The 216,792-nt window shown below is 44.8% G+C and overlaps 1 protein-coding gene across 2 annotated transcripts; it reads right to left on the reverse strand.

The window, feature by feature from the left end:
- Positions 1-13,357: 13,357 nt before the first annotated feature.
- On the reverse strand, positions 13,358-156,385 carry AMPH (amphiphysin). 2 transcript variants are annotated; one of them, XM_065628583.1, is made up of 22 exons: positions 156,317-156,385; positions 103,689-103,769; positions 63,434-63,488; positions 56,642-56,736; positions 53,979-54,074; positions 52,519-52,626; positions 52,089-52,174; positions 50,495-50,570; positions 49,516-49,598; positions 46,762-46,900; positions 45,119-45,247; positions 41,223-41,330; positions 38,012-38,035; positions 36,416-36,439; positions 33,759-33,791; positions 32,313-32,363; positions 30,119-30,235; positions 23,468-23,524; positions 19,703-19,828; positions 18,072-18,338; positions 16,221-16,322; positions 13,358-13,521 (listed from the first exon to the last, which is right to left on the reverse strand). In XM_065628583.1, exons 1-22 carry the CDS (start codon positions 156,383-156,385, stop codon positions 13,414-13,416), a joined length of 2,034 nt encoding a protein of 677 aa, XP_065484655.1. In that variant the 3' UTR covers positions 13,358-13,413. The 2 variants fall into 2 exon arrangements, with proteins under 2 accessions (XP_065484655.1, XP_065484654.1); XM_065628582.1 differs by having other exon boundaries at positions 18,072-18,380.
- Positions 156,386-216,792: the final 60,407 nt, after the last annotated feature.

Here is a 216,792-nt window from a genome sequence, read left to right on the forward strand (position 1 = left end):
GTGAAGGAAGGATAAGATGCTCAGCATCATGCAAAGTAGGATACATCTGACTGACTTGTCCAAAGACTGCACTTCGACTGAATTTCCCTGGAGTAGCAAGAGGGAGCTGCAGCAGATGGTGCTACACGGCTGCCGGGATGGCCCCTTGGAAATCACAGGCACTCTGCAGTTCCTTCAGTCTCCTGCCCAAGTCTTCAGCTGAGGATAGTTTAAGAAGGGCTCTAAGATGGAGGTGGTTTTCTCCTGTGAAGATTCCCCAGCATTTACCGTGCCCTTCCTTATTTACAACTGGAAAGCATTCCGCTTTTTCATCCTTCTGGATTTTGCATCCATAAAGTTCCTTACCTGGGGTAAAACTTCAAAACTGTGACTATACATGCAAACTCAGCAATTTCTCCTAAAATTCTCTCCTGTCCTTAAGGACTGACGTCCTGAAGGAGTGCACTTGTCTCTTCATCGATCTCTCCCTCTTGGATGCCCCTAGCTCCCTACCAAGCACTTCCTAGCCTTTTGCCTGCTGTTCTTTCATGTCTCTGCACAAAAACTTCATGGTGGTGTGAGGATGTTTCATCTGCCAACATGTCACTGCAGTAGTTGTCATGAAGAAGCGGTAGAAGGTCCAGGGAATGGCTGTGGGCGCAGTCCTAGGAGGTGAAGTGGTACTACCCGCTGTCTTGGTTGTCCAGCTTGTGTATCAACAGCATGTAGGTGTCTTCGCATGTGTAGATATTTCTTTTGGGGGAAATCTGTATCAAACCCAGAATTGGTGATATGGACTGCTGTCTCTGGGTGGGGACTAGGTCCCAGTTGACATTTAGTACCAGTGCATGTAGGTGAATTGTGACCCTCCTGTTACTTTGCAGTTAAATTTGACAGTGTCCTCTGGGAGTGGCTGGGCTGTGATGGAGACTGGCTCCTGGTCCAGGTGAAGGGCCCAGAGCACACCTGGAGGGAGAGGATGCAGCAGGGATGAGGCTGCAGCAAGAAATCCTCATCCCTTGGGACATGAGGTTGTCCTCAGACCACAGACACCGCATCCATGAGGAAGAGGGACTGAGCTTCTGCTGGCAAAGGCACAGAGGGCCGCGCGGTATGAGGAGGGGGAGAAATGCAAAACATTATCTCCGTTGTGTGGGCCGTATTGCAGACATTTTTCAGCCATCACACAGGGGAATCAAGCCATTTGTCCAAAAGTTATCTGCAAATTGTCATTTGAGCTTCAGACTCAGCTAATAGGACATTGCTGATACTGAACAGTATAATTAGGCTGGGGGACAAGTGGAAGTGTGATATAAAACCAAGAAGAAATATGTCCTGAAGCTATTAAGAATAACTAATACATACAACTTACTTCCAAGGCAAGAGACAAGCTTGGAGGGTTTTCAAGAAGCCCATAATTTTTTCTAGTTCTGCCACAGCCCCTCAGAAAAGGAAGTTCAGAGATATTGGGCTAGTTCAACCCTAATGAGAATAAAAAAAAAAATTAAAAAATGTACAATACCTTGCCCCTCCAAAAAAAGAAAATTAATTGATGAAGAGACAAGTGATTTTTTTTTACAGTGTTGGCTTAATTTCCGGTTAAAAACAAGGCAGAGAGGGGTGTGTCAACGTGAAAACTTGGTGATGCTGTTGGCAAGTGCTGCCTGTGCCTACAAACCTTAATGAGACCGGGCCACCGTGCTTTTGTCCTGCTGGGCAGGTACCAGCATTTTTCTCTGTTCTGCCCCTCTGTGCTAGGGTATGGCTAATACTGAGCCCCAGTGCGAGTCTCCCACATAATCACAGACAAGTGACCATGGGACAGGTTTTTGAGAGCTGGGGAGCACCAACACAGGGCCTCACTGGGGAGAGAGGTGCTCTGCTCTCCTGGCACCCAGCCCCAAAATTCCCTAAGCCAAAGCTAGCTGTGCTCACCCGTGTACGAGCACCATCCTCCTCACCTTCTTCCAGCCTTTGTTCATTGTGCTGCCTGACCCTGCGAGCGCTCAGACACACAGACAGCTTGCTGGGGCATTTTCTAACATACTTCATACACTTGCAGGTCAGTCTGAAATCAAGTGTGACAACATAACAGTGATAAGAAGTTAAGCACAGCAGGACTTGATAGGCAGAACGTAAATTAAAATGGGAACAATGTCCTTACACATTGTAAGAAATGTTTTGTGCCCCAAATCTCTTTTTTTCCACAATACCATTTCCCCTCTTCCTTTGCATACTGCTCTGCTTCTTATCACAGGTGGAGAGGACACAGCTCCAGGTGGCTAATACTTGCCACAACAAGCACGTATGTTTCCTCCCCACCCCCATATATCCCCTGCACCATCCAGTGCGTGGGACATCAACTAAGAAAGACATTGGTGGTGTTTTTCTAAGCAGGTTTAGTTTGCTGTTGAAAAATGCTGGGAGGGTGGTCACACATGCTGTGTAAGTGTGATCTCATCGCTGCCTGCGTTGTGTAGGGATGGTTGTCCAGTCATCTCCTTCGTCTCGAGAAATGGCTTTGCACTCTGGCTGCCTCATCTCTGCTGGCACAGGCGTGTCCATGAGCAGCCTGGTGAAAAAGCACTGCCAGAGCCTGACCTCAGCCTTCTCTCCCTCTCTGCCTGGTCTCAAACCAGCTGCAGAAGCTCAGGCTTGCACAGGTGGAGAATGCCCATCCCTGCAGCGAGCTCAGCTGGGCAGGTAAATGCTTGGTGCTACCCAGCCAGAAACCTCTCTGAGCTGAAGTGCCTAACTGGAAAACAAAACAAAACAAAACAAAACAAGAGTAATTATTCACCCTTTCCCTAGTCTTCACTGTAATTCCCCAGGGGTATGGATGGTTTCAAAGAACATTCTTCTGAAGCACGTAACGCAGCAATGGGTCGATCACAAACCAGATATAACCATGAGAGCAATCAGGATAACTGAGTTAATTTCCTGCTATATGTTAATTTTACTACATGAGAGATCTTGACTAAGAGAGTGGTCCTGAGATTTTTTCAGAAAGGAAGTATATCTTGGTTCCTGCTTAAAGTATTGGTAGACAAATGAGGACAGGTCAGATTGAACACAAAAGAAACATTTTCATTGGTTGAAAAAATGTTAAGGAGAGGAAAGTTTGGACGTTTTCAGGACTAAACCGAAATGTTTGATCAGTGCATGTGCTACTCACTTTGATGTAGGAAAAATATCATCACACCTTAAAGCATGTAAAAGTCTGTACCAAAAGCTTATGCACTTATTTCCAGTCACGTTTGTAGTTGGAAGGAAAGGCGATGGCACCCTGTGCTGATCTGGGCTCATTAATAGCCAGGGGCAATCAGGACTATAACATCACTGCCAGGTTCTCCATCAGCGCTGAAAGCTGAAAGCTGATATTTAACTCTGCCCTCTTCAAAGTGAGCACAAACCTCTGCAGCCTTCAAGCATTCAGCCTGGCTGAAAGGAAATAATCAGTCTGGAAATCTGTCATGTTAATGAGAAAATACTACAACAATCCTTAACAGTGTTACCCCTTGAATCTACCTCCAGAGGCATTGCATTTGGTGGCCATCTGGTGATGGACTCATAGAAACTGACACACAAACTGTTCAGTACTTCCACAGGGCATGAGGGTTTTCTCAAAAGGAGGTTGTTTTCGTAAGAGTAAAATCTTTGAATAGTTGAAGTAATGTTATGTAAAACAGATGTTGTTCATCTGCTCATTCATGATGCAAACATAATTAGATTAAAACTTCAAATTCATTCCCTTTGTTAAGAAGAGCTTGAAATCTGTCAAGAAATGGTATTGTGTCACAAACCACTAAACCTGCTAAGCTCTGCAAGAGCCTTTATCCCTGGAAACCAAGTTACTCCACAGAGCATCCTCTCCTGTGCTGATAAAACTTGGTACCTGTTGTATACCAATGCTCCTAGGACTGATGCAGAGCAAAGAGGACAGATGCCAGGCCACACCTAGGAGCCTGACATCCCTAAGAGGAGTCAGAAGCCTCTGGAGCTGACAGGAACCTCCTGTGTTGTAGGTAGAAACATATTTATACTACAGAATTGCAACTGGATTTGAGCCGGGCTTACATTTCAATAGCTTCCCACTCTCACTGCGGAGATGTCTCTGAGTGGGAAACAGGCTGTGACTGTCAGGAGCACACTGGCATCCTGGACAGGATCTGTGTTTGAGAAGGAGAGGTAGATCCGTGGCCCATTGCCCAGGGCTTGGTACCAGTGGATGTAGGAGCAGCTCGAGCCATCAGCTCCTTGGCCAATGCTGCTCTGCTGTGGCTGCCAGCTGATAAAAGCCTGATGCACGTAGAGGGCCCACAGCAGGTCTGGAGGCAAACGGGAGGAGCAGGAGTGAGGAGATGCTGCTGGAAAGGCATTTTTAGTCTGCCATCCTCCTACCAGTCTCAGCACCACAGCTTTCCCTGGCCTGGAGAGGCCGGGATGGCTGTTGGGATGGCAGTGCTGATCCCTTGCCATGGCCCCCGGGTCTGAGAACTGGGAGGGAAAGAGGGGAACCCAGGGCTGCCACTGCAAGGCTAATGGTAGCACGGGGTTTTGTTGAGTGGGAGGAGATGCACACAGGCAGCCGGAGAGGTGCCCCTTTGGGAACTGGCCCCTGCGGGCATGTTTGGGGGTCTCTGATGGCTCCCAGGCCCGCTCTTGCCCTTTCTTTCCTTCGTATAAAATGCAGAGCAATGCAGGCTTCGGGTACTTTAGTATATTTAGGTATTCATGGGACCTTTTGCAGAAGCAGGGCATGTTACACAGATCCAGAAGGATAATCTAGTGCCTCACTCATTATTGTAATCACAGTTAGAGCCTGAGCGTGTCTGGGCATTTAACATTCACTAATATCCATATGTCCTTCATTGTACCATATAATCTATTCATTTTGGTAACCTACATTAACTTCAGTTTTGGTTGGATACTGTATATTAATTTTCTTAATTTCTTCTGCTCTATTTCTGTATGCTGCCATTTAATTTCATCTCACAGACAGCTGCAATGACCTTCTGTCTGAGGACATATTGTTTTGCTACAGGACATGCGAACATTTTTCATTTCTTTCTCTGGCTGGAAATGATATTCACCCTGCTTGATCTCTGCATTGGTTCCTCTGGACAGCCTAATGGCCAGGGTTGAAGGGAAGGAAACCTGGCGGGAGATACTCCACCAACCATTCCTGGCTGGTAGGTTTTGCAGACTGGAAGAAGGTTGTGCCTTGCTGCCCACTCCCATATGGCACAGGAGCAGCACCCACTGCCTTACTTATCCCGCTAGAATACTAGCAGGACACAGGTGTCATCTCATGTGGAGACTGAGATTTTTCTCTATGGAGGTGGCTGGTCCCCCAGTGAGGTCAGAGCCTGAGATATGGAGGTGGAGCTGCTTTTCTGGGGCCTTCCCTGGGAGAACTCAGTGCTGATGGATGTAGGGTGGCTCCAACCTGGCCAACACTTTCCAGGAGACCTCAGCAGTGCCGTTCTTCTGTGTTTGGTTTATAACAAGCTCATGCTCCAGGCTAAAGGTCCACAGGATATCTGGAAAGCGAAAAGAGAGCAGCGATGAGGAGGCCGTAGTTAGAAATACGCCCCTACCTGGAGCAGCAGTGTCCACCCCATGCTGGGTCTGTGCAGCTGGGGTTCACAGGAGGTGTATCCATCTCTGGGGCAACCCACATTGCTGATGGTACGGAGAACAGAAGTCTCACACCGATGCCTTACATTTGCTGAGGAGCACGTAGCGATGCTGCAGTCCTGGCGAATCAGTGCACGAGTTTGCTGTGTATCCCTACCTCTCTGGCCACTCATGGACCTAAATTTTTTCTTATTTTCCCTAGTTTCTGCACAGTAGAGCAATTTTTGCTCTTTGGAATATTACACTGTGGGGCATCAAACACCTGCCCCTATATAAACAATAACCTTTTAAAAATGGAAGGAAACATGTACGTACAGGGAAAGACACAAGCTGTGGAGGCTTCCAGGCTGCCACATCTCTGCTACAGCTCCTTGAGGGCCAGCAGCGTCGTGTACTCCCAGGCAAGGACTGCTCCAGGGCTGAAAGAGCAAGGTGAGCGACAAAGTCCTAAACCCTCTGGTAAGAAAATAAAGAGACTCGGCAGCTGCTGTTGTTTCAAGCCTATCGAAAAGTTTCAGGCTTTGACAGTGAAAGAAAGGGGACACGGGCACACACCAGGGCTGAGAGGGGATGTGTGGTCGTGTCATCACAGTATGAAAGCCTGTGAAGGTGGGGAGTGTCTCTCTCTACTGAAAGGGAGCTCTACTAAGTGTTTGGTACTTGAGAGGGGGGAAAAAACCCGGGACAAAATATCAGATTAGTTCTCATTTGGTAAACCAGGACAGTGAAAGTTTTCCAGGCATGAAGACCATGCATTGCATTTCTTTGAAAGGCAGACAAGAAGCATGCAAGGAGACTGCTGCATTCAGTACAGTTCTGACCACCAACACTGCACTACTGGACTTCCGCAGTGCCTCCTATTGACATCCATTCCCAGCTTTAACTTGCCTACATCTTGTAGAGGAAACCTTATGAGAAGGGTGAGAACTGTGTGTGGGCTCTTCCTTATTCCAGGAAAAAGATGGGGTGGAGGAAGCCATCATGGGATAGGTAACACTTCTTGGTCAGAGACCCTGCATCGATTAGATCTATCTAGAAACCCTCACCTCATATTTCCTGGAAGTGTTGGGGTTTCTTGTGTTTTGTTTTGGTTTGGTTTGGTTTTTTTGTTTGTTTGGTTGGTTTGGTTTGGTTCGGTTTGGTTTGCTTTTCATTTTGTTTTGGCTTTGTTTTGTTTCACTTTTTCCCTTGGACCTCTCAGAAAAGGGCAAAAACAAAGGGGAATACTATGAATTTGTGTACTATTTCACAGACCTAAACCGAGCAGCCAGAATAGCAAAACGGTGGACTATTTTACTTACTGATGTTAACCCTACATGTCTCCACTGTCTACCTCCTTTGCTGTTTCAAGGACTCCATTTAGGGAAGAGGTGGTTTGGTGCTTTATTTTTGTAGCCTCAGGACCCAGTGCCAGGCAACTGAGGCCTGACCTCACTGCATGGGTCTGGCTGGTTTTGAGCACTCCAACATTAAAAGATTCCAAAGATTAATTTATCAAGGCTGTTTTGGCTGGAAATAAAATACTGCAGCACTCTGCTAACACCTAAGAACCACAAGTCAAGCAGTGTGACCAGGGCAAACCATGGGCAGGTGAACAGAGAGAGACAGAAAGGAGGAGACATCAGAAAATTAAAAGAGAAACTGGCTCTACAAGGCCAAAGTAGCATGAAGGAGCCCTTCTTTTTTGCTTCAAAATGTTTCTTCCTAGTTAATAATTTAGCTATTTATTTAAACACAGGTAGACTACATGATTATTTTAAGCAGAGATAGCATATAAAATTATTTTATCCTCTTAAACCCAGCAATGTCTCTTTGAATTGAATCAGCTGAGAAACTTATTACTTGGTGTAGATTTTCCATGAGTAGCCACTCTGGTCTGCTATATAGCACAAGTTTTAATGTGTATGCGATGAAAGGATATGGTGCTGTAATGACTTACAGTGAAGCTTGATAAAAATGGTTTTGCTTCTGTTGTTGCACTGAATTTGCACCATGTGTCTGCAGGTATGAGCCAGTTCCACATAATGAAGGATATTAACGCAAAAAGCTCACAGCTGAAGATTGATCCAAATGACAGCTCTAATTTGGCAAAGGTAAATTCTGGCATCTACCACCCTCTGCTGGGTATCAAGGAGTAAAACCCTCAGAAGCCCTTTTTGAGAGCTGTGCGAATGCTGTACAGCATCCATAGGCATGGACAGATGCTGAGAATTCCTACAATATTATGAAATTTTTAAGTAAAAAAGTAGTGCATTAGTCACTTCTATTGTCATGAATACTTTATAGCTGTACAGCAGTGTGATGTTCTTTCTTGGGCTAGGAGATGCCTGAAGATCCTCAGCATTTACACAGCCTCTGCTGTAAAACATCTTATAGGCTTAAAATACGGTGTTCTGAATCTCTGCAAATGAGTATGGACAATTTCCACTTCCATTTATATCTCTGCAAGACCCTGGGAGTCACAGCACTGTGCCAGGTATGGTGTCTGTCAGATTTTAGCCACTGAGAGAATTTTGTATGACCTTCTCATTTGACAATTTCTGTCTTAGCCCACACAGCTTATTCCTCAAGATTACATGTTTTTTTCATTCACTGACACACAGCCAGATTCGTCCTCCCATTGCACCTCAACGTGTTTAAATTAAAAAACTTATATAGAGAATTTGGCTTTCTTATGAATAATTACCTGAGATAAATGAAGCATAGGAAACCTGGAGTACATTCACTTTCTCCTTGGATCTTGGAAACATAATAATTAAAGCATATAACTACTTGCCTTCCCAGTGTTTTGATGTTCTTGGTCCAAGTATAGCTTCTACCACAGCAGTCTGTCTAGGCAAACACAGAGGCGCTATTAATGACTGCTTGCACCAAAGCCTGTGCTCTGATCGCACCAAAAGAGACCCCAGCCCGTTTTCTCTTCTGAAACCAGGTTGAGGACATATGGGGCTTTTGCATTTGTTGACCCTCTTCAGCAGATGTGGGTCTTACTGATGCCTAAAGACTGTTTCTGGTGCCTACATGATACTTGGTTGTTCTCTGCATTGCATTTAGAGCCTGTGGCTGGACTGAAATCCTCTTTACACACAGAATGGTACTTTTAATACTGTCTGGGTATTTTCTTTCCCTAAAGTTCCCTTTAGCTGCTATTAAGCATCTGAATATGCAGCACAATTCCCTTTGGGATGATTTCAGCTTTGCCAAATTACTGTTAATTACGACGTCCTTCTGCCAGTTACAAGAGACACTATTTGGAAAGCGCTGCAGTTCTCCCCATGTGATGCTCTGTGCTGATTAAACAAGTCAGAGAAAAGACATCCATATGAGAGAAACGCAGGTGTATTTGAAATGCTGCGGGAGACACAGTACACACGAAGATAGCATCAGAGCAGATATCACATGTGTGATGACCTAAGAGAGGAATCTTTGATTATGTCATCATGTATCTATACATTCGGAGAGATGCTGAGTCCAAAACCACAGCCCACTTCGTGTTCTCTAATCCTGAACCTGGACTGAGAGCATACCACTTCCTAAAATTCCTCGTCCTAATTAAACAGGATTTCTTTACTCCAGAAAGAGCTGGAGTTTAAAACAGAAGCGAAGTGTCTGTCACGTAGCATCACTGCCTCCAGCAAGTCCACAGCAGTCGCCGCGTCTGTAGCAAACATTTCGCCACCAGAGAGCACATCAGAGCCAACAGTGACACTGCAGACTGCAGCTGCCTGGAAAAAAACCTTCACGCTCTTTTGAGCGTCTTTCAGAAATGTGACCTTGCCTAATTAATCGAGCTAACTACCTTCTGTGGCTGGCAATTGGCTTATCAGGTGGCATTTCACTGCCACCTTAGTGTTTTAGATATAAGACAATAGATCTTTTAAATCTGTTTAAAAAAAATTACAACAAAATCTGATTTTGTCCTTCAAGCAGCAAACTGTGGCGTTTTGGAGGCTACCATGGTACTTCTGGCTGCTACAGCTGTACTACTTGCTCATATTCTGCCTGCACATCGGTGTGCAAGAGGGGACAGACTTGTAAACTGCTCCTACAGCCAGGGACCGCTCTTTTCCCAATCCCACCCATCTAATCTAACCATGCCAGTGACTTCCTTTCAATGCCTTTTTCCTCATGTCAGCAAAATGCAAGAAAAATTGTGTCCCCTCCCTCTTCTTGTGGCAGGGACTTCTGCACCTAGCTGTGAAGCCTGGAAGAAATGGAACAAGGTGAGGAGAGGAAGAGGAGGTAAAAAGGGACAGGTGTTATTCGGCTTACGCATTTTTCATTATTCATGAAAAGTTGTAAACCAGATAGATGAGCTGCAAATACACAATTTATTCGTTCACTCACATTAGATGTTCCTCCATCTTCAGTTATTTTGTCTTCCTTCCAAGGCCACACAGTACATAATCAGCCTGCGGGATCAGGAGATTTGGTCTCTAAATCTTTCAAGGGTTTATTTTATGTAGAATTAGAAATTACAGCTGCTGTCCAAGGTGAGTAGTGTGTGCTGTCTTAGGCATAAATAAGCCTTTAGAGAAACCAAGATACAATGGGCTTCTGTTTTACAGTCACTCCAAAAGCAGGAAATTCAGTCATTCATCAAGTCCCATGTGGTGTGTTAATCAGAAAAATCCAAGAAAAGGGAGAAATAATTCTGGGCTGATACAACTCTGGGGGAGGGTATCACTGGTATGTAACAGCAGTACATACTGGAAAGAATTTCCCTTGCTTGCCCTAGAATAAGCTTCTATATACCACAGAGAAATACACTTATTTTATACACTATTTATCTCAGGAGCTGTGGACATGAAAGTGTTTGACATAAGTCTGATTGTCTAACAAAACTAGAAGAAATTGAATATGGGAAACAGCTGTTAGCCCAAAATGATAAATCCATTTCTATTAATGAACTCCTCCTGTTAGAAAGGAAAATTAGAAAAACTATCATTGTGGCTAACTTGTCAATGTCCTTCCTTTAACTTCTACCATCTTAGTATATAGAATTTTGCAAGGAATTTTAAAGATATAACATTAATAATTCTCCTCATGCTTCCTGCGAGACATTTATTTGCTTTGTGGCTCTGGAGTGCATGTGTGAGATACAGCAACATACTTAATGTCAGAGCAGTATGCCATATCCACGGTAACCGCAGCACTTAAATGACACCGGCATCATGTGCAATAGCATGGCTTTTGGGACACTATCAATACATCTTCTTATTGCCAGTAAATAATGACTGTCCTTTCAGTGAGACGTGGGCATTTGATGGTTTTTGAAATTATATTTTTCTTTATACTGAGATAGAATTAAGAAATGAAGAGTCAAGAAGTATTTCTGAAGAGAATGTCAGAAGAAACCATGAAAGCTCTTTGCTGTAGAGACCTTTCTTATGTACATGCAACCTCAAGCATGCTGCAAAGGCTTTACCAATGGATCTGGCACCTTAATCTGTACCAAGGACATAGGAAGAATCAAGTCCAAGGGTGCTGACTTTGACTTGGGTACGTCTAGCACCAAGAGGGCATAAGGGTAACTGCACACAATCAGCACAGGGTAAAGAAATGCTGTGGGCTGATGACAGTGTCCTCTGCTTCCTTAGGGTTACAGCTGTCACGCATGATGGTCTTATTTGATTGTACGCCCCAGTTAAAGAAGTGGCGACATGGTGTCCACAGGGAAACTGAGGCTCCATCATCCAGTGCTGGGCCTGTTGCATTGATGTGTACGGCAAATATTACTCAAATGTAAGCGTGGAGATGTAGTTATGCAGGCAGTTCTGGCCTGGGAGGTCACTGGAGTCCCACCATAAATCCGGTGTCATGGGTTATTATGATGGCCTCAAAGTGGTGCACTGAAGTCTGGAATTTATTATAACACACCAAAGCAAAATAAAGTTGTTTTGCTGGTGAGATTCTTGGCCCTCGATCACTATTGAGAAGTGATCACACAACAGCCAAACCTGTTAAAGGAATGAACAGAAAACCAGGGAGGTTTCCTGCAACCTCCTAGACTGATTGCTCATTGTGACATTTCAAAGCAAAAATCCCAGCTACCACAGTTGAGCCATTCAACTTTTTCACAAAACACAGCTATCATCAGAATTGCTTTTGAAAGCTACTGTATTTTGGAAAAAAAAAAAAGAAAAAACCAAAAGAAACCAACTTTCTTCCAGTTCCAGAGCAACAAAAAAACTATTTCCTCCACTGAAATCTGACAAATTAGAATAGAATCAGATACCATTTGCACACAAAATGAGCCCCCAGCCAAAATATCATGAAAAATAAACAAGTTGCTAGGAAAATATAGATGTTTCTAAGTATTTGCAGCTTCCATGCACCAGCAGACACAATACAGCAGATTCACGGAGAACTTTGCTTCCACACAAAATAACTGGACAAGGAAAAAATTACTAAGAGGTGGCAATCTTCAGTTGAGTGATGGTCAAGCACAGACAAGCTCCCTTGGTGCCTCTGGACAGATATTAGCTGGTGGTCAGAGTCTGGAACAGGAGGAGCAGCCAGGAGATGTGCTGAGCTGGGGTTCAGACCTTTTGGAGCTCTGACCACAACTAGGGTTGAAAGCAAGCATTCAGATGGTGCACCTGTTACGCTGTGCTTCTTTGGAAAAAGAGGTATTAAATTAAGATTAGATTACCTAATACAAAATATAAACTATACGAACTTCAGTGTCACAAAACTTCAAAAGCACCGCAGATGACACAGCTTCTTGGGATCAAAGGTTTATTTTTAATGACACAGCACTGGAAAACATAAGTTACAGATGACTTTTTGATACAGGATACATTATATATCTTATTTTAAAAGGATCTGTGAAGGTATGCTGCATAAATACATATAGTGAAAATATATTGTGTTTATTTCTTCTCAGAGATTAGTTCTGTCTCTTTTTCAAAATGTATTCAGCCAATTAAATAAAAAAAGTATAGATTAGCATCATAACAGGTCCCCGTCCACATTATCTCATTGTAACTACTGCAGCTGGAAGAGGAGACCTAGCCATGCCTTCTCAAAGGTTTAGCAGCTTTGAACATGATGTTGTTCAACATCTCAGAATGAAAAACTCACATTACAAGCACAGATACTGTATCATGTTTTGGCAATGGAGCAGCTAGTTTTGCTTTGGAACAAAACCGTTTCCTGTAATGCCAGACAGTGAAAGAGCAATGCGCGTACTGATGACACTACACAGTCAAAGAACTACGATGAAGTCATGAAAATGCATATATATCCATATGCACTTATATATACACATATAAGTTCTTGTGTGTATATATATTACGCATGTCCAAAAATAACATTGAAAAACGTTGCAGCAGTTAATTATTTTTTTAAACACATGAAACTTATAATAGTTTGACCTCATTACTACAGGATAACTAAATCTTCTGCAGTGCAACTCAATACAATACACTTAGTGCAGAGAAGTTAAGGTTTTGGTATTGAGGAGGCTAATTTCAGATTTCATGGGAAAGGACCAAATACAGGATTCACCATAGTTCTGACAAAGCACAAACAAACCTGTTGCCACGTACGTGTGAACAAATAAGGACATTTCTTTTTTATTCAATTTTTTTTTCAGGTACTGCTTCAGAAATTGCTAGTTAAACTGTTTGCATTCATGCTCATTTTGATATGTTTCAGCAAGCTTTGTCTGGCACCAGTCTGTAAACCATTAACACCTTAAACTACAAAAAAGGTGGGCTCCTGTGTTTCAAAGAGGTTAAAAACCTACTGACTGAGCTTTGTACCATGTTTGTCTGTCTGAGCGGAGAACTACTCCAGGCGGCGTGTGAAGTTCTCTGGGAAAAGTCCTTTATAACTATTTGCATCTCTGTACTGAAGCCACTCGGATTCCTTAATGCCCGTCAACCAGCCAGCCTCCTGTAGGAAAAAGACAGAGTCTCTTAAACTTCAGGTCTTCCCCCTTCCTTGCTACGAGCTTCAGACCTGAAGACATTTCATTTCAGAGTCACACGGCTAAAAGATTTGGTGCTTTGGTTAAAAAGCAGCCTCTGATTTTGCACAGACTGTCTCCCCTGTTCTGCCAGACCAGAGTTTCATGACACTGAGTGACTGTGAGCATATTGTATGGCCTTTATCCCATCTAACCCCTGGCTGAACTCAAAACTGGATAATCAATCTTCCGGGTCATCCAGTATTACACCAGATCTGCATTTGTGGAAATCTCTGTTGAGACTTTTTCAAAGTTGCCACAATAACACTGGCACACCTGTGCAGTAAGAGCATAGCAGTGGGCCACAAACGTTACATGATACCATAGATGGGGAAAAAAATAGTTTTCAATCTGAATTTTTTCCCCTGAGAGTTCTCTTCTCTCGTTCATGTACTGGCAGTCAGAAGAAATAACAGTTCTTGCAGTCTCTGGAGTTACTTTCTCTAGAAAGTGAAAGTTAGTTAATATGCAATTATTTTTTCCAAAAGCTCTTGGAAACGTAAACCAGAACTTGACATGCAAAATTTCAAATGAAATCACCTGCAGTCCAAGCAACCGAAAGAGAGATTTCTTATTGGGAAGTGCTGCGTCTCCTAAGTGTGATCAACTCCACCTGGAACAAACTCAGTTCGGTGTCTTTTAAAATGATCAACCTGTTCTCATTTCACTAACTCTGTGCTTTTTTCCTTTTAAGAAGAGGAGCCAGAGCAAAGCTGTGATAAACGAGGAATTTCTAACGCTGTCATGGTATCGCACAGAGAGTACACAAGGAGATAAATTGTACGGATCTTCACAGACATCACCAAGTCATGATTGGTTAGTGGCTGCATGTGGTGGTGCACTGGCTCTCTGTTCCAAAATAAGCAACATTAAAGCAGATACAGCTTATGTATGGCATTGGCCGGGTACATTTCACTGGGGATGTGTTTTTGAAGCATTTGGAATATCTGAGAGAAAGGAGAGAGGAATCGCAGCTTTGTAGCACAGGCAGTGTAGATTGTACAAAGGAAGGAACAGTTTTACTCAAGACTAATGGAAAAATTGAAGCCACTGGGTGGGACTGGTTTGCTTCAAATGGGGGACACAGGCTGATGTTACCAGCTGTATTAGAATTATGGTTTTAGACAGGTCAATTTCGAGAGAGAATAAAGAATAACACAGATAAAAAGACTGTATAAATCAACAAAGTACTTGGCAAAAGACAAAAAGATTAGGTTTTATGGTAATGTTAAACACGAAGGGCAGATATGTACTGAGTAATAAAGATATGACCAGAACGGTTTCAGAAATATGAATGCATAAAGGTTTATTTTCTCCATCAATGCACACAATTTACTACAATTAATGCTAACGGAATTTCGATGCACACCGCAAGAGAATAATATACTTCATGGATTCACCAAGTGAAGATTTAGCATATTTAATGCATAACATCCTAAGAAAAGCAGACTGAAGACAGAGAGCAGATTTTTCTATCCTTACAGCAATGCCCTATTCTGCACATACTGATAACAAAATCAGTTGAACTGCCTATGAGGTAAGATGCAGCATAATTTGAGTAAGGATAACAGAAGCTATCCCTATAAAAAAGAGTAAAGTGCCCTACTAAAAGAAAAATCCTTTATTCTGAAATAAAAACCAAAACCAAAACCAAATTACTTGTCTCTTGAATTAAAGGAAAGCTCAGCTGAGATGATCAACACTGGTTATTACCTACTTTTGGACAGCACCAGCCATGAAAACAATTTCAAATACAGTCCCCAGCACTCGCATGTGCTTAGGGTATTAGCACTATTTTAAAGAAATATTTTTAATTCAGAGCAGTGCTCTTAGCTGCCTCACTAGGCAGGATCCAGCCCCCACCTCTCAACTCCAACATCAACAGGAGACTTCTCACCAACACTACAGGCACCAACAGATGCCCATGAAGCAGCTGGTGCCAGCAGCGTGCAGTACAGTCTTCTCTTTTAAAGCAGTGGCCAAAAATCAATTCACTTCACTGCAATTCAGTTTAACACACGGAATAAAATTCTTTAAAAATTCACCTGAAATGCACTGTTAAGACAAAATGATACGTCTTAAATGAAATTAAACTGTTGTTTAATTCGGTTTCAGGCTTCCAGAGGACAGAGTTAGCTTTAGAGGCATGCAGCACACACAGCAGCACCTCCATACATTTTGGCTGTAGGACAGCACAATTTGTGTGTGGTCTCAGTGCTCTATGTGGATGAAATTCTATTATTTCTCCAAATCCACACGTAAAAGCCCCGAACATCTAGGAACCAGGTAATCTATTCTACTGCGATGTTAAGACAGGATGATATATAGCAGTATAATGCACAATTTGTAAGTCATCTTCCAGATTAAGTCTTGTGTGCATCTGTGCCTGTATAAAATATGGTACAAAGTAGCATAAAAAAAGCCCTAGACAATATGCTGTGGTCAGATCCTGCTAGTAGCATATACCTGGGACTTCAGCTGTAGCCAACTGTGCAATTTAGTCTCAAATGAAACCAAGTACAAAGACAAAATTAAAATCTTTGTGTTTTCTAATGGTAGTGACAACGTGAGAAAAAAGCCGAGACAAAGAAAAATGTCCACAAAAGAAAGAACCACATGTTTTTACCTGATCAGCTGTGGTCTCAGAAGGAATTACTAGTACAATATCTCCTCGTTTTAAGTTGAGCTCATCAGCGTTAGCTGCCTCAAAGTCATGTAGAACTTCAACCTGAATAACACCAAACATATAGACATGACCTAAATGGAGACATTTTCCTAACAAAATTATCTGTTCAATCTTTAATGGAAAAAAAAAGACTAATGTATCTTCTTCATGCAAACACAGGGCTAGAGACAGGTACATTCAAATCACTAATGTCAACATTGGTTCATGTAAAAGTTTTCTATTCATATACTTTAGAAGCAGGGACAGCTTAAGTCTTCCTGAAAGTACCAAAGGAAACCTAAGATCCTTTCCCAAGGTTACAGGGAATCAAGGACAGATGATACTGCAACACCCCATAAGTCCTGCCACCCTTATTCCTTCTGTGTAAGGAACTTGCTTTCATTACCCACTGTTATTACCAGATCTGAGAGAGGGGTGGCAGAATTTTGCAAATAAAATTGGGAAAGACTCCCAGGAACTGGTATTTCAGACTCTCATTCTCTTTTTGTGGCCACTGGATATTACTCCTGCTGTAAACATCCACGGAAATTTGAGTGGGATGCAGAGCACTCCTTTCAACAGGTGATCAAAGAGGCGAGTAATGGGAACCCTACATAATGTTTGCCCTGGAAAGAGCTCCCATTTACTGGCAGATGCCAAAAATATCTGTTTTTCAAAGGGGTGATTATTAAAACGTTGGCAGGATCAGCATGTCATTGTGAACAGACCATTTTAGCTAAATGGTTCTACCTCCTTAAGAGATATGCTATTCTAATTTTCTCAAAGCACAGCCAGTTCCACGGTAAAACTGAAATAATGAAAGAGAATGGCATCAAGAACCAGATGGCAGGCATATACTCTGCTTCTCCTTATTTATGTCTGACCTAAGAGAGTGTGATGAAAAACAAAAGATGAACTATGTCAGCATGTATGAGTCAGAGTTGCACGATACTGTTCACCCTCACTCTAATGTTATTCTCAAAGTTTGCTGAAAATATTGAGCAATGAGAATAGACCAAGAAGAATGGCATACTTATGAAGTGCTATGGGACTAATTAGTCTGAACTAGGCAAATTATAATAGGAAGCATGTAAAGTTCATCCATCCTCAAGGAGCTTTTCTGCTGCTCAGTGATTCTGATGCGAGAAGCATTATGAAAGAACCTTGTGAACCAGGAAACCCTTGGGGTCTTGCCAGCCAAGGAGAGAATTTCTCGTATGCCTCATTAAACTTTTCTGTTTGAAAACCATAACAGTTTAGAACGATAATATTACTAAAGTCACAGAATGACATTCTGGCTTCATTACTGTGAATTGTAGAAGTCCCATGGGTTTCAATAGAATCAGAACTTCCACTATAGATTTTCAGCCCAGAAAATGCCATTTTTTAATATTAATAGAATCACAGAATGGTTTTGGTTGGAAGGTACCTTAAAGATCAAATACATTGTTAGTAAATGAGATATATTGTTAGCATATTGCTGGCTAACTCTGTGGCAGTGCAGTTTTACTAAATATATTAATTTTCAGTAGCAATTTGGTGAGATGAGAGGGCTCTTATACTTTAGTGAGTCTTACAGCTACATAAGGATATGCACAGCGACAACAGTGTGCAGAAAATGTGTCTTCTCAGATTTCATATATGAAGGAACAACACAATATTGAAGTCGTGTTTGTGCATATTTGTGTGTGCATGTGTCTGGCTGTTAAACTAAGCATCCTTTGGCCTCAGGAAATCCCCACCTATGCAGACAGACACATCCACAAAGGCCAGATCTGAAGGGATGTCTAAAATAAGAATGAAGAAGCAGACCTTAAAGAGAAAGCCGGGTGGCATTGCAGAAGCTGCGTCTTCTGCTGGAACAGGCTGATCTTGAGAAGGTGCAGCCTGGATTTCTTCAGTGGGTTTCTGCTCACTTCCAACTTGAGAAGTTTCACTGGGAGAAGTGTCAGTGCCCTGAGTGCCCATCTCTGCTGCGGCATCTTTGGACTCGTTCACGACGACTTCGTGTTCTTCTCCCTCCCCCTCATTGTTCGATGCTGGCTCTATTACTACCGAAGGGATGCTGCTGACCTTTTCCTGAGGAAAAAAAAATAAAGGGGGGCAAGGCCCCCACAAATGCTCTGTAAGAGTATTTAGTACTTTATTTCAAGCAGGAAAACACAATTATTTGTTTATTGCACAGGACATATATGGGAATGGGGATTTCTTTCTTCTCCACAGAGGATTCTTACATTAAGACAGAAAACAATACTTGTGCAAGAACGTAAAGGAGTAATCCCTTCCCTGTTTTCACTGTTGCCCTTAGTTCTCCTAAGTCTACTTACTATACTAGGACAAATCATTGCAGTAAATAATAAAAATGCTCTGCAGGTTGTTTGGGTTTCATTTTCAAGTGCATGGAAATCACCAGATCTTTCTCCTACACCCTGCTCTTAAATTTGGGTGGGTTTAGATAAAGCCATAAGTTCCTGGTGTCACTGTCCTATATTTCTTTTGGAATTCAAGTCAGCAGGATAATAGTGATATAAAGGTGATGAAAGAAGGAAACACGACCTATTTGTTTGACTGATTGAGGGCATTTCTCCTGATTTACAGCAATGTAACTGAGAGCAGAGAAAGCAAAAAAGCTTAGTAGGTACCACCTGACCAATAATGAAGACTAGGACAAAAAGCATATAATGAAATTCGTTGGAGCATCCAACCTGAAAAAAACAAGTTCAACAATCCTCTGCCAGATCATCCTATTCTAGTGCACAGAAGAAATAATACGTGCAATGACAGCAGGTGGCAACTGGCTGCCCAGCTGCAGGGTCTGCCCTAGTAGCTGTTCCGTGGCTCCTCAGAGGTTGCAGAGGAAAAGGCAGCAGGCCAGATTCAGATACATAGCTTGACCACCACGATTTACTTAAAACAAAGTACTGCTATTGATAGGACAGGGTGCCATGAGACAAGAAAAATCTATTTCTTTCTCTGCCTGTTTCTCCAGAAAGCCCTGTTAGGTTATGTGTTAAAGCTCATCTCCACAGAGGAGCACAGAGAGAAAACAGCAGGAAGCAGAGCCCAAACAATACCCCGTCCATGCTGCTTCCAGGCCCATCACAGGCACCACCAGCCCATCAAGTCCCATCTCCACAAACCCAGGTGAGCGCAGAGGCACAAAGGCAGGCACAACCCAAATTAAGGACTCAGAAGAAGGGACATCCTATGCCAGGAGAGCCTCAGCCTTGCTACTGGTTGGACCTGGTGGCACAGAGCTGGAGCATTCTTCATAGAATCATAGAAACTCCTGAGTTGGAAGGGACCCACAAGGGTCATTGAGTCCAACTTCTGTCTCTGCATATGACAACTCCACAGTTCACACCATGTGTCTTGCCTCTCTTTGGCTGTTGAATCTGTCCTGATTCCCGTAACACACTCTCTCATGCACCGACATGAGTTACCTGAGTTATATCAGCCTCCTTTTCTTCTCCCTGAGGTTTGTCACCTTCAGCAACGCCCTCCTGTTCAGTGGTAGCAGCACTGTCACCAGCTCCTGCTGCTACAGCCCCGTCGGTGACAGGTACCACCTACAAACAACAGGAGGGAGGGACCATTCAGGGTACAAGTTCTGGGTATCTGCTGGAGAGACCATGGACTGCTCTGCAACCTCCCTGGGTCGTGTCAACCCACGGCCTTGGTTTCATTGAGGTTCCTCCTGATTTGTGGGGCAGAGCAGTGCTGGGGGAGAGGTTATGCAGGGAAGCTGATCAACAGGTGGGAGAGAGACATTTACGAAACCTCACTAGGCACATTTAGCAGAATCCTCAGGTGTCACTGGTGGACTAACATTTTGCCAAGGCTCTGGTGTTTTTTCCTTCTCTTGCCTTCAAGCTGTATCGTGGAATAAAGTCACCATAGGTTTCTGCTGAGGAGAAGGAGCTGCAAGCTGTCCAGGGGTCCACAGGACCCTGTTACCCTGTTTCCCCAAAAATAAGACCTACCTTGACAATAAGCCCTAGCATGATTTTTCAGGATTTTTGATGATGCTTGAAATATAAGCCCTACTCCAAAAATAAGCTCTAGTTACAGTTCATAAAAAAAGTCAATTTAAATAGTGTCCAGGCAGCTATACCTGTAAAAAAGTAAGCATCTTTTGGAGCAAAAATTGTATAAGACCCTGTATTATTTTCAGGGAAACAGGGTAGTGGAGTCTGTTCTTGGGAAGAGGCTCCAAGCCTTCTCCATCTACTATCACATACATCTAGACCTGTGCTGGCTTCAAAAATATTGCCTTAACTACAGACCTCTTTCTAATAGAGGGAAAAAATAGAGGGGAAAAAAATGTAACTGTAAAGATCTATAGCTGGGTCAGTATATAAAAAACATACATAAAAGCCCATTCAGTCTGGATATGACTGCCGAAAAGTTAATACATGTTTTGTTCCAGTTCTTGAGGTGGACAGAAAAGCGCCTGCCTATAGATCAGTGCTGAATCCTTCATCCAGCAGAGACTGTTGCTGTAATTTATGTATCCCCCTAACATTTGTATGGGTATATACGAGTATATGCTTACAGTAACATATTAGATATATATACTTACAGTGTTATTAATCAAATTACCTTCAACATGGAATTTTTAATGTATGGCAGATAGCACCAGGATAAAGTAAAAACACTGAATAGAACTTGTTTTCTAGGTACCAATGTCAAGCTACAGTTAGCAGAATTATCTCTGATCTTCAGTTAACACCCTGATGCTCTTTGTTTCCTCCGTTTGATCTTTCCTCCACAGATGAGGCTAACTCAGCTACCTTAACTCAACCTGAACTACCAAATGCAGCCGATGAAGGATGCCCTATCATAAAAAGAAGTAACATCAAAAGATATGGGCAGATGTTGACATCTTCTCCTGTGGCATTCAAGTCTGCCACTCATAGTATTGCCAATTTTAGCAGCCTTGACCCAAGAAGGTACTCAAATAAATGATGAGTGTAAAAGCCCTGGAGTAGGAAAGAGGGGGAACAGAGTGCATATCACATTGATTTTATACCGCACATTTCTAACAGCATGCTGCAGAAATTGATCTTTCTGTCCGTTGTGATTAGGATCAACACTTCTTTTCTATTTATTGGATTTGTATAGCTCATTTTATTTCACTAAGGAGGAGAATACTAATTTACATGAATCAGCTCTCAAATGTTCTGCTGTGAAAGGGTGATGTTCTCACAGTCTGTAGCCATGAGTCACTGAATGTATACCACAGATTCCAAATTAGCTACCTCTAGTAGTACTATCGAAATTTGGACAGCTGCCCCATTATACCAACCAGACAGAGGACAAAGAAAAGGTCATGCAGATCCAGTATAATGAGGCCTGCCATAGAAGAACCACTTGCTGTTGTAATGGTAGCAGAAGTGAATGGTTCTTTACCCGGGCTGCAGCCAATTCACGTTTGCATGCTCCTCTCATTAACACTGCTGTCAGCTCCACAAAATGCCACGGATTCGGCAGCAGCAAGGAGGCCGAGGAAAGGAAAAGGAGGAGGAGGAGGAGGAGGGCTACTGAGCCTTTGGGTGGGGGTCTGCCAAAGGAGGTCCCTGAGCTGTGCTGGATTTCCAGAGCTGAAGCTCTGGCCCCATGGCTGCATTTAGAAATGGGCTGGGTAATTTTTATGACGGTTGGTTATAATTGCAGCTAAGCTAACTAACGTAATGTCAAGAGGAACTAATCATCATGATTTAGGGAATACAGCAATTGCTTGCGAAATCTTGGGAGACTTTTGGGATAGTACTGAAGAATTTGTTATGCAAGTTACAGTATCAGAGAGACCACTCTCCTCTGGAGGCCAGATATCAGCTTAGCAAAGAGCTTAATCTCTTATGGCAGCTCTTCTGCATACAGCGATACTGCCATTTTAAACAGAACACAGGGTCAGACTTACCAGATAAGATACCTCAACTTTTTAAGGATAAGTGGTAATAGAAAAAAAAAGAGGAAAGATAAATTTCAAAGACTTAGCCTTGGTGCCCACGAGATAGTGAGGAATTCCTTCCATGTTTCTTCTTGGACCAGACTTGTTGCGAGTGACAAGCCAACACTAGCGAAGCCACCCGACACTCTTTTGTGTCAACACTAAGCTGGGCCTGATCTACACTTCTATCCCGTATTTTCTTGCTAGTGTAATTCCAATGATTTCTACATGGGTGTCACCTTGCTGGGGAGGACTACAGCACCCGTGATTCCCAAACTCACTTCCCAGTGACACTGAGATACCCTGGAGCCACAGAAATATCCTCGTCTCTAGCAGAGCTAATGCTGTTTCACAGCAGGGTAACAAACCCAAGCTTGGGCAGCTGGACTTACCACGTTCTGAAACCAAAGGTTTATGACCTTTTTGTACCAAAATGAGTACCAACAAAAAAGAAGGTTGCCAGCAACTTGAGATACAAATCCTAAGTGATTAATGACTAGGAGTGACCATCTCTTCCTCAGTCCCTACTTCTATTCCTGCATTTAATATGTAGCCATTCCAATTGTGCTGCTCTGTGTGCACACTATAATTTCACTTTAGTACAAAAGGATTCAGGGTAAGTAGTTCTACCACCTCTGAAGAATTGTAAGTAAAATACAACCATAAGAGTCTACACATGCCCAGTTTTAAGTATGAAACGAGCTTTTCAGTTGCTTTATAATTTGACTTTAACTGTATCTAATTTGACGCCCAATTTGTGCTTTAGAAAATGAACTCATAACATTATTATTTTCAAATATCTGTCTTAGTTCAGGGCATATTGTTCTAAGAAAGAAAATAATAAAAGATTTTTTTTAATAAAGATGTTTGCGGGAAGGCTAGGCAAACTAATTTATGTAAAGTGTAAAGGCTACTGGGAATCTATGCAGCTTATTTCCAAATGTCAATAGAAACAGCATTATATTCCCTTCTGCCGTGGAGCTGCATTGTTCACTGCCCTGTGATATTTATCAGTCTATACTGCTACAACATGGAGTTTCTAAGGCAAGTCCTGCATTAAATGAGAGATGCTCTGGTGTTAGAATATATACCGCAGATATAGATATATCTGTGCAGTGATAGATACTGCAGCTGGGTCACAGTCATCATATCAACCTGCACATTGATGAGATGCAAATGACAAATATACTTTTTTGCCACGATTCTCTTGAAGATATTAAACCACAACCACATTCTTGAGGCTGTTCATATGTACCTCGCTCTCTTTCTCAGCAACTCCAGTTGTCTCTTTATCCCCTGCCTCGACATTGTCCTGTATAAAGAGGAAAAATGATCATCACCTTACTCATGCTGAGGTAATAGCTGCAGAGAAATTGGTATTAATCAAGCTTAATGGAAGCAGGGCATGTATGGGATGAGATGAAATGAATGGCTGGAACTAAATGGGATAGTATCTAGCAAGTGGAAAGATTCTTGCTGCCACGTATCATCTGAAATAAAAGTAGTTATAGGCTAAAAAACCCAAGAAATAAAACCTCTTATTTATATCACCATTATCACACTCTAAGTGCTAAGGACAATTTTATTTCCCACTGAAGACTCAAAAGCTGTTCCCACTCTAACCTGCTGCTGGCCCTGCAGCTCACCAGAGTTTCAAGGTAAACTTTCTAAAACACTTGCTTGTTCCACTCACGTTGGACATTCAAAGGCACTGTTCAAAAGAGGTGCGTCACAAAGTTCATGTTTTTTTGCAGAATCACCTTTCTCTAGGCCCTTATTCAGTAGCACACGCAGCAGGTGCCTGACATTTAAAAAATTAGACGTGTCAGTGGTTTTCTAGATGTTCAAGGGATCAAATGCACTGAACAGTAATGGACTGCCCCCAAATGGTCCTTTTTACAGCACAGATGCCATTTAATACCAGGTCCTTTTTATCAGAAGCTGTAAGACTGCCTGAGTTTAATGTTTTGGAAACCGGAAAAAAAGGGCACGATTATTCCCCAAACTTTTCAGGACAGTACTGCCCATGCTGGTTTCCAATTCTACTGTAGCATTTACGGATTTAACCAGTGACTCAAACCAGGAACATCTCTTCTGCTTGAGCTTGGATTCAGTTTTGGCTATTGCTCTTCCTGACCCGCAGGTTTAGGTCAACAAACTCAAAATCGCCATGATTCAGGCCTGGTTTGGAACAGTTCAAAGTGTTTTTCTTCTGTTCAGGCCTGACTTCTTGCATACACAGGCTATTTTCTAAAGACGCTCTGCTGAGGAAAAGCAAATCAATGCCCCGCTATGGAAATCCACCTTGCTAATAAATTTTGAGGCTGTTTTGCAAACACAACCAGGTCAGATTTTTCAAAAGAAGGTAAGGGTGAAGACAAGTTATGCACAGCTCTGTGAGGGCACGGTAGCTCGGACTGTCCCCTTTCGCAATCAGAAATTAGGAGACCTCAAGTGCTCAGGCTCCAGCTAAGTGCCTGCACATCCCCACAACTGTCACTGCAACGTTTCTACAAGTTTCGGTGGAAATGGTTGCATGTTTCTTTTTTAATAAAAGGATGCTGAGTTATATTCAAACTTCATATCACTCATGTTTTTTTCTGATCTAATCTTCTAGTATTGCCTGCAGTCACCTCATAAGCCCCAAACATGTCCAGATGACAGGGCAAGGCAGCTGCTGGCAGCGGCGTTACCATAGAAACCTCTCACAGCTTTATCCCATTAAAAAACCAAAACAACCAAACACAGTGTTATATAACCTCTTTTATATGATTAATTCTTCTTTTTTTTTAGTTTTTAAAATTTTTTCTTTTCTTTTTTTAAGCTGACAAGCTTCTGCCACGAAGCACTTGATTTTATAGTAAGTTTGATGAGACTGTAGAGGGTCTTAAGTAGAAAAAACAAATATCAACAGCAAATTATAAGTATTTCTTACTCTAGGGATGCACACAGCCACCCACAGAAGTCTCACTTTTCCTTTTTTTTTTTTTTACAGAAGAGATGTACATAAATGTTCCTATTGCCTGTAAAAGCTTTATGTCCAACTGCAAGTCAGTAGACAGATGCCTTCCCTACTTTTACTAATAAAAAGTGCAAAAGTGCTGAATTTCTGTCATCAGCTGTATTTAAGTCAATTCGCCTTCAAAAATTAGCATCATCATACACTTTATAGTCAGGAATGTGCCAGCCTCTGCCCTTCTCTTAATAATACCCTGGCAATATTCTTTGGTAAGAATTCCATCAAGCCAGCGTTGGGCCTCTTTGCAGAAGAATCTAATATATATACATACACATATTTTTAAATGAGGACTGTTTTCCAGACTAACTGAAATCACAGTTTTGGTAGGAAAGGGGAAAGGAAGGAGAGCTCCTCTTGCTTCCCAAAGCTAATTTAACTATGTACACCAGTTGAATTAGTAGCATTTTGCTTTTGCTATGTTGATTACCTGGGATTTTGTGGATGGTGGTGTTTAAGAAGAAAGGCCTGGTAGCATGAACTCTACCATTTTTAGGGCATGAAAGCCTTTAAAAGGTATGACTGAAATAACATCTGAGTAAAGTAACATCCTGGTTCCATAAACAGAGAAAAATCTCCTGAAGACTTCAACAGAATTACACTATTCTACATCAGTTTTCTCCCGTATTTAAGAGCCATATACTTCAGTGGCCTCATGCCCCAACTTTGCACCTGCACTTAGCTGCACGCTCAGAATCTGAACACGGTTGACTGCTCTTCTGTATCTAACCATTGTATCGCCCTCCACAATAACACGCTCCGCCATTTGGGCACTATGAACGGTACCTACAGTGGGATTCAACGATAATTAGATAATCCTCAAAGCTGCAGGCTGTTTCCCAGTCTCCGCTGTACTTGCTCAGTGTCAGCAAAGAGCTTGTCAGGAGGCGGTTTCACATATGCTTATACACAGCTTTGAAAAATACAGTATTTAGCTGAGTGTCTGACTCCTTTAATGAGAGAACATCAGAGTCCAGGCAGGCATCAGACCCAAAGCACTGAAAAGCTCTTTCCAAACTAATGAGCATAACAGAAGTAAAAAAGCTGATCTCTGAGCAGCCCTCTCAACTTCAAGGGCTATGTCTTACATGTAGGAGAAGAAGAAAGGGAAATAACAAGATTTCATAAGCTTTCACTTTATTATATTGTCCTCATGTCACCTTTGTTTGAATGTGAAAAATTGCTGTGGTGAGAGGGGTAGTATTATTTGAAAAAGAAATATAACCTTCAGACTGTATCCTTTGGATTTTACAGCTGCCTTTGGGGATGCTAGGGAAATAGGGAAACAACTGTTTTGGTGTGCAGAAATCCAGGCAAGGACTTTTTACCATGATTAACTTCGCTTCTGTTGGTGCACATGGTCATTCTGTCCCTTTAATTACCAAACATTTTGTCCCCCCTCCAAAAAAGATCAACTGTTGACGGCTACTAATAAATATTTTTCTATGGCATTTGAGACCTGAAGGACCAAGACAAAAATATGTAATGAGATCCCAGGCAGCAATTCTGACAAGTTCTTGGCAATCTTGTTCAGGCAGACTAAGAAACAGCAAGTAACTGAATCCAAAACTCCCTGAGCAGCAAGTGGTACTCTATCCCCTGGACCATTCTCTCCCTAATTTAAATAAAAACCCTACCAGAAAAATTACTGTGAAGCTCCTACAATGAAGAATGCATGCCATGAATTTTCTAGATTAATGGGATGTGACAGAAAACTTACCACAGAAAAATTAAACTGGTTGTCACTCTGAACTGGAAGTCACTAAACTATATAAAAGATTCCCAATAAGAAAGCATCTATCAATATTTTACAACTCCACTTTTAAAGTAAACTGTCACTCATAAAGCAAATGAATGCGGAACTGCTGTCAAGAAATGACATGTTTTCATCTTTTGCAACTCAAGTGTGCTTTTCCTTAGCTTTGATCATATTTGTCATTAATCCTAATCTTCAGAACTCTTCTTTGCAAGTCCTGGAAATCCCTTCCTGAAATAACAACGCCACTGAGCCAAATGCAGAATGACTCCAATTCAGACATTTTTAAAATCAACCCTTCTAGCTTATTTTCCCGAATTAGCCAGGACAACTTCATATTCAAAAAGCAACAAAAAACCAAGCACAGCAATCAAAACAGTTAAACTTCTATTTAATGCCTATGGTCTTCCTCCTGGATTGCTCTTAAATTGCCCGGCCCTTGCTCTGTGTTTCTCGCTGCCTTTCTCCCAGCAGCTCTGCAGGCCTGTGCCTCGGCTACAGCAGCTGCCGACAGACCATGGTCCCAGAGCTCCTCCTGGGCAGTCAGGCAGTAAAAAGGATAATCTGAAAAGGTTGTGCTGACCGGCGAGCAGATGCGTCGTGCTGCAGCCACAGCCTGGTGTTTAATTAGTGCTTAAGATGTGCGACGGGCCTCAGAGCATTGCTTCGTCTTAGTGCGAGACAAAAAGGAGCTGGCTTTCTTTTAGAAAAATGGTGAACTTCTTTTACAATTTTTTTCTTCATCAAATCCTTACAGCTAATCAAAACAAAACCATCCTGAAACAACCTTTTCGGCTTCATTAATATCTGTTCTTCCACGTAATTCCCTGCCAATCACTCATGGGAAGAGAAGAGCTCCAGACCAATGACTGCTTTCCCATCCCTCCTCTCCCACCTTCTTCATATTCCAAACTATCAAATCTACTCTGACTAGACATGAGGCATTCTGGACAAGAGTCTGACAAAACAATGTGCCTAAGACAGGCAATTCTATTCTTTGCCTTTACTATAGAGTTGACAAGTTATTACTGTGATTTATACCAACAGAAAAGAAAACACACAGGAGGGGAAGACCCGTGTCTCCACAGACCGTGGGGCTTTCTTCGTTCAGTTATGTTATTGGAAGGAGATGATCTTGAAGTCACTTGCTCCAGTGTGTATCATGGAACAAAACAAAAGTGATTAAAAAAAATTGAAATAAATACTCAAAATTCAATCAGAATTAAACCCTAAACATAATTCTGGCAAACACACCGGGACTGCTTCCCTCCATAGCTGCAATGCTGCTAGGAGTCCACGGAGAATGGGAAGGGTTGGACAGAGACAGGCATTACCTTTCCTTTTCCCCAAAGTCCACCAGAACAGCCCACCTAGTACTGCCCTCCTTTCCTTCTATAATAAGTTGTTTTTCCTCTCTTAGGAAGATGGGAGTAAGAGAAGAATGAACTAGACAGGTGCTACAGCCAAAGTTCAACCTGCCTCTTTGTATCATTTGCACTAGATACCACTTTTTAATCCAAATGGTGCAGACACCTGGAACCACCCAGGCAACCTCATAAGTTCATCTTTAAGAGGGTCTTTAACAAAATACATTTGTACTCCAGAGCCTTGCACACCAACACTAGCACCTCCTTCTTTCTGCTGAAGACAATTTGCCTAGTCTCACCTGTGGCTTTGGCGTGGGTCTAATACCACCAGCAGACAACCAACCTGTCCTTGGCGGGCAGAGCTAGAGGGCTTAATGCTGTCCTCCTAAATTAATGACACTACTTAATCTGGAGTCACCAATAAATGTCACCATTAGGCACGTAATGCCTGAGCCGTTGCCATTAATAAAAATGTTAAACAAGATTGGCTCCACAGACAGATCGATGAGACGCTACAGCAGCTGTGTATCTGGGTAAGTCTTCTGTCCATGCTCTCTGCTGCCACGTCTATAGGTGCCAGTGACTTCCACTTTATTCACCTCATTTGCATCTACACATCAGCTTAATGTTGCTTCCCATATGTCACTATATAAAATGTTTACTGAAAAATACCAAATTTTATGATGAATTTGGTATCATCATCCCCACTTAGCACATGAAGATACACAGGGCCTCACCCAAGGCCACGAGCGGTTCAGCAAGCTGAACTTCGTTCTTCTGAGAACACTTAGAGCACCAAACTGCTCAATGGTCAAAAAGCACAGCTATACAGCTTCCACTGGCTTCTGTGGCAGAGGAGTTGACACACAAAACAACCCCTCCTTCTGTCTCGTTTTTCAGTAGTAATCTGTATATTCTAACAGTGACAAACACACATTAGAGGTTTTGAAAATGTTATTGTCTCGAGGAAAGCATGAAAACTGTCAGCCTACAAAAACAGATGCATTTTTCCTCCAGGGTTTCTTAGCCTGTTGGGATCAGCCACCACCAAGATGTTCTGACAGTAGTATGTAGAACTGGAACCTCAGTTGGATAAAAAGGATATTCACTGAGATTCCAGTTATAAAAAGGGATGCTAGTCAGCAGAGAAACCCCACACCTACCATCTCAGACCACCTCTTCCTTTGTAGCGGTATCAGGAGCCCTGCTCTGTTGTTCTTGCAGAGCTGTAATTTCCTCTCATCCCACTGTTTCCTGAACACTGACTTGCAAAAATCTCCAAACTGGCACTTGCAGTTCCCTCTTCAGCTCATGGCTGGCTTCTAAAACCATGAGCCTTGCAGACATTTATATTACAATCACTTTTTTTCTGGTATATTCATGCTTTAACAAGGACCATACAAGATGTACATGGGCTTAGTTCTTACAGTTCAACTTGAAATGAAATAACTGCTAATAAGGTCATTTTAAAATGGCATCAATTCTTTCCCCTTCTGAAGTTCGTCTTGAATCAGACAATCTGTGAAACTACAATCACTCAGCTGAACTTCAGTCTAAAATGCCAAACGTAAGAGGAATGACATTTTGGGGCTGAAAGGAGGACACGTGCTGGAGAGGCATGCGGTGACACAGCTGGGCAGTGCGGAAACCAGCCATGGACGGATGGTGATGATGGAAAGGATGGCTGAAATGCAGCAGGCACATTCACCATGACGAAAGGTGGCTCGGATGAGGCTGGGGAGGTGGCATGTGTGACAGGTCACTCACCGCAGCCTGCTCTGCTGGCTCAGCAGGCTCAGCAGGGACGGCTTCCTTTTCCGCAACAGCAGCTGCAGGGGTTTCCTCGACCTTGGGTTCCCCAGGTGGAGCCTCTTCAGCCTCAGTCTTTTGTTTTATTGATTTTTAAGTAGACGGTGGAAAAATTGTTAAGGAGCATATGATAGTGGGGAGGGAGGAGGGGAATGTTCCCTGTGCCTGGCGCAGAGCTGCTTCAGGCTCGATCTTGCCGGGCTTCGCCAGGGAGACAACATCAGTCCCTGGTCTTACAGCATCTCAAGGGTGTTTTCATTCTCAGTGTTCTGTATGTAAACTGAGCTAGTCCTACATCCCTCCCTCGCGAGGAAAGAAAGCATTATCTTCCCGAGTTACAAAAAGGGGCAATGGAAGAGGAGGGAAGGCACTCAGTTTGCTAAGAAATGCTCCAGAAACTGATGGCAAGGCCAGGAGTTGAAAGTGGCACTTGCATGTACCAACCCTGGGCTTCAAATATGAGTTTTTAAAATTATCCCCTATTCCCTACTCCTATCTCTTCTCAGAAAATATAGACCCTTCTCCAGGGAAAGTAAGAAGCGATCAGCAGACTCAAATAGTTTTTATATGCACAAGGGCAACCACTGACTGCTTGAATTGTAACAATATGAAAATCATCTGCGGTTTCTTATTAAAACACATTCCCTCTTGGGCTCTCCACCACCTACAAGGCAACCATTTATCAACCCACTACTGGGATTTCCACCTTTTAAATTCTGGCCTAAGCTTGTTTTTTAGCAAGAGGATTTAGCAAATAGCACCAGCCCTGCAACACATTCAGTCCTGTGGCAAAATAGCTCACAGCAAAAGTGCAATCTCCAATGGAGACATCACTTTGCAAACACACGCGCGTCCAAGGGGAGAGCTGCAAGCTGTGTTCAGCATATTCCATTTATAAAGATGGCTGACTCAATCAGATAAAATAACCCCAGTAGATTAATTTGTCATGAACAAATTGCTCAGCACAATATGAAGCTCAAAAGCTATTTAGCTACTTTGCAGTTGATAACAGGCAGTTGGCTATAAGGTCTCCTGTGATGAAGAGTCAGCTTCCATGAAATTCTTAAAGATACTAAAATCTTCTCCTCCCTGATATTTTTCAGGAAAAAACCAATAGCCTCTCACTTAGTTTCTCACATATTCCTTAAGCAGACTGATTTTTAATGAGGTACAGAGAAGTCTGCCTAAGAAAGACCTTCAGGATTTGGCATTGCATAAAGAAACATTCATTATATTATACCATGCTGTGCAGAAATCACTCTGTGTAGTGTATTAATGCCAGCTCTAGGGAATTTCACAAAGAAGAAAAAGGGCTGAAATGAGAAACACAAAGTAGATTTAGCCCAGGTAAGATGACTAATGAGTTCCCTGAGGTTTAACACTGGAAGAAACTTTCAGGCTTAAAATCACAGGTAACGTTATGATGGAGATTGCACTGATCTGCTTCAAATCACTCGTTGACAAGCAATCTTAAGATTAGTTACCATATTTCAGCTACAAGTAAAAATACTCTCACTGTATTCAGTAACTATTATGAACACAAGCACCACCAGCGGCGTTATACAAAAGCCACATTAAATAATATTGAGTATCACTCTGATGCTATGAAGTAGCCATAGCACTCACCCAGCAATGCTGCTGTTCCACATCCTTACTCCAGGCTAACCACAGACTGTAAGAGAAACTAAGATACTGCCCAGGTATGATCATTTCCAAAAAGATTCTCCACTCCTTAGAAGCAGAATGTGCCTACTATTATTATGTGGAGAGCGAATAAAACTATAGCAATATTGGAGACATTTAAACAACCATCGTGAACTATCACCTGCTTGCTGTACACTAGACCATAGAACTCATTCTCGTAACTTCTTAAATGCAATAAATAAACAAACTGTTTGATGACATCTTTGAAAAGTAAACATTATCTTAGAATATCCTGGTTTTCTTTTATTTTTCTCTGCACTATCTTCGTGAAAGACTGTTTCAGTGAGTAAAGGTTTACAGCTACAATGATACCACCCACCAACTCTTTCAGGATAAGGTTTTGTGATTTAGAGAATAGAAAACACACACACACAAATATATCTTTGCACAAAGGAAAAATAGCGCAATTTTTTGCAAGGCATTTGAAAATTAAGCAAAAGCCACTTACCAAAGGCTCTGCAACATTCTCGTTCGATTGCACTGTAAACGCAGAGGTATCCTAGATATAGAAATGAAAAACAATGATGCAAAAATATTTGAGACAGGATGTTTACAGGTGTCTATTGAAGACCTGATTTTTTAAATGGTTTATTCAGGTAAAGTCATAATTAAATTCACATAGAATAAGATGAGAAATTGATAATCTAAATAGGTATTAATAACAATTATTATTAGCTAAGCACTATTAATATCAGACATTCCTTTTTCAATTACATACTCTGCACTCCTAAACTGTGCAATGTTATTAGAGTGAAAACCCCTTCCTTAAATGCATGAGAGTTGCACGGACTTTATTTCAGGCACAAGGCACTTCTAAGTTGTGAAACTCAGAATCTTTTTTGCAGACTGTATGTGCTCATGCCCTGGGAGTACACCAGCTCTAACCTACTTTCACATCCTCTAGATTCTGGGCTTTTATTTGACTGGTAACTATAGTAATTACAGATACAACGTTTTACCTGCATTAAGAAAGTACAAAAATGGAACTGTTTTCCAACATCTTACTCATTCAGAACCAATTAATTTGCACAATATTGATGGGCCAAAACCTTTTCCTACTGCAGCGGGGGCATCGAACTTTCATTTCCTTGGGGCGAACATTTTGCCTTAATTATTAAAGATAGTAGCGTTGTGCTTTGCCCCTTCCTTCTGGATCCCTTTACTAATTTAAACATTCTGGAGCAGAATTGTTAAGCACTGAAAGACTCACTTCCACCCTTGTATAAGCTTGGCCTTTTTGAGTGCTTTAAAAAAATGGTGTACAGAGTGTGCTATGGGTAAGCATCTAAAAGGATGCTGGAAACTAATGAGGCCCCAGGTTATCCACCTGAAATTTGGGATCTTTGCAGGGCCCTGGAATTTGAAAGCAGAAACATGGTATCTTCATGTGCTGTATCTCTGCAATGCCTAACACAGAATCTCAGTATCAGCATAGCAGTAAACAAATAATTCAGGTTTAACTTTCAGATTAAATTACGTCTTAAATGAAAATAAAGATGCAGAAACAAATAAAACTCATTTTATAAATACACTTACAGAGTCACTGAAAGTGCATGAAACTGAGGAAACCACACTTTACAGGATTTGGGGATTTGGGGATTGTGAGAAAAATCCATAAAAGAGCACCAGTCCTTTTAGGAGGAAAAAATCAGTCCCACTAAGGTAATGAGATTTTTGCTATTAAATTCAGTCAGGTCAGGAGTACCAAGAGTACTCGCGTCATTCTAGTCACATCTAGGAATAATTTCTGAGAACAGACAGGTTTGGGTTTGAGTCACTATGACACTGTTGTGCAGCTTCTCTGTAGAACAGATTTCCTGAAATTGTACAGCCAGTCCTAATTCCTTCCTCACAGCACAGAAAAAAATAATCTCCAAACACGTTTATTTCTTACCTGTGCAAATCCATTAAATGCTGTGCTGGATGCCTAAGTAGAAGTGAAGATCAGAACAAATTATCATTTGTTTACTAAATCAGAACATGAGTCAAAACACTTTTATTTGCAAAATAAAAATGTAGGTCAGACATTAAAAAAAAATAAATAAAAAAGAAGGGTAAGGCAGCAAGAAATTTGACAAAAGTGCTATTTGTTAACAGGTGTCACAGAGTTAAGGAAAACAACAAAAACAAAAAGCAGAGTAACTTAAGTGTTTTTATAAAATAATAATAATAAAGACTAGGTAACAATTAAAGTTATACGTATAAAACACAAAACGTGTGAGACACAACGTGCCTTCACAGTTCAAAGCTTCATTCACGGTTTTGAAACACATTTTTGTCAGCCTGCTTCACTACACGGCTGAAGGGCACCACACTATGAACAGTTGCATGGCAGTTTTTCAAAAAAAGGCATAGCACGGGCTTAGGAGAGGCAGTGGGAAACACACAAATGGATTGTTTTTAAACGACAAGGTTATGCAAGGCCTAAGGAACTCTTTGTCTAGACTAAGCTACACACTGGGGTAGGTACCTCTTCTTTATCAGCCTCAATTTCCTGGTACAACAATCCATATCTCCGGTTAGCAATTTCATCTTCAGATAAATCTGAGTTGTTGGCCTCATTGTCTTTAGGACTAGTTGAACTCTCGGTGCTAGCATTTCTGGAATTTCCCATTTGAAACAGAGCCAATGGTCTAGCTATCTCCTTGCTCGGTCCAGGATTGCTAATGCCTGCCTGCTCTTCAGGCAAGCCTTGTTTTACTGGTGCCTTCTGACTTCTATTGCTTGTGTTCGCACCTACTTCTCCCCAGCTATTATCAGTCCCTCCTAGGTCTTGGGTAGACCATTTATCACTAAAGCCTAACCAAGCATTTTCCATGTTACCTTCCTCCAAGTCTTGCTGCTTGGGGAAAAAGGGCCAATTATCCAATCCATTGGCTTGGCCATCTGACAGATTAGAAAAACCCCAGGAATCATTAGTAACTGTTGGATCCCAGTTTGCCAGCCAGGGGTCTGTTTCCAAGGCTTCGGGAACATCACTGCTACTAAGATGCTCTTCAGCAACTGCTGCCGCCGTCCTACCTGTCACTTGGTCTTTCGCATTATCTAGGCAAGGATTACCACAGCTTGTGCTAACAGCATCAGCTGCCTCTGGCAGCAATGGCCACTCTTTTTCAGCAGCAGCTTGACCATCAGCAGCACCACTACCATTTGGGAGAAGGCTGGTGCGATTGTCTTCGGTTCCTTTATCAGACTCTTCTGCACTGAATAACTCAGCATCACACAGAACGTTTCCAGTATCTGTAGGGTCCTTCTCTGTGCGGTCAGTTACCTCTAGGTCAACACGTGCCGTCATGTTTATACACTCCATGGCTGTACTCTCTCCAGTACCACTGTCAGTTTGATCTAAGCCATCCTCAAATGTCCTTTCATGATCCTGATCCCAGATACCAAAGACTCTCTCAGGTTCAGCACCAGTGCTTTCTATAGTTTTACAGTTGTTCACTACTATTTTGTCTCCACCTTCTAGCCCTGTGCTCAACAATGCTTTTTCTCCATCCATCTCCTCAATGACATTGACCCATTTGAATTCTTCTTCCCTAGGGTTTTCTAGATTTGCACCATTAGCTCTCCCATCATCCCCATCATTATCTTCCAACTCATGTAAACTTTCTACTTCTGTGCTGACTAACACTTCAAGATCTGATTTTGCTAAACCCGTATGAACTTCTGCCTCACTATTTTCTTTGGTTTTGCAACCTTGCTCTTCCAGTTCCTCTGTACCTTCTACCTCTTTGTAGTGAACAGCTCTGGTCTCTACCTTTTCACTTGGCTTGACACCTGCCCACTCGTCTTCCTCCTGCTCTTCCTCTGCCTTTCGCACATCACACGGGAGGGGTTCATCCAACAAGCTATCAGTTCCCAGGACAGGTGTCTCAAAACTGGTTATGTTCTCTAAAGGCTGATTGGTCACCACATCTTCCCATGGGACATTTTTGGCATCCAGCTGGTCGTCCAATGAAGTCCTCTGGTTTTCGTTTACGGAAGCTGACCCTGGTGCAGCATCCTCCTGCTCACCTACAGCAGGCCAAACACTAGCAGGCAGAGTACCCGTGGATTCACTTGAGGTTTGCTCTGCCCCAGGGAAAAGCAAAGAGCCACCTGCAGTAATCTCCTGGCTGACACTGTGTGTGCTAACATCTAGGCCCCAGTTGAGTGAACCTAGATCAGTCTGAGATCTGTTAACATCTTCTGATGACCCACTGTTTGGGGCTTCCTCCATGATCAGGTTACACAGGGAAAGACTTTTTGAAGAATCAGGCTTTAAGCAGACAGAAAAGCAAAGAAAAAACACAAGATGAAAAATATAAAGGCGGACTTGATGAGAAAACACAAAATTTATATTTTACTAGAGCAATTTTTATTCAAAGAATGAAAGTGATTAAATTAAGCTGTTTAAAGAAAAGCTATGTGGTTTGCAACATTTGGAGGTAATAGATTGCAATGTAAAAGAGCAGCACTGATAGACAAAATCAGAAAACTATACATCACACCACACTGATTACAGCATGTCTCTAGAGTGGTTACGATTTTGGAGGGAGGTTTGCTTACCGGCTGCACCAATTCGCTGCTTGTCTGGGTAGAAGAAAATCATACACATAAAACACAGAAAATAAGAACGCGATGTACTTTGTTATGGCAGCAGTTCTAAGCCTAATCATAGGCCTCTGAATTTAAGCCACACTTCCAGCCTCAGCATTACATTATAAAAGAAGTTCTACATGTATGTTGAATATTTATCATGCCTTGCTTTCCTCTGTGAGCCACTGACATTTTTATCGCAGGAACTCTATTACATCTCAATTGAAAAGCCAGGTTGCTCTGGGAGACAGTGACCAAGGAAGGAAACAATGCAGGTAGCAGCGGAGCTTACTTGTATTTACGCTAAGGCATCACTGCATCATTCAGGCAGTGCAGAGGGCCCTGAGCCTGCAGTTCTCATTCTCCATCACCCCGTGCCATGCAGAGGAATTTATATCTGCACAGGGTAGGGCATCAGGTCACAAAGTCTGCTGTCCACACTGCCAATTTGAACAGACAGAAATGCTGCAAGGTAGATCAACAACTGCTCTGTGCTCAACTTATTAAGACAAACTCAGTAAAAGATTGAGTATCCCTAATTTCAAACATTTAGCTGTGAAGCTCACTACTTTATTTTTTTAAATTGGAACAAAGAGGAAAAGAATTATAACACTGAATACATATATAATATTAACAAGCTATAAATAAAACTGTGTAAAAGGAAAACATTGACAAAGCTATCTAATATAAATTTAGAGCAATAAATTCAAACCATCTCTGTGTTATTTTAACTGATCTAGACATTGGCAGCCTTGAAATCTTGCCTAGCTTACATACGTGACTGTTTTTTCAGGCTTTATTTAACCTTTCCCAATAGAAAGAGATGAGAATTTAATATACATCACATATGCCATGTGTTCACAAAACAGTGCTGCAAATCTGAATGCATTAGAAGCATCCACAGATTTCTGCACTGACTGAAGCTGTAAAAGGTCAAAAATGAGCGTACCAGGCTCCGTGTCAAGTCAACCCAGCTATCTCCATGACATAAAGTCAAAAGGAAGCTCAAAAACAAAGAGTTGTTTTCTTCCTGCAGATCACTGTATCTGATTTGGCACCAAGAGGAGGAAAGAAGGATTAATCCAGTTTCCTAAAGTAGCAGCTTCTTTTGTGAATAACTTCAGTTCACTGAATGCCCACAATGACAAGTTAAATTCTCTCTTCACTCCTGAATTTTGAGAAAATGGTTGTCCGTTGGGTTAAAGTCCTCAGGAACTACACTTTCAGATCATTAAAACAAGTGACTAGCATCCATTCACACCCTCTAATAGCGGTAATTCAGACATGAGAATAAAGCAACACACATTTAGCTGTAATGATTGTGAATCTTATTAACCTAGATTTCTGACATCATTTAGGTTTTATAGGCCAAACAACAGAGATTGGAGGTTTTTGTTGTTGATTTTAAAAGACTCCTAGTGGCTTCATATACTTGAAAGTGTTTGTCACGGTCTCTAAATTCTTTATCGTGGTTTTTGGTAAAAGCACTGTAAATCTGCACTTAGGGTGTTACAAAATCAGAGGCACAGAAATACCCCAATTCACAATGATAAATGTCAGGCTTACCGTCCATAGATCCCATGGCAATGTCTGAAAAAAGGAGCGGAAAAAAAAGGCTCTTAGAAAAACACTCTTCATATATTGTATGTTCAACATGCTGTGTCCTTTAACTAACAAGAGAGAACTTATTTATATGCATATTTATAATATATATATATTTTCTATATTAGCGCATGTGTGTGTGCGCGTGTGTCTGGGTACATATCTGCATAATACGCTTTTTGGTTAAATAAGAAGAGCAGTATGCACAGATTGTGGTATTTCCCACTTCAAAGCAGTTGTTGCTTTTCCAGCAAACTCACACCACCACGTCCTTGAGTAACAGCCAGATTCTGAGCTGCTGACTGGAAGACTTTCACCAGGTACAGGAGTCTTTGCAAGGTGTAAGCTTTAAAGAGCTTACATGGGTCAGGTTTTTTAGCCAGTTAAAAATTATTCAGCTATCTACTGAGAACGAGTGGGTTTTCTCACAACTGTGACACAAGGAAGGAAAATGGCATGTTTTCTGGGAAAGAAAACAAGAAAGTTGACCAATGTTTTCATTTGCCTGTTCAGTCTGTTAAGTAATAAATGTTTCTGATGTCTCAGCAGAAGAGCTGAATGCTTCAAAACTTATCTACTATATTGACAACTAGGTTGAAGTCCGTGAAAACCAAAAACTAAAGATGTTCATAAAGTAAAATGTAAAACTGTTCCTGAAATATTTGCAAATGTTAAATGTAACATCTAACATTTGCCTGAGAGAAAGGATTGCTGCAGTTAGCTTTGCTTCTTGCCTGCTTCTTATTTTATAAGGACAGAGTGGCTCTCTGAACAACTTCTGTGTTCACGAACAAAAGACACAGTAATAACTCACTACTCAGATTTACAGCAAACTAACATTAACAGCCATTTCTCAATTGGTTTAATTTGGTTTAAGTCCAGGTACGTGAATCTTCTGTGTATGTAATTCACAAGTGTACCTGCTTACTCCGCAGTAACATTATTAGCTGAACATTCGAGCTTTAAGGAAAAATGATAGGTCTGCTCTTGTAGCGCTAACTGGTACAAACCCTAGATGTTCTACTGACCTCCATGGAAAGGGAGACGGCTCGTTTTTTTGTTTGTTTGGTTTTTTTTGTTTTTTTAAATTTTCCTTTCATTGCTTGTGAGACTTTGAGCATGAGGGGGAAGGAACAAACTGAGGGAAAAGTGAGACAGAGCGCAGCTTGCAAACAGAGGTGAGGGCCAGGCACATTTAGAAAGGCCACTTCTGAAAGACCCATGGAAACAGAAAAGCAAGTGAGGAAGGGCAGACCGGGGCTCACTTACTGTCGTCTGATCAGTCCGGCAGAGCAGTGGATGGAAGTAATTAATTAAATGATCAACAGGGAAGTCATGCCCAGCCTCTCAAGACATCATGGCACAGATAACTACTCCTGTCTTCATGTCACTACTTCAGCAGTTTGCTGAGGGGAAAATATCCGTGACTGAGGCAAAAATTACACACATATAGAAATACCACTTAAGGCTCTCTTCTTAATCACCCTGGCAAGGTAGAACAGGGCTCTCCAAAGACTCCAACCACAGGTTTCATTCTGTCTATGCTGCCACAGTAATGACCCTGCCATTTCCAGTGAGACCAAGACCCAGACTGCAGGGCTGTCTTCCCTTCTTCTAAAAGCACAGTGCTCTGACTCATCCTCACACTCTCATGGATGTGGATCATCCTATCTCATATATACATGTCAGGAGGAAAGGTGAAAGGAGAGAAGAAACTGAAGGTGCCCAGTGAATGCTTCCTAGGCACCCAGCTGAAAACTAACAATGGGCTTTTCCACAGGGAATTATATTCTGTATTTCATGGTACAGTTGAGTCTAAAACAACTGTTTTTCAATAAAGTAACAAACTCTTCTACAATCTGTACAACATGTTATCAGGACAAATGTGCTCTGTCACAAAAGTTAAATGTCTTTGGTTTAATGATCCCACTGCTCTAACCAACATTATTACAAGATAAGCTGAAAGGGTAGAGTTAGCAAAATCACAGCTAGAGTTTTCAGTCACTGCTGAATGGCAAGCAATTTCCTTCCCTTTCCCCTTCCCTCTTCCCCTTCCCTGTCTAGAAGGAGCAAGAAAAAGAAAAAGAAAGATGCACAGAGCCTCTGCTATAATTAAACACTTCTCCTAGCAAACCACAACGAGAAATTTCGGCTAACGCTCTGAGTGCTGACAATATACTATTCTTCTGACTGCAAAACCCATCAGAGATTGCTACAGATCTCGTTACATAACTAGGACTGCACACCAAATAAGAAATTAATTAACTGAGGAAGAGGTCAGCAGAGAACCAGGACTATCTCAGCCTTAAAGCTTCTTGTCTTCTCACTCCTTTCCCAGTGCCACATTCCTGAACAGCTGATTAGTCCTCTGATGTGTCACAGTACAAGCCAGGTTAGTGATAGCCACAGGGATAATAGGTTTTGCTAAGGGTGTGTTAATAATGTTTCCTTCTCTGTGTACAACACAGAGCTACAGCTCTGCTGGCCAGAAGAACTCCCCTACTGTACCATCAGCCCTGCGGGTAGTGAGGGCGAGTTCTGGATCTTAAAATAGCTTTTTTTTTAAATGTTGCTGCAAGAAACTACCATGGCAAATATTACCATAGAATGCAGAATTTCTTTAACACAATCCTGCAGTGAAGCATCCTATTCCATCCTCTCATTTTCCTTGAGGTTAGGTCTAAAATAGATTTATAAAAGCAAAACCACTCAGATCATATCCACTGCTTGGTACAGAAACTCCACCACAGCAGGGCAATCACATGCTGACTCCAGGAGACCTAGGTCCCCTAAGGAATCTTTCCAGACATGAAGAGTCAAAGCTAGACTGAAAAAATGTCAGAAAAATAGGAGCTGGAGAATTATAACGTTGGTACTAAGAGATATTGTAAAGATGGAAAATAGCAGCATGGCAAAGTCAAGGCCAAGGTACCAGCAACCATTATCAGTGTCAGACATCTCATTTTACCACCTCACAACTTCTTCTCCTTCCAGTACATAAACAAGTACAGGGTTACTGAAGAGGAAAGATAGATAGCTGACTAGAGCTGCTCAGGAAGATGGAGTTTTTCTGACACTGCAGATATACTGCTCATTAGTACACGAGGCAAATCTTTGCTACCAAACACAGCATGTTGCATTCATATGCTTCGCCTGCCTCGAGGCAAAGACATACCTGAGACATGGGTGAATGAGTAACTCCTGTTGATACAACTTCTGGCTTGAAAGGGTCGAAGTCCAAATCTAGCAAAGATTCCTCTTTCTTAGTTTCAGGAACTTCATTCTGTTAGAAGAGAAACATAACTCTTGAAAAACTCATCTTTCAAAAGCTGCCCTGGGCAGCAAAATATTGAGAGGCCCAAGGAAAAAAAAAAACCCAAACATATCACAGGCTTTCTAGCTGTGGTGCAAGCTCTGAAGACTTTCCTGACCTTTAGTGTAACTTTTAATTTTACTTTAATTTTATTTTTATGAGCTTCATTCTTATGATGCCTTTGTTTTCTCTGTAGTGCAGCTTTGTCTTTTCAGGCTAAGCAAATAGCAGCCCTTTTGAGAAAGTGCTGAGCGTTCACCATTGGATTGTGAAGGCCCTTTTGAAGTGCTTTGAGACAGACACCAGAATTAAAAACTACAGAAATGGCACTCTGTGTCAATACATTCTAATAAGTGAATTTCTCCCCAAACACAAACATTAGTAAAAAGCCAATATAGAAGGACATAAATGCATTTGAATTTAATTTCAATTCTGAACATGAATACCAATTGACGTTTAATGCTGCCCTTAGCTCTAAACTTTAGGAAATATCTTACATAACACTAAGTCTTGCTACACTGATCTGCTCTTACAAAACTGGATTACATACTAGAGCCTTTTTCTGTTTGCAATTAATGAATTAGCCAAGGCCTCTGAGGTGGCTATAAATATACATATTGGTTCAATGGGCTACAGGTCTTTCCTGCTGGAAAGTAACATGAGCAAATAATTAGGGTGCTGCAACATAAATAATCAGCATGGAAATGTAGCTGAGATTTAATTATCCCTAATGATAAACATTCTAGGTAAGCATCATGGTTTTGGTAACAAGGCTAGTACTGCCCACTTCTAGCTGGTCAGTGTTTATTCAATAGTGAGACAAGCTTGTCTTTTGATGTACAGATTAAGTCAACAGTAAAGTTTTCATTAGAATGCTATTTTGAAAAGTGTTCAGGTTGGAAACAGTACCACGGGAAATCATTTGTACATACACATTCACACATCATCTTATGTAAGAATGGCAACACCGGGTCAGACCACATAGTTCAATGTCCTGTTCCTGACTGTGACCGGAGTGTATGCCAGGGGAAATCTCCAACAACAGGGCAGTCATGGGAACAGTAAAACGAGGAGATAATAATAATGATGATGGTAATAGTAAAATAAGCAAACAAAGCTTTTTTATTATTAAAACATTTAAGAGTGTAAACTTTCCAAATTAGTGTTACTATTGATAAACAAATGTTCAAATGCAGGTAATTAACGGCTTCCATATGCCACAAGTCATCTGACCTCTCTGTGTCACCTGAAAACGTAGCCTTGAACTCCTCGGTCTGGAAGAGGAGTGCAAGTGGGGATGTGAGTGGGTTCTACACTGGCATGAGAGGCACTGGGGTTTGGCTGCTCCATGACTCCTCCAAAGCAGGAAGGCAGGTGGCAGCGAAGTTGATGAGGGCAGATGTGGAATAAAGAAAAGGTGGTGGTGGCCCACGTGGCACAGAGTTCAGCTGGGGACCTCCTTGCCATCGGGTAGCATGAATGCAAAAAAATTTACACGTGCTGAAAGACAGAACAAATCTGTGGCAAAGTAGTCTGTTCAGGATTACTAAATATGTAGAGATCATGTCGAAGAAAGCCCTGAGCTGCAAATGGCTGGCGCCTGGAAGACGACAGGAGATGGGAGAGTAAGGAGGACAAACTCCCTTGTTTTATGTTCTTCCTTGGCCTCTGCTTTTGGCCACTGGTGATGACAGATAAGTGGTCTGACACCAGTATTTAGATGACACACTGTATTTAGACGTCATCACACGTGCCCTTGAGGCACTAGTACTCGTATGGTCATACAGCTTGATGAAACAACACAGCATTAGGTCGCATATAATCAGAAACAGATGTAGATGGAAAAGTTAATTATCTTTCAGTGAGGTTCGAGAACGAAACAGTTATTTATGAGAACTAAATCAAACCAATGGGAATCTCACTTAGGCCATGCGTGATGACAGCTAAGGTACCTGTAGTGACAGGGTACAGATCAGTGACTGCAAAAATTACCATTACTGGTTACCCTGAGACCAAAATGAATGGAACACTTGTCGTAACTCCAGGAGCAAAGGCCCAAATAAACATACAGCATAAAAGATATCACGTTAGATGGAGACTTAGGAGAAACAGGAACCTCAGGAAATCCCTCAACAAGAGACAGAGCTGTGACAGGAAGGCCTGTCAGTCATCCTGTGTTAATTCCACCACAGCATGATGAAGCAGGAATAAATGCCACATTTGAAAGAGGCAGCTGTGGCAGAAGCAAGGCTGTACCTCTCAGAGGACATGTATGCACGAAGGATGGAAAAGGCACAGGAAACCTTTGAGGACCATCAGAACTGCCAGATGAATTTTTCCTTGAGAGACAAGGGAAAGATTTCAGTTCTCAGGAGCGTACACCACCTTTATTACACCATCCCAGTTCTATACCAATCTCTCATAGAAAGGACGTAAAGATTCTGGAAATGTGATTTGCACTCACTTAAAGCCACGTTCCAGTGTCAGATCATAATGGAAAAGCAAACCAGTTCCATTTCTGCTTCCCTGGCTGGCCTGACAGGTGAAGGTTAGGTGGATACAGCATTTAATGCAGGGGGCCGCATCTAGCACAGGTTACACTGACTCTTACCACTGATATCGAGGCTCACGCTGCCAGTGATACTCTCACAAAGTCAGGGTACAATGATGGAACAGACCCACCATCTCCCTTCAGCAGGAGGGCCCAGCAGTGGCCACGTACTGGCAGATGCCATTAATTCTTTAATTGCGTGGGGACTTAACTATAAATAACACTTTTCTCTTCCAAACAGATCCCTATGGATGGTAATGCCTTTTTCTCTCCTCCACAAGAAAACAAAACATCATATGTTCAAATTCTCTAAAATAATTTTGGTTTTCATTGCTGTGACTAAATTCTCCTGTGTTGCCAAATGAATTAGTACAAAAACAATAATTCACATGAAAACAAAAACCCATAAACATTCTGCATAAGCTTCAGATCTGCATATTTCTCCCCAGTCTATCAGACACAGGCTCAGATTTCAGAGTTGTAATTACCATAATAGAAAGGGTCCATTATTGAACAACTACCAGTTAGCAAAACTGCATAAAAGCTGAATAACTTAATACAAATTATACAGATTTATTTTACACAACTCTGGCTTTTCTGTCTGTTATATGCAATTTTTAAAAATTTCATAATAATGAGATAAAAGTAATTTTGATCACTTCTCTGCCATGTAACTGATGTTTATATGAGTCAAAACCAAGTGAATGATTAATTTAGCTGAAGCAGCCTTTAATACCTGCAAAGTGTTGATTTAAACATGAAATAGCATGTCCTCTAGGAAATACTTTTTATGATTTTGATGGAAGAAACAGTAATAACCAAGTATCGCTGTAAAGTGTCACTTGAGATGCTTAGGATTAGGAAAAAGCACCCTAGATGAACTCTCAGCTTGTAATGAAATCTGGATTCAGTCATATGTCAAATATAGCTGCGTTTCACGATATTTTCAGTCAGGTCTCTCAAGAAATCTCTCATTTTACTCAGTATGTTAGCAATGCTAGCCCTTTTGAGTGATTATGCATGACCAATTCGAAGATAAAATATCGTATGCATGACCCTCTCAAGATAATATAAAATGGTGATTGTGCTTCTGCCTTCTACCTACACCTTCCTCCTCCCTCCCCATGGAGATCAGAGCTAAGGCCACGATCTTGGAGAACTCAAGGTGATTGCAAGTTGGACCCATACAGCAACCTTTGAAGTTTACCTGTGATGGAGTCGTCACATTGATTTCTGGGACAAAGTTGTCATCAAAGAAGTTAATGATGTTCTCCTGTTGCAACTCCTTTGTGGGCGTGAGCTTGGGCAGCGGTGGGACTGGTGGACCTTTCCTCAGCTAGGCAGACAGCAAAAATGTCACAGACTAGTTCAGGGATAAAAGAAAGAGCTCTAATCTAGGCCCAAACAACTTGTGTAAGGTTTTTATCACTGTTGCTTCACCTTAAATGCAGGAAAAAGCCATGGGCTGAAAGGAACTGTTTGGTTGTTCACCACCAAATGCCTTGAAATATACACTGTGGGAAAAGCAAAACAACTCTCTGTTTCAAACTAATTCCAACTTGAGATTTAAGATTTCATACAAAGGCATTTCTTGGCTGATTTTCTTCTGCTGTGATGGGCACACGGTGCAAGACACTTCCTCTCCTATGCACGGTTGGAAGAATGATGCTGCACAGAAAGAGGCCTCTGAAGCTTTTTGGCTTCTTAAATTCATTCCCATTTAGCACTAGCATTTTGTCCCTACCCACCTGTTTAAAGCCTCCTTATTGCTAAGGGCATATAATCTCTGGGAACCACGACACCTCACAGGTGCTTAGGTTACTAATTCCCTCTGCTCTCCAGAGATTCATATAACTATGAGAAACTAATTGCTTGGAATAATACCAAATACTATTGGATAATTTAAAAACCTGTCAAAATACAGAGAAAAAAAATCCATTAAAATCCTCAGGTGTTATAGTGACATAACACCATTGGCACTAGTAAGACTAAACTGATTTGTATCAGATGAATATTCAGGCAGTGAGGTGTCACGTTTTAGGAGACCAGAAAAAACAAGTATGCTCACATATAATCAAATGCAAGACTAAATTTCTTCTGATGTGTTCCCCCCATATAAATAACAATCAGCACAGAAGCTATTCCCCATTCTGAAAACATCAGTAGCAACAACACAAGTCTTGTGTTTGATACGTGCATGAACTACCAGGTACAACTCTTATGCTGCAGATGATGCCTTTCATGAAACTGATTCTTATTTCACCAATACTGGTGAGAATAAAAATGACTCCAACAGCATCAAATTTCTCAATTTGGTGTTAATAACAACCATCAAATCTTTAATTATCAACAATTAGCACAGCAATATTTAAGCTAGCTCTATTACTTTCTGTTTAGAGGGAAATCCATGTTGGCCAGATCAGTGATATTCACTGGCTAATTTTTTTTCCAAGATAAGCGTAAATTTGAAGATGAATTAAGAGTAGCAACATATAATGTCCTGAAATTCACCAGATGGTTTTAGAAATAGGTTTTTCAAACGATCACTGCTGGGATACTGGTCTTTAACACTATGCAACTTTCAAAGAAATGTCTTGCTTTGTCAGTGCAAGTCCTACCAGTTCACTGGGCACCTTTAATTTTCTTCACTCCCCCTTATATAAAAACCACTTTCCACCCATGCTTGTGATACAGGGATGAACAACCAATGAACAGAACAGAGTGCAACAGAGCCAGTGGCCTCCCTGTCATTTCTCAGTCACTGCCTAGATGAAAAATCCACCATATACATCATCTCAGGTGTCTTTTACTGCACAACAGGCCAATTTCTCCTGCCAGGTTTCCGCTTACCTGTGTGGGTGACTTAGGCCGGGCTGGTGCCGGAGATGCTGGTGCCAGCATGTGATTGGGACTAGCAGTAGGGCTGGGCAGGGGAGAGACCTCCTCTGGCGGTGATGGTGTTTTTGCAATGCGGAGTGGACCTGAATCACTAGACAGAAACACAGCAATAGCGAGGACATACATATCGTGCCAACTTACTACCTTGACAATTTGATGCGGAAGTTGATCTGCATCCCTGAGGTACTGCCAGTGATCACAAAATGCAGTACACACTGGAGATGAACTGATTATATAAAGACTAAAACTTCAACTAAATTGAAATTCAGCGATCTACGGTGTCAAAGGAAGTTTTAATTTTTAGTGATCTTGATTTTTAGAACATCTGTTTACCTGATCATTATAACTTGAGGGAAACAGAGTACCTGCATTTTTTTGGAATCTCTATCTGAAATAACGTTTCATGTATAAGAAGTCTGTAACAATCATAAAATGTGAGATGGAATTATTGTCTTCATTTCACACAGAATAAAAGTCTCTAAAGATAGAAATCCTAATGGAAGGCATAACAATGAATAATGCAAATAATTTTAAAAGCTCAGCAATTTCAGAAATGTCCCAATTAAATAAAACAGAAGCAAGATTATTATAAGGATATCACTATTTAGAGGGACAACTCACCACAACTATAAATAAGCAGTAGTGAAGTGACTTCAACAGAGCTCTGCTGATACTAAGAAAAGATCTGATGGAGTCCTGAGAAAGGATCTGCCCTTCCCAAGAAAGGACCTGGTGCAAACACTGAGACGTATTCGGCTACCTAGAAATGCTGAAAGCTTACAATTCGGGGAAGCTATAAACTACAGCACTCAACAACCACAGTACTCAGTAAGAGAAGAGCAACTCCTACGCATCCTCAGTGAGAACAAAAGCGCTACCTGATTGAGGAGACCACACCATAAACATGTTCCTAATGCTAACACAAGAAAAATTTGTTCTTTGGAAAGGACAGATTTAGCTCACACTCACCACCTCTTTCTGTGGAAATATTAAAAAAAAGAAAAAAATAAGCAGGTATTAAGAAATTTCTCTCCCAGGTACAATATTTGGCTTCAGGATATTCAGTAGCACACAAGTATTTAAGATGTTTCATTTATACAGTTCTTTAAACGAAAGATTTGATACTGTACTTGGCTAGTATCTATTTCTCATGCATCTAAAAAAGAAAATCAGTTTTCTCTTACAAAGGCCCACTGCTGAGTAGTCTTTTAGAGCACCATAACTAATAATAGACGTCGAAATCTATCCAGATTTCCACACAAGGCTCTGTGAACAGTACAGCAAAATAGAGTAACATGGTAACTAAAAAAATAATGTATTTTAAGAAATATTTTTAAAATAAGTTAATAAGATCCCATCGCATTAACCTATGTCTACTCAGTTGCAGCAGTATTTTTTTTCTCTCATTGATGGAATGAATAGTTCAGTCTGAATGAGCATGTGCATGTCGAACATGGTCTAGAAGACATAGGTGGATAAAATATCTGTTTGTTACAAAATCTGCTTTACGTTTTCCAACATGATATTATTTTTCATCCCATAAAAGTATTTTACAAATCCTTTATGGAAACATAGTCCAGCTTGTGTATCCATCCTAAAGGGGATAGAAGTGGTGATACGCGAGCTAGCAAGTCCAGAAGCAGTGTATAAGTATATATGAGCATGGATTAACACTGAACTAATCCAAAACAAAAATTTTGGACACATTCTTAAAAAAGTGGATTCAATATTTCATTCTTTGTTCTTCTAAAGTGAGATCAAAACAAATGTAGAAATATGAGCCATATGTTTGTGGCAGATGTTATGTTGTTTGGTCAGTCCTTAGTGTTGCTAATCTGAGTCCAGCTTGAGGGCAAATTAGCCATGGCTATAACATTGTTCTGATTGCTTCTGATGGGCTGAGATTGGCTGGAAACTCAGGATTTATGCATACACTCTAAATTTCATTGTGTTTTAATAAGTCTCACTGTTTCATAATTTTAACCTCTTCTGTCTATCACTATTACAGTACTGAGAGATCAAATTACAGCTACATTTGTTGCAAGCAAAGATTGGAAATACTGCACTGGCATCCACTGACCTTAAGAAAGCACCATCTGATTTTAAACTTTTTTTTGCTTTTGTTTTTAAGACAAGATTTCTCTTTAAAGTCATTAAAAAGATGTTATTTCGTGACATTCTTTTTACTTCAGCTTTTATGATGCACTCTCTGATCACATTTCTTGATTTCTCCCCTTGAGCAGAAGAGATAAAAGCTGACTTACAAAGGCTGGGATTCTCACCTAATCATATGCCTTCAGGAAATAAAACTTTTAGGAGCTAGGTATTTCAAGGCTTTAAAAAAAATCATGAGAGTTAGCAAAATTGCTGTAAACTAAGCACCTAAGAATAAATGAGCTATATATTTAACTGGTACAAATTGGTGTAACAGTCTACAATGAACTAGGCTAAATTGCAACAGATGAGAATCTGGCCTTTATTCTTTTTTCTGAAAGGAAAAATAAGTGAGTGATGAAGGAAATTTTGCACCTTTGCTCATACTGAGAAGAACTTCATCCAAGGGACCTTCATCTACCATCCTGAACAAACAGACCCAGTGACTGTGTTGTGCAGCAACAGTTACACATGGTGCAGGTGATTACTACATATGCTGAAACCCACAAAGGCTACTGCAAAGCAATTCATTAAAAAAAGCAGTAAATTCACCTTGGTGCCCCTTGAATGGTGAAGGCCTTGTCTGCGTGCTGATCTCCCAGCTTCGTCATCACTTCATATAGTTTGTGACATAGCTGAGAAAAAAAAAAACACTTGCCTGAGTTCAAATGAAGCACATGATTAAAAGTACAGATGATAAATCTGGTCTGATAACTTGATAATATATAATCTGATAACCTTAAAATGGCATATAGATGCTTCCAAAAATACTCAGTGCCATGTATATCGAAAGCCTAGGTGGAATCCTGTCAAAATCCACAGAATCAAAGATAACAGTAGTTCTTCAAAAAAATAAGCTGGTTTTCAGAGACCAAGTTTGTAAGTGTGACTGACTGTTGCCTGATCTCTGATGAAGGAAGTTGCCAAAAGTTTAAAGCAACGTGGGTAGCCAAGAAGATTCATGTTTTCCCCTCAGAAACCTAATCCCAATTTAGGTGGGACTTCAGTCAAGCAAGTTTTTCAAACAATCTTGGTTCCTATTAGTAGGTTACTATAGACAGTACCATTTAGCAAGGTACATTCAAAAGATCCTCATTGAAACTGCTCAGTTTGCCTAACAGTAACAGATATAGTTGTGTTGCTGACAATGTATACAGCAGTCTTGAAGGGAATGCTTGACTTGCTTTTCTTCTATTGATTGAAGCAATGAGATGCTTAGCAATGGGACACGGAAAAAATACTCAAGGCAATAGTATGCTAAAACGAATGGAAAAGTTATCAAAATAGAAGATTAATTTATTGCTACAACTGATAATGTACTGCAATCCAAAATTGTACTGGCTATCCTTCCCTTAAGGAGAGTATAAAAAGGCAAGCGGAAACGAATACAAAAGTTACACTGCAAATCTGTATCTAGGGCAGATTCTCATGTATGCCACTGCTAGATTTATACAGCTGCATTACAAGATATTTGCTTGCTGTTATGCATATCACATAATCCATTATACATGAGATATACATTTTTACTCACTAAAGCTATTTCCTTGTGAAACTTGGCTTCGAGGCTGGATACATTTTTGAAGGTGTTCACATAGAAGCCAACTCGTCTACAGAGGATGGCACAAAGAAAGCAAAAAGAGAATAAAAGATAGGGGTGGGAGGGCCACAAAGGCAAATTAATTAATTTCTTTCCAGACTACAAGCAGCATTGTTGACTATTATTCTCAGCAAAGCAAATAATTGCATTGAGTGTCAGGATTTCAGATTAGCTCCTTCATGATTATTTCTGTTTGTGTTAAGAACCACCACATTTCACACCGCACAGAGCGAACCAAGTTGAGACTACTCCACAGCAGGGGGCTTCAGCTTGTTCTAGAGAAGGGGAAGATTGGGAAATAATTAGCATGATTGTGGCACAAGCACAGGGAAGGCAAGTTGCCCTGGGCACCCCGTGCCCCACCAGACAGCAGGCAACCGTGGATGGAAAGGGGAGAGGTACCACTGTGTCACTGCAAGCGCCTGTGCCGGAGATGCTATGGGAGCACCAAGGTGATGCAGGTACTTCTGGAGGCAGCTTTAAAGTGTACAGCTCTGTACAGCCTGGGGGTGGGTGTCCCATGCTCAGCCCTCCTTAAAGAAATCAGCCCTGAAATACACACATCTGTCTCTAAGAGAAAATAATTTCTAATATAGACCAGATACTTTTGCACGTGCAGTCAAAAATCTGCTTGACTGGGATGAGTGATCACATACCTCTTGTGCGCTTTGAAAGCAGCAGGTGTTTTCTTAGGTTTTGAACTATTCTTTTTCCTATTTAAAACTTTCATGTGCAATTTCTCCAGAATTTATTAACAAAAATGAACTTTGACGTAAGAATAAGCCTGCAAAATGTGAACTCAGTGGATTAGTTTCTTCCTGAAAAATTGCTACATTATAACTACAAAGAAAGAGGACTCTCAAAGCAATTGCTTTCTAAATTATGCCTATCATTCAAATTAAATTCTGCCTTTCCCTTAATGGGCAATACACATATTTAGTGGGCAATACACATATTGAAACAAAAGGGCTCTTACTCTAAATCATTCATATGCAGTTTTACTTTTACTAAGTCCATAAAATAAAAATCTTGAAGTGCTAAGAAGCCTTTCAACTGAAATAGGCAGAAACACAGCAGAAAAACCTTCTATTGATCTGAAATTTAACAGAAATTAATTTAGAAGGCAGAGAAGACAAAAGATACTTCGGTGACTCACAATACATTTCCACTCCAGAACTCCAGACGGTCATTTGTTAAAGAACATAGTACACTAATGAGATGCTTATTTTTCAATGCTGTTCTGTGCTCTGACACAGTTCTTTACCCGTAAAATGGAGAACTTTTTGTACCTCAGAATGAAGATATGATAACAAATCTTAAGTGCCAAGATACACTGAAAGAAATAAGCAGAAATACACTTACAGTAAGTATAATTTGGGATCATTTGCAGGTATTTTCCCTTTTATTATTTCAAAAAGATAATGGATGGGATCTTCAAGGAGCTAACAAACCCTTTTCAATCAGCTCATTAAAAATCTGATTCCCTTTCCTTACTCTCCCTTTCCAGACAATATCTGCCCAGGCTTACCGTGACCACAAAGATGGCAACTCTTCTTGTAAATCAGTGTTAAACTCTTCAAACACTTTCTGTGCTTTTTGGAATTCTTCTTCTGCCTAAAACAAAATGAAATTGAGTGACTTCTGCAGTCACCATGACACAGCACAGTTTGGTTTTGTCCTTTTTTTTTTTTTTTGTGGGTCTTTTACAATTTTTATTAACAAAGGATGTGACTCAGTCCCACACCATGCAGGCCAACACAGGACTTGCTGTCTCCTCAGTCTCATCAAGAGAGAAAGTCAGGGCTTGAACGGGACTCATTCCTGAGAGAGGCTGAGTGTGCCCTCCGCACACACCAAAATACTCAATAGATATTATGTTTTGTGCTCTGTCTCTGCACAGAAACAAAAGCCACCCAAGCTCCCTCAGTCTTCTGCCAGCATCCTTCTGATTGCGCTACCTTGGTAATTCTGCTTTCATCTTTTCTTTTTGAGCTCTGCAGGGCTTCTAGATGATGTCTTGCACTGTCGTAGTCCACCAGCTTCCTGCTTCGTTTTGCAATGCGAGTCTGTACAGGGGTACAAATGAAAGTCAGCACAAATAGCACTTTTAAAAAAGCTATTTTATCTATGTCGTAATTTAAGTTTTTGACATTTTTATTCTCCCTAATCTGCTGCTCATAGCTGAATTACTGTATCATACAGGAATACGGACATGGCAAAACAGACAAACTAATCACCTTATTTTAACCAAGGAATCTGTTTACAGATGGTTTGGAAGGGGTTTCTGTGGGTATAGGGCTTACGGGCCTTAGAAATGAGATATCGATATTACACAAGCCTTGTCTGACTCTCCAGAATAAATGGACCTGTTAAACTCATGGTAATACCATGTTTTTCCCTTCTATGCAGTGTGCAAATTTAATAAATAATTAATGCATTATTTTCCAGAGCTGGAAAAAATGCTTAAAATATACTTCTCAGTACACTTGCTCTGACACATGACTAAGATAACTTGAGTTCAACATACAATCGGAATTCTAATTTACCTGCTATAATTCTTTTAAAACTAAGAAGTCCTTTGATATATACTGACCTTACAAAACCATATATTATACGTAAATTCCACATTCTGAGAGAGCTTAAGCGCTGTTTGTTTTACAAACAAGTTTGAGAATGAACACCAGTAATGCTGGGATTTTTTAAATTATTTTTTCTTTAGTCCCTGGTGTAATGACAAAAGGGATGACTGCGTGACACTGACTCAATTATAAACCATCACAAAGAATTTCCAGCTATGTCCATATAGTCACATTAAAATATAAAAAGTATCTACCTCTCATCTGTAATGATTCCTTCCCCACACATTTCGTTTAGCAACCATCTCCCTGGACTGTACACCAGAGAGCGATCTGTGAGAGGCTAGAATCTGCATAATGGTCCCTCCTGATGTGTATTGCAAAATCCTTCTATAACTAATTGAAAGACAGGAACCATGGCTTAGTAAAAGAAAGATATTTAGATACCCACAGGTGCATCTAGCCAACAGCAGAAGGCCTGCTTTTCATGTTGTAATTTGTCTGGCATTTTAGCAGCTGAAGAGCTTAATGTGTCCCTGTTGAAGCTGGTGAGAATTATCTCATACCAAATCAATAGGAGCAGGAAAAAAACATAGAAGTTTTATCTACGAAGGCTAATGTACTTCCAAGTACTACTGCATGAAAAATATTTTTGTACACTTGGAAAAATCAGTGCAGCCTAATGTCAGGGATTTACAGAACATCTTTCAGACTGCAGAAAAGAATGAATTCCATCTCCCCCCCCTTTTTTATTTTTCTTTGCTTGTAACCTCATTTTCTATTTATTTTATGACTCAACAGTAATTTTACAAATTGTTCTTTATAGAAAATCATTACTGTACTTTGATATCAGGAAATTGTCCTAGATATGTATCCAAGGTCAGCAATGACCCATCCACCAGTTTTTGATGGAAGTCTTCCCAAAGTTCATCACATTTCTGTAAAGGTAAAGAGAAAAATGCATTTAGTAGTGTAATTCCACTTCAAACCTAATCTTCCTGAAGTTTAAAAATGTTCATTATGTCAATAAATCAAATTGGATTTATAAGCTACACAAAAAGGAATACCTTGACATTGCAAGTTTTAGTTCACAACAAAAGAAGATTTAGCTTAATAACTAGTTTGTGTTTTCATTTTTTCATATAGTAACTGCAATGTGAAAACAAGGATATCACAGATTCAAGGTCTTCCTCAGGGTTTCGAGTCCCTGAGGGTCAACAATCTGAAGATGTCCTAGTTCTTATGCTTAAGTATATTCACTGATGAAGAACCTTCCCTACAGAGAAAAGAAGTACAACTAAAAATAGAGAAGTAAATAAAATAAGAAAAAAATTAAGCGGGTTTCCCATCAGTTACATGGATTTGTAAGCTTAGTTTTCCTTGGTCATTTTTAAAATAAATGCTGTGGAGACCTACCCTAAGAAAGGTCTTCCCATCCCATACTTTTTGTGCCATTAGGGTACATTTGATGAAATGTTCGATGCACAGACAAGAACTCTGCCTCTCACTGCTAGAAAACTGGGATGTCATATATAGAACATGCCAACGTCAGCAGGGAAAATAAACAAAATCTGCCCCCCCCAGAAGCTACAGTGCTTTTCTCCAGTCCCCTTTGCAGCTCTGGGAGAGTTACCAAGATACACCCCTTGTATTTTTCTGGTTTTTAAGAAGATGTTAATGCAGCTGATGTGACAAGGACCCCATGGGGAACAGGATGAGATTCCTTGCCAGAAGCGAACCCTGTTACATAGAGACACAGTGCTTGAGGTCCCAGGTTCTCAACTGATCAATTCATTAGCACGTATTAAACATCCTGATCCCCCTTTTCTTTGCACATGTCAAAAATCACTGAGAACTCCCTCCTTTGATGGCAGGGAAGCTAAAGGCAGTGAATAATGCTCTGTAGGGTTGTTATCCTCGCCAGCAAGTTCGGAAAACTATTCCCTAGTGTTTGTTTTATCATGAGCTACTATAGGGCATATTATAAATGCTGTGTGATGCCGGCATTCAGTTCATTCATTTCCTACCCTAACAGAGTCCCTAATGAATTATTACAATCTATTAATCATGCTTAAAAGAAATACCTAATTTATTAACACAATATTTAATCACAGTGGTCTACAGAGCAGCACAGCATTAGATCATAGAAAGCAACTGCCGGTCTTGTGCATTTGCCTTTATATCTTGCTGATACATATTTTGGACAAATTAAAATAATGGAGGTTTTCTAAAAGCAAATGGCCTAAAAAAACATTGCTGAAGAGTCCTCTAAGCCATCATTTTCCCTGCCATACACAATAAGGTCATGTAGGAAGATCCCTTTTGGAATGATCATTTCTACCCTGGACTGCACAAATATATCATTCTTCTTTAACTCCAGGTTGAGAGATGCATAAATTTACATTTGTGATTATATTGGGAAAAAATCAGGAGCAGAAATTTTGTAATTATGTCCATATGAGTCTCTTATTAAGAAGACACATCTAACATTTACCCCTATACCTAATAGAGATTAAGAGCCAACTTTTGGTCCTTTCATACACAATTACAAATTTCTTAGTGTAAAATCTAATAGCCTGCAGATTCAAGATGAGGTGCTAAGCAAGATGCAGCAGGAGATATTCCAGCTGTTTAACATAAAACAATATAAATGGTATGGTAAATTAACTTATATAGTTTAGAGGTTGGGTGCTTTTAAAATCAGAAACGCTTCATGCTTTCAGCAGCAGGGAAGTGTAAAGGAATGCAGCCTCAGAGAAGAAAAGCAATCAGTACGCAGATTCGGGAAGATTGCTCTGTCTTCCAGTCTCTTATTAATTATATTATCCAGGAGGCCTTGCACACTGGATGCCAGGTAGTTAAAAGCTGCAGCGATAACAGTTCACACTTTCTTGTCACCACCAACATACTTGCTGACAGACTTCCAGAATTAAGGCTGTTTAAGCAGGCAATTCAGAGTTAAACTCCTGCAATGTCCTCTAGAAAAGCCTATTTCTCTCTAATCACTGAAGGAACCCCAGAAAGGCTAAAATGAATAGAGCCCTGCAGCCTAATTTGGCATTAAATTCAATATTCTTGTCAGAGAAAGGCAAGTGTCCGATCAGGTATGCTGCTTAGCACCACTGGCTCAACAGTTGTTATACAGCACACAAGGATAAGCAGATTTGATAATTTTCAACATTCGGTTGAATTGAGAATCCCGACTGTGAAACCGCGTGTAAGATTCCTTGTACAAACTTGACAATCAGTTGCTATCAGGACCGGTTCTGCTCACAGTGACGCTGACCTCAGCGGGAGCTTACCGCAGCTAGCTTATAAAATAGACACTGCAAATGCGGTGTTTGGTCAGCAGGAGGTGCATTTCACAAAACAAATAATTTCTATGTTCAAAACAGGATTTAATGTGCAATGAAGAATTAAGAGAAATTTTAGATGTACACTTCTCAATAGCTCAGATAATCCATTTGCAGTCCAAATACTTCTTTCCTGTATCTACTCATCCTACCTCTCCGATCATTTTCACATCTTCTCGTCCATACCAATCTGGCTCATACACTTCATGAAGAGACTCTGTAAGCTTCTTTGAGGCATCTTGCATCCCTGTAATTAGACAGAAAGATGGACATGTAACTACAAACTACAGGGAACGGTTGCTAAATCTTTATTTTGACCCACATGTACCCTCTCTGGCATGTTTAGAGTATAATTTTCAAGAGCTGAAACAAAACCTCTGTGTTCACCCAGGTTAATGAGAAGTGTCCCTCACAGAAAGATTAACACATATTTATACGCAAGAAAAAGGTTTCTATCAGATTAGAGATTCCACTTTCTATTCTGAACTAAACATATTTGAACCTGAATAACAACTCAAAGTGTAGTCCTCCCCACAAAAGACATTTAAGACCCAATTGAAAGACTATGACTGAGAAGGCAATCAAACAGCAACCTGCCTTTGTTTATCCTCAGCTCTTCCAGCAGTTTTCTGCCTTGTCTGTAGTGAGTACCAGGCCCACATGTAGAAGAGGAGGCATCTCCAGGGTGACATGGTTAAAGTGTCAGAGATTTATGGGAATTGCTGTCTGTAAAAATGGATTTAGGAGAAAAGCTAGAAGGTCTCTATGCTAAACAAAAGTGCTCCCCAGAAGAGAGGAGGTCTCACACAGGCAGAACATATCTCAGAATTTCTCCACTTCCTTGTTTTCAAAGATGTTTAAGCCTTGGGAGCTTTCATACGTAAAGTGAGAGTGGTTGAGCTTGTTATTTTTGTGCCCACAATAATGATGGTGACCTGAAGATATGGAAATAATGCAGCAAAGGACTGGCAAGAGCTGAGACAGTGTCTAGGGAAAAAAGATGCCTGCACTTCGGCCCTAATGGACCTGGTTTTATGAAGAATTATTATCTTGTATGCTCACCCAGCAGGTTTAGAAGTATGTGGAGCTCAGAGCTTATTTAAGCTTGCAGCAGGGTGGTGTCTACAGAGAAGTGCGCTGAGCCAAACGGCATCAGTCATCTTTGGAGCTCTGGCTAACACAGGTGAAACAAGAAGGGGGACTACTGATGGTTATCACTCTGTAATACACAGAGGAGCTGGCTTCAATGTAAAGCAGCTTCAACTATATTACAAGAAAGAGTCTAAACCTATCTTCATTGAGAGCAATTTGACACCATTGAATAAACTACAGCCCTCAGTGAAGACATCGGGGTTTGCCTTTCCATTTTGACAGAGCACAAATACATCAGGTGTTGAATATGACTCTGAACCCAATGAAAAAAAAAATCTCACTTAACATGCTAAGAGTCAGTTCAGAATCAGAAATTTTTAAATGACAACTTCATTTCAACTTCTTCGCAAAATCTGAACACTGACAATTTTTTTACCTAACATTAACTTTTTTTTTAAAAAACACATCTTTTTCTCCAGCCAAAGTCTGTTTGTTGCAGCACATCTGTGCTGTCTTGAAAATATCTCTAGCGTGATCTTCAGATTTAACTGCTCAGTGGCTGAATTTAGGAATAACATTGATATTTCTGTTTTCTGCACAAGGAAATGTGTAGGAGTGGAAGAGGAGAATTCATCTGAAACTTGAATGTCTAGAAGAGCAGACTTGACCTAGTCAGTAGCTATTCCACCATTCTAAAGCACACTCAAGACACAGGAGGAAGATAAATGCAATAATGCACACTTCCTAATATAAAAATGCTGGTCTATGGAATGAGTAGGATATGAAAAAAAGATACTGAAAAAGCTGGAAGCAGATGGCTGTTCTCAGACTTTGGGTTCAAGAGGGAGAATGGTGTGGGAGAGAGGGAGAACAAGTACAAAGGAAACCCTGGTGTTCAGAGGGTACCAGCTTTCACCTTTAAATCAAAGGCTGCCAAAACAGAATATTTGATCTCTTCGGGTATTGTCTTGGGGGTGCTTTTTAATGACAGAGCTCAGCTCAGAGAATTGGTGTAACACAAGAACTTAAGATACATTTCTTCCTTTCCTCCTTCACGGTTAATGCTTAGGATGATGTATCATTAGCCAAGAAAGGGTTCCTGACTGAAGGGGCTTTTTTTTGCCTAGAATATGCCAGATTACAGTAAAATACAGACAATCTTTGCATATTTTTCCAGGCGGGACTAATTTAAAATCTTCAATGCTGCTACAAATTAATAAACTCAGGAGGTAAGGCAAAACCAGCACTGTATCATCGTGCTTGAGAAGGCTGCTTCTGTCCACTCGGGGCGAGCGCACAGACCAGGAAAGTCTGCACATCCCTGCTCATGCATGACCCTTTTGGATACTCGAACTTCTGCCCTTCCGCACCCTGCTAAGTAAATCCACCACCTCAGTCCCCGTGGTGGGCGGCCAGCACAGCTGCTCGCTAATCCCTCCTACGGCCCGAGCTCAGCTCAGACACAGACCAGGCTTGGGCAGAGCACTTTTTCCTATGCAGACTTTATTTTTTAAGTACTATAGGACTCAGGCATTTATCTGCTTAAGAGAATAAGTAAGAGATACTTAATATCCCGTGCTCGAGTCATATCGAAGCTGCACCAACTTTTGCATTTTTTTCAGTTCTGAGAATCTGGTAATCCTCCATTCTGCCACTTTCCTGTAAAGAACATTAATCAAATCCAGCTGAAGTGTGAGGCAAGTGGGCATTACGGTACTTGACTTCTTCAGTCAAGGGATTCAGTCTGAAATTTCTACAGGACAAGATCACCCGTTCTACTCCCCTCTTCCTACTAGACGTACTGCAACACCCCAAATGAGTGCATAAGTCCAGTGGCTTCTCAATCTTTTTCATGCCTTTGAGCATAAACTTACAATGTCCAATTATGTTTTTATTTGCTAGTTTTCACATAGAATTATTTCTTATGCACTGATACCTTTTATGCATTATTCAGCACTGAAGTTAAGAGGATTAGTGTCAGCCATAGACTGCAGGCTGTGTCTCTCTGCTGTTTTTAACTGCTATCACTGAGAAAGATAAATTGTTTAAAGGAAGTCATTAATGTACTAAGAAATATGAGAAGCATTTTTACTGCTGATGAACAGTTAGAGATGTGTATTTAATATCAGTTGTTTCATTTAGTACTGCTGCTTCTTGGTAATTGGGTCACTTATTTAATAACTACAAATGCCAAAATAATTTTATCGCTTAGAGAAAATGATGCTGAATAATCCAGTTACTGATGTTTGAGGCTCCTGCATGAAATCAATTCTCTTTCTAGAGGAAAGAGCCCCTGTCCCTGGAATGCCAAAGGACTCCTACATGCCCCCACATGGTAGGGATCCTTGGGGTGATGGTGCAGACATTCCCATTAAGCACGCTAGAGACAGCAGAGGGTAGGTGACTCTTTGTCATCACAATTCCAATATACTCAAGCTCCCATGGAGAATGAGAATAGCCTGAGACTCCATAGGACCCATATACAATAAGATTTCCTCACTGGCCAGCAGGGAAATCTAGACTGAATCATGGAGAAAATTCCATTTTCTTGATGGAGCGAGGCACCTTGATCTGGCTCTTAATATTTAATTATTTGAGTGGGGAAAAGAGCTTAACGTGTGGTTCTCCAGTGAAATGACCTGTATCTGTTATTGCTAGTTATCCATTAGAGCAGGGGTGTCAAACTCATTTTCACTGGGGGCCACATCAGCCTCGCGGTTCCCTTCGAAGGGCCGAATGGAATTTTAGGACTGGATAAATGTAACTACTCCTACAGTTATCCCGTCCTAAAATTACATTCGGCCCTTCGAAGGGAACCGCGAGGCTGATGTGGCCCCCGGTGAAAATGAGTTTGACACCCCTGCGTTAGAGTTTCCACTGGAACAATTGAGTCATTTCATAATTCATTACTAACTTTTACAGAAAAATCATGAATAGGTTTATTGCTTCTCAGAAATTACATGATTGATTTTAAGATTTGTGTGTCTGGAGGATATGCGCAGGTCTGTCTGCCACAGGCTGACAACTAGGCAGCAAAACTGCTTACAGATCTCCAAAATGTCCCCTTCCCTTCCTGTAAACTGCTTATTATTTCTCACTTTGTTAAGCCATCTGAAAACCATGGTGCTTCTTTTTCATGTTGCAGGATTCCTTTTTACCTCTGCCACCCTGCCACCTGCATGCAAATCCAGGTCTGTATGTCTGATATAGGACTTCTTTAACAACTGGCCCATAAAACTGTTCAAGTCACCTACGGAACTCAAAAGCTTAAAAAAGTAAATCATGAAGTAGAGAACCCAGATGCATGTTGCCAAGGAGATGGAAAGAGACAGAAGACTGAGGCATGAGACGACTATAGCGATGGGGGACAGTGCACAGTCTCGTTGGTACAAACACCACCGATACACACCAGACATGAAACTATCATGCAGGTGAAATAAAACAGCACGTAAAAGCCATTCACAAGTTCAACAGCTTTATGACATGATTCCTCTGAGTTGTTGGGTAACCAGCAGTAAAGATCAAGATCCAGCTAAGACAAAGAAGCACCCCTGAGCAAGAGGAGGAGTCTGAATACGGCAAAAATTCTTTATTTTAAGAATGTGTGATATCAAATCTCGAACTGTGAAGTATATTAAAAAGAAGGGCTAGGGGGTCATAAGGAGGCTTGTTTGATGATCCCTAGCTTAAATCATGCCTGAATCTCATACTTCCAACTTCCAATATCCAGTCACTCAAAAGCCATGCAGCAGAATTAAACTTTTTACTTGAGTTCACAACATACCAGCTTTATAAAATGTTTTTAGTTAAAGTTATCTATCTTGCCAACTCCTGAAACCCTTTAAAATGAACTGCTTTTCTCACATCTGTAAGAGTACAAGAATATCAAGTGCATTACTTTCCAATATGACCAACCTTTTTCCCTGCAAAATGAGCCCCTGTTGACAGCATGACTCCAAGGCTCAGATGTCCTACGTGCAAACATCCCACTCTCATGCCTAAATCCAGGGGTTCTCATGCTTTTGTGCACAGCCACCCTAAAATGTTTTCATGATGGCAGTCCTTCAAAGAATAGCAACAAAGAGGTGGTAGCAGTTGCTGAATCTGCTTCTGCCATTCAAAATCTACAAGGGTCTTTGCCACAGATGAGCTAGTCAGCTTTGGGCAAGCCCCAGCCAGAGCTGTGTTTTTGGACTCCTGCCTCAGGCTGTCCTCCCACTCCACAGCACAAAGGTCCACATGAAGGTGTGCCAACACATGTGCCAAGGATGCCCCACTGGCGGCTTGTTGTCTTTGGAGAATAACATTTTTAAGGCTTTTGCGAGCTGCTTATGACTGGGTCTTAATACATGAAGATACCGAGGTGTTAGCAAGCACTTTTCACTTGCTGTAAGAAAGTCAGTCCAAATTATTTTCAAATATGGACTTATGGGCTGCAACAGGACAAAGGCGCTGAGCAGAAATGCGTGGCTAAAAAGGCAAAAGTTGCACAATGAAACATTTCATGCCAAGTTAAAAACAAAACTTGGTGCAAGGAGTAGCCCACTAGACAGTAAACCAGCAAAAGGACCACAAATGCACGAAGTTCTAGGAAAAGAAGAGAATGAAAGAGAAAGAAAATGAAAGACAGAAAGGGGGATTGTCGTCACCAACATGGAAGTCAAAGCAGCACGTAAACAGTCAACCTATGTGACAGAAAAGCCATCTGGACAACAAACAGCGTCATCATGTTGCTCCTGAGTATCCATCTAATAAGGGTGTGGGGAAGGGATGACTGAAAAGTAAGAATGCAAAATCAGCATCCAGTGCTGACTGATACAGAAATTTCCTCTAAGAACAAAAGACATTCTTCAAATCCCTACAAGGTAAAATACCTCTTGTCTGGTAGAGGATTTTCCTTGCCCAGCCCATCCAGCTAAGACACTTCAGCTACTGTTTTTCTTCCTGTTTTACAGTTCCCATCAAAAACAGCTTTCTTCCCTGCCTTTCAACAGCTGCTAATGCTTTATTATGACACAGTGATTTCCAGGGATATTAATACTGATTTGTAACATTTTCCCTACTGGGCTGAAATCAGGTTAAAAATACACACACACATATATATATTTATCTCAAGAAGGCATTATTTTCTCTCCGTTGATCACCAAACCTTTTTGCCTTCCCTTTAGCACCTGGCCTCCAAAGAGGGGCAGCATGAGAAAGGGAACACTCTCTATATGGTGCTAAGCTAAGTATGCTGGATTTACAGTAGGATTTAAATAGCTGTTAACTTAATCTCTGATATTTAAGCACTCACCTGTGACTTCTGCTACTTGGATTTTCAATATAGTATCGTAAGAGATCGCATTTGATTTTTAAACTTTAAAAAAATGGATTAAACAGGCAGAAATAGATGAGAAAACAAGTAATTGTGGGGAGCATGGTTTTGGCGGAAGATCATCATCCAGCTAGTAATACCTGGAAATGTTACAGTTGTGGAGGTCAAGCAATCCCTTGTTGTACATGGGGTATTTCATGTTCTAGCATTCGCAAAGATGAGTAAGAAGATGCGTAGATTTTGTGGGTGCTTAAAATGCATGCAACCCGAGAATCTGGGCAGCAGTCCTGCACACAAAGGACAGCCAAGGACGAGCCCTGCATGCAACACTGTACACACGAGTTGACAGTGAAGGTGCAGAATCCCTAGCAACAAGCTAAAGAGCCTGTGTCAGATCCAAAGCAGAAATGTTGACTACTAATGACAAAAGCAATATTACTCGTATTTGTCTCTGTATACTTTAAACAAGCCTACTTGTCTCAATTTTCTGAAGAAGTTTCATTTATGAAAACATGATGTAAAACTTAAAAATCACCTTTTATGGCTGCTAAATATCCTCTTAGTTCCCTCTGGAGCCTGGAACCCTCCGCCTGGAAAAGAAAAAAAAAAAAGGCAAGGAAGTGAAAACATTTTTCAGTTATGTTATCGCAAATATGTTTCAGTTAAATTTTATGCTTTAAAATATGCATACAGTATGTCAAACTTAATAACAAAGAGCAATTTCAGGAGCTTTCTGACGAATAGTGTCACATGTTGCAAGCATGCACAGGTTCATAGAGAAAAGGTGGACTGGCCAAGATGCTATGCATAGTGTACCCTCTAGGCTAAAATTTTTGGTTTTATTTTATCAGCCATCTGCACAGGGAAGAATTCCAGCCAAAGAAAGAAACGTATATTTTACAGCCAAAGTCCACTTCGAGTCAAACTGGCCAATGTCCTCACCTGAAACACGAAGAAGTATAATCGCCTCCACTTGAATTCACCCAAATGAGGCCAGTCTAGACTTGCAGAAAAACCATGCTCTTACATAAATAGCTTAATACTTTTCCAAATGTTTTTCCAAGTATTTTATCATTTATCTATTTTGCAAGCAAATAACTACTAAGAAACAATAGCATTGGTTATGTTGTTTAGTTTGGCTACTGCATCTTGCAGTCTACAGTAAAATCTCAATTGCTTCCTCGGCAAACACATGAAAATTATCTTTCTTTATCTTATACCCACAGCCTTCAAAAAACTCGGAATAGACAAAACAAAATGGGTTGCTTTACATTATCTTTGACTGTATCACAAGTTGGACTTCACAGCTCCTACAATTTGCAATAAAATCTGTGCTACACTACAGCACATGCTTTATTGCTAAAACGCTGTTGTTCAAGACACCTTCAATAGCCTGAAGATTTTGGAAACGCTCCATGTTTATTGGTTCCCAATATTCTTCAAATTATTTATTTAAGCAGTTGGAAATTATACAAATATCAGCTTGCAGTCACATTTTCTCACATACAGCTACACCATATGGAAAAATCAGCTGCAAAATATGACTGACTGCTTTGGAGTTTTTCCTCATATTTCTCTGTGTGAAAGTTAGACCCCAAAAGGCTGCATGTGTGAATATTTTAGGAAGCAGAGTCTCAAGGTATAAGCTGTTGTAATTCCACTTAAGTCAAAGGACATCTGATGTCAGTAAAGGATTTGCCATCAGTGGTAGCGATGTTCAGAGCATTCAGACACAGAGGATCCTAAGAAATTTAGGTTGAAAGAGACCATGTGGAGCTTAGAATCCATCTATGTGCAGCCACATTAAATTCAAAAGGTGTTTCTAAAAAATACTTGCCTCACCAGCACGCATACTGCAATATGCAGACTACATCAACCAGACTCACTTGCCTCTCCCAGCTCCCTGCAGAGAACTGCAGGACTTTAGAACTGGATCAACCCCCTTCAAACTGCAATGCACCATAAGAAGAGAACAACTGCTTTAAGGTCCTGTAAATATTAAAGAATTTAGAAGGTGGGCAGACTGAATTCACTTTATGGATTCAACGAACAGAAGGTTGCTTCTGCACTAAATCGATCTGAAGCAAAACTTCTTTTTGAACCTAAATCCATTAATCAACCAAATTCTGAGCACAGGAGTAGACCAACCAGGGTGATACCTGAGGAGCTGCTGAGTAACAGCAAGAGCACAGCAGCACTCAGACCACCAATCTGTCTCGGAGCTGGGACCATATTTGATGCTGCAAGCAAGGAAAAGCAAATCCTTCCCTTGGTTGCAACACAATAGAAAGTTCTGAAAGTACTGGTAGCTTGATATTGCGTCCCTTAAGAAAATATACTCGTACACCACCCTAATGCATCACAACAACACATTTTGTCATCCTGCATAACACGGTAGCATCCCAACACGCTTCAGAAGCTGACTTTTTTCTACTTCTTTCTGTGCTAGAATGGGAGGTAAAGAGACGACAGAAGTTGTCAGCTTTACCCTGAGCTAGGCATGAAGTGAACAACACTGCCACAGCCGAAAGGAGACTGAACTCAAGAGCAGAATTTCTCACCCTAAGATCTGAAGAGGAGTTTTGGCAAACATTCAGCAGAAAGAGGAGGGAAGTTCCCCTTTTATGCGTGCCAGTCTCCTCCTGGGAGGTGTCCTTCTGAGAAGCCACATGAAGGTATAGAAATTTTCTTTCCAACTCGTATCTTCTTTGGCCTGAGTGCTAGTACAGCCAATTAGCTTGTGGTGAAAATGGGAAGTAGATACTGACAGCAACTCAATTCTTCACCATTGCCCAGCTGAACAGGTGCCCATACAATATCCATTTTTTGTTATTGAAGAATTCCTGATGTTTCAGAAGCAGCAAACTGCAGCTGGAAGGCTCAGAGCCCTGTTAGCTGTCCTGACATCCAGTAAAAGGCCTATATTTACTCATATAAGTGCCATTTTGTCGCTAATTAGCACACAACGAATGGCATGTCAGGGGAACACACTGCTCAAATGCCATGTCCGTAACTGTACTGCTGTGTCGTTTTACGACGGGTACCGTAAACCACTATGAGATCCATTGTGGCTGGTCAGCATCACAAGCCATCAGCAACCGCTGCTCAGGAAAACGTAGAAGAAAAAGTCAAAGCAGTAAAGCACGATGCAAATATTTTGCCATATGTGCTGTTATGAATTCTGACAATTCGAAAGAACAATTTTAGCATGAAGCTCCCTCAGTCTAGGTTATTAACAGGTCACAAGCCGCTGAAATATCTAAGCAGCATAGAGCCATATGACTTTTCCCTCATTAGCAAATGTTGTATGCCACGTGACACTAAAGCACCGATGGGCAAGGGCCAGCTCCCATTGAATTTGAGATCAAATCTCTCCATTTGGCAACAGAATTAGACCTTTCTATAAAATATCAGAAATAACAATTTGTATCAGAAGTCCTCAGCCCTGTGAGTTCTGCGGAACATGCCTCTGGTCTACACATTTTGCTATAGTAAACTATTAGTGAAGGTAGATACACTTTTATCATCTAACAGATTAATTAATATTCACAGGATGAAAATACTGCATTGCTGGCTCCACATATCTTGCAAACCATGGTGGTTTTAAAATGCACTGGTTTTAAAACTATCAAATATCTAATATTTCCCCTTCTTGATGCCTCCTGAGGTACTTTTTCTCCTTTCTGGTCTATCAGATGAAAGCATCTGGTGGCTCTGAAACCATTGCTCCAAGTCTCTTCATTAAGGCCATAAATTTTGTTAATTTGAGATGCAGCTTCTTGAAGGAGAATGAAAAGTAGGTGTCATTTTTCAGATGTTGTGCTCCTCTGAAATGAGATTTCCCAAGACAGCACTGATGCTTCCTTTATCATTTCATAATTTCTTTTATTTGTTCTACATGAGGCAGCAAAATGAGTCAGAGTTTCATAATATGCAAGAAAACTCCAGGGAGAAATCTCTGTAGCATCTTAATAGCAAACTTCTCACGATCAGGTTGTTTGATAACAGCAGGCACGTTCTCGTTGGACTTCAGCACCAGAAATCAGTGCTCTTAGCTGACCTGGTCAAACTCAACATACAAATTACCAAAAAATCTGTCAGGCAATCCTGTTAAACTGCACAGAGGAGCAAGGGAGGCATGCAACAACCCAGAACAACATCCCTCATTAGGAAAATCGACAGAAGCCTTCACAGCCATGTCCCAAACAAACACTTGTTACTCTGAACACGGTAGCACACAGCCAGTGTGGCTGTCAGATGCCTTTTTCTACTCTCAGGTCTTATGGCATGGTCAGCGTTACATAGCTGGTAAAGACACGTGCACGCAGTGAGATAAGGAAGCTCCGTGTTTCAGGATCTTGTCATCTACAGCTACAGGTCTTACATACCTGTACAGCAGCATTAAGCCTTTCCAGTACTACTGATGCTTGTGTATGTTTAGTTTTGGTTTTCTTTTCGAAGAATACTATTTAAGCATATGTTAGCACTAGAATTAAGACAAAGAGAGCCACAGCACTCCTGGCTGTAAGACTGATGAGACCTGCAAAACCTTAGTGACTAAAACCATAAAAACCATGGTTTGTGTCTTATCAGATTTGCTTAGATGCATTAGAAAAACCGTTGCTTCCACTCAGAAATTAAAGGCCACCTTGCCTCCATGAAAGCTGGAATTGGATGACCTATTTGCCAGGCATCATTTATTCACAGCTTTCCAGGCAGAAGAGTTTGATTTTTCTATCATGTCACATAGAGGATGTAAACACAATACATCTTTACAGGAAAGGTCAGCACTGCATATGCTTGATACCAAAAACAAATAAATCACTTCACTTTAGTGAAGTCAAGAGCGCTGTCAATACTGAACCTGCAGCACAGGTTAATTAATAACCTGCCCCACAGAAATGCAAACCAGATTATTATTAATGCAGCTCTATGTCTAATACTGGAATTTTGACATTCCATTGCTAAGACATCAGGGAAATAGCTCAAAGGAAAGTATTTTCTGTATCGCCTGGAAGACATAATTTATTGTAATGTGCAGTTATCAGCTGCAACATAAAGCAGCACTGTCCCTCTGTTCACAAACACTTTAGGTAGTATTTACTGGTAGGTCTTTCAGGGAACTCAGAAGTATGAATGCAAAGGACTATTGCATTAAGTGAAGCTTAACAAAATTAGACACTATTGGGACAAATCCATAATTCAGTATGAAATGTATCTCTGTACCAGAGTACTCTCTTTTACCATTTCTTAGCCTGCTTATAGTTCCTAGAACTGCCTCCCAAATCTTGGAATCCTTTTCTTAAAGAAATACATTTCTTCTTTTATCTTTCTTCAAGCTGTAAGAGATTTGGGGTTTGAATTATTTGTCTAGCGCATCACTTAAAGAAAGTCGGGTTTGCAACCTTCTCTGGAAACACAGAGGTTTTTGGCACCCCAGTACCCACCAGAACAGCACCAAATTTGTGGCGAAGGATCATGATTAGGAATTTCATAGTCCTAGTTATTAAGTAACACGATGAGTTGAAGTAAACTCCATCAAATCAAACAGGCTCCTCAGACAATTTGGACTCATCCAAAAAGTATGAACTATAAAGGTCAGAACCAGTGAGGTCTACCCCATGTTACTTGTGACTCCCAGTAGCCAGGTGAGGAACCTCTGTGCCTGCAGCGATGCTTAACTAACCCTGTTACAGAAAAAACGGTCTCTGTTTCAGATGACGACTGAACAGAAAATACTTGGTGCCCTCCTTAAGTGAAATTCCAACCTTCTTGCCTCACAACTAAATCTCTCTCCCCGAGCTAGGCTCCTACCTTCATACCTATTACACCTTCCTACAGGCATACTCGTCCTCAAAGCAGGGCCCAAACTAATGATTTTAATGAAAATCTGGGGTGTGCAAAGACAGCAAGTGCAGAGTCTAGGAGCCTATGGCTAAAAGTAAATTATACATATCAAAAGTCAAGCTAGACTTTCTGAACATGTACTTGGCCTCTGTTTAAGCCTATAGCTCCATATCCATAACTATATTCTTAAATAACATAGATAACCTATAAATTAAAAGGTCTGGTAGAAAACTGTCCAGAACCATTTGTTGTGAACTAGATCATATCCAGTCCATGTATTAAATCCCAGAGCTGGGCTATGTCAACTATCACCAGGGCCGGTTATCCCAAAGGGCTCCTGAAGAAACATAAAAGTCTGGTTTAAAAACAGTCAGAAATAACTTGATCGTTCAGCTTCACTGCCTGGGAGAAAACAATTAGCACAGTTACTAAAGCTGCAGAGGCATAATAGTTTATATCCAAGGGGCAACCAAAACCAGCCCATTGTGACAACGGTTTAGACTTTAAATTTGGAGCAATCAATAGGCAGAATTGAAAAAGCAAAGCATCGGATCAACCGGTCTCTTCTTTGAAGTGAGGAATTAGTTTGAATGGATATGGGGGGCTCCTGCAGACATAACTTCGTAGCACGAAACACAGGAACTCACCTTCCTGCGTATCCTGCCTAAATGGAAATTAATGAGGTTGAGGTGAGATTTAATGGTACACTATGTCTCTTCTTGTCTTGGGAAAAATGACCCCTCAAACATAAGGTAATTATTAAACATATGTTCCATGATTAAATGGTAATCAGCAGAGAAAGCCCCCCCATAGCCCTCAAAATACTTTGCAAATTGTATTACTTATATTTGGCTTAGTGATCATCCAGTACATGAGGCACACTTTGGGACTGCCCCTGAAAAGGTGCCTGTCAGATGCAGTCCCCCTGAATGCGAACATTCCTGGGCTTGTGGATAAAACGCTCCCTCCCACTAGGCTAGACTGTGCTTTCCTGTGCCTGGCCTACTTTGGAGTATCTATCAGGGACAACATTTGGCATCACCTTTATTTAGCAAAGTACTCCTATGGACTGAGCTGTATTGAACCAACATTATATTGCAGCTTAATTAGTGTCAATAACCCCCCGTGGTTTAGTGTGGGATTCCACAGACAACCAAGGAAATCTGGGTATCAGCTAAGGGAAATAGTGTTTCCCATTCAGAGAAATTTTAAAGCTCACACTTTTTGTTTATTGTCTGGATTCTTTCCTCTATCTCAAGCCCATGCTCAAATCAGTAAAATGAGAGGTCTAAAGGGAGGACATGAGTTACGTTTAAAGACGGTCAAATAGATGTATGGGATACCTAATAATTCCCAGAGAAAAGAAGGTGTCACAGAACAAAGATTGAATTTCACATTACTATAATATATATATAGAAGCTTCCCTTCTTCATCATGTCCTTCATTCAACTCCAGATTAAGACACCTATCACTGTCTACAGGAGTTGGGTGCCTCTCCTCATCTTAGATCTCTTCAGTGCAACTTGTAGAGTCAGGAGGGCAATTAAGAAAATCCTACAGTCAAAACCATTCACTCAGCATAGCTGTCTAGTGCCATTTGTGATACATCCACAAATGGCAAACGCAACTGGTCCTAAGGGACCTGCCACCTTTGTTCAACAGCATTTGGAAGCCAGGGAGAACACACTAGGGTCTCGCAAGTGGCAACAGATGCCAACATGTAGACAACTGACTCACAACCCTCGCAGCAGCTGTTCAGCTTGGTTGGTGAGGCTGTACTAGGAGCCACGAGTGACCCCAGCGTAGGTCATGCTCTCACGGATGGGTGCTGTCCTGCAAGGTCTGGGCCAGGCAGGCAAAGCCAGGGGCTGCTAAGAGGCTTCACTGACACCCTCTGACATAGCAAGGGTTTAATCCAGGTCCAGGGGCTGTCTAGGAGATCCTGATGTGAGCAGCAGGTCCCCTAGGCATGGGGACCAGCCTATGACATAGCTTAGGGAGGGACTAGATGCCCAGGGCTAAGCTAAAATGGGACTCCTAAGCCCACGTGCAGGGTTAGGGTCCCAGATGGGGCTGATCAAAGCCATTAAAACCCACAGATGCCCTGAGGCAACTTACAGGTTTCTGTCTTGACCCTCCAGTACCAGCATCTTGGAAGCCCCAATTCAAACACAGACACCTACATTCACGTGTCATGATCTGGAACTGGATCACTCCCCAAGGGCAGGGTTCAACTGCCCAAACACTTGCATCTATGGCTGCTGGAGATGTCATGGGGTGCTCAAGAGGACCACAGAACCAGCAGGTATGTAGGACTGCAGCCAAAGCCATGTGCCTCTGTCTGTGGCAACAGCTGGTGGCCAGGTGGGGCACCATGAGGCACTTCTGGTGCCTATATGTAGGCGGTGAATCTCATCTTGGGTATCCTAACTCATGAATTCATTTTAAGGAATCAGTGGCACATCTGATGCAAGAAGAACACTGCAATAAAAGCTAACTGTCTCACAGAACAACTTGAAGACAATGTCATGCCACAGCTGCAGGGCAGCTAAGCATGCTCGCGTGAAATGAAGATCTGGCCAGAATAAACCTTTTCAGGACCCCTACAATTACAACAGCTCTTAATGGGAGGCAAACATTAAGTAAAGCAGTCCATAGAAGCAGGTTCTGTTCACTCAACAACAGCAAAAAAGGCTCTTCATTTTCACCTAATTCTATAAATTACCAACAACAGCACTTGACATTTTGCTTTATTCTGACAACACATCACGAGCAGCTGCTCTTGTAGTAGCAACTGCTATATCTTTGTGTGTACATATATGATACATAGTGTTAATGGCATTTTAACTGTAGTCTGTAAAATAAGTCTCATAACTACATTTGGAAACATAATGAGAGGTAAATATATATAGACATGAAATAGAATATTGATCTCTTACAAAAATGAAGCAAGCACCAAGAGCCATTAAAATATACTTTGCGATAAGTGAATTGCTACTTCCTACCAAAAAAAAGAAAGCGTACAGTGTGGTTGCTTGAACAACAGAATAGAGATGAAATTTTGGGTAAATCCCTGATGGACTTGATATATTCCAAGTCAAGAGAAACATGTCTTTTTTCTCCCCTCTCTCAACTTCAGGGTTGATTAGGAGTCTGAGCATATCCACAATTAGCTGTGCAGAGAGAAAGCCTCAAGAAATTTATTGCAAAACACTGAAAATCTGCATGTTTTGTCTGTTCCACAAGTTTTGATTTAGAGTGGCAATTTTCAGTTTACAACTTAAGTGGAAGGTGAATAACAGCTGTATTCACTGTTAAAAATCTAAATGTTTTTACTGTTGGTTTCAGCTGCAGCAGTTTACTGTTTCTGATAGGGAAAGACCTGAGGCTCTGCAAAGCCACTGTGCTCTGTTCTCTCCAGACATGAGATGACTCAGTTTCTCCATGGTGATTCATGTGGGTAATTCAACTCTGGGCTGTCAAGTCCAGAGGGGCTTTTATCCAGCTGTATTCAGAAAGAGGCAGGAATTAGACACCATTGGGGTGTCTAAATGAGCTTCTTCTACAGATAGATCTGCTGCATGTATCCTTACACATAGCCTTCTGCTGAGTTCAGTACATACTCACCATCCAATCTGCTATTCAGGCAAGGAATAGCATGTTAAGATTTCAGTTTTCCAGTTATCTGTTTCCTGGATAATGAGCACTATGCTCTTTCTTTTCTCTATCCTCTCGCTGAGCTGGAGTCCTCATTTATTATCTTTGGAGAGTATTAATAAAAAGATCATTCTATACTTAAGACCAGATGACCTCCCAAGTGTTGCAGGCTCAATAAGGTAGGGAAACAAAAAATACACCATTTTCACAGCTTTCAGGTTACCAGCATCCCCAGGGCCCACACGGCACTAGCTGCTACAAACAGCTTACAAAGAGAAACAGAACTGAAGTGACAGTCTTCCTCAAAACCAAATGTAGGTAGGTGAGATAGCCAGGGAACAGCCAAATCACTGCTAAGTGAGATTGCAAGAAACAAAGTAAAGTTTAGACCTTCTCTCAAACTGCCTCTGCCTAGAAAGGCCTTGTTAGGTCAACAACCACCATGGAAACAAATGACCCTGGAGGGAATTGCAAAAGATGGGACACCCTCTAACAAGGGTAGTCCTGCTTGCAAGCCACCTGAATGACCCACATCAACAGCTTGGCAGACCTCAGCACAAGGATCAATCACCCAGATTGCCTTTTTATTCTTTAATATCTACAACTGAATTTTTCTTTTTTCTAAAGGCTCTGGAGTTGCAGAGATAATCTTGAAAACAAGACTGAATGTAAACCAAGAAGAGATGGCTGCCTGACTTCACAGAAGCCAGCAGTTTTGCAAGGTATTAATGAATAAGAGTGAGAATTCAGATGCATATATTAATGCTTAAGGTATTTGCATTGCTAGTAAGTTGTAGATCAAAGCATGGCATTTCCATGCCAGTTTGTCAGTATTTCCCACACGGAGAAATATACATCCCACCACATCCATTCCGTTGTCATGGAAAGACCGAAGACTTGGAATGCTTTGCTTGCCACTAAAGGCCTCAGGATAAATTTTGATGTGTTTCTAAGAAAACTGTAATGGAAAACATCCTCTCTGACCTGTTGTTAAGGTCAGGGGCTCATCCTCAGCCTCACCTGAGCCCCATGGCGGGTACTGAGAGACACAGAGGGCTCTCTCTCAGTTGAAGTCCCCAATATCAGCTTTGCTGCTAAAGCTTCCCATCAGAAGTACCTGTAACATTTATTTTCTGATCCTACTTATTCCATTTCTCAGTAAACTGGCCTAGAAAAAGGAAAGGTCTGCTTCTAGGAAAATAGTGGCTATATGGGAACATTTATTGACATGTTAACATCACTGTAACGGTATAGCCCATTAAAATAATTTTCTCTATGTAAATAAACCCTATGGTAACATCACGACACCTGTGACAGTGTTATGCTTATGACAGATCGATGTGGATTTTGCAGAGAGTTTTATAAAACAAAAAGTCTTCACAGCAAATATACTCATTAAAAGCAATTGATAGAGGCATGGAAAGAAAGCAAAACTAGAACATACACCAATGAGACACTGATATGAATTCTGCTACTGCTAAAAGGAAGCACAGGGGTTAGAGAGGAAAGTGCTTTATGTGAGTCAAGCAAACACGGACGTAATACATGGAGTAAGGACTAAAAGAGGATGCTCATAAACTTATCGGGTTTTTTTTCTTTTTATTTCAGAGTTACTGGCTTTCTCACTCTTTTCTTCTGATGGCAGGGTCACAAACAATTAAAAAAAAAAAAACAGGCAGGTAAGATAGTAAGGAGAAAGACACCTGAGGAATCCAGCTTTCTCTGTACTCAAAACAAGCTCCCTCCAGCTGCATCAGTCACAGCCCCAGACTGGTTCGAGTGTATTAGTTCTATGGAAAGGACAAAAAGGGGAAAAACAAAACAAAACAAAAAATCTGCTTCATCCTGCTGTGAAGGAACAAGAGGAAGCAAGGCTCTCATTCAAGTCACATTTACACAGCTGTGGAAAACCTTCCAGAAAATTCTGTAAGGTAGACGTATGATCTCCACTCTCTCCTCCCTTCTCCTCAGGGGCCAATATCCCTTCAGCCCCGCTGGACGTGCCCAGCTCCAGAGCAGCGGTGACACCACAGCACAGGTGACATCACCCAGGCTTCCAAGGCCTCTGTGATGTCACTGTGCATTGCCATGACGACCCCACGCTGTCCCCAAGGCCATCTGGCAGCTGACAGTCAACCTGTCTGGCCGGATTTCCCAGTGCTCTCCAGTCTCGGTCACTGTGAGAAGCAGCAGACAAAGCCAAGCTCATCCAACCTCATCCCTATCGATCCTTATCCATCCTTGTCCGTCCTCAACCTCATCCGTCCTCAACGTCATCCATCCTTGGCCGTCCTCAACCTCATCCATCCTCCTCGTCGTCCGTCCTCCTCCTCTTCCTCGTCCTTGTCTGCCCTCCTCCTCGTTGTCGCCCATCCTGTTCCTCGTCGTCATCCGTCCTCCACCCTCATTCTCATCCAGTTTGACCGCCGTGGCTGAGACAGGTGACTGATCAGGACCTGAAACCTGGGGAGGTTTCAGAGCTTCCCTGCCACAGTTTAGCACCAATGATGGGCTCCATTGGGTGTGATGGGACATTCATCACTGGGCTGGAAGCACTTTGGACAGCAGGACAAATTCTGTCAGGCTGCTCTTTATGAGGAGCCAGAACCTCTGTGGTGGCAATCCTTGCCCTGTCTTCCCCGCTTGCAGGAAAAGCAGCATGTGGGGTGCACAGGGCAAATGACCATGTGGGTCTGAGGGAAACACGAGCCAATTAGCCCCTAGATACTCCTCCTGATGGAAAAAAAATCAGGATAGAAAAACTGTAGGTGATGAAAAGGTGACACCTGTCCTTCTCGACCCTCTTCACTCCAACAAATTGGGGGGAAGGAATCCACCCCCTCCCTCCCCCGGAAAAAAAAAAAAAAAAATCACACTTGGGATGGCAAATCGTGGGGACAGGAGACCGTCAGGAGGGGAAACCATCACGGGGCTGAGAAATCATTACTGGGAAACCATCGTCAGGAGGGGAAACCATCATTTAGCGCAGGCCAGGCCAGGCCTTCAGCAGCAGGATGGGAAATCACTGAGATGGGAAGTTGTAGTATGAAAACTCAACCCCTCACATTGCTGTGCTTCCCCCAACAGAGAGGATCCCTCTCCAGCCGATGGCATCGCAGGCACCAGCCATGAGCTTCGCCATCCCCACCATGGCACCACTGGTCCCTGCCTCTGTCCCAGGGCTGATGGCATCCTCCCAGCCTGCCCAGTTCCACCCTGTCACATCCCAGATGGGACAGGGCAGTGTCTGGCAGGGGGTGCCAGGGGCCCTGGGACAGCTGCTGCAGCTCCCGCAAGGGGTACAGCTGTCCCAGGGGGTGCAGCCAGCCCAACTCCCCCAAGGGGTGCGGCTGCTGCACGGGGTCCAGCTCCCCCAAGTTGTGCGGCCAGTTGAGTTCCCCCAAGGGGTGCAGCTGGTCCATGTAGTGCAGCAGGTCCAGCTCCCCCAAGGGCTGCTGGGCCAAGAGGGAGGGCAGCTGGTGCACCTGTCCCAGGGGGTGCAGCTTTTCCAGCTCCCCCAAGGGGTGCAGCAGGTCCAGCTGCCCCAAGGGCTCCAGCTGCCCCCTGTCCCTGCTGCGTTTGCCCCATCTTACACCTGGGGACAGCAGCTCATGACGGGGACACAGGTGCCACACCAGCCCACGGGGCTGGGGCCAGGGGCCATGGGCCAGGGGCAGCCCCTGTACCCCACGGGCTTCTACCAGCTGCCCGTCCCTGCCCACCCTGGCCCCCCACCACGCCGGGGCCGCGCGGCTCAGCGGGTGCAGGGCCCCCCTGTGCCCCACACCGCCCAGGAGCCAGCAGAGGCCTCTGGCAAGGACGGGGTGGCCACAGAGCTCGGCGTCCCCACTGCCAGCCCCCACCGGCCTGCCCTGGCTGCACCTGCCAGCACAAGCACGGGGAAGCCCACAGGTGAGTGCTGGGGGTGGCAGAGCCCGCGGGCGGGTGGCCAAGCTGAGGAAAGCCGCATCACCTGCCTTGGGGTGGCTCTGTTTGCTTTGTCAGCAGCAGTGACCACCCAGGCTGCTGTGGAGAGCCCACGGGATCAGCCCCAGCAGGGACCAGCCGCCTGCGCCGAGGCCATTCTGGAGCCGGCCCAGGACACCGTGGCCGATGACATGTCCCCTTGGCTCGACACCACGGATTGTGGGGACAGTGTGCCCCATGTCTCCGACAGCCCCGGCTTGGCGGCCTTCCTCAGTGAGCTCCCCGACCTCTCTGAGTACGTGGCAGAGGGCGGCTGCGCAAAGCAGCCAGAGGTGGCAGTGGGGCTGAGGGACAGCGAGGACAACATCCCCGATGTCCCTGGCACCCCAAACCCACCACCTGCCTCAACAAGCTCCCCAACCTCTCCGAGTACAGGGCAGAGGACAGCAGCCCCAGAGAGCGAGGGGCGGTGGAGGGGCTGGAAGATGGCGATGTCACCAGCCATGTCCCCAGGTCTCCCAGCTTCCTCAGCCAGCTCCTGGACCTCTCCGAGTATGTGCCTGAGGGTGGCTGCCCCAAGGACTGAGTGGTGGCCATGGGTCTGGGAGACGGCAAGGACACCGTCCCTGATGGCCTTCATTTCCCCAACAGCCTCAGGGAGCTCGATGGGTTCTGGGAGTACGCGGCTGAGAGCACCCAGGACCAAGTGGCACCGGCACCGCTCGGGGACAGCGAGGACACTGGCTTCACCACCGATAGCCCCAGCATGACCACCGAGGTCCTCAATGAGCTCCCCGACTTTTCCAAGTATGTTGCAGAGAGCAACTGTCCCAAGGAGCCAATGGAGGTGGGGGGCGGGGACTGAGAGATGGTGGGGACACCATCCCCGATGTCCCCAACATCCCCACTTGACCACCTCTCTCAACAAGCTCCCCCACCTCTCGGTGTACAGGGCAGAGGGCGGCTGCACAGAGGAGCAGGTGGCAGTGGAGATGCTCCTCAATGAGTACGCCACCTTCCCCGACGGCCCTGACAGCCTGGCCAGCAGCACCCCTGCCACTGAAGTCCCTGACTTCTGGGAGTACGGGCCGGGGGTTGAGTGCCCTGAAGAACGCCTGGCAGCCGCCATGCTGGGGGACACCGACCCCTTCTGGGGGGTGGCGGCTCCCCCCTCGCCGGCTCCTCATGGGACACAAGGCACTGGGGCAACAGACCTGGCCCCGTGGCCGCAGATGAGTCCCATGGAGACTCCTGAGCAGAGGTCTCCAGAGAGTCCCAAGGAGCCTTCAGAGGACTGTCCCCTGGCCAGTCCCTGGAGCGACCCCTTGACGGACTCTCTGCAGAGGCCTCTGCTCAGCCCCCTGGCCAGCCCACCGCCTGCCCATGAGCCTCACCGGCCCTCCATGGACCAACTAATGGAGGAGATGCAGCGCAGGCAGTCCCGGGTGCTGCTCACCCGCTTGCCCCTGCCACCGGGCACCATCTCCTGCCGGGTGCCGCCAGGACCGGGAGACGCGAGGGCCATCAATACCAAGCGCCCCATGCCAGCCACAGCTCCCAAGGGCCATGAGACCTCTCTGCACTACAACATACCACCAAAGCGGAGAAGAACATGACCAGGTGGCCCAACCAACATGGGAGACTCTCTGCCCACCACAAAAGCGCTGGCCCCGGGCCTGCCAAGCGCCAGTTCTACCACCATCACCTGGCGACCCTGCCGGCCCCAACCCTGGAGAAGAGGCCACGGCCCTGCCCGGCACCTCGCGGTACCCAGAGGAACCACCACCATCCTCCACCCTGGTACCAACAGCCCTGGGACCACCACCTCTACCCCACCCTGCTGCTGACAGCCCCACCACCGGCATCCCCACCACCTGCTGGATCCGGCATCCCCACCCGGGGATGAGGATGCACCCACCAGGGGACACACTTTCTGAACACCAAGGGATCCAAACCCCAGCAGCCGAGCTGGCTGTGCCTCTGCCCACGGGGCCAAACTCACCACAGGGGCTGTGGCAGCAGCTGCCCGGGCCCCTCAGCTGCTGCACATCCCGCCGACTCCCCGCCATCCCTCGGGCACCGAGGCCTCACGGCTGCACCCACCGCACTGAGGAGCAGGAGGACTTGGTGCCCATCGCGCCCCAGCAGCGGCTCCAGCAGCAGTGCCTGAAGAAACTGGCCCAGGAGGAGCAGGAGCAGGTGGCCCTGGAGACGACACTGGGCAGCTGCAGGTTTTTGTGCAGAGCTGGATGGACGTGGAAATAGCGACCTGTAAGGCCATCCATAACCCACCGCTCCAGCACCGTCCACGTGGCACCCACACCCAGAGGAGATGTGGAAGCAGAGACCTGCACCCACCCACCCTCTCCAGCCCCAGGCGCTCCCGGATCCCACCTTCTTGCTTCATTAAACCAGTTGGGTGTTGGCTTTGCAGCGCCTCTGCCTGCAGTCATTCGTGCGGTGGCAGGGGGTGAACACAGCCCCTGCCCACCCTGAGGGTGGCTGAGCTGGGCTGGGAACGGACACGGAGAGAGGATGGGGACAGAGGACATCGCTCCCGGGAATGGTCACCCAGGGAGAAACCACAGCGATTGGTACCAGTGCTGGCCTCCAGCACTGCCCCAGCACCGGTGTCACAGGCCCTCAGCTGCTGTCATGGAACATTCTCACCCATTCCATGCCAACTGAGGAGAGAGGCCAGAGCGCAAAGTAGAGAATTACAAGGGCAAGCACTTTTTCACGTGCAGGCTGTGCCCCAGCCCAACTGAGACATCCCAAACGGGGCTTTACGGGGGGCTCTGATGCCCTTCAGTCCTTCAGGTACAAGAAGACTTCAATAATCACCAACACTCACACTACCCCCATCACAGAACACTTTAACAGTGATTCCAGCAAAGTGCAGTACACACCTGTTATTAGTTTAATAAATGTACAAATGGTCTCATGTGGTGTGCTAGTTGACCTGGCCTAATCTGCTTGTACTACTCAAGACAGTTGTAGTAGTTACCTCCGCACTCACTCCTCCCTACCCCATTCCTGGCCCCAAGTCACGTTCACATCTGGATTTAGCATCATGCAGTTCCTGCAGAGTTCCTGACTGCTTATTACTGCCTCTCTGTACAGCAAAGGAGGAGGAAATACAAAGGAAGAAATGCCAAGATCCTCTGTAGCCCTTAGCAAGACTTTCAGCTGAAAATCACCGTTACTGAAAATTTTCGGTAAAGCACAGAAGAAACAAACACTTGAGACACAATTTTACTTAAAAAGATTTGCTTTTCTCTTCCATCTCTCTTTTTTTTAATTCCGCTCTGAATTTTTAGCTAAAAAAAAATGCCAAAAAACCTCTCTTCATAGCAATGCTCCAGCTGCTCTTTCTGCATGCAATAAGAACCTCACAGATGAACCTTATTTCTAGTAAGAGTTACTGGCTGTGCAAACAGCTGGGATATTGACATCAAGGATAAGCAGCAACATAAGGACAATCAAGAAGAACAAAATGCTCTGTTGATATTCCAGTGTACTTGCAGAAGAGAAAGGGGAAGAAAAGGGAAAAATATAACATCTCTGCAGAGTTTCAAAGCTTCTGAGTGCTTCTTCAGGCCTACTAAATCCCACCAACTTCCTGACTTCAAGAAATCTGAGGGAGGAACCACCCTCCTCAGAGAAACAGGTTCTTTTACTTCTCATTATGGTCATCTTTGGGGAAGAGCAAACATGTACAAATCCCAGTGGCTCCTGAAATCTCCCTCTCTTTGACACTGAGAGAGGAAACCAAAGGCTAAGTGACCACAAGATACAAAAGAGTTAATAAGCATCCCAGCAGCCAGGATACAGCGTTTGTGTTTACATGGGAAGGACATAAGTGCATGTGGCAGACAGGGCTGATTCAGGGCAGAAATTGCAAACACCGACACGAGACAGTTTTGACATTGTGTAAAATGCATGGGAGTGGAATCATAGAATCATTTTGGTTGGCAGAGACCTTCAAGATCATCGAGTCCAACCGTTAACCCAACCCTGGCACTAACTGATGTCCCTAAGAACCTCATCTCCGCATCTGTTCAGCTCCTCCAGGGATGGTGACTCCACCACTGCCCCGGGCAGCCTGTTCCAATGCCCAACAACCCTTTCCAGGAAGAAATTTTTCCCAAGATCCAACCCCAACCTCCCCTGGTGTAACTTGAGGCTGTTTCCTCTTGTCCTATCACTCGTTACTCACATTTTCCCTCCTTCTCACCGCTGCCCAGCATGGGCTTGCCCACAACCCCAGCTCTCCACTTAAACTCCGCTGAAATGCATTCAACTGCAGCTGGGAGATGAGAATAAGAAAAGACAAGAGGCACTTGGAGGACAGAGATATGATGGCAAAACGCTCAAAGAGAAAAGATATTTCCATGCCAGTTTGTCAGTATTTCCCACACGGAGAAATATACATCCCGCCACATCCGTTCCGTTGTCATGGAAAGACCAAAGACTTCAACTGCTTTGCTTGCCACTAAAGGCCTCAGGATAAATTTTGATGTGTTTCTAAGAAAACTGTAACGGAAAACATCCTCTCTGACCTGTTGTTAAGGTCAGGGGCTCATCCTCAGCCTCACCTGAGCCCCATGGCGGGTACTGAGGGACACAGAGGGCTCTCTCTCAGTTGAAGTCCCCAATATCAGCTTTGCTGCTAAAGCTTCCCATCAGAAGTACCTGTAACATTTATTTTCTGATCCTACTTATTCCATTTCTCAGTAAACTGGCCTAGAAAAAGGAAAGGTCTGCTTCTAGGAAAATAGTGGCTATATGGGAACATTTATTGACATGTTAACATCATTGTAACGGTATAGCCCATTAAAATAATTTTCTCTACATGAACAAAGCCTATGGCAATATCAAGACACCTGTGACAGTGTTATGATTATGTAAGATTGATGTGGATTTTCCAGAGAGTTTTATAAAAAAAAAATCTTCAGAGCATCTCTACTCATTAAAAACAATTGATAGAGGCATGGAAAGAAAGGAAAACTAGAAAATACCCCAAGGAGACGCTGACATGAATTCTGCTACTGCTAAAAGGAAGCACAGGGGTTAGAGAGGAAAGTGCTTTACGTGAGTCAAGCAAACACGGGTGTAATACATGGAGTAAGGACTAAAAGAGGATGCTCATAAACTTATCTATTTTTTTTCTTTTTATTTCAGAGTTACTGGCTTTCTCACTCATATCTTCTGATGGCAGGGTCACAAACAATTGAAAAAAAAAAAACCAGGCAGGTAAGATAGTAAGGAGAAAGACACCTGAGGAACCCAGCTTTCTCTGTACTCAAAACAAGCTCCCTCCAGCTGCATCAGTCACAGCCCCAGACTGGTTCGAGTGTATTAGTTCTATGGAAAGGACAAAAAGGGGAAAAACAAAACAAAACAAAAAATCTGCTTCATCCTGCTATGAAGGAACAAGAGGAAGCAAGGCTCTCATTCAAGTCACATTTACACAGCTGTGGAAAACCTTCCAGAAAATTCTGTAAGGTAGAGGTATGATCTCCACTCTCTCCTCCCTTCTCCTCAGGGGCCAATATCCCTTCAGCCCCGCTGGACGTGCCCAGCTCCAGAGCAGCGGTGACACCACAGCACAGGTGACATCACCCAGGCTCCCAAGGCCTCTGTGATGTCACTGTGCATTGCCATGACGACCCCACGCTGTCCCCAAGGCCATCTGGCAGCTGACAGTCAACCTGTCTGGCCGGATTTCCCAGTGCTCTCCAGTCTCCGTCACTGTGAGAAGCAGCAGACAAAGCCAACCTCATCCCCATCGATCCTTATCTATCCTTGTCCGTCCTCAACCTCACCCATCCTCGGCCGTCCTCAACCTCATCCATCCTCCTCCTCCTCGTCCATCCTCCTCGTCGTCCGTCCTCCTCCTCCTCCTCGTCCTTGTTTGCCCTCCTCCTCGTTGTCGCCCATCCTCTTCCTCGTCGTCATCCGTCCTCCACCCTCATTCTCATCCAGTTTGACCGCCGTGGCTGAGACAGGTGACTGATCAGGACCTGAAACCTGGGGAGGTTTCAGAGCTTCCCTGCCACAGTTTAGCACCAACGTTGGGCTCCATTGGGTGTGATGGGACATTCATCACTGGGCTGGAAGCACTTTGGACAGCAGGACAAATTCTGTCAGGCTGCTCTTTATGAGGAGCCAGAACCTCTGTGGTGGCAATCCTTGCCCTGTCTTCCCCGCTTGCAGGAAAAGCAGCATGTGGGGTGCACAGGGCAAATGACCATGTGGGTCTGAGGGAAACATGAGCCAATTAGCCCCTAGATACTCCTCCTGATGGAAAAAAAATCAGGATAGAAAAACTGTAGGTGATGAAAAGGTGACACCTTTCCTTCTCGGCCCTCTTCACTCCAACAAATTGGGGGGAAGGAATCCACCCCCTCCCTCCCCCGGAAAAAAAAAAAAAAAAATCACACTTGGGATGGGAAATCGTGGGGACAGGAGACCGTCGGAAGGGGAAACCATCACGGGGCTGAGAAATCATTACTGGGAAACCATCGTCAGGAGGGGAAACCATCATTTAGCGCAGGCCAGGCCAGGCCTTCAGCAGCAGGATGGGAAATCACTGAGATGGGAAGTTGTAGTATGAAAACTCAACCCCTCACATTGCTGTGCTTCTCCCAACAGAGAGGATCCCTCTCCAGCCGATGGCATCGCAGGCACCAGCCATGAGCTTCGCCATCCCCACCATGGCATCACTGGCCCCTGCCTCTGTCCCAGGGCTGATGGCATCCTCCCAGCCTGCCCAGTTCCACCCTGTCACATCCCAGATGGGACAGGGCAGTGTCTGGCAGGGGGTGCCAGGGGCCCTGGGACAGCTGCTGCAGCTCCCGCAAGGGGTACAGCTGTCCCAGGGGGTGCAGCCAGCCCAACTCCCCCAAGGGGTGCGGCTGCTGCACGGGGTCCAGCTCCCCCAAGTTGTGCGGCCAGTTGAGTTCCCCCAAGGGGTGCAGCTGGTCCATGTACTGCAGCAGGTCCAGCTCCCCCAAGGGCTGCTGGGCCAAGAGGGAGGGCAGCTGGTGCACCTGTCCCAGGGGGTGCAGCTTTTCCAGCTCCCCCAAGGGGTGCAGCAGGTCCAGCTGCCCCAAGGGCTCCAGCTGCCCCCTGTCCCTGCTGCGTTTGCCCCATCTTACACCTGGGGACAGCAGCTCATGACGGGGACACAGGTGCCACACCAGCCCACGGGGCTGGGGCCAGGGGCCATGGGCCAGGGGCAGCCCCTGTACCCCACGGGCTTCTACCAGCTGCCCGTCCCTGCCCACCCTGGCCCCCCACCACGCCGGGGCCGCGCGGCTCAGCGGGTGCAGGGCCCCCCTGTGCCCCACACCGCCCAGGAGCCAGCAGAGGCCTCTGGCAAGGACGGGGTGGCCACAGAGCTCGGCGTCCCCACTGCCAGCCCCCACCGGCCTGCCCTGGCTGCACCTGCCAGCACAAGCACGGGGAAGCCCACAGGTGAGTGCTGGGGGTGGCAGAGCCCGCGGGCGGGTGGCCAAGCTGAGGAAAGCCGCATCACCTGCCTTGGGGTGGCTCTGTTTGCTTTGTCAGCAGCAGTGACCACCCAGGCTGCTGTGGAGAGCCCACGGGATCAGCCCCAGCAGGGACCAGCCGCCTGCGCCGAGGCCATTCTGGAGCCGGCCCAGGACACCGTGGCCGATGACATGTCCCCTTGGCTCGACACCACGGATTGTGGGGACAGTGTGCCCCATGTCTCCGACAGCCCCGGCTTGGCGGCCTTCCTCAGTGAGCTCCCCGACCTCTCTGAGTACGTGGCAGAGGGCGGCTGCGCAAAGCAGCCAGAGGTGGCAGTGGGGCTGAGGGACAGCGAGGACAACATCCCCGATGTCCCTGGCACCCCAAACCCACCACCTGCCTCAACAAGCTCCCCAACCTCTCCGAGTACAGGGCAGAGGACACCAGCCCCAGAGAGCGAGGGGCGGTGGAGGGGCTGGAAGATGGCGATGTCACCAGCCATGTCCCCAGGTCTCCCAGCTTCCTCAGCCAGCTCCTGGACCTCTCCGAGTATGTGCCTGAGGGTGGCTGCCCCAAGGACTGAGTGGTGGCCATGGGTCTGGGAGACGGCAAGGACACCGTCCCTGATGGCCTTCATTTCCCCAACAGCCTCAGGGAGCTCGATGGGTTCTGGGAGTACGCAGCTGAGAGCACCCAGGACCAAGTGGCACCGGCACCGCTCGGGGACAGCGAGGACACTGGCTTCACCACCGATAGCCCCAGCATGACCACCGAGGTCCTCAATGAGCTCCCCGACTTTTCCAAGTATGTTGCAGAGAGCAACTGTCCCAAGGAGCCAATGGAGGTGGGGGGTGGGGACTGAGGGATGGTGGGGACACCATCCCCGATGTCCCCAACATCTCCCACTTGACCACCTCCCTCAACAAGCTCCCCCACCTCTCGGTGTACAGGGCAGAGGGCGGCTGCACAGAGGAGCAGGTGGCAGTGGAGATGCTCCTCAATGAGTACGCCACCTTCCCCGACGGCCCTGACAGCCTGGCCAGCAGCACCCCTGCCACTGAAGTCCCTGACTTCTGGGAGTACGGGCCGGGGGTTGAGTGCCCTGAAGAACGCCTGGCAGCCGCCATGCTGGGGGACACCGACCCCTTCTGGGGGGTGGCGGCTCCCCCCTCGCCGGCTCCTCATGGGACACAAGGCACTGGGGCAACAGACCTGGCCCCGTGGCCGCAGATGAGTCCCATGGAGACTCCTGAGCAGAGGTCTCCAGAGAGTCCCAAGGAGCCTTCAGAGGACTGTCCCCTGGCCAGTCCCTGGAGCGACCCCTTGACGGACTCTCTGCAGAGGCCTCTGCTCAGCCCCCTGGCCAGCCCACCGCCTGCCCACGAGCCTCACCGGCCCTCCATGGACCAACTAATGGAGGAGATGCAGCGCAGGCAGTCCCGGGTGCTGCTCACCCGCTTGCCCCTGCCACCGGGCACCATCTCCTGCCGGGTGCCGCCAGGACCGGGAGACGCGAGGGCCATCAATACCAAGCGCCCCATGCCAGCCACAGCTCCCAAGGGCCATGAGACCTCTCTGCACTACAACATACCACCAAAGCGGAGAAGAACATGACCAGGTGGCCCAACCAACATGGGAGACTCTCTGCCCACCACAAAAGCGCTGGCCCCGGGCCTGCCAAGCGCCAGTTCTACCACCATCACCTGGCGACCCTGCCGGCCCCAACCCTGGAGAAGAGGCCACGGCCCTGCCCGGCACCTCGCGGTACCCAGAGGAACCACCACCATCCTCCACCCTGGTACCAACAGCCCTGGGACCACCACCTCTACCCCACCCTGCTGCTGACAGCCCCACCACCGGCATCCCCACCACCTGCTGGATCCGGCATCCCCACCCGGGGATGAGGATGCACCCACCAGGGGACACACTTTCTGAACACCAAGGGATCCAAACCCCAGCAGCCGAGCTGGCTGTGCCTCTGCCCACGGGGCCAAACTCACCACAGGGGCTGTGGCAGCAGCTGCCCGGGCCCCTCAGCTGCTGCACATCCCGCCGACTCCCCGCCATCCCTCGGGCACCGAGGCCTCACGGCTGCACCCACTGCACTGAGGAGCAGGAGGACTTGGTGCCCATCGCGCCCCAGCAGCGGCTCCAGCAGCAGTGCCTGAAGAAACTGGCCCAGGAGGAGCAGGAGCAGGTGGCCCTGGAGATGACACTGGGCAGCTGCAGGTTTTTGTGCAGAGCTGGATGGACGTGGAAATAGCGACCTGTAAGGCCATCCATAACCCACCGCTCCAGCACCGTCCACGTGGCACCCACACCCAGAGGAGGTGTGGAAGCAGAGACCTGCACCCACCCACCCTCTCCAGCCCCAGGCGCTCCCGGATCCCACCTTCTTGCTTCATTAAACCAGTCGGGTGTTGGCTTTGCAGCGCCTCTGCCTGCAGTCTTTTGTGCGGTGGCAGGGGGTGAACACGGCCCCTGCCCACCCTGAGCGTGGCTGAGCTGGGCTGGGAACGGACACGGAGAGAGGATGGGGACAGAGGACATCGCTCCCGGGAATGGTCACCCAGGGAGAAACCACAGCGATTGGTACCAGTGCTGGCCTCCAGCACTGCCCCAGCACCGGTGTCACAGGCCCTCAGCTGCTGTCATGGAACATTCTCACCCATTCCATGCCAACTGAGGAGAGAGGCCAGAGCACAAAGTAGAGAATTACAAGGGCAAGCACTTTTTCACGTGCAGGCTGTGCCCCAGCCCAACTGAGACATCCCAAACGGGGCTTTACGGGGGGCTCTGATGCCCTTCAGTCCTTCAGGTACAAGAAGACTTCAATAATCACCAACACTCACACTACCCCCATCACAGAACACTTTAAGAGTGATTCCAGCAAAGTGCAGTACGCACCTGTTATTAGTTTAATAAATGTACAAATGGTCTCATGTGGTGTGCTAGTTGACCTGGCCTAATCTGCTTGTACTACTCAAGACAGTTGTAGTAGTTACCTCCGCACTCACTCCTCCCTACCCCATTCCTGGCCCCAAGTCACCTTCACATCTGGATTTAGCATCATGCAGTTCCTGCAGAGTTCTTGACTGCTTATTACTGCCTCTCTGTACAGCAAAGGAGGAGGAAATACAAAGGAAGAAATGCCAAGATCCTCTGTAGCCCTTAGCAAGACTTTCAGCTGAAAATCACCGTTACTGAAAATTTTCGGTAAAGCACAGAAGAAACAAACACTTGAGACACAATTTTACTTAAAAAGATTTGCTTTTCTCTTTCATCTCTCTTTTTTTTAATTCCGCTCTGAATTTTTAGCTAAAAAAAAATGCCAAAAAACCTCTCTTCATAGCAATGCTCCAGCTGCTCTTTCTGCATGCAATAAGAACCTCACAGATGAACCTTATTTCTAGTAAGAGTTACTGGCTGTGCAAACAGCTGGGATATTGACATCAAGGATAAGCAGCAACATAAGGACAATCAAGAAGAACAAAATGCTCTGTTGATATTCCAGTGTACTTGCAGAAGAGAAAGGGGAAGAAAAGGGAAAAATATAACATCTCTGCAGAGTTTCAAAGCTTCTGAGTGCTTCTTCAGGCCTACTAAATCCCACCAACTTCCTGACTTCAAGAAATCTGAGGGAGGAACCACCCTCCTCAGAGAAACAGGTTCTTTTACTTCTCATTATGGTCATCTTTGGGGAAGAGCAAACATGTACAAATCCCAGTGGCTCCTGAAATCTCCCTCTCTTTGACACTGAGAGAGGAAACCAAAGGCTAAGTGACCACAAGATACAAAAGAGTTAATAAGCATCCCAGCAGCCAGGATACAGCGTTTGTGTTTACATGGGAAGGACATAAGTGCATGTGGCAGACAGGGCTGATTCAGGGCAGAAATTGCAAACACCGACACGAGACAGTTTTGACATTGTGTAAAATGCATGGGAGTGGAATCATAGAATCATTTTGGTTGGCAGAGACCTTCAAGATCATCGAGTCCAACCGTTAACCCAACCCTGGCACTAACTGATGTCCCTAAGAACCTCATCTCTGCATCTGTTCAGCTCCTCCAGGGATGGTGACTCCACCACTGCCCCGGGCAGCCTGTTCCAATGCCCAACAACCCTTTCCAGGAAGAAATTTTTCCCAAGATCCAACCCCAACCTCCCCTGGCGTAACTTCAGGCTGTTTCCTCTTGTCCTATCACTCGTTACTCACATTTTCCCTCCTTCCCACCGCTGCCCAGCGTGGGCTTGCCCACAACCCCAGCTCTCCACTTAAACTCCGCTGAAATGCATTCAACTGCAGCTGGGAGATGAGAATAAGAAAAGACAAGAGGCACTTGGAGGACAGAGATATGATGGCAAAACGCTCAAAGAGAAAAGATATTTCCATGCCAGTTTGTCAGTATTTCCCACACGGAGAAATATACATCCCGCCACATCCGTTCCGTTGTCATGGAAAGACCAAAGACTTCAACTGCTTTGCTTGCCACTAAAGGCCTCAGGATAAATTTTGATGTGTTTCTAAGAAAACTGTAACGGAAAACATCCTCTCTGACCTGTTGTTAAGGTCAGGGGCTCATCCTCAGCCTCACCTGAGCCCCATGGCGGGTACTGAGAGACACAGAGGGCTCTCTCTCAGTTGAAGTCCCCAATATCAGCTTTGTTGCTAAAGCTTCCCATCAGAAGTACCTGTAACATTTATTTTCTGATCCTACTTATTCCATTTCTCAGTAAACTGGCCTAGAAAAAGGAAAGGTCTGCTTCTAGGAAAATAGTGGCTATATGGGAACATTTATTGACATGTTAACATCACTGTAACGGTATAGCCCATTAAAATAATTTTCTCTACATAAACAAAGCCTATGGCAATATCAAGACACCTGTGACAGTGTTATGATTATGTAAGGTTGATGTGGATTTTCCAGAGAGTTTTATTAAAAAAAAGATCTTCACAGCATCTCTCCTCATTAAAAAAAATTGATAGAGGCATGGAAAGAAAGCAAAACTAGAAAATACCCCACGGAGACGCTGACATGAATTCTGCTACTGCTAAAAGGAAGCACAGGGGTTAGAGAGGAAAGTGCTTTATGTGAGTCAAGCAAACACGGGTGTAATACATGGAGTAAGGACTAAAAGAGGATGCTCATAAACTTATCGGGTTTTTTTTCTTTTTATTTCAGAGCTACTGGCTTTCTCACTCTTATCTTCTGATGGCAGGGTCACAAACAATTAAAAAAAAAACCCCAAAACCAGGCAGGTAAGATAGTAAGGAGAAAGACACCTGAGGAATCCAGCTTTCTCTGTACTCAAAACAAGCTCCCTCCAGCTGCATCAGTCACAGCCCCAGACTGGTTCGAGTGTATTAGTTCTATGGAAAGGACAAAAAGGGGAAAAACAGAACAAAACAAAAAATCTGCTTCATCCTGCTGTGAAGGAACAAGAGGAAGCAAGGCTCTCATTCAAGTCACATTTACACAGCTGTGGAAAACCTTCCAGAAAATTCTGTAAGGTAGAGGTATGATCTCCACTCTCTCCTCCCTTCTCCTCAGGGGCCAATATCCCTTCAGCCCCGCTGGACGTGCCCAGCTCCAGAGCAGCGGTGACACCACAGCACAGGTGACATCACCCAGGCTCCCAAGGCCTCTGTGATGTCACTGTGCATTGCCATGACGACCCCACGCTGTCCCCAAGGCCATCTGGCAGCTGACAGTCAACCTGTCTGGCCGGATTTCCCAGCGCTCTCCAGTCTCGGTCACTGTGAGAAGCAGCAGACAGAGCCAAGCTCATCCAACCTCATCCCTATCGATCCTTATCCATCCTTGTCCGTCCTCAACCTCATCCGTCTTCAACCTCATCCATCCTCCTCGTCGTCCGTCCTCCTCCTCCTCCTCGTCCTTGTCTGTCCTCCTCCTCGTTGTCGCCCATCCTGTTCCTCGTCGTCATCCGTCCTCCACCCTCATTCTCATCCAGTTTGACCGCCGTGGCTGAGACAGGTGACTGATCAGGACCTGAAACCTGGGGAGGTTTCAGAGCTTCCCTGCCACAGTTTAGCACCAATGATGGGCTCCATTGGGTGTGATGGGACATTCATCACTGGGCTGGAAGCACTTTGGACAGCAGGACAAATTCTGTCAGGCTGCTCTTTATGAGGAGCCAGAACCTCTGTGGTGGCAATCCTTGCCCTGTCTTCCCCGCTTGCAGGAAAAGCAGCATGTGGGGTGCACAGGGCAAATGACCATGTGGGTCTGAGGGAAACACGAGCCAATTAGCCCCTAGATACTCCTCCTGATGGAAAAAAAATCAGGATAGAAAAACTGTAGGTGATGAAAAGGTGACACCTGTCCTTCTCGGCCCTCTTCACTCCAACAAATTGGGGGGAAGGAATCCACCCCCTCCCTCCCCCGGAAAAAAAAAAAAAAAAAAATCACACTTGGGATGGGAAATCGTGGGGACAGGAGACCGTCAGGAGGGGAAACCATCACGGGGCTGAGAAATCATTACTGGGAAACCATCGTCAGGAGGGGAAACCATCATTTAGCGCAGGCCAGGCCAGGCCTTCAGCAGCAGGATGGGAAATCACTGAGATGGGAAGTTGTAGTATGAAAACTCAACCCCTCACATTGCTGTGCTTCCCCCAACAGAGAGGATCCCTCTCCAGCCGATGGCATCGCAGGCACCAGCCATGAGCTTCGCCATCCCCACCATGGCACCACTGGTCCCTGCCTCTGTCCCAGGGCTGATGGCATCCTCCCAGCCTGCCCAGTTCCACCCTGTCACATCCCAGATGGGACAGGGCAGTGTCTGGCAGGGGGTGCCAGGGGCCCTGGGACAGCTGCTGCAGCTCCCGCAAGGGGTACAGCTGTCCCAGGGGGTGCAGCCAGCCCAACTCCCCCAAGGGGTGCGGCTGCTGCACGGGGTCCAGCTCCCCCAAGTTGTGCGGCCAGTTGAGTTCCCCCAAGGGGTGCAGCTGGTCCATGTAGTGCAGCAGGTCCAGCTCCCCCAAGGGCTGCTGGGCCAAGAGGGAGGGCAGCTGGTGCACCTGTCCCAGGGGGTGCAGCTTTTCCAGCTCCCCCAAGGGGTGCAGCAGGTCCAGCTGCCCCAAGGGCTCCAGCTGCCCCCTGTCCCTGCTGCGTTTGCCCCATCTTACACCTGGGGACAGCAGCTCATGACGGGGACACAGGTGCCACACCAGCCCACGGGGCTGGGGCCAGGGGCCATGGGCCAGGGGCAGCCCCTGTACCCCACGGGCTTCTACCAGCTGCCCGTCCCTGCCCACCCTGGCCCCCCACCACGCCGGGGCCGCGCGGCTCAGCGGGTGCAGGGCCCCCCTGTGCCCCACACCGCCCAGGAGCCAGCAGAGGCCTCTGGCAAGGACGGGGTGGCCACAGAGCTCGGCGTCCCCACTGCCAGCCCCCACCGGCCTGCCCTGGCTGCACCTGCCAGCACAAGCACGGGGAAGCCCACAGGTGAGTGCTGGGGGTGGCAGAGCCCGCGGGCGGGTGGCCAAGCTGAGGAAAGCCGCATCACCTGCCTTGGGGTGGCTCTGTTTGCTTTGTCAGCAGCAGTGACCACCCAGGCTGCTGTGGAGAGCCCACGGGATCAGCCCCAGCAGGGACCAGCCGCCTGCGCCGAGGCCATTCTGGAGCCGGCCCAGGACACCGTGGCCGATGACATGTCCCCTTGGCTCGACACCACGGATTGTGGGGACAGTGTGCCCCATGTCTCCGACAGCCCCGGCTTGGCGGCCTTCCTCAGTGAGCTCCCCGACCTCTCTGAGTACGTGGCAGAGGGCGGCTGCGCAAAGCAGCCAGAGGTGGCAGTGGGGCTGAGGGACAGCGAGGACAACATCCCCGATGTCCCTGGCACCCCAAACCCACCACCTGCCTCAACAAGCTCCCCAACCTCTCCGAGTACAGGGCAGAGGACACCAGCCCCAGAGAGCGAGGGGCGGTGGAGGGGCTGGAAGATGGCGATGTCACCAGCCATGTCCCCAGGTCTCCCAGCTTCCTCAGCCAGCTCCTGGACCTCTCCGAGTATGTGCCTGAGGGTGGCTGCCCCAAGGACTGAGTGGTGGCCATGGGTCTGGGAGACGGCAAGGACACCGTCCCTGATGGCCTTCATTTCCCCAACAGCCTCAGGGAGCTCGATGGGTTCTGGGAGTACGCGGCTGAGAGCACCCAGGACCAAGTGGCACCGGCACCGCTCGGGGACAGCGAGGACACTGGCTTCACCACCGATAGCCCCAGCATGACCACCGAGGTCCTCAATGGGCTCCCCGACTTTTCCAAGTATGTTGCAGAGAGCAACTGTCCCAAGGAGCCAATGGAGGCGGGGGGCGGGGACCGAGGGATGGTGGGGACACCATCCCCGATGTCCCCAACATCCCCACTTGACCACCTCTCTCAACAAGCTCCCCCACCTCTCGGTGTACAGGGCAGAGGGCGGCTGCACAGAGGAGCAGGTGGCAGTGGAGATGCTCCTCAATGAGTACGCCACCTTCCCCGACGGCCCTGACAGCCTGGCCAGCAGCACCCCTGCCACTGAAGTCCCTGACTTCTGGGAGTACGGGCCGGGGGTTCAGTGCCCTGAAGAACGCCTGACAGCCGCCATGCTGGGGGACACCGACCCCTTCTGGGGGGTGGCGGCTCCCCCCTCGCCGGCTCCTCATGGGACACAAGGCACTGGGGCAACAGACCTGGCCCCGTGGCCGCAGATGAGTCCCATGGAGACTCCTGAGCAGAGGTCTCCAGAGAGTCCCAAGGAGCCTTCAGAGGACTGTCCCCTGGCCAGTCCCTGGAGCGACCCCTTGACGGACTCTCTGCAGAGGCCTCTGCTCAGCCCCCTGGCCAGCCCACCGCCTGCCCACGAGCCTCACCGGCCCTCCATGGACCAACTAATGGAGGAGATGCAGCGCAGGCAGTCCCGGGTGCTGCTCACCCGCTTGCCCCTGCCACCGGGCACCATCTCCTGCCGGGTGCCGCCAGGACCGGGAGACGCGAGGGCCATCAATACCAAGCGCCCCATGCCAGCCACAGCTCCCAAGGGCCATGAGACCTCTCTGCACTACAACATACCACCAAAGCGGAGAAGAACATGACCAGGTGGCCCAACCAACATGGGAGACTCTCTGCCCACCACAAAAGCGCTGGCCCCGGGCCTGCCAAGCGCCAGTTCTACCACCATCACCTGGCGACCCTGCCGGCCCCAACCCTGGAGAAGAGGCCACGGCCCTGCCCGGCACCTCGCGGTACCCAGAGGAACCACCACCATCCTCCACCCTGGTACCAACAGCCCTGGGACCACCACCTCTACCCCACCCTGCTGCTGACAGCCCCACCACCGGCATCCCCACCACCTGCTGGATCCGGCATCCCCACCCGGGGATGAGGATGCACCCACCAGGGGACACACTTTCTGAACACCAAGGGATCCAAACCCCAGCAGCCGAGCTGGCTGTGCCTCTGCCCACGGGGCCAAACTCACCACAGGGGCTGTGGCAGCAGCTGCCCGGGCCCCTCAGCTGCTGCACATCCCGCCGACTCCCCGCCATCCCTCGGGCACCGAGGCCTCACGGCTGCACCCACCGCACTGAGGAGCAGGAGGACTTGGTGCCCATCGCGCCCCAGCAGCGGCTCCAGCAGCAGTGCCTGAAGAAACTGGCCCAGGAGGAGCAGGAGCAGGTGGCCCTGGAGATGACACTGGGCAGCTGCAGGTTTTTGTGCAGAGCTGGATGGACGTGGAAATAGCGACCTGTAAGGCCATCCATAACCCACCGCTCCAGCACCGTCCACCCACACCCAGAGGAGATGTGGAAGCAGAGACCTGCACCCACCCACCCTCTCCAGCCCCAGGCGCTCCCGGATCCCACCTTCTTGCTTCATTAAACCAGTCGGGTGTTGGCTTTGCAGCACCTCTGCCTGCAGTCATTCGTGCGGTGGCAGGGGGTGAACACAGCCCCTGCCCACCCTGAGCGTGGCTGAGCTGGGCTGGGAACGGACACGGAGAGAGGATGGGGACAGAGGACATCGCTCCCGGGAATGGTCACCCAGGGAGAAACCACAGCAATTGGTACCAGTGCTGGCCTCCAGCACTGCCCCAGCACTGGTGTCACAGGCCCTCAGCTGCTGTCATGGAACATTCTCACCCATTCCATGCCAACTGAGGAGAGAGGCCAGAGCGCAAAGTAGAGAATTACAAGGGCAAGCACTTTTTCACGTGCAGGCTGTGCCCCAGCCCAACTGAGACATCCCAAACGGGGCTTTACGGGGGGCTCTGATGCCCTTCAGTCCTTCAGGTACAAGAAGACTTCAATAATCACCAACACTCACACTACCCACATCACAGAACACTTTAAGAGTGATTCCAGCAAAGTGCAGTACGCACCTGTTATTAGTTTAATAAATGTACAAATGGTCTCATGTGGTGTGCTAGTTGACCTGGCCTAATCTGCTTGTACTACTCAAGACAGTTGTAGTAGTTACCTCCGCACTCACTCCTCCCTACCCCATTCCTGGCCCCAAGTCACGTTCACATCTGGATTTAGCATCATGCAGTTCCTGCAGAGTTCCTGACTGCTTATTACTGCCTCTCTGTACAGCAAAGGAGGAGGAAATACAAAGGAAGAAATGCCAAGATCCTCTGTAGCCCTTAGCAAGACTTTCAGCTGAAAATCACCGTTACTGAAAATTTTCGGTAAAGCACAGAAGAAACAAACACTTGAGACACAATTTTACTTAAAAAGATTTGCTTTTCTCTTTCATTTCTCTTTTTTTTAATTCCGCTCTGAATTTTTAGCTAAAAAAAATGCCAAAAAACCTCTCTTCATGGCAATGCTCCAGCTGCTCTTTCTGCATGCAATAAGAACCTCACAGATGAACCTTATTTCTAGTAAGAGTTACTGGCTGTGCAAACAGCTGGGATATTGACATCAAGGATAAGCAGCAACATAAGGGCAATCAAGAAGAACAAAATGCTCTGTTGATATTCCAGTGTACTTGCAGAAGAGAAAGGGGAAGAAAAGGGAAAAATATAACATCTCTGCAGAGTTTCAAAGCTTCTGAGTGCTTCTTCAGGCCTACTAAATCCCACCAACTTCCTGACTTCAAGAAATCTGAGGGAGGAACCACCCTCCTCAGAGAAACAGGTTCTTTTACTTCTCATTATGGTCATCTTTGGGGAAGAGCAAACATGTACAAATCCCAGTGGCTCCTGAAATCTCCCTCTCTTTGACACTGAGAGAGGAAACCAAAGGCTAAGTGACCACAAGATACAAAAGAGTTAATAAGCATCCCAGCAGCCAGGATACAGCGTTTGTGTTTACATGGGAAGGACATAAGTGCATGTGGCAGACAGGGCTGATTCAGGGCAGAAATTGCAAACACCGACACGAGACAGTTTTGACATTGTGTAAAATGCATGGGAGTGGAATCATAGAATCATTTTGGTTGGCAGAGACCTTCAAGATCATCGAGTCCAACCGTTAACCCAACCCTGGCACTAACTGATGTCCCTAAGAATCTCATCTCCGCATCTGTTCAGCTCCTCCAGGGATGGTGACTCCACCACTGCCCCGGGCAGCCTGTTCCAATGCCCAACAACCCTTTCCAGGAAGAAATTTTTCCCAAGATCCAACCCCAACCTCCCCTGGCGTAACTTGAGGCTGTTTCCTCTTGTCCTATCACTCGTTACTCACATTTTCCCTCCTTCCCACCGCTGCCCAGCATGGGCTTGCCCACAACCCCAGCTCTCCACTTAAACTCCGCTGAAATGCATTCAACTGCAGCTGGGAGATGAGAATAAGAAAAGACAAGAGGCACTTGGAGGACAGAGATAGGATGGCAAACCGCTCAAAGAGAAAAGATATTTCCATGCCAGTTTGTCAGTATTTCCCACACGGAGAAATATACATCCCGCCACATCCGTTCCGTTGTCATGGAAAGACCAAAGACTTCAACTGCTTTGCTTGCCACTAAAGGCCTCAGGATAAATTTTGATGTGTTTCTAAGAAAACTGTAACGGAAAACATCCTCTCTGACCTGTTGTTAAGGTCAGGGGCTCATCCTCAGCCTCACCTGAGCCCCATGCCGGGTACTGAGAGACACAGAGGGCTCTCTCTCAGTTGAAGTCCCCAATATCAGCTTTGTTGCTAAAGCTTCCCATCAGAAGTACCTGTAACATTTATTTTCTGATCCTACTTATTCCATTTCTCAGTAAACTGGCCTAGAAAAAGGAAAGGTCTGCTTCTAGGAGAATAGTGGCTATATGGGAACATTTATTGACATGTTAACATCACTGTAACGGTATAGCCCATTAAAATAATTTTCTCTACATAAACAAAGCCTATAGCAATATCAAGACACCTGTGACAGTGTTATGATTATGTAAGATTGATGTGGATTTTCCAGAGAGTTTTATAAAAAAAAAAATCTTCACAGCAAATATACTCATTAAAAAAATTGATAGAGGCATGGAAAGAAAGGAAAACTAGAAAATACCCCAAGGAGACGCTGACATGAATTCTGCTACTGCTAAAAGGAAGCACAGGGGTTAGAGAGGAAAGTGCTTTATGTGAGTCAAGCAAACACGGGTGTAATACATGGAGTAAGGACTAAAAGAGGATGCTCATAAACTTATCGTTTTTTTTTTCTTTTTATTTCAGAGTTACTGGCTCTCTCACTCATATCTTCTGATGGCAGGGTCACAAACAATTGAAAAAAAAAAAACAGGCAGGTAAGATAGTAAGGAGAAAGACACCTGAGGAATCCAGCTTTCTCTGTACTCAAAACAAGCTCCCTCCAGCTGCATCAGTCACAGCCCCAGACTGGTTCGAGTGTATTAGTTCTATGGAAAGGACAAAAAGGGGAAAAACAAAACAAAACAAAAAATCTGCTTCATCCTGCTGTGAAGGAACAAGAAGAAGCAAGGCTCTCATTTAAGTCACATTTACACAGCTGTGGAAAACCTTCCAGAAAATTCTGTAAGGTAGAGGTATGATCTCCACTCTCTCCTCCCTTCTCCTCAGGGGCCAATATTCCTTCAGCCCCGCTGGACGTGCCCAGCTCCAGAGCAGCGGTGACACCACCCAGGCTCCCAAGGCCTCTGTGATGTCACTGTGCCTTGCCATGACGACCCCACGCTGTCCCCAAGGCCATCTGGCAGCTGACAGTCAACCTGTCTGGCCGGATTTCCCAGTGCTCTCCAGTCTCGGTCACTGTGAGAAGCAGCAGACAGAGCCAAGCTCATCCAACCTCATCCCCATCGATCCTTATCCATCCTTGTCCGTCCTCAACCTCATCCATCCTCGACCTCATCCATCCTCCTTCTCCTCCTCGTCCATACTCCTCGTCGCCCGTCAACCTCCTCGTCCATCCTCCTCGTCGTCCGTCCTCCTCCTCCTTGTCGTCTGTCCTCCTCCTCCTCCTTCTCCTGCGTCCTCATCCTCCTCGTCGTCCGTCCTCTTCCTCGTCGTCATCCATCCTCCACCCTCATTCTCATCCAGTTTGACCGCCGTGGCTGAGACAGGTGACTGATCAGGACCTGAAACCTGGGGAGGTTTCAGAGCTTCCCTGCCACAGTTTAGCACCAATGATGGGCTCCATTGGGTGTGATGGGACATTCATCACTGGGCTGGAAGCACTTTGGACAGCAGGACAAATTCTGTCAGGCTGCTCTTTATGAGGAGCCAGAACCTCTGTGGTGGCAATCCTTGCCCTGTCTTTCCCGCTTGCAGGAAAAGCAGCATGTGGGGTGCACAGGGCAAATGACCATGTGGGTCTGAGGGAAACACGAGCCAATTAGCCCCTAGATACTCCTCCTGATGGAAAAAAAATCAGGATAGAAAAACTGTAGGTGATGAAAAGGTGACACCTGTCCTTCTTGACCCTATTCACTCCAACAAATTGGGGGGAAGGAATCCACCCCCTCCCTCCCCCGGAAAAAAAAAAAAAAAATCACACTTGGGATGGGAAATTGTGGGGACAGGAGACCGTCAGGAGGGGAAACCATCACGGGGCTGAGAAATCATTACTGGGAAACCATCGTCAGGAGGGGAAACCATCATTTAGCGCAGGCCAGGCCAGGCCTTCAGCAGCAGGATGGGAAATCACTGAGATGGGAAGTTGTAGTATGAAAACTCAACCCCTCACATTGCTGTGCTTCCCCCAACAGAGAGGATCCCTCTCCAGCCGATGGCATCGCAGGCACCAGCCATGAGCTTCGCCATCCCCACCATGGCACCACTGGTCCCTGCCTCTGTCCCAGGGCTGATGGCATCCTCCCAGCCTGCCCAGTTCCACCCTGTCACATCCCAGATGGGACAGGGCAGTGTCTGGCAGGGGGTGCCAGGGGCCCTGGGACAGCTGCTGCAGCTCCCGCAAGGGGTACAGCTGTCCCAGGGGGTGCAGCCAGCCCAACTCCCCCAAGGGGTGCGGCTGCTGCACGGGGTCCAGCTCCCCCAAGTTGTGCGGCCAGTTGAGTTCCCCCAAGGGGTGCAGCTGGTCCATGTAGTGCAGCAGGTCCAGCTCCCCCAAGGGCTGCTGGGCCAAGAGGGAGGGCAGCTGGTGCACCTGTCCCAGGGGGTGCAGCTTTTCCAGCTCCCCCAAGGGGTGCAGCAGGTCCAGCTGCCCCAAGGGCTCCAGCTGCCCCCTGTCCCTGCTGCTTTTGCCCCATCTTACACCTGGGGACAGCAGCTCATGACGGGGACACAGGTGCCACACCAGCCCACGGGGCTGGGGCCAGGGGCCATGGGCCAGGGGCAGCCCCTGTACCCCACGGGCTTCTACCAGCTGCCCGTCCCTGCCCACCCTGGCCCCCCACCACGCCGGGGCCGCGCGGCTCAGCGGGTGCAGGGCCCCCCTGTGCCCCACACCGCCCAGGAGCCAGCAGAGGCCTCTGGCAAGGACGGGGTGGCCACAGAGCTCGGCGTCCCCACTGCCAGCCCCCACCGGCCTGCCCTGGCTGCACCTGCCAGCACAAGCACGGGGAAGCCCACAGGTGAGTGCTGGGGGTGGCAGAGCCCGCGGGCGGGTGGCCAAGCTGAGGAAAGCCGCATCACCTGCCTTGGGGTGGCTCTGTTTGCTTTGTCAGCAGCAGTGACCACCCAGGCTGCTGTGGAGAGCCCACGGGATCAGCCCCAGCAGGGACCAGCCGCCTGCGCCGAGGCCATTCTGGAGCCGGCCCAGGACACCGTGGCCGATGACATGTCCCCTTGGCTCGACACCACGGATTGTGGGGACAGTGTGCCCCATGTCTCCGACAGCCCCGGCTTGGCGGCCTTCCTCAGTGAGCTCCCCGACCTCTCTGAGTACGTGGCAGAGGGCGGCTGCGCAAAGCAGCCAGAGGTGGCAGTGGGGCTGAGGGACAGCGAGGACAACATCCCCGATGTCCCTGGCACCCCAAACCCACCACCTGCCTCAACAAGCTCCCCAACCTCTCCGAGTACAGGGCAGAGGACACCAGCCCCAGAGAGCGAGGGGCGGTGGAGGGGCTGGAAGACGGCGATGTCACCAGCCATGTCCCCAGGTCTCCCAGCTTCCTCAGCCAGCTCCTGGACCTCTCCGAGTATGTGCCTGAGGGTGGCTGCCCCAAGGACTGAGTGGTGGCCATGGGTCTGGGAGACGGCAAGGACACCGTCCCTGATGGCCTTCATTTCCCCAACAGCCTCAGGGAGCTCGATGGGTTCTGGGAGTACGCGGCTGAGAGCACCCAGGACCAAGTGGCACCGGCACCGCTCGGGGACAGCGAGGACACTGGCTTCACCACCGATAGCCCCAGCATGACCACCGAGGTCCTCAATGGGCTCCCCGACTTTTCCAAGTATGTTGCAGAGAGCAACTGTCCCAAGGAGCCAATGGAGGTGGGGGGCGGGGACTGAGGGATGGTGGGGACACCATCCCCGATGTCCCCAACATCTCCCACTTGACCACCTCCCTCAACAAGCTCCCCCACCTCTCGGTGTACAGGGCAGAGGGCGGCTGCACAGAGGAGCAGGTGGCAGTGGAGATGCTCCTCAATGAGTACGCCACCTTCCCCGACGGCCCTGACAGCCTGGCCAGCAGCACCCCTGCCACTGAAGTCCCTGACTTCTGGGAGTACGGGCCGGGGGTTGAGTGCCCTGAAGAACGCCTGGCAGCCGCCATGCTGGGGGACACCGACCCCTTCTGGGGGGTGGCGGCTCCCCCCTCGCCGGCTCCTCATGGGACACAAGGCACTGGGGCAACAGACCTGGCCCCGTGGCCGCAGATGAGTCCCATGGAGACTCCTGAGCAGAGGTCTCCAGAGAGTCCCAAGGAGCCTTCAGAGGACTGTCCCCTGGCCAGTCCCTGGAGCGACCCCTTGACGGACCCTCTGCAGAGGCCTCTGCTCAGCCCCCTGGCCAGCCCACCGCCTGCCCACGAGCCTCACCGGCCCTCCATGGACCAACTAATGGAGGAGATGCAGCGCAGGCAGTCCCGGGTGCTGCTCACCCGCTTGCCCCTGCCACCGGGCACCATCTCCTGCCGGGTGCCGCCAGGACCGGGAGACGCGAGGGCCATCAATACCAAGCGCCCCATGCCAGCCACAGCTCCCAAGGGCCATGAGACCTCTCTGCACTACAACATACCACCAAAGCGGAGAAGAACATGACCAGGTGGCCCAACCAACATGGGAGACTCTCTGCCCACCACAAAAGCGCTGGCCCCGGGCCTGCCAAGCGCCAGTTCTACCACCATCACCTGGCGACCCTGCCGGCCCCAACCCTGGAGAAGAGGCCACGGCCCTGCCCGGCACCTCGCGGTACCCAGAGGAACCACCACCATCCTCCACCCTGGTACCAACAGCCCTGGGACCACCACCTCTACCCCACCCTGCTGCTGACAGCCCCACCACCGGCATCCCCACCACCTGCTGGATCCGGCATCCCCACCTGGGGATGAGGATGCACCCACCAGGGGACACACTTTCTGAACACCAAGGGATCCAAACCCCAGCAGCCGAGCTGGCTGTGCCTCTGCCCACGGGGCCAAACTCACCACAGGGGCTGTGGCAGCAGCTGCCCGGGCCCCTCAGCTGCTGCACATCCCGCCGACTCCCCGCCATCCCTCGGGCACCGAGGCCTCACGGCTGCACCCACCGCACTGAGGAGCAGGAGGACTTGGTGCCCATCGCGCCCCAGCAGCGGCTCCAGCAGCAGTGCCTGAAGAAACTGGCCCAGGAGGAGCAGGAGCAGGTGGCCCTGGAGATGACACTGGGCAGCTGCAGGTTTTTGTGCAGAGCTGGATGGACGTGGAAATAGCGACCTGTAAGGCCATCCATAACCCACCGCTCCAGCACCGTCCACGTGGCACCCACACCCAGAGGAGATGTGGAAGCAGAGACCTGCACCCACCCACCCTCTCCAGCCCCAGGCGCTCCCGGATCCCACCTTCTTGCTTCATTAAACCAGTCGGGTGTTGGCTTTGCAGCGCCTCTGCCTGCAGTCATTCGTGCGGTGGCAGGGGGTGAACACAGCCCCTGCCCACCCTGAGCGTGGCTGAGCTGGGCTGGGAACGGACACGGAGAGAGGATGGGGACAGAGGACATCGCTCCCGGGAATGGTCACCCAGGGAGAAACCACAGCGATTGGTACCAGTGCTGGCCTCCAGCACTGCCCCAGCACCGGTGTCACAGGCCCTCAGCTGCTGTCATGGAACATTCTCACCCATTCCATGCCAACTGAGGAGAGAGGCCAGAGCGCAAAGTAGAGAATTACAAGGGCAAGCACTTTTTCACGTGCAGGCTGTGCCCCAGCCCAACTGAGACATCCCAAACGGGGCTTTACGGGGGGCTCTGATGCCCTTCAGTCCTTCAGGTACAATATGACTTCACTAATCACCAACACTCACACTACCCCCATCACTGAGCATAGTCTGACCTGGCAAAGCAACTCTAGTTTTGCTGCATTTGTCTTTAAGGCTTTTGGCCCCAACAACAGCCAAGAAAATTTTAAGTCATAACTAACCTACATTCCCTCCTTGATCAGCACCTCTTTCTCCATCATTTCTTTGCTTTTCTTTAGTTCTTGGCGAGGACATACCAAGATTTTCCTCAAAGAGAGGAGAAAGAGCAGTTACAAGCCTGCAGAAAACCTGCCATCCACACATACGGTGCCTACACAGTAATGTGTAGGCCTGCAGTCACAGAGAATATTGAATTAAGGAACCGTTTTCCTGAAAAGGGAGAAATTAGGGATGAACCGAATACAACCACCACTTGTGGTTACTGTTGATAGCTAGGAAATGCAAAGAATGAAGAATTAACTCTGTTTCATCAGGGACACGGGGACAGTGAGAAAGCTGGTATGGTCTCCCACAAGCCTGTGACAAGCTGTGGGATGAGACGCCAAAGTTAGAGAGGGGGTGCTAGTGAGGACCCTCAGCTGGTGGCCCTGGGATGTGTTGGCCTCACTGGAGCACACCTGGAATCTTATGGGGATGAGCCAGGGGCTCCTGAGGTAACAGAGGCCAACAGGGAAACACTAGTGAAGTACCGTAAAGGAATTAAGGGATTGCCGATGGCTCACTGTGCTGCTTGTCCAGCCATCACACATTCTTGGAGCTTGGCAAGTCCAGACTGCTCTGGACAGAGCACAGGAGTTGTTAGGGACACATATGGCCTGCGTGATTTCAACACTGAGAAGTCTGCTTGCTGGCGTGTTCAATAACGGGCCTTTGCACAAGGTAGCAGGCCAGGCTTTGTGTTTAGCTTAGAATCATAGAATCATTTTGTTTGGAAGAGACCCTCAAGATCGTAGTGTCCAACCATAACCCAACCCTGGCACTAACCCGCATCCCTGAGAACCTCATCTCCGCGTCTGTTCAACCTCTCCAGGGATGGTGACTCCACCACTGCCCTGGGCAGCCTGTTCCAATGCCCAACAACCCTTTCCGGGAAGAAATCGTTCCCAACATCCAACCTAAATCTTCCCTGGTGCAACTTGAGGCTGTAGTTCTCTCACCCTCCAGTGCCTTTCTGTGTGAGCTCTAATTGATAGCTTACAAAGAAGACAGACACCTCTGTTCACACTTACGTAACAAGGCCACCTTCTTGGACACATTAATGCAGCTCATGGCAGGCATTAATTTGTACCAGAAAGCTACTAGATAATTAATTACAATTAATCACCTCGGAGCCAAAAAGTCTGTCCAACAAAGCAAGGAGTAATTGAGGTCAGAATTTAGGATTGCATTGGGAGCAGATCATAAACTCTTCAGGGCACCTTCATTTTCACATCTTGTGTTAACAACACTACGAGTAATTGAGTGCTGCTCCCCAGTAGTTCCATCATCTCTGCCAGCACAGCCCCCTCATACCTGCACCAACTGGTGGCCTAACAACACACAGAAGCCTGAAACTATTCATCTATGCACCTCACATAAAACTGGTATTATTATATACCACCGATGAAAGCAATCCACAAAATGGAACCAAGCAATATACATCTCCTCTTTGTAAGATGGCTACTACAAATCTGTATTTAGTCAGGACTGGGTTCTGTTCTCAACTACACTGTTGAAAATGTGCCGTCTCTCTGCTGATCCCAAGCGGTTCTAGCATAGAATCATAGAATGGTTTGGGTCGGAAAGGACCTTTAAAGATCATCTAGTCCAACCAACATGACGGTGTTATATATTTTATTACAATATGTCCTTTTATTCTGAGCGCATTTCTTAGCCCCCTGCATGCACAAATTCAAGTGTTGTTTCTGTTTGGAAACAAAATCTTATGACCCCCCAATCTTTTTACCTGTTACCCTGTAATGCCTTCTTCAAAATCAGCAAGTTCAAATATGCCACGTTATTCTTAAGATACAATTAAAGAAACTGCAAAAGCAACTGACCTCTTGCCGTTTGAAATTTTGAACGTATTCTTCAAACTGTTCATCTTTTGTTTCATCTGCTTTTCCTAGTTTCTGAAGTACCTGTATTGAAAAAAAGAAAAAAGAAAAAGGAATAACTTAATATTTATGTCACAAAACAAAAACACTGCTACTTTCGACACTTCCATTCTTGAAGTTAGGCTTAAATAGCATTTCATTTTTGTGGGTGTTGCACGCACTACTGTTTCCAAAGTTCACACAGACAACCATTTTGTCAAAATAAAAAAGGATAAACGCAGGAGTACGGTGTGTGTATATGTGTGTGGAAATACACTTCAAAGTATGGAGTCCTTTGGGTGTATGTGTTCTTTCTAATGAAGCAACATTTCTTTCAGCAAAGAATCCCAGGGTTTCAAAGCAAGGAAGAATAAGAAAAATTGCTGGCACTGCAAGTTGTCTTCCCTTTCAGCCAGAGAAAAGGAAAAAAAAAAAATCAAATTTCATTAAGTTTTTCTTATGTTTATGGCTCATTACATCTAACAGTGTTAACATTATCTGCATGATTTTCAACATAAAGTCACAGACAATAAAGAAGGGTAAGGCTGCATAGGAAATTATTACAGCTGATGCTTATTTAAAACTTCTATTGGTGTTCATATTTGCTCCCCTCGTTAATTCAGCAGTGCCTTGTCATCCACTAGATAATAAATATACTGCAGTTTGTCAGCAACAAGGGCTATTCATGCGATAGCAATCGCAAAAGTAATTTGACACAGTTACATTTTACACTGTATTTAACCACAATAAATGCATTCTATTATTAAATCCCAGCACTATCCATTCATTTCAATACGTAGCTGCAAATAGGCTTCACCCTTCTTGTTAAGCAACCCCCAAATCTTTATAGAGTACTATATGTGGGATGAATCATCTCACACAGTGATGTGAGGATTGCTCCCCCATGACAAACTGAGCAAACTTTCCATTTTCACAGGAAAAAAAAAACAACAACAACACAACAAAAGCCAGAAAAAAACAAAGCCAAACTAATGAAAAACAAACACAAAATAGAAACAGGAGCAATTAACTGATACTATGAATAAACATACAAACATCATCACCTATTCTTCTCAAAACAAAGGCTGCACAGCCCCAGTCCTTGCATATTCTTCCTCTGCCTGCCTGTCTGTTCCAACCCCAGCCAGCCCCAGACCACAAACCCAGACTGCACAAAGTGGGTGCGAGCATTGCCGCAGCAGTACCTGAGGGTCGATGACCGTGAAGGTGATGCGACTCTACCTGTGGACCTAGTGTGCAGAACTTCAAAGACATTTTAAAATACTCACAACAGAAAGAAAGACATCAGAGAGGAGAAAAAGACAAAGACCAGCCTTTTGCTGTGGATGGCTGTGTTGTAGGTTTTCAATCCCTCAGCTCGTTTGGGCATTTTGGGTTGCTTTTAAGCCTGCCAACTGCTCCAAAATACCTCACATGCTCTCATCACCAACCTCTTCATAAACTATTAAATACTACCACAGATGGTTCTACAGAGGAATAATTTCATTTAACATTTCAAATCATCACTTGCTCCTTGTCACCAACAAGCCAAACAGTCTGGCCCCGACTGCTGTACAACTTTGATCCACACCAGCAGCTCTCTGAAAATCCAACATCTCCTTTCCAAAGCAGTGGCTGCCAGGTAAAGCCACCTGACCACAGCAATGCATTCAAAATCACGTTCACAGGAACAACTATCAGGCATGTTAACTGTAGTCTGAGCGATCTGTAAGACAGGTAACAAAACACGGCAAGAAGGTTTGTCATGATAAACTCTTTTTTTCTTTCCCATAATATTAATGGCACACATCCATGCCTCCAGATGTGCACTCAGGCTCAATAGCACAAAGGCTTGGAAGGGAACAATCTGCCTCTCACAGCACTTACCTCCTATGGTTTGGGGTTTCTTTCCCCATCTCCAACTTTCAATTTCTCTACAGTTATTTAGCTGAACTGAGACTAAAATGTAGTGTTAGAACTTGGCCTCTACAAACGCCAACCCTAATCTTAATCCAGGGTTATATTAAATAACCATTAAAAACATAGCTTCCCAGTTCTCCTAATCCTGACCCAAAACAGAACTACAGATACATCACATGGTTGGAACTCAATGTTCCAAGGCAGAGGCCATCATGGAAATCCTGCTGCTCATGACATACACATGGATACCTGGGGTTCACTCACCCTTTTCCTAAATGCAATCCTAGTCCCATCCTCGCAATTCTATATAGAGAGAGTGGAGCAGGCTGGGGATAGAATAATCTGTTCCTCACAGGTCCCTTTAGATCTCATCCATATAGTCCCATGGGCCACTGAATGTATAGCTCAGCATTGTACAAACAACCTAATTGTAACTGCAACTTTACAGCTGGTAGTCTAAACAGAGAGGTGACCAGACTGAATGTAAGTTGTAGAAACGGATTTACCTTTCAGTACTTATTTGTGTCCTTCTGTCTCCAAGTGGAAGCCTCTTGTCAACAAAAGTCTGTAGCTTAGTTTTGCTCGGTTTGGTCACCATCTATAGGGTGTCTTCGGGGTAGGGTTAAGTCCCAATGAATGCCTGACTACACTACACACAGGTTCTTCTAACTCCAACCCCTCTTGAGGACAGGCTGAAATAACTTTTAGACACGTTGGCCATTTTGTTATATAGAATACCTGCATCAAGATTAGAGTCAGGGTCTGGTTTAGGGCTAGGGTTAGGAAAAGGCAAGTAGACAGCCTACTAGCATTAGGTTTAGATATTGGTCAAGAGAAAAGAAACAAACTGCCCAGGTTACTCGAAAGCATCTGATGGCCCTTAGAGCTAAAACGAAGGCTGTACTCAGGAGCACCAAGTGCCTAACCTGCCCCTTAAGCCTCAGTTCGACCACCCTTCTAGATGAGGTTTAGATTTAGTAACAGGAATACCTCAGAGATAGGACAGTGTTTTACAAAAGCCTTGGAGTGCTCTACAACATGCCAAAGAAAGGAGATCTAGATGGGTAAGTGGCTAATATTTTATTTTAGGTCCATGTGGTAGGTAACCCATTTGGTGGATATGGATTCAGGCATTAAAAAAAGAAAGAGAAGCGGAACAAAAGCTGTTGCTGAACATTCAATGGCCTGTAGGGCTTGAATGAGGCTTGGACTCACAGAAGGCAGGTGTCTAGCATTTCTTTTCTCTTAGCATGCCCATACACAGAAATAATGTTTGGGGCTAGGGTGAGGAACATCTATCAATGTGTATGAACAGTCTGTACCACTGAAAATAAAATAATACAAAAAAAAACCAACACCACCACAACCAAACCAACAAACCCACAAAAAAACCCCAAACAAACAAAACCCGACCAAAAAACCCAAACAACCCAAACCAGACATGAACTGATTCTCAATAAATATTCTACAGTCAAGTATTCTGTTGTGTTCAGAAGACTATATAAAATAGCTGGCGAACATGATCACACTATCCAAAAAAAGAAACAGGTAAAAAGCTACCTCATTTCATATAATTGGACTAAATCAGCTACCATTAAGTTTTCTCTTAAAATGCCATAAAAAGACAAAAAAAAAAGAGATAGAATTTGAAACAGCTGCTTTATTTTTTTCTTAATTTAACTGTGGTCTCCAAATGTGATATTGTACAATTTCCTTAATGCACTGAGTTACATTAAGGATCTAAAATGAATATCGGTGTTGACCCAGCATGTCACTAAGAATATATGAACTAAATAATTAAGTCCAATTAACATTGAGAATGAAGTAAATGCTAAATTTGATCTGATGGTAAACCTAGATGCTGTTGAGTGAATGTATGTCTAGGGGAATTCTCTGGCAATGTGGTACTGAGAAAAATAAATGACAGATGCTACACAAGCACATAAAATTTGAGTGGGGACATCAAGCATGGCTGATATCATTCATAAATGTCATCAAGAGTACAGGTCTAGATACAAAATGCAAGAATATTTCCATTTGAGGATGTTGCATCTTCAGTAAATCATTTGGAAGACGTAAGACTAAACAGTTCCTCTTTAGTCTTTGAAATGCCTTCATTTACTAAATAATACACTTCAGTTCTATGAGGATCTGAAGTGTTAGGAAGAAAAAGTCAGCAATTTGCTCATCTTGAATTAAAATTATCAACTTTACAATGATTGTGATGTGAAGTGCCTGCAATGTGCCAAAGAAAGGAAACTAATATGATAAAAAAAATTACAGATGAGCTTGAGTTAGCTTGATTGTATAGAAAACTCTTCTCTTCCGGCAAGGATGACAGTGTTATAATAGCTGTTGAGACTACCATCCTGACGGGCCAACCCATTCTCCTCTAAAAAAGTTTCCAGGACTATGGCAATTCAAGGAAAGGAGAAAGGAAAGGGGAAAGGGGAGAGAAAGGAAAGGGGAAAGGGGAGAGAAAGGAAAGGGGAAAGGGGAGAGAAAGGAAAGGGGAAAGGGGAGAGAAAGGAAAGGGGAAAGGGGAGAGAAAGGAAAGGGGAAAGGGGAGAGAAAGGAAAGGGGAAAGGGGAGAGAAAGGAAAGGGGAAAGGGGAGAGAAAGGAAAGGGGAAAGGGGAGAGAAAGGAAAGGGGAAAGGGGAAAGGGGAGAGAAAGGAAAGGGGAAAGGGGAAAGGGGAGAGAAAGGAAAGGGGAAAGGGGAAAGGGGAGAGAAAGGAAAGGGGAAAGGGGAAAGGGGAAAGGAAGGCAGGGCAGGGCAGGGAAGAAAGGCAGGGCAGGGGGGGGAAGAAATGTATTCTCTGATGTAAACTTGGCCACCCAGGAGCTGCCTTAAGAGCAGCTCAGCTCCCTGAACAGCAGTAGGGTGGACAGGAGCTGACAGTAACCGCATCAGACATCACAACATGCATCATCCCCAGTCGTGCATCTGTATTTTTAAAGAATAACCAGCATGTTCAAAACCTCTCAGGGCAGGAAGACATGACTGCTCAGACAGGACTACCCAGGACAAGACTTAATCAGAAATTCCCAGGACTGTTAATACACTGAAAAAGCTAAGCTAATCTAACTCACCATGAATAGCACTATTTAAGGATATTACAGAATAAGCTTGCTTGAAAAGCAAGACAAACATTTGTGAGAGTCCGAAACTGTTGTCATTGACTCACTGTCCAAAATCTTTTAAGAACAGCAGAGTGCTCCGGATCTCATCAGATGGAACTCATGCATCCACAACACTTTTTTTCTAATACCATACTCTTCTACAACCTGGAAAAGAAATACTAGGGATGCATGACTAACATGTGCAGCTTTCCAAAGGAGTTTCAAGATGGGAAGAAATTGGTTAAAATGAAGGCAGACCATTCAGGAGAAATCATTTGAGAATTACCTATGTGCAAAACATCATTAGGATTTCTGCAAATGCTCACAAAACTGAAATAAGTATTTGGTCAATACAAAACAGAAGCTTTGAAAGAAGCTTCTTATGATGTATGACAAGAATGCTTATCTGAGGTGAAAAAGAAGCAGCACAATGGGATAACTTTGAAATAAACATGACTGTATTTCAACTTACCCAACTCTACAATAGTATATGATAATTCATACAGCAAACATATATTGGCGCTAAGCTTACCACAGCCTGACAGTAATTCCAGACAAAATACTCCACCCCACCAATCCTCCCACACCAAACCAACCCTCTCTCCCCAAAAAAACCACAGACGGGCACCTCCAAGTTTAAACAGGACAAAATTTTTCAGGTGATGGGATGCTATACAAAGCATCCAACACTACAAAACCATTAAAAAGTGTCAAATTACAAAAGCTAAGCGCGAGCGATGATACCCAGCTGATACTTGAGAAGCGTAGGAACAAAGTTGAAGAAATAGTGTGGAACAAAGTTTAAGAAACCTTGTTCATTCCAGAAACAAAAGCTAGCTTAGAAGACATATATGGAAGCATGAAGACTAGAACCGAACTAATTCCAAAATGTATCTACTGACTCTCACTCAAGCATGAAAGCAGGGTGCTAAACACAGCAAATACAATAAATACTCAAGACCCACTGAAGCCACACGAGATTCCCACCTCCTCACTGTCGGCATATGGGTGGCTAAAGTGAAACCAGAGGGAGAGTCACTACAAGGCTGGTACTCGGTTGTTCCTCTGCAAAGAGGGGCGGGAAGACACAGTAAATTGGTTTACAGATATCTAAGTGTAAAGCTTATGGAACTACATGTTTAGTCCAACTAATAAAAGGTCTCTTCTCCAAAGAGGTGACATTCTATCTAACTACTCAAGTTCTACTTGCGTGGCATTTAAAGACAAACCAAAACTTATTTTACCGTGATGTTAAAGTTTACAGTCTTATCCTGCCTCCATTTCACTCCAGCATGAAAATCTCAAAATATGGCCAGAAAAAGAAGATAAGCAGAGATAAGCATCTTTCAATACTGTTACATTGTAGGATTAAAATATGCACAATGTATTTTGTAAAAATTATATGGAATTTCCTAATTAGAAAAACAATACATAAAAGATTCTTTAAGAACATGCTTATTTTTTTCTTTAGTATTGTTCTTTGTTTTCTCTCTCTTTTTTTTCTTTTTTTTTTTTTGGAAAGTTATAATTGTGTATAATAGGCATTTTAAAAATATAAAATCCAAGAACTTTTTGGTATTGTATTAATTTCTGCAGAAATTAATTTACATAGAATATGACTTGAAGTCTCACGGTATGTGTGCAAAGCAATTGTTATTATCATAGGTGGGGAAAATGTGTCATGGGGTAAGCAAGATGGGTTTTGTTAAGGGCTTTTTTTTTTTTTTTTCTTTTTCTCCAAGGATTTCCATTTGAGAGTGTTGGAGTAAGTTTCTGACCAAACAGAGCAAAAGATCAATATTCTTTGGCTTTCATGGTAATAAGTTAGGCAGCTAAGCACTTTAGGGAGAAAACACCCAGTATTTAACACTATATTTTTAGGGTTAAAGCCTTGGCTTTTCCAAACAAGCTCAGCCTTTTGGCCTAGCCAGAAACCACACCGTATTTAACATTATTGGGATTTTGTAAAGTAAGTAGATCAGCAACGAGGACATATCCAATAAGTACAAATTACGATTTTATCACAGAGTTAAGATATGCATATCTGAAATAGTACAGTGTATTGCTCCATTTCAGTTCTGCTGTGAATATTTTTATACCAACACAGCTCCAATGTAACAGCCTCAATAGCTCTTCTTTTCCAAAAGGTTGAGTGAATTTTGTACTTTCCCTGCTATACAGCCGTACACTTTCCAAGAACTCAGGCTTGCTTTTGTATCACTGCTGCTGCTATTCCACCACTGCCTTCCTGAAGAAACAAGAGCTGTCAGTGACAAATGTTTGCTCAAGCCTCCGTCCTCATTAATATCTGCTGAAGAGTTGTGGGAAAAAAATCCCTTTGTCATTGACAGACTCTCAAAAGCCCAAAAACCTGTTTAAAACAGAACATTAAGCATTTTATTAAGAGGGCTATAGAAAATGCAGAAAGACATTACACTAAAGCTCTTCACTGATAAGCAATAGCTTCATGTGGTGCCGGTTTATAGCAGAACCACTCCAGGCATCCCAAGGACTGCAGGACCAGGCAGATCTGAGAGCTGAGTCAAGACGCGTGATGCTCTGGCCTGTTTTTGAATTCTCAAGAAGATCCACTGGTGTATAAAACACAGAGATGATAAATTAAGTAAATTCACTTTAAATCATTAAGGAGCAAACGATGACCCTCCAACCCAGAACACAAAACACTTCTTTTTTAAAGAAAAAATTGCCATGGAGATGGCAAATACATTTACAAGAGCTCAATAATCAGCCATGGAAAAAAGCAGAAGTCTTGCAAAAAAACCAAAACAACACCTACGGCCTCATTCTCCTCTGACCACTCTCTCTTCATCTTCAGCAGAATCTGCAGTCCGCATTGTTTCCTTTACGGATCTTAAGAAGTTACTAAACTCAGCTTGGGTTTCCAGATCAATGTTAGGTGATCTGTAGTTACCACTCCCTTTTTCTGTCCATGCTTGCACTATTAATGTTATATAGAACAACTGATCACTCAGCAAATCACAGCCGATCTTCACTGTCATGTAATGTGCATCTTATATTTCTATTACGGTATTGGTCCCTAGCCTCCCATTTAGGTCTTCTCTTACATTGAGGACAATAATCCTCTTTTGCCCACCATTTACAGTTGAATTTCACTGCTGAAGTTTGACACAGCAGATCACATACTAGGAGAAAGTCCATAAAAATAAACTGCAATCTGGACATGTACCATTTAGTGGAAGACTGCAATGCCACAATCACTATCCTAACATATGACAGAGGTAATTTCTGCTGTACAGTGTCACAAAGCAAAAGAGAAATCATATCCTGAACTGCATTAATGCATGAAATATGGCCCAAGCAATGGAAGAGGGCAACTGCATACTCTCCTGTATGGAAAAGCATAGAAACAACTCTACAGGTCAGACTAATTGTCCCTATAATATATGAACCTCTCTCTGTTCCCTCCCAAAAGAAGATGCCTCAGAAAGATACATGACAAGTGTGCTCTGACACTCTTCCAGAACACTTTTCTAAATCCTAACAAACTGCATTTCAATGAATTCCTGACATGGGGTTTCTTTACATTTTATAGTCCTGATGAATTTTTCTTACTGATGGATTGTCCTGCTGCTTGTGAAGCTCTGGTAAAGTATTTGCTGTTTCAAGAAGCATGAAGGTTCAATTTTCTCATGGCTGCTTTTCTTTCTTTCTTTTTTTTTTTTTTGTCAGTTTTTGCTTGCTGGTGCTTTGAGTATTGTAAAATACCATGATGCACGGGAACAGTTTTCTAACAAATGAGAAGAGCACTGAATAATACCCAGTCGAACATAAAACACTATAAGATATGTTCTCTTAATCAAAATTGAAAGAGGAAAATGTGGTCTTTCTACATAGCCTAAATGACAAATGTGAACATTATGCTATGAGAGATTATTATAATAACCTTTCTGCAAATTACAGAATCTAATTGTACATCATCGCCCAGATAATGTAAAAATGCTCTAGAGAGATCCACAAAATAAACAAGATTATGATTCCTCTCAGAATGAGGCCACAGACTTGTACATTAGTCCTTGGTCATTTGGTTAAAACCAGAAAGTACTTTACAGAGAGCACTGACTTGCACATTGCACCACAACATGTAGACCATTACTCACCCTTTTCTTTGCAACATCCAGCCTACTGCAAGTAGGCACCCTTGCAAAATTTAACACAATAGTAGGTGGATGTCGTTCTGCTTAAGTGTCATCCTAAGAGGTCCAGCAGTAAAACTCAGCTGGGCAGTAGGAATTTAAGGAGACCTAAGGATGAGCTTTGAAGTTCACCAGGCCTCATTTTGCTGGTAAGAAGGGAAGGGATACTAACAGCTATGACAAGGTACCTTGTACATGGCTAGGGAATTACCCTGCTTGTCTCTTACAGCGTTCACAGAGTTTAACGCTATGGGGCTCCCTCACATAGGTAATGTAGCTCGTCAGACACTCTCTGCACATGTTCTGGAAGACGCTTATCCCCAGTGAATGTGAAAGCCTGGCACAGCTTCAAAGAACTGGCATATACTTCAAAAACTAAGCAAGCTGTTAGACCAGTTTTCTCCAGTCTGCTCGGTATGACCAGCCACTATAACAAAAGGATGGCATCCAGGCAGAGATGCTGGAATGGTGCACAGCAGGTGATTTGCATGGAATGTGGCTTAAAGAAGAAAACTGAAAGAAATAAGAAAAAATATAGACCAAGATGTAGAGAGCAAAAAAAAAATGAGTAAGAAATCAAAGTAAGAATTAAGAGAGATAAAAACCACTTTGAGAGAATAGGGACCAAGCAGAAAGCAAAGAACCAGCTTTAAGAAACCATGGGTTTGATTCATTTGCCTTCCTGTAGGCATCTCAGATGGCACAGGATGTCTCAAACATCTCTGTGCAGGTGGTAAACATGACACAGGACCTGTGGAAGCATCTCCTGCAATAGCAGCTTGAGGCGAGGCAGGATACAACACAAGCAGCCTATGTGTAGGCAGCTGAATCGAGCTAATATCATAGCAGCATCTACAATCCTCGTTCTTTTTCCTCACAAAATCTTTTAATGCAATACTAGTTCATTCCTTGCTCACTTTATCATTGAGGAAACAAGGTACAGGAAAGGCAAGTAACATCTACCCCAAGTTCAGAGGAAATTAATCGCAAGAAGGGCACCAAATCTGATTATTCTAGACTGGCATCTCAATCTCTGGGCCATCCTCCTGTGAAAAGGAGTTTCATAGCACAGAAATCTGCTGTGTTCAGATTATCTGCACTAGAGCTATACAGGAGAGGAAGAATGAACAAAAAGGCATCCTAAAGAACTGGAAAGACAATCTGTTTGCCCTTCTCTGGCTATTGTTGCTTCCACACTTCTTGAAAAGATTGATCACTTCTGTTGGTTGAACAAGAGCTAAATTTAACTCCCTGCACAATTAGCAATAATATCCTCAGCTGAATTTCTGTGTCCTTTACAGCATCCCAGATAAATCAAAGTGCTACTCTGCTGAATTAATAAAAAAATCCTGTCAGCTGCTGTTATTCATCTAGTCAAAAAGTACCTGGATGGCTTTCTAGTAGTGACCAGAATGTCTCAGCCTTGTAGAAGTGAGCTGTGCATCCAGGCTCACTTACACTTTTCTCATTACTTTTTATTTCCCTCTCACTTACCACTTCCTCTACTTTCCTACTCCCCTTTGGTTTGTCCTCTATACTTACTGTTGAGCAGAGACTTTCCTTAATGCTGCTCCCTCCAAAATATAACAACAATGGAAGAAATGTGTTATTTACTGGCCTGATAATGTTTCACTCTGTTTATGTGACGACTTCGTTTACTTGATCTTCTGTTCACTTTTGGCTATATTCGGGCTGCAAGATTTTCAAAGCAAGAGACCATCTGATCCTTTACCCCTTTACAGCACCAAAGACAAGGGGACCACCATCCTGATTTGTTTGAAGGTCCTGCCAAAAAGCTGTGATTAATAATTTCTCTTCTGATATTTACATTCACCTGGTGACTAGCTAGTTCTTTGACTGTCTATATACTTGATACTCCTAGTCCTTAAGGACTAAGAAAAAAGCTAAAGCAGACACTTGAAAAAGCCTATTTCACTATATTTTCAAAGCATAAAAAGTAGCATTGACTCAAATGTAAAAGAATAACCATTGACAAAACTTTAATTATTCAAATTAGATGTGGATAATTATAAAAAAGGAGTAGATTGCCTATATAGAACTTTTAGAAAATTGATTTCCGAGATCTTATCAATATAACATTAAAATAAACCATAATACAAAGGCATTTAGCACAAAAAACTTCTAAGCTGGAAGCAGCCACAATGCAATAAACAATTCTGTCTCCTGTACAAAAAAGGTGACTAAAGCTCATCCTTGCACAAGGTGCCTAATATAATTTATCCTACCAAAGCCTTCATCAGTGATACCTGATGGAGAGATATCAAATACAAAATTGTAATTTAGCTGTGGCTACCATAGTTTCATTTTCTTAATTAAACATTCAAATTCTACCTGGAAAAAGACAACTTTGTCCTTTATAGACTGTCTCTCTGGATTTATCACAGCAAATATGTGATACTCTTCCTGTCTGCTGGGAGTCAAATAAAAAATAATCAAGCAAAAAGCTTTTCAGTCACAAGGCCAAAATAAAGATCATATTCAATATAACAGGTCTTGAACTTAAAAGTGCACATGAATCTCCCACTGTCTATTTCCGCAGGATATATATAGCAGACTCTTGATGACTTTATTTGGTTCTGATGATATGCTTCCAGTGGATCAAAGACCTTAAGGAAACCAGGCTTTCACTTTAAATAGTGATGTGTTTCAGGCTATTTCTCGTTACATTCACATTGTGGCACCCAATTTTCTGTACTTGGGTCTGCGATCCAGCAGCATTATATCCTGTTGGTCTTGATTCAAATCAAGCTGAACCCATTTATAATCAAAGAAATGGATTTTGGCACTAAGTAGATAAAGAGTGTTAGTGGTAATATATAATGTCCACTCAGTAGAATGATATGAAGTTGGTAAGTCTCATTAGATAGCATTATAGGTATCTCTAGGTTACTTTGCATCACAAAAGACAGACAAATGGTAATTTACAAATGAAAGTAATTTCTTCAGCGTGGAAGAAGAACCAGATGAAAGTGTTAAAAAAAAATAATCAGAATTGCTGGGGAGAAAAAAAATCTGATTTAAAAGAGATATTTTTATTTGACATAATAAGTTTTTTCTAACGGCTCCCAGTGAGATTATAACTGACACTCTTAGACCTAAAATTACAGTTACACCAGTAACTGTGCAGAGATAAAGACAGAGACAAGACTTCAGCCAGTCCTGACATTGGTAATTAACAGAGCTCACACATTTCTCATTACACAGCCTCAAAGAGTTAACAAATGAATTTATTTTCCTTCCACTTCACCATTACATCCACAAGACAGGCTACTAGTGGTTTTGTGTCTTATGAATTTGGCTTCTAAATTAATCCATATGCTCTAAGTAGCAATACAGATGCCTAATCTTGACTGCCTCCTCCAGCCTGAGCTGTGACATTTCCACGGATACTTTTACTTCTTGAGAAAGGTATTGGCTGAGGCTAGAAAGTGATGCCCAGGTTGGGTCCAGCATGCAGTGAGGTGCAGATGCTGCCCACTCTGAGGCTCCTTCACGTCCAGCAAGGATGGCATTTCTCTCTGCAGACTCAGGGCAACGTTCATTACAGGACTGATATAGTGGACTGCTGGGGAAACGAAAACAAAAGTTTCCAGTGTGGTTTGATGCCTTGCCAACAGCACATTTCGCCACCTGTTAAGACAGTCTCATGTCATGCCGCACATAGCAACGTGGAACACGAAGATAACTTTGTCTAGTACTTTGCAAAACATTTTCCAGATTGATGTTCATCTGTGGAGGAATTTACTGTTTCTTCATAGACCATGAATATATTGCAGACTAAATACCAGTGATGCGCCTGGCATGGCAACATTTGCTGATGAGCTACTCTTCACCTTTGGGATGCTCCAGATTCTCTCCTCATCTAGAGGCAGATGATGACACTGACATAACACTTCTAGGTGAATTCACTCCTCTCTAGATGGAGTGATACACAAGTTTGTTTCAAAAAATTGAGGAGATTATCTCCTAACAGTGTGAAAAATTAGGTAGAGCATATACACTTACTTCCACTTATTGGAAGAATTTGCAAAGGCATATTCTCATAACAATCACAAATAACCCCAAGACCAGCTCTATAAAGGAATAATTAAAGAGCATAATATGGCTAGCATTATGTGCTAGTCAGATATTTCTGAAGAACATTACCAGTGTTCCTTCTCATTGCTTTTTAGAATTATTCAGCATTTTTGCACGACTGAAGGTCACACAGGACCTCACAATATCGAAGTATTCTAAAGCTGCTCAGCTAACACAGTATATTTCTACTTTTCTCATTAATTGCTGCTAAGGATAAGCTTGCCTGTTCTCAGGAGTTTATGTGCATCACTTCTTCACGCTGACCCCAAGTCCTTTTAGATATAGAAAAGGAAAAAAAGCTCTGAACCGAAGCTGAGCGGAGCAAGGACTAGCAGCAGTAGAGGTGTCAGCGCTCCAGCTCTGACACCCCGACTTTGCATGAGACACTGCAGGCAAACAGGGCTTCATCCTCTCCCATGGGGACTGGGGATGAGTCTCCAGAATTGGCCCTCAGAGCTGCTGAATGTGGAAACAGACATGATGTTGCTCAGATGTAGAGCACTTGGTAGGGCCCGTTTTCCAGGGACGTCTTTTCTTTGCTGAGTAAACAGCAGTTCCGTTCTACTCAATGTGCCTCTGTAAAATCAGCCCATTTAAGAGCTCTCTAACAGTCACGGTTTCCAGGCAAAAAGGTGTCCAGAAGAAGACTCTATCTGAAGATGCTGGAACAGAAATGGCATGGAAGCAGCGCTTTACTGCAAGAGAAACCACGTTCTTCTGAGGTTACTGTTCACCTGGCATCACATTCTGATGCCTTTTAGTGGTCCGTATTCAGACAAACACTGAGCCAGAGGAACGTGCCATAGTGAAAGCAAGACTAAGAAGGAAAAAGAATTCAGCATCTGGACAAGTGACATTTTCAACACAGAGAGAGGGCTAAGACAGGTAAGAAAAAAATACCACAAACTCAGTAGGTGGAAGGAAATTTAGGAAATAGGACTCCTAGAATTGAAACAAAATAAAGTAACAGTGGGATGCTGTGGCTGTATAACCTGTTAGCGTATTCACCAAGGCATGCTGGAGAAACAGCAGAAGCAAAGACAAGCTTTAAAAAAATATTTAAATAAATTAGAAGACTTATAATTCCTGCCTTCAGCCTACTCTCTTCTACATTGAGCAAATGCCGTGACTTCAATCTCCCCTTGTAGTCAAGTTTTCTTATGTTCTACTATTTTCTTGGCTTTTCTCTAGTTTGGAGGTAACTTTCTTCTCTAGTAATAACATTACTAAATTAAGAGTTTCCTTAAATTACTCTGGTTCTTTGAATTTCCTTTGTTTTTCCCATCTTTTCAGTGGCTTTGAAAATCAGTCATATGTAGGAAAATTATTAGAAAAATACTTGGTGTATTTTAAAATCAGTGGCAGAAAGAAATATGTTAAACATCAAAAATCAGCTTACATGTGAAAATGGATCTGAAAATGGTATCCGACATGAAAAAGCAGCAAAGGAGATTAATCTACAACAATTTGATATTCAGAGCTAAATCCTATGAAAAAAAACAACCAAACAAACAAAAACCAACACACTGCTTATCTCTCATCAAAAAGATATCCGTTCCTCAGTGCCTCACGACATTTGGAGCTCAAATGTACAGTCTGTCTAAATACTCCTATCTACCATGATCACCACAGTGACCACCTTCTAGGCACCTCTTACAATCACTCCAGGATTAAATTATAACAGCTCCATTTCTACGGGGAGGAAAGCAAAACACAGAAATTGATTAAGCAGCTGTGCCAGCCTGTAATTAACCATGCAATATGCCAAAAGGAGAGCTTTAAACTGAACGCGTAGATGTTGTGCATCGAGACCGTACCTACACAATCCTCTCTCTACAAACGTTGAGCAACACAAAGAACTAAAAAAGCACGTATAACACAGTACAAGTATATAAAAAGGTCCAAATCTTGATTAGTTTAGTGAGGTAATTAGATTTGTGCATCTGAATGTGTGAGAAAGACAAGTAGGATTAGTTTCTCTATCACTCCCCAAAATAAAGTGATACATATGGCAACGATTACTTGTCTATCATACCTACTCAAGCTGTCATATTCCTTGTAGCAAAAAAGTTAAAAGTCAAAGATACTGGTGCAAAAATAAGTAAAACAAAGCCTACTGAGAATATTTCTATAAGTGTAAAGACTGAATTGATTTTTTTTTCCTTTGTATTAAATTCAGTCCCTGAAATTTTCGGCTGTGTAAAATAGCTCTGTAGCAGGTAATTTCTTCAGAAAGAAATTTTTAAAGTGATTTTTACTATATGCTTTTTTACAAAGGATGCTTTTCACATAATGAACAATAATGGTTTTAAAACTCAAGCAGAACTGTAGGCATTTATAAAAATAAATTTAACCTCTGGCAGCTACTAACAGATTACAAATGCACCATAGTCATAACATTTTGTTCATTAAGAATAAATAAATAATAATAATAATTAATAAATAATTCATATAAGAATAAAAAGGAGTTTTTCTAGGAATACAGAAGTATTTGTCACCCACAGGTACTGAAGTATAACTAGAAAAGAGTACTTTAGGAAATGCATGATGTTCTTGGATGTCTTTAAAAAAACAAAAAAAACAATTTTTTGGTAAAATTTAGATTTATAGAGACATCGTTTCTGAATAAGAAAGAACCCTCCTTGCATGGTAACAGTGCAGGAGCTTGTGTAATGGAATAACTAAAGTTGCAGGGATAAATCATCTGTCCAGGGATGCTTATATCAAGTATCTCCAGGATTCCCTTGACTGTGCAAGATTGTAACTTTAATGATATAAATCCCTTCAAAGCCAATGGGATTAATCCCATAGAGAGAACTATACTGTGGTGTTTAGGCCTCGGCCCACGTGTAGCAGAATCGAAGCCCAGCAGTCTCATTGGAGGGCTTCTGGAAAATCCAGCCTGACACCAAAGACTTCCGAGCATTTACACTTAGGGTGAATATTCTGATTGCCAGATGCCTTACGCCGTTGCAAGGTAACATGAAAACAAGACCTAGGACTTTGAGTACAGCAATAGAAATTGATCCAAACAACAACTCTATACAAAAGAAAGGAGTTTTCCTTCTAAAATCTGGGAAATGTAGACTGAAAACAGATCGGGGATATGTGGCATAACTCTGCAGTAACATGCAAGTGATCCTCACTTGTGACTCTCTGCTTTGCCTGCCTGTATGGTGCAGAAAGCTCTCCAGTTCGCACCCTAAAATGTGCTTGGACTCCCTGATCTCTAGAGGTCCCCATCAGCTTGGACAGAAGCATCAGCCTTTATAACCAAATAAAATTGCTGTCTTTATTTGTTATTTGTTAACTAGATGCTGTGAAGCATCATATCCTGAGGATTTGTGAGAAGCTTGATGAAAGTTTTTTAGATGTCAAGGTGAAGACTGCTACCAAGTCAGTCTCACTTTTATGTGACATATTGATATGACACCCAACTTAGGGCAGTAAAGTGTTTATCATAGCTGATCATCAGATCTGCCCCTAGAAAGCCAGCTTTCTGCTCAAGGGTAGAAGGTATAGATGGCTGGCTGATGAGGCATGCAGAAGAAAGGATGGCTACAAAAAGGCTGAAAAGGAAGCAGATGCACCCTGCTCCAAGGAGTGCAAACCCCTTTCCTGCACATAATTCTGAACTACTATAATACAGGAGAGTAGTATTACAGACCTCCTCTTGATCCAACATACCTATGAAGAAGTACTTGTGCTTCAGTCTGAATCTCAGCACTTCCTCATCACTGAATTCTACCTCCCCACTCTTTTCTTACAGGATGATTAGGATGGTACTTGAAGGCAGCAACTCCCAGAAAGACTATGGCTTCCAGGGAAATAGGCGATTATTTTGAGAATCCTCTTATCTACTATAGCAGTAACAAAATACTCTAATAGAAAGATTTAATGCATTCCACAGCAAAAAGTCCCATAATAGCTGGCATCTAGAAGTTGGGGAAGTTGGTCAATACTTTGCTTCTTTTATAATTCATCTCTGAATATTAGATTACACACTGTAAGATGCAGTCTATTCAATTTTGCCCAATGCTTATCTCTGCAGAGACAGTGAGATTGCTCATAGAGTAAAATGACTGCAGTTCTCTGTGGGGACTATGGGAGGGGAAAAAAAAAGAAAGAAAGAAAGAAAGAAAAATAATGGTACCTACATCTATGAATTTTTAGAAACAAAAGTCTTTTAAAGGCCTCCACAATCCATCAGTCAATGGGATCATGGTATATCCTTTGTCCAATCGTGTTTATGGGGCAAAAAGACCCTCCAGGTATTTGCGATGATCCCAGTTGCTTACTCTGCAGGCGGTTTACACCACTAGACTATGGACCAGAGATTTTAAAAGACTGATAGGCCAGTTTTCTCCCCGTGAGGGAAAAGGTACCAAGTTGTTGGTGTGGTAGTTAGATTGGACTTTCCCAAGTTAACTAATCACTGCTTTGTTCACAAAATGCAACTATTGCAGTATTGCTCCAGCACCCAGTTTCCTTCTAAATAAGCAAGATTTGCTGCCTTTCAGCAAATGCTTCAGTGATGTTTTAGTTATTGCTGAGCAGTGCTGACACAGTGTCTAGGCCCTTTCTGCTCCTCAATCCAACCCACCAGCAAGTAGGCTGGGGGTGCACAGGAACCTGGGAAGGGACAGAGCTGGGACAGCTGAGCCCAACTGACCAAAGGGATATCCCATACCATACGATGCCATGCTCAGCATATAAAGCTGGAAGAAGAAAGAAATGACAGCATTTGTCTTCCCAAGTAATGGTTACACATGATGGAGCCCAGCTTTCCTGGGGATGGCTCAACACCTGCCTGCCCATGGGAGGCAGTGAATTAAATCCCTCGTTTTGGTTTGTTTGTGTGTGCAGCTATTGCTTTACCTATTAAACTGTCTTCATCTCAACCCCATGAGTTTTCTTACTTTTACTCTTCTAATTCTCTCCCCCATCCCACTGGGGGTGGGGATGAGTGAGTGGCTGCGTGGTGCTTAGTTGCTGGTTGAGGTTAAACCATGACAGATGCCCACTATAATCACAAGGTTATAAACCTGCAAGGACTTCAGGGGATGAGGCATCCACGGGTAAATCTGCCCAGGTGTATATATATGTACGTACATACATATACACAGCCATATATATATGTGGCATATATATACACACACGTGTGTGTCCGGTTGCACACTTTATAGAGATATATATACTTATAACCCCACACCTGTATATACACTCTCCAGTACACTCCAGCCTCAAACAGGCATTCAATCCATGGTACTAAAGTTAATCCAAGTTAAAATCCTGGAAATGTGTAGAGTGCTAAGTCCTCAATATCTACTGTTTTGATCTAAAAATAAATTGTTATCAGTTCACTTTCCTTGCAAATGTAGACACAGCCCATGCATCATAGACTCCAGAGAACTGATAAAGATAAAACTGATAGCGCTCTGTGCCATGTTATCCTGGATGGGAGAGTTTTAAAGTCAATCTCTCCTTCAGGTGGGTACATCTGGGTGGTCTGGCATAAATTAACACCAGCTTACATAACGCCCTCTGCTATAAATAGGTGGTATAGCCACATTCAAGTCTCATGTACTCCAAGAATGTCTAATTTTGCAGGTGTTTTGTTTGGTTTTTTTAAAGCATTAAAAAAAATCTCAAATGAGCATGTAACACATAACCATTATTGTGCTGTTCGCCTGTTTTCAAAGATTCTGTAGAAGACCATTTTTTACTCATCCTTTATGTCACAACTGATATGAAATAGTTAAAATAAAAATATAAATGTTAAAATAGTATCATTTAATTGTAATATATTTAAAATCCTAAAACTACTTTTCCAAGTATCCTTGAAATATATATTAATGGAACTTTCTTTAGAAATTCTACACATAAGGTTCAAGTCAATATACTCAACTGACCAAAACTTTTAAAAAAAAAATCTGTCTGTATCTGTCATGTTTATCAGACTTCCTTTTACATTGTGGAAAAAATCCATTTGCACCGAAACCTGAACCATGACATTAACGAAATGTAACATCATCCAGTACCACAGTACAAACTTCTTCTGTCTCCATTAATAAATTACAATGCTGTGGGAAAATAAAGCAGGAAAAGCTTTATTTAAAACACATTATAAACTCAAGGAATCAGCTGTTAGGGGGTGTAATTTTACAGATGTAATGTCCTAGTTCTTAATAGCAATCCAAGAGCTAGGAGACAGAAACCCTGAATTGACTTATGGCCTATCCCATTGTCATCTAAACTACAAACATACGTTTAAATCTGATGTCTATTTTAGAGTTCATGTCATGCTGACTGATAAGATTTCAGGACGAGATTTTTATGTCAGTACTCCTGGTCTATTCTTGCCCTTTCCATTGTAATTTCAATGTGAGTCACGCTAATTTAGTCCATGCAATGTTCTTGACTGCTACGATTCCTGTAGGCCTGCAGGTAAATTGGATGAAAACAAAGGCAGGTGATTATGTGAGGTATTCCCAAACTGCACCACAGCGTTGAGGCAAAGAAAGTCCACAAGATGCAACCTAAAGGCTGCCTGAATAATGATGCTGCTCCTCTGAGGGCAGCTCTTGCCAAGTTACCCACATGCTTCTGTTCATAAAACCAAGGGCTCTACACCAGAAGCTCATAATATGCAAAGTAATAACAGGACAGAGTTATTCTTAGTTCTGTGCTTTATTATACTTTTTTTCTTTGGGAGCTGAGTTTTATGCTCTAGATATAAACCAAGATTGATAACCACAACAGAAATCCCAAATGCTGCAAGAAATCTTATCAGTTATTCAGTAGATGCCATTGCTTCCTCAAATTTAAATTAATCCCAGCACCTTAGCAGGTTGCTAGGAGGCCATCAGAGATGCTACGCTTTCATAAGAGTAGCAAAGCTAAATCTTATTAGTCACAGGTATTGATCACAGCATATTTTTCACAGCAGTAAGAATAAAACCATTCTAGCTGTTACATTCTGCCTCTCTTAACTTTCTCCTTCATTTCCCATGTGGTATGTTCCTGCCCTCAGCCATTGTCAGCTCTGCTATGGGCCGTGAGACATTTGCCACATCCTTCAAAAGGAAACTGCATTTCAGTAGTGCCCAAAATGGTTTCGACATAAAACACCATGGTCCTCATGAACAATAAAACAATATAAATGCAAAGCTGTGTGATTAATGTAAGATTGTGTGATTGAGTGCGAGTGACTGTGATTAACAACAGTGCTACAACATACTAGTCCTCTGCTTTCTCTTTCCATAATTAACTTAATTGATTCTAAATCTGCTCTGAAATTAGGATGACGCTATTTAAAGCAAAGTTTTCAGATCCAAAGTACCATGTTGGTACAGCATTTCTCATTCCAACCTTTAGCTATTTACTACTTCGTTTCAGAATAAATATGCATCTGTGAATGCCTGAAAGTCTCAGTGTCACAGTGGCAGATTCCTGGGGAAATCACTGCACATGGATTACAACATTGGTCTAAATATAAATGTTTCGGAGATTTCAGGGTCATGGTTGGCCAGGAAAAAAAATAGACAGTTTTACCACAGTGATACAAGACTCCTTATGCATACGGACAAGCAAGATTTTTAACTATCAGGTATAAAAGTAGTATTTGAAGGTATATGAAATTTATTAAAAATTCACAGACCAGATGAAAAAAATTCACAACCCCTGGAGAAAGACAGGCAAGAATCCAGCTTAGGCGATCAGAAAGCAAGTAGACAGACTGCTCCAAAGAATATTCTTCTAAAAAACCAGTTATCCTTAACAGGAGTCAAGCTTGGTCACCCAAAAAGTTTGGTTTGTTTTTTTTGGGGTTTTTTGGTTGGTTGGTTGGTTTTTTGGTTTTTGTTGTTGTGTGTTTGGGTTTTTTTATTTTGTGGGGTTTTTTTTTTTCTTATGACCATCTTCCTACATTCACCAGGCTGCCCACACAGTGGGAAAACACTAACAGTTCACCAAAAGGTGACATTGCTGCTGCAGGCAAGGCTGGGCACCATTCTGGGCTCCTCATTCATGTGGCGTAAGAGTCAGTTTTGCTCCACATGCATTGCTGTGGGCTCAGAGCCTTATGTGGGGGCATTCATGGACTTTCCCATCACTACCCGCTCCCCCTCACCCTGCTGAGCAGGAGTCCCTCATCACAGCACCCACACTCAAGTATTAATAGCCCAAAACAATACAGAGAATCAGTGGAACAAAGACTAGAAATATAAAAGAGATTCCAAGAGCTGCTGTCTTTTTCCTTTTTTGACCTTATTTTCTTTTTTCATTCTTTTGTCTTTTTTTTCCATTTTATTTTGTTCAATGCAGGACACTTCAAATTGCAAGGTACCTCAGTGTCTAGTTATGGACAGAAAAACCTCAGCTTTGGATCAGCTTAAACCCTTTAGCCTGTTCAAAAGCTATAACACCTTTTGCCAGTTTTTGATGTCGTGATATAAGTCACACTCAAAAGGATTTTTCTACTAGTTTCAATTCAGTACACACTGCAGTAAGACTTACTTTAGATAACCAGGCATGAAAGAAGTTAATAGTCTGTGAGCACAGATTTTTAACAAGGGTTAACCTGAACCCAACAGGGTCATCCTAAACACTTCTTTTAGAAAAATTACTATTTGAGAAACTTTCTTCCCTCTGAACTGTATCATTCCAAATCAGAAATCTGGAAACTCATGCACGGCTTTCAAATAGCTGAAGAATCTTAGCAATAGCTGTCATATGAAAGGTAATGAGTTTAACTGTTCAGAGTTGCCACTTCATATCTTGCCTAACTTTAAATAAACATATATGCCTCAAGACAGTGGAGGGCCTCCACGTCAGAAGAAAGCATTGTATATTATGTGCAGCAAGGGATAGGGCAGCAAAACTTCTAGCTTGCCCCTTGTACGCCAACAGTGCTGAAATTTCTCCCAAGTCTGCAGGTCCCAGATCTCCTGTAGTCACAGTTCCTCCCTTCTCTTTTGGTGAAGGTACTATGACATACCATAGATCAAAGATAAATATGCTGTCACACATCAAGCAAATCACAGGCTGAAAAAAAAAAAAAAAGCTTCCTCTGTCTCTGAAATACAAAGGACAGAACAATTTTAATTAAGTGAAAGAGACATGATGGATATGATGCTGGCCTGCAGTCCCAACCCACACGGTTGCATTGCTGTGGGTTTTCATCTTTTTCTGTGGGATCCAGAGAATCTGATCTGTGTACGCTGCACAGAGAGGCCATTACACTGACATCTCCAAATTTTAACTGGAATTTGAGGTGAGAGCTGAGCAATTCAGGCATGAAATTCTTCTGAGAACAAGTAATCTGTTTAGTCAACCGCTTTCATGCAGTTAAGTAATCTACGCAAGAAACTGAGCAAAATCCGTAACTAAGGAGAATCAGAATTCCTCTATTCAAAGCTGGAAATTATTTTTTCTCATCTATCTACAAGGTTTGCACTTTTGAAGTCCACTTCTGCTAAAATTTACCTTTTATTCAAGAAGTGTAGCTTCTGTGTGATTAAACTCATTATATAAAAATGCCTCCTGACTTAGCAGAACAATTTCCAATACCTTTCAAGAAGCATGTCTAACGCTGGCCTTTAAAATATAATTATTATAACTCATTATGTTAGAATTGCTGTATCAATAGAGATCTGGAATGTATTTTACAAGGAATTCACCCACAGACTTTGAGAAAGAAATTCTGGTTTAAAAGTCAATGAGGATGACAGCAAGAACTTAATTTAAATCCTAGATTTCGGGTGGTGTATCCTAGATTTGAGGTCATGTATCACGACATATCAGACCAGGAAAGTTTTTGTGGCTTTTTTTTTATTTATTGTAAATTGAGACACTTTACCCTTGAGAAGTATGGTGAACAACTGTGCCATTTCTAGAATGCCTGTCTTTGCCAGACTAACCCAAATTTACGAGTTTTTTACATGTAGGGGAGAAAAAATAGATATGGGAGAATATTACTGAAACACTGAAAGCACATCTGGGTATACAAGAAAACCTCTATTACATATTCTCAACATTTATTGGGTAATTTACATGACCTTGTTTGCAGTCATCAGATTAGAAGGATCCTCCGATATTTCTGTAGTGCTTAAGCTGCTATCAGAACAATGTATCTTCATTTTCTTAATCTTTTTCTTAGAGCACAGATAAACACTTCCCAGATGATAATATAAACTGATAGGAAGATGCAGTCGATTCTGTAAGAAAAATGAACTCTTGGAAAATAAATTGTGGGACCGAAGCATTTGTTTTTCCGTCTTGAAAAAGGGTTTTTTTTGTAAACGCACATTTTTTATGAGGGTGCTCACCCAGGGTCCGCTGCTGCTCTGGTTCAGCTCCTCTGCAGGGAACAGTTTTACTGATTCACAGTGTCCCTGGGCAAGGTGAGTCCTGTCGCTGCCAGCTCACGAACAGGCTGAGCATGGGAAAGGAAATCCAGGCTCCCTGTCACTGCCTGAGGAAGCTGAGGGAAGGAGGATGCTGCCAGAAAGAAAACTCGGGAGCAGCTGAGCTCAGCTGGAAGCCTCTGCTGAAGGCTACCTGCTTCTTCATTTTGTTTAATAGAGCACAGGGGAGCACCACGACAGACACATATTCAGAGCCTCCATGCACATGGGCATACCAGTGACCCACGGGGTGGAATATTTACACTGACTTTTGGCAAGAACATGGAGTATTTTCTTCCTGAAAAAAAAACGTACTGGCTGTACTGTTAGCAATATGCAGTACTCAGTTGATACTCACCCATTAAATAAGATTTCTTATTAAAACAAAACCAAAACCAAACCAATTCCTGCTATTGCAAAGACCAGATTGCTGCAGAAAATTACAGTCCAAAAAATACCTCAATTTACCAAAAAAAATTCTTAGAATTTGATATTTTAATTATCCTGCTGTCAAATGCCTAAAGTTGTTGTTTGACTTAAAGGATTTGGAAGCTATTGCAGTGAATGAAGGAGGCAGATATGACAGCTAAATGAATGCCAGATGGCTTATCGAAAAGCATAAGTGTAGGGGGGTGCAGAGACACCAGGCCTGGGCGGGTTTGTGTGGCTTTGCTGGAGTAGCAGCTGCATCTTGGCTAATGAAACCCCTCTTCAGCTCTGATGGGCACACGAATACGGCTGTGCAGCTCTGGGTGACACAGCCTTGGTATCGCTGCACTGGTTTTTCTTTTGCCACACAGGCACACTTGCTTACAAATTTGGTTGAATTTTAGCAATAGAAATACTTGAAGAAAAGACTGGCAGCCATAAAAATAGGGGCAACCTTACCCAGATACCAAAAAAAAAAAAAAGGGGGGGGGGTGGGAAATGTATTGCGGCTTTCTGTCTTGTAACTGATTTAAGGAAATAACCATGACTGGGGTTTCAGCTGAGTAACCTTTGCTATCTCAGAAAATCATCTTTCAAGGCACCCTTAACAGTACAGTGCACAGCAGAATTGTGAATCATGGCTCTGTGTGCTAAAAATCCCATGGACTAAAAACACTATAAAAAGTTACATCAGGATTTTCTGTCCTTATATAAGTACCCCTGTGCAAGAGCAAAACACTGCATCGAGTCCCCGAGGAATTTCATGTGAGGAAAACAACACTAGTCAGCATTTCTGAGAGAAACAACTTACTCCCCCAAACTGACCACGCGTACAGACATTAATCAGTGATCTGCAAGAGATATGCAGCTCTGCTCTCTGCCCCTTTCCATCCACCTACAGCTCTGCTGTCACCACCTGTTTCCTTTCTAACATGCCCATTCGGTTTTCTCTTTTATTCTGCACCAGCACCTCCAAGGTTTGTGGTTTCTTGCTCTGGCCTTCAAACAGAAGCTTTGCTCATGACCAGACACATAATTTTTCAGCTCTTAGTTACACATGCAGCTCAATGAGCTTATCTTCCCAGTTTAAATCAAGTATATTTTTGTTTTGTACCAATAATTTATTTAAACTACTTGATAATAATTTTTAAAAGCTGCATGACTAGTTTGACTTTTTTAATTGATTGACTAAAAAACTGCAGTCTATGTATAGACAAGGTGGTAGGCAACCACAGAATATAAAGAGTAATTCAATTTGGAAGTTAGCAAACCTGAAGGAAAAAATAATTGAAGAGGTATTTCAAGAACACACTGAAGAAATAACTAATTCTAAGAAATTGCAATCTGTCCAAAACCATTAAAAGAGGAGATAATCAGATTAAATTCTGAAATATATATTACTTCCACAAGAATAATTCCTTCAACTGTAACTGGACACCTGCTCACGCGTCGCTATCATCATCTCCAGCACCGCAGAGGCCTCCTGGTGCAGTCACAACAGCGACTCCTGACTGGGAATCACTCCCATATTTATGCAACAGAAGCAAACAGTTTCATATTCATAAGGCCTCTCCTGGGAATAAATCACAGGAGGCTCATATTTTTGGAGGTATAGCCTGCTACTGTTTAATCTAGCTAACTTTCAGGAGGAAATCTTGTCTTAGTGTTTTTCTAGTCGTGCATCTCTTGCCATATGGTCAAATAACCAACAGATTTTTGAGTAGGACCATGAAGACATCTATAAAAGGAAAAGGTTTCAGTGTCTGTCCCCCCCGACAACAATCAGTACATATTCCTAACAGTAGCAAATAATAGTAACAACTGCCTGATCTGGAAATTGCGTTACAAACTGTGATTAAAACTTTAATCAAAGAATCGATTTGCATTGATTTTATATTTTCTGCACCATTTTTTTTTTCTTTCCTCTCCATCTGAAGCAGCAGCTATGAATAAATAAAACCAGGTCTTGAGGCTCTTTATCTGAATTTAGCAGACCTCAGAATGATCAAGGCTGGTTGGTTCATCATGCTTTCAAATCCTTGGTAGCAGCATATAGCTTTCTACTCTTCATTAACAAGTTATGAAGCACTAACTGCTAGTTAATAACATGAAATGCTTATTAGCAGTGTGCAAATCAGTCAGCAGCAGCTCGGAGAAAGTAACTCATAATAAATAAAAAATGCTGCAATTAAATTACCTCAGTTCTCCTTGTTCATCTTGACACTTTACTATCTCACCATTAAATAGTCTAAGTTGCTCCTCAAAAAGCATTTCTTTAAATATAACCTCAACCTAGGGTAAACACCGGAGTATCTAAACCTATTTAAAAGAGAATATAAAAATACTGCTGTTTGTTGGTAATGTGAATAGTTCGTCTATGTATTAGCCTTTCACATGCACTATATTTTATAAACATTTTACATATAATTACTTTCAGGGTATAAGCGATCAGCCTTTTTGAGGAATGCATATATAGTTCCTTGATATTTTTTCTTCTTTCACGTAAGCCAAAATGTAACAAAAAAAGCAATCTGACAGGAACACAGCAAGGTGAGAGGAGTGTCTCATAGGATGGTGCACATCAGAGCCCGAAGCTTTGAGGCAGCATGGAAGGGAGGGCAGGGAACACACTCAGATCCATGACTCAAATTTACATACTGTCAGATAACAGTTTTGCTCTCTGGGAATTTACAGAGAATTTGAGCCTATACTGTAAAAATTATACTAACCAGAGTATACCAGCAGCCATGTAACTCCGCTCCTATCTGTTCAGCCACGAATTTTAAGAATTGCTCAAAAAGATGAATTTCAGTTTGAGTTTTCTTATTTGCCTAACAGCATGTTTCCTCTGTGCACAAGGAAGGGTGAACCTACCAAGCACGATGCGGAGCCACATGGAAGTATTTCAGCAAACCTAGAGACCAGAAGCATGAGACCTTATCCCCACAGCACCACAGGTGCCCAGACACTTGCTCAGGGAGATGGACACCAGCCACTTGATGCTGCACAGGAGATACACTCAAATGGCCCAGTTCACCTGCTTTCTTAGTGCAGATGCTTCCTCAAAAGAAACCTTGAGCTAAAAAGCACTGCTTTAAATTCAAACTCACTGAACAATGTGTCAAGGGCCTTAAGAAAAAACAAACAAGCAAACAAACTGAAACACAATCCCGAGCAGGTATTAGGAAGGCATTCTTGAAATGGCACACTTGGACTCCACTTTGGCACACATATATCACCAAGCGCAAACTTGGACCACCAGTTCTTCTGGAAACAAGTATTGAACAAAGGCTGCCAAGAAACCATCTGAATACAGTTTCAAAATAGTATTTCCAGCCATAAAACTACTAGAGATGCTTCAAGACAAGCAGAACCTTGGATGTCTTTAAGCTCCTGGAAAAATACTGATGGCATGGCGCCAGATACACCAACTTTGTGATGCCAGGTAGAAAGAGCACATGACATGAGGAGAGCAAAGAAGGTGACACTCTCCTCTTCTGTTTATCTCCACCAGCTCTAGGCTTGGTGTTTCACACCTCTGATTTCAGGCACAAGAGAGGCACAATACCCCACATAGAGCCAGACACCCCAGTCAGCATTCACTGGAAGGTCAGCACTAACACAAGAATGAGTATCTGAACCTTAAAATGTATCCCACCTCCTTATTTTCTATTGAAATCTGAATATTTTCTGGTTAAAAACAGAAAGAAAACTCAGATTAATCAAACCAATAAACACCTGGACATTTGAAGAAAGGTACACAATATTATCTTCACTACTTGCAAATAAATCTTCATTTGAAAATATCTGTGTAGACAGTTGTTTCAAGATCATAAGATTCAAGATTTTATTCAGATGAGCTCTTTCAGTTTGACTCATTTCCCTTTGATGTTAAAAAGCAGCAGGGGAGAGAGCAGCAAGTACTGTAATCTACAGTGTAAATTAACACTTCCAATTATATTTCACACCACAGTAACATAAGACTCACAGTGTTTCTACACAAACCATTTCTTAATATGTAATTGTTCCAGTCATGTTTACTATTTCCGCCCTATTTCTATATAGCATTTTTATTCAATCTATTTTCCAATCTAGGACGAGGTCAACAGGATTACAGCAAAATCAGAAGTCTCTTATGAGTAACAGGGATCTGGGAAATAAACTTCATTTGTAGGGGACATGAGTTAGCAAGACCATACTGGGGTCAGCAAGTGAGCGTGCAGAGTCCTTCCACAAACTGGTACTGGAAAAACACTTTAGTTTAATGTCTGGAGCACTTTCGCTAGTGGAGATCACAGCCATTTAGCACCTTTCAACACAGTGTCATCACCTGGCTAGGCTGGCCCCCCGTAACCACATTACTGCACTGTAGTTTACTGAAGTGGCGCAACGTGAAACTTGCTACAGACATGTATTCAGCAATCCATCACACAGTTTTCCTCCGCTCGTTTCATGGTCTTTACAACAAAGGGAGTATTTGCTCAACAACTGTCTCACTCAGCTGGCTGTCTATAGCTTATGCATTTAGGTGCATCCTGTTCCTGATGCCTACACACGCCTGTTTGGGAGTTACACATTCATCAAAATTAAAATATGTTCCCTGGATTCAGGCATAACAATCAAGGCTTGAGAGCAAAACTGTGAGCGATCAACACATTAAGTCATTCCAGCCTTGGCAGAAGACAATCTTCAAGTCAAGAAATAATTCATGCTCAAAATAAATAATTTAGGGCTGCATTGCGCCTTTGAGGTAGAGCCCTATCCTGGGAATAGCCCACAGATACATGACCAAGCCTGGTGCCTTCTACAGCCTCCAAACGCCTTCCAGAGCAGGGCAAGATGATACCAGGTTTGAGCAAGTCCTTTTCTCCTTGTAATGCACCTGTAGCGAGAATCTCACTCGCAGTCCGGATAATGCCAACAGCCTGACATCAGCAGTGCCACCCTGCTCTGTGACAATAAAAGCATCTGCCACCTGCAAACCAGCCAGGCTGGCTTGTAACTGAAGACAGCACTTCCAGCAAATGACATCTTAAAGCTGAAAATTTCCGTTTGGATCCTCCCAGTGCCTGAGAGAGGTCCCAAAAGTCAAATCTTGACGTCATTATTATGCCATGTCACAATAGATCAACTTCTGTGACATAGTCTCTCGCTTTTTGTGGCAACAAGTACTGAGACACATTACGATTTAGGAAGAAACAAGTGTTATTACAGTCTGTCTCTAAATGACAGAGATATCCTAAATGACAGAGTATTTTATGTTATTGTTTTATCCCTCTCCCCTCCACAGGAACAGGAGAAGCTACAGTCTCCCTGCAGATGTTCACAAATCTGTGAACATCTTCTAGCACAAAAGAGCATTCCAGCCAAAGAAGGAAGGACTGTCAGCTCAGCAAAAGTCAAAGAGAACTTTAAAAATATTTAATAAGGTTTCCCTGCAGGCATTAATGATCCCAATGACTCATATTTTACCTAAAAGCAGCAAAAATTTAATCTCGCTTATGAACAAGTTCATGCCAGCACTCAGATTCAAGACTGTGCAAGATAAATATTTATAGAGTGGCTTTTGTAACTCGTCATAGCACAGACCTTCATTAGCAAACCATGACAGCAGTTTAGGGACAGAGAAGTCCAAAGCTTCAGAAGATACAGCAATCCCCCTTCCGTTAACATGGGAGTTGCTCTATTTTGCATTTTAAATACATCAAATGCACACAACTGTTCATACTTTGGGATAAACGCCAATCTTACTTCAGTCTCATATTACTGAAATTTAATTCCTTCCCATTTAAAACCACCTTAGTGAATTCACACTCCTTATATAGATACCCTTCAAGCCAAGCCACAACTTATGGACCAAAATTTAAAAGCTGTGTTATTATTAAATGTTACATATATGCTCTTGAACAAATGACAACCTAGAAAAGAGTTCCCGTGAGTCGAATGGGCCATGAGCTCTCTTCAGCCATCCCAATTAAGCCCATAAAAAGCATATGGTCAAGACGCAAAAGCGTGGGGAGGATAGGTCTGTAAAGTGTATTTTGATATAAAAATTGCTTCCGGAAGAAAACCAGAAAACTTCTGAGAAAACACACTCACCAGAAATACTACTTATAAAAGTATTTCCAAACTCATTATCAGATTAGAATTCTTTCACATGACAGCAGACAGAAACCTGACAGTGCTCCTAACAGAGTAAAGAGCACATGTGAGCACACTTCTCCGCAGAGAATCCAGACTCTCATGAAAAAAAGCGTTGTTACGAATGCCCTAGTTGTGAACCTTAGTTCAGACAACATAGTAATTGCTCTCTCAATCAAGGTATTTTCCACATGCGGACTCTCTGGAGTACTGGGTGGTGCAATTCAAGGTTTTCTTGCAGGCTGAACTTTGACATAATCCATCTTTGAATCACATCACAGGCCAATCAACCATAACAAGAGCCACAAACATACTGGAAACCAGGCTTCAGTATTTCTGGAGATCATGAGACCCCCTCATGTCCAATAACTTCACCGTGAACATGTTAAGTTTCCACATGCATTAGAAGTTCACTATGCAGCTTTGATCTCACCTGCATGAGGAACATGCACTTCAGGCTTTGTTAGGACCACGTCATGACTATTGGGCAATAAATATTTAATTTGATTTTTATCTATCTATATATAAATATATGTATATAAACATTCAATGCATATGCAGAACTGAGGAGTCACTGGTGCAAGGCTACCATCTGTGGGATTAAGACAAAAGGCTTCTGTGCCTGAAACCCCCTGAATGTTTAGTTTTACCCTACTGACATTATTTTGTTTTTCTCCCTGCTTTGCCAAACGCAACATTCAGATGATTTTCCCTTTCCAGGGAAAACTATCTATGTTTTAATGAAATTTTCAGACATCATACCCAGTAGTACGTAGCTCACATTTGTTTCATGTCATCTAGGCAGCTCAGAGTTTGCAGGTATGCTGCTTTGAAAAAAAATAAAATAGCAAGCTGCCAGAGCACATTTGTCCTAAAGTATGACTTGGCCCCATGACTGCTTTCCCAACGGTGAACAATACTGATATTACAAGTAAAGAACAAGATCAGCATAACACAGCAAGGAAAATACTTAAATAAAAATTACCGTCCTAAATAAAAACATACAATCACGTACAGAAATCAAAGCCTTTGACCCACTTCACAAATCTTGTTTTGAGTTGGGACAGAGTGTCCAAGGATACCTACCATAATCCCACATGTAAGTACTACACACTAGCCTGATTAGTTTACCCATGGCAAGTATGAAGTATCACAATTTTCTGCTAATATGATATGGTTTTTATCCTTAATACTATTTGGTGGGTTCAAACCTTTAGTGAGACTCACTTTGAAAGAGGTTCTGATCTACTTTCCCATACAGCAGCTTGATCCATCTTGACAGGCCACGAGAAAAGTTTAGTCCTCTAAATTGAATAGTATAAAGCTGTGAAAAGGCTTATGTTTAAATTACCCTTACTGCCTTTTGACTTCTCCCATCAGCTAGATAAAGACCATTTTATACCTCAGAATAGTAAGCAGTAATTGACCTCAAGACATCACTTTTCCACACTTTTGTACTGAAACGGGGTACATATATCCATGCCAACTCTGATACGTTGGTCAGACCTGTTCTATAAGACACAAGTAAATCAGATACAGCCTAAGAGATTCCATGATTCAGTAGCCAATTTCAGTGCTTCATTACCATTGAAGACAACATTTTTCCTAATAAGCAGCCCAAACCTTTCTTTCTTCACATTAAGCTGTTTGCACCTTGTCCTACAGCCAGCTGACAGACAGTTGATCACCATCACCTTTAAAGGTAAGCAAAAGCAAGTAGTTTCACACATGAGAAGACTTATTGTATCTGCGCTTAATGTTTTCTGTCCTAGACTAAGAAAACTCAATTTCCTTAACCGCCTATTATGTGTCATTTTTCTCCCTGAACCTCTGTTTACATCTTTACATTCCTTTTTCAAGGAATAGTTACTCAAAGCTATACAAAGGACACCAGCTGAGATCTTAACATCTCTAGTTCAAACTATTTACCTTCTGCATTCTCATACACATTTCTCCACCACCCCTAATCACAGCAAAATGTCTGGCCTTGTGCTGCTGGTTTTGGTTTGTTTTCACTCACTTGTTGGTTCTGTTTGGTAGATTGCTTTGGATTATCATCCCACCTTCCATTCCCGCACCGGTCTGAAGTCAGTCAAACACAGTGTCTATTCCATCAAGCAGTGACGGCCACAGGGCCAGGTTTGTGTAATATTGGAGACATTAGCCAGAGTCTTTTTTCTCTACCTGCTTCTTATCAGAAGTGATGTTTGCACTAAACAATTCTCTCTTTATACAGACATCCTCCTTGATTCTGCTCACTCTCTCGCCCCTACAGTGAAGATTTTCTGATATCCCTGAATTTACCCTTCTCCCTGTAACACGCTTGATGTCTTCTCTGCTGTCCAGTAACCATCACACTTTTCATCTGTCGTTTTAGGACTCCTTTTCATAGGTACAGGATGTAAGTGTTTATTTCTCTCATGGAGCTGCTGCTATATTTATACAAACCCTACTTCTTGGTCAGCTGTTTTAAGGTATTTTCAATACTTCTATATGTAGGTGGATTTCAGAGACAGTGTGGAGTGACTATTCAGGCTCTGTTCCCGTCCACCACCCCACCTGTCCCATGTAACTCATAGATTGAAATAATTTAAAGTCCTCTTCTGAACATTCAAGGCAAAAGTGCTCTAGAAGCAGCATGTGTATTTGCTCAAGGTGCTTTACCTAAGCTACACACCATCCAGCCCAGCATACATTAACGCATTTGGTTGATTCACAGCATTGCAGCTCAGCATTTGGTTAATCTTCTTTTCTGCTTGAAACTCTTATCTACACCTTTTATGAACTTCCTTTGGGGCTGTAGCTGGATTCCTCTATAGGGCAGCTGTGATGAACACTACTGAAAACAATCTCCTGGGCCAAGCACTCCAGTGTTTCAGTGGAAAAATCATACAACAGTAAAGACCGAAGAGCTGACAAAAATCACAAAAGAAACATGGAAATTTTGTTTTAAAAAATGTGAGAAAAATATTCAATATGGGCAGAATGGCAGATCTTGTTTCACAGTATCACTTAGATAGCAAAGAAGGAAGAGCTACTTACATTTTGAAGCAGACTTTCGCTGAGCTTACCTACCACTTACCTAAAAGTGTATCTTCTTTGAAAAAAAATCAGAAGCTTTTCCCAAAAACTTTCTGACTTAATAGGTGAAAATAATATTTGTTAGTTTTGAAAACAGATATTATTCTGGTTTTATGTCAATTAGGCTGCCAAAGCATTTTGTTTAATTCATAGAAGTTAAATGGAAAATGAACTTCCAGTAGAACAGTTTAATAAAAGTTTAAAAAAAAAAAATAGATGCCCTGACTTTGTGCTGAGACTCCGACTTTCTAAATAAGGGGTTCATGGAACAGCAAGAAGTAAAATTAGTTTTGTTGATTTTGCTGTGAATTAAAAGTATGATGAAAATAATTTCAGGACAGGATTAAAATAATTCACAAAGTAAGCTCAATATTTTATACACTAAGGGGCACTTTTCAGTCAAAACTTCATTTTGTTCTCAACTCAGAAAAGAGTTTCAATGGGAAAATTTCTACCACCCGTAATAATTGTATTTGTATTCTTCACAATGTACACCAGAGGAATAACTTGTCGAATATTCAAATTACTTTGTCGCTGTGCTATGATTTGCAAATGCAATTTAAAATAAAACAGAAAAGTTTCTCACATCACAAAAGATGACCTATTGAACAACTACAAAAATAAAGCTCAGGGCTACAAAATTTAGAGAAGTGATTAAGCTGGAAGTCTTTTTAAAGATGGCAAGATCTAAAGATTTCTTGACATCCTTCCACTGTAAGGACAGAACTGCTGACACTAGCTTCTTATATCATCTGGGCTGTGTAAGGTGAACAGTTTTCTGTTGCCTCTTTTGTTCTGTCCACAGAGAAAAACCAATGATCCTTAATGAAAAATGCATGCAAGCACACAATATCAGAGGTATTTTTTGACTGCCACTGGACTCAACCTGAGCTCTTCATATGAAACTTCAGAGAAGGATTGACGGCACTATTCAACAGAAGACATAAAAGGAGTTTGAAACATTGTTTTCTGAGCTACCCTAGCCTTGAGGCTGTTCCATCCACTCTCTCTCATGCCCATGTACTTTGGGGGTGGAGAAAAAAAAATATAAGATAAATATGACCTATCCAGTAAAAAGAAAATAAATGCTATGTTGTTTTGTGCTCTGATCAAAGGGACAAAAATATATATTGTATGCACTTAATATTACAAAATACACCAGTAGTTCTCAAATCTCTAGAACAGTTTCAGAGATGACGTATAGGCATTTTTATTTGTAAACACCCTAAAGGTGAAAGGATGCCACAGACTACTTAATGCAGACTTCTAGATCTCTAGCCTGCAGCAGAACAGAGCTTCACCTGTGGATTTACAGATGGTCTGCATTTTGGCATTCACTCTATGAAACATAGACCAAAACCTCTAAAATACACACTGCCTGTAAAATCAGTAAGTTAAAAATTATCAGGTAAAGAACATATGGGGTCTGTCCTGTGCTTCAGAGTATCTGTTTTGTCAGGAAAAAAAATAAAGGAAGATAACAGAATTGAGAGCTAAATATGCTCCAAAGCATGAACACATTAAAATTCTAAACATATAGTAAAAAAAAAAAAAAAAAAAAAAAAATCTATCAAGGGCTATTAAACATGAAGTCATACTTTCAGACAAAGGGGAATGGTGGAAGGGGAAGTACAAGCCTGCTACTGCCCTTGGAATATGTTTGCTCAGGCAGCGAGATCCTCTGAAAGACACATGTCTTTTGAGCCATAAGGTCTTCGTTCAGAAAAGCCCTCCAGTTTGTGCTTAGCTTTAAACTAACCAGATGTGAGCATAGATTAATCGTTCTTTTATTAGTGGTAGTGGTAGTAGTACTTTGGTTTATTATTCTTAAGTGGAGATGAAACAAAGCACATCTTACTAAGGGTATGCTCGGGACCCATATAAGAAACCAGAGGAGGAGGAATTTTTGCTGCCTCAGGTTCATCCTTGATAATGGTCTAGAGAACTTCCTAGGATCAGCACCTTCCAGAGAAGACACCTCTGTAAGAGGCTACAGATCCATCACTAGCAACTACAATACTCTGTATGGACCATGACAATTTCAGGTAACACTCCCTCCTTAAGTGGCTAAAGTTGCGTGCAAATCCACTGCTGTATTGTAAAGTACAATCAGCCAAGTATCAACTACCACTGTAACCACATTAAATGTTGTAAATCCTTCAGCAACAAAGCAGCAAATGAAGAGATGGCCCAGGGCCTCCACGGATAAGACAAAAATAATGCAAGTAGCGGTAGGCACTCATTATGGTTAAAAACATTTTCCAAGCCTTTACTCAGACTGTACTTGGCTTCTGCTCAGGCTGGGAGTTTGATGGCGTCAGGCTGAGCAGCCACACCATGACTGGGCCGAGCTGGGGCCTGAAGGGAGGCCCTGGGCCCAGGGGCAGGCATGGGGGACTGGGTAGGGACCGTACCAGCCCCTCAGGACTCTGACAGCTGAAATTACACTGAAACAGCAATTTAAAAAAAACCCCACCAAAACAAACAACACACACACGCTAATTTTGACACTTTCTGCATTTCACAGAATCACAGCATGGTTAGGGTTGGAAGGGACCTCTGGAGACCATCTAGCCCAACCCAACCATTCTGTGATTCCAAAGCCATAGGTCATCACCTGAAATCTCCCTTTTTTTTTTTTGTCCAGTACTTTTGGAATTGTGGACGTCTCTTGCCTCAAATAGCTGAACATCTTTGTCTGCCTCAAATAGCTGAACATCTTTGTCTATGTATTGAGCATAATCCTCAAAAACAGGTAAGATCTGTTGTATGTATAATGGTACTTTGTTTGCATGTATGATGCTTAAATACATTTTCAACAAGGCTCCGCATGTCCATGGGACTCTCGCAGGGCACAGAAGCTTCCACAGCAAGAACATTACATTTAATATAGGTAGACTTCCCAGCAGTCAGGCGAGTTTTCACCTGGTGTAAGAAAATCCATGTAAAGCCAGGGAAGGCCAACAGGCTGATGTGAGCTTACAGCACCCAAGAATATATGACTATTTCAACTTCAGGTTACACCATGTTACCTTCAAATTAGAAATTTTTATATATATATATCATACACAGGAGAAGTTTCCATAGCATAAACCTGGCATCGCAGCAGGTAAGGGCAAGATGTGAGGAAACACTCTCAATCTTCCCAGGTCCAGGGTTCCCAGGCAGGAAGGTACATGCTTCTGCATTGAATACATCGATACAGCTTATGCTTATCAATCAACCATACAGGACACACAGAAAAAAGTCTAGCCTGAAACTACTCCCACACAGTAAATGTGCTATCTACATAAAGCATGCCTGTGTGGAAAAAGGAGTGTGTCTGGGGACAGCCTTTCCTCCCTGCTATGGGAAACAACAACATTTCCACCTGGTATATCATATGCGCAAGGATGTTAGTTTTTGTTATTGGACTCACCAGAAACAGTACAAGAGCAAGTTAACAGCAGAGCACAGACATCAGAAAGCTGAAAGGTGCTGCAATTCAATAATTATGATATTTTGGCTGATGCTGTATACAAAATCATTTTACAGTGACAGAACTAGACTCTGAGCGCATCGCATAGGCTGAGGCTAAACACGTTGAAGTAATTCCTAACTTTGCCTAGCCAGTGTGCAAAGCAGGGTTCCAGTATTTATTGACCCACTGTACATGGTGCATCAACTTAGCAACTTGGCCCGCAGGCTGACTAATATGGGTGGTCTGAGTCTGAATCCTGACGTCTCCACAGAGGCACTGCCATTGCTTTTCTGCTCAACAGAACTGTTCACGAGGCCATACAATAACGAAGGAGCAACTTGAGCCCTGATTAAGCAAAAGCTGTTGTGGAGATTGATTAACATGTTTAAAAACAAAAACAAGCAACAACAAAACAACCACAAGTGACAAACACTCCCAGCTAAACAAAAATCCATTTCCACTGATTCCAGAGAACTTGTGTGAGCCAAAGGCTGGCAAAGGAGCAAAACAGCCCTTGAATTTCAGTTGGGCATTTCAGACACCTGTCTCAAGAAGTCAGTCCTAAAACCATGAATGACAAGAGTTATTGAGGTACCCAGTAGCTTTTTCCCTCCTCCCTGCTCATCTCTCCATAGCTCTCAGTTCTTCCAACCAGAGAAAACTGCTGCTGATCTCCACCACTGAGGATCTGCACCCTGAGAGCCATGTGCTCCCTTGCAGGGACAAAGGTCAGAACTGCAGCACGGACATGGGTCAAGGGCAATGATTCTCCTTCACTGTTTGGAGTTCATGAGGCTGCACCAGGAGCACTGCCACATCCACTTCTGCACTAGCCAGTGAAAGAAAGACGTGGGAAAACAAGAGAGAGGTCAGGTGATGACCACTGAGATGCTCAGTGGGCTGGAGCACTGGATATAAGAGAGTTGGGCTTGTTCGGCCAGGAAAAGGCAGAGTTAGGGGAAGGAAATCTGTTTTCTCTTTCCAAATACCTAACTAGCCATTACAGAGAGGACCAAACCTAGCCCCACTCAGAGGCTCACAGAGAAAGGGATAGAGCAACAGTGAAAAGCTGCAACAAGGGAAATTCTGAGCAGATATGAGGGATAAAAGAAATCACCATGAGATGGTGAAGTGCTGCAACATGCTGCTCAGAGAAGACAGGCAATCTCCTGCCTTGGAGATATTCAAGACACAACTGGACACAGTCCTGAGAAACCTGACTTCAAAGTTATCCCTGCTCTCAGCTGGAGGTGAAGTCAGCATCCACAGGTCTCTTCCAACCTACATTATTCTACAATTCTAAATCCAAACTTAAATGAAAGATCAGTCACTGGTCTGACTGAAGGAAAGAGGCAGGGATGGGAAGGGGGACTGTACAGGCTGTATATGTGATTGAGAAACACACTGATAAATGCTCAAAGTGAAAGGAGAGGAAAGCATTTGCTCTCATTTTTAATAAACATGTTAGGTCTTTCTCTTCTATAAGATTAAAAAACCAAAACAAACCCAACCCTATCCTTTTTCCAAAATACGAAGAAGCCAGCCTGGTACACTGTCCTTTCCTATTTCTTGTGACAATGCTGGGGTTTTTTGTTGTTTTTAATTAAATAAAATCAACATAAACAGCTTGCATTTATTCTGGAAAAAGTCAAAGGACAGGAAGAAGGATTGTTTTTTAGGCCAGTAATTGTTTGGGCCTAGCCTACACAACGCACACCTTCAGTTAGGCCCCAAGTGAAGTGAAACACATAAAATAAGGTGTTGATGTGGACAAAAAGAAAAGGGAGCAAACTGCATGCACATTCCAAGTATCATCAACTGACTGGTACAAACAGGCAAGGAACAATTAGCAAGATTAAAAGCAGTGACACACAGCCCCAGACTGATCTATTAAGCCCTCTGTATTGGTGCGTAGGCGCTTGTTGCACAAGAAGCAAGCAAAAGGCTTGAGCGAGTGAGCCTGCATGCACCCTTGCAAAACATTAGCACAGATCAGTGTCAGGCATTTCACCCCAACTGGATGGAATAGCTGTGCAGGTTTACTCAAATTTGCTGGAACAGTCATAATTAGCCACAGAACTCAGAGTATCAGCAAATTGGAAGTATTGATTTATGCAGGCCATGGGCAGGTTAACTAGGGAAGGTCAACCAGGAATTTTATGATCCCAGGGCAGATTTACAGCTGGCATAGCCAGGCAAACTCCCTCAACACAAGGGAAAACCTCAGCTTCTAACTGCTCCAGATTTCACAACATGGCTTCTGACACCCTCCAAGTAAAAATTCCTCTTACCTCAGAATATTTGTATACACACTAGTACACCTATAAGCACAGGTGTGATTTGCAGAAAGCCGTGCAATCAGCTACAACTGAAATCCAGTCCCATGCCGAGCCAGCACAGAAAGTGCACGTAGTATTAAATCCTGTGCTAGCACAGTGAACTGGATTATATTTAACCCGCAGAGCCTCATCCCGCTGTGAATAAAATCAGCATGAGCAGAGTCAGATCTTTAAAGAATAGCTACTATAGTGATTTGATATCAAGTTCATCACAATTTGTAATAGGCATAAATCTCTAATACTATGATGGATGTAATCGGTGTTTCTTAATGTGTGGCTCTGATCTGAATTCTTTTATTCTGACAAAACTCCCACACAATTCAAGTCAAGATCAGATTTTGTATTAAAACAGCTCAAAAGACTAAAAAAAGGCAAAGGGAACAAATGGAGCCTGGGTAGAAAGCTGGTTGACACTGAATTTTTGCATATTTATTCCTGCTGTATTTACATGGGAGTAATCTGCGTAGTCCACTATATTTCCATGAGATTACTGATAGGGGAAAATAGCTCTTGGTATGAATATGAATCACAGAAGTGCTCATGTCGATGAAGGACCATTCTCCTGATTTATCTCATACAAATCAACCACTGCCTTTTCTTTTGAGTAAAGGGAGGAAGGAAGAGCTCTATCACTCCTACAGTCATCAGAGACCAAAGGATCAGTCAGCTCCCAGATAGGAGTACAGGCGTTTTCTCACATCTCTGGTGAAATTACCTACTGCAGATTTTATGGACCAAGCAACAATACACACCCACACATCCAGGATTAGAAAACAACCCATTGTTTTGAAATTATTATGCTCTTTACTATAGCTCAGGTTTACATAACACAGAGTAACTGGATCTTATTTCTACAACAGATAAACTTTTCTGGAAAATATGAGATATTCATTGTAAATTTTAATAATTTGCATTTTTTTTTCCCTAATACAGCTACCAAAACATTTTATGTCAAACATTTCAGTGTTGATTTTTCTCCATATTTGAACCCTTAGTCCTCTCTTTTCTTATTTTTTTAAAGTATGATGAAAAACATTAAGAAGTTACCAAGTTTCCCTTTAATTTTAAATAGGTAGCCTCCCTAAAACTTAAATTCTCACCTGAAGGCGCTGGCCTTTGTTAACCATTTTGCCACTTTAGTCTTATGTTAGGACTATCTTGTGGGTATCAGACCCAGTTTCTTCATTGTTCATTAAATTAAATGCTTTAAGGCCAAGTTCTTTAATTCTCATAGCATCTTCCATTATATGAATGTTATCCAGCCATCTGTTTGAGTCCAATTTATATTAACACATGAGTGTGTTTGCTCTCCATATTCGCATAAAGTTATGGCAAAATACTCTTAAGACTTCAAATGTGAAAGAATTTTCTAATCTTAGTTCCTAAGTAATACGGAAAAAGACATTGTAGAGAAGGTATAATGTTCTCCTAAAACTTCAGGTATGAGTTGCATTTTGTTGTGGAACAAGATCTACAAAGAAAAAAATCTATGTTTACCATCCTCAGGACAGACAGACCCTCACAGCAGATGTGGTAAAGCAGGAGCACTTAGCTAGTGGTTTTTTATCCTGACCAAACACTGGTTGTGTACCAGCTTCCCATTGCAACCAACATCCCAGGCCAGTGTCCAGTTGCATTTCCCAGTGATTACTGTCATCCATTCCAATGGATGCCCAGTCTGGCCACGTATTCAGTGTCCAGTGTACGACTTCTACATGTCTCTGTTTCACAACTGTTCAGTAACTTTGTAGTTGTGCATCAAACTAGTCTGGCCCTAAAATCTTCTCTCTTTGTGCACAAAAGCATTAGGTCAAGGATAAGAAAATGACGTGCTCTCACAACTTATTTTGCTAATACTGTAAGGACCAGGCTAACTGTGTTTAGGATGCGGACCAAATTTTTTCCTGGGTGAACATGAATGCAACTTTTCTCTCCAGCATTGTACAGTGATAAATCCCTTTGCCTGGGCAAAGGGATTTACACCCTTCAGGTGAGACCCTGCCTCACGCCATGCTGAATGAAGGCTTGGAGAACTCTCATTTTGCTAGGGGAGACACTGGCTGGAGATGTGGATGCAGACAATGCACCATGTTTTCCCAGAGCAACCTAAAACTGTACTCTCTGTGTCTCCCAGAGTCACCATTTCTAGACAGCTGAGGGATGCAAGGTGGAAACTCTCCCTGCCACACTTCAGCAGGCACTAGCAGCACAGAAAGGCATGTTCTGGAATAAGGAACTGAGTTATCAACAACCCTAAATTAAATGAGGAAGGTCTGTGGGAACTAAGCTCTTTCAAAAGTCCCAGAATTAAAAACTTTGGATGAAATACACTATATTTTTAAGACTTCTCAGTAGTACAGCAGGTAATTTTGCCCTGATAGGAAATTGCATGCTCAGTAGCCAGTTTAGATGCAAACATAACCTGTTGGTATACATACCTCACTAGTAGAAATGAATTTGTGAACTCCTTTCAGAAAGCCTTGTCCCACTTTCCTGCTATTTCCACTTTTTTTTTTTTAAATAAGAGTTAACAAGAGACAGAAATCCATCACGATCCATCAGAGGTGGTTTTTTGTCAACACCTAATGAAAACACCTTCCCTGAAACAACTGAAAATACCCTGAACTTCAAGAGAGAGAAGAGGAATAACAAGTGCTTTGCATTTGAGACTGAATTTTCACTGCCCTTTTTTTTCAGATCCATTAAATGTGCAAATATTCTATGATGCATTAATGTGTAAAAAAATTTGCTTTCATGCAAGTCAGGAATCTTTCTGTATAACGGGGTGTAAAAAATATCCTTCTTTGAACAAGAGGAGGGAAGGGTCCAGAACAGGTTTATATTGCTACTTCAATCCCGCAAAAACTTCTGGAAACAGATACCACTGAGTAATCCAACACCACTATTAGACAGCGTACTTTGTGGTAAGTCTTTGGTAGGATAGGCTACTGATGGACATTAGCAAACAGACTCTGGTATAAATGCTTTAAGTCAAACTGGGAATTTGGTATTAGATGGAAAAAAAATGACTTATTCCTCACAAAAACAGATCCTTCAGAAAAGTGACTTAGCAACCTCACTACTGCATAGTCCCTCCTTTAAAATATTTTTTTTTAATGTTGTCCAATTTTAAAAATTCTTTTCCAGACAAATACTGCCTATAGAAAACAGCCCTCAATTGTGGACACATGTTCTTGATCCAAAATAGTTGTCAGTCCATATTTGAACCATATTTGCATGAGGTTGCTTCTCCCTGTCCTGACACAATGCTATGTCATGACTCTTGGAGATGTGACTCTTTAAGGAGTTAAGGTGCAATTCAACTGGCACATGTTTAATCAGCTAATGGTTGCCTAAATTCCTGCCTGATTTCCTTCTCAGCTTGGCTGTCAAATCAACCAAGATTCTCAGCCAACTTCTGAATTACCATTTATTTTTACCCTAATATGAAACTTTGCACAAAAGATGCTGGCACTATATTTGCAACAAATGTGTTCTTGTATTGGTGCTACAGGAAAACATAATGCCAGCGTGGTATTAAGAACAAACCTTCCTCAGCTCTGCAGAACACCAGGGAGGTTTTGCCTTCCCTGAAACACACTTTCCAGACCCTAGAAGTACAGATTTCATAGGCAGCTTTTTTTTAGTACAAGAACAGAGGGCAGAAGTTCAAAAGCCCCGGGGTACACATAGCACCTTGACTTCACTGAATCTGGAGTGACAGCACTGCTGGGCTGAACCCCAAGGCGACCATTTGGGTGAAGTTCCTGCAGGCTCAGCTGGAGCTCCCAATAAAAACCAAGCTTATGAATGAAGCCCACTGTGGATTCCTTCAGCTTGCACTTCATGCACTACTGTCTTAATTACTAGGCAATTTTGCTCACCGTGCCACCTTCCCTGTCTTTCAGTGTTTCCCCAGGTACTCAGCACTGTCTATGTGAGGCACCATCACTTTATATCCAGCTTCCCACAACAGGGAGGACCTTGGTCAGCCCTACAGACCCTAAGGGAATAGCCCAGTTCCAGCAGTACCATCTGTTCCTCCTCTCACACACAACAGGAGGCAAATAAAACAAAACGAACATTCGGTACTCTTTGAAAGCCTGCAGTGTTCGAAAGCTCAGTACTGATTTTTAAATGCACAATCATCTCTGAAGTGTACAGCTGTGTTCACCTATCGGGTCACCTGATAGCACAACAGAAGTCAAATCATTTACTAAATGGCTTTGGTGGTTAAGTTTGCAACAACTTGTTTGGTTAGATGCACAAGAAGAAAGGAAGGGAACGAGAAAGCAGGAAGGAAGGGATGATGTGAGAGGGACAAAGAAGGAAAAGGGGAGATGAACAAATATGAAGGTACAACTGTCCTCATCCTAACTCTACTGACATGTGTTTGCTGAGAATTAAGTAGGACTGTGTTTAGAGATATGCTGTCAAGAAAGTTACATTTTGACAGTTTGCAAGACTATCACATCATGAGGAATATGTTAGTTTCTTTACTAATTAATCTAGAAACTATTTAAGAATATAGTGGGAAGGCTGTACTACTTTTAAAAATCAGGTAAATCTCCCTGCACTGTTACACTTGCACATTTTTTGAAATCCAAATTTTGTATTTCAAATTCATCTCTCATCTCAAAATGTCTGCTTGTTTTTGGACCTCAGACAGCCATCTTCTCACCTGGACATTAACCTAATTCTGTTCTGGTTGTTTTCCACTTGCTGCTTCACATATAATGAATCAGCTCTTTGACCACTTCCTGAACTTGATCCTGCAGTGACCAGGCTGTGGTTGCAGCCGCTGTCTGTCCACCCACCCACCCATCCCTCTCTCCCTTGCCTGGGGTCCCTTTGGTTACTACCATGCCCTTTTCTCCCTACATGTTTCTTCCTTGAGCAAGGTCAGCCATGGGGATATCTGCCCTAAGCCCGCACCAGACCAAGCTGCCTCTGGACTAAGCTGTGCGTTCCTGCCTCTCTTCAGCCCAGAATGCACCCCTGAATTTTTCTTTTTCTTTGTTCTGCCTTTGATCCTAGCACTTCTGTTTCCCTTGTGATAAGTGTGGTTAGTACAGATCTGAAAAACATAAGGCAATCAATTAAATTCTTTCCTCTCTGATGAGCCTCATTAATGATTCCTTATGATTTTTACAGGACTAAAATTTGTCCTCTACTTAAAATTACTGACAATTTTATTTTGAAAAATGACTTCATGCTCACAGCAGATTCATTTCACCAGTGTGCCTGATGTATTTAAAAATTTAATCCAAACTGCATAGAGTGGCTACAACAATGTGAAAACGTAACACCCACATAAACCAACAAGGATTTAGGTGATAATGGCAAGCTGAACAACTGGAAGCCTAGTTTAAATATAAGCAACAGCATCCACACAGAGATCTGTATGTGTTTAATAACTGTATCACATTTTTATGTATTCCTTTAGATGCTCTGCATGCAAATAAGTCTTTAAACAACTTCCTGAATCTAAACCTAATATGTGCATTTTATGTGAAAAATCAATGTCATTTATCAGATTTCTAAGACTGATTATTCTCCATAGAAAATGGATCACCTTTATCCAATCAAACTACTTCTCTGTATGCAGTGCTTTATCCGCTTCTGTTTTGTACTTAAAGTATTAACCCTTGTGTGTGTGGGTCACTTAACTGCGCTTTGGTGAGACAAAGTGTAAACCATCAGTAGAAATAACTGAGTTGCCGTTGCACTGCAGACCATCACCCACCTCAGCTACATACCGCCAATCCCTTATACTTCTGTAAGGACACGGGCAAATGCTTACTGATGATCACAGCCTACAAAGGAAATTCAGAGTCTGTGTTCTTTACACATTTTTTTATTTTCTCAAACTTCTATTTTGTTAAAAATAAACTATTAGTCTATTCTTATACACTTTTCAAATTGAAACCTGCAAAAAGTAGGATTGACAATTTCTGGTAGGCATGTACAGAGATGTGTGTGCTATAATGGCATTTTGTGAAATGTTTCTGGAAAAAATAATAGGGGTTTGTTTGCTAATCTAGACTAGAAATTGTTTTTCAAATGGCTTGTTTTAGTGACAGCCCAAGACTTGGCAGGCCTTCCTCTCCTCTTTTGTATCATACATAAAGAGAATTGATTGCAGTTCACGGACTGTAGCACTGGGCTCTGTACCACTACAAAGCAGAGATTTAACAATCTTGTGGGTACAAAAAAGTGGGGTGAAAGTGACTCCAAGCTGAGACTTCAAGGGAACATCAAAGGAATTATTCTGTTACAGACACAGGGAGAACAAAGCAGAAGATCTTATCTGGGAGTGTGCAGGGGGGGGTTGTCAGAAATGAGGTGGTAAGAAAAAGAAGGAACAACAACAAGAACAGAGAAGTAATAGCAGGGCACTGAGAGTCAGAGACCAGAGATTTGAAGTGTGGTCCAGCCCCTGACTTCCCTGTGCCACCGCCCAAAGGAAGGTCACTGAACCCTCCCATTGCCCCATCAACCTTCTTACTTGGTAAAATTCTGTTTAGGTGTTTTCTAAGTCCTTTATCCACACCAGTCCTCAATTCTGCAGTGTCTCACAGGTGCTCCTGTCCTACAGATAATGAATAATTACAAGAAAACAAAAAGAAAGGTAGAGCAGCCAGGAAGAGGAACAACAGGCTATTTCCTGCATTAGCTTCGTCATACCACAAACAGACACTTCAGAAATATGTGTCTTTACCATAGGCCTATGTTTTAACTTATGCTCTTAAACAGATTAATAAACTCCACTTAGCACAGACTCAACATGACAAAACAACACAACTGCTTTTCCAGGTTGGTCATTGGTTTATGATTCCAGCAACTATTGACTAAATAGCTGCTCATTCGGTCAGAAACTAATTATCTTGTACTCGAGAACCGCAGAGGCTCAGTGATGCACAGCACTGATGCTGCAGAACATTTAGGAAAGAGCAACCCAGCACTCAAAACACTTCAGATTGGAGGCTCCAAACAGCTGAGTTTGCAGCATAGCCCAATGAACCAAACCAAACAACAGTTCCCTAGGGAAAATACTGTCCCTGCTGAAGCACTAGAGCCATCTGCTACCCTTTCTCCGCCCACTCCACAGTCTCCAAGGTGAGCAGGACTGGCATAGCAGGGAGTGACTGCTGCCTAAGCAGAGGCTTTGGCAGGCATCAATCCCACTGTGCATATTTTAGACAGGTGAAAAAAAGCCCCCTGCCATCTCCAGGCGAGTTTGGGAAGCTATGATCCTCTTCATGTGGGCAACTGCAAAGAAGTGTTAAAAGGCACCTTCTACCCTTCTCTCATCTCTCTAAATTGGAGAAATATGGATTTGATGGGTGGACTTTTCGGTGGATGAGGAACTGGCTGGATGGTTGCATCCAGAGGGTAGTAGTCAATAGGTCAATGTCTGGATGGACACCAGTGACAAGTGGTGTCCCTCAGGGGTTCATACTGGAACCAGTACAGTTTAGTATCTTCATCAATGACATAGACAGTGGGATCGAGTGCACCCTCAGCAAGTTTGCGGATGACACCAAGCTGAGTGGTGCAGCTGACACACCTGAGGGACAGGATGCCATCCAGAGGGACCTGGACAAGCTCAAGAAGTGGGCCCATGCGAATCTCATGAGGTTCAACAAGGCCAAGTGCAGGGTCCTGCACAGGGATCGGGGCAGCCACTGGCATCAATACAGGCTGGGGGATGAAGGGATGGAGAGCAGCCCTGCAGAGAAGGACTTGGGGATCCTGGAGGATGAAAGATTGGACATGAGCCGGTAATGCGCGCTTGCAGCCCAGAAGGCCAATCATTGTACCCTGGGCTGCATCAAAAAGGAGCATGGCCAGCAGGTCGAGGGAGGTGATTCTGCCCCGCTGCTCTGCTCTGGTGAGACCCCACCTGGAGTCCTGCATCCAGCTCTGGAGCCCTCAGCACAGGAAAGACATGGACCAGACAGGTGGTAGATGCCCCATCCCTGGAGACACTCAAGGCCAGGCTGGACGAGGCTCTGAGCAAACTGATCTGGTCAAAGATGTCCCTGCTCATTGCAGGGGGGTTGGACTAGATGACCTTTGAAGGTCCTTTCCAACCCAAACTATTCTATGATGCAACAGCACTTTCTCCACTGGATTGAAGTGACAATGAGGAAGAGTGTGTTACACAGTAATTCACGAGATCATGGTTAACATTGCATAAGGGGAGAAAACTGGAACAGGAGAAATGGATTACTTTCCCTCAAGTAGCAGGGAAAACATCACATGAGAACCTAACAGGAAGGAGCCCTGGGGGTTTTCTCTCCATTTTCTCCCATGCTTGGAACCTAGACAAACAGAATCCACCTCTACCGTTTAACTGGTGCACTAGAAACTACAACAATTGAAAGCACCCAATACTTCAGTAATAGCTATTATTCGGTTTGGTTGGGAGGGTCATATGATAACTCCAGTTAGATTACAGGGAATGCTGGCAAGCAATGAAAACCACTTGTAAATTTTGAGGCAAGAAGAACAAACACACTCCTCTATATCTAGGAAAGCTAGAACAGGGAACAAAGGGTTTGAACTGAAAAAAAAAAAAAGAAAAACACCCAAACACTACAACAACAACAAAAAAAACCAACAACACACACATTTATATTCAGTGAGAACTTTCTGACTGGAGGTGCTTAAGAAATGGCACAGATAATTTCAGGGAAGCAGCAAAATCTTCACCATTACACATGTTAAAAAGCTGGCAATAAAATCACTCCTAAGGAATAATTTTAAATACAAATGATTCTGCTTTTGTTTAGAAGAATGGGCCAGATGACCACTTCCACTCCCTTTTTTCCTACAGTTTCTATGGAAAAAAAAATAAAAAGGGAAATTAAAGTTTTTATTACACTGGAACCTAAAGCTAGAAGAATCTGTGCTGCATAGTTTAGACAATGCCATTCACATGATACATTATTGACTTCTAATTGGTTTTGTTTAAAAACCTCAGAGATTAACGATTAGCTCTTCAGAGATGACACTGTCTCTTCATTGCGTGAGTGTGCCAGCACAGCCCTAAATGCTGAGATCTGTCGTAATACCGTACTGACTTCTGTGTACCAGATTTTATAATATCCGTGGGGAAAGTGTTTCAAGTCATTAGACAGTAATTTGCTTTTATCAACCTGAGGTTGCTAGAACCATATCATCATATTGCAGGCAGGTCAGCACAAGTAAATATATGTAGCTTGGTTTCATAAATATATGCTTGCATACAGATACCCACCTGCTGCCTCAGAGCTCATGTCATCAGTTACAGAATACACAATGTGTACAGATTTGTCAAATTCCATTCTGGGGGTGGAGGAGTGTGTTATCCTTTTACTTTATGGAATAGCCTCCTTTACAACACTAGCTACACTTCCAAAGTTCTCATAAACTGGAATATTTACTGCTTTAACTGTTGGATGAAACCAAATATATTACTGACTAGAAGCTCAAAGTGAAAAAACACAGTAGATGGATTTTTCAAGAGCTACTCAAGAAACACTCAGAAACAAGTCTTACTTGAACCTGAGTTTCAGAAGCGGTGTAACACCACCAACTGTGTTTATTATGCAAGGGTGGTCAAACCCTGGAATAGGCTTCCTGGAGAGGTGGTCAATGCCCCACGTCTGCCAGTGTTGAAGAGGCATTTGCACAACATCCTCCATACCATGCTTTAACTTTTAGTCAACCCAGAAGTGATGAGGCTGTTAGACTAGAGGGTCATTGCAGGTCCCTTGCAACTGAACTATCCTATTCTATTCACTTAGAGGTGTTGGGTTACCAAAGAGGACAAGGAGACAACTAGTGTTATAATTTGGGCTAGCAGCTTGAATTCAAATTTCCAGAGGAACCCAGGGACACAAACTCAGCCTTTTCATTCAAGTAATCTTGTCCTCAGAAATGACTCAGCCAGCCTCAGTTACCAATGCATCTGTTAAGGCTTCAGTATAAACAAACATTTAAATGCATCAGTGTTTCATTTACTTCTCTGACTGGGATGCGGGCTCCTAAACTGCTCTGATGCTTTTAAAATTTTAATCCAGATTCTCCAGATCCCTGTTGGCAGCTTCCAGCAGATGCTGCAAGCTCAGCACATTCACATTTGCTGAATTTTGGGGAAAAAAAGTCATTGAAGAAATGCAGCAAAGAGCAGTGCAATTTAGTAGATGTGACACTCATTGATTGAAAAATCAAGGTGCCATGGCACATGTGCTACCAGCAAAAGTACCATCTTCTGAATAATGTGAAAAACTGAGTGATCAATTATTATTTCTAGTTGTTTAAAATTGTGTTTCATTTGAGTACTAGACTGGTCCAGACCATTTTGGACAATCCCCTTCTTCCCCTCATTAGCACTTCATGATCAAATGTGTAATTTCTTATTTATTTTTTAGCCCTACACTACTTTTTAATGTCATTTGCCAAGCCACTGACACATTTACCACACACATTTCCATAATGCAGCATAATCTAAATATTTCTGTCATCTTAATATCAATGATAAAGCAGACTCGACATAAGAAAAAAATATTAAAGATTGATGTTTAAACCAAGAAAAAAGCAAAGGATGCATTCATGCAACGCTTGGATTTAACACTTCTAATGCAAGACAGATTTGCCCAATATGAGATGTTTTCATGTCAGTTATTTCGCTTTTGTCATATGAATAGTCACTAGACATGCACGGATATGGGCACGTGCACTACCTACACCGTACAACTAAAATTTGTTCTAGACTGCAGGGAATTGAAGATAACGATAGCATCATTAGAAAAATAGTTTCCATAGATGAAGGTTTAGGTTTTACAGCCACTCCATGTTTTTAATACATGTGTTGCATCAATAACAAATAGAAAGCTATGTATAAATGTTTTATAAACACAATTGACTGTAGGGACCCATTAAGTAAACTGAAGGTGCCCAAATCCAATCCAAGCAACAAGATAAAACAACTCAGAATGTATTTAAAAATCTCTTTAAGCCAGTGTGATATTACACACCTGTCACAAAGCCATCTTATTCACACCACTAGAAATCGGATAAGTTATAGACTTTTAACTACTAGATACAATTCACTTGTCATCAAGTACCTAATCAAACAAACAAAAATATCATTCTGTATCATCCCCATTTGGGGGCCTTTTTTTTTTTTCCCCAAGGTAAAGTTTTAGCAAAAATAATGAAGGATTTTATGTTGCATAACCATAAAGGAACTCAAAGCTAGCCAGAAGTGTAGGCATGAGAGAACAGATATGCACAGCGCATGCAATAAATACACAAGTATGACATGAAGAGGGAAGCAGGGATACACAGTACTGTGACCTACTCTGTGTCAGGCCACCACCAGCTTTCATTCCCTGTACACAAGCAATGTTTAGACCCATTGACATAAGAAACAACCACCACAGATGCCATCATGATGCCAAAATTGCCAGATGCCCAGTTGCAACACATGAACATCAAACCAGACCATTTTTCCCCGTGTTAGCATGGCTGATCACTGAAGCAGAGGCAGAGCAGCCCGGCCATCAGAGCCCACCAGCATCCCCAGTTTACACTCAAGGCACCTGCCAGGCTCCAGGCAGCTCCCCTGGGGCTGATGCATGAGCAGCCTTTGCCAGGCCACCAGGACCTCTGGCACTCAGATTAAGGGGTGCTCTCTGCTATGCCCACCCGTTTCTGTAAACGAAACCTCCCATGTTTGAATAGACACACCTGGAAGCGGTACATGTGGTTTTTAAGACTTACACCAATGCTTTACCAGTTAATTGTAAAAACACTGACAAAGACACATGGAAATGAACAGTATTTTTAGGCTTCTACTCCAACTACCAAACCAGCTCAACTCACAGCATAAAGTCATCAGATCGCTCCAAACTATTGAAGAGTATATTATGTTTTACTCAAAAACAGTTGCAGTCCAAACCTGCAAGAGTGAAAATGCATCATGACTTTGGTATTGAAAAGGCTAGTCCTTTATGACCTTGTGAGCTAGACAGGAGTATTTGAAAGGGAAACTCCTTCATTTGCCTGTGACAGCCTCAACTATTAGATTCTTAAATAATGACATGATTACATATGAGACTTTTCTACATATTAATTGTTACAATTTTGACTCCCTTGGAGCTCCACAGTGTTCAATGTGTGGCAAAAAAAGGGATTTATAAGCAATGAAGTATGAGAAATAGCGGTCATAAAATAATCTCCTTTAATTCTCCAGAGCCCTGTTGCATAGTGCATGTAACAACATAGGACATGTGCTAGAGGGAAATGAAGGTTTTATTTGCCCTCGCTAGAGATGACTTGCAATGCCTGCTGACAACTGTGCCTCCCAAATTCATGCTGAGAACAGCTTTATAATAAACCGTACTAATAGCTGAGATGCTATATATAGTCACACACAAATGCTCTTCTGCTTGGTTTAATGTCTGTATCTGCGGTCTTGTCCTGAAACACCCAACAGCTAACAGGAGTTACTTGTGTGGAACGTTTATACCTATCGGCTTTTATTAGTGAAAATGAACAAAATAAACAACAGCCAAGGAAGGCCTTATTTTTGATCAGAAACTCCTGCGATTTTTCCCCGACTTCGCCGCTTGTGCATTTCCAGGCTACAGTAACACAAGAATCGGCACCGACTTTTCCCAAGAAATAAAGCCGCCGTCAGCCGCGCAACATTTCGACCGGCCTCATGACATCCCGCGAAGCTCCCCAAAACCCAAGCGGCTGCCGCTGAAGGTGTGGGCCCCGCCAGCACCCCCGGCTCCGGCCCCCCGCGGGTCTGTCACACGAAGGGGGGTGGGTTTCTGTCACATCGCAGCCGCCGGGTGAGCGCAGCACGCAGGGTCCCTTCAGCCGGGGATGAGCCGGAGCGGGTATTAAAGGAAAGGCAATCCTCTTATGAGGGCGGGCGGCGAGGCAAACCCTTATTTCCCCGCCGGGGCGACAGCCCGGCCGCCCCGCCACGGTGCGCAGCCACCCGGCCCACCCCCGCGGGGAGCCCCGCTCCGCCGGAAGGGCGAGGAAGCGGCGTCTCGCCCGGGCCTGCGGCAGGTGGACACCGGCACCGCCCGCACCGCCGCCTTCCCGCTAAGGGGAGCGACTCGCCGGCGGGTGGCGGAGGGCAGCGGCAGGGCCGGGCGGGGGGCGCCTGCCCCGATTAAATGGGTCAGTTACATAATAACGCCCCCCCCCTCCACCTCGCCGCTCCCCCAAACTCCCCCCCGGCGGCAGCTCCGCGCCCCCGCGGGCAGGGAGAGGAGAAGCCGCAGCGGCGGGCGAGCGGGGCCGCCTCCCGTCGCGGACCCCGGGCAGCGCCGCCACCGCCGCCTTCCTCCTGCTGCCCGCCGGGGCAAGGCCGCCTCTGCCCACCCACCCCCGCGTCCCGCAGCGCACCTTCTCCTGGGCGCGGTTGAGGCGCTTCTGGACGTTTTTGGCGAAGATGCCGGTCTTCATGTCGGCCATGGCTGGCGGCGGGGATGGGGAGGGTGGGGAGGGAAAGGCGGGCGAGGCAGAGCCCGGCGGCGGCGAGCGGCGAGGCAGGGCTGGATGGATGGATAGAGGGAGAGCGAGGAGGAGGAGGGTGAGGAGGAGGAGCAGGGCCTTAAAGACACAGCGGGGAGAGGCGGGGCAGCCGCGGCCCCAGGTGAGCCCCCGCCCCCGCCCCCCGGGGAGGCGGCTGCCGGGCCCCCGCAGGGCGGACACGTTGTGTCCGGGCCGGAGGCGATTCCTCTAGGTCATAAAAAACATCAAGAGAGAGAACGGGTGAAGATTTCCAGAAGCCGCCAGCGCTGTGCTGGCCGATGGCCACCTCCACCACCAGCACAAGCTGCCCGGTACAGCCGGAAAGCACGAGGCACCTGCAGATTTCCCTAGAAATTTCCACAGAATCACAGAATGTCAGGGATCGGAAGGGACCTCGAAAGATCATCCAGTCCAATCCCCCTGCCAGAGCAGGAACACCCAGATGAGGTTACACAGGAAGGCGTCCAGGCGGGTTTTGAATGTCTCCAGAGAAGGAGACTCCACAACCTCCCTGGGCAGCCTGTTCCAGTGCTCTGGCACCCTCACTGAGAAGTTTCTTCTCATATTTAAGTGGAACCTCTTGTGTTTCAGTTTGTACCCATTGCCCCTTGTCCTATCATTGGTTGTCACCGAGAAGAGCCTGGCTCCATCCTCCTGACACTCACCCTTTATATATTTATAAACATTGATGAGGTCACCCCTCAGTCTCCTCCAAGCTAAAGAGCCCCAGCTCCCTCAGCCTTTCCTCATAAGGGAGATGCTCCACTCCCTTCATCATCTTTGTGGCCCTGCGCTGGACTCTCTCCAGCAGTTCCCTGTCCTTCTTGAACTGAGGGGCCCAGAACTGGACACAATATTCCAGATGAGGTCTCACCAGGGCAGAGTAGAGGGGGAGTAGAACCTCTCTTGACCTACTAACCACCCCCCTTCTATACACCCCAGGATGCCACTGGCCTTCCTGGCCACAAGGGCACAGTGCTGGCTCATGGTCATCCTGCTGTCCACCAGGACCCCCAGGTCCCTTTCCCCTACACTGCTCTCTAACAGGTCGTTCCCCAACTTATACTGGAACCTGGGGTTATTCTTGCCCATATGCAAGACTCTACACTTACCCTTGTTATATTTCATTAAATTTTTGCCTGCCCAACTTTCCAGCCTGTCCAGGTCTCGCTGGGTGGCAGCACAGCCTTCTGGCCTGTCCACCAGGTCAGAGCCGCTCCCGGTTTCCAAGTTCAATTTTGGGGCTGCACGATGACGAGCCCCCAGCACAGTACTGGGTACTGCGGTTCGGGGTGCTGCACTCCTGGCTCGGCCCAAGCGGTGTTTCATAGAATCATAGAATGTCCTGAGTTGGAATGGACCCACAAGGATCACTGAGTCCAACTCCTGTTCCTGCACAGGACAACCCCACAGTTCACACCGTGTGTCTGAGAGCCTTGTCCAGTCTCTTCTTGAACACTGTTTGCTGGCGCGACCAGCAGCTGCATGGGGCTCGCGGTGCCCACACCGCTGACCGCAAGCAATGCGTGCTGGCTCGCCGTTGCGCTGCTCTCAGCATCCTCCTCCCATCCACCGCTTGCTCCTGTCTCAGTGTAGCAGCCCACAGCAATAAATAGGCCCCAGGCTGTTTTCAGGTTGTTGATCTCATTCCTGAAATTATGACTTGTGGTCAAAAGTAGAGTACGATCGCAACAAAACTCGCTGTCCTCCCTTGACACTCAAGCACCCCAAAATCTTTCAAATACAGAATCACTCAGCACCCGTCACTCAAGGTTAGCAAAGTCAGCCTTCCTAGATACCATGGCCCATATTTCACTTCTGGCATTTATTTCTGCCGTTTGACCAAGCACGGAGTTCCCTGATCTGGAGAGTAGAAACCCAGCGTCAAACACTGCAAAGCAAAACACTGAAGCTCCAGGCCCTGAGCCTGCACCTATTTTCTTCTACAGGCAGCTGTTCTATGTTTCTAATACTTTCCATTGATTTTTTGGTTTGGTACAAAACACAAGCCAGAAGGTCTTGTACCTGCCAAAAGAAAATGTCTTGTATGCCTTGTAAGTCCAGCTGTGTTTCCTGAGACCTTGTATTTCCAACATCTGCCCATTCGCAGACCTGCATGATGCAGGAAGCAGGTTTAACAAAACCGCAAACAAACAAACGAAAAAACCCCCACAAGAAACGAACAAACAAAAACCATACACACAAAAAAAGGCAGAAATCCAAAACGCATCATGGCAACCAAGGAAACTATTTTATCTGAAAGATTGCAGGCAGTCTCTTATAATACTGTTAGGCTGGTGAAAGATCAAAACAAAATCCCACTATGCACAGGGCTCCTGAATTCTCTGAAGTAATTTTTCACTTCTTCAGAGTTTCTCTTTCTGGCCAGTTTGGCATCTGATTCTGAAAGGATCACAACATTTTAATAATAAAAAAATAATGAAAAGAGGTGGTCTTAACTTTGATTACTTGTGCATTTTCTTCCCCAAAGGATAGCCAAGGTAGCAGGCATCAGCAGCACAGAGGGTATTTGTTTTCCTTTGGGCTGTTAGGGGTATGGAGGACACTCTCCCGCGCCTTTTTGTGTTCAGTCGTCTGATATAACGACAGCAGATCCCCCACTGCCAAGCCCCAGAATGCTTTTTCGTGCTGATGGATGAGGACCATGAAGATGTGTGGGCTGCACCCAGTCATGCAGCCACTCTCTTCCTCCTCGGTCAGTTGACCTGTGCTGGTGTCGCCCCATTTAATGGCCTTGGACAACAGCCAGAAGTGGCTTTTTCGCTGTCCAGTTTATCAGCGCACGTGCTGCTCTCCATCAGCTAGATTTTCAAAAGTAATTATCAACAGGCTGATCTCCCTGTACTCCCTGTCTGTCACATATAACTTATTGTTAATCCCTCTTAAGAGAAATCTTCCCCTTTAAGATATAGTTAAAGCAAATTTCTTTCTCTGTGTTGCTGATACCTCAGTCTGAAATAGATGATGTTTAAAAATGAAGAGTCATTTTCTACAATTTATCCTGCTTTTTTTCTCCCTATATTTGATGTTTATTTGGCGCTACTTTAAAATGAGATTTCACTTCAGTTTCACTCTTGAATAGCAGGGATGATCAGTCATTCCTAGAAAAACGCTCCTAATAGAGTGGTGATTTTTGAACATAAAACCTCTAAGGAGAAGAGAGAAAGTATTACCACTACTGCTGCATCACCACTTTTGCCAGGTAACAATCCCTATTCACCAAAAACGTTAGTCAGAAAAAGAAGAAACCTGCATCTCTTCTGAGTCATCAACAGCATGGTTTCTCATCACACATCTCTGCTTCTCTGAGCACTCTTCATTTGTGTAAAGCAATACAATTAGACGACACTGGTCCACGGGAGTCAATTTTACAATATCAATAAGAGGAAAAAAAATTGGCAGATATCTTGCAGTCATCTCCATTGCAATGATAATTCCAGTATAGATATCAACTACCTCGGAGTAGCGCAGTGACTTTCGCCTCACAGAGCTGTGCAAACGGCAGCGTACGGAGACTCACAACTCACACCCCAGACACGGCAGATAAAAGATCCCCATCATACGCACGCCACTTTAATAGTCACTGCAGTGGCAAATTGAAGTGGGAAATGAAGATTATTCAAATAAAGCTGCAGGACAGCCCAGGAGTTGAAACTGTGCTGTAATTGAGGATTTTGGGAGGCAGAACGTATGGACCCAAATTCAATGCCAGCTGAGACAAACAGATCAGCAGTCACGGGAAAGCAACATCAGAAGTGAAATGATTTTAGGTGTACAGGACCTGAATTTTAGATCTCCTTTTACAAATGACAGCTTAGTACTATAGTTACAGTGTAGGTCAGCATATAATGGGCGGTAAAAGACTAGCTAAATTATCAGGGCAGTTTCTGTAGGTCTTGCCGCTGTCTGGATGTGGGTCACAGAGAGGACAGCTGACTGTCAGAATCGCAAGACAAGGAAAGTAAGGAACACAGTGGAAAATACACGTCAAAAGAAAAAATGTTTTCATAAAATAAATGTGGTGCCAAATCCTGTAAAAATCTAGTCCGAAGGAAATTTTTAATAAACATCTAAAATTGAAAAACATACATGTTATATATTTAAAGACTTAGGTGTTTGTAATTAGAGTTATTTTTATTAAAGTCAAATAGAGATGGTGTTTTTGGGGGTGGGGTTTTTTGTGGGGTTTTTTTGTTTGTTTTTTTTTTGCATTTTCCTGCACTGCCATAACTTCAGATTAGCACCTCTCAGTCACTAACACGCTAACATGTGTTGAACCTGCACTTACATTCTGGCACAGAACACCAGTTCCATCACTGGGAAGCATTTCATCTGAAAGGTGCCCTTTGGGTTCAGCTTCATTATTTGAACCTGTCTGGCTTCGCACAGCTACATACAGGTAGCGACTGGCCTCAATTTGTTCCCCTGAAGGTGTGTTCTTGCACCGACTTAAATCAGCGCCCAGCTGGGTTGACAATCCAGGCTCTGAACACCCCCACCAAATGAGCCTTATGTGGGAAAGCAGCACTCAGGGGGGGCCTGCAGAGCACAGATGTCTGTTCTGGACTTCTCTGGGCAGGGGAGGAGGAGATGTGTTCCTTCCCTCCTCCAAATCCTTTTCCTTGAAAATGAGAGAATTAGAGAAATGAGCTTCAAATAGAGAAAAAGAAATATGCTAGAGGCAAAATATCTGGAAATACTGCTGCCTTTAGGTGAATCTTTATGGGTTTGGAGTTGTGCAAGTTGAGAAGAAGACATGACAAGAGCTCCAAAATCCTTTGGGGTTAGCACAAATAAATTGGCTTTAAGTTGTACCATTTAGATGGCATCAGTATTTTCATGGGCTGTGTACATAGTACCGATTCCAGCATTAGGAATGAATACTGAATATGATGCTCATGCTCTGGGTGGCCTCATCCTGATATGTCAGGTTTTAAATTAAAAACATAGGGAATGGTAAAGAAGATGAATTTGGGAGAATCATGCTGACAACATATGAACTTTTCCACCATTTGAGCTTTCCCACCCAAGTAGCAAAAGCTCCTATAACACAATAATAATTTTTTTTTTTTTTTTAAATACTCCAAAACTAAGACTCTTTAGAAGAATGTATTTTTTCTGAAAAGTACCAACCATGCTTAGCTGAAACCTTAGTCCATCTGAGGTCAGCATTCAGAGGTCATTGAAAATTGCTTTTGAAAAATCTGGACATAGATGTTCCTGACACATTTCATCTTCTCAGTCAGAAGGTCACAGGCCAGACCCAGAAATATCTACCTTTTTAACTGCCAGTTAAAAAGGACAGAAAGGCTTTCTATAGGACATCCTTTGGAACTCTCCTGAAGGAACAGCTTCCAAAGTGTGTTCCTCCACACACTATCTTCCATACCCATCTTCTTCTATTTCCCTCGAAATATATTTACAATGCTCCTAGTATTTACAGTGAGAATCTAGAAGATCACACCTTTTGTCTGCATAACAATAAAAATGAATATTGTGACACTTGATCTCTTCTTTCTTTTTTTTTTTTAAAACCCATTCCAGCACAATCTTGCATTATTTTGGAAATGCCTCACCAGTGCTGAGTTCCTCTCACGAGTTAGGCACTTGTAAAGGGAGCAGCTGCATGGCATCAATTTGATTCCATAAATTACTCTTTGCACATTAATTGGCTGATAACGGCATTCTGAGCACATTATAGCATCATCTAGCCTCTCCATTTTTACTCCTAATGCTAAAGCACATTTACACAGTGCTGTCGCTTCCACTGTTCACGTGAGCTAGGAGGAAGGGTGTAGTCGAAGATGTGTATTCCTAATCCTGAAATGTTTAAAATTTGGAGAAAGATGACTAGCCACAACTATTGTGATAGTGTGCGCCTGGAATTTAGATACATGCAAAATAATAAATACATTTATTTTGTTATGAGGGTCATAAGATTTGTTTGTCTTCAAGAAGACATGTATGTAAACCATTGTGGACTAATTGTGCTGGCTTAATATCTGATGCAGCATTTTCTAAATATTAGTAGGTTTTTCCTCCTGGTCACCTGGAGCTGGGCTATGGAGGTTGGAAGCCTCCTCTTCTGCAGCAGATCTTGTCTTGTTACTCACTGATTTCAAGGAAGCAATAACAATTTAGAGCAACCAGAGATCTGCTTCCAGGAGTACAGAAAATTTCTGTTGTTGCTGCTAGCCTTAAACCCACCAGGCGTGTCCTAAAAAGCCAGAGTCTGCAGGGAGTGCTGTGACCTCTGCCTGTAGGAGAGGCACTTTTATAATGAAAAACACAGATCATAGCAAAGGATTAATCCAAGCTTCAAAAAGGCACCCCCTCTCAAGACTTTGTAGCATCTGTTGCTTTAAATCATAGAATCATTTAGGTTGGAAAAGACCTCTAAGATCATCAAGTCCAGCCGTTAACCCAGCACTGCCAAGACCACCACCAAACCATGTCCCTAATTGTAGTGTCTAAGGTCAAGTTTTAAACCTATGGACTCTCTGAAGATACCCCAGCTTTTGATTATCAAGGATCCCTATCCAAATCTCTCCACTCTTCTTTCTTAATACGCAGTTTGTTCTTAATTGAGCTGGGCTGGTCTTGACTTCTTTTCGGTTTCTTGCCGTAATCCATAAATTGTTCCGAGGTATTCCAAACTGATCTGCATCAGAGCTTTGGGAATGCCAGCACTTCTCTCACCAAAATTAGTCATAGCAGCACAATGAAAAGTTACAGCATACATTTCTATTTGCAGGAAGAAAATCTTTGCTTTACAGTGGCCCCAATTATATTATTACTCATCCCAAACGTGTCCTGGACAGATGCAGGGGGAAGCAATTCCTAGAGTAAATTAAATTAAAACAGTCCTAAGTGTAAATGGCCTGACTGGCTTAAGAGAATATTATTTAGCTGTGGCTTATGCATTTTTCACTGTATTTGAAAAGTTGCATTCTAGGTTTGTGGATTTTTTGTGTGTTTGGTTTTTTTTTTTCTTTTCTCTTTCCCATCTCCCTCCCCTTCTGGCCCCCCCACAATGTATCTCCGTAGCACTTTAAAGACCTATAACAAATAGCAGGGATTGGAGACAAGTTACCCTGTGCATAGACACCCCAGCAAAACTTTCTTTGGCCCTTTCCCAGACTCCCTTTTTGATCTGTATCACCTTATTATAGATGGATATATGATAATAAATACTCCATTTATCCAGCGGCTGTCTCTGGAAAGAGATTTTTCTGAACTACTTGAATCATTAGATGAAAAGATGCTCTGGATGCTAACAGTTGCTATAACAGTCACTATAGGAACCAAACTCTGTAACTGTTGCAGGCTTCCTAGTCTTTGGCATGTGAGACAGTGATTTTTTTCACATTGTGGGGGTTGGAAAAAAAAAAGTCTTTAGCTAATATTGTTATGCTAGTCTTATTTTAGAAGCTTCTTTTTGCAGCTTTTTGCATCTTTTATCAGTGGCAGCCTTGGTAAAAGTTAACATTATACATCATCCAAATTAAATTTTAACACCTTCTCCCTTTCCCTTCTTCATAACGGTATTGAGAAATGTTCACACATTGCTACTCTTCTCCCTGTTGTATCTCAGAAACAGCAGAGAGCTAACTACACAGTAATGATACGGTTTAACTGTATGTCTCTTAAGACCAGTGCTTTCATAAGGAAAACCTTTAGTAAATCTTAATTACCAATTAATTAATCACTATTACATCTCAATTAAATTTTAAAAACCTGCAAATGCCTTTAGACAAATATATCTTGTATAATCAGCAATGAATGCATTGCTCTGTAGAGAGAGGTGATGGACTTCACAGCCTTCACAGGGAGATAACATAAAATCTGTCATACTAAGGAAAATGAGGAATATGGTCAGAGAGCAGACTGAAGGCTCAGGCCCCTTGGTGCTGTGCTAGAATAAAGATTTTCAGCAGATGGGGCAAGGCTTTGCAGAAAAGGCACGAATAGAACCTGTTGGTGAATATTTTTCACAGTGCACTGATTTATCTTCACCTCAGCGCAGCATCAATTCAAAACCAGTATTTTCAGATGACCTCCTACTTTTCTTTTGAAGCAGAAGATCTAGTCATATCCCCTTCAACATCAAGGGAAGAATTTCTGATAAAGTTTAATGGAATAGTAGATGAGCACTAAATAAATTCAAGAGTGTTAGCAGCATAAGCACAGATGTCAGTAGTTTCCCTGCGCCAGAGCTGACGTGCACCTTCACAAGGAGCTCAAAGGGGGCTGCTGAGAAACAGTGTGGAGGCATGGGTCAGAGCAGTGATACACACAAAGCTAATTATTTCAGTATGGTTGATACCTACCCGTGAACATATCTTTGAAGCCTCCACTGCTTCTGTACGTCAAGCGTGAAACAAGTTTCTTCTCGTCCTTCTCTTCATGTCTGCCAAAAAACCCCCTTTTTCTCCTGTTAGCCAGTATCTGCTAAAATGCTTCTAAAATCCAAAACCAAGATTAAAAGATATGGGTATTTTGGGGAAGGTAGAAGAGGAGTCTTCTTGGAAAGTCGTTTTTTTCTCTGTACAACACCTTAGGCTTGGAGCGAGGTTGGTTTTGTTTCACTCCGCCTTGCTGGCAGCAGGGAGGGCTGAGGTGAGATGTCTGGGGCTCCACCTCGCAGGTGGAAGTCCAGCTCTGTGCCTGACCCTGCCACGACACCTGTGCTGGAGGTGCTCGTGGGAGCAGACCCAAAGCATGGGCAGGCGCGTGGGGCAGGAGTGGGATTAAAAGCTGGGCAGAAATGTTAAGATGTCTCAAGAGTTCACGGAGAGTCTGAGGATACTAGTTTGCTTCATGAGGACCTGACCTATTAATATTAACCGCACATATCAGGTTTTCCCCCAAATGAACCCTTCACCCCTTGTCAAAAAGACTTGGGGTGCCAGCAGACTCAGATTTCTGAGCCAAGCTGTGAAACTCAAATTCCAGCTTGGCTGCAGGTTTTTGGTCTATTTGCAGGACTTCGCTGGTACCGCAGGGAAGTAAGGTCCACAGAATGCCAGGAGACTGCCTCATGACCTCCACATAGCCCTGCAGAGCGCCGTGCTGGGGTGTGGGCTGCTGCAAGGCCATTCCCAAGCTCTGCTGGGGCAGCCCCATGTGGGCAGGTGCCCGCTGCAGAGCCAGGAACAGCTGCTGCCACCGACCACAGACTAACCACCCTCTAGCCCGGCGCTCACAGCGTGCTCGTGGGATTTGAGAGACGAGGCTTTAAGTGAGGCCCAAAACTCACGTCTCTCTTGGCAGAGTAGATGCTCTAAATGCCAGACTATTACTAGACAAGTGGGTGGTAACAATCTCACCTCCCACCCTTCCCACATAGAGAAAAAAATCACGATTTAAGGTATCAAGCGCCGAGTCCCTGTTTCATAAAGATGCCTAGCTACGCCTACGTTCACGTGAGAAAAACATCCTTGTCCTCAGCAATTCACAGCGACCAGCAGAGGTGTGCCCGCGGTTGGAGCTGCTCCGAGGAGCCCGTTTGCAATCCTCCTCCCCAGATTGTGGCCTCATGTAAGCCAAGGGCTGGTTTTGGTACAGCCCAGCTGCAGACCTGGGCTCAGGCTCCTGAGGTAACAGCTGAGACATGAGGAGATGCTGTGAGAAAGCACTTTGGCTAGAGACGTGCAAAGCATGGAAAACAAAACAGCAGGCAGAGCCAAACTTGTTAAGACTGGGCTAGACAGCACATTGAGGAAATTTCACAGGAAAAACTATGGCCTGAAAAGGTATTAAAGTATAAGTGGAAAACAAGGACTCAGAAGAACAAGGTGAAGGTCCAGCCCCCACGTGAGCAGGGATGGAGATCAACCCTTGGCCTACCAAGACTCATCCAGAGCCTTGCTGGAGTGGTGGCATATTGGCTCGGCACCTCACCAGTCTTAGCTATTAGACAATAATGACCTGCTTTGCCTAATTCCTGTGTATGTGGGATATACTGTGTAAATCCTGCTATTAGTTTCCATCGGCTCATAGTAAAAGTTGCCTGAACAACGTGACTGAGGGAGTCTGGCTTGCCAAGTTAATTAGTCTTTTCTCTCTCTCCCACTCCTCAGAACTCAGGAAACTTTGGAAACTGTCTTAGTCCCTCTAGACCGAACTTTGCAAAGCAGTGTAGGCTTTGCAGGACTAAGCTGCTGAGCTTTTTATTTGCATCTAGGCCTAACAACCTAGGTAGGAGATGGAAAGCAAAGGCGACATATGGAGGTGCAGGGGTGAGCAGGGAGCAATGGGATGTGATAAGACGAGCAGAAACAGACTGAACCAGATTGGTGTAATGTAGACATGAAAAGATATTTTAAGTCATGCTTTATATTCTATGACTCATCAAAATATTGCTTAACATGTAGAGTTTACATGGCACATTTCCACATGCTCTGAGATATAACTCAAAACCTTGATCCAAGAGAGCAGTGCTGCCAATTCCTGGGCTTCAAAATTAGCCTGCAGATGTCAGAAGGGCAGTAAGATGGGATCATTTGACAGCAGGAATAAACAAGACCCTTCTGTTGACATCTTTTGCAACATTCAGTACTTTGAAAAACTCCTCTGTGTAAAGAGTTTGGAAAAGATAAACAGCACTTGGCAAGAGAGAGGGATTAGTTGTCTCTGCACATATTGAAGCATATCGCAATGCAAATGAAGAGAATCTGCTTTCATAGTGATTATCGTCTTTATAACTAAGATAGAACACATTTAACTTAGAAACATTATGAAAATGGTTTTAGAAGTAAGCAAGAAGAGAGGAAAATAACTTGGACAAAAGCTTTCAGTCTTTACAAGAAGGGGTAAGGGACCACACAGATAAGTGTACCAGTTAAACCTATTGCCTGGTTCCCACAAACAGATCAATGCCCAATTAATGTTGGTCTCCCCTGTAATCTGATACAATCAGGAAACAGCCCTTGATTTAGGACCAGGTGGAATTGGTTACATTTTTCATGGATTTTTAATTACAGTCATAGAGACTTACGAATCTCCTTTGAAGTTCTAGAGCTTTGAGGCCTGTCCCAGCTACTATCAAAGCCAATAAAAACTTCTGTTTGACTCAAATAAGCTTGGGCTTAGGATTTCATACTGTGAGGCAGAGGATGCATCTATCCACGTGCAACACAAACCAAGTTTAATTGTAACATAGGCATTGGTGCTACCCAACCTTAATGTGCTCTCGCCTACAAAGACAATGAACAGTTTTGCTCTGAATTTTCACTGTAGCTGTTACTTTTAATTTCTTTTTAATGCGAGTTTCAAGGCACACATTTTTCTTAGTGAGCCAGTGTTATTTGGTCAAAGTGAAAACTTGCTCCATTTGAAATGGAAAAACTCCAAGGCTAATTCCTCTCCTTGTATCGCATCCTAGAGGGAACAAAATTGAAGCACAAGGCCAGTGTTTCAGATTGTTGAGGAAATCAAATTTTGTAAGCCTTTACAGTAATTGTTAAGAGTGGGTTTCATCTCCCCTCCCTGCAGCCCTCTACAAGTTAGACCTCTGTTTAGAAAAATAGGTGGAAGCACTCTCCTCCTGAGGCAAATGACAGCAATTGCATATGGCCCACATACTATGAACTTTAAAGCTAATATTTTTAAATGGACAAAATTTGGAATGATGAATCAAAGTCATCACCAAGAAAAGCCGCAAAGAGGATTAACGTAGAAATGTAGCCAGGTAGATGCTGCTTAGTGCCTGAAAGGCCAGAGGCTGGAAAGGGGAGAAGGAGAAAAGGGTCAGATGCATATCAAATGATGCTGTGGTATCTAGTTCAGCCAGCGTGATTCAGGCAGATGGCCACAATGAATATTTAAAGAGATGTGGCAGGTGAATTGTAATGGAAGCAGAAGTAATGCTCGTGTCAACACGAAACCATAAAAATATTGCTCAAGACCATCAGTTCAGAAGTTTTAAGTTTTAAAAATATTTTTCACTGTCCCACGATCACAACATCATTTTGATACCATAATTTTTACACTAGTGATCCATCGTATATATGACAGTTACACTACTGCATTTATAAATTCCAGATGAACGTCCCTTGGGAGGTATTTGTAGAAGCAGTCCCAATATTTTATTGTAATATCTGAATAAATCAGGTCATTCCATTTATGACTGTATGATTTTTATGAGAGGAACATGTTAGGAACAGCCATTTATTAATCCTGAGATGCTGTGCTTAACTCACCACAGAGCAAGGAAAGGCAGCTGCCCAAGAGCTGACATAATTTCAAAATAGACAAGACAACAAAAGGCAGCAAGCAGAACACCACTGTTTTGGGATTTTGCTGTTCTTGTTTTTTCCTACACCTACAGAGATCCTTCCAAAATGCATAATTAACTTCATTAGGAAAATCTTCTTACCAGTCTTTGCTAAATCTTCTGCCAATGGAGAAACTGAGAAGTGGAATGATCAGAAAGATTCCATCAGCCAGCCAGCATTGTGCGAATTTGGTCTGAGGTTTACTGAGGGCAATGAGACTTTCCCAACTGTCTTGTATGAGCTCTGTGTCAAAGTCTATAATCCAGTGAGTTTTTTGAGTAATGTGCAGATGAGGACACACAGCATGTGCTGATAAGCACTAGTGATGGGAATATATTTAGTACACTGTAGCACTTGTCAGCAGGTAATGGAGGAGGGACTGCTAACGACAGGATAAGCTAGAGAAAACAGGCTCGCTTTGGAACAAACCATTTGCTATAAAAAGAGCATGTTACATTTTTATTAGTACTAGTAGCTAAAACTGCAGATGTTGGAAGTATCATTTCATGGAGGATCTCCAGGTCTGGACATCTGGTTTCATCCTGAATTTTACTGAGCATTGAGAGAGATAAAATAAAATTAAAACTCTGGAAACAAAGATCATGCCTGTACCATGAAATTTTTCTCACCCATTTCTGCTTTAGCTGTGAATTTTAGAAGTGATTAAATAAAAAATGGATGTATGTGCAAATAAAAATGTATCATATGAAAGATGTCTAATCAGAACATTTTTACTCCTTTTTTTTTTTCCCTCCAAGGTGCTCTCTAAAATATTCAAGTGAAACTCATTTAGTTTGCAAAGCACGGCTATTCCTGCGCTCTGGCAGAATATTTACCACCAGCTTGAGGCGTAAATCTATTGCAGACACAAGGAAGCAATCTTATAAACAGCTTAACGCAACATTAAGAGGAGGTTCTGTAGCTGGTTACACACCACCCTCTTGCTTCTTAAAATACACAACTGAGAACAAACAACCACAATACATGTTGAATAAGATAGCACCATTTTTTTCTGTTGCTTTTCATAGTTAAATCAAGCTTAAATGTTGTATTGAAAAGAAGGATGAATGCTTGAGTATAATTAAAATTACTGCAGTGATTTTAACGATCAGTGTGCTGAGGTTCTACTTTCATAATTCTTGCTTTACATAGTTGATCCAAATGGAGTCCAGAATAACATAAAATTGCAGACATAAAACTGAATACATTTGAGGAATGGTGTCTATAAAAAACAAATTAACCGTTTTATCTCATATAGTATAAATCCCCCCTTTTTGTCCATAAACACCATTAAAAATCTGCCAAACTGAGTTTCCACGCAATTCTGGCTGAGTTCTGTTATCCTTTTTTTATAGGTGGAGACCACAACCATAGACCGTCACTTATCTGTGTTGGCCTTGTGGTTCGGGCCATCCTTGGACCATCCCCACTCACTGTGCTTTGACTCTCTCCCCAGAGCAGTCACAATGTGCAGACTGGATTCCTTTTCTATGTAATTAAACCAGAAAACATGCTCCCAGAGTTGATATTTTTGGTCCAGTTGCTTGTGGGTGCACAGCCCACAGCACAAAACTGGGCGGATTCTGACGCAAGGCAGGTAAAGCATCTGCAACGCAGACACTGAATCCTCAGTGCTAGTTGCTTTGCTCCACTCATACCACATTGCTCCCTGACACCAACATAGCCAGAGATCACTTCTCTCTGTCTTACAGTATCAAGAAATCACTTCAGAATATGGATTTTTGCCACCTCACCCTGGTATGGCTGCACCAAGGTCAGAGTGAAAGACAGAGATTTTGCTTTCATCACAGGAAGGTTTTGTGCTAGGTATTTTTGCCTGTCTTTTTTTTTTTCCTTCTCCTTTTTTTTTGGTGGGGGGAGGGGAGAGGGTCATTTTGTTTGGGTCTTTTTTTTTCTTACTTGTTTTTTTATTTTTGAAAGATTCACAACATACAAATTAAAAAATTTGCAAAGAGTTATGTTCATTTCTTTGTGAAAAACACATGAAGACAATATAAAGGAAGCCTAAGCACTGGGGCTGGGCCCTGTGCACCTTTAATCCAAACAGTGAGCCATCTCATTCTCATTTACAGGGTCAGCTTGACCTTTATGCATGGATCAAGTCATTGTGGTACCCAGGGTTCTCAGAATAGCACCAGCTATGAATTTTCTCCTTCTTCATCCTTCTGAAACCTAACCATCCATCATTCGGCAAAATTTATTGGCCATTTGAAGTGAAGCAGGAATTGAACTGTTGCCTTCTCAGGATCATCACTACCTTGGGTACGGGCTTCTGTTGTACCACCCCATAGCCTGAGGAGCTGAACGTATTGTAGTGTGACATTCTCAATGACAAATTTTGGCTGAGTGAAAGAATTGATTCTATTTGCTTTTATGCCAATGATCCTTTTAAGAGAAATTAATAACAGCAGACTAACGATGGCCACCTCAGAAGGACTGTAAAGCTCCCTCCTAGTACGTCACCTCCACTCCCTTTGCCAAATCCCAAGCAGCAGCCAACCAGAGGCCTGCTGTGGTGAGATGCAGTGGAAGGGCAGAAAAGAGGCAAACCCAGGGACACGTCCTGGCTTGAGGGAAAGAAGGATCCAAATTTTCTACATTGAGCAAATAAAATGAGGGATCCTGTTTCACTTCTCCTGCACGCTTAGAGTAGGAACACTAAATTGCTTTTGTTGGCTCCTTCACTAGGGAGAGTTTCGCATCCCAGCACAGCTTGTGCCAAATGAAGCAGATTAAATGGCCTGGGGTAGGGGACACTTCGTGCACGGTGAAAGCTGGAACATCTCCCTTAAGTGAGCTGCCACTGCGGTAGATGGGGCAGCATCTGACATCGTGGGGAGAGGAGGGAAGCCTGTCACAGTGCAGAACCTGCCAGAGACATGTACAAAACACAGGTTTTCTGCTGACACGCCAACCTGCCACCCGTCCCTGCCACAGAAGGTACCCTGCGGGCTCCAGGTCTGGACACAGGACACGCATCCCCAGGCCAGAAATTGCTGAGGTTGCACAGGAGAGTTTTTCAAACCTCCTTCCTACTTCTTCAAAACATTTTAACCAACCTCAAAAGAGCTTAAAAATATCTTAGAACAGATTTGAATGGAAAAATAACTCTGGTTCATTAACCTGGAAGCCTCTTTGTCCCATTGCAGGGATCATGGCAAAACTATGTACCTGATGAACACACATCAGAAGAGGAGATTCATCAAGGACTGAATGGACGTTTGCATGGAACCATTATAATCACAGCATCATTTCTCTTTTGTTTGTGAAGCTTGTATTAAAGTTAGCCGAAGATTTTTTGTGTGAAGAAGCAGTGAAGAGGAGCACTAGCACAAAAAAGAGGCTACAGTCAGAGGAAGTAAGTGCTGTGCCTGTCTCATGTCCACAGCGATTTCATCTGCACAGTTCAACTATTTCTGGAACAACTCTCATTGTATCAAGTGAGATGCAAAAGAAGAAAACAGAAATTCTCATGCTCAATGTGAGTTTTTAATGGTATGATATACTAGACCTCACATGTGGATCTTCAAAGGATCTGTAGGACGTGGTATTGCTTGGAAATATCTAAAAGCAGATTCTACACTTCCAGACAACACGCTAGCCCTGTAGGGAGCAATTCTTCAGTGACAGAAGTGAGGCGTAAGTGACTTACTATTTCTTCATCTTTACTGTAAGTTTTGGTTAGGAAACATTTTGACCACAGACAAAGATTTTTTGGGAAGATGCTTCTCATACCTGGCAAAATGATATTAAAAATAGTTAAGACTTTCCCTAGGGTTAGGAAGCTATCATCTACTTTGCTGAATGTATTGTCCATATTACAATTTACCCTTGAAATCCTTGTGTTTTCCCAAAATCCTGACTTTTGTTTCACTTTCCTGCCTAAAATACACTTTTATATGAGAAACCAAGACACCAGATCAGGCCAAACATAAAGCCCTGTTAGAATTCAATGTGGCCTTTTGAAATGGAGGAGATGGGCATCAGGATTTCATACGAAACTCAACAGTGGAGACACAACAGAAATGTGCAGCAGAACAATATTTTGTGGTGTGTTCACTCTACATTTCCTAAAAATCTCCCATTCAGCTTGCTCTTAGTTCGCCATTAGCTGTTGTGAAGACATTATTTTAGAACTACATGTGATGACTTCAAGGTCTCTATCCTCAAAGACTGAATTAAAAATCCATAATCTCATTTGTGTTGCAGGTTGTTTGGTGCTTCTGGTTTTGTTTGTTTGGTATTGTTATGTTTGCGGGGTGGGGAGGTTCCCCCTATTAATCAAATTAGGAGAAAACATAATAAAATATTTCCCAGTCACTGGACAAGATCATTTAAGATAAGTTGAAGAACAATAGAAACAGAAATAGAAATAGAAATAGAAATAGAAATAGAAATAGAAATAGAAATAGAAATAGAAGTAGAAATAGAAATAGAAATAGAAATAGAAATAGAAATAGAAATAGAAAGGTATAGCACAGTATGTTATAGTACAGCATGGTAGAGAATTCCACAGCATAGTATAGTTTGCCTGGAAGGGCATCGAGTTCAACTCCTTGAATGCTTCAGGGCTGACCAAAAATTAAAGCATGATATTAAGGGCATGGTACAAATTCTCTCATGACACAGGACAAAAGGAACAGCAAGAGGTTTGTCCTTCGAAGCCAAATGGCAGAGGAGGCGTCAGGGCCACCCAGCACTTAGGCGCAATGCACGGCCACCAAGGGCAGGGACAGCCTCCTGGGCGTCCTGAGCACAGGGACTGATTTGGGGCCAGCAGCCCAAAGGCTTCCTCCAAAGGCTGCTGGGCGGAGCGGGGGTGGGCGGGGCTGCACACGTGTGGCTCTGTCACCCCCATGTCACAATGCCAGCACCCGGCAACGCAGCGGTCACAACGCCCCGGGCAGCATCAAAAGGAGCAGCCTCCCGTGTCCAGTGCCAGAGCTGGCCCGGGGGCAGCCCCAACACATCCCAGGGGAAGCACTTGAGGAGCTGCTGGAATCACGGGGCAGGGGCTGAGGGAGGAAGACCTTGCATGAGGCTGCTGGAGGTTCTCCACTGCAAGACAATCTGCTGGCAGGGCCACCTTCCAAGCTCAGCTAAAGGATGCAAATCCTTTTCAACTGGATAGCAGTGGCAAGACCAAGGGAATTCCTTCTGGAGGAGCATTGCAGAGCTCACCATCCTCATCCCCTACGGAGCCAGGCTCAGGAGCCGTAAGAAACAGCAGGTAGAGGGGTTGCCAGGGGTTGCGGTGCTTTGGAACACCCACTGGTGTCCTGACAGGCACAGGAAGGATTCTTGCCCCCAAGGTCCATCAGCTCAGAGGCATTTGGGCACTCTGGCGGGTCCCCGAGATGGCTCCAGCTCAAGGGAGGATAGGGCTTGGGCAGGTCCTGGGAGGCGCGAGCAGCCTGTGGGACAAGGAGCCAGGTCTGGCTCACATGCTCAGGGAACAGCCGATCGCCAGCACTGGGGTCAGGAAGGAATTTTTTCCCCCGGGGCAGATTGGCACTGGTCCCCGGGGGTTTTTTGCCTTCCTCTGCAGCATTGAGCGTGACCACTTTTCAGAGCTCCTCTGGGCCCTTTTGGCTCGGTTCCTGCCTGCTGCTCAAGCACCAGGAAGATGGCCTCTCGTGCCCTGCAGCTGGGGGGAGGAAGGCTTTTTTTTCCCCCCATGTGGGACACCAAGTGTCTGCGGGGGTTTTTTGCCTTCCTCTGCAGCGTTGAGCACGGCCCCCTGCCACGGCTTCTTTGGGCCATTTGGGCTGGGAGCCTGCTGCTCATGCTCCACGATGGTGGCCCTAAACCTAGCTAGAACAGCCTACCTAAACCAAAACTACATAGAACAACTAACCTAAACCAACCTTCAACAACTCCAAACAACCAACCTTAAAAAACCTAAACCAATCTACCTTCAAAATCTTAAAACAACCAGCCATGAGCAACCTCAAAACAACCTTCAACAATTTGCAACATACTACCTGAAACAACCTAAATCAACCTCAAGCAACCAGCCTAAACCAAAAACAAACAAACAACCTTCAATGACCTCAAAGAACGGAGCTCAAACAACGTCAAGCCTCTGAGAAACAGACCGCCTACAAACACACAACCAACCTCATTCAGCACAAAACAACTGAAAACAACTAACCTCCAACACCCCAAACGACCTCAACCAACCTAAACCAAATCATCCAAAAAACCTCCACCACCAAACAACCAAAACCAAACCTACCAAAAAACCCAAACTAAACCACCTCTTCAACCTAAAGCACCACAAAACACCTAAACAACCTCCAACAGCCTACCCAGATCAAATCACCTAACCCAACCTACCTACAAACAACTACACCAACCTCAACCAACCTCAACACAAACCCTTCAAGCGACCTCAACCATGGAAAACAAACCCACCTTAACCAACCTACCTAAAAACACAGACATCCCCCAATCTACCTAAACTGCCTCCTGAAAAAAAAAAAAGAAAAAGGAAAAAACCAAATCAAGCGAAAATAACCAGCCTGAACCACCCAACCGAAAATCATCTAAACAACCTCAACCAAAAGACTTCAACCAGCCTCAAACAAACTACTGAAAAGAACCTCAACGAAAACAACTTCTGGTACCTCACCTAAAACAACCAACGCAAAACAACTTCAACCAAAAATCGCCTACCTCGAGCAACCGAAACCCACCAGCCTTCAACAAACTGCCTCTCACAACCACCCTCAAAGAACCTCAAACAAACAACCTCAAACCACCTCAAAACCTCAACCAAGCTACCAAAACCAAAAACCTCCACCAAAACAGACCCTGCTTGGAAGGCCTTCAGCCTGCCTGCGCCATCCCCAGCTGCCACTTGTCAGCTCTCCCTGCGGGACACACAAGCGCCTGGCAGGGACGACAGCGCTTCTCGGGCATTCCTGGCCAAGAAGCACAGCAGCAAAACAAGTTGTGGAAAGCAAAAAGTCTGCTCGTCATCGCTACGTGCCACGCTCTGGGAAAGATCCCACGGTACCACACACCTCTTCTTCTTCTTGTTCTTTGGGCATGGTCAGTCCCATGCCTCATTCTCAAGGTTCTCCCTCTTCAGGAAGCAGGGAAAGCTTGGCCTCTATTCCTGCTGCTGCTCTCTGCAGCTCTGGGACTCGCCTTTGCCAGCCTGCAAGGGATGTTTTTTCAAGCTAAACTGAAGAATGCATCAGCCTGCTCCTGGCTACACATGGGCTTGTGTTAATGCTTCTGAGCATTGGCTCAGAAAGAGAATCAGAAAGGGAAAAAAAATGACATGAAATAACTTCACATGAAATAACTTCACATGAAATAACATAAAACAAAGTAAATTAATATCTTAACAACAACAACAACAATTAAAAAATAAAATAAAACAAATAAAAATAAAATTAAAAATAAAATAAAATATTAAAAATAAAATAAAATAATATAAAATAAAATAATAAAATAATAAAAAAGTAAAGACTTGCATCCATTGTGTTATGTGTCCTTGAAAATGGAGGGGAAGGGAAGGGAAGGGAAGGGAAGGGAAGGGAAGGGGAGACGAGAGAGAAGAAGAGAGAGAAGAAGAGAGAGAAGAGAGAGAAGAAGAGAGAAGAAGAGAGAAGAAGAGAGAAGAAGAGAGAAGAAGAGAGAAGAGAAGAGAAGAGAAGAGAAGAGAAGAGAAGAGAAGAGAAGAGAAGAGAAGAGAAGAGAAGAGAAGAGAAGAGAAGAGAAGAGAAGGGAATTCTGCTTTGTTATGCCTGGAGTCATGCATGACAAGCCCTGACCAAGCCCTGAGGGCTCTATACCTCAAAAATATTGCACTATTACCTCCTCCCCATCACATACCTATATCAATAGCTGCACGGGAAGGGCTGATTTGCAAACTGTAGCTCAGCAAACAGTTTGCTGTGGAAGCCCCGGTCAGAGGGCACGGGTAGGAAGGTCCCAGTGTGAAACAGCCAAAGAGAGAAAACCCGCTGAGTCCCCAAAGCCATCGGTGCCCAAACAGCCACTGAGGCAGGAGCTGTCTAAGGAAGAGAAAGTCAAAACACAGCGACTCATTGCCCCAAGTGCCACAGAGAAGGCACCTTCGTGTAATTGAACGGGACATGGTCACAGGCAGTAGCGCTACTGGAAGTAAGGCTGGACTGGCAACAAATCCACACTGTATTTTTGCAAAAAAGGGACACGATTTGCTTGATGACTCCCCGTGTCTTGTAGGTACAGGGACTGATTTGGGGCCAGCAGCCCAAAGGCTTCCTCCAAAGGCTGCTGGGCGGAGGGGGGGCGGGCGGGGCTGCACACGTGTGGCTCTGTCACCCCCATGTCACAATGCCAGCACCCGGCAACGCAGCGGTCACAATGCCCCGGGCAGCATCAAGAGGAGCAGCCTCCCGTGTCCAGTGCCAGAGCTGGCCCGGGGGCAGCCCCAACACATCCCAGGGGAAGCACTTGAGGAGCTGCTGGAATCACGGGGCAGGGGCTGAGGGAGGAAGACCTTGCATGAGGCTGCTGGAGGTTCTCCACTGCAAGACAATCTGCTGGCAGGGCCACCTTCCAAGCTCAGCTAAAGGATGCAAATCCTTTTCAACTGGATAGCAGTGGCAAGACCAAGGGAATTCCTTCTGGAGGAGCACTGCAGAGCTCACCATCCTCATCCCCTGCGGAGCCAGGCTCAGGAGCCGTAAGAAACAGCAGGTAGAGGGGTTGCCAGGGGTTGCAGTGCTTTGGAACACCCCCTGGTGTCCTGACAGGCACAGGAAGGATTCTTGCCCCCAAGGTCCGTCCATCAGCTCAGAGGCATTTGGGCACTCTGGCGGGTCCCCGAGATGGCTCCAGCTCAAGGGAGGATAGGGCTTGGGCAGGTCCTGGGAGGCGCGAGCAGCCTGTGGGACAAGGAGCCAGGTCTGGCTCACATGCTCAGGGAACAGCCGATCGCCAGCACTGGGGTCAGGAAGGAATTTTTTCCCCCGGGGCAGATTGGCACTGGTCCCCGGGGGTTTTTTGCCTTCCTCTGCAGCATTGAGCGTGACCATTTTTCAGAGCTCCTCTGGGCCCTTTTGGCTCGGTTCCTGCCTGCTGCTCAAGCACCAGGAAGATGGCCTCTCGTGCCCTGCAGCTGGGGGGAGGAAGGCTTTTTTTTCCCCCCATGTGGGACACCAAGTGTCTGCGGGGGTTTTTTGCCTTCCTCTGCAGCGTTGAGCACGGCCCCCTGCCACGGCTTCTTTGGGTCATTTGGGCTGGGAGCCTCCTGCTCATGCTCCACGATGGTGGCCCTAAACCTAGCTAGAACAGCCTACCTAAACCAAAACTACATAGAACAACTAACCTAAACCAACCTTCAACAACTCCAACCAACCAACCTTAAAAATCCTAAACCAATCTACCTTCAAAATCTTAAAACAACCAGCCATGAGCAACCTCAAAACAACCTTCAACAGTTTGCAACATACTACCTGAAACAACCTAAATCAACCTCAAGCAACCAGCCTAAACCAAAAACAAACAAACAACCTTCAATGACCTCAAAGAACGGAGCTCAAACAACGTCAAGCCTCTGAGAAACAGACCGCCTACAAACACACAACCAACCTCATTCAGCACAAAACAACTGAAAACAACTAACCTCCAACACCCCAAACGACCTCAACCAACCTAAACCAAATCATCCAAAAAACCTCCACCACCAAACAACCAAAACCAAACCTACCAAAAAACCCAAACTAAACCACCTCTTCAACCTAAACCACCACAAAACACCTAAACAACCTCCAACAGCCTACCCAGATCAAATCACCTAACCCAACCTACTAAAAACAACTACACCAACCTCAACCAACCTCAACACAAACCCTTCAAGCGACCTCAACCATGGAAAACAAACCCACCTTAACCAACCTACCTAAAAACACAGACATCCCCCAATCTACCTAAACTGCCTCCTGAAAAAAAAAAGGAAAAAGGAAAAAAACCAAATCAACCGAAGATAACCAGCCTGAACCACCCAACCGAAAATCATCTAAACAACCTCAACCAAAAGACCTCAACCAGCCTCAAACAAACTACTGAAAAGAACCTCAACGAAAACAACTTCTGGTGCCTCACCTAAAACAACCAACGCAAAACAGCTTCAACCAAAAATCGCCTACCTCGAGCAACCGAAACCCACCAGCCTTCAACAAACAGCCTCTCACAACCACCCTCAAAGAACCTCAAACAAACAACCTCAAACCACCTCAAAACCTCAACCAAGCTACCAAAACCAAAAACCTCCACCAAAACAGACCCTGCTTGGAAGGCCTTCAGCCTGCCTGCGCCATCCCCAGCTGCCACTTGTCAGCTCTCCCTGCGGGACACACAAGCGCCTGGCAGGGACGACAGCGCTTCTCGGGCATTCCTGGCCAAGAAGCACAGCAGCAAAACAAGTTGTGGAAGGCAAAAAGTCTGCTCGTCATCGCTACGTGCCACGCTCTGGGAAAGATCCCACGGTACCACACACCTCTTCTTCTTCTTCTTCTTCTTCTTCTTCTTCTTCTTCTTTTGGGCATGGTCAGTCCCATGCCTCATTCTCAAGGTTCTCCCTCTTCAGGAAGCAGGGAAAGCTTGGCCTCTATTCCTGCTGCTGCTCTCTGCAGCTCTGGGACTCGCCTTGGCCAGCCTGCAAGGGATGTTTTTTCAAGCTAAACTGAAGAATGCATCAGCCTGCTCCTGGCTACACATGGGCTTGTGTTAATGCTTCTGAGCATTGGCTCAGAAAGAGAATCAGAAAGGGAAAAAAAATGACATGAAATAACTTCACATGAAATAACTTCACAAGAAATAACATAAAACAAAGTAAATTAATATATTAACAACAACAACAACAATTAAAAAATAAAATAAAACAAATAAAAATAAAATTAAAAATACAATAAAATATTAAAAATAAAATAAAATAATATAAAATAAAATAATAAAATAATAAAAAAGTAAAGACTTGCATCCATTGTGTTATGTGTCCTTGAAAATGGAGGGGAAGGGAAGGGAAGGGAAGGGAAGGGGAGAAGAGAGAGAAGAAGAGAGAGAAGAAGAGAGAGAAGAAGAGAGAGAAGAGAGAGAAGAGAGAGAAGAAGAGAGAAGAAGAGAGAAGAGAAGAGAAGAGAAGAGAAGAGAAGAGAAGAGAAGAGAAGAGAAGAGAAGAGAAGAGAAGAGAAGAGAAGAGAAGAGAAGAGAAGAGAAGAGAAGAGAAGGGAATTCTGCTTTGTTATGCCTGGAGTCATGCATGACAAGCCCTGACCAAGCCCTGAGGGCTCTATACCTCAAAAATATTGCACTATTACCTCCTCCCCATCACATACCTATATCAATAGCTGCATGGGAAGGGCTGATTTGCAAACTGTAGCTCAGCAAACAGTTTGCTGTGGAAGCCCCGGTCAGAGGGCACGGGTAGGAAGGTCCCAGTGTGAAACAGCCAAAGAGAGAAAACCCGCTGAGTCCCCAAAGCCATCGGTGCCCAAACAGCCACTGAGGCAGGAGCTGTCTAACCAAGAGAAAGTCAAAACACAGCGACTCATTGCCCCAAGTGCCACAGAGAAGGCACCTTCGTGTAATTGAACGGGACATGGTCACAGGCAGTAGCGCTACTGGAAGTAAGGCTGGACTGGCAACAAATCCACACTGTATTTTTGCAAAAAAGGGACACGATTTGCTTGATGACTCCCCGTGTCTTGTAGGTACAGGGACTGATTTGGGGCCAGCAGCCCAAAGGCTTCCTCCAAAGGCTGCTGGGCGGAGGGGGGGCGGGCGGGGCTGCACACGTGTGGCTCTGTCACCCCCATGTCACAATGCCAGCACCCGGCAACGCAGCGGTCACAATGCCCCGGGCAGCATCAAGAGGAGCAGCCTCCCGTGTCCAGTGCCAGAGCTGGCCCGGGGGCAGCCCCAACACATCCCAGGGGAAGCACTTGAGGAGCTGCTGGAATCACGGGGCAGGGGCTGAGGGAGGAAGACCTTGCATGAGGCTGCTGGAGGTTCTCCACTGCAAGACAATCTGCTGGCAGGGCCACCTTCCAAGCTCAGCTAAAGGATGCAAATCCTTTTCAACTGGATAGCAGTGGCAAGACCAAGGGAATTCCTTCTGGAGGAGCACTGCAGAGCTCACCATCCTCATCCCCTGCGGAGCCAGGCTCAGGAGCCGTAAGAAACAGCAGGTAGAGGGGTTGCCAGGGGTTGCAGTGCTTTGGAACACCCACTGGTGTCCTGACAGGCACAGGAAGGATTCTTGACCCCAAGGTCCGTCCATCAGCTCAGAGGCATTTGGGCACTCTGGCGGGTCCCCGAGATGGCTCCAGCTCAAGGGAGGATAGGGCTTGGGCAGGTCCTGGGAGGCGCGAGCAGCCTGTGGGACAAGGAGCCAGGTCTGGCTCACATGCTCAGGGAACAGCCGATCGCCAGCACTGGGGTCAGGAAGGAATTTTTTCCCCCGGGGCAGATTGGCACTGGTCCCCGGGGGTTTTTTGCCTTCCTCTGCAGCATTGAGCGTGACCATTTTTCAGAGCTCCTCTGGGCCCTTTTGGCTCGGTTCCTGCCTGCTGCTCAAGTACCAGGAAGATGGCCTCTCGTGCCCTGCAGCTGGGGGGAGGAAGGCTTTTTTTTCCCCCCATGTGGGACACCAAGTGTCTGCGGGGGTTTTTTGCCTTCCTCTGCAGCGTTGAGCACGGCCCCCTGCCACGGCTTCTTTGGGTCATTTGGGCTGGGAGCCTCCTGCTCATGCTCCACGATGGTGGCCCTAAACCTAGCTAGAACAGCCTACCTAAAACAAAACTACATAGAACAACTAACCTAAACCAACCTTCAACAACTCCAACCAACCAACCTTAAAAATCCTAAACCAATCTACCTTCAAAATCTTAAAACAACCAGCCATGAGCAACCTCAAAACAACCTTCAACAGTTTGCAACATACTACCTGAAACAACCTAAATCAACCTCAAGCAACCAGCCTAAACCAAAAACAAACAAACAACCTTCAATGACCTCAAAGAACGGAGCTCAAACAACGTCAAGCCTCTGAGAAACAGACCGCCTACAAACACACAACCAACCTCATTCAGCACAAAACAACTGAAAACAACTAACCTCCAACACCCCAAACGACCTCAACCAACCTAAACCAAATCATCCAAAAAACCTCCACCACCAAACAACCAAAACCAAACCTACCAAAAAACCCAAACTAAACCACCTCTTCAACCTAAACCACCACAAAACACCTAAACAACCTCCAACAGCCTACCCAGATCAAATCACCTCACCCAACCTACCTAAAAACAACTACACCAACCTTAACCAACCTCAACACAAACCCTTCAAGCGACCTCAACCATGGAAAACAAACCCACCTTAACCAACCTACCTAAAAACACAGACATCCCCCAATCTACCTAAACTGCCTCCTGAAAAAAAAAAAGAAAAAGGAAAAAAACCAAATCAACCGAAGATAACGAGCCTGAACCACCCAACCGAAAATCATCTAAACAACCTCAACCAAAAGACCTCAACCAGCCTCAAACAAACTACTGAAAAGAACCTCAACGAAAACAACTTCTGGTACCTCACCTAAAACAACCAACGCAAAACAGCTTCAACCAAAAATCACCTACCTCGAGCAACCGAAACCCACCAGCCTTCAACAAACAGCCTCTCACAACCACCCTCAAAGAACCTCAAACAAACAACCTCAAACCACCTCAAAACCTCAACCAAGCTACCAAAACCAAAAACCTCCACCCAAACAGACCCTGCTTGGAAGGCCTTCAGCCCGCCTGCGCCATCCCCAGCTGCCACTTGTCAGCTCTCCCTGCGGGACACACAAGCGCCTGGCAGGGACGACAGTGCTTCTCGGGCATTCCTGGCCAAGAAGCACAGCAGCAAAACAAGTTGTGGAAGGCAAAAAGTCTGCTCGTCATCGCTACGTGCCACGCTCTGGGAAAGATCCCACGGTACCACACACCTCTTCTTCTTCTTCTTCTTCTTCTTCTTCTTCTTCTTCTTTAGGGCATGGTCAGTCCCATGCCTCATTCTCAAGGTTCTCCCTCTTCAGGAAGCAGGGAAAGCTTGGCCTCTATTCCTGCTGCTGCTCTCTGCAGCTCTGGGACTCGCCTTTGCCAGCCTGCAAGGGATGTTTTTTCAAGCTAAACTGAAGAATGCATCAGCCTGCTCCTGGCTACACATGGGCTTGTGTTAATGCTTCTGAGCATTGGCGCAGAAAGAGAATCAGAAAGGGAAAAAAAATGACATGAAATAACTTCACATGAAATAACTTCACATGAAATAACATAAAACAAAGTAAACTAATATATTAACAACAACAACAACAATTAAAAAATAAAATAAAACAAATAAAAATAAAATTAAAAATAAAATAAAATATTAAAAATAAAATAAAATAATATAAAATAAAATAATAAAATAATAAAAAAGTAAAGACTTGCATCCATTGTGTTATGTGTCCTTGAAAATGGAGGGGAAGGGAAGGGAAGGGAAGGGAAGGGAAGGGAAGGGAAGGGAAGGGAAGGGGAGAAGAGAGAGAAGAAGAGAGAGAAGAAGAGAGAGAAGAGAGAGAAGAAGAGAGAAGAAGAGAGAAGAAGAGAGAAGAAGGGAGAAGAAGAGAGAAGAAGAGAGAAGAAGAGAGAAGAGAAGAGAAGAGAAGAGAAGAGAAGAGAAGAGAAGAGAAGAGAAGAGAAGAGAAGAGAAGAGAAGAGAAGAGAAGAGAAGAGAAGAGAAGGGAATTCTGCTTTGTTATGCCTGGAGTCATGCATGACAAGCCCTGACCAAGCCCTGAGGGCTCTATACCTCAAAAATATTGCACTATTACCTCCTCCCCATCACATACCTATATCAATAGCTGCACGGGAAGGGCTGATTTGCAAACTGTAGCTCAGCAAACAGTTTGCTGTGGAAGCCCCGGTCAGAGGGCACGGGTAGGAAGGTCCCAGTGTGAAACAGCCAAAGAGAGAAAACCCGCTGAGTCCCCAAAGCCATCGGTGCCCAAACAGCCACTGAGGCAGGAGCTGTCTAAGGAAGAGAAAGTCAAAACACAGCGACTCATTGCCCCAAGTGCCACAGAGAAGGCACCTTCGTGTAATTGAACGGGACATGGTCACAGGCAGTAGCGCTACTGGAAGTAAGGCTGGACTGGCAACAAATCCACACTGTATTTTTGCAAAAAAGGGACACGATTTGCTTGATGACTCCCCGTGTCTTGTAGGTACAGGGACTGATTTGGGGCCAGCAGCCCAAAGGCTTCCTCCAAAGGCTGCTGGGCGGAGGGGGGGCGGGCGGGGCTGCACACGTGTGGCTCTGTCACCCCCATGTCACAATGCCAGCACCCGGCAACGCAGCGGTCACAATGCCCCGGGCAGCATCAAGAGGAGCAGCCTCCCGTGTCCAGTGCCAGAGCTGGCCCGGGGGCAGCCCCAACACATCCCAGGGGAAGCACTTGAGGAGCTGCTGGAATCACGGGGCAGGGGCTGAGGGAGGAAGACCTTGCATGAGGCTGCTGGAGGTTCTCCACTGCAAGACAATCTGCTGGCAGGGCCACCTTCCAAGCTCAGCTAAAGGATGCAAATCCTTTTCAACTGGATAGCAGTGGCAAGACCAAGGGAATTCCTTCTGGAGGAGCACTGCAGAGCTCACCATCCTCATCCCCTACTGAGCCAGGCTCAGGAGCCGTAAGAAACAGCAGGTAGAGGGGTTGCCAGGGGTTGCAGTGCTTTGGAACACCCCCTGGTGTCCTGACAGGCACAGGAAGGATTCTTGCCCCCAAGGTCCGTCCATCAGCTCAGAGGCATTTGGGCACTCTGGCGGGTCCCCGAGATGGCTCCAGCTCAAGGGAGGATAGGGCTTGGGCAGGTCCTGGGAGGCGCGAGCAGCCTGTGGGACAAGGAGCCAGGTCTGGCTCACATGCTCAGGGAACAGCCGATCGCCAGCACTGGGGTCAGGAAGGAATTTTTTCCCCCGGGGCAGATTGGCACTGGTCCCCGGGGGTTTTTTGCCTTCCTCTGCAGCATTGAGCGTGACCATTTTTCAGAGCTCCTCTGGGCCCTTTTGGCTCGGTTCCTGCCTGCTGCTCAAGTACCAGGAAGATGGCCTCTCGTGCCCTGCAGCTGGGGGGAGGAAGGCTTTTTTTTCCCCCCATGTGGGACACCAAGTGTCTGCGGGGGTTTTTTGCCTTCCTCTGCAGCGTTGAGCACGGCCCCCTGCCACGGCTTCTTTGGGTCATTTGGGCTGGGAGCCTGCTGCTCATGCTCCACGATGGTGGCCCTAAACCTAGCTAGAACAGCCTACCTAAAACAAAACTACATAGAACAACTAACCTAAACCAACCTTCAACAACTCCAACCAACCAACCTTAAAAATCCTAAACCAATCTACCTTCAAAATCTTAAAACAACCAGCCATGAGCAACCTCAAAACAACCTTCAACAGTTTGCAACATACTACCTGAAACAACCTAAATCAACCTCAAGCAACCAGCCTAAACCAAAAACAAACAAACAACCTTCAATGACCTCAAAGAACGGAGCTCAAACAACGTCAAGCCTCTGAGAAACAGACCGCCTACAAACACACAACCAACCTCATTCAGCACAAAACAACTGAAAACAACTAACCTCCAACACCCCAAACGACCTCAACCAACCTAAACCAAATCACCCAAAAAACCTCCACCACCAAACAACCAAAACCAAACCTACCAAAAAACCCAAACTAAACCACCTCTTCAACCTAAACCACCACAAAACACCTAAACAACCTCCAACAGCCTACCCAGATCAAATCACCTAACCCAACCTACCTAAAAACAACTATACCAACCTCAACCAACCTCAACACAAACCCTTCAAGCGACCTCAACCATGGAAAACAAACCCACCTTAACCAATCTACCTAAAAACACAGACATCCCCCAATCTACCTAAACTGCCTCCTGAAAAAAAAAAAGAAAAAGGAAAAAAACCAAATCAACCGAAGATAACCAGCCTGAACCACCCAACCGAAAATCATCTAAACAACCTCAACCAAAAGACCTCAACCAGCCTCAAACAAACTACTGAAAAGAACCTCAACGAAAACAACTTCTGGTACCTCACCTAAAACAACCAACGCAAAACAACTTCAACCAAAAAATCGCCTACCTCGAGCAACCGAAACCCACCAGCCTTCAACAAACAGCCTCTCACAACCACCCTCAAAGAACCTCAAACAAACAACCTCAAACCACCTCAAAACCTCAACCAAGCTACCAAAACCAAAAACCTCCACCAAAACAGACCCTGCTTGGAAGGCCTCCAGCCTGCCTGCGCCATCCCCAGCTGCCACTTGTCAGCTCTCCCTGCGGGACACACAAGCGCCTGGCAGGGACGACAGCGCTTCTCGGGCATTCCTGGCCAAGAAGCACAGCAGCAAAACAAGTTGTGGAAGGCAAAAAGTCTGCTCGTCATCGCTACGTGCCACGCTCTGGGAAAGATCCCACGGTACCACACACCTCTTCTTCTTCTTCTTCTTCTTCTTCTTCTTCTTCTTTTGGGCATGGTCAGTCCCACGCCTCATTCTCAAGGTTCTCCCTCTTCAGGAAGCAGGGAAAGCTTGGCCTCTATTCCTGCTGCTGCTCTCTGCAGCTCTGGGACTCGCCTTTGCCAGCCTGCAAGGGATGTTTTTTCAAGCTAAACTGAAGAATGCATCAGCCTGCTCCTGGCTACACATGGGCTTGTGTTAATGCTTCTGAGCATTGGCTCAGAAAGAGAATCAGAAAGGGAAAAAAAATGACATGAAATAACTTCACATGAAATAACTTCACATGAAATAACATAAACCAAAGTAAATTAATATATTAACAACAACAACAACAATTAAAAAATAAAATAAAACAAATAAAAATAAAATTAAAAATAAAATAAAATATTAAAAATAAAATAAAATAATATAAAATAAAATAATAAAATAATAAAAAAGTAAAGACTTGCATCCATTGTGTTATGTGTCCTTGAAAATGGAGGGGAAGGGAAGGGAAGGGAAGGAAAGGGGAGAAGAGAGAGAAGAAGAGAGAGAAGAGAGAGAAGAAGAGAGAGAAGAAGAGAGAAGAAGAGAGAAGAAGAGAGAAGAGAAGAGAAGAGAAGAGAAGAGAAGAGAAGAGAAGAGAAGAGAAGAGAAGAGAAGAGAAGAGAAGAGAAGAGAAGAGAAGAGAAGAGAAGAGAAGGGAATTCTGCTTTGTTATGCCTGGAGTCATGCATGACAAGCCCTGACCAAGCCCTGAGGGCTCTATACCTCAAAAATATTGCACTATTACCTCCTCCCCATCACATACCTATATCAATAGCTGCACGGGAAGGGCTGATTTGCAAACTGTAGCTCAGCAAACAGTTTGCTGTGGAAGCCCCGGTCAGAGGGCACGGGTAGGAAGGTCCCAGTGTGAAACAGCCAAAGAGAGAAAACCCGCTGAGTCCCCAAAGCCATCGGTGCCCAAACAGCCACTGAGGCGGGAGCTGTCTAACCAAGAGAAAGTCAAAACACAGCGACTCATTGCCCCAGGTGCCACAGAGAAGGCACCTTCGTGTAATTGAACGGGACATGGTCACAGGCAGTAGCGCTACTGGAAGTAAGGCTGGACTGGCAACAAATCCACACTGTATTTTTGCAAAAAAGGGACACAATTTGCTTGATGACTCCCCGTGTCTTGTAGGTACAGGGACTGATTTGGGGCCAGCAGCCCAAAGGCTTCCTCCAAAGGCTGCTGGGCGGAGCGGGGGCGGGCGGGGCTGCACACGTGTGGCTCTGTCACCCCCATGTCACAATGCCAGCACCCGGCAACGCAGCGGTCACAATGCCCCGGGCAGCATCAAGAGGAGCAGCCTCCCGTGTCCAGTGCCAGAGCTGGCCCGGGGGCAGCCCCAACACATCCCAGGGGAAGCACTTGAGGAGCTGCTGGAATCACGGGGCAGGGGCTGAGGGAGGAAGACCTTGCATGAGGCTGCTGGAGGTTCTCCACTGCAAGACAATCTGCTGGCAGGGCCACCTTCCAAGCTCAGCTAATGGATGCAAATCCACTTGCACTGCTGGATAGCAGTGGCAAGACCAAGGGAATTCCTTCTGGAGGAGCACTGCAGAGCTCACCATCCTCATCCCCTGCGGAGCCAGGCTCAGGAGCCGTAAGAAACAGCAGGTAGAGGGGTTGCCAGGGGTTGCAGTGCTTTGGAACACCCACTGGTGTCCTGACAGGCACAGGAAGGATTCTTGACCCCAAGGTCCGTCCATCAGCTCAGAGGCATTTGGGCACTCTGGCGGGTCCCCGAGATGGCTCCAGCTCAAGGGAGGATAGGGCTTGGGCAGGTCCTGGGAGGCGCGAGCAGCCTGTGGGACAAGGAGCCAGGTCTGGCTCACATGCTCAGGGAACAGCCGATCGCCAGCACTGGGGTCAGGAAGGAATTTTTTCCCCCGGGGCAGATTGGCACTGGTCCCCGGGGGTTTTTTGCCTTCCTCTGCAGCATTGAGCGTGACCATTTTTCAGAGCTCCTCTGGGCCCTTTTGGCTCGGTTCCTGCCTGCTGCTCAAGCACCAGGAAGATGGCCTCTCGTGCCCTGCAGCTGGGGGGAGGAAGGCTTTTTTTTCCCTCCCTGTGGGACACCAAGTGTCTGCGGGGGTTTTTTGCCTTCCTCTGCAGCGTTGAGCACGGCCCCCTGCCACGGCTTCTTTGGGCCATTTGGGCTGGGAGCCTGCTGCTCATGCTCCACGATGGTGGCCCTAAACCTAGCTAGAACAGCCTACCTAAAACAAAACTACATAGAACAACTAACCTAAACCAACCTTCAACAACTCCAAACAACCAACCAACCTTAAAAAACCTAAACCAATCTACCTTCAAAATTTTAAAACAACCAGCCATGAGCAACCTCAAAACAATCTTCAACAGTTTGCAACATACTACCTGAAACAACCTAAATCAACCTCAAGCAACCAGCCTAAACCAAAAACAAACAAACAACCTTCAATGACCTCAAAGAACGGAGCTCAAACAACGTCAAGCCTCTGAGAAACAGACCGCCTACAAACACACAACCAACCTCATTCAGCACAAAACAACTGAAAACAACTAACCTCCAACACCCCAAACGACCTCAACCAACCTAAACCAAATCATCCAAAAAACCTCCACCACCAAACAACCAAAACCAAACCTACCAAAAAAACCAAACTAAACCACCTCTTCAACCTAAACCACCACAAAACACCTAAACAACCTCCAACAGCCTACCCAGATCAAATCACCTAACCCAACCTACCTACAAACAACTACACCAACCTCAACCAACCTCAACACAAACCCTTCAAGCGACCTCAACCATGGAAAACAAACCCACCTTAACCAACCTACCTAAAAACACAGACATCCCCCAATCTACCTAAACTGCCTACCTGAAAAAAAAAAAAAAGGAAAAAACCAAATCAAACGAAAATAACCAACTTGAACCACCCAACCGAAAATCATCTAAACAACCTCAACCAAAAGACCTCAACCAGCCTCAAACAAACTACTGAAAAGAACCTCAACGAAAACAACTTCTGGTACCTCACCTAAAACAACCAACGCAAAACAGCTTCAACCAAAAATCGCCTACCTCGAGCAACCGAAACCCACCAGCCTTCAACAAACAGCCTCTCACAACCACCCTCAAAGAACCTCAAACAAACAACCTCAAACCACCTCAAAACCTCAACCAAGCTACCAAAACCAAAAACCTCCACCAAAACAGACCCTGCTTGGAAGGCCTTCAGCCTGCCCGCGCCATCCCCAGCTGCCACTTGTCAGCTCTCCCTGCGGGACACACAAGCGCCTGGCAGGGACGACAGCGCTTCTCGGGCATTCCTGGCCAAGAAGCACAGCAGCAAAACAAGTGGTGGAAGGCAAAAAGTCTGCTCGTCATCGCTACGTGCCACGCTCTGGGAAAGATCCCACGGTACCACACACCTCTTCTTCTTCTTCTTCTTCTTCTTCTTCTTCTTCTTCTTCTTTTGGGCATGGTCAGTCCCATGCCTCATTCTCAAGGTTCTCCCTCTTCAGGAAGCAGGGAAAGCTTGGCCTCTATTCCTGCTGCTGCTCTCTGCAGCTCTGGGACTCGCCTTGGCCAGCCTGCAAGGGATGTTTTTTCAAGCTAAACTGAAGAATGCATCAGCCTGCTCCTGGCTACACATGGGCTTGTGTTAATGCTTCTGAGCATTGGCTCAGAAAGAGAATCAGAAAGGGAAAAAAAATGACATGAAATAACTTCACATGAAATAACTTCACATGAAATAACATAAAACAAAGTAAATTAATATATTAACAACAACAACAACAATTAAAAAATAAAATAAAACAAATAAAAATAAAATTAAAAATAAAATAAAATATTAAAAATAAAATAAAATAATATAAAATAAAATAATAAAATAATAAAAAAGTAAAGACTTGCATCCATTGTGTTATGTGTCCTTGAAAATGGAGGGGAAGGGAAGGGAAGGGAAGGAAAGGGGAGAAGAGAGAGAAGAAGAGAGAGAAGAGAGAGAAGAAGAGAGAGAAGAAGAGAGAGAAGAAGAGAGAAGAAGAGAGAAGAAGAGAGAAGAGAAGAGAAGAGAAGAGAAGAGAAGAGAAGAGAAGAGAAGAGAAGAGAAGAGAAGAGAAGAGAAGAGAAGAGAAGAGAAGAGAAGAGAAGAGAAGAGAAGAGAAGAGAAGAGAAGAGAAGAGAAGAGAAGGGAATTCTGCTTTGTTATGCCTGGAGTCATGCATGACAAGCCCTGACCAAGCCCTGAGGGCTCTATACCTCAAAAATATTGCACTATTACCTCCTCCCCATCACATACCTATATCAATAGCTGCACGGGAAGGGCTGATTTGCAAACTGTAGCTCAGCAAACAGTTTGCTGTGGAAGCCCCGGTCAGAGGGCACGGGTAGGAAGGTCCCAGTGTGAAACAGCCAAAGAGAGAAAACCCGCTGAGTCCCCAAAGCCATCGGTGCCCAAACAGCCACTGAGGCGGGAGCTGTCTAACCAAGAGAAAGTCAAAACACAGCGACTCATTGCCCCAGGTGCCACAGAGAAGGCACCTTCGTGTAATTGAACGGGACATGGTCACAGGCAGTAGCGCTACTGGAAGTAAGGCTGGACTGGCAACAAATCCACACTGTATTTTTGCAAAAAAGGGACACGATTTGCTTGATGACTCCCCGTGTCTTGTAGGTACAGGGACTGATTTGGGGCCAGCAGCCCAAAGGCTTCCTCCAAAGGCTGCTGGGCGGAGCGGGGGCGGGCGGGGCTGCACACGTGTGGCTCTGTCACCCCCATGTCACAATGCCAGCACCCGGCAACGCAGCGGTCACAATGCCCCGGGCAGCATCAAGAGGAGCAGCCTCCCGTGTCCAGTGCCAGAGCTGGCCCGGGGGCAGCCCCAACACATCCCAGGGGAAGCACTTGAGGAGCTGCTGGAATCACGGAGCAGGGGCTGAGGGAGGAAGACCTTGCATGAGGCTGCTGGAGGTTCTCCACTGCAAGACAATCTGCTGGCAGGGCCACCTTCCAAGCTCAGCTAAAGGATGCAAATCCTTTTCAACTGGATAGCAGTGGCAAGACCAAGGGAATTCCTTCTGGAGGAGCACTGCAGAGCTCACCATCCTCATCCCCTGCGGAGCCAGGCTCAGGAGCTGTAAGAAACAGCAGGTAGAGGGGTTGCCAGGGGTTGCAGTGCTTTGGAACACCCACTGGTGTCCTGACAGGCACAGGAAGGATTCTTGCCCCCAAGGTCCGTCCATCAGCTCAGAGGCATTTGGGCACTCTGGCGGGTCCCCGAGATGGCTCCAGCTCAAGGGAGGATAGGGCTTGGGCAGGTCCTGGGAGGCGCGAGCAGCCTGTGGGACAAGGAGCCAGGTCTGGCTCACATGCTCAGGGAACAGCCGATCGCCAGCACTGGGGTCAGGAAGGAATTTTTTCCCCCGGGGCAGATTGGCACTGGTCCCCGGGGGTTTTTTGCCTTCCTCTGCAGCATTGAGCGTGACCATTTTTCAGAGCTCCTCTGGGCCCTTTTGGCTCGGTTCCTGCCTGCTGCTCAAGTACCAGGAAGATGGCCTCTCGTGCCCTGCAGCTGGGGGGAGGAAGGCTTTTTTTTCCCCCCATGTGGGACACCAAGTGTCTGCGGGGGTTTTTTGCCTTCCTCTGCAGCGTTGAGCACGGCCCCCTGCCACGGCTTCTTTGGGTCATTTGGGCTGGGAGCCTGCTGCTCATGCTCCACGATGGTGGCCCTAAACCTAGCTAGAACAGCCTACCTAAAACAAAACTACATAGAACAACTAACCTAAACCAACCTTCAACAACTCCAACCAACCAACCTTAAAAATCCTAAACCAATCTACCTTCAAAATCTTAAAACAACCAGCCATGAGCAACCTCAAAACAACCTTCAACAGTTTGCAACATACTACCTGAAACAACCTAAATCAACCTCAAGCAACCAGCCTAAACCAAAAACAAACAAACAACCTTCAATGACCTCAAAGAACGGAGCTCAAACAACGTCAAGCCTCTGAGAAACAGACCGCCTACAAACACACAACCAACCTCATTCAGCACAAAACAACTGAAAACAACTAACCTCCAACACCCCAAACGACCTCAACCAACCTAAACCAAATCACCCAAAAAACCTCCACCACCAAACAACCAAAACCAAACCTACCAAAAAACCCAAACTAAACCACCTCTTCAACCTAAACCACCACAAAACACCTAAACAACCTCCAACAGCCTACCCAGATCAAATCACCTAACCCAACCTACCTAAAAACAACTATACCAACCTCAACCAACCTCAACACAAACCCTTCAAGCGACCTCAACCATGGAAAACAAACCCACCTTAACCAATCTACCTAAAAACACAGACATCCCCCAATCTACCTAAACTGCCTCCTGAAAAAAAAAAAGAAAAAGGAAAAAAACCAAATCAACCGAAGATAACCAGCCTGAACCACCCAACCGAAAATCATCTAAACAACCTCAACCAAAAGACCTCAACCAGCCTCAAACAAACTACTGAAAAGAACCTCAACGAAAACAACTTCTGGTACCTCACCTAAAACAACCAACGCAAAACAACTTCAACCAAAAAATCGCCTACCTCGAGCAACCGAAACCCACCAGCCTTCAACAAACAGCCTCTCACAACCACCCTCAAAGAACCTCAAACAAACAACCTCAAACCACCTCAAAACCTCAACCAAGCTACCAAAACCAAAAACCTCCACCAAAACAGACCCTGCTTGGAAGGCCTCCAGCCTGCCTGCGCCATCCCCAGCTGCCACTTGTCAGCTCTCCCTGCGGGACACACAAGCGCCTGGCAGGGACGACAGCGCTTCTCGGGCATTCCTGGCCAAGAAGCACAGCAGCAAAACAAGTTGTGGAAGGCAAAAAGTCTGCTCGTCATCGCTACGTGCCACGCTCTGGGAAAGATCCCACGGTACCACACACCTCTTCTTCTTCTTCTTCTTCTTCTTCTTCTTCTTCTTTTGGGCATGGTCAGTCCCACGCCTCATTCTCAAGGTTCTCCCTCTTCAGGAAGCAGGGAAAGCTTGGCCTCTATTCCTGCTGCTGCTCTCTGCAGCTCTGGGACTCGCCTTTGCCAGCCTGCAAGGGATGTTTTTTCAAGCTAAACTGAAGAATGCATCAGCCTGCTCCTGGCTACACATGGGCTTGTGTTAATGCTTCTGAGCATTGGCTCAGAAAGAGAATCAGAAAGGGAAAAAAAATGACATGAAATAACTTCACATGAAATAACTTCACATGAAATAACATAAACCAAAGTAAATTAATATATTAACAACAACAACAACAATTAAAAAATAAAATAAAACAAATAAAAATAAAATTAAAAATAAAATAAAATATTAAAAATAAAATAAAATAATATAAAATAAAATAATAAAATAATAAAAAAGTAAAGACTTGCATCCATTGTGTTATGTGTCCTTGAAAATGGAGGGGAAGGGAAGGGAAGGGAAGGAAAGGGGAGAAGAGAGAGAAGAAGAGAGAGAAGAGAGAGAAGAAGAGAGAGAAGAAGAGAGAAGAAGAGAGAAGAAGAGAGAAGAGAAGAGAAGAGAAGAGAAGAGAAGAGAAGAGAAGAGAAGAGAAGAGAAGAGAAGAGAAGAGAAGAGAAGAGAAGAGAAGAGAAGGGAATTCTGCTTTGTTATGCCTGGAGTCATGCATGACAAGCCCTGACCAAGCCCTGAGGGCTCTATACCTCAAAAATATTGCACTATTACCTCCTCCCCATCACATACCTATATCAATAGCTGCACGGGAAGGGCTGATTTGCAAACTGTAGCTCAGCAAACAGTTTGCTGTGGAAGCCCCGGTCAGAGGGCACGGGTAGGAAGGTCCCAGTGTGAAACAGCCAAAGAGAGAAAACCCGCTGAGTCCCCAAAGCCATCGGTGCCCAAACAGCCACTGAGGCGGGAGCTGTCTAAGGAAGAGAAAGTCAAAACACAGCGACTCATTGCCCCAGGTGCCACAGAGAAGGCACCTTCGTGTAATTGAACGGGACATGGTCACAGGCAGTAGCGCTACTGGAAGTAAGGCTGGACTGGCAACAAATCCACACTGTATTTTTGCAAAAAAGGGACACAATTTGCTTGATGACTCCCCGTGTCTTGTAGGTACAGGGACTGATTTGGGGCCAGCAGCCCAAAGGCTTCCTCCAAAGGCTGCTGGGCGGAGCGGGGGCGGGCGGGGCTGCACACGTGTGGCTCTGTCACCCCCATGTCACAATGCCAGCACCTGGCAACGCAGCGGTCACAATGCCCCGGGCAGCATCAAGAGGAGCAGCCTCCCGTGTCCAGTGCCAGAGCTGGCCCGGGGGCAGCCCCAACACATCCCAGGGGAAGCACTTGAGGAGCTGCTGGAATCACGGGGCAGGGGCTGAGGGAGGAAGACCTTGCATGAGGCTGCTGGAGGTTCTCCACTGCAAGACAATCTGCTGGCAGGGCCACCTTCCAAGCTCAGCTAATGGATGCAAATCCACTTGCACTGCTGGATAGCAGTGGCAAGACCAAGGGAATTCCTTCTGGAGGAGCACTGCAGAGCTCACCATCCTCATCCCCTGCGGAGCCAGGCTCAGGAGCCGTAAGAAACAGCAGGTAGAGGGGTTGCCAGGGGTTGCAGTGCTTTGGAACACCCACTGGTGTCCTGACAGGCACAGGAAGGATTCTTGACCCCAAGGTCCGTCCATCAGCTCAGAGGCATTTGGGCACTCTGGCGGGTCCCCGAGATGGCTCCAGCTCAAGGGAGGATAGGGCTTGGGCAGGTCCTGGGAGGCGCGAGCAGCCTGTGGGACAAGGAGCCAGGTCTGGCTCACATGCTCAGGGAACAGCCGATCGCCAGCACTGGGGTCAGGAAGGAATTTTTTCCCCCGGGGCAGATTGGCACTGGTCCCCGGGGGTTTTTTGCCTTCCTCTGCAGCATTGAGCGTGACCATTTTTCAGAGCTCCTCTGGGCCCTTTTGGCTCGGTTCCTGCCTGCTGCTCAAGCACCAGGAAGATGGCCTCTCGTGCCCTGCAGCTGGGGGGAGGAAGGCTTTTTTTTCCCTCCCTGTGGGACACCAAGTGTCTGCGGGGGTTTTTTGCCTTCCTCTGCAGCGTTGAGCACGGCCCCCTGCCACGGCTTCTTTGGGCCATTTGGGCTGGGAGCCTGCTGCTCATGCTCCACGATGGTGGCCCTAAACCTAGCTAGAACAGCCTACCTAAAACAAAACTACATAGAACAACTAACCTAAACCAACCTTCAACAACTCCAAACAACCAACCAACCTTAAAAAACCTAAACCAATCTACCTTCAAAATTTTAAAACAACCAGCCATGAGCAACCTCAAAACAATCTTCAACAGTTTGCAACATACTACCTGAAACAACCTAAATCAACCTCAAGCAACCAGCCTAAACCAAAAACAAACAAACAACCTTCAATGACCTCAAAGAACGGAGCTCAAACAACGTCAAGCCTCTGAGAAACAGACCGCCTACAAACACACAACCAACCTCATTCAGCACAAAACAACTGAAAACAACTAACCTCCAACACCCCAAACGACCTCAACCAACCTAAACCAAATCATCCAAAAAACCTCCACCACCAAACAACCAAAACCAAACCTACCAAAAAAACCAAACTAAACCACCTCTTCAACCTAAACCACCACAAAACACCTAAACAACCTCCAACAGCCTACCCAGATCAAATCACCTAACCCAACCTACCTACAAACAACTACACCAACCTCAACCAACCTCAACACAAACCCTTCAAGCGACCTCAACCATGGAAAACAAACCCACCTTAACCAACCTACCTAAAAACACAGACATCCCCCAATCTACCTAAACTGCCTACCTGAAAAAAAAAAAAAAGGAAAAAACCAAAACAAACGAAAATAACCAACTTGAACCACCCAACCGAAAATCATCTAAACAACCTCAACCAAAAGACCTCAACCAGCCTCAAACAAACTACTGAAAAGAACCTCAACGAAAACAACTTCTGGTACCTCACCTAAAACAACCAACGCAAAACAGCTTCAACCAAAAATCGCCTACCTCGAGCAACCGAAACCCACCAGCCTTCAACAAACAGCCTCTCACAACCACCCTCAAAGAACCTCAAACAAACAACCTCAAACCACCTCAAAACCTCAACCAAGCTACCAAAACCAAAAACCTCCACCAAAACAGACCCTGCTTGGAAGGCCTTCAGCCTGCCTGCGCCATCCCCAGCTGCCACTTGTCAGCTCTCCCTGCGGGACACACAAGCGCCTGGCAGGGACGACAGCGCTTCTCGGGCATTCCTGGCCAAGAAGCACAGCAGCAAAACAAGTGGTGGAAGGCAAAAAGTCTGCTCGTCATCGCTACGTGCCACGCTCTGGGAAAGATCCCACGGTACCACACACCTCTTTTTCTTCTTCTTCTTCTTCTTCTTCTTCTTCTTCTTCTTTTGGGCATGGTCAGTCCCACGCCTCATTCTCAAGGTTCTCCCTCTTCAGGAAGCAGGGAAAGCTTGGCCTCTATTCCTGCTGCTGCTCTCTGCAGCTCTGGGACTCGCCTTGGCCAGCCTGCAAGGGATGTTTTTTCAAGCTAAACTGAAGAATGCATCAGCCTGCTCCTGGCTACACATGGGCTTGTGTTAATGCTTCTGAGCATTGGCTCAGAAAGAGAATCAGAAAGGGAAAAAAAATGACATGAAATAACTTCACATGAAATAACTTCACATGAAATAACATAAAACAAAGTAAATTAATATATTAACAACAACAACAACAATTAAAAAATAAAATAAAACAAATAAAAATAAAATTAAAAATAAAATAAAATATTAAAAATAAAATAAAATAATAAAATAATAAAAAGTAAAGACTTGCATCCATTGTGTTATGTGTCCTTGAAAATGGAGGGGAACGGAAGGGAAGGGAAGGGAAGGGAAGGGAAGGGAAGGGAAGGGGAGAAGAGAGAGAAGAAGCGAGAGAAGAGAGAGAAGAAGAGAGAGAAGAAGAGAGAGAAGAAGAGAGAGAAGAAGAGAGAAGAAGAGAGACGAAGAGAGAAGAGAAGAGAAGAGAAGAGAAGAGAAGAGAAGAGAAGAGAAGAGAAGAGAAGAGAAGAGAAGAGAAGAGAAGAGAAGAGAAGAGAAGAGAAGAGAAGGGAATTCTGCTTTGTTATGCCTGGAGTCATGCATGACAAGCCCTGACCAAGCCCTGAGGGCTCTATACCTCAAAAATATTGCACTATTACCTCCTCCCCATCACATACCTATATCAATAGCTGCACTGGAAGGGCTGATTTGCAAACTGTAGCTCAGCAAACAGTTTGCTGTGGAAGCCCCGGTCAGAGGGCACGGGTAGGAAGGTCCCAGTGTGAAACAGCCAAAGAGAGAAAACCCGCTGAGTCCCCAAAGCCATCGGTGCCCAAACAGCCACTGAGGCGGGAGCTGTCTAACCAAGAGAAAGTCAAATCACAGCGACTCATTGCCCCAAGTGCCACAGAGAAGGCACCTTCGTGTAATTGAACGGGACATGGTCACAGGCAGTAGCGCTACTGGAAGTAAGGCTGGACTGGCAACAAATCCACACTGTATTTTTGCAAAAAAGGGACACGATTTGCTTGATGACTCCCCGTGTCTTGTAGGTACAGGGACTGATTTGGGGCCAGCAGCCCAAAGGCTTCCTCCAAAGGCTGCTGGGCGGAGGGGGGGCAGGCGGGGCTGCACACGTGTGGCTCTGTCACCCCCATGTCACAATGCCAGCACCCGGCAACGCAGCGGTCACAATGCCCCGGGCAGCATCAAGAGGAGCAGCCTCCCGTGTCCAGTGCCAGAGCTGGCCCGGGGGCAGCCCCAACACATCCCAGGGGAAGCACTTGAGGAGCTGCTGGAATCACGGAGCAGGGGCTGAGGGAGGAAGACCTTGCATGAGGCTGCTGGAGGTTCTCCACTGCAAGACAATCTGCTGGCAGGGCCACCTTCCAAGCTCAGCTAAAGGATGCAAATCCTTTTCAACTGGATAGCAGTGGCAAGACCAAGGGAATTCCTTCTGGAGGAGCACTGCAGAGCTCACCATCCTCATCCCCTGCGGAGCCAGGCTCAGGAGCTGTAAGAAACAGCAGGTAGAGGGGTTGCAAGGGGTTGCAGTGCTTTGGAACACCCACTGGTGTCCTGACAGGCACAGGAAGGATTCTTGCCCCCAAGGTCCGTCCATCAGCTCAGAGGCATTTGGGCACTCTGGCGGGTCCCCGAGATGGCTCCAGCTCAAGGGAGGATAGGGCTTGGGCAGGTCCTGGGAGGCGCGAGCAGCCTGTGGGACAAGGAGCCAGGTCTGGCTCACATGCTCAGGGAACAGCCGATCGCTAGCACTGGGGTCAGGAAGGAATTTTTTCCCCCGGGGCAGATTGGCACTGGTCCCCGGGGGTTTTTTGCCTTCCTCTGCAGCATTGAGCGTGACCATTTTTCAGAGCTCCTCTGGGCCCTTTTGGCTCGGTTCCTGCCTGCTGCTCAAGCACCAGGAAGATGGCCTCTCGTGCCCTGCAGCTGGGGGGAGGAAGGTTTTTTTTTCCCTCCCTGTGGGACACCAAGTGTCTGCGGGGGTTTTTTGCCTTCCTCTGCAGCGTTGAGCACGGCCCCCTGCCACGGCTTCTTTGGGCCATTTGGGCTGGGAGCCTGCTGCTCATGCTCCACGATGGTGGCCCTAAACCTAGCTAGAACAGCCTACCTAAAACAAAACTACATAGAACAACTAACCTAAACCAACCTTCAACAACTCCAAACAACCAACCAACCTTAAAAAACCTAAACCAATCTACCTTCAAAATTTTAAAACAACCAGCCATGAGCAACCTCAAAACAATCTTCAACAGTTTGCAACATACTACCTGAAACAACCTAAATCAACCTCAAGCAACCAGCCTAAACCAAAAACAAACAAACAACCTTCAATGACCTCAAAGAACGGAGCTCAAACAACGTCAAGCCTCTGAGAAACAGACCGCCTACAAACACACAACCAACCTCATTCAGCACAAAACAACTGAAAACAACTAACCTCCAACACCCCAAACGACCTCAACCAACCTAAACCAAATCATCCAAAAAACCTCCACCACCAAACAACCAAAACCAAACCTACCAAAAAAACCAAACTAAACCACCTCTTCAACCTAAACCACCACAAAACACCTAAACAACCTCCAACAGCCTACCCAGATCAAATCACCTAACCCAACCTACCTACAAACAACTACACCAACCTCAACCAACCTCAACACAAACCCTTCAAGCGACCTCAACCATGGAAAACAAACCCACCTTAACCAACCTACCTAAAAACACAGACATCCCCCAATCTACCTAAACTGCCTACCTGAAAAAAAAAAAAAAGGAAAAAACCAAAACAAACGAAAATAACCAACTTGAACCACCCAACCGAAAATCATCTAAACAACCTCAACCAAAAGACCTCAACCAGCCTCAAACAAACTACTGAAAAGAACCTCAACGAAAACAACTTCTGGTACCTCACCTAAAACAACCAACGCAAAACAGCTTCAACCAAAAATCGCCTACCTCGAGCAACCGAAACCCACCAGCCTTCAACAAACAGCCTCTCACAACCACCCTCAAAGAACCTCAAACAAACAACCTCAAACCACCTCAACAACCTCAACCAAGCTACCAAAACCAAAAACCTCCACCAAAACAGCCCCTGCTTGGAAGGCCTCCAGCCTGCCCGCGCCATCCCCAGCTGCCACTTGTCAGCTCTCCCTGCGGGACACACAAGCGCCTGGCAGGGACGACAGTGCTTCTCGGGCATTCCTGGCCAAGAAGCACAGCAGCAAAACAAGTTGTGGAAGGCAAAAAGTCTGCTCGTCATCGCTACGTGCCACGCTCTGGGAAAGATCCCACGGTACCACACACCTCTTCTTCTTCTTCTTCTTCTTCTTCTTCTTCTTCTTCTTTTGGGCATGGTCAGTCCCATGCCTCATTCTCAAGGTTCTCCCTCTTCAGGAAGCAGGGAAAGCTTGGCCTCTATTCCTGCTGCTGCTCTCTGCAGCTCTGGGACTCGCCTTGGCCAGCCTGCAAGGGATGTTTTTTCAAGCTAAACTGAAGAATGCATCAGCCTGCTCCTGGCTACACATGGGCTTGTGTTAATGCTTCTGAGCATTGGCTCAGAAAGAGAATCAGAAAGGGAAAAAAAATGACATGAAATAACTTCACATGAAATAACTTCACATGAAATAACATAAAACAAAGTAAACTAATATATTAACAACAACAACAACAATTAAAAAATAAAATAAAACAAATAAAAATAAAATTAAAAATAAAATAAAATATTAAAAATAAAATAAAATAATATAAAATAAAATAATAAAATAATAAAAAAGTAAAGACTTGCATCCATTGTGTTATGTGTCCTTGAAAATGGAGGGGAAGGGAAGGGAAGGGAAGGAAAGGGGAGAAGAGAGAGAAGAAGAGAGAGAAGAGAGAGAAGAAGAGAGAGAAGAAGAGAGAGAAGAAGAGAGAAGAAGAGAGAAGAAGAGAGAAGAGAAGAGAAGAGAAGAGAAGAGAAGAGAAGAGAAGAGAAGAGAAGAGAAGAGAAGAGAAGAGAAGAGAAGAGAAGAGAAGAGAAGAGAAGAGAAGAGAAGGGAATTCTGCTTTGTTATGCCTGGAGTCATGCATGACAAGCCCTGACCAAGCCCTGAGGGCTCTATACCTCAAAAATATTGCACTATTACCTCCTCCCCATCACATACCTATATCAATAGCTGCACGGGAAGGGCTGATTTGCAAACTGTAGCTCAGCAAACAGTTTGCTGTGGAAGCCCCGGTCAGAGGGCACGGGTAGGAAGGTCCCAGTGTGAAACAGCCAAAGAGAGAAAACCCGCTGAGTCCCCAAAGCCATCGGTGCCCAAACAGCCACTGAGGCGGGAGCTGTCTAACCAAGAGAAAGTCAAAACACAGCGACTCATTGCCCCAGGTGCCACAGAGAAGGCACCTTCGTGTAATTGAACGGGACATGGTCACAGGCAGTAGCGCTACTGGAAGTAAGGCTGGACTGGCAACAAATCCACACTGTATTTTTGCAAAAAAGGGACACGATTTGCTTGATGACTCCCCGTGTCTTGTAGGTACAGGGACTGATTTGGGGCCAGCACCCCAAAGGCTTCCTCCAAAGGCTGCTGGGCGGAGCGGGGGCGGGCGGGGCTGCACACGTGTGGCTCTGTCACCCCCATGTCACAATGCCAGCACCCGGCAACGCAGCGGTCACAATGCCCCGGGCAGCATCAAGAGGAGCAGCCTCCCGTGTCCAGTGCCAGAGCTGGCCCGGGGGCAGCCCCAACACATCCCAGGGGAAGCACTTGAGGAGCTGCTGGAATCACGGAGCAGGGGCTGAGGGAGGAAGACCTTGCATGAGGCTGCTGGAGGTTCTCCACTGCAAGACAATCTGCTGGCAGGGCCACCTTCCAAGCTCAGCTAAAGGATGCAAATCCTTTTCAACTGGATAGCAGTGGCAAGACCAAGGGAATTCCTTCTGGAGGAGCACTGCAGAGCTCACCATCCTCATCCCCTGCGGAGCCAGGCTCAGGAGCTGTAAGAAACAGCAGGTAGAGGGGTTGCCAGGGGTTGCAGTGCTTTGGAACACCCACTGGTGTCCTGACAGGCACAGGAAGGATTCTTGCCCCCAAGGTCCGTCCATCAGCTCAGAGGCATTTGGGCACTCTGGCGGGTCCCCGAGATGGCTCCAGCTCAAGGGAGGATAGGGCTTGGGCAGGTCCTGGGAGGCGCGAGCAGCCTGTGGGACAAGGAGCCAGGTCTGGCTCACATGCTCAGGGAACAGCCGATCGCCAGCACTGGGGTCAGGAAGGAATTTTTTCCCCCGGGGCAGATTGGCACTGGTCCCCGGGGGTTTTTTGCCTTCCTCTGCAGCATTGAGCGTGACCATTTTTCAGAGCTCCTCTGGGCCCTTTTGGCTCGGTTCCTGCCTGCTGCTCAAGCACCAGGAAGATGGCCTCTCGTGCCCTGCAGCTGGGGGGAGGAAGGCTTTTTTTTCCCCCCATGTGGGACACCAAGTGTCTGCGGGGGTTTTTTGCCTTCCTCTGCAGCGTTGAGCACGGCCCCCTGCCACGGCTTCTTTGGGCCATTTGGGCTGGGAGCCTCCTGCTCATACTCCACGATGGTGGCCCTAAACCTAGCTAGAACAGCCTACCTAAAACAAAACTACATAGAACAACTAACCTAAACCAACCTTCAACAACTCCAACCAACCAACCTTAAAAATCCTAAACCAATCTACCTTCAAAATCTTAAAACAACCAGCCATGAGCAACCTCAAAACAACCTTCAACAGTTTGCAACATACTACCTGAAACAACCTAAATCAACCTCAAGCAACCAGCCTAAACCAAAAACAAACAAACAACCTTCAATGACCTCAAAGAACGGAGCTCAAACAACGTCAAGCCTCTGAGAAACAGACCGCCTACAAACACACAACCAACCTCATTCAGCACAAAACAACTGAAAACAACTAACCTCCAACACCCCAAACAACCTCAACCAACCTAAACCAAATCACCCAAAAAACCTCCACCACCAAACAACCAAAACCAAACCTACCAAAAAACCCAAACTAAACCACCTCTTCAACCTAAAGCACCACAAAACACCTAGACAACCTCCAACAGCCTACCCAGATCAAATCACCTAACCCAACCTACCTAAAAACAACTACACCAACCTCAACCAACCTCAACACAAACCCTTCAAGCGACCTCAACCATGGAAAACAAACTCACCTTAACCAACCTACCTAAAAACACAGACATCCCCCAATCTACCTAAACTGCCTCCTGAAAAAAAAAAAGAAAAAGGAAAAAAACCAAATCAACCGAAGATAACCAGCCTGAACCACCCAACCGAAAATCATCTAAACAACCTCAACCAAAAGACCTCAATCAGCCTCAAACAAACTACTGAAAAGAACCTCAACGAAAACAACTTCTGGTACCTCACCTAAAACAACCAACGCAAAACAACTTCAACCAAAAATCGCCTACCTCGAGCAACCGAAACCCACCAGCCTTCAACAAACAGCCTCTCACAACCACCCTCAAAGAACCTCAAACAAACAACCTCAAACCACCTCAAAACCTCAACCAAGCTACCAAAACCAAAAACCTCCACCAAAACAGACCCTGCTTGGAAGGCCTCCAGCCTGCCTGCGCCATCCCCAGCTGCCACTTGTCAGCTCTCCCTGCGGGACACACAAGCGCCTGGCAGGGACGACAGCGCTTCTCGGGCATTCCTGGCCAAGAAGCACAGCAGCAAAACAAGTTGTGGAAGGCAAAAAGTCTGCTCGTCATCGCTACGTGCCACGCTCTGGGAAAGATCCCACGGTACCACACACCTCTTCTTCTTCTTCTTCTTCTTCTTCTTCTTCTTCTTCTTCTTTTGGGCATGGTCAGTCCCATGCCTCATTCTCAAGGTTCTCCCTCTTCAGGAAGCAGGGAAAGCTTGGCCTCTATTCCTGCTGCTGCTCTCTGCAGCTCTGGGACTCGCCTTGGCCAGCCTGCAAGGGATGTTTTTTCAAGCTAAACTGAAGAATGCATCAGCCTGCTCCTGGCTACACATGGGCTTGTGTTAATGCTTCTGAGCATTGGCTCAGAAAGAGAATCAGAAAGGGAAAAAAAATGACATGAAATAACTTCACATGGAATAACTTCACATGAAATAACATAAAACAAAGTAAATTAATATACTAACAACAACAACAACAATTAAAAAATAAAATAAAACAAATAAAAATAAAATTAAAAATAAAATAAAATATTAAAAATAAAATAAAATAATATAAAATAAAATAATAAAATAATAAAAAAGTAAAGACTTGCATCCATTGTGTTATGTGTCCTTGAAAATGGAGGGGAAGGGAAGGGAAGGGAAGGGAAGGGAAGGGAAGGGAAGGGAAGGGGAGAAGAGAGAGAAGAAGAGAGAGAAGATAGAGAAGAAGAGAGAGAAGAAGAGAGAGAAGAAGAGAGAAGAAGAGAGAAGAGAAGAGAAGAGAAGAGAAGAGAAGAGAAGAGAAGAGAAGAGAAGAGAAGAGAAGAGAAGAGAAGAGAAGAGAAGGGAATTCTGCTTTGTTATGCCTGGAGTCATGCATGACAAGCCCTGACCAAGCCCTGAGGGCTCTATACCTCAAAAATATTGCACTATTACCTCCTCCCCATCACATACCTATATCAATAGCTGCACGGGAAGGGCTGATTTGCAAACTGTAGCTCAGCAAACAGTTTGCTGTGGAAGCCCCGGTCAGAGGGCACGGGTAGGAAGGTCCCAGTGTGAAACAGCCAAAGAGAGAAAACCCGCTGAGTCCCCAAAGCCATCGGTGCCCAAACAGCCACTGAGGCGGGAGCTGTCTAACCAAGAGAAGGTCAAAACACAGCGACTCATTGCCCCAGGTGCCACAGAGAAGGCACCTTCGTGTAATTGAACGGGACATGGTCACAGGCAGTAGCGCTACTGGAAGTAAGGCTGGACTGGCAACAAATCCACACTGTATTTTTGCAAAAAAGGGACACGATTTGCTTGATGACTCCCCGTGTCTTGTAGGTACAGGGACTGATTTGGGGCCAGCAGCCCAAAGGCTTCCTCCAAAGGCTGCTGGGCGGAGCGGGGGCGGGCGGGGCTGCACACGTGTGGCTCTGTCACCCCCATGTCACAATGCCAGCACCCGGCAACGCAGCGGTCACAATGCCCCGGGCAGCATCAAGAGGAGCAGCCTCCCGTGTCCAGTGCCAGAGCTGGCCCGGGGGCAGCCCCAACACATCCCAGGGGAAGCACTTGAGGAGCTGCTGGAATCACGGGGCAGGGGCTGAGGGAGGAAGACCTTGCATGAGGCTGCTGGAGGTTCTCCACTGCAAGACAATCTGCTGGCAGGGCCACCTTCCAAGCTCAGCTAATGGATGCAAATCCACTTGCACTGCTGGATAGCAGTGGCAAGACCAAGGGAATTCCTTCTGGAGGAGCACTGCAGAGCTCACCATCCTCATCCCCTGCGGAGCCAGGCTCAGGAGCCGTAAGAAACAGCAGGTAGAGGGGTTGCCAGGGGTTGCAGTGCTTTGGAACACCCACTGGTGTCCTGACAGGCACAGGAAGGATTCTTGCCCCCAAGGTCCATCAGCTCAGAGGCATTTGGGCACTCTGGCAAGTCCCCGATATGGCTCCAGCTCAAGGGGGGATAGGGCTTGGGCAGGTCCTGGGAGGCGCGAGCAGCCTGTGGGACAAGGAGCCAGGTCTGGCTCACATGCTCAGGGAACAGCCGATCGCCAGCACTGGGGTCAGGAAGGAATTTTTTCCCCCGGGGCAGATTGGCACTGGTCCCCGGGGGTTTTTTGCCTTCCTCTGCAGCATTGAGCGTGACCATTTTTCAGAGCTCCTCTGGGCCCTTTTGGCTCGGTTCCTGCCTGCTGCTCAAGCACCAGGAAGATGGCCTCTCGTGCCCTGCAGCTGGGGAGAGGAAGGCTTTTTTTTCCCCCCATGTGGGACACCAAGTGTCTGCGGGGGTTTTTTGCCTTCCTCTGCAGCGTTGAGCACGGCCCCCTGCCACGGCTTCTTTGGGCCATTTGGGCTGGGAGCCTGCTGCTCATGCTCCACGATGTTGGCCCTAAACCTAGCTAGAACAGCCTACCTAAAACAAAACTACATAGAACAACTAACCTAAACCAACCTTCAACAACTCCAAACAACCAACCAACCTTAAAAAACCTAAACCAATCTACCTTCAAAATCTTAAAACAACCAGCCATGAGCAACCTCAAAACAACCTTCAACAATTTGCAACATACTACCTGAAACAACCTAAATCAACCTCAAGCAACCAGCCTAAACCAAAAACAAACAAACAACCTTCAATGACCTCAAAGAACGGAGCTCAAACAACGTCAAGCCTCTGAGAAACAGACCGCCTACAAACACACAACCAACCTCATTCAGCACAAAACAACTGAAAACAACTAACCTCCAACACCCCAAACGACCTCAACCAACCTAAACCAAATCATCCAAAAAACCTCCACCACCAAACAACCAAAACCAAACCTACCAAAAAAACCAAACTAAACCACCTCTTCAACCTAAACCACCACAAAACACCTAAACAACCTCCAACAACCTACCCAGATCAAATCACCTAACCCAACCTACCTACAAACAACTACACCAACCTCAACCAACCTCAACACAAACCCTTCAAGCGACCTCAACCATGGAAAACAAACCCACCTTAACCAACCTACCTAAAAACACAGACATCCCCCAATCTACCTAAACTGCCTACCTGAAAAAAAAAAAAAAGGAAAAAACCAAAACAAACGAAAATAACCAACTTGAACCACCCAACCGAAAATCATCTAAACAACCTCAACCAAAAGACCTCAACCAGCCTCAAACAAACTACTGAAAAGAACCTCAACGAAAACAACTTCTGGTACCTCACCTAAAACAACCAACGCAAAACAGCTTCAACCAAAAATCGCCTACCTCGAGCAACCGAAACCCACCAGCCTTCAACAAACAGCCTCTCACAACCACCCTCAAAGAACCTCAAACAAACAACCTCAAACCACCTCAAAACCTCAACCAAGCTACCAAAACCAAAAACCTCCACCAAAACAGACCCTGCTTGGAAGGCCTTCAGCCTGCCTGCGCCATCCCCAGCTGCCACTTGTCAGCTCTCCCTGCGGGACACACAAGCGCCTGGCAGGGACGACAGCGCTTCTCGGGCATTCCTGGCCAAGAAGCACAGCAGCAAAACAAGTGGTGGAAGGCAAAAAGTCTGCTCGTCATCGCTACGTGCCACGCTCTGGGAAAGATCCCACGGTACCACACACCTCTTCTTCTTCTTCTTCTTCTTCTTCTTCTTCTTCTTCTTCTTCTTCTTCTTCTTTTGGGCATGGTCAGTCCCATGCCTCATTCTCAAGGTTCTCCCTCTTCAGGAAGCAGGGAAAGCTTGGCCTCTATTCCTGCTGCTGCTCTCTGCAGCTCTGGGACTCGCCTTGGCCAGCCTGCAAGGGATGTTTTTTCAAGCTAAACTGAAGAATGCATCAGCCTGCTCCTGGCTACACATGGGCTTGTGTTAATGCTTCTGAGCATTGGCTCAGAAAGAGAATCAGAAAGGGAAAAAAAATGACATGAAATAACTTCACATGAAATAACTTCACATGAAATAACATAAAACAAAGTAAATTAATATATTAACAACAACAACAACAATTAAAAAATAAAATAAAACAAATAAAAATAAAATTAAAAATAAAATAAAATATTAAAAATAAAATAAAATAATAAAATAATAAAAAGTAAAGACTTGCATCCATTGTGTTATGTGTCCTTGAAAATGGAGGGGAACGGAAGGGAAGGGAAGGGAAGGGAAGGGAAGGGAAGGGGAGAAGAGAGAGAAGAAGCGAGAGAAGAGAGAGAAGAAGAGAGAGAAGAAGAGAGAGAAGAAGAGAGAGAAGAAGAGAGAAGAAGAGAGACGAAGAGAGAAGAGAAGAGAAGAGAAGAGAAGAGAAGAGAAGAGAAGAGAAGAGAAGAGAAGAGAAGAGAAGAGAAGAGAAGAGAAGAGAAGAGAAGAGAAGAGAAGAGAAGAGAAGAGAAGGGAATTCTGCTTTGTTATGCCTGGAGTCATGCATGACAAGCCCTGACCAAGCCCTGAGGGCTCTATACCTCAAAAATATTGCACTATTACCTCCTCCCCATCACATACCTATATCAATAGCTGCACTGGAAGGGCTGATTTGCAAACTGTAGCTCAGCAAACAGTTTGCTGTGGAAGCCCCGGTCAGAGGGCACGGGTAGGAAGGTCCCAGTGTGAAACAGCCAAAGAGAGAAAACCCGCTGAGTCCCCAAAGCCATCGGTGCCCAAACAGCCCCTGAGGCGGGAGCTGTCTAACCAAGAGAAAGTCAAAACACTGCGACTCATTGCCCCAAGTGCCACAGAGAAGGCACCTTCGTGTAATTGAACGGGACATGGTCACAGGCAGTAGCGCTACTGGAAGTAAGGCTGGACTGGCAACAAATCCACACTGTATTTTTGCAAAAAAGGGACACGATTTGCTTGATGACTCCCCGTGTCTTGTAGGTACAGGGACTGATTTGGGGCCAGCAGCCCAAAGGCTTCCTCCAAAGGCTGCTGGGCGGAGCGGGGGCGGGCGGGGCTGCACACGTGTGGCTCTGTCACCCCCATGTCACAATGCCAGCACCCGGCAACGCAGCGGTCACAATGCCCCGGGCAGCATCAAGAGGAGCAGCCTCCCGTGTCCAGTGCCAGAGCTGGCCCGGGGGCAGCCCCAACACATCCCAGGCGAAGCACTTGAGGAGCTGCTGGAATCATGGGGCAGGGGCTGAGGGAGGAAGACCTTGCATGAGGCTGCTGGAGGTTCTCCACTGCAAGACAATCTGCTGGCAGGGCCACCTTCCAAGCTCAGCTAAAGGATGCAAATCCTTTTCAACTGGATAGCAGTGGCAAGACCAAGGGAATTCCTTCTGGAGGAGCACTGCAGAGCTCACCATCCTCATCCCCTGCGGAGCCAGGCTCAGGAGCCGTAAGAAACAGCAGGTAGAGGGGTTGCAAGGGGTTGCAGTGCTTTGGAACACCCACTGGTGTCCTGACAGGCACAGGGAGGATTCTTGCCCACAAGGTCCATCAGCTCAGAGGCATTTGGGCACTCTGGCAAGTCCCCGAGATGGCTCCAGCTCAAGGGAGGATAGGGCTTGGGCAGGTCCTGGGAGGCGCGAGCAGCCTGTGGGACAAGGAGCCAGGTCTGGCTCACATGCTCAGGGAACAGCCGATCGCCAGCACTGGGGTCAGGAAGGAATTTTTTCCCCCGGGGCAGATTGGCACTGGTCCCCGGGGGTTTTTTGCCTTCCTCTGCAGCAATGAGCGTGACCACTTTTCAGAGCTCCTCTGGGCCCTTTTGGCTCGGTTCCTGCCTGCTGCTCAAGCACCAGGAAGATGGCCTCTCGTGCCCTGCAGCTGGGGGGAGGAAGGCTTTTTTTTCCCGCCCTGTGGGACACCATGTGTCTGCGGGGGTTTTTTTGCCTTCCTCTGCAGCGTTGAGCACGGCCCCCTGCCACGGCTTCTTTGGGCCATTTGGGCTGGGAGCCTGCTGCTCATGCTCCACAATGGTGGCCCTAACCCTAGCTAGAACAGCCTACCTAAAACAAAACTACATAGAACAACTAACCTAAACCAACCTTCAACAACTCCAAACAACCAACCAACCTTAAAAAACCTAAACCAATCTACCTTCAAAATCTTAAAACAACCAGCCATGAGCAACCTCAAAACAACCTTCAACAGTTTGCAACATACTACCTGAAACAACCTAAATCAACCTCAAGCAACCAGCCTAAACCAAAAACAAACAAACAACCTTCAATGACCTCAAAGAACGGAGCTCAAACAACGTCAAGCCTCTGAGAAACAGACCGCCTACAAACACACAACCAACCGCATTCAGCACAAAACAACTGAAAACAACTAACCTCCAACACCCCAAACGACCTCAACCAACCTAAACCAAATCATCCAAAAAACCTCCACCACCAAACAACCAAAACCAAACCTACCAAAAAACCCAAACTAAACCACCTCTTCAACCTAAAGCACCACAAAACACCTAAACAACCTCCAACAGCCTACCCAGATCAAATCACCTAACCCAACCTACCTAAAAACAACTACACCAACCTCAACCAACCTCAACACAAACCCTTCAAGCGACCTCAACCATGGAAAACAAACCCACCTTAACCAACCTACCTAAAAACACAGACATCCCCCAATCTACCTAAACTGCCTCCTGAAAAAAAAAAAGAAAAAGGAAAGAAACAAATCAACCGAAGATAACCAGCCTGAACCACCCAACCGAAAATCATCTAAACAACCTCAACCAAAAGACCTCAACCAGCCTCAAACAAACTACTGAAAAGAACCTCAACGAAAACAACTTCTGATACCCCACCTAAAACAACCAACGCAAAACAACTTCAACCAAAAATCGCCTACCTCGAGCAACCGAAACCCACCAGCCTTCAACAAACAGCCTCTCACAACCACCCTCAAAGAACCTCAAACAAACAACCTCAAACCACCTCAAAACCTCAACCAAGCTACCAAAACCAAAAACCTCCACCAAAACAGCCCCTGCTTGGAAGGCCTTCAGCCTGCCTGCGCCATCCCCAGCTGCCACTTGTCAGCTCTCCCTGCGGGACACACAAGTGCCTGGCAGGGACGACAGCGCTTCTCGGGCATTCCTGGCCAAGAAGCACAGCAGCAAAACAAGTTGTGGAAGGCAAAAAGTCTGCTCGTCATCGCTACGTGCCACGCTCTGGGAAAGATCCCACGGTACCACACACCTCTTCTTCTTCTTCTTCTTCTTCTTCTTCTTCTTCTTCTTTTGGGCATGGTCAGTCCCATGCCTCATTCTCAAGGTTCTCCCTCTTCAGGAAGCAGGGAAAGCTTGGCCTCTATTCCTGCTGCTGCTCTCTGCAGCTCTGGGACTCGCCTTGGCCAGCCTGCAAGGGATGTTTTTTCAAGCTAAACTGAAGAATGCATCAGCCTGCTCCTGGCTACACATGGGCTTGTGTTAATGCTTCTGAGCATTGGCTCAGAAAGAGAATCAGAAAGGGAAAAAAAATGACATGAAATAACATGACATGAAATAACATGACATGAAATAACTTCACATGAAATAACATAAAACAAAGTAAATTAATATATTAACAACAACAACAACAACAATTAAAAAATAAAATAAAACAAATAAAAATAAAATTAAAAATAAAATAAAATATTAAAAATAAAATAAAATAATATAAAATACAATAATAAAATAATAAAAAAGTAAAGACTTGCATCCATTGTGTTATGTGTCCTTGAAAATGGAGGGGAAGGGAAGGGAAGGGAAGGGAAGGGGAGAAGAGAGAGAAGAAGAGAGAGAAGAGAGAGAAGAAGAGAGAGAAGAAGAGAGAAGAAGAGAGAAGAAGAGAGAAGAAGAGAGAAGAGAAGAGAAGAGAAGAGAAGAGAAGAGAAGAGAAGAGAAGAGAAGAGAAGAGAAGAGAAGAGAAGAGAAGAGAAGAGAAGAGAAGAGAAGAGAAGAGAAGGGAATTCTGCTTTGTTATGCCTGGAGTCATGCATGACAAGCCCTGACCAAGCCCTGAGGGCTCTATACCTCAAAAATATTGCGCTATTACCTCCTCCCCATCACATACCTATATCAATAGCTGCACGGGAAGGGCTGATTTGCAAACTGTAGCTCAGCAAACAGTTTGCTGTGGAAGCCCCGGTCAGAGGGCACGGGTAGGAAGGTCCCAGTGTGAAACAGCCAAAGAGAGAAAACCCGCTGAGTCCCCAAAGCCATCGGTGCCCAAACAGCCACTGAGGCGGGAGCTGTCTAAGGAAGAGAAAGTCAAAACACAGCGACTCATTGCCCCAAGTGCCACAGAGAAGGCACCTTCGTGTAATTGAACGGGACATGGTCACAGGCAGTAGCGCTACTGGAAGTAAGGCTGGACTGGCAACAAATCCACACTGTATTTTTGCAAAAAGGGGACACGATTAGGTTGATGACTCCCCGTGTCTTGTAGGTACAGGGACTGATTTGGGGCCAGCAGCCCAAAGGCTTCCTCCAAAGGCTGCTGGGCGGAGCGGGGGCGGGCGGGGCTGCACACGTGTGGCTCTGTCACCCCCATGTCACAATGCCAGCACCCGGCAACGCAGCGGTCACAATGCCCCGGGCAGCATCAAGAGGAGCAGCCTCCCGTGTCCAGTGCCAGAGCTGGCCCGGGGGCAGCCCCAACACATCCCAGGGGAAGCACTTGAGGAGCTGCTGGAATCACGGGGCAGGGGCTGAGGGAGGAAGACCTTGCATGAGGCTGCTGGAGGTTCTCCACTGCAAGACAATCTGCTGGCAGGGCCATCTTCCAAGCTCAGCTAAAGGATGCAAATCCTTTTCAACTGGATAGCAGTGGCAAGACCAAGGGAATTCCTTCTGGAGGAGCACTGCAGAGCTCACCATCCTCATCCCCTACGGAGCCAGGCTCAGGAGCCGTAAGAAACAGCAGGTAGAGGGGTTGCAAGGGGTTGCGGTGCTTTGGAACACCCACTGGTGTCCTGACAGGCACAGGAAGGATTCTTGCCCCCAAGGTCCGTCCATCAGCTCAGAGGCATTTGGGCACTCTGGCAGGTCCCCGAGATGGCTCCAGCTCAAGGGAGGATAGGGCTTGGGCAGGTCCTGGGAGGCGCGAGCAGCCTGTGGGACAAGGAGCCAGGTCTGGCTCCCATGCTCAGGGAACAGCCGATCGCCAGCACTGGGGTCAGGAAGGAATTTTTTCCCCCGGGGCAGATTGGCACTGGTCCCCGGGGGTTTTTTGCCTTCCTCTGCAGCATTGAGCGTGACCATTTTTCAGAGCTCCTCTGGGCCCTTTTGGCTCGGTTCCTGCCTGCTGCTCAAGCACCAGGAAGATGGCCTCTCGTGCCCTGCAGCTGGGGGGAGGAAGGCTTTTTTTTCCCCCCATGTGGGACACCAAGTGTCTGCGGGGGGTTTTTGCCTTCCTCTGCAGCGTTGAGCACGGCCCCCTGCCACGGCTTCTTTGGGCCATTTGGGCTGGGAGCCTGCTGCTCATGCTCCACGATGGTGGCCCTAAACCTAGCTAGAACAGCCTACCTAAAACAAAACTACATAGAACAACTAACCTAAACCAACCTTCAACAACTCCAAACAACCAACCTTAAAAAACCTAAACCAATCTACCTTCAAAGTCTTAAAACAACCAGCCATGAGCAACCTCAAAACAACCTTCAACAATTTGCAACATACTACCTGAAACAACCTAAATCAACCTCAAGCAACCAGCCTAAACCAAAAACAAACAAACAACCTTCAATGACCTCAAAGAACGGAGCTCAAACAATGTCAAGCCTCTGAGAAACAGACCGCCTACAAACACACAACCAACCTCATTCAGCACAAAACAACTGAAAACAACTAACCTCCAATACCCCAAACGACCTCAACCAACCTAAACCAAATCATCCAAAAAACCTCCACCACCAAACAACCAAAACCAAACCTACCAAAAACCCCAAACTAAACCACCTCTTCAACCTAAACCACCACAAAACACCTAAACAACCTCCAACAGCCTACCCAGATCAAATCACCTAACCCAACCTACCTACAAACAACTACGCCAACCTCAACCAACCTCAACACAAACCCTTCAAGCGACCTCAACCATGGAAAACAAACCCACCTTAACCAACCTACCTAAAAACACAGACATCCCCCAATCTACCTAAACTGCCTCCTGAAAAAAAAAAGAAAAAGGAAAAAACCAAATCAACCGAAGATAACCAGCCTGAACCACCCAACCGAAAATCATCTAAACAACCTCAACCAAAAGACCTCAATCAGCCTCAAACAAACTACTGAAAAGAACCTCAATGAAAACAACTTCTGGTACCTCACCTAAAACAACCAACGCAAAACAACTTCAACCAAAAATCGCCTACCTCGAGCAACCGAAACCCACCAGCCTTCAACAAACAGCCTCTCACAACCACCCTCAAAGAACCTCAAACAACCAACCTCAAACCACCTCAAAACCTCAACCAAGCTACCAAAACCAAAAACCTCCACCAAAAGCCATCCCCAGCTGCCACTTGTCAGCTCTCCCTGCGGGACACACAAGCGCCTGGCAGGGACGACAGTGCTTCTCGGGCATTCCTGGCCAAGAAGCACAGCAGCAAAACAAGTTGTGGAAGGCAAAAAGTCTGCTCGTCATCACTACGTGCCACGCTCTGGGAAAGATCCCACGGTACCACACACCTCTTCTTCTTCTTCTTCTTCTTCTTCTTCTTCTTCTTTAGGGCATGGTCAGTCCCATGCCTCATTCTCAAGGTTCTCCCTCTTCAGGAAGCAGGGAAAGCTTGGCCTCTATTCCTGCTGCTGCTCTCTGCAGCTCTGGGACTCGCCTTTGCCAGCCTGCAAGGGATGTTTTTTCAGCTAAACTGAAGAATGCATCAGCCTGCTCCTGGCTACACATGGGCTTGTGTTAATGCTTCTGAGCATTGGCTCAGAAAGAGAATCAGAAAGGGAAAAAAAATGACATGAAATAACTTCACATGAAATAACTTCACATGAACTAACATAAACCAAAGTAAATTAATATATTAACAACAACAACAACAATTAAAAAATAAAATAAAACAAATAAAAATAAAATAAAAAATAAAATAAAATATTAAAAATAAAATAAAAAGAATATAAAATAAAATAATAAAATAATAAAAAAGTAAAGACTTGCATCCATTGTGTTATGTGTCCTTGAAAATGGAGGGGAAGGGAAGGGAAGGGAAGGGGAGAAGAGAGAGAAGAAGAGAGAGGAGAGAGAGAAGAAGAGAGAAGAGAAGAGAGAAGGGAAGGAAGGGAAGGGAAGGGAAGGGAAGGGAAGGGAAGGGAAGGGAAGGGAAGGGAAGGGAAGGGAAGGAAGGGAAGGGAAGGGAAGGGAAGAGAAGAGAAGAGAAGAGAAGAGAAGAGAAGAGAAGAGAAGAGAAGAGAAGAGAAGAGAAGAGAAGAGAAGAGAAGAGAAGAGAAGAGAAGAGAAGAGAAGAGAAGAGAAGAGAAGAGAAGGGAATTCTGCTTTGTTATGATTGGAGTCATGCATGACAAGCCCTGACCAAGCCCTGAGGGCTCTATACCTCAAAAATATTGCACTATTACCTCCTCCCATCACATACCTATTATCAATAGCTGCACGGGAAGGGCTGATTTGCAAACTGTAGCTCAGCAAACAGTTTGCTGTGGAAGCCCCGGTCAGAGGGCACGGGTAGGAAGGTCCCAGTGTGAAACAGCCAAAGAGAGAAACCCGCTGAGTCCCCAAAGCCATCGGTGCCCAAACAGCCACTGAGGCGGGAGCTGTCTAAGGAAGAGAAAGTCAAAACACAGCGACTCATTGCCCCAAGTGCCACAGAGAAGGCACCTTCGTGTAATTGAACGGGACATGGTCACAGGCAGTAGCGCTACTGGAAGTAAGGCTGGACTGGCAACAAATCCACACTGTATTTTTGCAAAAAGGGACACGATTAGGTTGATGACTCCCCGTGTCTTGTAGGCACAGGGACTGATTTGGGGCCAGCACCCAAAGGCTTCCTCCAAGGCTGCTGGGCGGAGCGGGGGCGGGCGGGCTGCACACGTGTGGCTCTGTCACCCCCATGTCACAATGCCAGCACCCGGCAACGCAGCGGTCACAACGCCCCGGGCAGCATCAAGAGGAGCAGCCTCCCGTGTCCAGTGCCAGAGCTGGCCCGGGGGCAGCCCCAACACATCCCAGGGAAGCACTTGAGGAGCTGCTGGAATCACGGGGCAGGGGCTGAGGGAGGAAGAGCTTGCATGAGGCTGCTGGAGGTTCTCCACTGCAAGACAATCTGCTGGCAGGGCCACCTTCCAAGCTCAGCTAAAGGATGCAAATCCTTTTCAACTGGATAGCAGTGGCAAGACCAAGGGAATTCCTTCTGGAGGAGCACTGCAGAGCTCACCATCCTCATCCCCTACGGAGCCAGGCTCAGGAGCTGTAAGAAACAGCAGGTAGAGGGGTTGCAAGGGTTGCGGTGCTTTGGAACACCCACTGGTGTCCTGACAGGCACAGAAGGATTCTTGCCCCCAAGGTCCGTCCATCAGCTCAGAGGCATTTGGGCACTCTGGCGGGTCCCCGAGATGGCTCCAGCTCAAGGGAGGATAGGGCTTGGGCAGGTCCTGGGAGGCGCGAGCAGCCTGTGGGACAAGGAGCCAGGTCTGGCTCACATGCTCAGGGAACAGCCGATCGCCAGCACTGGGGTCAGGAAGGAATTTTTTCCCCCGGGGCAGATTGGCACTGGTCCCCGGGGGTTTTTGCCTTCCTCTGCAGCATTGAGCGTGACCACTTTTCAGAGCTCCTCTGGGCCCTTTTGGCTCGGTTCCTGCCTGCTGCTCAAGCACCAGGAAGATGGCCTCTCGTGCCCTGCAGCTGGGGGAGGAAGGCTTTTTTTCCCCCCATGTGGGACACCAAGTGTCTGCGGGGGTTTTTTTGCTTCCTCTGCAGCGTTGAGCACGGCCCCCTGCCACGGCTTCTTTGGATATTTGGGCTGGGAGCCTGCTGCTCATGCTCCACGATGGTGGCCCTAAACCTAGCTAGAACAGCCTACCTAAAAACGAAACTACATAGAACAACTAACCTAAACCAACCTTCAACAACTCCAAACAACCAACCTTAAAAAACCTAAACCAATCTACCTTCAAATCTTAAAACAACCAGCCATGAGCAACCTCAAAAGAACCTTCAACAATTGCAACATACTACCTGAAACAACTAAATCAACCTCAAGCAACCAG

The sequence above is a fragment of the Caloenas nicobarica genome, chromosome 2 (genome assembly GCF_036013445.1).
Source record: "Caloenas nicobarica isolate bCalNic1 chromosome 2, bCalNic1.hap1, whole genome shotgun sequence".
Classification (NCBI taxonomy): domain Eukaryota; kingdom Metazoa; phylum Chordata; class Aves; order Columbiformes; family Columbidae; genus Caloenas; species Caloenas nicobarica.

Bases quoted from the DNA above. Each gene is read 5' to 3' on its own strand.
- AMPH (XM_065628582.1), bottom strand. From the start codon at position 156,385: ATGGCCGACATGAAGACCGGCATCTTCGCCAAAAACGTCCAGAAGCGC. The intron at 54,075-56,641 runs GTAGGATGAGTA...TTACCTTTACAG, and splicing joins ATGTGAAAATGATCGGAGAG to AAATGTGATGAACTTTGGGA. The intron at 18,381-19,702 runs GTAACTCATGTC...ACTCTTACAGAG, and splicing joins AGGAGGCTGATATAACTCAG to CATTTGTGGGGGCCTTGCCC.